This window comes from Tamandua tetradactyla, chromosome 3, assembly GCF_023851605.1.
Source record: "Tamandua tetradactyla isolate mTamTet1 chromosome 3, mTamTet1.pri, whole genome shotgun sequence".
Taxonomy (NCBI): Eukaryota; Metazoa; Chordata; class Mammalia; order Pilosa; family Myrmecophagidae; genus Tamandua; species Tamandua tetradactyla.
This window is the reverse complement of record NC_135329.1, coordinates 197,745,994-198,034,351: the sequence shown is the minus strand read 5'-3', so window position 1 is coordinate 198,034,351 and position 288,358 is coordinate 197,745,994. Positions and strand designations below refer to the sequence as shown.

Below are 288,358 nucleotides of genomic sequence, written 5' to 3'. Positions count from 1 at the left end.
TTCCATCTCTTTGCAATTGTAGATAATGCTGCTATAAACACTGGTGTGCAAATGTCCATCTGTGTCTTTGCCCTTAAGTCCCTTGAGTAGATACTTAGCAGTGGTATTGCTGTGTCGTAATCCATTCTGCCATTCTATGTCTTTTGATTGGGAAATTCAGTTCATTAACTTTTAGTATTATTACTGTTTGGATAATATTTTCCTCTACCATTTTGGCTTTTGTATTATATATATCATATCTGATTTTCCTTCTTTCTACACTTTACTCCATACCTCTCTCTTCTGTCTTTTCGTATCTGACTCTCGTGCTCCCTTTAGTATTTCTTGCAGAGCTGGTCTCTTGGTCACAAATTCTCTCAGTGACTTTTTGTCTATAAATGTTTTAATTTCTCCTTCATTTTTGAAGGACAATTTTGCTGGATATAGGAGTCTTGGTTGGCAGTTTTTCTCTTTTAGTAATTTAAATATATCATCCCACTGTCTTCTAGCTTCCATGGTTTCTGCTGAGAAATCTACACATAGTCTTATTGGGTTTCCCTTGTATGTGGCAGATTGTTTTTCTCTTGCTGCTTTCAAGATCCTCTCTTTCTCTTTGACCTCTGACATTCTAACTAGTAAGTGTCTTGGAGAACGCCTATTTGGGTCTATTTTCTTTGGGGTGCGCTGCACTTCTTGGATCTGTAAATTTAGGTCTTTCATAAGAGTTGGGAAATTTTCAGTGATAATTTCTTCCATTAGTTTTTCTCCTCCTTTTCCCTTCTCTTCTCCTTCTGGGACACCCACAACACGTATATTTGTGCGCTTCATATTGTCATTCAGTTCCCTGATCCCCTGCTCAAGTTTTTCCATTCTTTTCCCTATAGTTTCTGTTTCTTTTTGGAATTCAGATGTTCCATCCTCCAGTTCACTAATTGTAGCTTCTGCCTCTTTAGATCTACCATTGTAGGTATCCATTGTTTTTTCCATTTTTTCTTCTTTGTCCTTCACTCCCATAAGTTCTGTGATTTGTTTTTTCAGATTTTCTATTTCTTCTTTTTGTTCAGCCCATGTCTTCTTCATGTCCTCCCTCAATTTATTGATTTGGTTTTTGAAGAATATTTTCATTTCTGTTCGTATATTCAGCATTAGTTGTCTCAGCTCCTGTATCTCATTTGAACTATTGGTTTGTTCCTTTGACTGGGCCATATCTTCAATTTTCCGAGCGTCATCCATTATTTTCTGCTGGTGTCTGGGCATTTGATCAGATTTCCCTGGGTGTGTTACACAGCTGGTTGAAAGCTTTTTCTGTAAAATCTCTGGGCTCTGTTTTTCTTTTCCTGCCCAGTAGGTGGCGCTCGTGGCGCTCGTCTGTCTGCACCGCAGTCGGCCCGGGAAACCGCGCGTGGAGGTGGGGGTCGCTGGCCGCCGCGGCTTGGGAGAGTGCCGGTCCTAATTGCCCAGCTGGCCCGAAATGCCAAGCGTGACGGGAGGGCCCCGCTATCCAACGTTCCCAGTCAGGCCGGTGAGCCACGTGGGTGGAGGGAACCCCAGTCGCCAGCCGCCCCGGCCGGGAAAACGCGCGCCCCTCGGGTAGCTCACCGCAGCAGATTCTCCCTGCCCGTTCAGCTGTTCCAGAATGGGGTACGCTGTCTTTTTGGTCTCTGTCGTGACTCCGGGAGCTGTTTCGTATTGTTTCTGTTTCTTTAGTTGCTTTTCTGGAGGAGGAACTAAGACCCGCGCGTCTTACTAAGCCGCCATCTTAAGTAGCCTTGCCAATACTTTTTGATTACCTGCTTAATATACTCTGGGATGTATCCAGGCATTACATTAAACTATACAGGATTAAAGGCTCTCATGTTTATTCTGGGCTCCCTGTGGTTGGATTGTTTAAATGATCAATTCAGATAGGTTGAGTTAGATTCTGTGCTATTGAAAATTTAGGTTCTAGACAAAACAAACCTTTCTTCCTTTGATCTCAAAGAGTAGGTGAAGTTCTAAAATACAGGCAGTGTCTTCCTTACTCCTGTATTCTGAATTACTTTAATCCTAATCTGATAGATGTAGTTCATGGTTTAATTTAGGGATCATGGTATGTGTTCTACAGTTCCAAAGATTTTTAATTTATTTTTATTCTAGTAACACATTGTACTGGTTTGAATCTATGGTGGACCCCAGAAAAGCCATGTCCTTTAATTCTCATTCAGTATTACTGGGTGGGGGCATTTTGGTTGTTCCCATGGAGATGTGACCCACCCAATTGTGGGTGGTAACTTTTAATTAGATGATTTCCATGGAGGTGTGTCTCCACCCATTCAAGGTGGAGTTGCTTACTAGAATCCTTTTAAAAGTGGAAACATTTTGGAGAGATTCCTTTTTGTAGAGCCACAAGAAAGCCAGAAGATGCCACCATGTTTGCCATATACCCTTCCAGCTGAGAGAGAAACATTGAACGTCATTGGCCTTTTGAACCAAGGTATCTTTCCCTGGATGCCTTAAATTGAACATTTCTATAGACTTGTTTTAATTGGGACATCTTCTCAGTCTTAGAACTGTAAACTTGTAACTTATTAAATTCCCCTATTTTAAAGCCATTCGGTTTCTGGTATATTGTATTCTAGCAAACTAGAACACACATTTTCAACCTCACATTTTTCCATTTAACCACACTGATACATATATATATATATATATTCCGGCATTGTTAATTATGTTCACAAAGTTGTACTACCATCATCACCACCATCTAATACCAAAACATTTCCATCATTCCAAATGGAATCCCTGTTGAAACCTTAACTTCTCATTCCCTATCCATACTGCATCCCCTGGTAATGTATATTCTATTTTCTGACTCTATGATTTTGCTTATACTAATTATTTCATATTAGTGAGATCATGCAATATTTGTCCTTTGTGTCTGGTTTATTTCATTCAACATAAAGTCTTCAAGATTCATCCATGTTGGTGCATATATCAGGACTTCATTCCTTTTTATGGCTGAATAATATTCCATTGAATGTCTTTGTACCATATTTACTTTTCTGTTTATCAATTGATGGACGCTTGGGTTGTCCATCTCTTGGAAATTGTGAATAATGCTGCTATGAACACTGGTGTGCAAATATCTGCTTTCGATTCTTTTGAGTATATACCTAGTAGTGAGATTGCCAGATCATACGGTAGTTCTATACTTAGCTTTCTGAAAACTTTCCCTCATAAATACATCTAATCTCTTTTGAATCTACAAGCTTTCAATGTAAATTTTGGAATAAATTAATGAATTCCATGGCATTAGCTTTAGTGAAATTGAGCACTTTTCAAATAGGAAACATAATATGAATTATTTCTATTAGATCTAGAACATAAAAATAGAAGAGAGAACCAAAATCTGATCAAAGAGTTTATTTAATTAGCATGCTACTCTTCAAGTTCATTCCTACATATGGCCTTCTATAAGATAGGATTTTAGAGACCGTGTAAAATTTCCAAAATGTTACAAATGTCCTTGCAAGTGTTTTCTCCATGAATTCATTTCAATTCTGGAAATTAATCCAAAAGGAACAATCCCAAACATTAAGATGTTATATTAAAGATGTTTGTTGCAATGAAAAGTATGATTTCTAAAAGCTTAAAATTCCCACGATTGTTTAAGAGATTGAAAATAACTTGTGTGCAAAATAAAAAAGAATATAGAAAATTTTTAGAAAGCAGAACTTGGGAATTAATTTTAAATCCCAAATTAATAAAATAAAAAGAAAGAATACAGGAAACCAAAAGCTGATTCTTTAAAAGAACCCATGTAAACTCTTCACAAACGTGATTAAGGAAATCCAAGTTAAACGTTAGGAATGAGAAATGAGACAAAATTAATCACAAAAATATGATGTCTAAATCTTCAGCAATGAATTTTAAAGTAGGAGAAAAGAATTTTACATGGCTAAGAAGAGGTAAAAACTTGAACAAGTCAATAATCATAGAGGAAATCAGAACAGTAATGTGAGAAATGGGATTTTATAAAGTACCAGGCTCAAGGGGATTTATAGCTGAATTATAGCTAATCTTGAAAAAATAAATAATCCCTGTTATTTAAACTGTAGCAAACCATAGAAACATATGGAAATTCCTCCATTCATTTTATGAAACTAACATGACAATATCATATCCCAATAAAGATAGCACAAAAGACAACTATAGAGCAAATTCACCTATAAATATTATAAATGACCTGTCAGTAAATTGCATCCATCTGTGCATAATAGCAGCTAACAAAGTCACTGTTCTGTGCCAGATATTGTTCTAAGTACTTTACATATGTTAACTCATTTAATCCTAAAAACAGCCCTATGAGGTAAATACTCTTATTATCCCCGTTTTACAAGTAACTGTCCCAGGGCCACACAGCAAGTCCTGGAATTGGAGTTTGAACGTAGGTAATTTGAATCCTAAAATTACTTTGCAAATCTTGCTCAACTTTAAGATACCTATCAAATTAATTCATTAAACAGCACATTAAAAGAGAAAAAACAACCTGATTGTATCACTATCCAGTCACTTTCAACAAAAAGTCTTAGTAATACAGAATAGGACAAAATGAGCTTAATATAGCAAAGACCGCTTATCAAAAATCCTGAGAAATGTATTAAGCAATAAAATATTAAAATAATTTCCATCAAAATTAGGATGAAGAAGAATACCCACTATTACAGTTTCCAATTTTGTTGGCACAAGACAAGAAAATAAATACTTCATTATACATATTGAAATAGAAAAGACTAAAATATCTTTTTTCTTCTTAATGCCATGCATATTCAGAAAAGCCAAGAAGCTAATAAATTTTTTAGAAATAATAACAGAAATTGGTAATGTGGTTAGGCACAAGATAAATATGCAGAAAATCCATCATAATTTCATTTATAATAACAATAGCCAGTTAGAAGTAGAAACGAGAAAAATAATCTAATTCATATTAACCACACCAAAAACAAACAATACCAAACCACAACCCAAGACAGGCAGAGGACCTCTATTTGGAAGACAAAAACTTTTTATTGAGAGATATAAAACAAGACCTAACTAATGGAGAAACATTTTCTGACCCCGGCTGGGAAGTCTTAATGTTAATATATCCACTTTTTAAAAAATAGATACAATGATAAATGCAAATCTAACCATGTGTTTTAAAAGGAGACAAAAATGAATTAAAAGTTCATATGAAGGATACACAACTGAGCATGTTAAAAGAAGATGTGTGTGTTTGTGTGCGCATATGGCACACATGCGCAGGGAGGGTGCCATCTTGCCTTACCAAATGCTAATATTTATCACAAAGCTACTGTGATAAAATGCAATTCCTTACATTAGCCTAAAACAGTTTATATTTTAGTGTCCTTAGTATAAGACTGGAAGAATTTAAGAAAATTATATCCATATTTAACAAGATAACATAATTATGTTACTCCAATATAGTGTGTTAACAGTTTGCAGTATAGCTCAGAAACAAATGTCAAGACATATTATAGCTTGATATGTAACCAAGTTGGCATTTCAACTCAGGGTAATGTATGATTTACTCTCTCCACTTGAAACACACCTTCAGACACTAAAGTTCCATATTCACTTTTAATTCTGTGGCAAAAGATGCCATAAACAAAGTTGAGAGGCAAATGATTGGAGAAAAATATTTGCATCATATATAATAGGCCAAGTGTTACATTCTCTTTAATATCCAAGCTCCTAATTATTTGTCAGAAAAAGACAACCCAATAAAAAAAGACAACCCCATGAATAGTAATTCCAAGACAAGCTAAGCAAGACAATTTTTCACCTTGGGACTGCCAATAATTAAAAAGAATAAGAAGCTAATATTATCAAGAATGAGGCTGAAACTAGCAATCTAATACGTAGCTGATAAGAATGTCAATTGCCATTACATTTTTGTGAAATTACTGGAAATGTCTTCTAAAAATTAAAACATCCATGTGCTTTAAGGATTCCACTTAGAAGAATGTATCCTATAGAAATAACAAACAAAAATGAAAGAATATTTGTTTAAGATTGTTTATTATGGCATCATTTGTAATGGCAAAAACAAAAAGCCATCTCTAAGAAATCTGAATGTTCATTGTAAGGAACAGTTGAATAAATTATGATACACCCACACTGTGTACTATTATGCAGCTATTTTAAAAGATGCTAGGTGTACATTATTGCTCTGGAGATGTCCATGATAAATTATTAAGTGAAAAAAGCACGTTGCAGAATAATGCATGTGCTATTAACCCATTTTTAAAAACAAAACTCTTTTGATGTGCATATGTATATATATATGTGCGGGTGTTTATGTTTTTTTTTTTAACATGACCACAGGGGAAGATACAGAAAACTGTCAACATCAATTAACATGGGGGGCAAGTGAGATTCCACAAAATTAGAGAGAGTATTATTAAATTTTATTAAACATTTCTATATTGTTTGACTTGGAACATGCATTTAGCTTTTGTTATTAAAAAATCTAATAAAGTTGAAACAAAACATCAATAGGGAAACTATTCCAAATAGTAGCACTGAGTCACTTAACTCAAACAATTCTTAGGAGGAAGCCTCCAAAAACCCAAATCCCAATTAGCAATAGTGACTGAGTCCCTGAGAATCTGATCACAGAGATGTTAGTAATTTTTGACTGTGTTCAAACAGAAATAGAACACCTCAGAAAGTTACTCGTTAGCATTTCTGAGTAAACTCTGTTAAATCTTTCGTGTAAATATCTACATCCCATATGAGTTTAAAAGATTCATGGTGAATTACTATTTAAAACAACTAAGCAGATTTAGAAGAGTAAAATATAGATATAGGGAGCTGTTCTTATTTTCTATGGAAGAATTACATTTAAGTATTCAAATAAGCATAAAAATTATCTGGATAGAAGTTAAATTTCTAGCTAGAAATGGCAAAGTTAATTCGCTACCACCAAAATAGCGTGTTCTGATAAAAAATTATGCTAAAGAGGATTTTATAAAAACTTGGAAAATGCTAGAGCTATAATATTAACTATAACAAGCAGGGCACAAAATTCTACCTGCTTCTGATCACAGCCAAGGAAAATGACTGCAACAGTAACACAGCCTTGTATAGAAAATGGACCAAAACTAAATGATTAAAATGTCAACTAAGAGATCATCTTTAGATCTGTGTACGTGGACTATTGTCACCCCCCACCCCCATTTTTGTATTTTTCAAGTACCCTGAAATAATAGACCGTATATATAACTTTATTTAGGTATATTTAGGGGTTTATTTACACATATTATTATTTAGGGATAAATACAGTGCTACGTTATATATAATAGTAAAGCACTATCTGCCATATATAACAGTGACTTTATTTATGCATTAATAGATGTACACCTTTTTTTTTTTTTTTTTTTGCACAGGCAGGCACCGGCATGGCAGGTGAGAATTCTGCCACTGAGCCACCATCGCACCGCCCTAGATGTAACACTTTTTATACCTCAATAATAGTATTAATTAGTAGATAATTATTAGGAGTAAATACTAGTCATTATTTAGGGAAAAATAAAGTACTATACATTATATGGCAATGAATAGTGCTTGGATAGTTATCCAAATATTTAATATTTGAATAGTTAACATTTGAATTACTATATCTAGTTCTTTGTTTATAATAATAAAGTTCTATATGATATGTACAAGTAACTATTTATAATTGTTATTATTATATATTGTACCAGGGCCTGGGTCCTGGTGCGGGAAGAACACCCTGAGCAAATAGCAAGACTGCTTTGACCAAAGGCTGAGAAAGTAAACCATCTCCCCAGAAGGAGAAGAATGTAATCACAGATGTGAAATGGCACTGATGGTATTTTAGTATGAAGCATTAATCTTAGTAAAACATCAGGTCTTAAGCCCCTTTAGTAATTATACTAAATTATGTATGAGGCCTAACATCCTCATATTACATGGAATGTCTTTGTCTTAAAATAATATATTGCCAGACTTCCTGGAAGATGGCGGCTTAGTAAGACGCGCGGATCTTAGTTTCTTCTCCAGGACACCTACTAGGGGAGTAGAAACGATACAGAAAGCGCCCAAAGCCACAACAGAGATAAAAAAGACAGCGTACCCCATCCTGGAACGGCTGGCTGGCTGAGAGAAGCAGCTCGGGTGAGATCGCCGAGGCGCGCGGGCCTTACCGGGCGGGGTGGCAAGCGGCCGGAGTTACTCCCTTCCCCCTTCCCGGGCCGGCTGGGAGAATTGGAGAGGTGGTCCCCTGAAACAAAGACGGCTGGCGCCCACACCACGCGCAGCCCCCGGACCAACTGAGAGAATTGGATCGGAAATCCCCAGCCCGCGCAGAACGGTGACGGGTGGGGAAGGCCCCTTCCAAACCCATGACTCCCGGGGAACGTGCACTCTCTCGGGCGGGCCGCTGCCACTGGCGCCCTCCCGCCACGCTTGTTGCCCAGGGCCGACTAGGAAATTCGGACGGGCTCTTTCCCTGGCTGCGGCGACCAGCAACCCTCCCTGCGTTCGGACCCCGGGCCGGCTCAAGCCGTTTTGGCTAGCGAACCCCCAGGACGGCGAGAGTTTTCCAAAGTTTAAGGTCCCACAGCACCTTTTACTGGTGGGACCCGCAGACAAACGTGTGCCACGAGCGCCACCTACTGGGCAGGATAAGAAAAACAGAACCCAGAGATTTCACAGAAAAATATTACAACCTTGCTGGGTCCAACACCAAGAGAAATCTGAATAAATGCCCAGACGCCAGCAGCAGAAGATAACTGTCCACGCTCAAAAGATTGAGAATATGGCTCAGTCAAAGGAACAAACCAATAGCTCAAATGAGACACAAGAGCTGAGACAACTAATGCTGAATATACGAACAGAAATGGAAAACCTCTTCAAAAATGAAATTGATAAATTGAGGGAGGACATGAAGAGGACATGGGCTGAACATAAAGAAGAAATAGAAAAACTGAAAAAACAAATCGCAGAACTTATGGAAGTGAAGGATAAAGTAGCAAACATAGAAAAAATAATGGATAGCTACAATGATAGATTTAAAGAGACAGAAGATAGAATTAGTGATTTGGAGGATGGAACATCTGAATTCCAAAAAGAAACAGAAACTATAGGGAAAAGAATGGAAAAATTTGAACAGGGTATCAGGGAACTCAAGGACAATATGAACCGCACAAATATACGTGTTGTGGGTGTCCCAGAAGGAGAAGAGAAGGGAAAAGGAGGAGAAAAACTAATGGAAGAAATTATCACTGAAAATTTCCCAACTCTTATGAAAGACCTAAAATTACAGATCCAAGAAGTGCAGCGCACCCCAAAGAGATTAGACCCAAATAGGCGTTCTCCAAGACACTTACTAGTTAGAATGTCAGAGGTCAAAGAGAAAGAGAAGATCTTGAAAGCAGCAAGAGAAAAACAATCCATTACATACAAGGGAAACCCAATAAGACTTTGTGTAGATTTCTCAGCAGAAACCATGGAAGCTAGAAGACAGTGGGATGATATATTTAAAATACTAAAAGAGAAAAACTGCCAACCAAGACTCCTATATCCAGCAAAATTATCCTTCAAAAATGAGGGAGAAATTAAAACATTCTCAGACAAAAAGTCACTGAAAGAATTTGTGACCAAGAGACCAGCTCTGCAAGAAATACTAAAGGGAGCACTAGAGTCAGATACAAAAAGACAGAAGAGAGAGATATGGAAAAGAGTGTAGAAAGAAAGAAAATCAGATATGATATATATAATACAAAAGGCAAAATGGTAGAGGAAAATATTATCCAAACAGTAATAACACTAAATGTCAATGGACTGAATTCCCCAATCAAAAGACATAGATTGGCAGAATGGATTAAAAAACAGGATCCTTCTATATGTTGTCTACAGGAAACACATCTTAGACCCAAAGATAAACATAGGTTGAAAGTGAAAGATTGGGAAAAGATATTTCATGCAAATAACAACCAGAAAAGAGCAGGAGTGGCTATACTAATATCCAACAAATTAGACTTCAAATGTAAAACAGTTAAAAGAGACAAAGAAGGACACTATATACTAATAAAAGGAACAATTAAACAAGAAGACATAACAATCATAAATATTTACGCACCGAATCAGAATGCCCCAAAATACGTGAGGAATATACTGCAAACACTGAAAAGGGAAATAGACTCATATACCATAATAGTTGGAGACTTCAACTCACCACTCTCATCAAGGGACAGAACATCTAGACAGAGGATCAACAAAGAAATAGAGAATCTGAATATTACTATAAATGAACTAGACTTAATAGACATTTATAGGACATTATATCCCACAACAGCAGGATACACCTTTTTCTCAAGTGCTCATGGATCATTCTCAAAGATAGACCATATGCTGGGTCACAAAGCAAGTCTTAACAAATTTAAAAAGATTGAAATCTTACACAACACTTTCTCGGACCATAAAGGAATGATGTTGGAAATCAATAATAGGCAGAGTGCCAGAAAATTCACAAATACGTGGAGGCTCAACAACACACTCCTAAACAACGACTGGGTCAAAGAAGAAATTGCAAGAGAAATTAGCAAATACCTCGAGGCGAATGAAAATGAAAACACAACATATCAAAACTTATGGGACGAAAAAAAAAAAAAAAAAAAAAACTTATGGGACGCAGCAAAGGCAGTGCTAAGAGGGAAATTTATTGCTCTAAATGCCTATATCAGAAAAGAAGAAAAGGCAAAAATTCAGGAATTAACTATCCATTTGGAAGAACTGGAGAAAGAACAGCAAGCTAACCCCAAAGCAAGCAAAAGGAAAGAAATAACAAAGATTAGAGCACAAATAAATGAAATTGAAAACATGAAAACAATAGAGAAAATCAATAAGGCCAGAAGTTGGTTCTATGAGAAAATCAATAAGATTGATGGGCCCTTAGCAAGATTGACAAAAAGAAGAAGAGAGAGGATGCAAATAAATAAGATCAGAAATGGAAGAGGAGACATAACTACTGACCTCACAGAAATAAAGGAGGTAATAACAGGATACTATGAACAACTTTACGCTAATAAATACAACAATTTAGAGGAAATGGACGGGTTCCTGGAAAGACATGAACAACCAACTTTGACTCAAGAAGACATAGATGACCTCAACAAACCAATCACAAGTAAAGAAATTGAATTAGTCATTCAAAAGCTTCCTAAAAAGAAAAGTCCAGGACCAGATGGCTTCACATGTGAATTCTACCAAACGTTCCAGAAAGAATTAGTACCAATTCTCTTCAAACTCTTCAAAAAAATCGAAGTGGAGGGAAAACTACCTAATTCATTCTATGAAGCCAACATCACCCTCATACCAAAACCAGGCAAAGATATTACAAAAAAAGAAAACTACAGACCAATCTCTCTAATGAATACAGATGCAAAAATCCTCAATAAAATTCTAGCAAATCGTATCCAACAACACATTAAAAGAATTATACATCATGACCAAGTAGGATTCATCCCAGGTATGCAAGGATGGTTCAACATAAGAAAATCAATTAATGTAATACACCATATCAACAAATCAAAGCAGAAAAATCACATGATCATCTCAATTGATGCAGAGAAGGCATTCGACAAGATTCAACATCCTTTCCTGTTGAAAACACTTCAAAAGATAGGAATACAAGGGAACTTCCTTAAAATGATAGAGGGAATATATGAAAAACCCACAGCTAATATCATCCTCAATGGGGAAAAATTGAAAACTTTCCCCCTAAGATCAGGAACAAGACAAGGATGTCCACTATCACCACTATTATTCAACATTGTGTTGGAGGTTCTAGCCAGAGCAATTAGACAAGAAAAAGAAATACAAGGCATCAAAATTGGAAAGGAAGAAGTAAAACTATCACTGTTTGCAGACGATATGATACTATACGTCGAAAACCCAGAAAAATCCACAACAAAACTACTAGAGCTAATAAATGAGTACAGCAAAGTAGCAGGTTACAAGATCAACATTCAAAAATCTGTAGCATTTCTATACACTAGTAATGAACAAGCTGAGGGGGAAATCAAGAAAAGAATCCCATTTACAATTGCAACTAAAAGAATAAAATACCTAGGAATAAATTTAACTAAAGAGACAAAAAACCTATATAAAGAAAACTACAAAAAACTGCTAAAAGAAATCACAGAAGACCTAAATAGATGGAAGGGCATACCGTGTTCATGGATTGGAAGACTAAATATAGTTAAGATGTCAATCCTACCTAAATTGATTTACAGATTCAATGCAATACCAATCAAAATCCCAACAACTTATTTTTCAGAAATAGAAAAACCAATAAGCAAATTTATCTGGAAGGGCAGGGTGCCCCGAATTGCTAAAAACATCTTGAGGAAAAAAAACGAAGCTGGAGGTCTCGCGCTGCCTGACTTTAAGGCATATTATGAAGCCACAGTGGTCAAAACAGCATGGTATTGGCATAAAGATAGATATATCGACCAATGGAATCGAATAGAGTGCTCAGATATAGACCCTCTCATCTATGGACATTTGATCTTTGATAAGGCAGTCAAGCCAACTCACCTGGGACAGAGCAGTCCCTTCAATAAATGGTGCCTAGAGAACTGGATATCCATATGCAAAAGAATGAAAGAAGACCCATCTCTCACACCCTATACAAAAGTTAACTCAAAATGGATCAAAGATCTAAACATTAGGTCTAAGACCATAAAACAGTTAGAGGAAAATGTTGGGAGATATCTTATGGATCTTACAACTGGAGGCGGTTTTATGGACCTTAAACCTAAAGCAAGAGCACTGAAGAAGGAAATAAATAAATGGGAACTCCTCAAAATTAAACACTTTTGTGCATCAAAGAACTTCATCAAGAAAGTAGAAAGACAGCCTTCACAATGGGAGACAATATTTGGAAATGATATATCAGATAAAGGTCTAGTATCCAGAATTTATAAAGAGATTGTTCATCTCAACAACAAAAAGACAGCCAACCCAATTACAAAATGGGAAAAAGACTTGAACAGACACCTCTCAGAAGAGGAAATACGGATGGCCAAGAGGCACATGAAGAGATGCTCAATGTCCCTGGCCATTAGAGAAATGCAAATCAAAACCACAATGAGATATCATCTCACACCCACCAGAATGGCCATTATCAACAAAACAGAAAATGACAAGTGCTGGAGAGGATGCGGAGAAAGAGGCACACTTATCCACTGTTGGTGGGAATGTCAAAGGGTGCAACCACTGTGGAAGGCAGTTTGGCGCTTCCTCAAAAAGCTGAATATAGAATTGCCATACCACCCAGCAATACCATTGCTAGGTATCTACTCAAAGGACTTAAGGGCAAAGACACAAACGGACATTTGCACACCAATGTTTATAGCAGCATTATTTACAATTGCAAAGAGATGGAAACAGCCAAAATCTCCATCAACAGAAGAGTGGCTAAACAAACTGTGGTATATACATACGATGGAATATTATGCAGCTTTAAGACAAGATAAACTTATGAACCATGTAATAACATGGATGGACCTAGAGAATATTATGCTGAGTGAATCCAGCCAAAAACTAAAGGACAAATACTGTATGGTCCCACTGATGTGAACGGACATTCGAGAATAAACTTGAAATATGTCATTGGTAACAGAGTTCAGCAGGAGTTAGAAACAGGGTAAGACAATGGGTAATTGAAGCTGAAGGGATACAGACTGTGCAACAGGACTAGATACAAAAACTCAAAAATGGACAGCACAATAATACCTAATTGTAAAGTAATCATGTTAAAACACTGAATGAAGCTGCATCTGAGCTATAGGTTTTTGTTTTGTTTTGTTTTGTTTTGTTTTGATTTTACTATTATTACTTTTATTTTTTTCTCTATGTTAACATTCTATATCTTTTTCGGTTATGTTGCTAGTTCTTCTAAACCAATGCAAATGTACTAAGAAATGATGATCATGCATCTATGTGATGATGTTAAGAATTAATGATTGCATGTGTAGAATGGTATGATCTCTAAATGTTGGGTTAATTTCTTTTTTTCCGTTAATTAAAAAAAAAAAAAAGAGAGAAGGGATAATTGGAGATGAAGGGATACAGACTGTATAACGGGACTGGATATAAAAACTCAGAAATGGACAGCACAATACTACCCAATTGTAATGCAATTATGTTAAAACACTGAATGAAGCTGCATGTGAGGTATAGGTTTTTTGTTTTTGTTTTTTTTGTTTTTTTTTCTTTCTATTATTGTTTTAATTCTTATTCTGTTGTCTTTTTATTTCTTTTTCTAAATCGATGCAAATGTACTAAGAAATGATGAATATGCAACTATGTGATGTTATTAAGAATTACTGATTGTGCATGTAGATTGGAATGATTTCTAATTGTTTTGTTAATTCTTTTTTTAATTAATAAAAATAAATAAATAGGGCGGGCCGCGGTGGCTCAGCGGGCAAAGTGCTTGCCTGCTATGCCGGAGGACCTCGGTTCGATTCCCGGCCCCAGCCCATGTAACAAAAATGGAGAAACAGAATACAATAAAACAAGAAAATGTTTAAAAATGTTTCCCTTTCTTCCTTCCTTCCTTCCTTCTATCCTTCCTTCCTTCTCTCTGTCTTTCCTTTAAAAAAAAAAAAATAAATAAATAAATAAATAAATAAATAAATAAATAAATAAAATAATATATTGCCCCTTGGACCTTCCCCCATCCTTTGGTGGAGCACTATCCCTCCAGACTGGCTGCTACCAGAGACTCTCTCCTGTTTGTATGTCCCAATAAATCTGTCCACTTCTTGCCTGGCATGTTTTTTGGTCTCACGGCAGCACCAGCTGGTGTTTTGCATGAACTCAGGGCCTGAACAAGAACTTCATAATTTAATAATAATAATTATTTGGTAAATAATTATGGTTATTGAGGGATAAATTAAGTATTAAAAGGCAATGAATCATATTTGGATACTTAATTTTACCTTGTAATTGTATAATATTTACTTCCTGGAGCTCCAAAGCTGAAGCCTCATAGACAATTCAGTTCATCTCTTAAATACTATGCTTCATTAGCAGTGTGGAACTTCAGCCTAAATTTTGTGTGGACATTTCTGTGTGTTAGTTTAAAGCTGTTAAAACAAATACCATACAATGGATTGGCTTAAACAATGGGAATGTATTGGCTCACAGTTTCAGAAGCTAGAAGGCTTGCCTCCTCCGAGGTTATATTCTGGCTAGCTGGCAGATTGGCAATCTTTCATTTCCTTGGCTTTTCTGTCACATGGCAACCACATGGTGGCATCTACTTTCTCTTCTGGATTCCAATGACTTCCAGCTTCTTCCTTCTCCTTTGGCTTCCTCTCTCTGTCCAATTTCTTTTGCCTGGGAGTACTTTAGCCATATTGAATCAAGGCCCACCCTCATTCCGTTTGGGCATGTCTTAACCAATAACATCGTATAAAGTCTTATTTACAAATGGGTTCACACCTATAGGATCAGGAATTGCGACCTGAACCTGCCTTTCATGGAGGACATGAGTCAATGCTCAGAACTTTAAAAAAAAAAAAAAAAAAAGTCATGTTAATACTCAGTAAGAAAGCATAATTATGTGAATCCAGCTTAGTACACCCCACAACGATATCTCATATTACAGCGGTTAAATAACTACCATATAATTTATAAATACAGAAGGAGAGTCAGGGAAGCAGTGGCACCATTGTCTCATTCAGTGGCACCATTGTCTCATTCAATCTAATCACCATTTGGCATCTCAGTGCCTTGGTCCCCTGAATGGTAAATAGATGTCATGCATCTAAGTGATCATGTGATTTGAAGAAATAACGGCATATTAAAAAAGAACATTCCTACTTCTGACCGCTCCCTTTTGTAATTAGTTGAACATTGGTGGTGTCGTTACTATGTTATTTGCCTACTTACTAACAAACTCAGTGACAAGAGAGCTGGCTGAGCTGGTGATGTTAAGGATTATGTCCCCTATCAGCATCTAACCTAAAAGTATTCCCTTTTTTATTGTTGTTCCTTTGAACTCACTAGAATGAGAGATGCTGATATCAGTTATGATGTCTTGACTCCCACCTTCCAAGAAAGGGATTCTACCTGAGTTAACAGGGATCCTTGTAGAATTATCAAGTACAAAGGAAACATTTTTTTTCAGTATCTACTATGCGCTAGATTCCTTGAGTTGTGAGGAACAGAAACTCATTCAAATTAGCACAGGTAAAATGGGGAGGGAGGAGGCAATAAGTTAGGAATTCAGGGACATTTCCCAGAACCTAAGGGTTATCACAGCACGTGGATCTGGGAAGAAAACAGTCCAAAGCCAAGGTCTACCCCCAGCTGTCAAAGCGTGGCCCGCCAACTCTCACTCTCTTCATTCATTGTCCTCACTGGCTCTTGCACTTTCCTCTGAGCTTCCTCTGCTTCCTCATCTCTTATCTGGACCAATTTAGCCACCTCAGCCTTGATCTCAATGACTCCTCTACTCAAGTGGCTCCCACAGACTGGAATTTCCCTTTGGGCCTCTTGGGTCAAATTGCAGCCCAAGGAAATGCAGTCATTGAGTACCTGAACAAATATAAGCATAAATGAAGAAAGTTAGGCTTACTCATCTTCAAGTTAGAATTATTATTGAAAACAAACAATCCATTGAACTCATATATTCCCAAACAATGTTCCCAGGTAGAAATTTGCAAAGATAACCTTGAATAAGCATAGGGGACCATCTATTTCATTTAAATTGCTTATGTAATATTTTGAAAGTTCTATTTTAAATCTCCTATAATTATGCTCCCAACCTATTTCTGCTAAATTGGTCTCATGTTGAAATAACTTCCACCAAAATGAAATAAAGCAAAGTGAAATCTTACATCTTATGAGTTAGGTGCTTGTTAAATACTCCAGGACTTCATTTAACTTGTACACCAATGTTCATAGCAGCATTATTATAGACATAGTAGCCCAAAGGTGGACACAAACCAAGTGTCCATCACCAGATGAATGGATAAGCAAAATGTGATATATACACACGAGGGAATATTATTCACCCACGAGAGGAGTGAAGTTCTGACACATGGTGCAACATGGTTGAACCTTGAAATCATCATGTTGAATGAAATAAACCAGACACAAATGAAAAAAATATATATGGCTCCATTTATATAAAATATCTAAAATAAGCAAACTTATAGAGACAGAAAACAGATTAGAGGTTACCAGGGGCTAGAGGGGGTGGAAATGGGGAGTTATCTTTCATGGGTAGAGTTTCTGTTTTGGTGATGAAAAGTTCTGGCAATGCATGGTGGTTGATTGTGGTATAATGTGAATACAATTAATACCATTGAAATGTACACTGAAAAATGGCTAAAATGGGAAATTTTGTATTTTATATGTTACCACAATAAAAAATAAGATTTAACAATACTAAAAAAAAAAAAACTCATTTCATTTAATACTTACAACACCTAAAAAGTTGGTACTATAATTAGCTCTACAATGAAGAAAGTTAGGTTCAAAGGGTTTGGAAATAGTTTTCACAACGTCCCAGTGGAAGTAGGGCTCCCACAGGTTTTCTGTGACTCCACTGTTCATGGATTTAGACTTTGCCCTAGATAGCCTACTTTGTACTCCTCAGTGAAATCAGACTTTTTCAATCCTATGGAGTATAATTCCAATTAGTACAAATATTCGCTGAAGTTTTAGAAAGCAGTTAAACATTGTGACTAGGTAGCAGTTAACTGGAAAATATCCTAGAGGTGGCAAGATGGAGAGATGATATTTGTCATCTTTAAAATTTCCTTTAAGTGCTTTAGATTTTTTAATGCTTGCAATTGATTCAAAACTCTCCCTTTTGCCAGCAGGTTACCACGTCTGCCCTGATGCTGCTATCAGTTATAGTGTTAGCAAGACAGAGCTGAAGCTATGTTCTTCTTTATTCAGAATGAAAATAACCAGACTTGTAAAGCTCAAAATAGCATTTCTAAATTCCAACTTTAATTGCGATAGCATATGAAGACTTAAAATGCATGTAAATGCACATAATTTAAAAACTAAAATCCAATATATTATTTTAATGTATACTTTCCTTTGGATTGTTTTCTTTTCCTTTGGATTTATTTTATTTGTGTATTATTACACAAATATCACAAGTATCACAAATAAAATACTGTATCACTGAATATTCAATTATATCTTACTATAAGATATGACTTCCTAGGTTTTATTAAACAGCATCATACTAGTTGTCCTTTAGTGCATCTTCTTGTATCCACATAGCATTTTAACCCATCCCAGACTAAAGATGGTCTCTCTGGTCTTCTCAATCTCCAGTAAAGAAAGATATGTCTTCATTATCAATGTAATAGCCTCAATTCTTCATTTCCCCTTGGATATGGAAAGTTGGTCTGAAACTGCGTTACATCATCTCTAATTTCATTTTGCATTTCTTCTGTTAACTGAGCTCTAACTTCAGCAGAAACAACTGGCAGGTTCTGCAAAGGCACAATTTGTCATTTCTTTTTCTTCTGCTCTGCCAGGCAGGACCTCAGCTCTAAGGATAGAGTTCATGTACAGCATCTCATATCATCTTGGAATCTTATATCACTGAGGTTTTATCCTCTCTCTGAGTTTTTTTTCCTGATTTTGCTTAAAACTCAAATACACTTTGACCTTATAGAGATATTCAGAGAGAAGCCAATGGGAATTGAGCTTTAATATTTGAGTGTAGAGCGGAAACTGTAGCAAATTCAAGGGTAGCTTTTTGTTTGTTTGTTTTTAAGATGTCTTTCTTTTAGCAAAATGTTTATTGTGATATATAACATATACAAAAATGCATTAAATGTCAAAGTAAATTTTAACAAGTAGTTATAGCATAGATTTCAAAGTTTGGCATGGGTTACAGCTCCACAATTTCAGGTTTTCCTTCTAGTTGCTCCAAGACACTGGAGACTAAAAAGAAATATCAGGGCGGGCCGCGGTGGCTCAGCGGGCAAAGTGCTTGCCTGCCATGCCGGAGGACCTCGGTTCGATTCCCGGCCCCAGCCCATGTAAAAAACAAACAAACAAACAAAATACAATAAAACAAGAAAATGTTTAAAGATGTTTCCCTTTCTTCCTTCCTTCCTTCCTTCTCTCTGTCTTTCCTTCCCTTCCTCCCTCTTTAAAAAAAAAAAAAAAAAAAAGAAATATCAATATAATGATTCAGCAGTTATACTTATTTGTTAAATTCTAACTACTCTGTTACAACTCTTCCCTCTCCTCTGATCCTTCTCCCAATCTTTAGGGATACTTGGCCATTCTAAATTTTTTATGTTGAAAAGGGGTGTCCATAATATGGGATAGAGGAAAGCAAGGTTGATATTCTTGCAGAGAATGGCACCTCTGAGTAACAGGACTTCTCTGACCTAGGAATCATCTGAAGGTTATAGGTTTCAGAAAAGTAAACTTAGTGCATAAGACTTTTGTAGGATCTCGGGTAAAGCCCTGGATGTTCTTTAGGGATAATAGGGATGATGTTGGTTGGGGTTTTGGGAAATGGCCTTTAAAAAAAAAATTTTTGATTTCTTCCCTCTCTTCCTTTCTTTGAATATCATAAGCAGAAGATGTCAACTCTCAATCTATGAAGTGCAAAAAAAAACAAGTAAGGTTTCTTAAAGGTTTATTGGCTTAAGAAAAAATGATGTACTCAGGAAAATGTTTAATTATCATTAGCTGATAAAATTTTCCTTAGGTTAGATCTGTAGAGAATAAAAATAAGACTGGTCTTCTGAGTTCTTTATGCTGTCTGTGTCTCTTTACTGCTGTGCCTATAATGAGGTTTCTAAGAACAGCAATTTTGTTTCATGTAACTAATGAAGACAATAATTAAAATAACAAGACAAGATGTATTCCTAGTTCCTCACTCCCCTGCAAATTGTACTAAATGGAGCAGAGGCTCTTTGATACTGCCTAAATGAGCTCTGTCTCCCACATACATCAGTTATAAGTTAGAAACCAGTTATGACCAATAAGAAGTCCCTTATAATGCCTTATTTTTATTACTTTTTCTTCTTCCTCCAGAGTACACATCTTGACAGTGACATCTGTTCTGAGGAGCTTCCATCTGGAAAGCTCATTTTTCCCCACTTGAGTATATAAAATTAATTGTCATGGAGTAGGTTGTAAACTAATAAATATTTGATTTAAATGTCAATCTTTTACAACTTTCAAACCTAGGAAGGGAAATGTGAGATTAGGGTAAGTAAGACAGTTCCATCTTAAGAAAAAATCAAGACATAATATTTGCCAATATGGTTTTGATTTGTAGCAATAATTGATTAATAACTTGTCCACTTACTGCCACTCTCACAGTAGAATCCTACATATGCTGTGGGTGTTCCATAATGTACATTTTAATTAACGATTTATTTTCTCTGAAACTGAAATGCCAATATGATTATAGTGCATTTGCTGAGACAGACTTCAACAGAACCTCTCAATAGCAGAACTAAAATAGAAGACAACAGCCTGTTTGCCACAGGAGAATCGTGGTCGATTAAACCAACTCCCTCAAAAGGTTCAGTCTGGGGAAGAGAGATCCAGAGCCCCTTCTCATCAGAGTTAACTTCCTGTCATCCATGCTGTACACCTTGGCTATAGCTACAATAGTCAGCTTAACTGGTATGGCATTGTCCATAATTGGACAGCACACATGGTGTACCAGGCAAAGAATCAGGAGGAACTAGGTTTGAAATTGGATTACCAGGTGTGTGACTTCGTTCAAATTGTTTAGCTGAGTCTCAGTTTCTTCGTCGGTGAAATGGGTATTTAAGAAGATAATGTCTGTAAAGTACTCGGCTAAAAAAAGGCATTCAACCAATGAGAACTATTGTTTCTCTTTGGATACTAAGATCCAACTTGATTCAACATCTTTATTATTCCATATTTAAAGGATAAGGAAGTTCATCTTTGGATGGTCCTTTAGGACTAACATGTCAAAAACTTTCCAGATTTTCTACATTGAGTCTGTATAGCTTTTATAATGAAGGATAGGCTGGAAATTTCTTACTTTTTAAATTCAAGATGGCATTTATATACTGAGCACACATGTTTGATTTTCTTCCCTCTGAAAATTTCATTAAAATAATAGTATGGGACTAAAGCACAATCAAAAAAGACCTTCAAAGATGAGAGAGTTCAACAAATTTTTAGAAGACAGAGGCAGATGGAAGTTAAACTTAAAAAGAAAGTAACTTGGAAAAGGTGGCTGTAGTGGAGGGGGGACCGGCCCTGTTCAGTGTGGCTCCAGTGTGGTTCTAGGTTCAGGTATGATAGACATAAAAAGGGGGGGGGGGGGTAAGGAGGAGGTGAAAATAGGCATAAACTGAAAGTTGAGTATGAAACAGCCAGCTCCCACCCACCCCCAACTTCTCCCACTCCCACATACAGTGAACAGACCAGCTTGCATTTTTCCCCAGAAGGACACTAAAGAAATTGAATGAACACTCAGCTGAAGACCACAACTACAAGTAGAGATGTCTACCAACTCCAGTTATATACTCAAATCTTCCATTCAGCCTTATTATTAGAAAAGTTAACTTTGGAGAAAACAGAAATAATTCAGGTAATAAAAGCAATCTTTCAAAAATCTCTATCGGATTCTTCAGAGATAGTCTACAAGACATTTCATCTAAAGAACGTGATTAAATAAAGGGGCCCTCAGAAAATAAGAAACAGCTGTTGGAAATGAGAAAGTTTGGTAATAAAAAATGAAAAACGGCTACACAGGTGGGTCAGTGGTAGAATGCTTGCCTTCCATGCAGGAAACCCGGGTTGGATTCCCAAACCATGTACCCCCACACCCCAAAAGAAAACGTCAACAGAACAGTTGGAAGATGCAGTCAAGGAAATTTTCCCAAAAAAAAGAATAAAAACAATAACAACAATAAAATACTCAGATAAATAGAAAATATGAGATAGAGAAAAATAATACAGAAGTTAAATCTATTCAACTAATATAAATTCTAATAAGGGCACCCCAAAAGACAAGGAGACTAAATGAAAAAAGAAGACATACAGTCAATGTTTTATTTCCATGACATTATTCTTTATGTTCCTCCATATGTCTTAAATATTTTCAGGATGCAGATTTGGACATATCATTATGAAATTTCAGAGCACCGAGGACAAAAGACTATTCTAATCTTTAAGAGAGAAACAACAGATTACCCACGGAAATGAGATTTAACTGCATTAGCATTCTCAGTAGTAAGTTTCCAAGGACAAATAATTTTGAACAAAGAGTTCCATGTAAAAACTATGTCAGGAGATGTTTTGATTTGCTACAGTTGCCTGAATGCAAAACACTAGAAATGGATTGGCTTTTACAATGGAGATTTGTTAGTTTACAAACTTACAGTTCTAAGGCTATGAAAATGCCCCAATTAAGGCATCAACAGGATGATACCTTCTCTGAAGAAAGGTCCATGGCATCTGGGATTCCTTTGTCACATGGGAAAGCACATGGCCAGTATCTGCTGGTGCTTTGCTTTCGGGTTCCGATGCTTTCAGCTGTAGTGACTTTCTCTCTGAGCATCTGTGGGTCCTCTCATAGGATCTCTAGAGTGTATCTCTCTCTAGTCTTTAGGTGTTTCTGCCTCTTATCCTCTCATAAAGGGCTCTTATAAAGTATTAAGACCCACCTTGAATAGGCTGGGTCGTATCTCAACTGAAACAACCTAAGCAAAAGATCCCACCCACAGTAGGTCTGCACCGACAAGAATGGATTAAAAGAACATGACCTTTTCTGGGGTACAAAACAGCTCCAGACTACCACAGGGGGTCATTTCAATTACAGACTCAGAGAGTTTACTTTACACAGCCCGTTTCTGAAGAATTTACTTGAAGATAAACACCAAGAAAGAAGACGATATTGACAAGAAATCATGTTATTAACCAAGAGTCTAATGAAAACAAATTTTAAGATGACAATTGAGCAGTTGCTCTGAAAGGAAAAGAAAGCAGCCAAAAGTAGAGTGTGAAATCACAGGACTTCAAGAAGACTCATAAAATAAAAGTTAAAATGAAAAGTTGAAGAAAACCCAACTAATAGAATGAGTAAGAATCTGGAAGATATTCAGAATATAGTGAACAAGGCATATTGTTTTTTTTTTCCAATGGTAACATCATAGAAAAAGTAATGAGAAACTAGGAAAACCCAAAAATCAAACTCAAAATATCATAGCTCAAACATACAGCAACTAAATTGGGGTGAGGTTTTGAGTGGTAGAAGGGTTATGGCTGGGAAACCATGGGGAAAGGTGTGTGATTACAGCACACACATGGCTCGGTGATAAACCAGTCATGAGTCATCCAACTTATAGAGTCAACCTATAGGGGAAAAAAAACACATGAGGCTTAATTATAGTTACAGAACAGAACATACATTTATCAAAAGTCACAATATAAAAGTTGAAGAACACCTTAAAAAGGTCAAGAAGTAAAGGAAGAAAGAGAGGAGGAGGGAAGATGCTAACTTCCACATTGTAAAAGATGAGCAATCAGGAGACACTTTTCAAAGTCCATAGAATAAGATTTGGTATTTAGTGTATTATCTACAGTTATAAAGGAACTAAAAATAGGCACATAAAAATAAAAATTGGGATGATGAGGTAGCTAAATCCTCACCCATCATAGCATAAGTCAATATTTAATAGCCAAAGTTGACAGATCAAGAAGTAGTGAGGTAAGCATATAATTTAGAGTTGCATTAGGTAACTCAAAATATAGAACTTAAAATATAAATAATTAACACTGGCTGCTTCCGGAGACATAGGGTGGAAGTAGGGAGCCATGGAATCCGGGGCTGATTCTTCCTCACTATAAGTTTTTTGGAACTATTTGAATTTTTTAACTATATGCTTTATTACTTGGATTTAAAAAGGTACCAAAACTTTAAACGTCTAAGTTTTGACGTCTTTACCCTATTTAGAAAAAATGATTGAACAGGGACTCTAAAATCTGCAGGCCTCTATGAATGGGTTATTCTTCAGATCAGTAATGAAATTAAACAGATTCAAAATGATTATGCAGATGTACTAAAGACACCAATGTGCCTTTATTAGTGGAAAATAGTACACAGTTCTAAAAAGTTTCGGTGTTGAGTTTAACTTTATTCTAATTTTTAATTTTTTTATTGAAAACATAGGATGAAGACAATGACTTCTTACTACCCAAATTTTTAATTAAACTGGGATATTTTTTTCTCTGGGCAACTCCTTATGAATTAGCGTGGCCATCAAAATTTGGTAAAAACAAATAAAATGTTCTACTTTGATTTTAAGTGAAGCTAAGGAGACAATATGCATTTAAAACATTATATAGGAACTGTAGCAACTTAAAATCAATTGCTCTATCTCATATTCAATTATTGTGCAAATAAATAGTTAAAATTTTGAAATCTGATACCATTAATTTATTTCTTAAGGAAATCCAGAAAGGCTCGTGTCCTTTTTACTAATTAAAAAACAGTTTGCCCATGTTTTATGTTTTACTAATTAAAAAATAGTTTGCATCTAATTGACCAGTTACAGTGCAATCAATTACAATGATACATGGTCCAGAATGGGGTATACCAGAAGCAGAAACTGAGTCACAGCTTGGTGTGCAAGACATTTATGAGGGATCAATAACTGTGAAATGCTGTAGAGGAAGCAGAACTGGGCAGAAGGAGAACACAAACAGCAGTGCATGTCTAGCAAAGCCCCTAGACCAGGGGGGAGCTGTGGAATGAGAATTGCCTGTTAGAGTTGTCCCACACTGGACCGAAAACAACTGGGCGTGACCTCAGGTGGCACAGCTCTCTGCAGCTCTGCTGACCTTGACGAAGCTGTCAGCTGGAGGCTGTGGGCTGATTGCCAAGTCCTGCCTTGAAAGAGGAACCAAGGGACACATCCCTGTGTGTACCTTGCTACTGATCTGTAATATTTAAATGCAAAAATGTACCTTATATGAAATATATCCTTCAGGGAAAAACACTTAGTAAACTGAGCATGTGGAGAGTTGTGCCAAGCCCCATGGCAACTATGGGAAATGGCAGGGTGCCTCAGTCCTCTCTGCTTCAGTTCAAAAATATTATTTTAAGATTCACAACTCTCTGTGTACCTAAAAAGGTCCTCTTATCAGATCCCCTTGGTTTCAACTTCCTTTGACTTTCATCCGTGACTCTCCCTCTCTACCTAACCTCATCTGTTTGGCGACCTGACTTGGGACAGTTAGCTCAGCTCAGACATGACTTGTAGGTCATGGCTTGCAGGAACCTTAAACTGTAGGAGAAGGCAGCAGATGACCAGGAGGCTTCATAACATCCGGTCTCTCCAGGAACCAACTAACTGCCGCAGGGCCTCGGTCGTGAGGGTGGTCAGATCTGTGAATTCAACAAGTCAGATGAGCTCAGCCCTAAATTGGAAGTGGCTCCAGGGGTCACTGAATCCAACCACCCACCCATTAGTTGCTTCTGCCTGCAGTCTCCTGATTTTCCCTAGGGGAACCTCCACCCCCTTTCTCAGGTCATGTGGTTCACGAGGCTGACCCAACCCTGTGTGCCAGAGGTAGGCATGTAGTGATTGGATTAGGACAATGAAAACTACTGTAAGTAAGAGCTTTCTCTGTATGGGAAATAGCATGTGTAAAGCTATTTTTATAAAAAATTGTTATTGACAAATCTTCACACACATACAGTCCATACATCGTACAATCAATGGCTCACAATATCACCACATAGTTGTGTATTCATCACCATGATCATTTTTAGAACATTTGCATCACTTCAGAAAAAAAAGTAAAAATAAAAAACTCATCCATCCCATAACTCTTACCCCTCCCTCTCATTGACCGCTAGTATTGCCATCTACCCAATTTATTTTAGCCCTAATCCCCCCTATTATTTATTCATTTTTTATCCATATCTTTTTACTCCTTTGTCCATATCCTGGATAAAGGAACGTCAGACACAAGGTTTTCACAATCACACAATCACACTGTAAAAGCTATAGAGTTATAGTCTTCCTCACGCATCAAAGCTACTGGAGCACAGCTCAACAGCTTCAGGTACTTCCCTCCGGCCATTCCAATAAACCACAAAGTAAAAAGAGATATTTATGTAATGCATAAGAGTAACCTCCAAGATAACCTCTCAACTCTGAGTGTAAAGCTATTTTAAACCTTGATTTAGCCATACCTGAAATGAGAACTTCAGTCTCAGAAGCCATTAAGTTCCTTTCTATGGGTAAAATAATTTGAAATGGGTTTTTCTCATTGCACCCAAGCGTCTGTGCCAATACTCGGCCTCCTTCCTAAGTGCTGGTCCCGTCGATTTGAGGGAGAACACACCACCCTTCCTCACACCAAATCAAAATCTCTCTCTTTGTAAGTCCTCCCTTTATTCAATCCTGTGCAGCTATAGGGGGCAGAAGTATTCATCGGAATATTTTGTCTACATCAGTAGTTCTCAAACATGGTAGCACATCAAGATCACCTGGGAAACTTTAAAATTTGAGATTCCTGGTCCCCACCCTGGAACTACAGAATCAGAATTTCTGGGTTCATGGCCAAGGAATGCATACTTTTTTAAACTATGTAGACAGTTTGAACTGCCTGCCAGATTTAAGAACCGCTGATCCACATAATACCAAGCAACCACTTACTAAATTTAAAAATTGGCCAGCTGCAATACATTGTGCTGGTTTGAAAGGATTATGTGCCCTAGAAAAGCCATGATCACGTGGAGACAGCCTTCCTTTTAATCCCTATTCAGCACTTTAGGTTGGAGGATTGATTAGATTATCTCCATGGAGATGTAACTCACCCAACTATGGGTATTAATTAGAGGGAGATGTGACTCCATCCATTCCAAGTGGATCTTGACTGGTTTACTAGAATCCTTTAAAAGAGGAAGCATTTGGAGAAAGCTTCAGAATGACAAGAGCAGAGCCCATGCAACCAGAGAACTTTGGAGATGAAGAAGGAATATGCCTCTGGGAGAGCTTCATGAAAGACAAAGCCTGGAGAGAAAGCTAGTAGATGCCGCCATGTTTGCCATGTGCCTTTCCAGTTGAGAGAGAAACCCTGAATTTCATCGGCTTTTCTTGAGTGAAGGTAACTTCTTGTTGGTGCCTTAATTTGGACATTTTTATAGACTTGCTTTAACTGGGACATTTTCTTGGCATTAGAACTGTAAACTAGCAACTTAATAAATTTCCCTTTTTAAAGGCCTTTCTATTTCTAGTATATTGCATTCTAGCAGCTAGCAAACTAGAACTGTCGGGTACACGTCTCCTATGTGTTTTGTTCGCATCATATCTTCAGCAGAGCTGGTCCTTATATTCCATATGCAGATGTACAACCTTCCCAAAGAAACAACAGCAGCTCTGGTGGAATAAAATTTGAGCTTAAACTAGAAGTGGATTTACCATGAAACCAATGAAGCCTAAGTTTCAGGGTCCCTCACTTGAACCTGCAAGTGTTACATGGCTATATGTTCTCATAAAATTTTAGCAGTGTGATATTTTAATTGCAAATGGTCTAGACACTGTCTCTTTACACTTCAACTTCCCCTCAGCCATATTTCCCCTTATGTTGTCTGGCATGGGAATACTAATGGGCATTTTTTTTAAAGTTGATAGGGATACACGTAATTTTAGTTTAGTGGGATATTTATATGGTTCACAGTCTCTTCCATGTATAGTTTAGTTACTGCTAGCTGTTCTGGAGCAAGAACAATTTCCAGGAATAATCCTACCACCTGCTATACCAAAGCATCCCATCTTGTGAAATGAAGATGCAGGGTTCAACATAACCCTCGCGATACATCATGACATCTTGAAGACCAATTGGCCAAGGAATGTCATCAATCTAAAGAGTATTTACGATTATTCACTGTACTAAAGAAACACCTGAATTGCCTTGAAATCTTGGCATGAAATCATAAATGAAAGAAACCTGAGAGAGGTAACCCTAAAATTGAAAACAAGCCTAAAAATTTGCATGACAATATCAATAATAAATTGTGAGGTTAAAAGGAACTTTGATAAGATCTGCTGAGGCTTTGTGAAAGAAACCCTTGCTGAGGGTACCCCCACCTGGTCTAGCCAAAATGTCCTACAGAAATCAAAAGGAATTTATGTTCTCATAGTTTTCACTTCTCAATCACAAAACGTTCCCTTCCAACATTCATACTTGTGTTGACTTCTTGTGGGTGTATGTAAAAACTTTCCTTAGAGCTTTTTAGCCTCTCCCATATTCTGATACTTTCCTGATTGGCAGTTATTAGTAAGCATTTCAGAATAAAGACAAATGGGCAACTTTCTCTGACCTACTTGTGGGGTTAGTATCTTTCAATCTGAGGGGAACCTCATATTACTGTCATGTACAAGGATCTCTTCAAATCACTTTTGGTAAGAGTTCCACTCTGTGACACAACCTCTTTTACTTGCTTTCTATGTAAATCCATTCTAAAATGTAGCCCATCTTCTTTCATTAAAGACTACAAAGGAACTTTTATAACCATCATTAATAAAAAATAAAAATAATAACATGATCTATTTGATATGCCATACTAGAGGAAAGACTTTCTCCTTCCATCCTCTCTCTATAAAGTATGACAAAATCATTGTCTTATGAAAAGGCAATCAAATAGTTGCAGATCAATAATGTTATTGAGGGGTGTGTCAAATAGCTAATTAATGAGAAATGTTATTTTTCTGAATTTTGTGATCTTTCCAAAACTTACCAGCTTTAAATGTTTTTTAATTGTGATTTGTTTTATAATTCTAAATGAATATTCAATTTTTTACTTAATAAGTTGAATTGTTTTTCCTAAAAAAAAGGCTTTCACAAACACAGGCTTGTCCCTGGTTTGAAGTATCTTAATCCTGTACTTAATGGTAGACGTAATGGAACCTAACCGGGCCTCCCTTTACAGACCTGCCCTAGTCTCCTGCAAATCCGATCTGCCCACTTTAAGTCAGCGAATGTGCAAGTGCAATTGATGGATTGTAATGACTCCAAAAGAATTTGTGTGGCCGGACTGATAAATAATACATAGAAAGTTTTTTTTAATTCTTGCACTGTTTTGGAAGAAGCCATTCTTTAAAATACAAAAGAAATTAGGAGGCAGGCTAGATCGTGACCAGGGAGAAAAATAAATAAACAACAAATTACGATAATCTATTCTTAGATGAAAGGTGATTTATCTCTTTTTTTTCCCTCCATAGGCAATATTACAAAATCATCATCATGTGAAAAGATGATGAAGCAAAAACCATTTATCAGAGCCGGGTCTGGCTTAACTCAGTATACTCGCATACCTTCAGAATCCATGTGTTCCTGGGTGAAATTGCCCTCTTTCTTTATTGCAAAACACTCGGGTCTCCATGCATGCTAAACCTAACTCCCAATTTTAATCCTTTTTAGGGATTAAAGGAGAAACCAGTGATGTGGGAATTCAGTGCAGAGAATGAACAAGAAAAAATTTAGGGCAAAGAGAGAAAAGTAACGTTATATGACACTGATTTCTTTGCATCCTTGCAGCTAGACTTCTCCAAGTTTTTAATGAGTATTCAAGCACTAAAAAGAGAATGTAGTTTGCAATGCTTCCCAAAGTATTTGATCACAAACCATTTTTTGATGGACTCACATTCCAAAGACTTAATTTTCAGAAAAGCTGCTTTGGAATAAAATAAACTGACAAAATGGAGTGTAGATGCTTTATATGGCATAAAAACTAAGCAAATTATATGACACTATAATCATTATTATTATTAAGACCCCTATGCTCAAGAGATCATTGCTCTTCTCATCCCTTTCTACTAGGACCATTTAAACTATCTGAAAGAAGACATATAAAGACAAATATATTTACTTGCATCATTTTTTTTTTGGAGGGGTGCATGGTCCAGGAATTGAACTCGGGTCTCTCACATGGCAGGTGAGCATTCTACCACTGAACCATCCATCACACTACTTACATAATTTTTGCTGTGACAATTTTATTTTACAAAGGGATTGAGAAAAATTAAAAAAGGCTTCTGGCCTCTGTCTGCTACCTCAGTTATTTCCATCACCCTTTTGAGATCCTTCACTGCATTTACTAAAGAACAGCTACTGCCATAGAGCTACTCAAAGACGACTCGAGGTCATTTATATCTAGATTTCCCAGTAGTTTTTCTGTTTACCTTTGTTCTAATCAGTGTAGGAGGAGTTCTTTTTCAAAATTCCCCCTAGAACTGGTACTAGTTTCTCATAATATTTACTAATGGACTGGATGCAAAGATTGATGACAGAATATGATATTTAAAACTGCAGTAGTTATTTGGCAGCCTTGAAGTAACAACCATTATGACAAATGCCAGCATCTTGAGAATGGCACTGTGGAAGGAGGCAGAGTGTAGGTTTTTGATGACATCATTGAGCTACTGCCTCACCCTTGTGGTAAATTACCTCTGAATTTCTTATAACATTATATAATAAAATTTGCTACTATTTTTAAAAAATTGCCCTGGGAATCAGTTGCTTAAAGACTATAAGTCAGACTATAAGTGTATAAAACAAGGGAGCCCAAGAGCTCAAGAATGAGGAATTCACAAATGATCTGAAATGTTTTCATGCAAATTCCCTTTCCTCTTAAGTTTTTTTTTTCATTAAATTGAGCATACATTTATTCCAAAAGTTAGATACAGTCTTAAAATTTCTATATTTTTTAATTGAATAACATGGATTGTTTTCATTGGCTGTTAAGAGATAACTTGTTTAATAACACTTGTTTTACCTGTCAGGTATAAAATGTGTTCCCATTATTTCATAGATTTCTTACATAGACTGGGAGTGTGGGGCGGTTAAAAAGTCCAAACTGAATTGTCACCGCCAAGTCAGTTCACCAAATCCAGCTACAGGTGATGGAGAGGGTTTTGACTGATGTGCATTCACCTGATGCCTTCCCCCGTGAAGTCGTTCATGAGGTAGCAATGCAAAGAAGTTAAATCTTTCCCCCATCTTCTTAGGATTCATTAACATATCATAGCCCTGAAGTAAATGCTGCCTCATAGATGCCTCATCTGAATTATCTAAAAGAAGCTTTAGCCAGACATCAATGCCCATATTTTTAAAAAATATTTGTTATTTTATTGGCCCCAGAGAAGCCACTTTTCCTTGTGCCATTCTGAGCAAAAAACTGAAGTCCACATCAGCTGTTAGGTCTGCTTTTCCTGGGGCAGTTAAGACATCATGAAGCTTATGACCACAAAAGCCTCTGAAGGTATCTTTGTTCCATCGTGACCATAATCAGCAATGAGTGCAGCCCCTCCCGTTCCCACAATACGCTGAGAAAGTTCCTGTATGATAACTCCAGCATCAGGACACACTTCCACGTGATCCCTCGTTTCACCAGGTTGTATGAAGACTTCTGCTGGGGTGGAACAAGGCGCCAAAACAAACCTCAGTTTATCAGAAACTTGTGGATCAATATCAATGAATATTTCTCGCCATCCTTGTGGTGTTTTCTGAAACTTATGCACAGGAAGAACATCAAAAAATTCATGTGCAAGATAAAAGCTGTACCCTTTTGGAACATCCTGCAGATACCGGTACCAGGAAATTGGAATCCCAGACTTAGTAACACCTTTCGGGGATCCAGCATTCTGCTCTAGTGGGACCTTCTCTTCAGTCAGTCTCAATGCTTGAATCTCACTTAATTTTTGGCTCACCTCTACCAGATGTATTGAAATGTCACAGTTTTTCAACACAGATCCAAGCTGACTGAACACCCTTAAAATGTCTCCAGTGAGGGTACCCCTACCTGGGCCCAGTTCCACCAATTGGAAAGTTGAGCTTTTTCCAGTGGCTATCCATTCACTAATGAACCATATCCCTAGTAGCTCCCCAAAGATCTGGCTTATTTCAGGTGAAGTAATGAAATCTCCTTTTTCTCCTAGCATGTCATGATACATATAATATCCCCGCGCGCACCGCGGCGCTCAGTGGCCCCACGTAGGGCAGCGCCAGGACACACATGCCGAACTTCCCACGCAGCCGCGCACCACCCAGGGGGTGGGGATTCCCTCTTAAGTTTTATACGTGATGATAAAACACATCAAGGACTTAATTACAGAGTTAAAGCCTTTCACTACTCAGAAAATTTCAAGATATCAGTGAGACTGGAGTCTCAGAGGCTGGCCATCTCCTCACCTTGGGCAGCCCAGGAAGACCTGTAACTCTTCTTTCAATCTGAGATCTGGTTAAATATTATGTGTATAGACATGTGCAGTCTTTGGCCCTCATTCTCCCCCAAAGAGAAAGAGCTTTTCTGACTGTAGCATATATTGTCAACCAAACTATCTCTATACCCTCTAACACCAAAGTTAGACAGGAAAGTTAAAAAGGTTTCTTCAACAATACGGACCTAATTGAAAGGGTTGCAAACTGGAGAGGACCTCCGGGAGAAGGTCCATTTCATGCATATCCAGCTAATCTGGTGTTCTAGTTTGCAAGCTGCCGGAATGTAATATACCAGAAAAACAATGGCTTTTTAAAAAGAGGAATTTATTAAGCTGCAAGTTTACCTGTTCTAAAGCTGTGACAATGTCCAAGTTAAAGCAAGGCTATAGGGCGGTGCAACCGTGGCTCAGTGGCAAGAATTCTTGCCTGCAGAGCCAGAGACCCAGGTTCAATTTCTGGAGCCTGCCCATGCAAAATAAATAAATAAATAAAGCAAGGCATCCAGGGAAAGATATCTTGGTTACGAAGGCTGTGAATGTTCAGGGTTTCTCTCTCAACTGGAAAGGCACATGACAAACATGGCAACATATGCTCGCCTTCTCTCTAGGCTTCATGTTTCATGAGGCTCCCCCGGGGGTGTTTTCTTTCTCCATCTCTAAAGGTCTCTGGCTGTGTGGGCTCTCGTAGCTCTTAAGTTTTTTCCTAAAATGGTTCCCTCTTAAAGGGCTCCAGTAAGCAACCCACCTTGAATAGGTGGAAGACATACTTCCATGGAAACCATCTAAGCAAAAGTTACCACCCACAATTGGATGGTAGATAATCAAAAAGTTTCCACCCAGAATATTGAATGAGGATTAAAGGATATGGCTTTTCTGGGGTCCACAACAGATTCAAATTGGTACGTCTTGCTTTAGGCATACAAAGGGCACCGTAGAAGTTTAGAATTGAGCCTGTAGCTGGTTGGCATCTAAGGCATAATCTCTTGAATGGTTTTGGGAGATTAAAGTAATCTTAGGCTCTTAGTGTCTCCCAGGTGAGGAGATAGCCTGGCCCCCTACATGCACTTCTCTTTGAAACTTTGAAAAGTTCTGAGTGGCGAAAGCTTTGCAGACCACATGGGGATCTAGAGATACAGTTTTATTTAAATACACTGCAGGGGAAGCTTCTGGTTTTCCACTCTGCTCATGTAGCGGTAATTGATCATGTCCTATATTTTTCTCTTCATCTCCTTATATCTGCTCATTCCAGGATTTAGAGCAAGGCGGTCACGGATGTCTGGAGTGATAAGGGCCAGAGTTTGTGCTCTGAGGCCTGAGCAACAACTGGGGAGAAAGGACAGAGGCAGAGGATGACTCTGGGAATTTGTACTGGGCAGTGAGTTATAAAAGTCCACTGCAGCAACCAGGGGAAATGTGCTTGATTTTTCTCCATTCCCAAGGCAACAAATACCTGAGCTCCCTTCCTGCCTAGAGCCTCCTCGATTTTTTAAAGAAAGCAGTGAGGAAGAAATGAGTAAAAAAACAAATAATGAACCAAAGAGCTAAATTCAAGAAAATTTTCTCTAATCTCTCAAAAGTGAAGTGCTCAGTACAGCCTCCAAAAGTGTAAGTGCTATTTTTATAAGAATGATGTTGATTTTGAGATAAATGACTGATGTGAACATTTTCAACCAAAACATCACAAAAGTAGAGAGGACAGAATGATAAACACTTGTTTTCTTATCATCCAGCTCCAACAATTTTTATACATTTTGACAATTCAATTTCATCTATCCTCACATTTTAAAAATGTATATGTTTACTTATTTATTCATTTTTGTTGGAGTATTTTTAAAGCAAATTCAAGGCATGACACTATTTTTCCTATAATGCATTATATGTATCAACTGCATATATATATGTATGTATGTATCATAACCACACTGCCATTATTAAAACAAAATCCACAATAATTCCTTCTTAGCATCCAATAACAAGTCCATATTCAAATTTCCCAATTGTCTTAAAGGTATCATTTTTGTGATTTTTTTTCAATTTCTGAACCAGAATCCAAACAGGGTTCACATATTTGATTATTGTGTCTCTTAAGTCTCTTTCAATCTATAAAAGAATGGAATAAAATACTTCATAGAAAAAAGTTGAGTTAGGAAAAAGGGAAGTATCACTTCTGTGATGGCTAAGTTCATGTGTCACCTTGGCCAGGGTAATTGTATCAAGTTGTTTGGTCAAGCAAGCACTGGCCTGAGTGTTCCTAGAGGACATTTTGTGGACTTAAATCACGTAAGTTGATTGCATCTATGGTTGGTTACATCTACAATCACCAAAGGATATTGCCTTCCACACTGAGAGAAGTCTCATCCAATCAGTAGAAGGCTTTAAAAGGAGAAGTGCTGATTTCAGGAGTCAGAAGAGAGTCTTTTCATCTTTACTTCAGCCAGTCAGCTTCTCCTTGGGAATTCATTGAAAACCTTCATCGGAGTTCCCAGCTTGTGGCCTGCCCTTCGGAATTTGGCCTTGCCCGTCACCACAGCTGCATAAGACAGTTCTTATAAAAATCTCATAATATTTACATATATCTCCTATCGGCTCTATTTCCCTAGAGAACCCTGAGTAATACAACTTCAATCTCATTGGACAACTTTCCAAAGAAATACAGGCCACTTAAATCATACTTGGAAAACTGCCTAAGAAGAAGCAAGAAAAGTGTTCATTAAATGAAGTGAGGGGCTGTTGATTGTCTCTGCCTTGCCCTCACCTCCTCTGAGTGACCTTCCTAGTTGTTCTTTACATAGGAGAAGTAGACTTCCAGCATCCTAAGAAATGGAACACCTTTCTCCTGATATTTTGTCCCTCTGAACTGGCCACCAGGAAAGAAGAATAGCCATTTCCAAAAGGGAACCCAGACCCTACAAGCTAGAAAGGACCAGAACCTGGATTTCTTCTTCTCTTCCAGATTCCACAGGATCAAAGCTGTCAATGACCAAGACCCAAGGGTGCCCAAGGGCAAGAAGGAACCATCAGTACAACTTCTCAAGAAAAGGGAGAGTCACCTTTGGCAACCAGACTTGAGGCAGGGGCTAATGGATTGAGCAAAACCAGACCAGAAGGTGGCTGAGGCTAGGTGAACCCATAGATCAAGGCATCCTTATATGGAGGTTAAGTTTTAAGGAATAATGACTGATCATGGGAGTAAGAATTAAGAGTCACAGAAGCAGGGCATTAATTTTAGGAGTTGCTGTTTAAGAGTCTTGGGTATACTATTTGTTTTTTTAATTAATATTCATTCTTTCATGGTTTATGCCCACCTAGCATCTGGTAATTGGGGGTGGTGTAGTCTTACCTTTCCCCAAGGTGGCAGGAGAGGAGACATTGAGTCTGTGAGCTCATGTCCTCAAGTTGTCACCACTCCCCGTGTGCTGGGGAGGTGGCTGGTCCACCTGGGTCCCTGGCCTCTGGGCTTTATCAGCTGAGGGGTCATTGATCCCATTTAGCCTTGGGACAGTCACACCAGCACCTACTGCTGAAGTCAGGAGGGACAATCATGGTGTCCTATTCAGGACATATTGTGGACTGGACTGTTTGCTCTAATTCCAGATCTCTGCTGGTTCATCAACCGTCTCAACATTTCTGCATCTACTGTCAGGGCATTTGGAGATTCATGTATCCCTGCAATCTGCGGGCAGGTCATGAAGCACTCCCTCTTAAGTCCTCCCCCACCAGTGTTGCCCTTCCACTTCCAAACCATCAGGCAGGGGTAGTGCTGAGCCACTAAGCCCATGTCCTGGGGCTTCCCCTCACCTGCCTGAGTTCACTGTGTCCTTCCTGCAGAGTTCCCAGATAGGGCTCACTTTCTCATGAGACAGGAACCAGGAACCTCCCAGCTCTTCCCTTTACTGAGGCATTAAAAACCATAAGAGAGCCGAGTGACTGCAGGGGAGTCTGCTGTCTGGATGTGTACACGTGTGTGCATGTGTGAAGCCTGCAAAATACATTGATTGGATGTTTGTCTTATTCCACATTATACAACTATCCTATTTTTCCACAAGGCTATTTCCATGGTGCTACGTGACTGGACCAAAGCTGAAACAAAAAGGGTAGGATATGCCTTCTCTAGTGGCAAGTGCAATATTTTATGCCCATGACTCATAAGCCTCGTCCTCTCCATTTCTCTTGAATAACAGCTACAGAACAATTTTGCCCATAACTCAATCACTTCCTTTTCCATTTCAAATTTATCTACTCTGGGGTAACTGCTCAGTCAGTCCAGGATTTTCATCTTTTCCATCTTCCATTTCCTTCCTCTCTGGACAGCATTTGGCATTAAGGAAGGCAGATGCAGGAGGTGGGGAGGAGCCAGTAGGTCCTTGGTGGTCCCCGCTGAGCTAGCCCTCATCCCGTCTCTGTCCCTGTACCTAATGCTGTGCTGCCATGGCTTCTGGCTCCAAAGTCCATCTGCTGCATCCCTATCCCTATTTCTCAGATACTTCCACTCTCCCCTCATGGTATGGGAAGATTTGTATGCTCTCCTTGAGGGCTCTGGGATTCAGGGGACATGACACTGGTGGTAGAATAGATGGTGTCCACTTCCCAACCCTATGACTACTGTTCCTCCATTTTCCTGTGCCATGGGGGAGCAGGGCTTCTCTCAGGGCTCAGCATCTCCCCACAGGAATCCCTTACATAGTACAGGTATAAGTTACCATTGCAGTCCCCAGCCCTGTAGTTTTTACTTCAAGAGGAGATCCAACAGGAAAAGCTTTTGCAAATGCATCTAAACATTTCTATTCTCTTCCTTCCTTTGAAAGAGCTCCCCATATCTTTGTTTGGGTTCCCCCAGAAGCAGACCTGGGGAACGCCAGTGGGGGACAGTGCAGGGAGGCAGGAACGCAAAGGCAGGGAAGGGAAGAAGCCCATCAAGTAAAAGGCGCCCATCAAGCCTGCTACCACCATGGGTGGCTGGAGCTTTATTCTGCTGGTGAAACTCTGGGAGCAAGGAGAGAACAGGTACCTCACAATCCACTCCTCTGAGGGGTGAGAGAGTTGGGGCGTTTATACACCAACCTCCATTACAGATTGCTGTATGGGTCCTGAGGGTGCTAATTCTCCAGGGCTTCTGGTCCGCTACACAAGCAGCCAAGGAGACTCAGGGAAAGAAATGCAGGTGCTGGCAGTAGTAAGTGAGCCATGTGCACTGAAGAGAGGAGGGGAGGGTGAGGGGAGATGATCAGAGCACTGATAAAGTTTGCTATACCCAGTGCCCAGGACAGGTCTTCATCTCTTCCTCAGGTGAAAAAAAACTGCCCTGATGTCGTTATGCATTTTATATGCCCGACTGGTACGCTGCAGCCCACTGGTGGGCCACGAACAGAGTGGGAGATGTGGCTCTCCTCAGCCCTTGGGAGAAGTGGGGCCTGGGACAGCTGAAACTTACGGGCCAGTTGCCTCAACGTTGAGCTTCCGGTTTGGGCTGCAGAGCTTGTGTGGTACCCAGCCTAATGGTGCCCAGAGGGGCCCACAGCCTGACCTCAGGAGCTTGCGAATATCTTACCTTACATGGCAAAGGGGACTCTGCGGATGTGATTAAGTTAAGGGTCTGGAAATGGTGGGTCCAATATAATAAACAGGGTCCTTATTAAAGGGAAGTAGGAAGGTCAAAGTCAGAGAAGGAGATGCAATCAAGAAAGAAGAGGTCAGAGTAATGCAGCCTTGAGTCAAGGGAAGTGAGCAGCCTCTAGAAACTGGAAAAGGTAAGACAGGGATTCTTGCCCTGGGCCTTCAGAGAAATGTGTCCTTTGATTTGAGCTCCGTGAGAACTATTTCTGACTTCTGCTCTCCAGAACTGTTAAGGTAATAAGTTGGTGTTGTTTTAAGCCATAGGAGAAATTTCAAGGTTACATCTGTCGAAAAGCAGGAAAACAGGTTCCTTAAATGTAATTTCCTTTGCCTATTTTTTCAGAGAATTTTAAGAATGGCTTTAAATTGTTTTTTATCATCTATTTGTGCAAAATTTCTCATTCATCGGGGTTTAACAAGCATTTATTTAAAGAGATCAACTTTATAAAATCTTGTCTGGGAATTATAATCAGCCATTTTCACATTAAATGTGAAGAAAAGGCATGTTCACAAAAGTAAGGTCAAGTTTCTTATTTTTAAAAATCTGTAAAATATCTAACTTGCAGTTTTACAGAAATTCAGTATTAAATATCCTCCCTAATACTTGGTGTTCAGTATTCTTATTATAATGATGCAATATGAAGAAACTGCTGAATTTTTTTTTGAGCCAAGACCCAGAGAGATAGCTCCACATTCTGTCCGGTTTACTCCTGTGGGCTCTGCTTGTTGTGCCACGAAAAGCTGGGAAACTCTGGCTCACGGTATAACCTCTAGTCTCCAAGACCTCAGGTTTTAACCTTACGGAATTCAAAAGTCCTCTTTGCTCTCAAGCATTTGTACCTTATAAGAGAAAGTTTTGGCCTTCAAGTCTAAAGTATCATCTATGGATTAGATGTATTTACACTGGAAATCATAAGCCTAGAATTTAGCTCTTCATCCTCACTATTTCCTTTTTGCACTCTTAATCCACCTCAACTCAGGGTCTAGTTTTAATGGCAGATGTGCTTCAGTTACTCAATTATGAAGAGGAAAAGCATAGGAGATGGTATCTCAGAAGATTACCCTTATGTCCATATTTAAGAAGCTATGAAGCTTCTTGAATTTAGAAATGGGTATATTTGTGCTAAATACAGTTTGCACAGTTAACAGAAAGGGAGAACTTTTTTCTAATGCCACTGACAATGAGATTCATCATTAGGAGAGGATGGACTCCAGAACTTAAGAAGAGGTTCCTGGAGCAACAGGGACATTTCCTCTGAGGTTTTGGGATGAAAATAGGAGAAATTGGGAGATTATCCATCCACTCATACTTAATCTCTCAAAAAAATTTAGTTATAAGTTGCCACTATTTAAGTAATTGTTTTCAAAAATTTCTGGTAACACTTGTTTCCAGAACCATAATGTCTGGACATGGAAAACTTTCTGGTGGGTAGATTTTGTAAGAGATCAAAATAGTATACCCTGTAGTTTTAAGAGGCTTCATTACAGTCCAAGCCAAGGTCAGGCAACATTACCAAGGAATGAGAAATGTCATCACAGTACTGTGGCAGATATACCCTGTGGTCCTGGAAGTGGCTTGGGTCTTTACGTTCCTTATTAGCATCCCCATCGTAACATGGGAGTGGAAAGACAAAGAATCACAAAGGATGGGCGCTAAGATCTGCTCATTTGAAGGGCAGAAAAACCCTCTGTTGAATTTCTTATGTAAAAAAAAATATTTTAAGTCAGAAGAGTTCGTGATACACTGCCCAGCACCTAACTTGTTTAGACTAGATTCCTTTTAGCCTTGGTATGTAGACACTTGATACCCCTTGGTGGCTGCCAACTGAAACAAAATCTGACAACTGTACCAATCAATCTGCCAAATGGTATATGCTCAGGGGCATTAAACACTTAATAGGTTCACATAAGTAATGACAAATACATAGGATTACGAGCCACTGAAGCCCTCAGCTTTCCTTTCTTGGTGGGCACCTATAATAATTATGCTTATAAAGAGCTGAAAACATTAAAAATCAACTTCTAATAGTCCCCAGGGAACAAAACAGACATGTATCTTCTTGCACAAATTACAGATTAAGCAGGGAAACATCGGAGACCGAGTATTAGAACACAAACATTCTGATGACTTAAGAAAACCTATGTGGAAATAGGGTGGATTTGTTATATTAATTACAAAATTGACCTAATTATTCTTTTTTCTGATACTACTAATCTACATCAAAACAAAATTAAAACAAACGAAAAATGTTTTCCATGCTTACAATGACATTCTTGAAGAGAAAAACATTATTCTTTTTCTATTAAAAAAATCATTCCTCCATAAACATGACTGTTAACAGAATAAAAGTATTTTGTGTGATGTGTTCCTATATAAAAACTCGAATCATCAAAGAGTAATTGATGCTTAATATAATGTAAAGTCAGTCAATAATAATTTTTAAATTATATATTTTTGGAGTATAGTGGTCTACAAAAATTCTACTGCCAGGAATCAACCTTAAAGAACTACTCCAAATTATGGGAAAGGTTACATGATGGCAATTTTCATTGCCATAGGATTTATAGTAGCAAAATATTCTACCCAAATAGCCATCAATGGTAAAATGTTTAAGAAAATTGTGGTAGGCCCTCCCCCTGTCTACATGGGACATGACTCCCAGGGGTGTGGACCTTCCTGGCAACATGGGACAGAAATCCCAGAATGAGCTGAGACTCAGCATCAAGGGATTGAGAAAACCTTCTCGACCAAAAGGGGGAAGAGTGAAATGAGACAAAGTGTCAATGGCTGAGAGATTGCAAACAGAGTCGAGAAGTTATCCTGGAGGTTATTCTTACGCATTAAGTAGATATCACCTTGTTATTCAAGATGTAATGGAGAGGCTGGAGGGAATTGCCTGAAAATGTAGAGCTGTGTTCCAGTAGCCATGTTTCTTGAGGATGATTGAATAATTATACAGCTGTCACAATGTGACTGTGTGATTGTGAAAACCTTGTGTCTGATGCTCCTTTTATCTACCTTGTCAACAACGGAGTAGAGCATATGGAATAAAAATAAATAATAGGGGGAACAAATGTTAAAATAAACTTTAGATTGAAATGCTAGTGATCAATGAAAGGGGGGGTAAGGGGTATGGTACATACAAATTTTTTTCTGTTTTCTTTTTATTTCTTTTTCTGAATAGATGCAAATGCTCCAAGCAATGATCATGATGATGAATATTGTGAATTACTGATTATATATGTAGAACGGAATGATCAAAACTTAAGAATGTTTGCGTTTGGTGTTTTTTGGTATTTAAAAAATTTTTTTTAATTAAAAAAAGAAAATTGTGATAGAGCAATTGGATAAAATGTTAAAATCAGCCATTAAAAATCATTTGTTGGGTGGGCCACAGTGGCTCAGCAGGGAGAGTTCTCACCTGCCATGCCGGAGACCCAGGTTCAGTTCCCGGTGCCTGCCCATGCAAAAACAACAACAACAAAAATCATTGGTTCACTTAATTGCATTTATTGAGTTTTATTATGTCCCAGGTACTGCTGAAGGCATTGCGGCTATGGAAAGGAACAAAACACATAAAAACCCTTGCTCACCTGAGCTCACATGTATGTGAGGAGTGACAGGCAATGAACAAGTCAATAAATTAGCATCTGGCTGGCTTCCCAGATAAATGACCCACGTAGGTGCACAGGCCAGTGCTTACCTAGAACCTATGTTTGGTTTAATGCTCAGCTTTTGCCGTCTTGAAATTCTTTAATGATTTTTGGAAAAGAGGCCCTGCATCCTCATTCTGCATGGGGCCCCGCAAATTAAGGAGCTACAGAATAAAATACAGCAGTGTAAGAGGGACAGGCAGTGGTGATGGGTTACAATTTTACGTTGATGGTCAAGGAAGGTCTCCCTGATGTGACATTTGAACAAGGACTTGGAGGATATCCTGGATGTGAAGACTATTAACACTGTGGAAAAAAAATACTTCTTATACACATGTAAAATTAATGGTTACCATTGAGTGAAAAAGGCAAAAAAAAAAAAAAAAGTAAACTGGAGTTTCTGAATTCGGGTCAAAATCCTTAGAACATCTTTAACTGCTCCTTCTCACTTACAACCCAAGTTATATGCTTCAAAACTTCTCCCATCTAATCTACTCTTCTCACAACAGCTAGAGTGGTTCTTTCAAAACCTAAATCAGATTCTGTGCCTCTCTGCTCAAAACCCTCCAACGGCTTCTCATATCACTCTAATGAAAATTCAAAATCATTCAGTGGTCTCCTCTGCACTTACCATTGGCCTCTTTGCTTGTCCTGGAAAGCTCCCACCTCAGGACCTTTGCACTTGCTACTTACTTTTCTCAGGACAGCCTTCCTTCAGAGTGCTACAAGGCTCTGTCCCTCACTTCTATATGGTCTCTGCTCAAAAGTCTCTTTACTAGATGGGTTTCCTTCATCACTTTATTTAAAATAGCAATCAGCCCTTCCCATAGCCCAACACTTTCTGTCTTTTTATCCTATTATATTTTTCTCCATAGCACTTTCCACTTATTGTCATATCATATATTCATTTGTTTGTTGTCTGTCTGTCTCCCTAGAGACACTAGAATAGAAACTCCATGAGGACAAACATTTTGTCTGTTTTGTTCACTGTTATATCCTCAACCCCCAAAACACTCCCTGAATGCAGTCTATAACCATAAATAGTAATTTGAATGCAAAAATAAATGAAATAAAATCAGGGCAATGTATGTACATCATCATTGCAACTATTTAAAAAAATAAATGTTTTTAATAAAATCAATGATGGTGATAGCTATGCTGAAGTCTTGGATTACAGGTCATTTTAAAATTTGAAATTTCTATATTTTCTGTATTATTTGATACATTTTAAAAGATTATTATTATTTGCATGTTGTTATAACTGTTAAGATGCCCTAACTCAACAGATACTAAATTAAGTATTTCCTTGGAATGGTTTTTAAATTTGCTTAATGGGTTTTGCTTGAAATGGTTATATAAATACATAGGGCCATGCCAGAAGACCAGGGTTTGATTCCCAGTGCCTGCCCATGAAAAAAAAAAAAAAAAAAAGTAATGAATTTTCTCCCCTTGTTAGAATCCATAAAAGCTTTTAACTCCCTAAACCTGAGGAGACAGATTTTTAGGCTGCTAGGCCATTTGATCTCCTGCTTCATGCCTAGCAATGAACTCTGTCTTTGAAAACAAGTGTCCCAAGAATTGTTTTTTTGAGCACACTGGGCATGAATCCACCACCTTTGTCTAGTAACATATTTTTGAAAATGAATGAAAGTTCCTTGTTTATTAAAGTTTGTGCTTCTACTTTTGGGGTCTTCCAAAGTTTAATGTTAGGTCGGGGGAACAGGAAAAGGCACTGCAACTAGAGCTGCAGAGGCTGTGTCACCCTTCCCAACCTGACTTCCAGAACTAATGAACCGCCCCTTCCGGATGTTACCTGACCCCCATCCTTAAAAGCTGCCCGCACTGAAGCCCACGTGCGTGCGGACTCACCTCTCTCCATCTTGGATGCGGTGAGCTCTACCAGGGAGTAGACACTTCATTAATAAACATTAAGGGTTGTCTTTAGTGACTAGTAAACATTAAGGCTGTCCTTCATCATCACAAGACTCCAAAGTCGAAGAACTAGATAAAATGGGTACAAGTGAGGGTCAGTCACAAGGTTTACACATTCACAAGGGCAGAAGATAAAGGCAATTAATCACTAGAGATCAAGGCAACTGAATGACAGTTCAGAGAATTCAGATATTTCCTTCTGTCTACTCTAATATACCAGAAAGTAAAAGGGAATCTCTACATAATGATTCTGTAATCATAATCATCCCCTAAATCCTTACTTCTCAGTTACAAAACAAGAAATTTCTACAGATAATGATATAGCTTTTGCAATGTGACTGTGTGATTGTGAAAATCTTGTGTCTGATGCTCCTTTGATCTACGATATGGAAAGATGAGTAAAAATTATGGATAAGAAATAAACAAATGATAGGGGAAACAAAGGTTAAAATAAGTTGAGTAGACTGAAATACTAGTGGTCAATGAGAGGGAGGGTATAAGGGGTATGATATGTATGAGTTTTTTTCTTTTTTATTTCTTTTGCTGGAGAGATGCAAATGTTAAAAAAGTGATCAAGTGATTAATGCACAGCTATGTGATGATATTGTGAATCATTGGTTGTAACCATGTCAAGAATGTTTGTATGTTTGTTTACAATAAAAAAAATTCAATGTTAAAAAAAAAATACATAGGGCCAGGTATATCCTAATCCCGAGGAATTTTAGTAGTCCTGAAATTGCGAATTTCCATAAACTATCCAAATTTGAAAATCAAACTTTTTTAGTTTAGAATATTTTAGATTTACTGAAATAAATCTTTGCAAAGATTGCAAAGAAAGTTTCCATAAACTTCACAACCAATTTTCCCTATCATTATCATTTTACATTAAATGTGAAAACTGACTTGTCACAACCATTATAGACTGAACGATATACTCCAATTTAGACATGTTCTTCATCTTAATCCACATTCCTGTGGGTGCCAAACTATTGTAGATGGGATCTCTTGAAGATATTATTTTAGTTAAGGTGTGACCCAACTAAATGAGATTGGTTCTTAATCCAGATTACTGTAAACCTTAAAAGGAAAAGGCCACAGGAAGAGGCAGAAAGTCAGCAGGAACACAGGGGAAAGGAAGGCACATCACCACGTGATGGAAAGTCCAAGGAACCCCAAGGACCACCAGCAGCCAGCAACAGAATGCTACAGCCTTCAGCAAGAAAGCAAGCCTTCTGTGCAACAGGACTGGATACAAAAACTCAGGAATGGACAGCCCAATACTACCTAACTGTAATACAATTATGTTAAAACACTGAATGAAGCTGCATGTGAGAATGACAGAGGGAGGAGGGCTGGGGACATAAATGAAATCAGAAGGAAAGATAGATGTTAAAGATTGGGATGGTATAATCTAGGAATGCCTAGAGTGTATAATAACAGTGAAATGTACAAGGTACAATTTTAAAAATGTTTTTGCATGAGGAAGAACAAAGGAATGTCATTATTGCAGGGTACCAAAAATAGATGGTAATTAATATTTTAAAATGTCACCTTCTATGTGAGACTAAAGCAAAAAATGTTTATTTGTTACAAAATTTCTATTTTGACTAGTGCATTTCCTAATATAACTTATGTAGAAAGTTTGATTGAACGCCATAAGTACTTGGAATCTTAGGTAGGACATGAGATTTTGCTGGTTTGTCCAGAGTGATGCCCCGATGAATCCCAGAGTGATTCGATCAGTGAGTGGAAAAGTATCTGCAAAGCCCCCTTCGGGGAGTGGTGAGAACAGGGAGAAATTCGACTTCCTCAAGTTGAATTCTTGATATTCTCGCAAGCAGTGTGGACAACCAAAGCTATAGGGTGAGCCCCCAGTCTTGGGGTTTGTTCATATGAAACTTAACCCCAAAAAGGATAGGTCAAGTCTACTTAAAATTTAAGCCTAAGTAAGAGTCACCCCCAAGAGAGCCTCTTTTGTTGCTCAGATGTGGCCTCTCTCTCCAGCCAACACAACGAGCAGCCTCACCACCCTACCCCTCTCTATGTGGGACATGACTCCCGGGGGTGTGGACCTTCCTGGCAATGTGGGACAGAGATCTTGGAATGAATGGAGACTCAGCATCAAGGGATTGAGAAAAACCCTAGAATGAGCTGAGATTTAGCATCAAGGGATTGAGAAAACTTTCTCGACCAAAAGGGGGAAGAGGGAAATGAGACAAAGTGTCAATGGCTGAGAGATTGCAAACAGAGTCGAGAGGTTATCCTGGAGGTTATTCTTACGCATTAAGTAGATATCACCTTGTTATTCAAGATGTAATGGAGAGGGGCTGGAGGGAACTGCCTGAAAATATAGAGCTATGTTCCAGTAGCCATGTTTCTTGAGGATGATTGAATAATTATACAGCTGTCACAATGTGACTGTGTGATTGTGAAAACCTTGTGTCTGATGCTCCTTTTATCTACCTTGTCAACAACGGAGTAGAACATATGGAATAAAAATAAATAATAGGGGGAACAAATGCTAAAATAAATTTAGTTTGAAATGCTAGTGATCAATGAAAGCGAGAGGTAAGGGGTATGGTAGGTATAATCTTTTTTTTTTCTTTCCTGTGTTCGTTTTATTTCTTTTTCTATTGTCTTTTTATTTCTTTTTCTGAATTAATGCAAATGTTCTAAGAAATGATGAATATGCAGCTATGTGATGATATTGTGAATTATTGATTATGTATGTTGTTTCTTTATTTTTTAATTAATAAATAAATTTTAAAAAAAAAAAAAGAAGAAAGAAAGCAAGCCTTGCCAAAATCTAGATTTTGGAATTCTTCTAGCCTCCGAACTTCTAAGACAATAAGTCTCTGTTGTTTAAGCCAAACCCAGCTGGTGATGGGTTTGTGATAGCAGCTCAGGCAAACTAAGACACTACCTAATGAGCCAATATTGATACATTATAATTTACTAAAATCTATACTTCCCTCAGATTTCCTTAAGTATCCTTAAGGTCCTTTTTCTGCTCCAGGATCCCATCACATTTAGTTGTCATGTCTTCTTAGGCTCCCAAAGATTCTGACAATCTCAGAGACTTTTTCTTTGTTTTTGATGACTTTGACACTTTTGAAGGTATTTTGTAGAAATACTAGTCAGATATTTTGTAGAATGTCCCTCTATTGGGATTTTTCTAATGTGTTTCTCATGATTAGACTGGGGTTATGGGTTTGGGGGAGGTAGATGACAGAGGGAAAGTGCCATTCTCAACATATCCTATCAAGGGTACATGCAACCAACTTGACTTATCATTGTTGATGTTTACTTTGATAGAAGTTCAATAAATTCAAGATAATATTTATGTCCAAATTATTTTTCTTTAGCAATGAAGAAATAATTTCCCTAGAATAAGCATCTTTGACTTGTGAATCACTATCATTTTTACCATGTTGGCAGCTTCTTAACATTTTTGATGATATATACTATGTGCCTGACACTGCTGGAAGTACTTAACATATATTGATTCATTTTAACTCCACAACACCTCTGTAAAGGATACTACACTCCCATTTTACAGAGGAGAAAATTAATGCCCAGAAAGGTTAAGTACTTTATCCAGGGTCATAGAGCTAGTAAGTGGCCCAGGCAGTCTGGTAGCAGAGTTTGTGTTCTTAACCACTAGACATTACTGCCTCTACACAGTAGAGGGGACTTATTGCCAAAAATGAGACTCAGTTTTTTAAATCAATATCTTTGCATTTTATAGTAGTGAGACTTAGCTCTTGGAATAGCCTCTTAACTGATAAATCTCCCGTTTTAGAGTCAATTCCAAATCCAGCCCACCAGCTTAAAGACCCATGGACACTCCTTCCCAGTACTGACCATGAAATGTCCTACTGTCTATGGAATCAATTCCACCCTGCTAGTATGGGGTCCAGGCTTCCATGGACAGCATCCTATACCCTGCATGTTCATTGAAGCAGGCCACTTGCCATGCTCTCCACACACCCTGATTTCCCTGCTGCAGTTTTGTGCGTGCCCCCTCTGCATCCTCCTATAGCTCCGATTCACTGACTCTGAGTCTGCGGAGCCTTCCCAGATCCCCACAGCAACAACAACTTCTCTCCCTCTTTATTCCTACAGGATCTTATACCTGGACCACAAACTTGCCACACTCTTCCTTGGAGTTCTGCACACATCTTATATCCTCTACCAAATTCTTAATTTCTGGAAGCAAGTTATCACACAGCAACAAACAATGTCTTCTGGAACAGGATCGCAACGAATGTTGAATTGAACCCACCCAGTTTCTATTTTCAAATGTCAGCTGTTTGGTTGACTCATTTACTTCTGGCCTCTGAATGGCATTATTTGCCTATACATCTATTCCTCCAATATTACCTTTAGACCGGTGATAGAAACACTCAGGGCCTTTGTCATAGGGTATTTCTGAGATCACGAGTTGAGGTATCCAACCCCTGGCATAACTAATCATAATTGGTTACAGAGGCCAGGGACTCAGTGCATTATGTGCTCAACATACTCAATCTTCACATCAGACTTATGAGGTAGCTTCTCTTATCCCCATTTTACAGGTAGGGAAACTGAGGCATGGAGAAATTGCATAGCACATCTAAAGCTACACAATGGGTGAGGAGCAGAACCAAGAGTTCAACTCAAGAGTCAAGCCTTGCTGTATACGAATGTCTTTCTCCCATTAAGCCCTTTGTAAGACAGCTGCACCCCAAACTAGAAGGATCTCTCTCTTTAGATGGTGCTGAAAGGAGGGTATACAAGAGATGACCTGAAACTACTGCCATCTCCCCAAAACTCAGGTCCTTAAAAATAAACAATTAAGCCAATATTGAGAGTCTGAGATATTCAAGGTTTTGCAGGCCAATTCAAATTTCAGAGCCAATTCAAATGCTGATGTGAATATTGGGTTTCCTGTTTCTGATTTGAGATCCCCTTCAGTGTGCCTTTTCCCACTTGAAAGAGCTTCAGTACTTATTCCTGCAGGTAACACCGTGAGCACTGGGTCTTGCAGACCATTAGGGTGGACCTGATGGCCTGTTTCCTCAGCACTCACCCACCTCGGGAACGTCATGGTTCCTCCTTGCACCTATGGAAGCCCCCAGAGGATACTTCATGGGTCATGATAATGAGTGACTGACCCTAGTGTAGCAAATAGTTGGAGCTGCTGCATCCCACTAGAAACTATCCAAACGCAGAGAGTAATGTGCAACAGTGGTAACCAAATCCCAGGAATGAGACTGTATAATCAATAAAAAGTGGATTTTTTCATATTTATATGAAACTAGGAAATGGAAGGCTAGTGGTATTCAATGAGTTTCATCTAATATCCATTAAACATCTATCACATTTACTATTTCTTCACATAGTAAATAATTGTCCAAATATTATAGAAATATAAAAGTTGTTTATGATGATTCCTCCTCTCCTCCTCTTGTCTATACACTGGTGGTTTATTGGTTTCCTTGTGTCTGTCTTTTCCTTCAGCCTGCTTCCCATTCATGCATCCTTTTCACAAGCATTTCCTCAGGTCTCTTTCTGTATTCTGCAGAGGATATGGAGAGAAAGTGGAAAGATTCCCAGCTTTGTGAACTCAGAATCTTACAAAGCATCCTCTTCCCTCCCTTGTTCCAGGTTGGCTTCCCTGAAGCCCAATCAGGAAAAATAGGGACTTTCTGGTTAGGAACATCTGAGCATTTCCCTCAGATGGTTGCCAAACTCATCACTTCTGCTCTCTACCGAGTGCTGGCTAAGGCAGTGCTACTTCTCACCAACCTACTCCCCTAAAGCTTCTATTAATTTTCATAAAATTGGGAGGATCTGTTCCATGTTACCCATGGCATGTCCAGCTCTCTACATTTGTAGGTAAAAGTTTAAGTGGAGAAAGGGGTGAGAAATGCCAGGAGCTAGGTTTAAGCTGGACTTTGAAGTTCTGTGGGCCTGTTTAACAACAATTTTTCCCCTTCTCGCAATAAACTTCTGAGCACCCCCATCCCTGGAGACTGACAAGTCTGAGAGAGTAGCTACATGGAGTGAAATGACGACTTCCATCTGCTATGGTCATGTCAGGAAAATGGCAAAACCCGGCTATAAAACTGCTTATTCTGCCTCCTTAAATCTCAGGAACCAATATTTCGGGAGGAAAAAAAGTACTTTTCAGCTCAGAATTTCCTCCAAAATGGTGAAAGGAAAAGGCCACCGCTCGGCTTGCTCCCTGAGAAGAGCCCTGCAGGCGGCAGGGCGGCCTGAGCTCTGCTACTTGAAAGCGCAAAGCTAAGAGGCTCAGTGATCACTGGCTTTCACCCTTGGACGGAGAAATGAGATCACGATTTTCACGAAGGGAAGGAACCGCTGCTGCCAGGCTGCTAAGGCTGCTGCTTCCTCTCCCCGCGCAGGTCCCGCATTACATCACCGGTGAGCTCGCTCTGGGGGGGAGGTGCGGGTGGGGATTCAGGGGTGGGGAGGGGAGGTTTCCCGGGGGACCCAGCCCAGACACTGAGCAGAATAAACACGGAATAACAAGGAAAAGGAGAGAGTGGAGGGGGAAGGAAAGAGCAGGAGCAGGGTCTCCGCCCACCCACCCCCGTGGTGGGGGTGCACGGACGCAATATCCTTAAGCAGCCGCACCCCAGATCACATTCCCGCACCCCACCCCACCCCACCCCCAGCAGTCCTCAATTCCCAATCCGTAGTTGAACAAAACTCAATAACCAAAGCAGCCAGGAGGGCTGCCCGGAGGGGTCGAGGGGTGACGGTGGAGAGGTGTCCGGAGACGCGGAGGGACCCAGGCTCCCGCGCTTGGGAGGGGTGGGGAAGCCGTCGCCGCTGCGCCCCCGCCCGGCCCTGCCAGCGGTGCCTTCCCCCGCCAGGCGACAGCAGCCGGAGGGGGGAGGCAGAAGCGCCTCCTCCCCGCCCGGAACAGAGGCGGCGGCGCAGGGGGAGGAAGGCGCCTCACCTTGCCCCCAATGAGGGGCGGATCATGCCATGGCAGCGCCGGCGAGCGACAGCGGCGGAGGCGGAGAACCGAGCGGGAGCAGCAGCCCAGGAAGCCCCGAAAGAACCGGGGAGCGCGCGGGAGCCAGCGGCGCCGCGGCGAGAGCCGGGGACCGCCGGGACGCCGAAGCCCCGGGTGCATTGGCGGCGGCGGCAGCGGCTCCCGGCCATCCCGCGCCGGAGGACTACGAGTGCAAAATCTGCTACAACTACTTCGACGCGGACCGGCGCGCGCCCAAGCTGCTGGCGTGCCTGCACACCTTCTGCCAGGAGTGCCTGAGCCAGCTGCAACTCCGCGCCGCCGCCGCCGCCGCCGCCGCTCCTGAGCGCCCCCAGCGCCCGCCGCCCTGGCATGGCCCGCCCGGCACCATCGCGTGCCCGGTGTGCCGCCACCGTACGCCGCTGCCCGAAAGCCGCGTGCACTGCCTGCCCAACAACACCAAGCTCGCCGAGGCCTTCCCGCTGGCTCTGCGCGCCGCGCACGACCCGCTGCCCCAGGACAGCCTCCCGCCGCTGGGCGCGCGCCGCTCTGCGCCCGCCCCGGTCCAGTCGTCCACCACGGCTCCGGCCCTGGCCCTGGCCCTGGCCTCGGTCCCGGCCCCGGTCCCAGTCCCGGTCCCGGTTCCTGCCCAGCAGCCGCCGCCGCCGCCGCCCACCGAGGAGACGGCCACCGCAGGCCTGCGCGCCCCGGGCGGCTATGAAAGCTGCCAGAACTGCAAACGCGCCGCGCTCACCGCAGGCTGCGTGTGCGTGGTTTTCTCCTTCCTCTCCATGGTGGTGCTCCTGTTCACCGGCCTCATCTTCGTCAACCATTACGGCGGTGGCGGTGGCGGCGGCGGCGGGGGACCCCCAGGCGGCGTGGCACCCCCTGGCGCGGCCCCTGCGGCTGGGTCACCCACGCCCTCGCCGGTGGGGCCCATCTGCCTGTCGGTGGCCAGCATCCTGGCTCTCTTCTCAGTCGTCGTCACCTGGGTCATCTGTTGGCTCAAGTACCGGCCCGAGAGGGCGGCGGGGACCTCGGCGGGGGCCAGTGGTCGGAGAGCGCGGGCAGCGGCGGGCAGCGCCCGCAGGAGCGACACGTAGCGGGCCTGCTCGCTGGGCCACCCGCCCGGCGCCCCGCACGTCCCGCCCCGCGCTGCCGGAGGGAAAGGGGCTTCTAGCTCCGGGGACGCTAGCTTCAGCGCCCAGCCCCTGCAGCCCCTCACGCCCTGCACGCCATCCCTTCTTTCCCGCCCCTCCAGCTCTCGGCGCCCAGCCTCGTCCGCGCTGGACCAGACTGGGACACGGAGGAGGCGGGGATGCTACTGGGGAGTCCCGTCTCGTGGGACGGTGCAAACTCAACCTCCGTCTCATGCACCGCGCGTTCGTCCTCGCCAGAGAGCGCGGCCATCCTTCCCCGGAGTCCGAGGATTTGCAAAGAGAGGAGGAAAGAGGAGAGTGGGACCCCCGCCGCCCCGCCTGAAGCTGGTTTTCTTGCTGCGGTGACTTGCGAGTTCCTTTAAGACAGCAGGTGCGCGCGCGTGCACGCACATCTGCTGCGTCTGCAAAGGAGCTAGAGCAGTCCAGAGGAAGAATGAAGGAGACGTAAACGTGAGAGCAATCCCTGCTTCCTGGCAGTCCTGGAAAAGGAGCGAGCCGGAGCGCGGAGAGTAGTGTGCACGCCCCGGGGGCCCACCGCAGGCCTCCGGGAGCTGTGGGGAGTGTGCGCAGCGCGCGTGCGCGCTCGGGGCCGCCGGCCGGCTCCGTCGAGCAGAGGACCGCAGCGCGCACCGGCCGGATCCTTCCCTGCGAAGGCGAGCCAGCCGCGGCCCACGGCTGGGGGTGTCTTGAGCTGAGCCCCGGGATCTCTCTTCTCCTGGAAGCTTGTGGCGGTTTTATTCACGGTGTTACTGCCAGGAAGTGATTTCCTCTTCTGTAACTGGACTCAGGGAGCTTAACGAACCCGTTTTCACGTCTCCTCTCAAAACTGACTTACTGTTGCCCCCACCTGGAAGACATTGAAAACTTTTCACGCAGAATGAAAGATGTAGGCTCCCCCGCCCCTGCCCCGCCTTTCATCTCAGTTTCACCCTTTAAAATTATTTTCGCAAATATAAATCTGGAAATTTCGTGCGTTAAAATTTCCAGAAAATTTTGTTTAATGGCTAGTGAAATTTTCTCCCACATCTCCAGCCCAAATACATTTAGAAATTAGGAACAGATATGAAAAGAAAGGCTTGTTAGCAATTGATTCAAGATTTTATGCTGTGAAACAACTAATGACTTTCAGTACCTGATAAATAGGAAATAATGCTCAAAGATGAAATTGACAAAGATGAAATTAACTACCTTTGATTGCGAAGCTCTAGATATCTATAGTATACATGTACTGGAATATATTATTTTTAAGGTAGCATCTTGATATTGTATGTATCACTGAAAATGTTCACATCTGGTCCCGTGAAATGAAAATGAATACGTATCTATTTGATTTCACAACTGAAAAGATTAAAGATGAGTGTATAATGAGGTGAGTTATATGCCCTTTTTTTTTAATTAGGGGGAAAAAAACCCACAAACGTTCCAAATGTATTTTATAAGAAAACATTCTTTATTCCAACTTTTCAAATTTGGAGTAAGAAAAAGTTTTCATGCTTTAAAATTACAGCGGTTACAAAGGGTGTGCTATTATTTCTTGTGTATTTATGCAAGTTCTATGCATGATATCCCGATACATATTCTATTAATAGAACTTATTAACCGAACTTGAATGGAGCATTTGTATCTATCACATGAGTGAAGTAATTTATTTTTCATTAATAAGTGGTATGGCTGCAATTTTGGAACTGCAATATGATGTGTTTTATGTCTGCATTGTCTTAATGCTAAAAACAAGAAGTGTTTATAGAAAAATCCATATTCATGAAATTTATTTCATGGTGACATTGCTCCAAATTATTTGCGTGGCAGTTCTCTTCCTTTGGTACATGTCCTCATTCAAATCCTAATTTCACATTCTGAATGGTGCTGCGAGAAGTAATTAACACACAGTAATGTACATAGCTAGGATAGTCATTTCGTGAAGTTATGTATAGGGTCTAATAGGACTCTCAAATGGCTCAAAGTGAGATCTGTTTTATTCCAAAGGGGGAAGCAGCCGACTCATCCACTACTATAACATCCACTGAACCGAAATCCTTATAGACATTGTTCTTGGTTTCTGCAAAATGTTTCAGGTTCGTAATGCTAAGAATCAGATTTCAGAAATTGGTTTAATTTGTTTATGCCCCCAACATCTTGCATTATTTGTATATTCTTTTTTAGCTTTCATTCATCCTTCATTTCTCTCCACCCAGAGATTCTATTTGCATTCACAACTCTTTAGGTGCATGAGTGCATCTACATATGTATGTGCACATGTGTGTAAGTGTGCACACACACACACATATATACATATAATGTTAGTAACAGAACATGGCTTTGTAGCTGTAACCATGTGTGTGTGCATGCGCACACATTTATTCCTGTTTTCGCCCCCCTAAACTGACAATCCAGAAGTCTGTCTAAAGTTACTTGGGGATGGACTTTGCTTTTTACTGGGCTTACTTATGTTCCACAGGGGAAGATACACCAATGGCGTAAACTAGATTACTTGTCATAAATATGAGATCCATATTTTAATTTTCTTGGCCGCCATTCAAACCACATGTTGCTTCTTTCAGACTACACATGTAAATTTATTCTAATGAGAAATTTGATTTAGAGTGTTATTAAATCATATAGATACAATCATTAGTTTAATAGATAAACTTGGAGACAGTCACATTTCTTGGCTACCTAGTGTTATTGCTCATTTCTAATTTCTTGAACAGTAATTGACAGCAGCATGGGATGATGGAAAACTTCTCCCGGTCACTAGTGGTTCCTGACACTCAGATGTCTCTCCCATTCTGCAGGTTTGATTTATCCACCACTACACTGTGTAGAAGAACCTCCCAGGCCAGCACCTTAGACATAGAAGGCATTTAGGCAATAATTATTTAAATAATCAGTGAGTTGTCTGGAAGGTTCCTGCTGATAGTGGAGTGCTTTTCTCTTTTTCCATGCCAGTTCTCATCTTGGAAGAGTTTGGCTCAATCTTGGACATATCTGCAGCTCCTGAGCGAGAACTACCACTGAAGTTAGTCCTCCCCCCGCCTCCCCCCAAAAAGCCTCTTCTTGCCTGACCACCTGCTTAACAACTCCAGGGCCCATGGCCCGAGCTCTGGCTAGGTAGTGGGGCACAGATTCGAGTTATCATCTTGCTTCCACTGAATCTAGACTTTGAGTGAAGGAAACACCACCCAGGCGATGGATATCTACTCAACCTCTGAGTGCAATGTGATTTGGTGAACAGTGTCCACACCAAGAAAGAATGTTGGGTTTAAGAGCTAGAGACAGGTATGTGCTTGCAGGGGATGTGATTCCCTTACCTGGGAAGTCATTTAGTCTCTTCAAACCTCAAGCTCCTCATCTATAAAATAGGGACAAAAAGTCTCCACACCACCTACCTCACAGGGTTGGTGTGAAGATTTGTGCACACAGGAGAGTAGCTATGTGAAAACGCTTTGGAAATGAAAGCTCTGTGTGGGCCTTGTTTTCATTCAGGTTCCTAGGCTCTAATACCACCTCCCCAAAGAGTTCCGTCCTGACCGCTCTTCCGTCAATGTATATCAGTCCTGGTTTTGTTTTCTTCCTAGTGCTTGCTACACCTGCATTGGTCTCATTTATTCATGACATGAGTCTGTCCGTCTCCTGCAAGCAGTATGTAAAGACAAGAGAATCATCCTGGTTTGTCTGGTCATCCACTTTACCCATAAAATTGAAACCAGCTCTCGGCATATAGTATATGACCCCAAAATATTCTTTCTGAGTTTGCTGAGTGGGAAACTCTGAACTGAAAATTAGATGACTTGGTTCCTGATTCTCACACTGCCACTCAATGGTTCCTGAAATCCTGGGTGACTTAGGTCAACAACTGTTTTTCCTTATTTCACAAGGAATTCTGAGAGGATACAAACTATGTATCTATAAGAAGCACCTTGAGCTTTGAGAAAAATCAGCACTATATATAACACTGGAAATCTTACTACAACATTATATTCAATGACAAACGCCACTGGAGAAACTAAAGGGTGTGTGGTCTCCACTTCTGATTATTAATTTCTGCATTGTGAGACCTCAAGGTTTGACTCCTTTTGGTTTTTTGACTTTATGAACCTGTCTGTACCATCCCCTCCAAAGCTCGCAGCACCTCCTCGTAGGGACAAACATGTTGCATTGAAATTTCCCAAGACATTGAGAACAAAATCTATTAAGTGTCTTATTATTTGCTATTTCCTGTTTTGTTTACTCTTCGATTTTTGCCATTTTAAGTAAATTGGACTTGCTAATTTTTATTATTTCAGAAACTGTGTAATCTTTCTTCTGTGATCCTCTTTAATCATTTACTTCCCTTTAGTTAATATCTGTATCTTTAATTTCTCCTACTACACAAAGATGATTAAACTCATGTTAGACACAATGAATTGCATCCCTGCTGAATATGCATTTCTGAAAGTACCTCAAGGGGCATATGGGTGGTTCAGTGGTAGAATCCCCACGTACCAGGCAGGGGAAACGTGGGTTCTATTCCTACCCATGCGCACACACACACACACACACACACACACACGTTAAAACTTTAATTTGTTCAAAAAACATTGAACATTCAGTTTGTTCAAAAAACATTGAATATTTAGTATTTCTAAAATGATTTAGAAATGATTGCAGCCATATCTTGGTTTGAAGTTTTGTGAAAGAAGAAAGTGTGGGAGAAATTTCATCTATACTTTACTAGATCCCTTTTGATTATCCATATAAGATACACTTTTAATATTTACCATCAGCATTTTCCTTTACTCAGTTTTGATCCTGAGGCTTCTTTTTTCTTATGCAGACTTAAAATATGCCAAAGAAAAGCAAGTCTGTTTCTGTGGTAAACCCACAATTTTGCCTAACTATAAAATATATTTGGGGAAGTGGGCATTTCAGATGTCCAGTTTCCACCAGGAGCTCAGGAATACTGTGCTCACTTCCTTCAGAAACAACTTGTCTTTGCGTATAAAATTGGATTATCTTTGGTTTAAAAATAACATCTCCCTGGGGTGGAAAGGAGGGGTAAGTACAAGTGGGAAGAGAAAGGGTAGAGAAGAAAAGCAAAGGAATTCTCCTAGCTTCTAATGTTGTCAAATACTACCAGACAGAAAAGAATCATTGCAAAAATAGAGCATTTTTATTTCAACAGCTATGATTTCAAGAACCATGGTCCTCTCAACTACCTCTTACCTCTCCCACAATGAGTGTGCTCCCTCATTTATAAAGAATAAATTTGTATCACTTACATCTTAAATTTGTATCACATCTCTACTGTGTGTGCGTTTAAAAATATTTTGTAGTCAAACGATGCAATGTTTCAGAGAAGCAGAAACTCCTAGGGAGAATTGGAAAGCAATTGCTTGAGGAGGGGTGTGGGAAATGGAACCAAGCTCTCTACAAAGCAAACCATTTGCCCATAGAGGCCCGTTTCTTATTTTGAATTCATACACAGAAACATACTTCCTGATGTGCTCCTTAGCCGAGGTTCCTAAACCTGATCTCACGTTAGAATCTCCTGAGAAGCTTTAAAAAATACCCACGCATGGGTCCAGCCTCCGGAGATTTCGATTGAATTGCTCCGGGGAGGAGGTGCCTCTGTATTTTTAAAAAGCGCCCCAGGTGATTCTACTGTACAGCTAGAGGTCAGAACCATTATTTTTCACCACCTTTTATTTAGACGAGGCAGTCTCCCTAATCTCTCTAATGAACTGAGCGCCGGCAGATACTGGGAGATACTGGAGCAAGGCTTAGATTTTTGAAGTGGCCGTAATTTGGATAACCAAAGAAGGGCTATTTAATAGTTGCTCTGGTCTGTTTCTTTGCAGCCCTGCGCCACGCTCCTGCTGACTCGGCGTTCACAAAAAGTTAGGTCAATATTTGCATCCGCTTTTGGGGAAAGTCCCTGGAGGACAGCTCAGTCCCAAAGGCGGTGGTCAGTGCTGTGATTTTTCCCAAAGTGGGCCGCGTGACCGCTGCGCCTTCCCGCAGTGCCGGGCTTGTCTTTGGACTCTCCGCTAAACAGGTGAGTGTTTTGCAAGTACCACGAGGCATCAAAACTCAGTGACAACATGGGGATTTGAGGCGGATTATGTGGATAACCAGGAAAGTCCCGAAGTTAAATTCCCAAAATGACACCACGGACAGCTGCAGGTCTCCAGCGCAGGGGGCATCTCGGCTGATCTGCTTGTTCGCGGCCAGGCTCGGATTTAGCGCACAGAGTCATATTTTAGAATTTTCACTAGGAGAGGTGTTAAATTCTTTTTAGAAACCTCTCCGACCCCTCCTTCAGCGTGCAAATTAATTCCACACTCTTGGTTACAGGTGTAAATAGATTTGCCCGAGTCCGTGCCGCGGGTGCCAGGCGGGGCTTGCTCTCGGTTTGGACGCGGACTCCCGAGAGGTAACCAAGCCGAGTTGAAGGACTCGCAGGGGAAAGGAGAGGTCCGTCGGGGCTGACGACTGTCCCCGTCTACTTTGCGAGGATGACCCCGGGGCAGTCGTCGCGGCAGGGACCCGAGGGGGCTGCTCCCGAGAGGACGGGGCCGGAATCCCGCACCCTGGGGCTGGAGCTGCCCGCGCGCTCCCCGGAGCGCCCCCGGAATGCCCGGAGCTCGACTGGACCCCGACTCTTTAGCCTGTCCCCTTCGCAGTCCCTCGCGCCAATCGCCAACCCCCTTACCCGCGGACGTGAGACCCTCGCCCAGGCGTACCGAACCCACCCTTGGCGTCCGAAAAGGCAGGCCAAAAGGACACTGTCGTGAGCCTGCGTGTCGCGCGCGGAGGTGACCGACTGTCACCCAACACCTCCGTTTACCTTTATTTATTTATTTATTTATTTATTTATTTATTTATTTATTTATTTATTTATTTATTTATTATTTTTGGTTTTGTTTGTGTTTTCCTGGCAAACCTGGTCTTAACCGCAATGTCAGGTTCTGAAGGAGATGTTGCTTATCATCCGATGGATTTATTTATCACCCCTGGCTGCAGCCAGTGTTGCCAGTTCAAAAACTTCGCATTTGCTTCTGTCCTTAAAAACTGCAGAGAGATTCAAAACAGGCGGGTTACAAAGTGAAGAGAACTGGAGTGCGAGGCAGCGCGCCGGCTGCAGGCTCCTGCGTGGGGCGGAGGCGGCTTAGAAAAGTCCTTCGCTAGCCCGCGCTCCGGCCGCCCAGCGGTGATTCTTCGCGAATGCCAGCCCCAAGGGTGTCCCCGGAAATCACGCCCCTGTCGGCGTCCCCCATATTCCCCTTGGATTCCAAAGATGCCAGGGGAGTCCTGGCGGGCCACCAAGGAGAAGTCTCCGAGCCCCCGGGAAGGAGCCGCGCCTGCATCCTCACTCCCAGGCTTCCGAGAGAGCCTCCTTCTAGTTCCCGCAGCCACACGGTCCGGACCCGGGTCTGTTCACGACGCATTTATGGTCTGCGACGTGGCGGTCGGGAAGAGAGCGCGGTTCTCCTCCCGGAGCAGGAAGCAAGGAAAACTCGGATTCACTCTGCAAATATTCGTCACCAGCTTATCTTGCGCAGGGCTCTTTGAGCTACAGGCAGATGGATGATGCTAAAGGGTCTCAGGTTCTTTCTTCCAGGCATGGAAATATAGGCTAACAGATTCTCCCTGCAAGCAAGAAAAGGAGTTGCTTTAAAATAAGGGATTTTAAAGAGTGGAATTATAGCACTGAATATGTTTTTTTTAAGGGGGCTGAGGTGGAGTCAATTTTCCAATTCTTTTCCGTCGAGATAAGGTGGATCTGTGCTTCTCAGAAACGTTAAAGGTAACTTTTACTGAAATTTATTTACAGATAAAGCATGGCAAACAAGAGGTATAGTATTTAGGTAGATTCCAGATCTTACACACCCTCCAGGTCTCAGAGTGGTATAAAAGTTGGGCTTCCAAGTAGAATAGGACAGACAGCATAATTGTCCTGGGTTCAAATCCTGACTCTGCAGCTTGCTCACTGTGCCTTCTCCTCATTTTAAACTAGGCGTAATTATAGTTTTTGAGGTGTAGATGAACTAATCTCTGTAAAGTGCTGAGAACAATGCCAGCACATAACAAGCCCTCAATAAATATATTAGTATACAATGTAGCATTATTAAGTACTTGTTGTCATCATATAACCGATTTCCATAATTCTCCTGAGATAGCTCATTTCGGGTGGGGAACCCAAGCACCCAGCCCAAGGGACACAAGCCTTCTGAGTTCTCCGGCTGCACCCTAGGGCAGTGGGCATGTCCTCTGAGAAATCTCATTGGTCTGATTCCAGGGGTGTAGGCTGGGACGGGTGGCCGGAGGGGTGAGTTAGCAGCCCGTGGTGGTGGGCAGGGGATGGTGGCAACCCCTTCCTTTAGCCGGCTCACCCTGGCGCTTCTATAACTACTTCTTAAAAAGGATTTGTTCCAAGTGTTCCTTTTATTCACAACCACACTGCACTCCAGCAGTATTTGTGCTGGCAAGGTCCAACCTTTCTGTCACTTTATTTTTAAAATAAATTTGAAAACCTTGAGAGTAAACCAAATAGAATGTATCTTAAGTATATGCTAAGAGGGTCTGTTAATGTGCTAGAAGACCACAGTGTATTGCATTTTCCTTTCAAATGCCCTTTTCCTAACTTCAGCTCTCTACACCCTACTGCCTGTCCCACGCCCACATATTCGGAAAGAGTAAAATGGAGATTCAGACATCTTCTTCCAGTGAAAATGAGTCAGTCAAGTCAAAACAACCCATTCCTCATTGTCTGACATTAACCCACCTTGATTTTGTGAAAGATCAGTAATTAAGGATTCATTTTGTCAGAAAAATCTTGGTAATACAGTTTCCTTTGGAATATGGTCATGCTGATTCTCTTTCTCAAATCCCTTTTCAATTCTGGAGCATCCTCATTCAATTTTTTTTTTTTCTATATCTAAAACCATCCATTCTAAGGGTCCTTTCTTCACTTTATTTATTTTTTGACTTTTTTTTTTACTATGAAATATAATATATATACAAAGAGCAATAAATTTCAAAGTACATTTTAACAAGTAGTTTTAGAACAAATTTCAAAGTATGGTACGGGTTACAGTTCTACCATTTCAGGTGTTTCCTTCTAGCTGTCCTGAGATACTGGAGACTAAAAAGAAATATTATAATGATTCAGTAGTCATACTCACTGGTTAAATTCTCTCTTCTTTGATACAACTCCTTCTCCTTTGATCCTTCTTCCACTCTTTAGGGATATTTGAGCAATGATCACTCTGACTTCTGCATGTCAAAGGGCACGTGGCATTATGGGGTAGGGAGATGCAAGTCCTTGATGATCTTGGAAATACTGGTAACTCTGGGTTATCTGGCCTAGGAACCATCTAGAGGTTATAGGTTTCTGAAAAATAGACTTAGTATGTGAAACTCCTGTAGAATCTCAGAGCCTTGGATATTCTTCAGGGTTTATTTGGCTTGGCATACTATGAAAATTAGTAATATCTAGCGAAGATTGCATAAATATAACCTTTGAATAGTCTCTCAGCTCTATTTGAAGTCTCTTAGCACTGATATCTTATTTTGTTACATTTCTTTCCCCCCTTTTGGACAGGTAGGCATTGTCGATCTTACAGTGTTAGGCTAGGCTCATCCCTGGAAGTCATGTCCCATGTTGCCAGGGAGACTTATATCCCTGAATGTCATGTCCCACATAGGAGGAGGGTAATGAGTTTACTTGCAGAGTTGGCCTTAGAGAGAGAAACTACATCTGAGCAACAAAAGAGGTTCTTGGGAAGTAATTCTTAAGCATTATTATCTTTCCTTGCTTCTTGAGCATGGAAAACTTATTTGATTTCTCTCAGTGCTCAAGGATCTGGCTCCTGTCTTATTGGGTCAACCTTTCCCAGTGAATGCACACCATTTGCTCTTCTGAAATCCAGACTTCCTCACAAACTAGGTACTCATCTTTGAGAAGAGGGAGAGTGAGAGGGCCCTGTGGGAAGGGGACCTCATTCTGAGGGATCTGGGTTTATCATTTCTGTTTTGGGAGTGACTCTCATGACCTGGGTCTTCTGAGAACTGGGTTGGCCTGGTTCTCAGGTCATGAGAGTCCCTCCCAAAATAGAAATATAGACAACTTATGTCTGAAGGTGACACGGGGACTCCCACTGGGCTGTGCAGGTGCATGTGCAACAGGCATCTTTCTGCTTTCTCTTTCTGCTATGGCTCCACACGCATTTCTTTTTTCCTCCCTTCTAGATAGCTCAAAGTTAGGAAATTCTGCTCTATAAATAGTTTTTATGGCAAGTAAGAGATGCTCCTTTTGGCTGGTCTGCATTTTTGAGAAAGCCTTGGCTTCTTTTCAGGTCCCATTACAGAGGCATATGCTACTGCCTTACTTCATCAGTTAGACCCCTTCATGCTAAACTTCCACAGGGAAAGATAGGTTTATTTCAATGCCTTTGTTTTAATAATGTGAAACTTGAAAGCTTGATATTTTCTCCTCAATGACCTTGCTGGTCTCTTTTCCATTTATTTCATAAACTCACCAACCAAGGAATGCTGCCTGCTTCTTTGGGGTCTTGGGCTCCTCTGGGTCCTTTGGGCATCTGAGTTCTTCTCTCCCACCCACTAGATGATGACAGTTGCCCGGGGTCATCCTGGGGGGCACACAGAGAGGATATCAGCCCCCCAGGACTGCTTCTTTCCTGGTGGCACATCAGAAGGCATGGCAGACTTTGAAATCTCTCCTCCTGAAAGAGAAACCTCCTGACAAACCTCAAAAACACACAGGGTTGGGTTGGCATCACAGGTCTTGCCTAAGGCTGCCACACCCCCCACTGAGGCTGCCATGCCCTCCAACTGCCCAGAGCAATAGGTGCTCACTAAAATGATGTGGAGGTCCACGGTTTCTACACTGTTTGCTCACACTCCCTTCAGCAAATGCTCCTTCTCTCCCTCCCTTCCCTGCAGGAAGCTTCCTTCCCAGAGCCTACCCAGAATTCCAGGGCTGAAATAGCAAGTCCCCTACCACCCCACCACGACCACCAGTGTTCCATAATCACCCAGTCCCCACCTACCAGTCCTTCAAGCTTCTCCACAGCAAGGCTTAGCTTTACAATCAATCTCTTGACAGGTGGTATATTTTTTTCTCTCAGATTTTTGTCTATTTCCCAGCACTTGTAACAGCATGTAGTTGAAGCTCAATAAATATGAGTGGAATGAATAAAAGACCATGTGCTTGGCTCTGGGGATAGCCAAGAGACAGGTCCGGCTGTAATTTGCAGGGAGAAACGTGTTTATAATAAAATAATTAAGCAGAAAATTGCGTGCGAGCTAAGGACAGCCAGGGCCACATTTGTCTTGCCTCAGCCCACTTCCTGGGGACTTCCTTGAGGAAGTGACCCAAGAGCAAAGGTGCTGGAGCACTTAGTGAGAATCTTCAGAGCCGGCAAGGGAATGAATGATTGAACTGGAGAACTGACAGCGGGAATGTGTCCTGCCAGGGTGGCGCAGCCCTGTCCCGGCAAGAAGAAAGCAACTGGGAAGAAGGTGGCACTGCAGGTACAGGTAAAGCCAAGGGGGGTTCCACACAGGGATGCTCATGGGTCATTGCCCCCCAAGTCAGCGTAACAGGGTAGGCTTTTCCTCAGGCTACCAGGTCTGCAGGGTTCGACCAGGGCTCAGCAGCTCCAAGCACTAAACTCAGGAAGGAAGTTCGGAGGGTGCATCTCGCCTTTTTGCCTCTCACAGAGGCTCAGAAAGGCAGGTGAGCCAAGGACTCCCAAAGATGCAATGGCCTACAGACCTGTCCTTTAGGGGCGAAGATGGGCTGAGAGCTCGAACTCCAAACATCAGCTATACCCAGTTCTTATAACTGGGCTGCAAGGTCAGGAGAGGCAACTAGGAGCAGAGCCGGTGTCCCTTGGGGTCTGAACCTCGCTGTGGGAGAGCCCAGCACCCATGCAAAGGGCTTGTGCAGCTCCCATCCACCCAGTGAACATCGTTACCCTCTTGGGTTGGGACCCTGAATCATCCTTTTCATCTGACAGAATCTCTTTAAGGGGCTTGAGTGGAAGAATCTCAGCCCGGAAGGTCCAGGCTCAAGACTCAGAGAGGGCAGGACCTGTTAGGATGGTGAGAAGGGGGGTGGGGAGGGCGCGCAGGCCAAGAGAGCAGAGAGATCTGCGGTCCTCTCCCTGCCAGCTTGGGAGGGGCGGTCACATGGGACAGCCCGCTCCAGGGCACTCTCTGGACCAGATACGACAGGACAACCCGGGACCTGAATTTGGCAGCTTCCATCCCCAGCCGACTTTCCCACTCGCAAACCGGAGGCTGCGAGCTTCCATGGGTGTCCCTGCCAAGAACGAAAGGGAGCCCCCCACCAGCCCAGTGCTCGCCCTCTTGCACCCGGGGCTCTCGCCCTTTTACACACAGGGTGCCCAACAGGAACTGCCCACCCAGATGGATTCTGAACTCTTCCCTGCACATCCCCACAGGGTAGCATTCTGACAGGGCCTTGGAACCACTGGAAGGGCTTTTCTGCAGACACCTCCCCCTATGCGTTCGTCTCAGCCCAGGGGTAAACTGAATTCCCGCAGAACCGCAGCTAGGTCTGGATTTGGGAGAGAGGCAACAGGCTGTGGGGCATGTCACTAGGGGTCTGTGTGTGAGTTGTGTGTGCACACGAGTGCATGCCCCAGCTGGAAAGGTACGTGAGCGGGAGACATTCCCTGAGCTGTTCACAGTGTGGACTGAACGCTGGAAACGCTGGCAGCTCGGCTCCTTCTCCAGATGCGCTCCGGAAAGGAATTAGGCTCCCCCTGCACTTTCGCTGTGGGCATGATTGATGCGAACCTCTCACTACGCGTTCGGTAATTAATAAAGATTACACCCGTTTTGTCGGAACATCCCTCTTAATTAATGAAAGGGGGGTGCTAAGGGCGATTGATTTGCATTTGGAAAATTTCCTCCGTAGCGGAGGCTGCCACTGGGACCCAGGATTAATTGGCAATCAAGGGGCTGAAGCTCTAGTTACCCCTATCCTGTCACCCTTATCTTGCTGTTTCCAGGTTCCACTTCCTGAGGCTCGATCCCCGCCCCCTCCCCCTCCCCCAGCGCCTGCCCTTCCGCCCCTGTCTCCTATCAGCCCGGGGCTTGGTTACAGTGCCCACTCCTCCCTTCGTGGACGCTGAGGGACGTGGCGAGCGCTCCCCACCCTGCACCTCCCGCACTGTTAGCTGCGCCTCTTACGCCCCGTCCAGAGGCTCTCCAGGGCCCGCCAGGAGCCACGGGGGCGGGATGGGGTGGGGAGGAGGCACCGGCTTTAGTTGCACGTCTCTAAGGACAAGGAATCAGCTTCTGCGTGTTAACAAGCGAATGTGTCTATGTGTGAATGTGTCTGCGTGCGAATGTGTGACTGTTTATGCCCCGGTGTGTCTAAGTTTCTAACTGTGGTACTTTTCCTAAACTATCACCTTCTCCCTTCCTTACTCTCCACCTGTTACAGTCCAGTAAAAAATGGTGCAGATTCTCCTTGAGTGCTGCCCTATTAAAAAAAAAAAAAAAAAAAAACCACGGTCGCTTTAGTCGGAGACTCTCCCCCACCCCCTATGGGGGAAGCAAGTGCTCCCGGACCAGCAGGGGTTGGGGGCCCGGCGGGAGGGGGCGAGTGGCCGCGTGGAGGGCCCACAAGCCGGGAAGCAGCTTCAAAGGTTTCGGTAACGACTCTTCGGCCTTTATTTATGCCCCTATTAATACAATATCCATCATGTAGATATCGATCTTTATCCTTTAAACTGATACGCTGGGAATCAATTAGCCATGCAGATTACGTTTCCTACATTTCCAAATGTTACTCTTAAAGACTCAGGGCCGGTGATATATATTTTCGCAGCCAGATAATATTAGATTTCGTTTAGAAAAGAAAAGAAGAAAAAAAGGCGCTCCGAAGTTCATTCCTTTGGGGGCTACTTGTCTTAACTCTTGGGTCCGGCTGCGCCTTGGGGACCTTGGGGCCTGGATACCCCTTGCAGGTTTTCGCGGAGGGGGGCGGGGAAGCAGCGGGACCGAGCGGGTGTCCTGAGCGCGGGGCCAGAGAGGGGAACGACGGTAGCTTCTACCAGGAGCCTTCGGACAGCGGATTAGCGCCGGGTCTGCACTTGAGTCGGGAGCTGCCTCCAGCTAAGCCACCCCGGCTCGCCGGCTCCTGTCTATGGCTTTTGGAGTCCAGAGATGCTCAGTTTTCATCTTTTCAGAGTTTCCTCTCAGAGTTCCCCCATCTCAAAGCTTCGGAGTCAAATTTATCTTTCTATCTCTTGCACCAAAACCTACAACTGGTTTAAAGGTTCCCCTGGAGAAATAAACTATTTAGAAGAGGAAATAGGGGTTTTCCTAGTGGAAGGGAGGTGGAGAGAAAATTTAAGGTCTAGGAAGGAACTGAATGCAATTCATGTCTAGAGATTCCAGGGGCTGAGGCGTCTCAGTTTGGTGGTGGTGATGGGAATCCTTTCCTCCTTCTTCTCTTCTTCGTTTCCTCCTCCACCTCATTTTCTTTTTCTTCCTTTCTTTTCCCTCCTCCTCCTCCATCTTCTTTCTTCTCCTCTCCCTCCTCCTTTCTCTTTCTTCTCCCCCATTCCCCCCCCCCCCCCCCCCCCCCCCCGTCTATCTATTGAAAGGGTGAGGGAGTCAGGAAATGATGCTTCTCGGGACAGGCGGGCCTGGAGGTTTGTCTGTGCGCGGTGCGATCCCAGGTGCCGCAGGGGCGCGGGGACTTCGAGGGCCTGAAGCCGGTTGCAATCTCCGGAGCCATGTTACACTTTCCTAGTATCTCCCTCTTGCCCCAGGTCGGTGCTCCGCAGGGTTCTGGCCAGATCTTGTGGGCTGGTTTGCAGAGACCGGACGTCCCCCACCCAGCTCCCCGCCCACCCACCTGTTGTGCTTACTCCACGCAGTTGTCCGCGCAGCCTCCGCTCCAGGTGTGCTCTTAAAATCCCCGAGCCGCCACGCGGGGTCCCTTGGAGCCCGTCGCCTCGGGCTTCCGCAACCCCAATGTGGAGAATTCTGGCTCAGCCGAGAGACGGCGGGTTCGGATGCTCGCCTCCCAGGTTTCTCTCTTCTTGTCTCAACACCCACCCCCACCCCCACCCCACCCCCCTGTGGAAATCCACCTGGGAGAGAAACTTCCTGAGCAGGTGGAAGGGATTCAGGCAGAGAAATGGCGACGGCTCACAGGGTTGGCTCCGGTACTCGGACCAAAAGGAGTGTTTGAAGCCCGGCCTGGTTCTGGCCAAAGGCCTGCAAGTCTCCCCTTCCCCCTACCGGGACCGGGCCCGAGTCGCGCTCTCTAGGTCCCAACACTTCCGCAAATGTCCTTGTTCTTTTTGCTCCAGGAATCGGGGCCAACTCTATAGACCGTTCTGGTTCCCCGACAGTCCTGTCCATCTGTCCCAATTCTCCTGCCCGCCCGACCTCAGACCCCCCACCCACCACGCCTTCCCCTCTCCTCACCAAGGCCCAGGCTGGCCCCAGTACCTGTCCTCAGCTCAGGCCCCTCAACACTTAGTCCCTCCCCCGGCCAAAGTCCCTTCACTCACGTGCGTGCACATACACACACACACATCACATACACACACACTACATACACACAGCAGAGCAGTTAACGAATTTCTCTTCTAAATTTCAAATTCCCCAGTGGACCCTCGCAGAGTTGGGTAGCACATTATTTGAAGATTACAGAAGAAACTTATTGTAACTTTTTATGAGACGCTTTATGAGAGCTTTTTTTTCCTTGGAGAATTTAGATCTCGCGTTTTGTCTTCATAGTTTACATAAAAATGATTGCAGAACCAAGCGAACTTCGGTGGGAGACAAACTGCCAGAGGGGGTCATTTTCTCTCTCCCTCCCCCCCATTCATGGTTTTTAAAAACATTTCTCTTCTTCCCCTCTCTTCTTTTTCCTTCTCTCTTTTTCTTCCTGCCTCTTTCCTTCCCCCCAAGCCATGTGTTCTTTATAGAAAACCCACTCACACGTTGCCCGACTCCTTCCCCCAGCTGCGGGGGCAGCGCAGGGGCAAACCCATTGCGGGTTTTATCCAGTCCCTGCATCCAAAGTCAGCCCGACTGACTTTCCAATGGGGGAGAATAGCGGCGCCAATGCTATTGACAAATAACTGCGGGGGACCCAATGACGGTCGCTGCGGCAGTCACAGCAACAGGCCGCGGGGTAACGGGTGCGTTCACCGATCCGGTATCATCCCCACGAGTCAGGCAGCGCGTGATCAAGGCCCCGGCGAGTGGATTTCCTGTCCCGGAGCGCGCGCGGAAGGGCCTTTTCTGCCGGATGAAGGGTTCCGCGGGGTTTGCTCCGGCCTGGGACCGCCGTCCGGGAGGAGACGCCTGGGCCGGGCGGGAGGCCAGGCGCTTCCCCGCAGGGCCGTGCCAGTCTGCCGGAGCCCGGCACTTCAGACCCGGCGAAAAGAAAAAAAGGCCTGGGTGGTAGACGCCACCGCACCCCCCACCAGGTCAGGGCTATTATTTTGCAGAGTTCATAATTTCCTCTTAAGGCCTGTGTCCGGCTGGAAGTGAGGTCATCGCGCAGAGGCCGGAGAAACCTGTAGACCATGAAACACTTGTGCTCCGGGTCCCAACGCTAGGCGCTGGAGCGTATTGTGAAGACCAGGCAAAAGCCACCTAACTGTGATTGGAATGTGGATCCGGGCGGGGGAGGAAGAACCTTCAACTACCAGGAGTGAAGGACCCAGGTCTGTACAGCTAGCCTGAGTCCAGGTCACATGAGATGCTCTGCAACTGGGGCCGAGAAGATAGCATTTGCTTTTTTTTTTTTGTTTTGCCAAACTTATCTGATTCTTGTCCCCAAGACTTCAGTTTCATTTTGTACATGCACAGATTGCAAAGGTGGAAGCTACGCTTTTCAAATAATGCCTTGGAGACATTCTCCGCAGATTTCTGGCTAATTTGCCAGCCTGGAGAATGTATGCTGCCTCTCAAACCTTGGTTAGGGGCTGCAGGACGCTGGTGCTTACCTTCCAAGTTCCACAGCATGGTCACTTCTTGGCCAATTAGTGCCTGAACCCCGGCCAGATTCCACACCCGGACTCACAGACTCCAGGAGTGGAAAAAAGCGGGAGGAAATTCCCTTTCTATTGCCTGGAGTGGCAAGCAGGGGTGACTTTGGGTTCCAGAGATACTTCTGAAAGAAGTAAGGGGAGGCTCAAGCTTTGGAGATGGGTCAAGAGTGTCTGGAGGATAGAACGTGGGCCTGCGTTCTTCTAAACCAGTTGGAGGAACCGGGAACGACTGGCCTTCCCAAGACCTGTGGCCCAGGGCCCTCCTGGGTCCCAGCTCTGAGCCTGGGCTTGTGGTGGACAAGCACCCTACTTCTCTGGGGTTCACCAACTCGGGAACCTGGGCTGACAATGCTCCCGCTCGGGTGGTACTTCAGGGACTTCGGTCGCAGGAAATTTGGACTCCAGATGTGTTTGGACGTGGCTCTGCAGCCTTCCCAGCCTGTTGTCCCAGTCTGCGGGTGCTCACCCACCCCCCTCCAGATCTGGGAGCCCTCTAGACCTGCCGTCGTGGGGAATGACCTGGCTAATCCTTTGACTACAGGTAAACCTCGGGGCGATCCCGCAGAGGTGAACTTGAGAAGAAGAGAAAATGAGTCACCCCGCAGCTGCCGACTCCCAACCCTCTCTACACCTCGTGGCCTCCATCTGTACATTCTTAAACAAGTGGCGGCTGGCTTATGGATGCACGTACCGGACCCGCATTCATGGACACTAGAGCCCCAGTTCCACCGGCAGCCCTCGGTTCAAGGGTAGCCGCCGTCTCTCTCCACTTCCGTGAGGACGCGCACCAGGGAAAGCGAGTCTGCTGCAAACGTGCCCCTTCACAGACCTGCCTGCTCTTGGAAGAGAGAAAAACCATCTGGGAACAGCAAGGTCAACGCGAGCAGGGCTTGGAGATGGAGTCCTCGGCTTAAAAACAAGTGAGACTCAGCCCTGGAAGCTCTTTAAGCGCTCACCGCCGGTCCTGGCGTTCTTTTTCGCTGCGCGTTGATCCCGCACTTGCCCTCCTGCAATCCAGTTTGGTTACTCCTCCCCCAACAATTCGCGCTCCCCTAGAAAGTCCTCGGTCTGGTCCCTTCAACTTTATGGATACAGAAAAATTGGGAAAAGTCTAGGGCTCGGGATTTCTCCCTGAGAAATAGCTTAGGGAACAAGGACACGGACTCTAGTGGCCCTCAAATGCGCAAAAAGAAAATGAAAAAGTTTTTCTCTGTGACAGCTCGAATCATTTTATAAAACCAGGTTAAACAAAGCTTCACTCCTGGCAGCCTTTGTGCTCTAATGCACATGGGACATCCTCCATGGGTGGGGGAGGGATGTCCAGACATTTTTTGGTGTCTCCAGAGGCTGGCCTCAGCCGCTCCGAGGGTCAACGGAGCCTTTTGACGTTGGGCCGATCTGAAAGCTGCTTGATTTCCAGGCTGGCAAGTGCATTTTAAAGGTCCAGCTCGCCAGGCCCTGAAGGAGCTATACTTTAAAAAGCAAAACAAAACCTCCCAATCTTGCTTTCTGAGTTCGTCTTAATTAAGGGGTGGGAGCCCGAGTTCACGTAAAAACTGTCAAAGGAGGTGGGTGGGGGAAGGGGGGCCGGGGGTGGTGGTGGTGGAGAACTCCAGTGCAAGAAAAATTCAAAAATCGTAAAAGGAAAAAGGGGAACTTGAAGCCCAGAAGTCATTGTTTCCTTTATTTCAAAGGGAAAAACCTGCCCGATTCTCATCCTTTTGATTGATTAAGGCCCTGAATACCTCGCGGCCCCGGAGTGACAGTCCTTGAATAGACTCGGCCGAATAAAGCGCAGTGCGGAGCGCGGGGCTGGCACTCGGGGGTGTAAAGGAGGCGAGTTCGCTGGCACTTACCAAGTTATAAATAAAAGGCCATGCACAATGGTACCTTCTCTAAGGACAGACAGTCTTTACAACACTCTTGGCGTCATATCCTGCTGGGGACACTTCAGCTACTAGCCAAGACTTCGCTCCTTTTATTTTTCCAGCAGTTTAGTCTGAATGCCATAATAAATTCCTGAGAACAAACGTCGCAGCCGGGCAAAACTTTAACATATAGACGCATCTCTGCCGACGCACTCGTCGAGATTCAGGCTCCTGGTTTCCCAGAGCGGGTTTTTTAAATCAAGAGGAGAACGTCTTCTTCTCCTTGTTCCTCCCTCCCCCCAGCCCTCAACTAAGATGGTGGAGCCTCGCCAGGGCTCCCAAGGAGTCACACTACCACACACGTACACACACACGGAGAAGACAAAAGAACCTCCTCAGCACCCCTAGGCTACTTCTTAGAGAAGCCTCCCGGGGAGGACCCGGTAACAGACCTAGGCCCAGGGGCACTGGCCAGACGAAGGCAGGTTAAATGGATATGGGGCTCCTGGAGTCCTGCTATCGAAATCGCGCCCCCTTCAGTGACAGAAAGCCAAGAAAAAGGGGCGGCGGGGGGAGAACATACAGCGTGTGTGTGAGAAAGAAAGAACACTGTGTGGGGGTGTGTATGAGAGAGAGCGAAGAGACAGAGGCACAGGCAGAGGGACGTCCAGAGATAGAGAGACAGACACCTAGACACGCAGAAAAACAGGAATGAGAGAAACAGTCTGAGACAGGGTATCCCACTCAGAGACACAGAGACAGAAAGAGAAATAGAAAGTCCCAGAAGCAGAGAGTGACAGAATCCCTCTCCACCCTCTGCGGCTGCCATCTTCCTGGGACCATCTCTCTCTCTCTCTCTCTCTCTCTCTCTCTCTCTCTCTCTCTCTTTCTCTCTCTCTCTCTCTTTTCTCTATCTCCGGGTTTCCACTGGGCCGCGCTTCTCTCCCCGGCAAAGGGCGCCACGCGCGTCCCTTTCCGGGCCGGCGGAGGCTTCGGCACCGCCGGGGATGGGAAGAGAAAGTGGCCGCTGTCGCCCAATCAGCGCGTGTCTCCGCCACCCGGGACGGTCTCCCCGTCGGCCAATCGCAGCTCAGGGCTCCTGACCAAGCTTTGGGTGAAAGAACTAATAAATGCTCCCGAGCCCGGATCCCCGCACTCGGTGTCACGACGGGAGGAGACTCAGGCGGGCCGCGCTCCCGCCCCCGCCCCCCTCCCCGGCTCCTCGCCGCGCTCCGAGCCCCCTCTCCAGCGCCCCCAGCCGCGGGGCCACTCGCCCAGACTCGCGCCAAACTTTTCCTCCCTGGGCTCGCGATTCTCGACTCCGGAGCCTCCCCGCCCGGCCCCTTTCCCCCGTGCCTTCTCGTGCCTCTGGGCGAGGAGCGAGCAGCCCCCCTCTCACCGCGTCCCTGCCTCTGTCTCGGGCTTTTTTGGGTAGGGGCTCTCCGTGCTCCCGGGAGTCCGCGAGGGTCACCAGCGCCGCGCTGGCCTTTGCGTTTCGCCTCTTCATCTGGATATAATTTCCAACCGGAGCTGCCCCCGGGATGACCACGCTGGCCGGAGCTGTGCCCAGGATGATGCGGCCCGGCCCGGGACAGAACTACCCACGCAGCGGGTTCCCGCTGGAAGGTAAGCGAGGGCCTCAGCGTCTCCCCGAGCCCGGGGCCGCCCCCACCCCACCCAGGGACCTCCACAGGCTCCTTCAGCGCACCCAGGGAGCCCATTTCCCAGACACCCTCACCCCTACCCCAGGCGGCAACAATCGGAGACTTGGGTCCCCTCGACTTTCTCTCAGCAAACCCGTGCGAGCTTGGCCGCCAGGCCTGCGTCCTGGTCGGGTCCACTTTTTCCTGTTGTTTTGGAAATGCCGCGGTGGGGAAGTGGGGAACGGGTTTCTGAGTAACAGAAAGCAACTCCTCCGCACCCTTTGCACTCAAATGTGTCTCAGAATAGTCTCGGATGCTTCCACGTTTGCTAAAACTCTTCTTAGTTCCTGAAGATATTTCTTGCCCAAGGAGGAAAAAGTTGTTGTGATGGCTGACGGCTGGCAACGCGAATGGAATTTTTAGTGTGGATTAATTAAAGTTCCATTCAGCGCAAGTGGTATCTCGAGTTTCCATACCCGTTTGGGAAACTTCCTTTCACTCGGCTTGAAGGTTCTGGGAATCCCAGGAAGGCAGGAAGCTTTGCAAGCTGAGTCCTTTCAAGACATTTTGGGATTGGGGAGGCCGGAATGGGGATGCCGACTCCGAGATGGCCTTGTTCTCGGTCCAAAGCAACACGTAATACCCAGAGCATGATTGCGGGCGAGGGGACCCGCCAGTAGGCCCTATGTGTCCGCAGGTGTAACAGGTGACAAGCGCTGCCGCCTGCGGCCTCTCTTTCGGGACCCTCTTTGACCCTTGGCTGGTCTCTTAGCCAGTGACTCCAAGGGCTGTCAACTCTCCCAAGTCCCTTAGAAAAGGAGCAGACCCAGCTGAGCAGGGTTTAGTGGGAGCAGAGTTCCAGAAGGCCAGCGGCCGGGAGAGCGTCTCTCTGCAAGGAGGCTGTTTCTCCAGCAAGAGGGAGGTAGCTGCCCAGGCTCTTCCTCCAAATTGTCACCTCGCCTGTGCCCAAAGGGAAGGCATCATCTGGGGGCAAGTATTCTGTGTACGTTGCTCCTTTCATGCAAGACTCCAAGTGTATTTATTCACCCCTGAATTGCTTAATCATTTAAGTAAGTGTGATTGAAAGAGACTCTGGTGGTGGAGAGCAGGATGGAGGAGCAGCTTCAGGGCTGGGGCCGTAAAATGAGGTACAAAGCAGATTGTCCAAAAGAGTGTGAAATTAGGTGGGTTGCTGCTTCCGACTGCTTCTCACTTCCCCGAAGCAACTCTCCCCTTGTCTCTCTTTCACCCTTCTGCTCCCAGTGTCCACCCCCCTCGGCCAGGGCCGTGTCAACCAGCTCGGCGGCGTCTTTATCAACGGCAGGCCCCTGCCCAACCACATCCGCCACAAGATCGTGGAGATGGCCCACCACGGCATCCGGCCCTGCGTCATCTCGCGCCAGCTGCGCGTGTCCCACGGCTGCGTCTCCAAGATCCTGTGCAGGTACCAGGAGACCGGTTCCATCCGCCCCGGCGCCATCGGCGGCAGCAAGCCCAAGGTGAGTCCGCCACCCGGCCCGGTTCCACGACCCTTGGTCCTGCGGTCGCCGGAGCTGAGGAAGAGGCAGCCAGCAGCACGGACTGCCACCTGGGGATTTTTAAAGCCCGAGCTGTGTGTGTGCGTGTGTATTGGGGGGTGGGGGTGGGACTCGGTTACTGCCGACACTCCTGGATGAACGCAAAGGGAAAGTCCACCCATTTTGCAAAAGAGAAGCAGAGTTTTCTTTTTATGCCCTGGAATACTGGTGTCCTCATTAAATTATTTAATAGAGGAAGCACCTACGATATGCAAGTTGCACGTACCCACCTGTTGACTATTTCTTTTCCCGAAGTATATTTCCAGCTCCCACCTATTGCGTCGCCCTTTCAAAAAGTATCTTAAAAGCTTCTTTTTGATTTTCTGATGGCTTGGCAGTTTGGACAGTTTCTCTCCCATCTCCAACCCCCAATCCCTCCCAGCCCAGATTGTCTTCCAAGATCAAAAACCTAGAGTGATTTTTCTTTGTAATGAGCAGACGATTTGGTTTTTAAAAAGCGATTTGGTGCAATCCTCAAATTATTTGTGTTCCCTTTTAAAAAGTAGAAAGTCACATTGGCTAGGCTTGAGTGGGAGGCGACTATATAGGGTCTGTCTTTTCTTTTGGATGTAGGGAGAGTCCAATATAATTTTCTCGTTGCCACAGGGCAAAATCAAGGGAAGGGTTGTGGGAAACTGAAGTCTTCCAAGCACTCCCCCACCCAACCCCCTTCACAACATATTCAAGAACCTCTGAAAACTGTTTCTTGAAAATAAGAAGCCAGCTCTCAAATTATCCATATTTGTTATCCACTCTGATTTTTTAAAACCTAGATACTTTCCCACTTTCCCATTATACTTCAGCCAAGATTTTACTTAGGCTGAAATCTTGGGCTCTTTGGAGAGGCACAAGTTGAAGAAACAAACTTGAGTTTTCTACCGCTCTTTCAAGCACTCCTCCTTTAGTTTCGTTTTCGTGTTGGTTCTGGTAATAGTTGTCTTTAATTCCAGGAACCAGAAGTACCCCCCCCACACACACACATAAACACCCCCCCCCCCCCAGGTGCTACAACCCTTCTTGTTTTACCCTGGTTGGCTGAGCTTCTCTGGGGGAAAGTTTAGGGTCCCTGGACCTCTCTAGGGTGGGGCAGTTTCCTTTCTGCTCCTTTCTGGAGTAAACTGCTTGGGAGAGTCGGGGTTCTTTAGGTGACAAGGTGCTCGGAGGGCTCCCCAGAATTGCAGGAAGGGAGTATGGAGCGAGATCTGGAGGCGGTGGGGCCAGGGCCTCTGTCCTAGAGTACCCAGTACCAACGCCTTCCTGCCTGTTCCCTTAAAGCAGGTGACAACGCCTGACGTAGAGAAGAAAATTGAGGAATACAAAAGAGAGAACCCGGGCATGTTCAGCTGGGAAATCCGAGACAAATTACTCAAGGACGCCGTCTGTGATCGAAACACTGTACCTTCAGGTACCAGGCCCATTAATGTTTCCCCGAGGCGCGGCCGTCAGTCGCTATTACCCGGGCGGGTCGTCTGAGCCGTAATAACCCCAATTATCGATCCGGGCTATAGGGAGGCGGCCCCTCTCTGGGCCCTGAAATATTTACGAACCATCCTTGGGGTTTTATGGAAGAAAGAGTGGGCTGCTTGAGTGCGTGTTTTGGGGGAGGGAGGCGGAGTAGACTGCCGCTGAAGTTTCCCCCAAAGAAGGTTGCTGAAGAGGAGGCAGGGCAGAAAACGCGAGGCAAGGCGGAGGCCAAGTGTTTATTAATATTGATGTTCCCTGTTAAAGAGAAACAAATGTTTTGGTAACCCCAACCGAAGGGAGATGGGGCCGCCCAGCCGAGACTCCGCAGTGGGCGCAAAGGAGGGGAGGCTTCAGCAACAGCCGGGGTTTTACCTGGGGGTCCCAGGGTCCCTCCCGGCGCCTCGGGCGGCCTGGTGGAGGCGGAGGCAGAAGAGCAGTAAGAGGGCGCGCGGGCGAGTTTGTTTTTAATTAAAAGGAAACTCCCATTTTTTCCCCCTTTGCAAGAACGAGATATTTCAGGGCATGGATTTGTTTACCAGACGGGAATCTGGAAAAAATAAATGGAGGAGAGCGCATTTTCTTTTGATTTTACAATAGGAAACGATCCTGAAGTTAAATTAAAACCCTTCGTGGTCTCAGAAAAAGTCCAGTTGCAGGGTACGGTCCTGGACTTCCTCCCTTAACGGGAACGGCTGGGCCCAGTGCCCTCAGGTGGGGAGTGGTAGTGCAGGGTGGGCTGGCGAGAGAATCCCCTTATATTGGAGATTTACAGCCCCGGCTATGAGTCGGGAAAGGAGGCGGCTGCAGCCGGGAAGTAAGAGACGGAGCTGGCGGGTCCCGATCCCAACTCGGTGGTGCCGGCTGCCCAGGCTCGGGGCTCCCGGTACCTAACGGCCGCCTTGCAGCGGGGTGGGGAGGTGGGTTATGGGGGCTGAGGAAGTGGTGGAAAGGTGGGGATGCCCCGAGATGCAGAAGGAGACAGGCCGAGGCGTGCTGGGCGGCCGTTCTCCGGCCCCGGCTGGGGTTTGGGGGGCTCCTTAGAGCACAGGCCCGGGAGCCTCAATCGCGTGCACTCCTCCCTCGCGCCCGCCCCCTCCCCAGTGAGCTCCATCAGCCGCATCCTGAGGAGTAAATTCGGAAAAGGCGAAGAAGAGGAGGCCGACCTGGAGAGGAAGGAGGCCGAGGAGAGCGAGAAGAAGGCGAAACACAGCATCGACGGCATCTTGAGCGAGCGAGGTAAGCGGCTGCGCGCGGCACGGTGCGCGGGTGTCCAGCCTCCGCCGGCTTCCGCACCCCGACGTTAGGGGCTTGAGGGGCGGCCCAGCCCAGGCCGGGACCAGGTCCTTCTTCCCTCACAGCGGGAGAGAGAGGGAGAGAGGCGCTCTCAATTACAACAGAAATCTCCTCTATTCTGTTTAATTTTTCCGTTGTGTGAATCTTTCTTCCGCGCCACTGCCGGCTCCCCGGGGTTTAGGCCGTGGGTTACGCCGTGGGTGGGGAGCTCTCCTCTTGCTTGCGGTGGGTTGGGGTGGGTTCGCGACTGGGCGTCTCTGAGCTGCCCGGGAGGCCTAGGGGCCTGGGGACAGAGGGCATGTGAGTCTCAGGAGTTGAAGTAGCTTTTGTGTCCTCAGGAAAGGCCTGGGTCTCCAGAGGGTTTCCCCCATCAAAGGAGAAAGAGAGCTCTTTAAGGCAGTGGATGCCCCAAATTGCGCCAAAGCAACAGCTTTATAAAAAGTGACGTGTGTGTGAGTTGGGTTTTCTCTTTGTTTCAAATAGGTTTCCAATTGTGATTGGGTTTGCCTTGTGTATGTCCAGGAAGCAAAACCAGCTCATGCTCTGGGTACAAACGAGGACATTGGCGGTGGGTTCCTGGGTCCGCAGCGTTGATAACTTCTTTCCACCCAGGGGTGCTGGCTGCGGTCTGTCAGCACCAACAGAAAATCCTCCTTTAGTAAGCCAGAAGTGCAACTTGTTTCCCCCTTACCTGCTGCGCGTCACATTCAGACTGTCTCATCTAAAGGTCCAGACCCCACTCCACCCCCCTCCACCCCCCCCCCCCCCCAAATAGACAGTATCGTTGGAGTTTTCGCGGGGATGGAAATCCCTCATTACGGGGCTGGGAGGTGGGGGTGGGGGGCTGGGGGTGGGGTGGGGGCAGGGCGTCTCGGCGGCTTTAGCCTTGGGGACAGATGTACCCTGCCAAATGCGCAGAGTCCCGAGTCGCCTGGCGCCCCTGCCCGCGCCCTGCGGTTTTCTCCACGGGAGCGCCAACTTCACCCGGTTGAATCGAGTTTGTGAGATATCCAAGAGGGATCTCCTGCCCTGAAATCGGTCTGAAACAGGCGGCTTTCCAGATTCACCTTCCTCCAAGATTTCGGTGGGCTGGGGGTGGGCACCCACCGCGACCCGCTGGATCTGCGCCCTCCACCTGGTGACGACAGGGTGGGGTTGTAGGTCGGAAAGCTAGTGGCTTCTTTTACCTTCAATATCAAACCTAGGGCGGATCGCTGGCCCTCGGAGCAACTGCTTAACAAATCATGGCAAAATTAATGCACAACCTGTAAGGGGCACTAGATTTGGATGTCACAAATCCAAATAGCTGATCTAGGGAATAGACAAAAGTGCAGATGCTCTGGCGTGCATGCAGGCGATGGAGAAAAGACAAAATCCAGGGTCGGTTGAGCAGGGAGCTTTGTTGCTCCCCTCCTTTTAAACAGGGGCCTCAAATGGGCTCAGTCTAAGCCCCTCTATTTTGGAGGGATGCGTTTCTGCCCTGGTCTCTGAGAAGAGACCCTGGCTTTTATTCCAGGCCTTGATGCAGCAGAGAGTTCTTGGGGAGGGAGAAGGGCGAGCCAGCAACCCCGAAACCAACAGGGCCTCTGCAGGCAGCTGCACGAGGAGCAGAGTGTGGTGGGTGAGGCCCAGGGGCCCACGCTTTGCTACTAGTTGCTGCAGGCGCCCGCGCGGGCAGAACCGCCGCTTCCTCGGAGCACAGGCGACCAAGGCGGAGGAGACAAAACGTCCCAAATGAGCTGGTCAAACATTTGTACAACTTTTCCAGCTTTTACAAAGAAGGCCTTCTCTACACAATCTACACTTGGAGATGAACTTGGGAGACAAAGCCGGGAGAGTCCATTGAAACTCACACTTTAGCTCGGCCCAGACAAAGCTCCAGCTCGCAGCAGCTTGATGTGAACAAAGGAAGGCAACCTTTTTATAATTCAAGGAGAAAAGAAGAGAAAACAGCTCCACAAAGGGCCGAGAATAGACATTATGGGCTTGCAATGAGGGATGAATTATTCAATGAGTCCCAATAGCTGCTGCGCCAGGAAGTTTTATGGACTCTCCAGCGTGGAAAAAGTGGCCATTTCACCTACAAAATGTTTCTAGTCTTTTGGGCCGTCTAGCTGGGCCTTGAATTGCCATTCAAGGGCAATTGCTACCATTTTTAAAAAAAAAAAACAGAGTCTTTTCCCCAGCAGGAGCTGTACTATTGAGCACACACACACACACACACACACACACACACACACACACACACACACACACACACACACACCTCGGAGGCTGAAGCCTAATTTAATTTGGGGTTGTCAAGGAAGATGCAGCTTCAGTCTCTTCAGCACCTCCAGTTCCCTTTCCAGAAGAGCCCTGGAGGGCAAGGGAGGCCCAGAGAAAGGACAGAGTGAGTTACAGTTTTGAAGGAAGGTCTAGAAACCTCAAAAATTTCCCTCTGGTGTTTGAGTATCAGCCGTCCAAGCTACCCGGCTTGGAAAATAGAATAACTGTTAATGAGGGCCTCAGTGTGCCCTGGTGAAGGGGGAAGAGGAGGCTGACCAAGGAGGGTCCCTTAGGTGCCCTGGCCAGTGCGTCACACTCTTCCTTGCTGGGCTGGCCGGTGCTGCTGAGACTGGATTTCCGAGGGCTATCTTTGACTCGAGGTCTGCTTGGCAGAGAGAGGCATCTTGAAAGTTTAGAACTACCCTCGTCCTCTGTAGAGTTTTGCTCTTTTTCCCAGAAGGTTGCTTTCTCCTTCTCAACTTTCCCTTGTCCTCGCCCGCTCCAGGAGCTGCGCTGCGGGCCGGCTGGATGCGCTCAGTCCCGCGCGCCCCGGCGCGCACTGGGCGCCGTGCGCCCCTTCAGGGTCCATCCTTTCAGTTCCCACGCGCGTGTGAAAGGAGAAGGTGAGGCGGCCAGGGAACTCCCACCCCCACCTCCACTCGGGTCCCTGGCCCACATCGAGGTCTGAGCAGGCGCAAGCTGGAGGAGCCAAGCCCCTGCCGCCGCATCTGGGGCTGCGGGCACGGCCAGCGCGCTGCGGCCACTCAATGGGCGCCTCTGTTCCTCCCCCGGCGCGGCCGAGCGGGCCCGCGGGCGCCGCCACAATGGGCCGGGCCCCCACTCCTGAGCCCCGCGCCAAAGCGCCGCGCCGCGCCGCCCCCTCCCCTGCGCTCCGGCCGGCTCGAAGCTTAGCTCGCCGGGCTGCAGCCGACTCAATTGCCTCCTTTATGTCCTTCTCACTTTCATCTAGACACAGCCCGCCTCCCCCCCTTCTTCTCCTCTTTTTTTTCCTCCCTTGCCTGAGGCTCACATTAGTGAAATTTCTGCAACCTCCCCCCATTTTTTTTCTTATTTTAAAGAAAGCCCTTAACACAAAAGCGGTGACTAATCAATAGAAACTGCTCCTTCATCTCCTCCTTCTTCTCCTCCTCCCCCTCCTCCTCCTCCAGCAGGGTGACGCTTTTCCTGTTTGTGAGTTTTGGGAAACATTTTTGCTTTGTGCCGTAATGGAATTAGAGGACAGATGAGGACTGTAAAGTGGACACGCGACTGCAAGACTCTCGCTTAAATATTTAGATGCAACGTTACAATTACTGACTTGTTGTAGCGGCTTTGAAGTGGCAGTTCGGGAGTGCAGGGGGAGACAGGCCAGATTGCCAAATTGATGTTTTGATTGGGGCTGGAGATACACTTTCATAGAACTTTCCCCCCTTTTAAAGTCACAAGTGAGCGTGGGAGGTTTGCAGCAATTTCAGAGATTGAGCTAAGAAACCCCGAGCATAGGTCGTTTGGGGGGTTCTATTCCTTTCATATCCCTCCTTTCCTAATTGACGTTTATGAGAAACAGTGCTGCTTTTTAATTTGAGAAAGTAAAAGTGAAAAAGTTTTACTGGAGTCCCGTTTTGTTTGTAAACTTGTGAGCTTTTCAAAAATTAAGGGGATGACTTCAGTTTCTCAGGAGGCATAAGATAAAGCAGTTAAAATGCAGAAAAGTTTTAAAGGTCCTTGAAGCATTTCGTTTCCAGTGGAAGCATGCAAATAGCACTTTGTCATTAATGGAAGAACCACTGGAGAGAAACGGAAGGCTATTTCTTCTCCCCGCAGTCAGCAAGGAAGGGCATTTTGGCGTGGGGGTGTGTGTAGGGGAGGTGGAATGAACTTTCCCACAGATTAAAACCATGGGGTATATAATCTCAGGTTTACGGCATGGGAACGTTTATTGAAGTGGACAGCCCACTCTCCAAGTCCACTCGTCAGAATCACGAATATGAGCCCAACGTTGTCTTGTGTCTTTAGAGGAAATTTCGTATTTTCTTAGTCCTTGCAACACTCAACAAGGAAATATCACCCGTTTTTTAAACGTAATGGAAATACCAGAACTTGAATAAATGAGAACACCGCGTTGCGTTCTTTTCTTTAGGAATTTAGCTGTAACGATCTTCCTTTTGGAACGATTTTAAAGCAAACACCAGAGCGCAGATCATAGCTTTCTCTTTTTCGCTTGTTTGTTTGATTTGGTTGACTGCTGGATGCTTACTTTCTAGCCTTATTGAAAACATGCAGATTTTCTAATTAATGCTTGAAATCGAATGTTTATTTTGGGCTTTGATTTGATTGTCGATAGCACCGGAACGGGGACGTAGGGGCTTCAAGTGCGTAATAATTACTGAGGGGTTATTTAAGAGTCCCCAGGGCTGAGCAATAAAACCCACCGGGGCGGTGAGGCGGAACCAGCAAGCGCGCCTCGATTCGGGCGAATGGAAAATACAGAAATCAATCACGTGAATAGGAGCGTTGCCACTAAACCCGGTTTCAACACCCATGAATACGTATATTTCGAAGACAAAAAACAACTTCCCTAGCAGTGAGGTTAAACGTGCAAGTTGAACATACGGAAATGGCCAATAAAATGAAAAAGTCGCATCAGCAACAGGAGCAAACAAATAACCGCTAGAGGCTATGGCCAGAGCTGGAGCAGGAAAGGTTTGGTTCGGTAGGGTTCTATGACAGGTAACTTATTTATGCTAGTAAATAAAGATTAAATAACCATTAAGAATGTATATACATAACTAACGGCACTAAAAGGCAATTAAGCAGTCAGTTCAATGTCTTATCTCACTGGCTGCTCTGGGGTTGTTTTACAACTAGGAATTAAAATCTGAAAAGAAAGTTTTCAGCGGCGCTGGCCAAATATTGATTAAGTAGCTGTTTGTTGATACTATTGTTGTGCATTAAAAGGCCGGCAGCAGGGCCCCTCAGTGGCCACCTTCTATTGTAAGGGATTCCTAACCACAGAGATCAAAGAGGGATCATTTCAATTTATCTGTCTTGGAAAATCCTCCTTTTCCTCTGAACCCTCTAAGGAGGAATTGACCAGATTCTCTTTAAGACGTAGGAACTGAAACCAGTTATGTGCCATAGATTTGTAAAGAAGAGACTCATGGGGTGTTTTTAATTATCCTATGGTGATTTCTTGTTTAGAACTGAGACTAAGATGGTGAATTTATCATCAGATAGATTTGCTCTCCCTCTTGGAATGGGGGGAGCCTGGGAACTGCTATCAGCATGTCACCCAATTCTATATAGTCTCCCGAAAGTTGTTTTCCAAGCTGGAATGATGTAAAGAAAAGATGTCGTCTTTTCATGTAAAACTAGGTGGGGAATAATTAAATACCCAGGGAACCGGGAATTATATCGACTACATTTCTTTGCATGTGTTTTCGTAACTTTTGTGTTTATAAATCCTTTGATGACCCTTGTGTATTTTTGAAAACCTCCTGTAATGCAGGAGTAGATATGCAGTTATGTGTCTAGTTTCTACATCATCAGAGTTTATTTACAAGTGGGTCATTCTGAATCATGCTGGCAGTAAACTATATCCAGATACGCAAAATAAAACTTTATTTGTCCTCTGAATTGTACTTTCTAGAGTCACCAGAATGTGAGGAAACAGCGCAGTCTCTTAACTTATGCTCAGCAATGCTTTGGAGGAATAGTTCTCTGAATAATTTTATGACTTTTTGGCTGTTGACTTGTAGTAGATGAATTATTAGACTTTTTTTTTTTTGGTTTAAGATGTCAATATATTTGGATGGGGTTTTCTTTTATTTTGAGAGCTAAAATTCCCATAGGGACCCTTTTTTTAAATATCATCTCTGTGCTTAATTTGCAAATTCCAACAAATCACTTCAACTGAGGTTGTGAAATTTATGCCAGATTTAGGCTTTGGGTATTCAGCTGGGCATCACAGATCTGCTTGTGTGTATGTATGTGTGTATGGGGATTTTCTGAATCACTTTCTCTGATTGTGCTCATCTTAGTACTAAATAATTGTGCATAGGATTTCATTTCCATTTAATTTATTTAGGTTTTTTTTTTTTTTGGTCTATGCTTGAACAAGTGAATCTTGATATACAGAATCTGAATGATTATTGAATACTTTCTAATATTTCTATTATAATCTTCCCACCAACCAATTAATAATCCATTTATGATCAAATGCTTTTTATTTCATCCCTGTCATTGCAGTGTAGACCAACTGTTTGAAATCGACTAGGCTAGAAGTTAGAGTCTGCTCAGCTCTGTTATGTTTCTCCTGTCCTGGATAGAGACACAGCATTAGAGACTTCTTTGGTGCATATTTCATATATAATGCATATTTCATTTACATATGGAGTTGAAGTGAGTTTTTCTTCAAGGGTATGAGACTGCATATTTATGTACTACGTGGGGACAGTAGATTCCAGCTTTGAGTTGGGCCTGATTTCAGAACAAAGGCAAAATCATCCCAAGAACTAGCTGTGTTTAGCTGGGGAACTGTGATCTCAAAGGGAGGATGGAAAATGAAAGGGAATTCCAGAAGCTTCCCTTCTCCTGGGAGATGTACCCCAAAGTGGGAGCACAGTTGCCCTGTGGCCTTCCCTTACCCTTTTGGGAAAGATTTTTCCCTGTTCGTGTCAGTCCACTGTAGAGCACTACACAACTCAGAGTTTAGCTCCACCTTGCAGTGTTGGGCTGGACACTGCGCTCCAACAGCTTTGTGAGTTTTTGTGCAGATCAAAACAACTCTTCCTCAAAATATCCATTTGGGGATTAATGCTCCCAAATGGATAGGATACTTACAATTTCCAATTTTTATGTATCGGTATATGCACAGTTATCAAAGTTCCCATTAGCATTACAGTACGTTTACTTAGAGATGAGTTAGAAAGTTCACCATTGTCAAAGGAAAATTATACGTAGTTGTGGAAGGCATTTGTGGAATAATAGGTTTTATGAGTTCTTACCTTCACTGTTTTGTTTTCCTTCCTTCCTGTTGAACACTAAGAAACGACTAAGATGATTTTTGCTGCAAAAGACGTCACTTCTCTTTAAAAATTAAATTATATTTTAATAAAGAGCAGTGGTGTGCAATTTAGAAATTGTGATGCACTTTTCCCCTGGAAAGGAAAGGTTTAAGAAAGAACTTTACCTTTCTCATTACATATAGCAAAGTTTGTAGCATTAAATTTTGCTGCAGGATTTTAAGCAAAGCAAAACAAAACAAAACAAAACAAAAAACAAACAAACAAAAAACACTTCTCTTCGGGGTCAAATAAGTTAATTAAAGTAGTATGAATTTTTATGTCCTATTTCTTGATAGAGTAACTTAGAAATGAATCTTTCTTAGTAAACCATAATAGCTAAAACTCACCACAGGCAATAGCAAACTAGCTGTATGCTTATTCCTTAAACCTAATGATTTCTTGATTCTTATGTACTTTTATTTGGCTGCACTTATTGCATCTACAATAGTATATTAATAAAAACTTTCCATTGTAGGAGCCAATTTCCCATTTATCCTGGACCTATTTCCAACAAATTCCATTTTTTAAAAGCTGATCAAAATACTTCGTGACAAGGATGGGAAATTCTTTTTAGCTGACCAGTCTAGGATTAAGGGAGAAGAAATACCACTGATTTCATCACTAAAAACATTTCCAGCATCATTTTGAGAATTCGAATAGTATACTATTATGGGGGCTTAAAACAGATTTTCAAAATTTTTATAATTCTGTAAACAATTGCAGAATTAAATACCCTTGGTCTTATGTCTTCAGATGTAAATAACAAGTAAGTTAGGGTAGAATCATAAAGAATGGAAGGTCAGTTGTGCAGCTTATATTGCAACATGAATTGCTTTCATTTTCCTTTTGTGTGCACTTGCATATTTAATGTGGAAGAAGTCACATAAAAGTTTGCATTTTTTTAAATGCAAAGTCTACATTTGTACCTTGTCACCATTGAACCCCTCTTATCTTATTTATTTTGGGGGGCACAGCTCACCCAGTCAAGGAACAAACACTTGGGCATTATATGAGATACCAATGTCCTTTTTATTTCATTTATAGGGTCTATCTTTTAAGAAACATTTTATTTTGAAATAATTATAGAGTTATAGATTCTATCATTAAGCATATATTTTAAAATTCTCCTAATTGTAAATATATTGCCACAATTAAGAAAATCCTGGTGGAAAGCTTTTCGAATGAAAAAAAAATTCATTGGTCCAGTTCTTTTCATGATAAGATAAGCAACAGGTTTCTTCTTTCTGAATCCCCACTTGGCCAATTTGCTGATTGAGGTTCACTAAAGCCATGGAGCCTTTCTTGTCTGTTCTGATTTAAACTCCCCCACTGAGTCCCTTTCACGTCCTTACTGTCCCTGCAAGGGCTCAGGACCCATGGTGGAAGTGGCATGTCCTTGACCCACAGTGGAAGTGGCGTGTTCTTGGGCCACCAATTTTCTCTGAAACTGAGATGGAGCACATTTCAGGTGTGACCTTTTCAATTTCAGTTTTGATATGTGTAAACTGGAGTGCATCATACCAGCTTCCCAGGATGCTGTGAGGATAAAATGAAAAGAGGCATTTATATCTAGATAGATTATAGCAAAACTCAAAATGCTCGGAAAATAAAAGCTCTGAATATGAGAAAGTGATCAATTTACAAGCTGGCAGAAAAGAGCTTCATTCTTAGGGCTTAGAAGCAACAACGAAGACCAAACACACGCACATGCACCCCACTAAATTCACTTCCACTGAGTGGAAAACTATTTAATGTAAAGTATTTTTTAATTTTATAAATAGGAAAAATAATAAAATTCCAACATTCCCTGAGATGTCAACATTTCTTAATTATTCCCCTATCCTTCACCCCAGCTCTATAAAGTTTACTTTTTTGCTCATAGATTAACTTGTTTTTTTATTTAAAAAAGAAACACCAGATCAAATTTCTTTTTTTTTTTGCACAAGTTCTTTTTACTGGGTCTGAGATGGACAAACAGATTACTTTTGAAAACAGGCCTCGTACATATACTCTTATTCCTGAAATTCTGTTGCAACCTTTCATTTGTGGAACTGTTTTTGCCCAATTTCTCATTACATCCTGCAAGCCTCTCAGCCTGATTCATTGTTCTTAAATGTTTTCATCTCTTCACATGTGAGATTATATGCGCACTTCTCTCTTTGTGCATGATTCTTCTTGATTCTTTCTCCTTTAAAACTTGGGCTCAGAAATATCAAGAAAACTTTCCAAAGTAGGATTCTTTAAGCTCGAGAATACATGTCAATGACTTTTCTGTTTGACTCTTTCGTCCACTCCGTCACAAATGGTTGGGATTTATGTACTATTGGGGTGCATTTTGAGGACGAAAATCAAGTAGGCTGGCTCGTGATGCATTCAGGGTTCCGAGAGTTTCTGTCCCCATGTCTCTCCCACGGGGGCAGCCCGGCAGTGCTGCCATTGGAGGGGAGGAAGGTTGTTTTCTTATCCCCACATGCACTGGTCTGACCTGTCTCCGAAATAGGTCAGGCTGGGGCACAGCCAGTTTATGCAGCTGTTCCGGCTTAGGCGTTGTGGGGGACAGCAGACCTCCTTGCCCAGCAGACCCTCAGCAAAGTGGAGAAAATTCGCTGGTGAGCCACAGGGCCTCCGCTCGGGATGGTGCTGGTCCCCGAAGGCTTTTAGAGGCAAGGGGACTCCTCCTGGATCATGAGGGCCAACTCTAGGCCTCAAAAGGGAAATGTTCTTTTATTCTGAGGATAGTACTCATGTCGACCCAAATGCTCAGATGAAATACACGTTTGGTCCGTTTTTATTTTCAAAAGACCATGTTGATTTCTGAATGGGTAAAACATTCACTTTGTACAGAATTCAAAAACAAAACAGGAAAACAAACAAACAAACAAAACCCCAAAAAACAATAAAACAGGGTGTCCAGTGAAAAGTTTTCCTCCCATGCCTGTCGCCTAATGAACAGTTTCTTGTGAGAGAGTCTGTACATAAAGGAGCACTTACATTTCCCCCTCTCTCATTAAAAAGAACACCCCCCAACCCTTTGCATGCATGATATTCTCCCTTATAAACTGATAAACTATTCTATACCTTGCTGGGTTTTTTTCTTTCCACTTTATAACATAGCTCAGTAATTACGCCAATCAGGGTCTGATGTTCATATAGCTGCACAGAACTCAGTTGTATTGGTGAATGATGATTAATTTAATAACATTTAGATCATATCCAATCCAAAAGCACCATTTGGAACATAGCAACTTTGTTTGTAATATAATTCCTCCGTGGTGGGGGCAAAGGGAATGGCATTTTGTAATTTTGATAGCTTTAGCTGAATTTGGATTCTGTGTTGTAAACAGATGGTGAAGGAATGCTTGCAAAGCATGGAGCCAGGAATCTGTTTGCCTATAGGAACTTACACTTTCCTCTATCACTATAAATATGTAGGAACATAGATTGTGAAATTACTGCTTGGGAAGTTGTTCTGCTAGCAACAGCTTTACCCTCCGAAAATTCGTCTAATATATTGTTGTTTCTCCGAATAGGAAGTACTCTAAATTCAAGAAAACTTTTCTCTTGGACTTATTAGTTCATGTTTTATTTATTTTTTTCTTGGCTGCTGCTTATTTAATTTCATCCCCCATTAAAATTAGTCTTTTTTTGTTAAGCATTCCTACCTATTTTTCTTCTTGTCCTGGAAAAATTGTGGATAGTTTTATAACACTTTATGGCCCGCTTATTCTGATTGTTCCATTACAAAGGAGAAATTGTCTTTCAAGGTCACCAAGTTAGGTTTGATCTCCTAAGAGAGCAGATTATGAATCATAAAACATAGTCTTGTATTTCTAGTTTTTAGAAGTCTTGGCCTGATGTTCTAGGGGTTTCCTGAGTTTGGCAATGACTAATTTTTAATTTTACGAATTTTTAGGAAATATGTATCCATTCCTTTCTATGTACAAAAGACTGCTTATGTTTTTTCACATACCTTGCCTCCCTCAAATCATTTCAGCCTATTTTCCCTTAAATCTAATGCTTGGGAATTCAGCTGCTAAGGCCGTGAGTACCTGGCTTACCTAAACTAGAAGTCAGAATCTGTGAAATCAGCCAGAAAGGACTGTGCTCCAACTGTACAAGAAAAATAACCCTCACAAGACCTTCCTGAGAAAATTGTAGATGTGAACGCCAGTAAATATCATAAAGTAAATGTTTCAAACCATTCCTCCTTGGGAAATGGGCCTTTCAGAAATAGGAGAACACGTTAGGGGCGGAGGGTTTATTTTTGAAAACCAGAATCTTGATTTGGTTAAAGAAAAAAAAACCAGAAAAAAACCAAACCAAACCAGGTCTTTCTTCTCAACTCTGTGCTGCCAGCACATGGCACAAAGTTCTGCCAGGAGCGAGGCGGGGAAAGGCATTTTCTTAATGCTAGAACTTTCCTTTAGGCATAGATGGAAGACAGCTAGCTAGGTGTCCTGGATTTTCTTCTTGCTTTTCCTCTGACTTGCTTATTGAAAGCTAAAGGAATTGGGCATAAATAGGTCTGGCCTGACTTTAAGAGCATCTGCAGAGAGCTGAAAAGAATCAAAGGCAGCTCCCCCACCACCTGCCCTGGCCCAACGCTCCCCACCCCCCCAGCTCTGTGCATAATTTGGATTGAATCCGGCCCATAGTGTGTGACATCCAATTACTACCTGCGAAAGTATGCAGCCCTCCCCATAGGAAGGAGGGTCTAGGATGGTTAATCCAAACTAGGAAATGATGATTTGTTTGTCACATTGCTGTGTTGTACCTAGCAGAAATTTAGACCATTTAAAATAAGCTGCTTTCAGGCTCCGGTTGGCAGAGTGACAAACCTTTCAATTCAAGACACATCACCACTTTGTTGTCATCCACGCAGGTAAAAGCAAGCAACAAGCAGTGCCATTCTTCAGGGAATTAGCTGCAGGTTGGCGAATGGGGACTTCTCTTCTCATCTTCTCATGTTATGGAATTATAGCATTTTAAAATAGGAAGGAACCCATGCATTTCTCGGGGGGATATGCTTCAACTTTTCATTCCATGATTCCCAAGACGATAGGGTCTCAGTGTTGGAATAGCTCCCCTTAAATTTTTGGTTGTATTTTGGACAGGCCTGAGACTTCTAACATTCGCTCAGAACCTCTCCCCCTACTTTTCCTTAAAAATATTTTTATTGTAAACAACAAACGAACATGTAAACATTCTTGACATGCAAACATTCTTGACATGGTTATAATCAATGGTTCACAATATCATCACATAGTTGTGTATTCATCACCATGATCATTTTTTTTTAACATTTGTGTTTCTCCAGCAAAAGAAAGAAAAAACTCATACATACCATACCCCTTACCGCTCCCTCTCATGACCACTAGTATTTCAATCTACTCTGTTTATTTTAACCTTTGTTCCCCCATTACTAGTTTTGACTCATCTGTCCATACTGTAGATAAAAGGAGCACAAGACACTAGGTTTTCACAATCACACAGTCACATTATAAAAGTTATATCACTATACAATCATCTTCAAGAAACACGGTTACTGGAACACAGCTTTACAGTTTCAGGTGCTTCTTTCTAGCCGCTCTGATATACCATAAACTAAAAAGGGGATAATCTATATAATGAGTAAGAATAAGCTCCAGGATAACCTCCCAACTGAAATCTCTCAGACACTGACACTTTTATTTTGTCTCATTTCTCTCTTCCCCCTTTTGGTGGAGAAGGTTTTCTCAATCCCTTGATGCTAAGTCCCAGCTCATGCTAGGATTTCTGTCCCACCTTGCTAGGAAGGTTGACACCCTTTTTTAAAGGGGCTGGGAGTCTACCTCAGGAAGTTGAGCAAATAAGTAGGCTCTAGTCACAGTGCCTCTTGCTGGCTAGCAAAATGCTAACACAGGATCTGACGTGGGATGCTATCTAGTGTAGACATTTTCCAGGTGATAGATTTACTTAGTAAAAAAGTGGGCATGTGTGCACACTTATCACAACCTCTATAGTTTCTTACTAGGAGCCTATGTCTGCTTATTGTCACTTGCCTTGCCAAGTTCTGAATATTTGCTGAATTATTGTCTGAAAGAGGAAGGCATTTGGAAGACTGGGGCATTAGCATCAGGTCAGAAATAGCAAAGAGCCAGGTTTAAGAGCACAGGGACAGTGGGGAGACACTGGATGTGGGGCAAGTCCCTCAATATATGGGAAACTTCTTTCAGGTAGAAGGGCCAGGCTAGGGATTCCAAGTCTGATATATTTTGGATTCAACTTCTGGCCTTTCCTGGGTGATGGTTTTGGGTCTTGGCTTCTTTCTGTCTTCTCCTTCCCTGTGGAGAACGCCAGATCAGTGTCAGGGCATTACTGAGCATAGAGCACGTTGGTAGCTGGGATGACCATCTTGCGTTTTTTGCAAGAAGCTCAAAAAGTGGCCAGTACAGAGTGGGGGAATAGAGACCTTGGGGCAGGTTGAAGCAAGCGCTCATTGCCTGGCACACCCTTGTCTCATGTTGTCTGTCCCCAGGAACATTGAAACTAAGTCATTGCACAAGCTTTTATTCCTAATGCAGTACCATAATATAGATATATACCTTAGTCAGATAAAGGGAGGAACAATTTCTTTATTACAAAATGCAGATGAACTGAATTTGGTCTGAATCTTTATTTACTGGCTAACTTTCATCATTTTATTGAATTACTATAATTTAATGTTGCTAGTTTAATGATATTTTTCCCTGAAATGAATCCTTTCTGTTTTTATTTTTAAATGGAAACCCAAATTAAATTCACCATGAAAGACAATGACTATCTTTCACATTGAAATTTCTGGTACTTGGAAATCCTTTTGGAAAAAATTTAGGAATGAAAGTCTGTCACTCAAGCTATAATCTATAGGAAATGATGTTACCAGAAAAAGTTTATGATTTTTACAAGAATGTTTGAAAGTCTCCCTCCCCTCTTTTGACTTCCCCCTGCAAACCATTTGAGAAATGTTTTCCCCTACTTTCCATCCACAGAGAGTCATGGTGGCTGACCTTTGGCAAAGAGTGAACTCCATCTTGGATGTTCTCCCTTCTTCTTTCCTCCTCCTCTCTGTCCTGCTTCCATCTGGTTTCCCTCTCCTTGCTCATCTCTATTCTACACATACACATAACTTGTGCTTCCACCGAGCTCTACCTCATTCACATGGTGAGTCAACAGAAGCACCCCTCCCAGAGGTGTTTGCATTTTCCAAAAGAATCCTGGGGAGTTGATGACTTCACGTGAAGGAATGAACCCTTGATGAAGGAATTACAGGTATCATGTGGGAAAGCTTTTTCTTAGGGGCAAAGGATAGTTTTCTGACACTTCTCAAATGATAAGGGGATGCCATCTTCACCATGAATGGGCAGAATATTTCTGTTGAAGTGAGAGAGGTCCTTGTTGGTGAGTGAGACCTCTCACGGAGCTCTGGGGGTTATCCAGGAAGAGGCAGGTCCAGATTGGGCTGGAAGCATCCTCCTCATTAGGTAGGGTTTTCCCAATTCCTTGGTGTCAGAGAAGGGCCTTGGCTTGTGCCCTTCTGGCCTCTGGCAGAGCACAGGGTCAGAAGAAGGACAAGAAATGTCTATTGTGACCCAGAGCCATGTGCAGGGAGGACACCGAGGTCCATCTTGCTTCAGAACTCAGAATCCTCCCCAAGAGACAGAGTTCCTATCTGAATGCTCCCACTTCTGGAGCCCTTGGCCAGCTTCAGAGCTCTAAAGAAACAAGGCTCCTCTCCCCAAAAGGACTGGGGCCCAAGGGGTATCCATGGAGGATCCACCAGTTAGGAGAGCTCCTCGGATGAAAGGCTGGGACCTTAAATCCTATGAATGCTGGGAAGAACTTCTAGACGCCCAGTCTTGGACTTGACAGTCTCAGAACCACATTGCTTGGAAGATGTAAGCCATGAGGTTCCCTGCGGAGCAGCTGGGATTTATTCTGCCTAGAGTATCTGGGGTTAAGAAATGGTCTGCTGTACTTGTGGACCATTTGAGTGATCTTGGATTCCTATGGAGCCTCCAGCATTGGCACTTAGTGCTTGATTGGTGCTTTATAAACATTAAGTGATGACAATGAAGGCAAGCACCTAGAAACAGTCCACATCTCCTTCAGGTTCTCTGATGTTGAGGATGAGAGAGGAGTTCCCGTCAAGAGCTGGTTTACCACAGAGCTAATGAGAACCTTCAGCTCCAGGCCCCTCATGTGGATGGGCCCCTCCCAGGCATGGGCCCTCCCTCCCAGCCTGGAAGGGGCCCCAAGAACATGTTCCCATGATTACATCTTTGAAAACTTTCCAGAAGTTTGGTATTTATTTCTTAACTGGAGGCCTCTAAAATGTAAAAGCTTCAAGTCCCACAGAAGCTACAGCTACCCCTGTCCTTGTTCAGCTCAGAATGGAAAAGGCAGGGGTGGGTGGGGAGAGCTGGTCTCTCCCGGCAGGAAATGTGAGTCTGGCATGGCCCCGTGAGAGGATCATGAAGATGCAAAATAACAATGCCAGTGCTCAGTTCCCCTGCCTATGTGTCTTGGACTCTAGAGTTTACAGGAGGCTTCCTCATTTCTTAAACATTATCTTGTTTACTCAAGAAGCCAAAGTCTGGGTCTGGCAACCCAGGACTGCTGGGAATTTACTCCCGTACTCTTATACTGCAAGCATCTGCTCAATGGCTGTAGGTGGTCAGGCAAGCCCTTTAATTTGGGGAGGCTTTAGTTCCCCTAGCTGCATCAGGCAAGGTTTAGAGACTCTTTTTATGTTCCTAGACGATTGCTGTGTCCAGGTCATTTTCCCTTTCTGGACCTCATTCTCCCTTTCTGAAAGCTCGAAGGGTTGGATGAGGTAAAGGCTATGGTCTCTCCAGCTCTGGCCAGGCAACTGTGGCCAAGTCTGCATTCTCAGCAGACTCTTGGAGCCCCAGGCAGCTGCTCCAGGAAACAGTGGGGCCTGCAGGCAGCCAGGGAACCAGGACAAGGTTGGAGAGGCCTTTGGCTTCTGGCAAGGTTAGAAGGCGAGCAACTGTGGCCTTTCTGGTCTTTGGAGGGGAAGGACACCCTCAGGAGCCGGGTAGAAGCCTTTCTGTGCAGTTGAGCAAGTGAATACATGTGCTCTTCCCCATCCACACGGTGACATGCAGGCTCTCCTGTGCCTCCTGTCAAAGCCGTGGCTTCCAGAAAAGTCCGGAAAAGCCTGGAAATATTGTTTAGAGAGGTTCCGCTGCCCAAGATTCTGCTGGAGAACAGCTGGGGTTGCTTCAGCAGCGTGGTAGCATTCCCCTCTTTCAAATTGATTGTGCCTATAAATTTCTTTCCTGGAGAGGAACACGGGATTTCTACTTGCAGACTGAGTCAAAGCTAGAAACTGTCTGGGCTTAAAGGGGGAGAATGGGGCAGTAATGAATTCATTTAATCTGATTCCACTGTCATATTTTAAGCTTAAATTAATTCCCTCATTATGTCTTCTACTTAATAGTTGTGAAAAATGGATACAGAAAAACTATATATATTTGCCTCTGAGTTTAAAAATACACACATACAAACATAAGTTGTTTAAAAATCGTCTTTGAATCAGTTAAAATTTTTCACTCAATTCTTGGTTTGAGAGAAAACTTTTAATGATTAAATAGATCATTTCAAATCTGCAACTTTTATTGTTTTGTGTGTGTGTGTGTGTGTGTGTGTGTGTGTGAAGACATTGCTATGAAGCATTTTAGAAACTTGGAAGGAAAATAAAAAAATATTTTTTTTGTAACATTTAAAACAATTCAAGGAAATATGTCAAAGCCTATCAAGAGATTTAAAAATGTTTGTTTTCACAGTTTCACCATTTTATATTTGTGGAAGAAAATTATTCCAAAAGTCTCTATCCATTATGCATTGACTTTTTAGGTGTATATTTTGAAAATAGGCAGCAATTAGTTTAAATATGTAGAACATTTTACAGCCCATCCATGTTGCAATCTGTACTTGCAAAGGATAAATGATGAAATTAACAGTAAAAATGCAGTATGGGAATTTGATTTTCGTTTAATGACTAAAACATCCAAACTAATATTTGTATGCACAATTTTTGCTAATAGTGTTTATATACCTGATATCTGCAGTTCAAATTCTGTTATAGTTTTCTTTTTCTTCAACAGATAGGTTTGAGGAAACATATGTAAGCAAATATTGCTATAAAATATCTACAAATCTTTTAAAGTATAGGCTGAACATTATGAAATAAGACTATTGGGAGGAGGGAACTGTACCCCTTTCTACACTGAAAATAAGCCTTACTCTTTACCCTATGAGAGAGTTTGTTTCTCTTTTTCTTAGTGATTATTCTGTATTCAGATCAAATATATTACAATTTTTGAACATTGAATTGCAAACGAAAATATTTATTTGATAAGCAAGAAAGTCACTATTTGATCTATAAATTAAAGAAGAAATCTGATCTCAGCCAACTCTAGTCAACATTAGAATTTTTGTTGAGTAACTCCATATAAATCAAAACAATCCAAATTATTGACTCCACTTTCTGTATCCATTGGCAAATCTCTGACTGCTACTGCCATGTGAATTGGGTTCCAACGAGTTTGAAGAAGTTGAATTTGTGAGGCTTGTGGTATAAATTTGTTTAATATAGTTTGAATAGCAAGATAACCATATAACTTTTAAGAAGGCAGGCATTTGTAATGTCTTGCCAAGTGTGGGGTGGTGAGCAGTATTCGATCTGAGTATTTGATTTCCTCTACTTATTTTTTCTCATGTTTTCTTAGGAATGTGCTAGTTGAGATTTGAAGAAGAGTTGTTATTCTGTTTAACTATATAAAAACATTAAAACATTTTAGGGAATGCAAAAATACATATGCTTCATGTTAAAATATTGAGGCATCTTGGATATTTTAATAACATTTTCACTCTAAAGTAGCAAAAACAGACTTTTTAAAAAACATTCTTTATAAAGGAGGTTACATTTGCTGATTAAAGCAATTTGAACACTTTGGAAGAACAATTCAGTGCTATTTAGTGAGACACGTACTGTTTTCCACTCTTATTAAAAGCGGTGTTCTTTATTTATAGCTACAGTACTATTATGTGTTTTTTTTTTGCAGTTGTTAAGAGGGATTTCAAAGTCAATGTGAAAAAAAGCTTATAAGCATTAAAGAAAATGATACCAACTAAGGCTAAACTAAGCGGTAGAATAACATTCTATAATATAAGTATATATTTCCCAGAGATTATTTATGTTAATAAAGCTTAAAGACTTTATTGTACAAATCATTTTGGATGTTGAGATTTAAAAAGAAAATCCCTTTCATATATGGGGAAAATGAAACTACTGCTCTTTGGAAGGCGAAGGACGACTAAAGAATACTTATTCTAAATATTCTTCAAATGTTAAAGAAATTTTTATAATTCATTTCACAAGTCCTTTGTGAAGCTGATTTCTGATATTGGGATTAAAAATATGCGTTCCCTAGAAACCAAATAAATTCCAAAACTCCAAATTCACTTGCAGTGGAGAATACGATTTAGACTTAGATTTATTAGAATAATGGAGATTTTCTAAAGAGGGAAATAAATTGAGGGGCAAATGAAAAAATTACAGCAACTGTTTTGTTATATTGTTATTGAATTTTTATTGTTGCAGTCCTAAGAAGAGTCTTTCTCAACAGGAAAATAACAAATTACCCAGTGGTTCTGTAACTACAAAACAATCCCTGCTAAGCTCTGTGCTGCTTTAAATACAATTGAACATTAATTCTATCAGACCTAGTTGACTTAAAAGTTAGGATGGATCAGGAGCTGATTTTTGGCATTCCTTCATTTTTCCACTCTTTTGTTTCACTCGACACACAGCTTTTATATACTGGCTTTGCGGGAACCACTGGCATGATCTTTGAACAATCTGTTCGCAATGGAAAAGGGCTCCTCCAACCAGCAGACAGAGTTTTAATTAAATACTGTCCATCCCATCTATTTCAAACAGCTGAAGAAATAGCTGTTGGCGTAAAGGTACGAATGAACTTATGTTCTCTGGTGTTAACAGGGCAAAGAACTTTCTCTATGGTTAAAAAAAAAAAAAACAGTACACGCATATGCAAAAGTCACATGATGCTGATGATTTTTTTAAGTTCAGAAAAATCGCAGTGAAGCAACCATTCTGTTCTCTAGAGCTCGTTTCCGTATATCACGTTGTAAGGGACATGCAGGTTGAAGAAATTATTTTGTTTATTAATTCAGGTTGCATGTCCTGCCAGGCTGGCTTGGAGAGAAAGGAAAGAAAGGTGTAACTTTAAGCACACAGTGATTTGTTCTTATTACATAACAAAAGTCTATTTCTTTATCATGTTATCATTCAGTTAATAAAAATTAGCTACAATAACAGCATCAACTTAAAAACCCCTCAAAGTCCAGGGGATTTTCTTTCACAATGAACATGAATACTGTTCAGAAATACAAACAGTCAAGGGATAACTTTAGGTCTGAAAGAGAAACCTGGCAAGGGTAATTGAATAAGCCTGGGTCCCCTGACTATGTCATGGTGAGGGCAGTCAACATGTCATAATTAGGTTTATTGAGAGCCATTCCAACAATCTGCTTCTATTCTTCCTGCCTTATTGTCCACAGCTAGGCAAATAGCCAAGGGACAAAAGGAATCAAGTGCTGACAAAACATGAAAGAGGAAAAAGATTTAGCTGCTTTTATCAAAGAAACTGAGAAGGACTTTGTGTAAATAAAGTAAGTGACTGGCCATCCTGCATTTAGGCAATGCCGTTTTCATTAGAATTAATTCTTGACATATTGGAAGAGTTCCAAGGCAAGGATTTCTACTTCTGACAAGTTTAATTTGTAAATTAAAAACAGTTGGTTAAACATGAGCCTCCATCAACAAAACTTAACCAAAGCCATACCCGGCAAAGACCTAAGCAGGTGAAAAAGAGAATTACTTTGAAAACAAAGTCTTTCCCCAAAATTATGCAAATTCTTATTACTTCATAACAAATGTTTCCCATTGAAGCCTACAGCAGGATGTCTGCTCCTAGAGGTTTGTTTAGATCACGTTTTCTTCCCCCTTAAGCCTCTTGAGTTGACATAACACTTACTCTCTGCTAAGGGTATCTGGCTGGGGATTGGGGAAGTGGCAGCAAGATGGGGAGGGTACACTGATTTTTTTTTTTTTTTTAAAGAAGGGAAGCTCTACATTTTTCGTAACTCTATAGATTTCAGGATGTCTCGCTCCGCTTTTTGTTCGTGGAAGTTGAGCGCTTCTTCCAATGTGCTTCCGATTCCTCAGTGGAATAAACAGTGGAGGCTACTGTAGATGCAGCTTTGTGGTTATGACTTGGTGACACTGAGAAAGTGAAAACCTTCAGCCGAGAGTTCCAGCCAGCATCTGGACAAGGCTTTCATTTAGATCTAGGAAAGCCCTTTCATAAAACAGCTATTCGTGGAGTTGCGATACCTTTCCTGCTGCGTCTCTGCAGCCTGCAGGGTCACCTTAGAGAGGGGTCTTCACAGGGGCCTGAATTTCAGCACCAGCCACTTCAAGCTGCAGATGGGAGGGTGGCCAGAGAAGAGAAACTGGCATGAACGCCTCACCCTTTGAGAATGGGAGTTTAAGTTGGGTACCAAGTGCCCTTCAATTTTATTGAGAATTACATAAGAAGGAACACACCTATTGCTCAGGTAGCGTCACTGATGAGGCTATTTAGATTTGAAAACTGTGCATTGCTTCAGTCCACCTTCAATGAGGCACTTTAGGGATTCACATTGCCTAATTTTGGTGTTTGAATAACTTAAAGAGTCATATAATTACATCAGATAGTGGGTATGAAAACTACACTATGCTCCAGCCAAATGCGAGATATGATCATCAGAAACTGGCATCAGCGTCAGCATCCTTGCTAGGTTTGAGGTGGAGGTTTTAGAGGTTGTTTTCATATGGCAGAGGCATCCCAGAAAGCACTGGGGTGTATGGCCCAAGTTTTTTTTTTTTTTTTTTTGGTGGCTCATTAAGTCAGACTTACAATGTTTTGAAGTTGATTCCACTTGTGGGTTTTGGTAAAGAAACCACAGAACACTAAGACTGACCAAATTTAGTTCTGCACCAGATATAACCAAGGCTTTGTGGAAGGTTTTGGGGTTAAAAGACTTTGGTTTAGTACCAGTTCACTCTCCCAACCAGCTATGTGATCATGGGAAAATCACTAATCAGTTTAGACTCAATTCTTTTGAAACAAGAGTGATAATACTTCCTCCTCGACCTCAAAGTATTGTTGTGATGTATTAGTGACTCCAAACAGGTGAGAAATTCTGAGCAAATATAAAGTATCATTTACCTAAAATCTGCTGATTGCTTTTGCATTTATTCAAATAAAATTTAGTAGCTGATTGATTTGCCTTAATGCTTTCTCAGAGTAGAGTTCAACAAGGATTAAGTGGAGCTTCCTGTGGTCAGCCCAAAATACACAACGTAATTCTGAATCCAGTACATAAAGGACTGAGTTGCTGGGATAACTTTGCTGAATTGCAAAGCAGCACACTGGTGTAATAACTAGTGGAGTGGGAAAAACTGCTTGTAAGGGTTTGGATTTGGCCAAAAGAAGTCTTTTGATTTCCACATTGTTCCGATGCCTGTTGGCTAATGTCACAAGATTGGAGGGCCCAGCAGGCCAGGAAGAGGTTTCTCTGGAAGGAGTTGGAGATTTATGCAGATTGGCTGAATCTCTGACATTTATTTGCTGTCCTTTTCTCCCTCTGTTCTGGCAACTCTGAACCCAGATGGACAAGCTTATGAAAAAACTTAGGGCCAGTGAAGAGAAGATGCTTTTTTATTTCCTCAAAGATAAGAGAGAACTCTCTCTTTTAACATAGAGGTAGTAATTTTATGAGCATGGATTCAAAATTGGCAACTCAATTTTGGAGACTGTTTGAAGCATCTGAACAAGGTTCTTCCTTGTATGACATTTAGAGTAACATAAACTGTGTTTACCAAGGGATCCAGAAGAAGAGAAAAATCTGCAAGCTGTGGTCCAAACTTTATGTCTGTCAGAGGCCAGCTACCTGGTTTTAGCTGGGCACCAAAGATGCTAGTCTGAGCTTTGGCTAAGATGATAATTCACCAGGACTGAAATCCTTCCTTAATTACCAACCTCTCCAAAGAGGAATGATGAAGAGGAGAAACCTGGCTTACTATTTCACGCTGTAATCATTTATGATTCGAGCCATATTTTACCTTTACATGGACTTCTGGTCCAGTTGGTTTGTTTGCTCCTTCTGTAGTTGCAGCTACAGTGTTACAAGGGGACACTGAAGGCAATGCCACTAAATGGTGATTTCTCTTTGGGAGAAATGGAAAATAAGGCTTAAGTGCAGTTTTTGGTTTGTTTTACTATTTTTAGGCACAAACTCTTTCTTTGTACTGAAAGAGTTCGAGAAGCATCAACAATTTAAGCATAGATATTCATATTAAAACTTACATCTTTGAGCACTGGGACATTTTTATGAAAGTTCCTATATAATAAAGTCATAACACTTTCACAGGGTGCACAATTTCAGGCTGAAAATACTTTATCTCAAGCATGTTATTGAACTCAGTCCTTGGAATTTCAGTGTTGAAATATGGGATCAAAAATGGTGAATGTGCCTGCTAATTAAGCGCAGCTTTTTTTCCTTTTTCCCTTGTTAAGGGACCGATGGGAGGGGGTTGTGTGGCTCCTACATGTAACCTTCTTATTTATTTTATGTCCTTGCTGTTTGTAGACTTTTTTGTTTGTTTGTTTACTCTTGTTTATTTGAACTAATGAGTACTTAAGGAAAATCCTCCCGTGGCGTGCCTTCCCCTCACGGAGCCTTTAGCAGTGGTGACCATTCAGGCATAAAAACGTGCTTATCTGCAAATGAATGGCAGCTCTTTGCTTCATTAAAGCCCCTTTCTCTTTTGGCACTCGCATTGTGACCCTTTGATATTAATTCAAAGGGCAATTAAAGAATGCGGCTCATCTTTGAAGTAAGGCATTCAGGGCCATTGCGGGATGAACCTGAGCCTCTGATGAACTGGGCGCATTCAACAGGCCTTTTCAAGGCAGCTTGAAGTGAGTCAAAGAAAATGGGCAGGAGAAGGTCAAAGAGAAAAAAGGGGCTAAAGAAACAGTCTGTATTTGTTCCAGTATTAGCCAAGCAAACTGCAAATAGCAACAAAATGAAACAGTTAATAGAGCAGCCAGACAGAGCGATGTCAATCACTTAACTTGAACAGCTTTGGGCTTACCAAGGCTCCCTCCACTGTGTTACCTAATTATCTTGGGAAAGGCAGTAACTGGAAGTAATGGTATTGTATTTCTTTCTGCTTACTGCCCAGAAAAGGTGATAAATACTCACTGCTCCATAATTATGCAACATATATACATAAAGGGGTGGGAGGGAGGCTGGGAGGAGGTTGGAGGCGGGGGTGGGAGGCTGCATTGAAGTGGAGTTCCTAGTCAATTCTCCAAATATGGCACAAACATGGCATTTTCAAACATCAGCATGCTGGAGAATCACTTAACTCGTTTCATCTGGAGCTGGCTGAAATATGCATGATTTCTCGTAGAACAACCCGAAAAGAAAACATGTTTGCCCATCTAGGAAAAGTTCTTTTTTAGGAAAAAGAAAATCAGGCTGCAAAGGCTGTGACCAGATAATATGAAGGATTTGGCTGCCCACCCCCCACCCCCTGCCCCTGTAGAAAGAGATTCAGAGGGGGAGTCGGAAACTCGGCTCTTAGTTTTCCTCATGGTGCCTGGCTATTGAAACACATGGGGGAAAGGTGGCCAGAAAGACCTCCAAATGCTACCTAGAGTGGGGGTGGGGATGGTGCGGGGACGGTGCTGATCGGTTTCTGTTAGTGTGGTTAGGATGGATATCTTTGGATTCCATTTTTATTAGTCATTCTGCAAACAAAGAACAATTGCATGCACAAGGCACATCTTTGAAAGTGTGAGCAAACTGATTTAAAAAAGCTTTCCAGCCTCCCTCAGGGCTGTATGGGTAAGAGAGGGTGAAGACCCAAACACTCGTATAAATGTCTGCGGATAGGTCGAATGTGCCTTTGTAAATGCAAAACATGGCCGGCTTTTGAATAGGCCCCTGCGGACTCTGTTCAGATTATTTGCAACATGGGTCAGTTACAGATTGTTGTTTGATGTTATGTTTGTGCATAATGGGTTTTGTTTGGAGGGATAGTAATAGATCTGAAGGATCTGCTCTGCAGCTTTTTGACATACTGCTTCAGAATGCAGCCATTAATTTGAAAGTTACTGCCTTTGTAAAACATCCATTATTGAGCTAAGTATTCAGAGGCTTGCATTTTAACACATCCATCACACACTTGTGCTGGAAAACTTTTCTTAAAAAAAAAATCCTGATTTGGGAGACATACAGGATGGCTTGTATCCAAGACTATGAACACAAATTACATGGTTTAGTTTTTGAACATATTGATAACTTCAGCTATTTAGTAGAACCAACCTATAAATCCTCTCTCTTGTCCAGTGTAATGCTATGACAGAACAATGTTTGAAGGTTTAGGAGCGTTTTCTTTTCTACCACCGAAACAGATAGCAGTGACTTTGCAATTTCCTTTGGTTTCTTGAGGGAAAAGTACCACAAAGTATCTCTGAATAATAATAAAAACTTAATTAAACATTGAATTGTAAATAAGGGGGAACATCAGGCAATAGAAATTGGAATAAGCTAGGACATTTTCACCAATAGTAACCATGGAAACTTCTCCACTTATCAAAAGAGGACATTTACTTTTTCACAATAATTTTGAAAATTTGTTTCATTTTGGTTAAAAAAAAAAAAAAGACATAGCTCATTCACATGGCCTTTTCCAGAATGACTAAAAATCATAATATACGAAAAAATTAAGAAATGTCTGTGATTTAGAGGAGGCTGAAAATGTAAGAAGGACCTTTCAGATCACAATCAGCCGAAAAGGGGAAGAAAGATTGGGTGTCTTTGCCTTTAATTGCTTTCCCCACAGTCCTTCTGGGTGATTTGTAAATTCCATCACTTTTACCTTTTTCTTACTCTCTTTCCCATGCAAGCCCAAAAAGTTTGTTTCCAGGAGGGAAGTTTGGGGACCAGAGGGGAGAACAATTTGGGTTCCTTTTTATTTCCATTTTTGACTGTGCCCGTCTTCATGAACTAACTGTTAGAAGCATGTGCAATCTCGAGGTGAGATTGTGCTTCTGAAGTCAAGATATATTTTATCATCTGCTCTGCCTGTTGCTTTGGCGAGTTTGGGTGGAGGTGGCTGAATCTAGTTTACGGAGCAGATTTAGTGATTGCCCTAGTAGCTCCTGTTAGATACAGGTCCGTTCATTGTCATTTGCTTGCATAGGTTTACAATGCAGGGACCCCAATTCTGCCATTCCCTAAGCTGCTTCCTGGAGGTATAAGAAGAATTTCTGGAATCTATTTTCTCTGGGATTTTGGTGGTTCCTCTAAACCAGAGAAGAGAGGATTTTTTCTCTACCTCCCACTTTGCTTCAATGTAAATTAATTTATTCTTGGATTTTAGGACAAGACCTTCTAGGGCCTGGCAAATAACAACAAGGCAACAGTAATTATGTGCTTCCTATTTTATAGCTAAGGAAGCAGAAGTTTAGAGAGGGTGAGTAACACAACTAGCAAGGGGTAGTAGAGCGGGGCTCGGAATCAGGTTTGCTTGACTCAGAACTTGTACTCTTAATTGCTGAACTATGTTACTGTGGCTTTTCACTTCTGGGGAGACTAGTGGCATTGAGAAACTGCAGAGAAAGAGGCTGTGGGACGGCCGATGAAATGGGGACAATAACAGTACTTGCCTTCTAGGATGGTGATAAAGACTATGAGCTGTTAAAAAGGGGTGCCTGTGCCCCTCAATAAATGTCAGATACTGTCCTTGCTAATCTTATTCTTGGGGTGTGGCCCAGGGTGGAGGCCCTGGAAAGCTAATAAAGCTTAAGCTTTAGTGTTCTCAGAGGCACGGATGCCTGAGAGTGCTGGAGTTTGCTGAGGGCTGTAGAATGTTCTAGGTGGTGAGGGGCACCCAGGATGCAATCTGGATGTGTTTCTATGCAAGCATTTCTGGTCAACTGCCATGAGAGACACATACAAAATTTGTAATTTGTTATGAGTTTTTTCCCATTTTAAACAAATACTGATCTTTTTTTGTTCCTCATTTTGTATTTGTAAATCTGCACATTTTATAAGGTTCAGGCTACAAAACCAGGACCTGCCGCTCATGTACCCAGTGGCTGTCCCCAGCACTATTGGGTTGGTTCAACCTTTAACCCTGGGAGAGGCGTCCTCTACAGGCATCGACAAGCAGGGTTCCAGAGGGAGGCAGGAGCATTGGTGAGATCTGTTGCTTTGCTGATTAAAAAGATTGATTCATTCACAGGCATTAAATGAGAATCCTAACTGTTCTGTCAGATTTTATGTATATGTTCATGAACTAAAGAAATCGAAGCCACTGTCCTATTCTTGTTGCTTGAAATCCGGCTTGCTCAAATTCCCAGTGTCCTGAAAAAGAGGAAAAATCTTGCTCCAAGTATTAAGGACCCAAAGAAGGCTAAGTTAGAATCTGAAGAATCCAAAAAAAATTTTTTTTAAGCAAAACAAGTGGTACAGAGCAAGGAGAGATTCGATCCTGTCCAGAAGCCAATTCCAACTATTTTTTGAGAAACAAACAACAATCCACACAAACCAACTACATTTATTGAATGCCAACTAAATGGTAGTTATTGGGAAGAATAATGATTGATAAATATGGCTTCACCTCTCCAGGAGTCTATAGCATGGAAGCAAAGATAATCACATGAGCAGACCATGTCAACCTCATGTGGTTAAAAGTTTTCAAAGTCCAGGCCACTAGGGTTGCAGTGGAAGGTCACCTGATTATCCCCAGATTCAGGGAATGCTTCCTAGAAGAGATCTCAGAACTGAGTATTAGAGGCCAGTTAAGAATTAACCGGCCCAAGGAGGGCTAAAGGGAAAGGATATTCCATGCAGAGGGAACAGCCTGGGCAAAGGCTCAGATGAACCACACAGCCCATGTGGGGAAGGACCACCAGGGGACCTAACACCAGAATTCCTGTCTTAAAAAGCAAAAGAAACCCTACCTCCCTTCTTTGGTCTCTATTCTGTTCTGTTAAAAACAAACAAGCAGTTCTCTCCTGCCATGATGGAGACTCGGGTTTGATTCCCAGTGCCTGCCCATGCAAAACAAACAAACAAACAAGCAAAAAAACAAGCAAGCAATGTGTTTTTAACTGCAGCCACAATTTAGAACTGCAACCACTACCTAGTCAAAAGACTAGGTAGGTCCCTTTAAATATTTGTTACTAAACGAGTGTTTGAAAAATGAAATGAAATTTCATACCCTTAGGCTTTTTTTTTTTTTTTTTAACGAGACACAAACTTTGCCAACTATGAGTGACCATTTTGCAGGAGTATTTTGGGACCGACTGTGTCTGCTGCACAGAAATAGAAAGTGCTGTGGAATTTAACAACTAACTCTTTATTTCTTCCTTTGTGCTTTGCTCCAGGAGGCAATCTGAGCATGGGATTACAAACTACTATTATAGTTTGTAATTTTCTATTTTCCTTTTTTTGTAACTTAATTTTTGAAATTATCATACAGTAAAATGATGTTTATTTTTGATTTTGAACACGTGTAGATTTGTGCAACTACTACCACAGTCAGGATACAGGGCAGTTCCATCACCCTGAAACACCTCCTTATACTTCTTTCCCCTTTACAGTCACCCCCTGCCCACCCCTAACTGCTGGCAACCTCTTATCTATTCTCTACCTCTGTAGTCTTCTCTGAGAATGTCTTATAAAGGTATCAGACAGTATGCAACTTTCTGAGACTGGTTTCTTTCTCTCAGAATAATTATTTTGAGGCTTATTCAAGTTGTTCCAGGTGTTAGTATTTCTTACCTTTTTATTGATGAGCAGAATTTCATTTTTTGGATGTACAATAGTTTGTATGGCCCATTCTCCTGTTGGGGGAAGTCTGAGTTGTTTCCAGTTTTTGCTAATTATAACTTGAGCTGCTATAATTATTTGCATAAAGGTTCTATGTAGATACAAGTTTTCACATCTCTAAGGTAAATTGCTGGGCTGTACAGTAAGTATATGTTTAACTTGATGAGAAACTGCCAAACTGTTGTCCAGAGTGACCATCTTTTTGCATTTTCACCAGCATCCTTATCAGTACTTGGTATTGGCAGTATTTTTTATTTTAATCAACTTTAATAGATGTGTAGTATATCTAATCATGGTTTTCATTCACATTTTCCTAATGGTTGATTATATTGAACATGTTTTCATGTGCTTATTTGCCATCCATATTTTTTCTTTGGTGAAGCATCTAACTCTTTTGCCCATAAAACTTTTTTTGTTGTTTCTTGTTTTCTTGTGGTTGAATTTTGAGAGTTTTTAAAATATTCTGGACATAAATAAGTCCTTTCCAGATACATGATTTGCAGATATTTTCTCCCGATCTCTAGTTTATCTTTTCATTCTCTTGACAGTGTGTTTTTCACAGAGCAAAAGTTTTAACTTTAGATGAAGTTCAATGTTTTTTTTTTTTTAATTTCATGGATTTTGCTTTTTGGTATCATGTCTAAGAACTTTTTGCCTACCCTCAGGTTATCAAGATTTTCCCCTATAAACATAAGAGTTGTTTTTTGTAGTTTTTGCATTTACATCTGTGGTACATTTTGAGTTAATTTTTGTACAATGTGTGAAGTTTAGGGCAATGTTTATATATCTATGTAGATATCTACATTTTGCATATGAATGTCCAGTTGTTCCACCACCATTTGTTTAAGAGATTGCCCTTTCTCCATTGAATTGTTTTTGCACCTTTGTCAAAATTGGTTATATTTCTATGAATCAATTTCTGAGCCCTCTATTCTGTTCATTGATCTATATATTTATCCCTTTGCCAATACCACCGTAGATTTATAATAATTCTTAAACTCCAGTAGTGTGATTCTTCTAACTATATTCTTTTTCAAAATTCTTTCAGCTATTTTCGTTCCTTTGCTTTTCCACAAACATTTTAGCATCAGCTTATCTATTTTAAAAATTAGTTTTTAATGGGCATTTTATTTTGTTTTTGAAGAATTTTGGAAATCAGAGAGTAAAGATAAAATGAATCTACTATTATACCAAGTTAATGAAATTATCTGCGGATAATTTTTTATTAAAAAATTTTATTAAAAAATTATCCACAGATAATTATCAAATTATTAAGAATTTGATAATTTGCTAATTGCAAATTCTTTCTCTATGTAAATGCTCCGTTTCTGTGAAGGGCTTGGCTAAAAGTCAGAGAGGCTGAGCAAAGTCATGGTATCTGCACTAGAAATAAACTTTGAATTACCATGTGTGTTTAACCTGCTTCATGCGTTAGTCATGCAAGACTCGCAATCAGTTTTGAGAACAAGGAAGGCATACATGAAACATTTAATGTTTGTTCATGAAAGACAGGTCAATCTGCCCTTGGCTTTTGTATCATTTATTTAATTGACCCTCTAAAAAACATTTGCAAATATGCAATATTATAGGGTTTCCAGGCCAATGTTCTGACCCATACATTAAAATCTAGAATATCAGGAATTCAGAGAGGGAAGTAGAAGGTAGGGAGTTTTGCTTTCTTTTTCTGCTTGAGTGAAGAAAGAAGTCCACTGTCCTGCTCTGCATCAGAAAGGACAACTGGAGAGCTTGTTACAATCTTCTTGGTATCTTTTCCTCCTAGTCTAGAATTTAATTGCAAAGTTCTATGAACTTTGAATGCTGCGTCCTAATGTTCTGTGCAAATTAACATGTGTGGTAGATATTTATCAAGTTTCTGTCAACCCGTTTTCTACTATTTTGAATAGGATTAAAATTTAATACTTACAAAGTCAATGTAAAGCATTATGAAAATGAGCTTAAATGTAATCAAGGATTCAACAAGTGAGTCTCAAATTTGGCAGCCACTGCCTGTGAAACTCTTGGCTCTTTGCAGGAGGTTCTTATAGACAGTTCTCTCTGGCTCTTGGCAGACTGCTCTAAGCATGTTGGCCTGGCAGAATCGTTCAGTATGTTGATCTAATTTTGGAAGCTCTGGGTTAGATAAAGTCTGCTTATTTCTGGTTGCCCCTTAAAACTGTAGTCTTGAGATAGCTGTCTAAGGGTAAAATTTATCAACTAAGCAATTTCAGGATTTCTGCACTGAGACCGCATTTCATTGAAGGATGTGGTACTGAACATTTCTGGCTCAAACTTCTGTCTATTTTAATTATTTATACAAAGGGTCGGTGGTTCTTGGGGATGTGTTCACCGGTTCTAAGGAAAACATTATTTCTTTACCTTACGTCGCCATAAGTAATTTCTTCATTCCTCGACCATGACTTTAACTCATTTGTTGAAATACAGACACATGCAAATGAAATGCAGTTTTTGAATTTCTTTGATAAATTACAAACAGAAAAATAGTTCAGATAAACTGTCACAGTCCAGCACTGATTCTTATAATTCTTTATTTTTTATAGTTCTTTTATGGGTAGTGTTTACTTGCCATCTTAATCTGATGACGTAGTGCATAAGGACATTATTCTCCCCATTTTATGAAGAGAGTGAGAATCAGATAAGTGATGTGACTGGCCCAAGGCCACCAAGCTAGTAAGTAGCAGAATGGACATGAGGACCTCATTTTCCTAAGAATAAATTTTACCTTTACAAAAAGCAAATTCCTACCTTACATCAGGGACAGAAGAGAAAGGATATCTACTTCAGAGCACTGAGCTTCAGATTCTAAGACAAAAGTTATTAGATTTTTAAAAATGTTTTTCCATTAACACAAAAAGAAAAAAGGCAATAAAAACTGAATTCTGCAGCATCAACTCTGTTTTTTATTTCCCCAAACACAATCACTGTTAATTCCCAAAGTAATTTCTTTGTTTGGACTAGTAGTTTAAAAACTCTTTTTTATTTTGATATTCTTAATAGACATTGATTGGTATAATGCTACGGCTAGCCTCTATCTTTGATATGTCATATTTTACCTGCAAAGCGCTTATTTGCTTAGTATAACCTCTTAGACTTACCTTTTGATCTAGATATAAAACAGGCAGAAGCAATGTGATTCCTGCCTTTAATGTAATATGATTCCAGGAATTAGGAATTTCCATCTCAGATGTATCAGGAAGTGGGGAATGGGCTTATTCAAACAATGATGTTTTGTTGGAGAAGTTGTGCTGCTTGCCTCCAAATGTGTGTGTGCATGTGTCTGAGTGTGTATGTGCGTGATGTGTGTGTGCATGCACGAGTATGCTGTGCACGTGTGTATTTGTTTAGAAGCAGTAAGAATAGGTTTTTCTTTCATAGGAAACCACACTCGCAAGGTAAATCTCAACTGCTGTGGATGAGGTAAACTATAGAATTAATTTAGCTTAGAAAACTGGAAATCTTAAGATTAATTTTTAAAAAGAAGTCACAGAGGTACAAATCTGCAGGAAGAAGTTTTATATCTAAGTTCTTTTGTATAGGTGGGTTTAGCATCACACTTCACAGTATCCCTCAGGGGTTGCGATTTTTATAGTGTGTGTTAAATCAGTGCCATGCGGTAAATCCCAGATTTGACCCTAGAGAATACCAACGAGGAGGAAAAAAATCTCAGTGTTACCAATAAGAGTGCTTTTTAAATAAGATCTGGCTTTCGGATCCACACGCAGTAGCATACAGTCAGCGTACCATAAAACTCAGATTTAAAAAATGCCTCCAAGTGCTCCAAATACTCTCTGATTGCAAACAATATACAAGGTTTAGAAATCAAGTCCAAAGGTTAAAGGTCCTTGCTGGCCAGTTAAAGAGGAAAGGGAGAGCTATATTGATGCATGTCAGTTTCCAGATTCTGGGGTCAAGCTGCGGTTCCTAAAGGGAACAAGGCATCTTCAGAAAAAGTGTGATTATCAAACAACAGGTCAAAGTTTATCTCTAGTTCAGTGAGAGGGGGAGGGGAGGGGAGAATCATCATTTCGGCTCTGAATATGCGCTTTGTGTTTAAATAAATTCGCGGCAAGGTATTCAGAGATATATTTTAAAGGTCTTTTTAGATTTAGAAAATATTCAATAATGGAATCCGAAAAAAAATTTCTCGCCCATAATAATCTAATTAGGGGCAATCATATTTTAAAGATTCACGTGCATTATATTATTTCTTACAAAAATGCTATCAAGTAAATATAATTATTACCATTTACAGATGAAGTAACTGAGGCTTAAAAACATGAATACTTCTAAGGTCATAGTAAATACGATAAATATCCCGTTCATCCACTACCTGAGCTCCCTCCAAAACACTGGGAGGTGTGATAAGAACTAATCTTCATTTCATTTAATTTAAAATATAAACAATTGCGATCGAGGACACTCCGGAACATCAGGTCGAATTTAAGATGGAAGGGGAACTTCTTCCAAGGTGTGCTTCTTCCTTCGAGCGGTTCCTCTTTTTCCCGTTTTCCCAGGACGGGTTTTCCGTGCCTCCGGGTTACAAAGCGCCTTCCAAGCGGCTCGCCGGGACGTTCCCCAGCCGCGGGCGTGCGGGCGCCGGCCCCGGAGCTGTGCGCGGGCAGCGCCGCGGGAGGCCCCTGCGGGCACAAACCGCACTTCCCGCCCCGCCCGAGGCGCCTTCGAGCCTCAGGGGTCCGGGCGATTTCTGCTCTTTCTGGGGCTAAGAGCATGTTTATTTATTTATTTATTTATTTAAAAAAGACCATACTGAGCGAAAACATGACGAGCAGTGATCATTGTGTGCGTTCTCGTTGGCATTTGAAAAAGGACGTAGTTAAATCGAGATGGGTGGTTCATTTTGGTTACTTTTACTACACAGAAAGGATGCTTTCGAAAAAAATATTAGGGAAATAGGCAGTTTCTCAGCGGAAGTCAGGAGGAACACGAACCTCCGTAATTTGCATGAGAAAACCTCAGCTAATAATTATCTTATTCTTTTTGGTAATTGCTGAGGCAGAAAAAGAATTGTTTTAGCATATTATTAATGCTTAAAACATGAACAGGAATGACTTGGCCCTTCACATTTGGTCGTCTGAGTTAAAACCAAAGGAAATACGTCTCGAATTACTAATTTAGAATGAAAATTTAAGCAGTAGGGCAAAGGATGTGAGAGATTGGAGGCTGTCTGGAGCTGGAAAAATGGTGAACTATTTATTCCAAATATTTATTGTGTACCTTTTAAGAACAAGGGACCTAAAACCCTTATGCAAACCATAGACAGATTAAAATATGTATCTCTATGAAAGTCCCCACTCTCCTACCATTTAATACTGCTTTTTTTTTTTTTATATAAGAGAAGTGTGGGTTTGCAAAACAGGCATGCATAAAGTACAGGATTCCTGTAATACCGTCCTATATTAACACCTTGCAAGTGTGTGGTACATTTGTTGACAACCTATGAAAGTGCATTGTAATAATTGCACTATTAACTTATCATCCATGATTTAACTTAGGGTTCACTGTTTGTGTATTATTAGTACTATTTTTTTCCCTCATCATGGAAGAGAGGCTGTGGGAGTGCTGTGCCAGTGAGTACTTTACAGATTTCAGTATTTCCATCATAGTCACTACCTCAAGCTAGTCTTGCTAAATGAAATTATTTCAGTGATTCATTTTGAGCCAAAGCTTAAGAGTTTTATGTTGGGTGGGTACATCTGTACAGCAGAAAAGGTCTTGGGACAAGATCTGTACATTTCCAAATGGAGAACTATTTCATCAGATTCAGTAACCAGGAATCATGCGTCTTTCTCTAAAACAAGTTGTATAATTGAAGCATAAAATGAAAAACAAAAAGTTGAAGCATAAAATGAAAAAAGTATTCATATTTTCTTTCTGATTTTTTTTTTTTTTAGGAAAAGGAAATTAAAAAGATGATTAGTTTAAACACCGCGGTTCCATCCAGTATTTAATTTTGCATTCGTGAGAAAATGAGACTTCCAGGCTACTAGTAAAGAAAAGTTAATTCCTTGCAGTAGAGAAATCAAAGAGCAGTTTCCGAGTCTCTCAGCCTGAGGCCTGGCGGAGGTTAGGGGTCTTTGTGCCTGCGGGATTGTCTCAGTGGGAGAGGAGAGGGTGAGGGTAGGATCAGGAAGTGCCTGCCTCAGTGTGAGCCCAAGGGATCAAGGAAGGACCCGCGGGGGTCTCGGACAGAGAGGGATGGCTTTAGCTGGAATGTGCCAAGGTCTGGCTGGGCTTGGATCAAGGAATCCTTGAGGGGATGGCCAGTTCGGTTCGCTGGGCTGGTTGGAGGGACGAATTGTTTTCTATGAGCAGAGTGAGAAAGCCCTTCTTGCAAACTTCTGAAGGCGCCTTAAGAGGATCTGTCGCCTGCCAGTTTGCCGCTTTGGAATGGGATAGAGTCTGGCACACTCCAGATACCAGAAGGAAGAAGAGTCCAATGACTGAGCCTTCCAAGGACAGTGTGTAGCACAAGCCGGAGAGAAATGACGGCTCATTTTTTCAAGGTAGGCGCTAACAACTGCGAGTAAAGACCTGAATGCACTTAAGCACCCACTGGAAGACCCTCTGCATTCAGCCCACGGAAAAGTTCTATTGGGCACCCACTTAGTGCTTTATGTATATCAGGAATCCCTTCATCGCAACAGCATGCAAAAGAGGCATTATCACCTCTGTTTTACAAACGAGTTACCTGAGCTTTGGAGAGGTTAAGTCACCTTAGAACATGACAGACCCAGGATTTCACTCTACGTGCATCTCCAAATCCCAGGCCAGTGGTTTTCCAACTTTAGGGAGCTGAAGAATCATATTTGTTGACTGACTAGCATACATACAAGGTGCTTGGAACATTCCCTGGCATGGTAAAAGCTAGCTGTGCATTAGATATTATTATGATTAATTTCCAGGGTCCTTGTTTAAAAAGATTTCTGGGGACAACTTCAAATGATTTTGGTTTTGTAGGTCTGGTTTGGGGCCCAGAAATCAGCATTTAAAAATACACTTAGGTGATACTGAGACTGACAGTTTTCATATCCCCATTTACTGTGATGCTAAGACTTTATCAACTAGCTGGGAATCTCCAGACAGGAGGTTCTGATACCCCTTCCCTATCTCCTTGAGGCCTGAATAGCTGGCATTTCCTACCACATACCTCAGTAGCGGGGCTTCCTCCTTCATTCTCAATATTAAACTAGCGTCCAGAGCCAGTATTGCTTGTTCTACTAGGAGGTGCCCAACATAACTCATGTTTTGGAAGACTGCACATTCCCCATTTCCCCAATGAAATCTGTAAATGGGCTTGACAACACAAAACTTCAATTTTTATAAATAGTGCAGTTGCAGCTTAATAGTGAACCTTCAATATCTGAAAGCCTCTGATAAATGCCATTTTCAAATTAATTGAGATATTCGATGTGCTTATACTGTCTAGTGTCATAAGAAACAGTGACATATTGTGAAATCAACTGATTGTCAATTCTCTCTAAGAGATCAGGAGTCCCAGCCAAACTTTGAGCTAACTGGTGGTGGCATTCGTGGAGACTCAGTTCCGGGGCAGATGCAGAGATGTGTCTCAGAGATGCCTTTGCTGTAAACTGCGCTCAGTGAATCTGGGAAACCTAGATATCCAAAGGTTTTTTGGGGCATCGAAGACACCCTGAATTCCAGACCCTTGGGGTAAACCCTATACGGCTGAAGTGCTGGACAATGCTTATTACAAGAGGAAGCATGTCAGTATGTCAGAAGAAACATATTTCAACACAACAAAACCAATCTAAATATAAGGTGAAGAAAGGCTGTGACAGCCCCCTGCCCCCGGCAAATAACATATCCACTGAACACAAAATGGGATTAGAAGTTCAACTATTATCTGGCTAACCATCTAACATGTCTGACTGAAAACGTCAAGTGAAACTCTCAATTTAAACAAGAAAAACATTTGCAATTGGCATTTCCTGGAGATTGGATGCCAGATTTTTCCAAACTTGGTACTTGCTGGAGTCAGAGAGCTGTTTTATTCACCTTTTTATCTGCACTGCTCAGCACAGCATGGAACAGAGCGTGGACTACCAATAAGCCTTTGGTGAATAAAAGAATGAGGAATTAAGAAAAATTTTGTGATGATATTAAAAATTTGACCTCTTTTTTTTTCCTGGGCAAGAAATGTCTGTCTAAACATAAATATGGGGAGTATGTTATATCCAATTATCTAAATTCTAGTTATATCTTTGGGAACTTGTTTTATTGCTGTTTTGGGTACACATCATCTAGGTTTCATTCATGTAGACAGAACCTTGGTTATAATGAGGCTTTGGGTCCTGAAGTTCACCCTAAAATGTATTTAAGTCTTGTTTTCTATAAAGTTAGCATGAATTTCTATAGTAGTCTCCATTTTCCAAAGCCTAGTCATATTCCTGAAAATTTTTTCCTCATGACCACCTTGTTGAAGGTCATTATTCTCTTACAGATGCGAAAACTGAGTCATACAGTTTAGGCAACTTTGCTGAACTAGTCTTCTGAGTTAGAAATTGCATCACAGTTTAGCATTCTTTCTTTCACGCTGACTCTACGTTCCTTATTGAATGATGAGGTAGACTTGCTGCCCTGATGGGGCCATTTGGATAAAAAGGTGTGACCTATGGGACATTGGGGAAGGAGGTAACAACCATGCATGCTGCGTGTCTGGGATGTACGTAGCCAGTGGTTCAAGTCAGAGGCCACTGAATGCATGGCTCTGAGTCCAAGACAATTCAAGAATCTGAAGTCAAAGCAAGAATAACTGAAGCACCAAGACTCCAGGTTCTCCAGAAAGCAGTTGTCCAAATAAAATAATTTCCTGGTTCTCTGCCTTTTTGGGAATTGAGTGATGGCTGAATTCTTTGGGTACAATCGTTTTGTGAATTAAGTTTGATACCTGCTCTGCAAAGTTGAGTGACATCACGGAGATCTGGGCTATGGGGGAAAATCCCACGGAGACACTAAAATTTTGTGTAGTTTTCATAAGTCACAAAATGCTATTCTTCTTTTGATTCTTTTCATCCATTAAAAAATGTGAAAACCATCCTCAGCTCACAGGCTGTAAAAACCAGGCAGGGGTGTGTGTTTGACCCATAAGTTGTACCTGATGGAGCCCTGGTATGGACAGTCACTATTCAATTTGGAAGTGTTATTTTGTTTCTTAGCACCACACCTAGGGTTACCATATATCGACTCTCTAGTGGTTATGCCCACTGTTAGAGTTCTGTTGGCAACTTCTGTTCCTGCAGCAAAGCAAAGCAACCTCAGAAAGCTCGGTGACACTTTCCTTCATTCACTGAGATGACAATGTCTATGCAATGCACAACTTGCAGAAAACAATGAACATACTAGGATAGGTGGCCTGTTAAATGCAAATGTGCATTTTTCAATTGTTTTTCTTTTCAAATCCATGCATTTTGGCAAGGTCAGCTAAAAATTTGTGTTAAAAGTCCTGAGATAAGAGAAGTAAAAATTAGTGTTTAACCTCTTTAAATGTGCGAAGAAATGTACAGAAGTTCAGTTACGAATGAGCCATTTGGGCAAAACTGTGTGAGGTCAGGTATCATATCCAGAATTTAGAACCTCTCAGATGAGAACAAAGCCACATCTTCAGCTATATGTAACGAAGAAATGTAATATCAAACATCGTCGAACCTTGAAAGCATTATGCTGAGTAAAATAAGCCAGACACAAAAGGACGAAAATGATATTATCCCACTTATATGACATGTCTAGAATAGCAAATTCATAGAGATAGAAAGTAGATTAGAGGTTCCTGGGGGCCAGAGAGAGGTTAATGGGGGGTTATCGCTTAATGGGTACAGAGCTTCTGTTTGTGGTGATGAAAAAGTTATAATGGCAAAAATGGTTATAATGGCAAATTTTATGTTATAGAGGTTACCAGTATAAAATATTTTTTAGAAAAAAATGTAGAATTTCAGTAAGTGAAACTCTAAAGCCCTTGTGCCTAAAAGAACCACCTAATTTAAGTGAAAGCATTACTTTTTCTTGAAACTTTTTAATCGCCCCACTTCCTTCACTTCAATTTCTAGGGTATTATATCTGATCTATGTTTAGTACATGCCCCCCTTTTCATAACATTTTTTTTCAAGTTTTGATAGTACAAATATTTCTTATGAAAGATGTTACAAATTTGTTAGCAAACAGATTTTTCTTGTGGTTTTCATTTTTTTCGTGGTTTTAAATTTTTCATTGTTACTCTGATTTTTACAAATTTAGGAGGGGGCTAATAATACAATCTTTTAGTACAAAAAGATTGAACATTCTGGTTAAAATATTGAATTGACTCAAGGTTGTTTGCAAATTTTCATAAAACACCCAAGCTTTTTCCTTTCGTTTTCATTATCACAAAAGTAATACATATCATTACAGAAAAACATCTTTAAAAACTATTTCATAAGTCATTTCAATTGCATTCCCTTTTTTTTTTCGCATAAGCAAGCACCGGGAATCGAACCTGGGTCTCTGTCATGGCAGGAAAGAATTCTGCCACGGAGCCACCGTCACACCACCCTGCATTCCATTTTTTAAAAAAACTTTATTGTAGCAAGATGTTCAATTCAAAACTTCCCATTTATTTCAAGTGGACAATTCAGTGGTATGAATTACATTCACAATATTGAGCTACCATCACCAACATCCATTACCCAAGCTTTTTAGCACCTCAAGCAGAAACTCTGGGCTCATTAGGGGCATTGCTTTTGAGGCCTAGAGCAGAGAGGAGTGTGCAGGTGGAGCAGTCGCATCCTTGGGTGGGGTTTTAGGAGGAATCCCTCGTCCTCAGGAGACCTCCCACCTATTAAATGTGGCAGGTTCCTCACATGTTTCTTTAAGGTTATAAAACAAAACAAGATAGCTTCGCATATTTATTATGAGGTTCTGTGAACTGTCCATGACCTGTAGGTCTCTATTATTATGGGATGGGGTTTATTTGTAGTTGGGGAAGTGGTTCCCCACAAGGGTTGATTTCAGTGGAATTGAGAAAGAAATACCACGTCCCCGTGAAAGACAGTAGGTAGTTTATAATCACAAGTATTGATGGACTTCCTTACACCCCCGCTATTGGGGGGATGGAAGGGCTCTTGTTAGCTTAGTTTAGGGACTTTGAGACTGTGTTTATGGCAGAAATGGTGGGGGTGGGAGGGCGTCTTTGACTGGGTGCACTGTCCTTAGGGACTGCTTCAATGGAGGCCCATGAGCAGAAGTGAGTTTGCAGTGAAGCTAAGGAAGCTTAAGCTTCAGAGCCCCTCACTTGCAAGGGGCTTTTCCAAATCCCTGTGAGGGGGTCCTAAAAATGTGTCATGTGGTAATATTTTTTTTTGTAAAATATGCCAGAATAAGCTATTTCTGTGTTCTTTTTCTTAAAGTAGTATGCCCACCTTCCAAACTGTGTTAACTTCTCACCTGCCCCCCTGCCCCCAAACAGTAAAACAAAAAAATAAAACAGCTATCTGTCTTCGTTCTGCATTTTTGGGCTGGGATTTACTTAAATCTCTTTGGAAGGAAAGGAGAAAGATGTCTTTGTTGACAGCTATGTAGGATTCTGGAAGTTGAGGAGTCAACTTTCCCTATGGCCTAAGACTGAAGAAATGTCAAAAAGGAAAGATCATCTCAGGGGTAGGGTCGCGGAGCAGAGAGGAATGACTCCATTGGTGTCTTCCATTCAAAGGAAAGAACAAGGAAGTTTGGGGAAAAAATGGGCAAGTGTCTTCATTTGGTCAGAGAAGAATCTCATGTCTTTAAAGTAGTTTTATTTTCTGTAGAAAACAAAAGGCTTAATACAGTGCTTCTTTAATTTAGTACTGGCTAGTTAAGTTTGTTAAAATGATGCCCTTTTATCTATTATAAAAATGATAATATTGTGACAACAATGATGATGATGGAAACACGGATGTTACATAAATGTTAGCTTACTGAAAACTTTCATATGTTTTATCTCATCACCAACTACTGAAACCAAGAATGGGTCTCTCTGTCTATGGCCTGTGGATGCCTCTACAATTAGCTGGAATCCCCTGAAAGATGCAGGCAGCTCTGGTTCACTTAAACTCTGATGCTCCCCTCAATTATTCCTTCCTTGTTTGGGGATGATGCCATGATACCACCAGTCAGCTTCTCCTCTACTTTTCATGAATTCTTCAGCATCCTGGCTGTCAAAATATCCATTGAACTCTGACATGCAAACCCATTTCCTCTTAGAATGGTCTCTAGTGTTTAATGCAAAACTACCCCACTAGTCTGCAAAGAACCAAGCTTCTTCAAAATGTGCTTTCCGTAAGGTGGTTTTTGCATTCATTAAATTTATCTCTCTGAACCTACGAGTTGCTTTATTGACCAGTCACTAGTTGGCCCTTTAAGTGAAAACGTTTTGCTGGAACACATAGCTAAAAAATTCAAGGGAGTGGTCAGCCAGAGAAATAAGTGTGATTGCAACAAGAGTATAGAACAGAGAGTTGATCTACAAGTTCAGTCAATGTTCAATTAAGAAGGAAAGGTGCACAAAGTATAAAGTGCAAAGTGCTCCTGGAGTACAGAGAAAGGAGGGGTATTTAGGACTTAGAGGTTCAGAGAAGGCTTTGAACTGGATTTTTAAAATTTGCTTTTTAAATTTATTTGTTTTGTGTTGCTTTTGTTCTTTACACTTTAAAAAAATTTTATTAATAAAACCAATCAACATACAATATGGACATTCTTTTTGTATCACATAGTTGTATATTCATCATCATGATCATTTCTTAGAACATTTGCATCAATTCAGAAAAAGAAATAAAAAGAAAACAGGAAAAAATTCATACATACCATACCCCTTATCCCTCCCTTTCATTGATCATTAGCATTTCAATCTACTAAATTTATTTTAACATTTGTTCCCCCATTATTTATTTATTTTTAATCCATATGTTTTACTTATTTGTCCATAAGGTAAGTAAAAGAAGCACCAGACACAAGGTTTTCACAATCACACAGTCACATTGTGAAGACTATATCATTATACAATCATCTTCAAGAAACATGGCTACTGGAACACAGCTCTACATTTTCAGGCAGTTCCCTCCAGCCTCTCTGTTACACTTTAACTAAACAAGTGATATCTATTTAATGCATAAGAATAGCCTCCAGGATAACCTCTCGACTCTGTTTGGAATCTCTCAGCCATTGATACTTTATTTTGTCTCATTTTGCTCTTCCCCCTTTCAGTCCAGAAGGTTTTCTCAATTCCTTTGTGCTGAGTCCCAGCTCATTCTAGGATTTCTGTCCCACATTTCCAGGAAGATCTACACCCCTAGGAGTCATGTCCCACGTAGACAGGGGGAGGGCAGTGAGTTTGCTTGTTGTATTGGCTGAGAGAGAGAGGCCACATCTGAGCAACAAAAGAGGTTCTTTTGGGGGTGACTCTTAGGCCTAATTTTAAGTAGGCTTGACCTATCCTTTGTGAGGTTAAGTTTCATGTGAACAAACCCCAAGATTGGGGGATCAGACTATTGCTTTTGTTGTCCCCACTGCTTGTGAGAATATCAAGAATTCTCCACTTGGGGAAGCTGGATTTTCCCCCTTTCTCGCCATTCCCCCAAGGGGACTTTGCAAATACTATTTTAGTCACTTTTCAAATCCTTCTGGGATTTATCAAGGCATCACTCTAGACAAACCTACAAAAGCTCACGCCCTACTCAAGATTCCATGTACTTATGGTGTTTTGAACTAGATTTTGAGACCTAGGAATGGCATTGTGCAGATGTATTAGTTAGGGTTCTCTAGAGGAACAGAATCAATAGGGAACACTTGCAAATATAAAATTTATAAAAGTGTCTCATGTGACTGCAGGAACACAGAGTCCAAATCCACAGGGCAGACTGTGAAGCCAACGACTCCGATGGAGGGTCTGGATGAACTCCGCAGGAGAGGCTCACCAGCCGAAGCAGGAATGGGGCCTGTCTCCTCTGAGTCCTCCTTAGAAGGCTTCTGGTGATTACATTTAGCATCACTAATTGTAGAAGACACTCCCCTTTCGCTGATTACAAATGGAATCAGCTGTGGATGCAGCTGATGTGATCATGACCTAATCCTATGAAATGTCCTCAACGCAACAGACAGGCCAGTACTTGCCCAATCAGATAAACAGCTACCACAACTTGGCCAAGTTGACACATGTCCCTAACCGTGACAGCAGAGAAGGGAAGGAAGGGCATTCTGGGTAGAACAGACTATGTGAGCAAATGAGTTAGGTTGGGAAAGTCAACTGTTGGTCCATTTTGGCAAGCACATGGGTTTCTGGGATATGGGTTTGTATCATTCCAATGAAAAGTTTAAGTTCCACTAAGTGAACTTTTAGCAGATTTCTTTGTACATATTCCATCTCATGCTCACTAAAAGTGTTCCTTATGTTAAAACAGATTTGTTGAGAAATATATTAATCTCTATTTCTTGTAAAATTGGTAATTAGTGATCAGCATTTGAACATACATGTTACTTGAGTGAAAAAAATTGTGGATGATGCTTAGGTCTAGAAATCATTTTTATTTCTTTTTAAAGTGAAGATAGGGCTATCTTCTTAGCGCTGACACTTCATTGGCTTTCTAAGATTTTGGCCAAGTCCTTATAAACACTCTGAGCATCAACTTCATTTTTAAATAAAGGATAATAATATTTAATTCACAGACTTGTTGTTAAGATATAATAAGATAAAGATGTTTAAAAATCAGAAATAAAAATGGCATTATAGAAAGGTTAGATAAACAGAGGATGGTTGAGAAACCAAAAAATGTATTTTCTCTGGATCCAGTCATGATTCCCAAGTGCTTTCCTACATTTTATTAACTTTTGGACTAGTGGGCCTGTTAGTGGAAGGAAGGCTCTGGATACCATAGCTGATTGAAACATAGAACGCAATTTACCCACAGAACCACAGGACATTTCGAGTTGACAGTGTGATAAAGAGGAAAGAGCTGGGAGGTAGAATTCAAAGATCTGGTTTAGGGATTTAACTCTGCGACCAGTAAGCCAGGCGATGATGGAGGTATTGTTTCATTCTTCTGAAACTCAGTTTTAAAAACGCTCTAAAATAAAGGGTGGTAAGATGATCTTTAATATGATTTCCAGCTTTAAACATTCTATGCTAAGCAGCACATTTAACATAATACATGAATATCTCTAGCAAGTAATGGGAAAAATGATTGTAAACAAGTGATATATTCCTAATTATTTTCCTGCAATTCAATCACACTGTTAGTTACCTGAAGATCTTGGTACATTGTCTTCTTGTGCATTGGTTGGTTTTGTTCTTTCGCCAGCCCTCTCTCTCTGTGCACTGGCTTACGTTCGGACACTCACATACCTGTCCTGACATGGCTTCTTCAATCAGGATGAAGAAAGCATCTTCAAGGAGTGCCTCACTCCACAGGGCAATCGGGTGGAAATGGGAATGAGGATTTGGGAGGGATAGTCAATACAGACACCCACCTCTGATGATCTCAGGCTATTGACGGATTTTCCTAAAACTATGCTTTATTTGTTGTGAAAGTGAAAAAAGAGGTGTGTGGAAGTGCATTTAATGCTTGTTTGAATGAGTTATATATTTGCTTTATGTGAATGCAGTGTGAATATCTATGCATTTCTCTTACTCCTTGTATGTAGAGATGGGTAAATGCTTTTACCTGTACATGCTTATACATCTGCAGATGTACATGAGCAAATTCGGAGGAGCAATGTCACAAAACATCAGAATTCAAGTTCAAATTTCAAATATAAATAGTTCTATCAAGCAAATGACTTGTTGTTATTACTAGAACAAAAGGATAAATTCATGCAGATACTTTCTGAAGGAAGGAACGAATTTTACTTACTTTTTGAATATGTAACTAATGAAGGAATCTTTAAAAACTTGCATTTTGTTAATAATATACATAAAGAAAAGAAATGGAAATAACCGCATTAAAGTAGTTTGCTCTATCCCTGTCTATCATCTATCTGTCTATCTATCTATCTCATCATTATCTCTATTTATCTAATCATTCATCAATCCATCCATCTAATCTAACTTTCTAATTAAATTAAAATCATAGTAGGGCGGGCCACAGTGGTTTAGCAGGCAGAGTTCTCGCCTGCCATGCTGGAGACCCGGATTTGATTCCCGGTGCTTGTCCATGCGAAAACAAACAAACAAACAAACAAACAAATCATAGTGATTGTTTTGGATTATGGGACCATCATTGTTTCTTATTTTTAGACATTGCCTCAATTTTATTTTATAAAGTGATGTACTTCTATAATGTAAAAACAAAAGCTCATGAAGAAATCAGAAACATGGCATATTTGGTCTAAGAAGTTCTTCTTAGGAAATGAACTTATGACTGGGTGAAGAGGAAGACTTGCGTTTGAATTGAATTTGCAACATTTCCATTCAGTGTCATGACACATGAATAGGCACTTTCCAGTTAAAGTCACTGGTGCAGGTGGGAGATGGATATCAATCTCTTTGATTTTCATCTGGGAGAGTCCTCAATTTATTCAAAGCCACCAGGAATCAGGATACATTTTAGACTTCACCCCCAACAGTCCAGCCCCATGAGAGCAGGCTTTCCTAACTCAAAAAGACTTTTCATCAAAGACCTTTGGAGAAAGGGACCCTGGAGTCAACCCATTGACTCTTAAACCACTCAATGCCTTTTTACTCTTCTTTGATAGGAAGGGAAATTTACTCTCTTCTCTTCTTTGTCTTTTCTTGTCTTCTCTTCTCATTCCCTCCTTTACTCTCTCCTGCCTAGTACTTCCTTGCTAATTTCCTCCCAGTTACATAAGGTTGTAGAGAAGGTAGTGGAAAGGCAAGGCAATTTCTAATAATCATGTGCAAGTGTGCTACCAAACAAATTCTTGACATTTTCTTCGGAGTTGGGTACCTGAACTATATAGGTGGTCTGTGAACACTAGTCAAAATAATCGAACAATGAATTGTTAAAAATGTACTTCATTTGGTTTATATAGATCCATATTAGTGGATGTAAGAGAAGACAATTTGTCTCCGAGAAAGTATGTTCAGAGTTCCTCACAAACACAGAGTCCTATGAAAACCAAGGTGAATGTTGGTATAAAGGAGAGGCCAAGTATACTTAATTTCTTTTAGGCTTGTAGCCTGATTTTTGTTAAGCACAGTCTTCTTTTTGGGGCCATGAAGTATTTGGGTGCCTGGCATTTATTTACTTTCATAGTTACCTTAATCACTGAGTCCACAGCACAGACGTGTATCTTGGATCAGCTGGAGTTGAATAACCCTGGTCTCCATTTTGGATTTTTAAGTGAATTAGGTATGGAGCAAGAGCTGAATATCCTTTTTGTGTGTGTGTGTGTGAATGAAATTTTTATTTATACACTGTATCTAGAAGCAGATGCATAAATTCTTGTATGGTTAATTTCCAAAAATTTGGCCTTCTAAATCTAAATTTTCAGATTATTGCACCAAGTAGAAAGAGGACAGTTTTCTTAGAAAGAGTGAGAGATTTTTCAAGTACTTTCTAATCATTTGTAGAAGTGCCTAATAGTGTCCTAGTAAATCTGAAAATAGTTTCTGGCTTCCATCATGTTTTATGATGAAACATTTGATTAAAAGAAGAACAACAACCCAAACTCGCATCCATTTATTATGGCAAATGGGTACAGCTTCCCTGCTTTCTTCTTTTTCTTGCTTTAAGCACAGATTTTAAGAAGCACATATCGAAAACTCACTTAGAGGTTTTTGTCCATATGTGTCATCTAAGCCACCATTCAATAGATTTCAAAAAGTGATGAAATTGTATCTAGACCAAATTACAGGATGAATATTTCTTTCTCTCTTTTCCTTTCCATTTTAAACCAAACTGTTTTACTATCATAAAACCAAACTTTCCTATTATGTCATGCTCCCTATACCAAGTGTATCTCTCTATACAAAAACAGAAAATATTGCAATACCCCTTTCCTTTCTGTTTATAAATTTAATTTCTTAGCAAATACTTTGATTTTTGTCAATTCACTATCAAATCTATTAATTCTAAATTAGATTGCAGCTGGGCATACTATTATAGAGTATTTTATATATGGGTATATAAAAGCACATCAAAAATTGGCTTTCTGAATTAGAACAGTATCAAGTCTTGCCTTCCAAAAACCCCACAAAGTACACTTTTAAATGCAATTAGATGAAAATCAGAACAATCTTCACTTGACACTAACTGGCTAGCTTTTAAACACATGATGTCATGAGGAAAGCAGGGGGAACAGGCTATGTCCACGTGATGAGGTGGGTGCAGGGCAGGCCAAAGACCTCTGCACCACGATTTCGCAAACAGTACATGTAAGTGCTTCTAGAAATATAGAGAAGCTGTTTCAACATTTATTATTTATACAAAGTGACTCTTTGAAAAGACCTGCCATCTAATATGTATGCACAGGGACGTTCAACTCACCCTAGATATATTTTAAATTGCTTAAAAAATAGACAGTTTTGCAAAAAAAATTAAAATGTCTTGCATTACTTTGATAATAAGTTTACAACTCTGTAATAGTTTTTACTCCAAAGCTTATACGAATATTCTTTTTAAAGGATGCATTATAGACTGGATCCTCAGGAAAGGAAGCAGAAAGGAAATTGGATGATGCTATTATTTTACAAATTCAGGCACTTATACAAACATTTTCAAAGTCTTTATTGTGATTTTTTAGCTCTCAGAATATAGAGAATATTTTTCATATGCTATTCTTTTATATCCAGTAGGGCTGAAAATAAGAAGGGAAAGGGGTTCAGAGAGTATTACATTTACCAAGGATATTTTGTGTTCCAGGAACTGTGCTGTGCTTTACAAACTCTCTCCTGACCTTACAAGCATGTTTTGAAGCAAATGTGTTCAACCTCATTTTACTGATGAGAAAGACACGCTTCAGAGGGGTAAGCACTTGGCCCCAAATTAGAGAACATGTGGCCATGTGGGCATGTGAAGTAGGCTGGCCTGTCTCCAGAGCTGGAGGTCTTCTGTTAGGATATTCAATTTCCTCGCCGAAATCTTCAGCATCACCTCTCTTGAGTTCAATGGCAACTGTTGCTTGGGAACAGAGAAAGAAAACCAAATTTCATAAAGCAGCTATACCTACCTAAAATTGGTAAGAAATCAGAGTACATATCCTTTAAAAAAGAATACTCATGCAAGCTATTTGGATTAAGAATTATCACAGAGTTGTAAACTTTTCACTCATCTGCTTGATTCGTTTGCCAATTTCTCCAGTGGTAGTGGAGAGGACATCTTTTGGTGGGATTTGATGGTAATCTGAAAGCTCACCTCTTAAATCACAGCTTCGTACCTTTGCAGGGCCAAGGGGCGAAGTCACACTTTCCTTATTCGTTATTCCCTTCCTCCCAGCCTCCAAGGAAAGCACAGTAGGCATTCCGTGTGTGATTTCTGATGATGACCTTGATGCTGCTACAAATTCATTTGCCAGCAAGGATTAAGCTCAGCCTTGTCTGTTGCCTCCAGGGAAAGAATTTCCTTTTTCATTTATGTTCAGTTATAACCTCTTTCTATCTTCCAACAAGCAGTAATTGGCCCAGATAAGATTTGGATTTTCAAAATGATCCTTCCTGTGTTTCCGTTTTTCTTCCTTATGGAGCCCAATAGAAAAATGTGAATCAAAGAAACCATCTTGAAATGTTATCTGTGAGGTGTCCATTAAAGCGTTTATGTATCATTTTGATCTCTAAATTAAAGATCATAGGCTCACAGAATCTATGGCGCTGCTATTTAATAAATAATGTATGTAGGCTTTTGAGACTTGAGAGGCTATTTAGTTTTTCTGTTGCTGCAAGGCATGGCTGGATTATCCCCTATGGATAGCAGCACCTTCCTTTGCCTAGTTGGAAAGAACACTGGAATGGGAGTTAGCAGACCCTGGTTTTACTTCTTGAGTTTAGACCTCATGTGTAATTTGTGTCTGCCTTCCCGATGTCTAGGACAATACCTGCTGCATCTTAGGCATTCGATAAGTTTTTGTGGCATGATGCCTGACTTGTAGCATGATGCCCCACTTACTCTCTCTGAGCCTCAGTTCCCCACCTGGAAAATGAAGGATTGGCCCGGGGGTCCTTCGGATGATTGTGCAATTTTGTAAATGCTTTGAGCTGGTATCTCACTCCCCTTAGCGATTTGTCTTCTCACCTCCTAAGACAGGTTCCTGGCACAAAAAGTGTCGTAGTTAACTTTCTTCTCAAATCTTCCTTTCTTCTATTTTCCAAACACCTCCTGCAATGCTAATCCTGGCGAAGTGCAGTTGTGGCCAAAGCTGTTTTGGTTTTGTGTGTCTTAGGTAGTTTTTTCTTAATAAGGGTGGCAAAAGCATTCTTTTGTTTTCTGTGCCCTAAAAGTCTTTCTTTGTAACTTATTACCTCTTTTATATTCTGAGCCTTTGTTTATTTGTTGACTTTAAAATGACTTAAGCACATTATAGCAAAACTATGTGATCATGTAAAATAAAGATAAAGGCAAGGAGTTTGTCTTTGACAATTACATTATAAGCCTTATTGAACACATTGTATCTTATTTAAGACTCTGTAAATATTGCTAAGGTTTAGGTTTCACCACCAGCATTCTTTCTTAGGAACTGCACATAACATAATTTTCACCCATATCAACCACCGCTGGAAAAAAATCCCTCGCCTTTTATGGCTGTGTTTTCACAACTGATTTACAGGGTTGACTGTGACATCTGAGTCCTGGCACTGTAGACCAGGAAGAAAAAAAAAGGGAAGATATTGACTACAGCTTTTCTTTCAACTCTTGTGAGTCCTACTCTGCAAATGATAATGCTCATAAGATCTTATATTTTGGTGCCCTCTCTGTGTGTTCTCATGGCCCAGGTAGGTTACATCATTCTCGAGACCTTATTTTTCTCAACATTAGGATGGGGATGACAATATCTCTCCTAATAGAGCTTTGGAAAAGATGAAAGAAAATGCACAAAAAGTACTAGAAGGCTTGAGGCTTGGCTATGATAAGTGGTGAGTGGGACGGTGAATGTCTTTTCTTATCGTCTCATTATTGCTATTATTAAGATAATTTTGTTTAGAATAGTGAAGGACCCATCACCAGAAGGTCTTTGAAAATTTCCTGTCTTGGTCCGGTTAACCAGTTTAAATAGACATGATCTCAGAGGTAAATTGCTCTACATGGTGAAGGATGAACAATACTTGGAGGAAAAAATATGGTTTCAATTCAGTTGCAGTAACAAAAACTAATTTTCCTCAGAAAGCTAGTCTTTTGCAACAGGGAATTTCTCTTCTTATCCAAGAAATATTTTTCCAAAGGAGGAAGGTGGGTATGTTTGGTAAATTGAAGTGGCAAGAAACAATGATTTCTTAAACTACTTATTCTTTGTTCTGATTCACTTGATTAAATTAATGGTAATCAATTCAGAATAAGAGCCTTTCTACCATTCTGAAGTTTTGCATAAATAAGAGGTAAATGGAAGAAAGGTACATAATTGCTATGTGGAGCGTGATTGTACATTTCATAGGGTTTACTTTTTTCCATTCGTAACACTTTAGAAATGCACATTTAATTGTGAGAGATTAAGATTGCTTATTGTTCTTTCAAATTGTTTGCAGTGTTCTGTTTTCTTCCCTAGCTTGATTTCATTGAAAAGCTAGGAGTTGTCATATTTTTAGTTAGTAATAACTGTGTCAAGCTGTGCTGACAAAATGTCCCAGCATAACTGTTAATATGCATTGTCATTTTAAGCATGAAACAGTTTAGCTAATGATTTATCTCTTAAAATGCAGCACTCGGGGCAGCTGTGTGATTTGTCTCTTTAGCAAGTCAAGTAATTTCTTTAACAAAATGTTAAGCACAGATGGGCCATAAGCTGTCAGTTAACTATTATTGTGTGTGCATCTGCTTGCTTTCAATGCACTGTTTTATGTATTCAGTCAGTTACTTAGCTGCAGCGCCGTGAAAAGCTGAACCTACTCTGATTGGCAAATAAAATGTTCATTTGTCTCTTCTTCCTATTGTTTTGTTTTGGTAACACATGTCAGCAGCTCAATTACCCAGTTCATTAACAGGTCCCAAAGGACATGATGGCCAGCCCATGATAAGAGGGCAATTGGGGCACATATGGTCAATAATGGTCTCTCTCTTGGCAATTGTAAATAAAAGTGACTTGCCCCTTTTCCTTTCACGAGGGCTACTGTTTTCCTGCTCTTCTCCCGTGTGCAGATGACCTTTCTTTGCTCCGTGTTATCCAATTGCAGTAAACTAGAACTTAGCTTACTGCCTCTGTGGACATGGAGACTTCACATAGCAAGCAGTCCTGGCTTCTCGTTTTAATTATGACTGACTCTTAAGCTCTAGAGGGGGAAAGTTCTTATCAGGGGAGACTATTCTTAGAAAGCTGTTAACTGATTAATTAGTTAACTAATCAGTTTTCCGAATTGAATAGCAACACATTTTCTTGGGGCTTTAGTCTCTCTTTCTCTCTGAAAGACTCTAGCGTTCCAGTGGAGTATGCCATTTTAAGAACACTTTTTTGCAAATAGTTGTTTTTTGGGAATGGGTGGGGGTGGGGCAGGGAAATGTGACTCATCCTTGTTTGATGAGAGAGATTCATGTTGTAAAAGGAATTCTCCTTACACACATACACACAAGCCTCAAAATAAAAGAGTGAAAAAGCCACTGGGTTAATTTAAGTCAGTGTCAGAGTTCCTATTCAGTAATGGATTTCTTCTTCACTTTATGTCTTAAGAAGAAGGTACTGAAACTTAGTGTTTTGTGGCTCCCTCAAGCAAAATGTTGCTTCTGTCCAGAATGAGAAAGGGCTCGAGATTTTTTTTTTTTTTTTAAACTATACCAATGAATAACAGCCAATAAAAATAACTATTAAAGGGGCTGAAATGAATGAAGGAGAAATAAGCGGGTCTTTCTAGCTGCATTATAACTTACTGTTACAAAGCAGGAGGACTTCCAAATGGCTGGGAGATAACTCCACCTAGAGAAAGGCATGCCCATGTTATGTGGATAGAAACCCATGTGCACCTGAAGCTAGAAAATCGTTTGGACCTTAGGCTATGGAGGTATTTGCAGCCACACACTTCCCCACCTTGCAGTTGGCCCTTCCCGCAGCCTCGCGTGCCAGCCCTTAGCTTAAACAAACACCCAACCGGCCAAGTCGGGGCCTTTAAAATAATGCCCGGGTGATGGAGCGCCCGGCCCCGGGAGCTCCTGATCTGCCCCCGCGGCCTGCCATATTCATAACCAATCTGTACTCTCCTCCCGGGGCAGCAGGCACTTGGGGAGTTGTTGAGTGTCAGGGTTTATTTGTGCTATTTTGATTAGCACCAACCTGGCAGGAGCTTATTTTCCTTCTAATGACCCCGTGCTGCGAGGCAGCGGCTTCCGAGGGAAGGGCTTGGGTCAGAGGGGAGGGGAATAGCGTTACATTTCTTCATCCAAGATTGGTGAACCGCTGGGCTGGGACAAGAGTAAGTAAATGACTAGAGGGTCTTAATTCGATTTTAGCTCTTAAGAGAAGCCTTCCACCGAGAAAGCCCAGAATATATTGCCAAAAATTGTCCTCCCTTTTTGCACTTGATAAAGATTCTTGTGGTGGCCCTTTTGGGGGAGAAGTTGTAGAGGGGACAAAAACGAAACGGGATTCTCCCCAACCTCCTACCCCGTCTCGCCCCCACCCCCATAGACCACTGATTAGGCTATAAGCCGTCTCTCCTAGTGTAGCAGCTAACGAAATAACAATTATTCATATTCTACGTCTGGGTTAAGATTTCTGGAAAGTTGAATTAATTGCTTGCTAATTTGTTAGGTTATAAACACTTTCTAGCTATGCCTTATAATTTTGTTGTAAATCTTTGATTTGTTCCTTTCAGTGGTCGTCTCTTTTTTATATATATATACATACATACATATATGTATGTGTATATATATATATATATATAATTTAAAAATACTTAAAACAAATAATGTCCCCGATGACTTCTTAGCTTGTGAATTAATGTGGAACAGAAGCTTCCAGGTGCTGAAATCTCTCAACTGGCTTGGATTAACCCCTACTGTGCATCCATTTCAACCTCCCCCTCCTCCCTCCCCTGAAAAAAAAAAAGCCAACCTCCCCTTTCTCATCCACTCCGGCTTTCTTTGTGTCTCCTGCGCCCTGCCAGGCAGGTGTCAGAACCCTGAATGCGGGTAAATGCCTCGTTGATGGATTCCACAGATGGAGCGTGGAAATCGGTAGAATAGGCCTCAGCCACAGGCCATTTCTTGGGATCCAACAAAAGCCTCCAAATAAGTCAACAAAAATCCCAAAGATCACAAAGGGAAAATGTCATTTGTCATTTACTCTGGGCCTGTGAGGGAGTATCAGTCTTGCTTCACTCCTCCTGGCGCTCGCCCGAGTAAACACGAGAGAGGTCATTCACATCTTTCTCAGTGTAAAAAGCCGACTTCAGATCAGTAAACGGCGAGTTGTCCCATTGTACCCTTCCTGTTGAATGGCAAAACTCACAAGCCAGGGAGACATTCTGCAATTAGCCCAGGAGGTGCATCAAACTTCGGGGTGACCTGTGAAAGACCTTCTGGAATAGCCTATGAGTTACCCTTCCACTGGCAGATACAGGGTGAAATGAACTCGTGTAGGTCTCAGAAGCGCTTTTTATCCATTCATTCATTCAATCAGTGAAGCGCAGCTTTGAGTAAAAGGGCTGACAGGTGCAGGTTGGAAATATCCGTATGGAAGAAAGCTCACTGATTTGGTGTGGGTTCACCTCGGAGTGGATGGACGATGATAAGGGGGTTCAGCCTCACAGCCCAGAGTGGGAGAGTCTTCCCGACCCTGCAGCTCCCTCCGTGTCTGTAAATCTCATTGTGTCATATTTGGGGCAAATGTGGAGTTTAAATGGTTGTCATGTTTCAAGTCTTTAATTATTCAAATGAAAGGTCTTGCTGAGAAGAAAGACAATGCGCCAAATTCACGCTTGTGAATTATTTTGGTTCTCCATTTTTTTTTTTTTTTTTTTTTTTTGCCTGTCCCCCATGTCTGAATTATTTTTGTCTGGAAACCAATAATTATAGAATTCCGTGTGACTAAATCCCTATAAAATAGAGGCAGTATTTCAGGTTTAATAGTGTTAATTAGGATGAAATATTTCCTCAGGTCCCAGAAATAGTTTACAAGAGCTTAATGGAAAAAGACATCCTCTCTAATTCTGTAATTCCTTCTTTAATTAAACTTCATGGCTAGTCCGCTGGTGGGAATACTTCTGCCTTCTCCCCCCAGTTTGATTTGTTTCTGAAGAAAGAGTTTGTAATCCTGCGGGGGTATAACTGCTGACCCTTGATTTGATGTCTTTTTACTGACAATGTCTATTTTCTGAAGTCTAATCTTGGAAATTAATGGGAAATCGTTGGGATAACTAGAAATGTGGCTCCTAAAATCCATAATGAGTTTGAGATATGAAAAAGATGAAGTCGACTTCCATATACCTTAAGAGCAGAGTAGAAGCCCTCAGCTACGGTATTACCACCACTCCTTATCACTCTGGGATTTCTGCTGAATAGCGTATAAATAATCCAATATATTTCAAGTTATTTCTGTACTTTCATTTAAAAACAGTTTGAGGTTACATTACAGCTCTCAACAACCTTTCACTAAGATGTCTTTAAGTGCACTATAATAAAAAACATACCACGATGAAAACTGCAATAAACAGAGAAAAATGAACAATGAGTTCAACAGCCTGTGAGCAGTAGTAGATTCCCACAAATTGACCCTGGATTTTAGGATGTGATGGTTCTTAATAGAGACTGCAAATGGTCTGACTTACTATTCTGACTTCTTAACAAACAAATCTTATTCAATATTGTGACTGATTGGTTCATTTCTTGGAGCTTTAATTTTTGAGAAACTGTACATTGGACATAGAAATAGCTCAGTAAATATTTGTTGAATTGAATGGAAATTGCAAAATCGTTTGATTTGGTTTATAATATTGATCTGATGGTAGTATTTCTATGAGTTTTATAATTTCTATAAATTCATTTGGCCTTGGGAGACTTTTTAAAATTTTGGGAGAATGGTGGCACCCTGCTAAGTGAGCTAAATTTGAAGTGTTTTGATTGGTTTCTGGTATTCTTTTCAAAAAAGGACTCTCTGTCTTTTTCTGTATCTCATAAAGGATCTCAGTGCTATTTAGGACACTTCCAGCTAGCAGAGGAGAGAGAGAGACTGTCCTCAAGTGCCATAGACCTGGGTAAAATCCTAGCTTCCCTAGCTGTGTGACCTGTATAGCCTCTCTGAGCCTCAGTTCAATGGGGTTAGTACCTACTCCACAGGATGTTTGTATAGTTATATGGAGAAGGAAGAGAAACCCTCATCCTTACTGGTAAGATTTGCTTTAGGAAGCTTGAGTTGTTGACGACATTGTGTTAAACTAATATGTAAATCAGAGAATGGATTGTGGAGGGGTTTTGATAATAGTCTCAAAGCTTTCAGTCTCATAGTAAGCATTGGGATCAAATCTGAGAATTGTAACATTTAAAACAATAAAATTCCCATTTAGAAGGTCATGTAGTTATGCATTGATTAGAATTTTCTTATGAAAACTATGCTGGAATTTCAAATTGGGTGCAATATCTCTATTTAATGAATAAGAAGGTAAATTTTGCTTACGAAGTCACGTGAAGAATATTATTGAACAATTTAAATTTAATAATCAAAGTTGGAGAGAAGTAGCTTATCAAAGAAATTATATTTAATCTAGTTGCTATATTCTAGCAATTTATGTACTAAATTTGATAATTGTCTTGCTAATGCTATTTACAATTTGTTTTAACATTGGATATTCTGAAGAATCTGCAGTGCTGGATTATTTCCTAACTGGCAGATTGATCTTGGGTTGCTGACAACATAATTTTAAGCCCACGTTCTTTGGGGGGAAACGTTAGAATTAACTTGTAGGAATGTGGCTTCCTAATGCCAAAAGTAATCAGTTGGCTCGGATAATTTTTCAGTAGAAAAATCCAGCATATCATTTCCTCAATATCTCTTGAAGTGGTTTATATGAAGATTTTGCTATTTAGATGCAAGCTTTGTATGCTTTTGAATAAACAGTCTAGAAATAAAAGTAGTAAGTTGTTCATTTGTTAAAGAAAATTTCATTTTTGGTGGTAAATGCTGTCCTTTTGAACCCTTAGATAATTGTAGCCTTTATAATCACTAGCTGTTTGTGGTTCTTCATCTTTTAAAGAAAGATCACAAACTCTTTGGAAAAAAATTGATAATCAATCAAAAATGCAGGTATGCAAATATTTGCAAAAAATTCCAAATAATTTTTGGGGATGCATAGACCCTTTGTGCTCATTTAAAAAGATGTTGGGAAACTTGTAAGAGCAGAATTTCCATTTTAAAGATGAGAAATTGGTGGCAGAGAAATCAATGTCAGAGTAAAACTTACATTTTACACCATACTTTCATTCACTCCACATGTATTTATTGAGCATCTACTATGTTGCAAGGATTCCAGCAGTAAGCAAGGCAAGGGATGGTATGGCTCTCACAGAGTTTATATTCTGGGCGGGGGGTGGGTGGGTGGCGTGTTGATTGTTAAGGAGAAATACAGTGGTCCTAACCCTCAGAATGAACAGGAGTTGGTACTTGTGAATCTATGTAGTCTTATTCTTCAGAAACCAGAGATAATTTTGATTAATTGACCTGACAGTGCATGGCCATTATGTTTACTTGGGAGGATTTAATAACACCAGAGGCTCCCAAAGGAAGCATGAAAGTTTCCTCATTCTGTTATCCAAATGGGATCACAGTAAGAGAAAGTGCAAGCAAAAATTTAGGGATCTTACCGGCAGAGGAAATTTTTGGTCCATCCTTAAATGCTGATGAGTTTTTCACCTGAATTCACTTTGGAAAGATCAGGACAATAGACACTAGAAGCAGTGAAGGAAACATTTCAGGGAAATTTAATGTTTTTCTAGTGGAATCTAGAATTTGTTTCATGGTAAGCATATTATTTACATAAATTAAAACATACAAGTGGAAGCACCTTTTTTCTTCTTGGTAAGTTGTGGTACTTGGGAATTTTGAGAGAGAAAAGAAAAGTTAATTTGTAATACTCCACAGCAGTGGTTCTCAAAGCATAGTCCTGGCTTAGCCGCAGTCACCTGGGAATGTGTCAGAAATGCAAATTCTAGAACCCCACCCCAGATTTACCCTCAGAAACCCTGGGGGTGGGGCCAGCAATCTGTGCTCCACCAAGCCTTCAAGATGATTCTGTCCTCTCATTATTACAGAGAACCATTGCTCTATAATCATGCACAAATCATTTCTCATTTAGTATCGCTCACATTTATCCAAACAAATATGCATATACGTTATATTGGGAGCTTTTGAAGTTCATAATGCAATGCATAGCTTCTTTCTTAGCACATTGATACTCCTTTAAAATATTCTTATAGTTATTAAAGAAAGTCTATTTTTATTTTTTAAGCTAATGTTAAAATATCCGAAAATAAGATTTATGTTAAATGAGACCACTTTATATTAACTTAGATAACATAATTGAAAAAAACCAAGCATGATGCCTAACGCACAATAAATGCATTATATGTTATAGTTCCCTTTGGTTTTTATGCACACGTACTTGTTTTCAGGTATATATTTTCTTATAATATGTCATATACATGATTGATTCACTCTAATGCCTTTCAATTTCAGTGTTTAAATGCAAATAAAAGCGTGGAAGCATTACAATATTTTGAAAACTTAAAATCCTATTGCAGGTTTATTTTAGGTGTGTACTTTTGGGGGCAGTTTATAATTTACATTGGAATAGAATGCCATTTCAGGATTCTGTAGGGCAGAATTAAGTTGGAGCATAAGAGAAAAGAGAATTGTTAATATAGAAGATTCCGTCTCCTTTAACCCTGATTCTAGTGCCACCTGAGTTTCTCCAGGTCCTACCAGCCTGAAGGTACGAGTGACCTTGATATTGACATTAGCAAAACACAGTTTTCCAGCTCACCTTCCCCATTTGCTGCTGGCACATCTCAGCCCCTTCTCCAGATAATCCCCGAGCTATTTGGGAGTTTTCAGAATGTGTTCAGATGTGCTCAGGAGCAAGCTTCCTCTATGCTTTAAGTCTGTCCCCCAACAGCAATCTGATGTGCCTCCTTGCACTGCCTTCATGTCAGGAGTCTCTGAGAGAGACCCAGAGCCCTGAGTCTGGTGCGTCCTCAAACCCCAACCACAGAACCTTCCAGAGGCCATCGGTGCTCCATCGCCATCACAGCACACTTTGCTTTGGGAGCCCCGCTGTATTCCTAATAGACACGGGGAGAATGCTGGCCCAACCTCTGTCCTCATCAAATCCTGCCTGGAAATGGCACTATCCGTGCGTGTCCCAGGCCTTGTGTGCCTCTGTTCCCAGCTTCTCTCCGTAAGGGTTCAGACCCAGTCCTTGTGGGAGCAGATGCTATATTGTGTTATTAATGCAAATTCCTGTTTCTCAGCTCCTGTTATTCTATAACTAAAGTTTGAAGGTCCCTTTCCCAGTGCATATTAATACAGGTAAATAAAAACTTTGGTGGGGTGGCTTCCGGGGTAAATGACCTATGCAGTCATCCAGGACCTGTGCACAGATGGGCCGTATGCTTGGTTTGATGCTCTACTATTTGCCGTTTTGAAATTCATAATAATTTTGGAACAAGGAGCCCTGCATTTTCATTTTGCATCAGGCTCCTCAAGTTAAGCAGTGGCCCTGGGCAACAGTCCACTTGTTCAGTAAGACCCTGACTTTGAACTTCCGCTTAGGGATTGCTTGTTAGACTATGCCTGCTTCATCTTGAGTCTGTTCTTGAGATTTGCCTAACCCAAACTCTTCTGAAAGCATTTCCCAATATCTGGCAATGAGATACTATATTTAAACATGATTCTTCTTAGAGGAATAGTAGCATCTATAAATTTATAGGGATCCTGCAACAGTTTATTATTCTTGCCTTTTTAAATATTAGGCCACTTTTGGAATATTTTTAAAGAAATCATGCTTGCTGAACATGTCTTGGTATAAAAGTTGGTGAAAACTTACCAGGGATCAAATTAAACATGATTCGTTCATTCACGAGACACAAATGGAGTAGCCATGAAAAGTGCCACTGCCATAAAGACAGAATAAGGAGGCCTGTCCCTGTTCTAAGAGCTCATAATTGGCTTGGAAACAAAGATGCAGTGAGTAATTATTTCTGCCTGGGGAATGGAAACAGGGCAGGGGACAAGATTAAGTATCACTTAATAATGTAATGCCACACGGAAGGTCTTGGTGCCTTGTGGGAAGACATTAGCTAGTGTCCTTTAGACCAGGTGTTGAGTCACTACGCTTGGTCAGACTCGTTTCTTGATTCAAAATTTATCACTTTTTTTCTCCTGTGCTTTTAGCCTCGGCACCCCAGTCCGATGAAGGCTCCGACATCGATTCGGAACCAGATTTACCACTAAAGAGGAAACAGCGCAGGAGCCGAACCACCTTCACGGCGGAACAACTTGAGGAGCTAGAACGAGCTTTTGAAAGAACACATTACCCCGATATTTACACCCGGGAGGAGCTGGCACAGAGGGCGAAGCTCACTGAGGCCCGCGTCCAGGTACCGACAGTCCAACATCCACGTCCTCTTGCAGATCCAAGCAGGGAAAACAGCAACTTCTAACCTAAAGCATGTTTTAGACCAGGAAAAAAAAATACATTAGGAATGGCACTTAAAGTGGGCGCCTATCTTTAGACTTTGGTTATCACCACTAGGAGAATGTGATTATATTCTGGCACTACTTGTGCATCATTCGTATGACCTGCTCATGATTTCAGAAATCCTTATTATGTGACAGGCCCTATATGGGCTCTGTGCAAGGTATGTGGATAATAGCAAACAAGTTTTGAGAATTTACTCTGTGCCAAGTACTGTTCTAAGTGCTTTTCATGAATGAATCCACTTCATCATCACTAGAATGGTTGGTTGGCGCTTTAATTACCCACAATTTATATCTGCTGAAACTGAGATGGGCACCAGTCAAAGAACCCTCTGGGGTCATGTCACTAGGAAGTGACTGTGGTGATTGGATCCCACACAGTTTATCTCCCTGGACTTTCAATTATGCCAACATTCAATGGTGCATAAGGTGACTCGATCCCTTTAGGGATTTTATAGTCTAGAAGCATTTTTAAGAAGCTATATTATTATTATTATTATTATTATTATTTTGGGCGTGGGCAGACTTCAGGAATCAAACCCGGGTCTCCAGAATGGCAGGAGAGAATTTTGCCATGGAGCCACCGTTGCCCACCCAAGAAGCTTTATTATTTTTAAGAACATTTGGAATTATTTTTGAACTCTTAGAAGTGCTCTAACCCCTCTGGAAAAGGCTAATTTGATGTAATGTGTTTCTATTAAGTGACAGAATAATGTTTTCATTGATACTTATGAACTTTCCCTTCAAGTTAGTAAAACAATGTTTGAAAGATTATAAATGTCTTAGGGTAGCCTGGAATTCCTTACTGCCCCAGAAGTTACCTTACTTTATCTGGAAACATCGTATTATTCCCAGATACTTGACTCACAGTCAAAGTGAGACTGGGGACTCAGCAGTGAACTAGTCGGTGAATGTGGTCTCTAGATTGGATCAACTCTTTTCATATGCAACTAACTAAATTTGCTATTACCTATCACAGAAGTTTACAGAAATAGCCTTTCTCCGGCCGTAGAGACCTAGTCAGAGAGAGCACTTTGTTCAGTGTGACTTTTTAGATAATCATCATGGTGCTAGCCAAATGAGGGAATACTAAGACAAATTAAGACAATTCTCTCAAGGAGCTATTGTCCAACACAGGGAATAAGCTAAACAAAACACATGTGATCAGTGCTGTAAAAGAGAAATTGCTGTGGTAGTTGAGAGGAGGGAAGGATAAGATCTTGTTGGAATAAGCATGAAGAAGGCGGATTTAAGACAGGTTTTCAAAAGACTAGATAGCTATTCACTGGACTGGGAGGTGGAGAGACTACCTTAGTAATGGGGATTGACATGAGCAAAGGCACACATACTTGGAGTATGTACAAGATTAGATAGGATGAGACCTTTTACTGTAGCTGAAGTCACATCTAGGGAACTGTGTATAGCAAGTGGCAGGAAGGGATATTGTAGGAAGGCTAGCTTAAGGATATATCGTGGAGGGCTTGGGTTTCAGCGAGGATGCTCACTTGATGTTCTAGGTAACGGGGGCTGTGGGCATGGAACACAACACGAGCAAGAAACAGATCAGTGGCAGTGGGAATGGAAAGGAAGGGATGGCAGTCAAAGACAGTCAGAGATGGATGGAGGTAACTGTGTAAACTGGAGGTGGATGGATGGGAAATTGCAGGAAAGAGACACAGATATGCCAAGACTTACAGTTTAGAGGCTTTCAAGTTTAGCTATTGAATTTCTCTACCCACTACATAGGAATACAGTTTTCCTCTCCACTGCACGATACAGAAATGACCAACTTTAACCACACATCATGATAATACGTATATAAAACATTCTATTATGCGCATATTATATAATTATGTATTACAGTATACATATTATAACACTAAATAATATTACTATACATATTATACACCAAATTTTGCTTTTATTACAGCCCTATTATTACTTGGTTCAAATGTGATATGAGGCCAATCTTTCCTTCAATTTTTGTATAAACCTTCATTGTGGAACTGGTTCCAGTTCTCTTGGCTGGTCAAGCCCACATACAAAGTCTGTCCTTAAGACAAATTAAGTATCAGTCCTGATCTCAATGTGAGTTAAAAAATTGACATTTCCTTTAAAGAAACCAAACAAGAAGGGTGATGAAGACACTGAAAAGAGTATTTAGCATTACTCTACCTTATTCCTGCCTTTGCCGAAAGTGAGGGGGTGGGGGGAGACAGAGTAATTTCAAAACCATGCAACTCATACAGTACCCGGCATTCTCATCTGGTTCAATGAATGTCAAAGGATAATACTAATGGCCCATTAACTTGCAGAGGATATGGGATCAAACCAATAAAGAGTGGGTTCATATTTTTCTATACAGTGACCTCCTCTCCGAAGCAGGGCCCTCATTAACGAAACAGCTGTCTTAATGTGGCTTTAACCCGGTGACTCTTTACATTCCTTATGGTTTCTTTAGCTCCCTTGAGACGCATCGTGTCTTGCACCATGGCTATGATCTACAGCCTAACAAATTCCCTAGAACACCCAGCAGATGGATCTTTTACTTAACCCAGCAGGAAAAAGAAGGGAGCAGTTAATCACTGATTAAAATGCCAGAACAAAATCTTTTAGTTTTTAGAAGGATCTGGGAAAGCAGTAGCAAAGTCAACTCAGTTTGAGTGATAGCCGAGAGAGTGTGTGTTAGTTTAATCTGGGGCACCTGGGAAAACCAAACACCAAACCCCAAAACCCCAAACCACCACGTCTACACTCCATTTTTTTTCCTTGAGGAAAAATATCTCTAAACTCCTCTGGATAGAGATGAGACTAAAGCTACAACAACTTAGGCCCCTTTCAGTATTTCATAAAAATTCGTTTAGACAGTAGCTGTGTTATATTTATCATAGCCAGGTCTGAGAAAACAATTCAGGAATTGTTGTCCTCCTGAGACTATTTGCTCAATTCACTACCTGGGTAGCTGTTATTATGCAGATAATTACAAGGATTCAAATTTTGTGGAGAAGAATGACTTGTATATATTTATGATGTGTAAAATATTCCATCTAAGAATTCCATGGAGTAAACAAATATCATTCTCTTTTAGAGTCAAGATAATTCAAGACAGGAAAGGAAGCTGCTGGTGGAAATGGTGTTTAAATAGGAGCCAGAAGATGTAGGTTTGGCCCAACTTGCCAAAAGTGTTTTGTTGGGCAAGTTACTTAATCTGCTGTCATTCTGGGGACCCCTCTTTAAAAATTTTTAAAGTATGGGGGTTAGGTTAGGTCAGATGATTTTAGCCTGGGACTGTGTACCACCAGGACAACCAAAGGGCAGACTTCAGGAGATCTGGACGACTTGAGATTTGTTCCTAACATTTTGGTCCTGTGTGTTTGTATTTATGTGTTTCATCAAATTCTCTAATGAGCCCACATCTTCCTCTCCCCTGAATTAAATGCTATTAGGCTGCATTATCTCCTGGTTCCCTTATAGCATCAGTAGTTTGGAATTCTCATGGAAGGTCAGTGGTGATTTGAAGCCATCCAATGGATCTGTGAGGTTCAGAAGTTAAGATAATAGGGAATGTTTGGCCCTGATCTCCATAGTGAGACGACATTATTGTCATCCTGAGCTCTTTGTGGGAGTTTGTGTTTGGGGTTTCTATGGAGACAGGGGGGTATGCTTTTGTGTGCATCCATGATATTCTGACGTTCGGGGAGCGTGGCAGGTTTTCTTCTCAACCTTACCCATCATCTCCTCATCCTGCCCTCCACGTGGTGGCCAAAGCTGGATGGTAGCAATGAGAGAAAGCTTGGAAGAGTGCAGTACAGAAAGTGACAGGAGATGAAAGTGAATGTGAAGGGGCAGGGAAACGAAATTCAGCTTGACCTGAATTTACCTACTTGGAAGGTACAGGCGTTATGCCATTAAATGGTGTCCAGGCTAGTGTTTAATCAAGTATTTTGTAATCTTGTTGTGAGTTTGCTTTTAAGGATTAACCATTACATTCTCTCCCCATTTTTCAAATTGCATTAGAAGTAACCCATCTGGAAAAATATGTTAGATTACCTTTGAGAACTATCCAAAAAATGTGAAGCAGTAATTAATTGATGGGCAAAATTAGACTTACATCATGGGACAATTAGCATTAGTACTTGAAATCTGGAAGCAAATTTGACCTAAGTCTCCACTGATGCCACAACCACCTTGCGTGGTAGGTGTTTCATTTCCCCTCTTTAGCAGATGAGGAATCAGACGCCCACAAATATTAAGCAAGGTCACAGAGGTCATCGTGGGGAAGCTGGGATTCAATGGAGAAGGTGGGCCTCAAAGTATATTTGTAGGGCAGGGCACAGTGGCTCAGTGGCAGAGTTCTCATCTGCCATGCCAGAGACCTGGGTTCGATTCCTGGTGCCTGCCCATGTTAAAAAACAAAACAAAACAAAACACTTGCATTGTTCCCATGCCAATAAAATTGAGACTGTATCTTTTAAAGAACTAAGTTTTCCTAACTTATATTGTAGAGAGCCTGAGCAAATTGGTCACTTTACTCATGAAGAGAAAAATTTATAAAAACCTTATTCTTTATATTTGTGTGTGATGCGCCATCTATTTTAACTTTCTAGTTCTCAAGATGTTATAGGGATTTTTCCACCAAAAGAAACTTTGCTTCAAAAAAGCCATTGGACATTATACTCCTGCAAGAATGCATCTAAAGATCACATTCTAAAAGGCATGAATATCGATTTGTGGGAGGGCTTTGTAGAGAGACATACAAGTAGGGAAAGATCCAGGGGGCAGATGAAAGTGAACTAGACAGCAGTTCTTCAAATAAATGAAAACTTGTTGTGAGGATGAGTTTTGATGTATTGTGGCATTGCACGTACAAGGCAATTAGTGGTGTCTGATAGTAGGGAAGGGGCCAGTGTGTGCCTCTGCCTCCCACTTCCTTACCAGGTTAAGTGTGATGTGGGAGGCCAGTGATGTATAGGGAGAATGAGATTACATTGAATTATAGATCATAGAATTGCACTTAACAGGCATATTCTGCAAAACTGGTCCCTCCTGTCCTGCTGGTGAAGACATTGGTAAAAAACTAATATTTTGTCTTAGAATGTCAATCAATTACCAGGTGGTCTCTGTTGCAATTACTACTCTGGTCAAAACAAAGAGATATTTCTAGTAATTGTAACTGTTGAGTCCTAAATGTCCATCACCAATAGAAGTTGAACTTATTCAGTGTTATAGACTTATACACATCAGTCAGTAGATTATTCGTTGATCATCTGTTAGGAATAAGTGGTACAATATTCAGAGAATTATCTAGGACTGATTCTGTGGATCAAGGGAATATCTTTTAGTTCATTCTGTGGTAATAACTGCATCCCAGGGTCATTATGCTCAGATACTGCTGGTATTTAAAATGAAGGCTGTTGCCTTTCTTTTTTCTATTAAAGATAGATGGGTTTTTTTTTTTAAATGAATTTAAAGCATAAAGAAAGTGAGAATCAGTGTCCAATTTGCAACTTTGGTATATTTTTTTCTTTTGTCAGACGCAACTTGTTCTGGGCAGTGCAGAATCCTGGCAATAGCAAGATAATAACAAGTCTTGTTAAATTGCCAGAAACAGGCAGGCCAGTGGTCAGTGACCACCCGTTCTCTGAGGATCAGCCCCCTGGACTCACTTAGCTTTAGTTTAAACAACATCTGAATTCCTTCCTTTGGAGAATTCTTGAACCTCCTACTGAAGGTCCATCCTTCAGTAAAGATTTGCTTTGTAACGATTTTTTCCCAACTCTTGGTGGGTTTACCCAATGTTTTTAATACTTATATTATTTCAGAAATGAATAAAACAAAAAACCTTACACCCTTAGTCTTGTAGATTATATCTTTTGAAGGTATTTGTAGAAAGTTATGATGTTCTTTTCTATTACTTATTTTGGGCAAATAAGTTTTTTTCTCCCCATTCTACATATATAATCAGTAATTCACAATATCATCACATATTTGCATATTCATCATCATGATCATTTCTTGGAACAGACAAATAAGTTTTTGGTTAAAAAATGTGAATTGTGGTAGAGTTAGAATGAACCTTCAATCAGCAGTTAGTTGAGATTGATGGAGAGATCAGGCATAGCCATCACCTGGGTAGATCAGACTTGGTTTATTCATCTAAAGTTTGCAGAAGGAAGTTGGTATAGAGAGATGGCAGCATGCTCTGATAATGATGGAGGTGTAAGCTTTTGGGTCCTTTACGACATGTCTTGCCAGCAGGGTTATGTTGTGGATTTTAAGTCTGAACGAATACATTTCACATGGGGACTTTCGGAAATTCAATTCTTCTCCAAGCCCGGTACATAAAATTGGAGATGCATTGTTGTGCACAGGTTGGTCTGGATAGGTCAAGGGGAGCGTCTCACCTGTGCATTGTGTTTCTCACCAATCTCGAAGTTTAAAATATAAAATTTGAGTACAGTGTATGGAACAGTACAATATGCTCAGGCAGGAACACAGCCCTAACTTCTCAGCCTCCCAAGGCTAACAGAGCCTGTTCCAAGCACTTCCCTGAAAATGGTTTTCTTATCCCAGTGTCGTTAGGATTCATGGTAAGAGGCGCTTTGACTTACAATGAGCAAACACGACTGATGCAGACCTGAAGTCAAGTACTACACAGAGTTTTATTATCCCAGGTGGCAATTTATTAAATTAGGTAAAACTCTGATTCAATTAGATTTCAATGTGGGAAAATATTGACTGACTTTCTCTTCCTGTTACAAAGTTTAGGACTATGAAATGTTAAAATTTTGAGGAAGTTCAAATAGCTTCCTTTACCAAGATCTTGCAACAATTACTAGAGAAGACAGAAATATTATTTCAGACAAATGGTTGGCTTAATAAAAGTTTAAACAGATGCCTTGGGTAAAGAATTTGTTAAGCTGAGCTCTCCTGCTCTAAAAGGGAGAAGCCCCTTACTCCTTTTATCTTAAATTATGTGACTTAAAAATTTACAATTAAGTTGTATAATTGTTAACATTGTTCTTTAAAGAAATCAAATCCCATCTATTCCGAGACATGGTGATCTCCTGCAGAAAAGAAGTGTCTTTCTGCTTTATACTCTCACCTTCTGGAGTGATTCCTTCTCAAAATTATCTCCAGGTTTTTAAAATGAGCTGAACCTCTGTCTTCACTCTAAAGTTTCCCTGATCCTCTGCACTTCCAAACATGGAACTCTTGCCTCTAGGGAGCAATTATTCTGTTCTCCTTGAATGTACTGTGAGCTCCTTGATTATGGATTATCCTGAACAACAACAATCATGTATGGACAACAAGGATTATGTTGTCTCATTCGCTTCTGCTTTCCAGAGTTTGCCATACATAGAGGGGGCTTGGAAACTATTTGTTGGCTTGAACAAGATTGCAAGCTACTCTAGTGCAGGGATTCTATCTTTTTCTCCCCTTTATCCCTCTAACCCCAAGAATAATGCTCTCTTCATATTAATTTTTCAATGACCTTTTTAAAAAGATTTATTTATTAATTAAAAAATTTAACAAACGAACTAAAACATTAACATATATAATCAGTTATTCGCAATATCATCACTTAGTTGCATATTCATCATTTCTTAAGACATTTGTATCAATTCAGAAAAAGAAATAAAAAGACAACAGAAAAAGAAATAAAACGAAAACAGAAAAAATAAAGATTATACGTACCATATCCCTTACCCTTCACTTTCCTTAGCATTTCAAACTAAATTTATTTTGACATTTGTTCCCCTATTATTTATTTCTTTCCATATGTTCTACTCATCTGTTGACAAGGTAGATAAAAGGAGCATCAGGCACAAGGTTTTCACAATCACACAGCTTTTCACAATTGTGAAAGCTATATCATTATACAATCATCTTCAAGAAACATGGCTACTGGAACACAGCTCTACATTTTCAGGCAGTTCCCTCCAGCCTCTCCATTACATCTTGACTAACAAGGTGATATCTACTTAATGCGTAAGAATAACCTCCAGGATAACCTCTCAACTCTGTTTGGAATCTCTCAGCCTTTGACACTTTGTCTCATTTCACTCTTCCCCCTTTTGGTTGAGAAGGTTTTCTCAATCCCTTGATGCTGAGTCTCAGCTCATTCTAGGGTTTTTCTCAATTTGATGTAGGAAATAGAAGATCTTTAATATCTTTGGTGCAAATCCTCTCTCATTTTGGAAAAACACTATGTGTGTAGTGGAAGAATCCACCTAAGTTCTACACTTAAACTCTGCAGATATATGTAAGAATTGGGGAAGAGACTGGGGCTCATTCAAGGCATTATATCGTGGTTCTCAACATTTTAGATGTGCAGTTACATTTCTTGCTGCTATCGTTGCCGTTTCTCTCCATCTACTCACACGAAATATCTGGGCTTTAAACTCCTTGAGGGCATTTTATTATATCACATCAGGTTGTCTTGAATGTACCTGGATAACAGTGGCTGGCACTGAATAGATCTTCTTAATTAAAATACTTCGTTCATTGTAATACTTACCTCCCAGGCATTTATTTCCATTAAGATCAGTACAATGTCTCATGCTCTGAATGGGATGGTGAATGGCTCCATTTATCCTCCCGCGCAATTTCAACGACTATCCAGGAGCTATGCCCATGATGGCCATAGAAATACAGAGTCAGACTGGTGGAGAGTATAAAATGAAAAGCTTGTGTAATAGGTAAGGCCAAATTTAGGGCATATGCCTTGTGAGGTCAAGGAAGTCCTGAATCCTTCCTGGAATGCTTGACTGCAAGGTGGGGGTGGGGTGGGGGGAATTGATGGGAGTCCTGTAGTTTCTACCCTGCTCAGCAATCTGACTGTGTCACCACACCATTCATGCGGGACTGCTGCAGGACTCTAGAGGGTCTTTGAAGCCCCTCTTTGACCCCTGAAGTTTAATTCTCCTTCCACCCCTGACAATGACCCCAAACAACACAGAAGATAGAGGGCTCCTGCCTCTATTTACCCCATCAGTATGGGGCCTTTAATCTGTTTTAGCATGGAAAATTCATTAAGAATGTACTATTATTTCATCAGTGAAATCCTCAAATTTTAAATTAAATCCATAGGTCTGGTTTAGCAACCGCCGTGCAAGATGGAGGAAACAAGCTGGGGCCAATCAACTGATGGCTTTCAACCATCTCATTCCCGGGGGATTCCCTCCCACTGCCATGCCAACGCTGCCAACATACCAGCTGTCGGAGACCTCTTACCAGCCCACATCTATCCCGCAAGGTATAGAGGAAGGGAGTTGAGAAGATTAAGATATGCCTTCCAATCGCTTTTCCTGGTGGTGGTTTTATACGGTGAAATCCTTCTGGGATGCCAGCGACGGTGCTGTTCGTGTGTTAATTATATTAACATGAGGCCATCCTGGATGTGCCTGTCCCATTGCAGAAACAGTTTCTCCCATGACACATCCGAACCTCTCTAGATAAATTGTGCTGTAATTTAATTCTACTGTAGTATTTTAAAACCGAAAAAGCAAAATGAACAAAACAAAACAACCTTCCCGAACAAAGATGCAATTTGCTTTTCTTCTGTTAAAATTTTAACTCTGCATATGCATAGATACTCTGCTTTGCAATTAGTTGAAGTTCTATGACGGTTGCTAACTTTGGTAGGAATAAGGAAGGTAAGCGTCTGTTAGCACATGGAGGCGAACGGGACAATGTTAAATCATAAGATTAAATTATTTCAGATTATGAAAGATAGCATTCAGGCATTTGAAATGATATGATTACACAAATATTTAGGTGCTTAAAAATATACTGATAAGAAACCCAAGACTTGCGATTCTAACACTGGTTAATTCTTCTATCGGTCAATTCTCACACAGGTTAATAACATTCACTACCCAAATAGGCATATTAGCACTGTCAATGCTATTTCTGCATTCAAATTCTGGGTGAGTTGTGCTTTGAGAGTATGTAAATAAGATGCGCTTACAAATATGTGCAGAGATATGGCTCTATTTGTTCCGAGTGATAATAGACCTGCATGTTAGGAAATGCAGTTTGAGCTTAACGTTTGCTCTGACCGATACCTCCTGGAGACTACTGGCAGTTTGGCGATTTGTGCACTTTGGTACTGCACATTTGCCGCTGGCCTGCAAAGGCACTTTGTGGCTGACAATCTTCTTCATTTCAGCCGTGTCGGATCCCAGCAGCACCGTCCACAGACCTCAGCCGCTTCCTCCGAGCACTGTACACCAAAGCACTCTTCCTTCCAACCCGGACAGCAGCTCTGCCTACTGCCTCCCCAGCACCAGGCATGGGTTTTCAAGCTATACAGACAGCTTTGTGCCTCCGTCTGGACCCTCCAACCCCATCAACCCCGCCATTGGCAATGGCCTTTCACCTCAGGTCAGTCCCGTGTTTCCAGACAGACGATTTGCTGTATACCAGAACCAAATAGTCGATTCCCCGAGGCAGGCATATAATGAATTGCCAAATTTAAACCATAATGTATTCTTTATACAAGCCACATGATTTCAGTTTTCTAGTTTCCTTTCTCTCCACCCTTCCTACTGGTTGCATCAAAGGTTGTAGCTTCGACTTAAAATTCAAGTGATTTTTAAATGTAATCATGGAGACTTTGTGTTTATGCTTAGTTGCCAAGGCATTTGTCATGTGTCATCTTTTCCACCCCAGGTTCTGGGCTCTGATTGAGGAAGCTCACAAACATTGGGTTTTTTTTTTTTTTTTTTTATGGTGTTTGGTCAGCTGACAGGCTTGTGAGCAAAAGCGCCTTGGAAGAAAACACCAAGGCTTTGACAAAACCATCTGAGAGAGAGGAAACAAGTCGTGTGAAGAGAAACCCAGCTGATCACTACAGAATTGGGGAGTAAATAAGTTATAAATGCACATATTAGGAGAATTGCAGCTCTGTGGGAATATATAAATATTTGAATGTTGTAATTGTTTTTCTAATTTGCATTGGACTATGAGCTTTTCTTGGAAGATCGTATTAATAAATTGCCTTGATAATTGCATGTCAGAGGGTTGGTTAAATTCCCTACATGTAGCATCTGTCTGAGGTTGACGTTATTAGCAGTCGTTTAAATACTGATCGCTTGATTTTAGTCGAGGCACTCGGCCCAGGTGGCGAGGATAGCTGCCCACTAAATTTGGAGAAATGTCACAAAGGGGTTGCAATCTATAATTGCGATCAAGAATCTCTTCAGGGCTAAGAGTGAGAGTTTTAACAGCTCTTTCTTTTCTCAGCCCCTCTTTCCTCTTGGTGGTGAGGAAAACAGAGAGAAGCTCAGAATGACGCAAATGAAAAGTGAAAAGACAATTATACTCAATTACACACTCATCAGTGACTATCACCACCGCCTAAGCACCAAGAGGGCATTCTAATAGGCAGAAAATGAGATTTTAATGGCACAAAGGGTGGCCAAAGTAACGACTCATATATCTTTGCCTTCTTCGTTTTCTTCGACTTGTGGTTTGCTTCTTGGGACTGGAGTTCCTGGGCTCTGCACAACGGTGATAACTCTGAGCAGCTGAGAAGTTCAAAGCTGTGGGAGTTGAAAAGAATGAATAGCAAAGGCAATGAAATAAACATTTCTGCCTAAAGGCAAAAGTTCATAACCCACCCCCCCCACCCCCCGCCTTATTTTTTAAACAGTGAATGTAATTAAGTTTCATAGATTCCCATAGCCCATCCTGGGATAAAAATAAGAGGTGGCTTTAAACCTCAACTGAAATCTAACAACATGACAACAATGAAAGTGTTTCCTAGAGGACTTAAATAAATTTAATTTCGAAGTACTGGCATTTGTAAATGCATGACAATCATGGACTTATATTAATAGATGCATCTTAAAAACGTCCAGATTTATAGCATCTAAGTTTCTTCAGCCGAATTGAAGTAACATCAGAAGTAGTTTTGTTTGCAATTTTAAACATAAGTAATTTGGCCCATAGAAAATCTTTTTATGGACACGATTTGGTTGAGAGCTTTAATGGAAGTAAACTTAGACCCTAACTGCTTCTGCAAGGTGGGATCCAGAATTCCTTAGGCATTCCTTAGTGCCTTATTCTATTTAATCATATAAAAATAACAATTCTAATCTGTAGTCTATTACTGAAACTGCTAGTATAATGTATTATGTAAGTGTGTTAGCTTGTCTAGTACAATAAGTCTATTATATGGTAGCATGTGAGTTTTCTATCTGTGGAACTCTTAGGTCTTGATCTTGAAACTGTTAATCCTTTGTTTCAAGGAACCTGGCTATGATTCCTGTGGTGGAAGGACAGGAATCAGTCCAAAATCAGAAAATGGAAAATATCCATAAACAGCTTGTCTTGCATTTCTTTACTGTGTTCTAACATATTGGGTGAATTCTTTATTTATTACATTGCAAATGTCCAGGATGTCCTGCTTTTGTACCATCGTGCATTTCTGCCTTCCAGGAGGAATCCGCATTGTCTTAGCTTTTAAGTTTCTCCTTATTTCCTGAAGTGCAGTTGGAGAACCAAAGGCAATTAGAGTAATCAGTGTCTTGCTGACCATACCTCCACGACAGCGGAAGGGGAGAATTGGGATTAGAATTCAGATTTCTGCCATTTCATAGAGATGCCTCTGTTTAAGCAAGAGTGGCCTACTTTTGGTTGGCTGGCTTTATTCAAAATATTATAAAGAAAATTTTGAAGTTATTAGCTCATGTCTAGGAGCTCGAGTCTCTTGGTAACTAAAGAAGAGGGTAAAGAAAGGGTATGAACTTTTGATCACTGCTTATTATACAGAAATGCTTCTTACTATACTGGATCATATAACACTAAAAATGGAACTAATTTTATGACTATGATTTTTCTTCTCCCTTTCCTACTTTCCTATTCCTTATCCTCTCTGTCACCTAACCTGCACACAAATCAACAGAGACCCAGAGAGATGGTGACTTCCTGAAGGCCACAGACCTAACTAGAGAAAGAATTGGGACTGGAATTTATGATTCTTGGCTCCTAGGCTAGGATCCTGTTCATTCTAGCACATGGTTGGGTGAAGAGGAAAGCGGTTTCATAACAAAACAGGGGTAGGGGTTTTACTCATATTTTAAAATCATTTAGTAAAGAGTAGATTTTTAAGCTTTTGGGTTCAAGTTAATTGAGATTTTATCTGCTAAACCTAATTTTCATTACTTTTGAAACTTTCCCAATAGTAAAAGTACTACATGCTTATTGTAGAAAAATGGAAAAATGGATCTTCAGTGTAGAAAAAAACAATTCCTTTGGGGCAACCACTGTTAATATTTTCTCATACTGCCTTTTAACTGTATTTGGAGTCTTGCGCTATTTTTTTGGAAGCATAATTGAGATGGTAATGTGTACAGATCTTTGTATCGTAATTTTTCTCTACCTTTACGTTTTATAGTGGGTCTTCTCCACCTATTAATTTCAAACTGAATTGAATCCAAAGTTGTTGAATCATTATGGTCAATTTGTTGTAGATCTCTTCGGTAGACGCTAGTTAACATGTTAAAATATTTTGGGTATTTTATTAGACTTCTCCTAATGTCATTGCACTTGATGTTTTGGTTACTGTTCAAACTTGGAAATCATGAGCTGGAATGTATGCGAACTTTGGTGGAATGGGTTTTATTGTTTCTTGTCAAGGAATAGATGCCATCAGGACAGGCATGTGAGTAACGTGAATAAACAGTAGTTGTTTTTTGCTTGTTTTGTTTGGGAGCTCTAACACATCTACTCCTTCAAATAAAGTTTCTTTTAAAGCTCAGAATCAGGGTGATTAGTCAAATGATGCTTCTTAGATGTCCTCAGTCCTTCTCTCAGGGCAAGTCTCAGCTTTGGGAAGGACGGGTGTGAAGCATGACCCAGGAAAGCCACACCTGTCCAACTGTTCAGATCAGTGTAGCAGTGGGGTGGCATGTATTTGTGAGCTTTTACAGCTGAACATTATTGACTAAAACTTTTGGAAACTTTGGTCATATCCTCCTTCTGGTTGCCGAAAGAAACTGCACACTACCTAATTATTGGCAAGTTTATCTGGTTTGGAGAGAATCAGCTGCTCTATCTGGGGAATTGTCCCTATTTTACTCTTGGAAAGCTGAGGTCAATACAACAGTCATCTAAGTGACAGAAAGTGGCAGAGCCAAGTCAATCTCTCTCTCTCTTCCAGTCATTACTAATACTTATATGAACATAAATGACACATTTCACTTACTGGTTTCCACCAGAAGAAGCGTAAGGCTGTATGAGATTTTCCGTGGACTCTGACACTGATATTTGACCTGATTTTTCTGCAGGCAAGTTTAAATGGCTCCACAAAACGGAAGGCTTGGCTTCATGTTCCTTCAAAGGTTGGATCTGCCAGGGAACTTGAAGCGAGATTTCCAGTGATGTGTGAGGTCATCGGGGGGGCAGGCTAATGACCTCAAAATTTCCTACCATCTCAGCATAGCTACGACGATTTAAACTACATAACCCTTTTACAGCGTAGAGCTTGTCATGGGTGATACAATACCTTTTGAGAAGAAAACTATTTCACTCACTCTAGCACTAGCTTTTCCCTGCAGTTGCATCCTTTCTTCAAAAGGTTGTGCTCTCTTACTGTGAGGGTTAATACGGAACACAGGGAAATATGGACCATTTCTTTCCCCTCCATATCCAGCATGTACAGTACTAGCACCTTCCTGCCCACGTGGAAGGGGAGAAGGAACGCTGGCTTGGACTACAGAGTGGCAAGGAAACATGACCATATGCTCAAGCCGTGAGACCAATGATCAGTTGGCCCATGTTCTTCTAATTAGCTTGCCTTTGCAAGAAATCCTAACCTTACTGCTCTACCCCCAAAACACACATAGCCAACCCAAAAGAAAGCCAACCAAATTCACAAACTTTTATCATTTCATGCCCCACCTCCCATCTTACTTTTACAGACTCTATAGACCTTTGGTGACAGCTTCTAATGATTTTTTTTTGAGTGAAATATAGTATCAGAGGGTTACATGGTTTCTAGGAAGCTTTTATATTGTTATGTAGTATACAAAAGTGGGCCAACTTGGCTGCATTTAGGGTTCATCAACCATTGCAAATGATTCTTCAAATGTTTTGGGTTTGGTAAAACCTAAAACACATTTTGCCAAGCACTTTTCCTCCTTAATTTTTCAAACTGTGTATTTTAGGGAAAATTTGATCCATATGGTTTTGATTCATTTACTCTTATATCATTGACATTTTTTTTTTCCTATGGAGCCATTTGATATCCAAGATGCTTTCTGAGCCTTTCCTATGTTCATTTTAAGCATTTGCCTCCTTGAAAAGAGGAAGTCCTGTTTGCAACCTCAGAGGTCATAAATTTTGAGTACCCTTTCAATTCAGCAATACTTCAAAATACATTTGGTATAAATCTGGGTTATTATGAACACATTTTATGTTTAGAGCAGATGGGCAGATTTTGGTTTCTGGTTTATGAGTGAAACCAATGACAAAGTAAGAAAATAGGCTTACATTACAAAAAAAAGTTCGGTTTTAGAGAATGTTTAACTGTTATTAATAAATCCCCCATGGTAAGAGCTATACTCAGAGGCCTCATTTCATATTTTGTCCAGGTCTTGGGTAAGATGTAATTGAATAACCAGTACACCTGTCCTATTTCATGGATAATCTACTGAGGAAAGAAAAAAAGATTCTCATAAAGATTTGTGTGCCAGGCTTTAAAACGCTTGAAGAGATCCCTTATGTTTGCTCACCACTCAGTTAGCATTTCAGGAGCAAAGAGAAGGTCTGTAGATCTCATCAAGGTTATCGAACATTCATTCTTCTGTTTGGTCTGGTTGAATCATCAAAGACTTGTCTCTGAAATAGACCCAGAAAGAATAGATAGATCTTTATATGAGTGAGACTGTGGTTAACGGCTTAAGACACAGTATCAACATTTGTTCTTATTCACATTTTACCAGAGGAAAGCTTTAACTCAACCACCCATCCAGTTGCTTTTAAAGAATAATATTAAAATCAAGATTATTAGTGTGTAATGTATGTAAATTGCATATTTTGTGTCAGCTACGCTTGTTAGTCAGCTTCTCCATTTCATGCATATATGTATTAGACTATCGTGGTTCCATTTCAAATTCGATTTCAATTGCTCGGCACAGTTTCTTTTGACAAACATTTGTTAATCCTGAAACTTATTAGGAAGAAGCATTTAAGTGTTAATATGTGTACACAAAACTCAAGACTGTTTTTGATTTTGCTTGTCAATTTTTTGGATTGCAATGTTAACAATTATCTCAAATTCTTTAGCTGCAAGGCAAGATCATGGCTCTTGGACCATTGAAAGTGTAAAGGCTTACCAGGAATCAACTTGTTATGTGGATGGGATAGAGTCATTAAGAATGGTCGTTCTGGGTGATTGTTTTTTGCTTAATATAGGGAGAAAATCTTTTTTCACTCTGGCTTAGTAATTACTTGGCCTTCTCTTGCCCTGGGATATATGTTACAGTAGATAAGGTTCACTTTAGATAAGTTTTTGTTTTAGGATAACTATTTTTCTGTACAAATCCAGAAGTGACTTGAGGGCTAGCCTTCCTGCTAGGCCATTTGTTTTGTCTGTTGTACCCATAGATTACAAACCCTGTGCTCTCTGCTTACCTTTTACATTGCTGAGAACCAGTCAAGTAGGTAGGTTGGCCTGCTACCAACCCATTTTCCTATGAGTTCCTCCCTCCTTTTACACTTTCCAGAAACACATCTGTGGAAGAAAAAGGAGTGATTTTGATTACAGACATTGGTTGGGTGTGAAACAAAGCTTTGACAAGGAGACATCCTGTGCAAAAGTAACTGCCTCTCAAAAGTTTGAGCATCTTTGTTTCATTTCTAAAGCAGCTCATGAGCTCATTATCCAGGCTTCATGTTTATGAAGGCTAAGGATGTTTATGATCATAAATGAGCCCATTCCAGGTACACCAGAATAACTGTTGGCCAGACCGGTTGCATGTTTCCATTCTGCCATGGTAGGTTTTCGAGATGTTCTGCTCCATGGTGAACATGTTGTTGTTAAGCCATTTGTTGAGTCAGTGCAGGCTGTAATTGACATAGTGCCTTTGGTTTTTCTCTGAAGATTTTTCTCTGCTACTCTTAAAGACTATGATGAGAGCCCTGGTTTATGTCAGCTTGAGCCATAGCCTCTTGAGTTAGTTATAGATTTGGAGACTTGTGAAAGAAACAACTACTTGGCCAAAATCTTTTTTTTTTTTCCCACTGGTCTCCATTTTTTTTTTTTTTTTATGGGCAGGCTCCGGGAAGCGAACCCAGGTGTCTGGCATGGCAGGTGAGAACTCTGCCACTGACCCATGGTTGCCCGCCCCCAAATCTCCTTTTTAAAGGAAAGGAGGGAGCAGCAGCCATTGACTGAATCTTACATCATGTCACTGTAATGAGTCACAAGAAAACCTTTCCTGCTGATTAAAATGTTTTTATGTGTGTCTGCTGAATCTATTTAAATAGAGAGTCTGTCAGCTCTGTTCCCTCTGTACATTGGACAAATTAAATGCAACAACCCCATGGTTTCGGGGCCCATTTGAAATTCCTCTAGCCATTGAAGAGAAGAAATTGAGTATGATTGCTTAGTCTATAACTAAGCTACTTGAATAAAAAGTTTTTCTTTGTAGTCAGAAACACACAGAAAAGCCGTGCTGGATTCTAGGGTGAGGCCAATGGTCTGAATCAGCCCTTTATATGCGGTTGGAATGCGATGTAAAGCTTTTAATTTATTACTGCATCTGCAAAATGGCAATATCTACAGAAATCTGAATACTTGCATATTTATTCAATTAGGGGCTGAATGTGTGCTTTGTACTGCGCAGACACAGAAGACTTGATTCAGTCATTAGTTGTGTACTATTTTTTTGGTTTTTTTTTTTCCCTAAAGAATTTGTCTCTGCAAAACAGTCTGGGTTTCATCAGAGGTGTATATTTTTCAATGTACAGTATAATATTTAAAAATTGCTCTTGACATCTCGCTAGAATTCAGTCAACTAGAGTTTCTGAGATTAGTGATTGCATTGTTCCCACTGATCAATGGAAAAGATGGCAAATTGGGAGACCCTTTGAGCCAAAATCTTAGTATAGGATTACTAGATGAAGGGAATTTTTCTCAGCAGTCAGATGACTGTGCAAGTAGATGCTCAGTGCTGAACTAATGAAAGAGGCAGAAATTACTTAAAGTAATACCTATCTTTTTTTCTGCAAAGTTCTGATGTCTCATTTTGGGCAGCTTGTATTAAAATTTTAGAATATTGTATCTGTTTTGAGGCTCAAACACCCTCTGTTGAGCTGATCCTCAATTTGTATGATTCCATGGGAAAAATTCTTGTTCAATATTAATGCTTCCATGACTTTTCCAGGCAGAATTTCTTGGTTTTAGCCTCTGTTGATACAACATTAATGCATTGATGCCATGTTAAAATACCACATAATATTATCATAATGTAATTTATCCATTGTCCTTTTGACTATGACTTCTAAAGAAATGGTACCAGGTTTTAATCATCATTGAAAACTGAGAAACCAAGCTGTACCTCATTATTAAGGCTTCTTCTACAAAGTGAGCTCCTTGGAATAGTGGTTTGGGGGAAAAGTGTCCTGAATAAAAAATCGGGGAAATGTTGCAAACTATATCCATCTTTCAGAATCACAGTACATATCAGCAATACGGAAACATGCTTAACTTTAATTTGACCATGGCAGGTGGATAGTATGAGTGTGATACTGCCAGGTTTGAGGTATATTTTCTAGGAAGTGCTGAACGAAAGAAAACGTGGATGCAGTCCCAACTCATGATTTGTCCATTTCTAAAATAGTTCCCTTGATTTCTGCCCCCCACAGCCATATGTTTCTTCTTGTTTAATGTCCTATGTCATCTTCTACCTCAACATATTGCCAACCGTCTAGAAGGACTTAGCAGGGACAGAATAATTTTAAAGAAGAGGCTATAAACTGCCTCAAAATATTTAGATAAGATAGATAAATGAGTGAAGGAAAGAAAGTATATTCCTATGGCTTAGTGAATTGATGGCAATATGGGTGTAATTCATTGAGCTAGAAAAGGAGCCATGGGGTCAAAGCAATAGATTTCAATTGTAGCCAGCCCCTCGTTGTGTGTCTACAGTTTAATCAATCTCAGTTACCGATTCTTACTATTTCTCCTCTTGTTAAACTTGGAAGATATTAAAAAAAAGAATGTCTTACAGAGCTTTGTTGAGGCTCATGGAACTTAGGATTAAAAAAAATTTTTTTTGGTGCATGGGTGGGGAATCAAAGCCAGGTATCCCACATGACAGGGGAGCATTCTACTCCTGACTCACCCATGCTTTTTGATAAAATAACAAAAATACTATTGCAATAAGGCTTTCATTACTGGTTTATTAGAGATGTCATGTTATTAGAGATACCTCTGGTTATAAAAATACATTTTCACATGCAGGAGACCTGGGTTCAATTTCTATCCCATGCACTCCAAATAAATATGTATATATTTGTCCCTGACAAATGAAGAAAATGTGGAAACTTGAATAGCATCAAAGGAAATGCAGTTTCTTGGTGGACTGGTGAATTTTAAAACATTCTACCTACACATTTTATAGCACCAAGGATCCCTGTTGGTGTCCATCTCAAAGGTAGGAATTCTGTGTCTGGCTGAGATAGTCTCCAGAAACAGGATAAGCTGAAATCAATTCCATTTGAGTAATATAGTAAAACAATAACAAAGAGAACCCATTGCAGTGAGAACAATAGTCTATGATCCTTCATTCCATGGGGCTAAGAGTGGGGAGGGAAGAGGGTTATCTTACTCTTTCTCCTTTTCTTATTCTTGCTTTGATATATTGAAATATAATATCCACATGAATACATTAAAAAATATCCAGTCCATCTTCTATAATACTAATCGCTGGATAAATTGGAAGCATGGTATCTACTTCAAGGCCAAGGGTATCTGATGCACAGCGATATTTTTCTCCCACTAGCGAAGGATGAAGGAGGTCAAAACGATAGGTACAGTAGGAAGGTTTGGAAAGTATGGGACAATCTAACTAAGTAGCCAATTGCAACGTAGCCAATCAGAGAGCATTCTTTTAATCACTAGCTCATAAAGGTTCTATTTGTCAGGGTCTGCAGGAGTTGATTTAAATTTCTAAAGGTCAAAGAACTATAACAATGTAAGTGGCTTCACTATAGGTCCTATATATTGCCAGCCCACATAATGTTCATTGTGCAATAAGAGACATTGTCATTGCTTGGTTTATGATCAAGGGCACAAGTAAGTTTTTGGATGAAAGAAAGAACATGATATTATTGGTTCAGTGCTCCTGGAATAGGACATGGGGGTGGGATGGTGAGGATTAAAAGAGGTGGAATTTTAACTTGGGGAAATAGTAGCTTTTGGTTCTGGGAAGACTATGTTCTCAGATGGTGTCACCTATTCTTAGGCTTGCTAAAAGTTTTCTTGCATCCTAAATGAATGCTTATCTGCCTTATTGCAAAGCCTATAAAACCTAGAACAGAAAGCATTTCCTAAGGAGCATCTTCATTCTTATACTTTTGCAAGGCTGTCCTTTGCTTTCCCATGGTTAATTGAAATACTTGTTTCCTGACATCTGCCCAAGTTAGTATCTCTTGGTCTTTCCTTTATCTTAAGATCACACCTGCTGTCATATGAAGATACGGGCAGGGAAGTTTCCTGTCTATGGTCTTCAGACATTTGGTAGATATGGTCTCATGGAATTGACTTTGGACAGTGTTCTGGTTTGCTAGCTGCCGGAATGCAACACACCAGAGACAGACTGGCTTTTAATAAAAGGGGATTTATTTTGTTGGTTCTTCAGAGGAAAGGCAGCTAACTTTCCACTGAGGTTCTTTCTTACGTGGAAGGCACAAGATGGTCTCTGCTGGTCTTCTCTCCAGGCCCCTGGGTTCCAACAACTTTCCCCGGGGTTACTTCTTTCTGCATCTCCAAAGGCCTGGGCTGAGCTGCTAGTGCTGAGACGAGGAATGCCGAGCTGCTAGGCTGTGCTACATTACGTTCTCTCATTTAAGCACCAGCAATTAAGTCAAACGTCACTCATTGCAGCAGACACACCTCTTAGCCAACTACAGATGTAACTAGCAACAGATGAGGTTCACGTACCATTGGCTTGTGTCCGCAGCAACAAGACTAGGTATGCTCACTGGGCCAAGTTGACAACTGAATCTAACTAACACAGACAGTCACAGAAATATTTGCCTATATCACACATGGGCTGTAAGAAAGAAAAGAAATGTCCTTATTGAGCTGGAAACTGCTTTTCTCCCCTAGTAGGCTGGACTCTCTGCTCCCCACATTGTTAGGGCATTGGGTGGAGGAGCAAATTTTAGGGGAATGGGAATATTGTGCAACCTGGCATCCCTCTCCTGGGTGGGGTTGGGGGAGGGGCACAAAGTTGAACCCCTTCCTGCTAAAAGGCCATGTAACTTTCTGGTTCATTATAAACTATTCGTGAGTTTCAGAATGAGGCTGGGCAGTTCAGGTTCAGCAATGTTTGCATTTTGTGAATGGTTATTACGGTGACTCCACCCTGCATTTCCTTGACTGTAGGTTTGCTTTATAGGCAATCAGAGTTGAAATTTTAAACACCACCTCATTGAAGTATTGTGGGATGTCCAACCCCATAAAGCTTTACCCTTTACATATTTGGAATCCTAGGTCCCAAAAGGTCAATTCATATTTAGCCAACGTGTCCCGAAGTTGTCATGAAATTAAACCAAGATATATGTTTGATTTTCCACAGTCATATTTTCAGACAGGTTATTGAAACAGTGATAGGTTCGGGTGTTCATGCTCTAGAAGGCTACTGTGGTTGTGAGAAATTTCCTGAAGTGAAAAGAGTTAACAGCAGGTAATGTCATTGCTTGCAGAAAGAGTTTGAGACTCTGTGCTAAGTGATGAATGAGGATATCTGACCCACATCTGTTTTCCATTAGGATGGAACATTGCCCTGACATCGTTAGGAGCATTTGTCAAGATTCCCTGGACAGAGCTTCTGTGAATTACATGCTGAAAATGTGTCAGGGTCAGATAAGAGGACATCATTAACTCCCCCCAAGTTTACTCAGGATTCCCTTGGTCCGTCTTAATATGCTAACAGCCAACAATTTTCCTTGAGCTGTTTTGTTATATTTTTCATTCATAGTAGACAAAAAAATAAGTATGCTATACTCCTCCCACCCCCGAATATTGCACATGTTCTTTTCTCATAAATCATATTAATTGTAGACATGGTCACAAAGCATATTAAATGCAGGCATGCGTAAATGAATTAAAACATATGAGAATTTTATTACGCCCATAATGGGTCTAACATAGTCAGATACCAACCGCATTAACTGGTATAATGCTTCGTTTAGGTGAAATGAACTTTTTCACACTGGACTTTATTTTATTGATACATGATGTGATTCTTCATCATTGGCCTGAAGTAAACTATCCACATATATATATATGTATACATATGTGATTTATATGTATGCACACACACACATATATACATGTATATACATATATGTCTCACGGAAGTAATTTCTATGCTAATTCTTTGGTTAGATTTCCATTCAGTTATCAGCCACTAAAGAATATTGGTCTCAACTTAAAAGCTTAGTCCTATTGAGAAATAGGTATACTAAAGAATTGATAAAATAAAAGCCTTTTCTGTAATTGACAACAGGACATGAGATTAAAGCATGTGCATCCCTGGGAGTCTAACTGAGACTACACTTACTGTACCCTCTACAAATGAAACGGCATCATATGCAACATATGCAGCACACTTGTCTGGCACTCATGCTGTTTCATCATGCATTAAACATGGCTACTTGTAAAATGCAAACAGAGGATGAAAATAAAGAATAGAGTCAGATTTAGCCGGGCATTGTACATGCACTGGCTTCCTATCTGGTTAGGGGAGGGTTGGCCGGCCGTGGCCTTTCCGTAACTCAGGGTGGGTGAGAAGGTCACCATACAAACTTTAAGAGAAACTTCTGCCTTCAGGCAACTTCCTTCTTGCAGCTTTCAAACAGACAGGACCAAAAATCTAATTATTTAGATGCTAATCAACTGCAGGGTAATTCCTAAGGCATTTTAACCCGAAGACGATATTTTCAGGAAAGTTTTCTGCTGTTTAGGTTTAGGTTTTTCAGCTTTGAAGATTCAGTCACTGAAATTTAACCATTAGGTGACTCCTCCAGTCACACCCACACAGGCAGAAAACATTTGCATATTTTTGTTTGGTTTGGAGAATAAATTACATCTAAATTTAAAAAGACATCTAATTAGTAGACTTTTGGAGGGAAGAAGATTAAAAATCCCTTTCTATCATGCAAGGCTCCAATTCACAATGGGTTTTTAAAAAGCAACTAAATGTGCATTATTAAACGTTAAATCAGAAGACCATCCGGTAACTTAAATACAAGAAAGAAAATAAAGGCATGAAATATGATTCCTACGAAGGAAGAAAGAAGCGCCTAGATGTACACCATAATTTGCTAAATCATTTTAGATTTCTGATATGCTCTGAGCATTTTCAACTGACAGCAAAACCGTAATGTTTGTGCCAAGACAAATATTTTCCAGACACATCGTTTTAAATGTGATTCTTAATTTGACCCATAGTTTTTATCTTTTCTATTTAATCTTACAATAGGAAAATTAATTCAAGAGAAATATGGTATGAGGTAATTGTAAAGAGTTAGCTTTTCCTGAACCATATAATCTTCCAATCAAGATATAAACAATCTATTTGGAATTCTGAAACTTGAGAATGAGTTTAGGGAGATCTTCAGAAAATGTCTTTAATAATGCAAACGACCAAGGAATGGGTGGATAAAGTGCCGGTTGAAGATTCTGAGACTTTAAATTTGTTTTTAAAGGTTATCCATAAAAGGATTTAGAAATGGTGGTGTGGGGCAATGTTTTGGAGTTAACAATTGAGAAATCTAATGAATGGTTTTTTTCAGATGCCTCATATAAGAGCTGTATACAACTAAAAGTATGAAGAGGCCATCTTTAATGGGAAATTGCTTTTTGGGTTGTTATATCTCCCTGCACCCCCACCCCCAGACTCACCTTGCATTTAAGAAGAATGTGATTTGTTATCAGGAGACAGAAAAGAGTAGTTCTGAAATTGTTTCTTTTCCTTTGAAATTGCTTGAGAAAATCAGGGACTTGTGTCTCCCCTCTCCTCAAAATAAAAATAAAAATCAGGCAAAAATGCCAACACTTTAGCAGAAATAGCTTACTAATAAATTGCATGCAATAAATGAAGAATTTTTTATACTTTGAATTACAAATAGCTGTAGGAACAAATGAAATTTTTTATACTTTGAATTACTGTAGGAAAAGCATATATATATAAATTGTGACAATATTTTAAAAAGAAAATATGAATGAAAGGCATTGAATATTCATATTGGGGGGATTCTATGAAGTTCACTTATCAAATTCTTTGTGCTGCAAAAAGAGATTTCTATAGTTTCTCTCGAACTATATGAAACACAAAATAGATTTTGAAGAAGCATACATAAAAGTGTAATGGGACCCGTCCATAGAGATTTGAGGTTTTAAATGATATTGGGGGAAAGTAATGCATTTTCCATTTTATAGTCACCATTTTTTTCTTCTCCGCACAAATTTCCTTTTTAATTTTTAAACGACAAATTATTAAAATGATGCATATTTTCCAGGTTTTTTTCATTGTGAAATATTGAAAAAAATCACATTAGGTATGGTTATTAACCTAAATTTGAGATCAAATGTAGGAAAATTTTAGTGCCTCTTTTCCCATTCTTGCACAATTCTTGAGAAAACCATGTCCCTAGAAAGAAATCATGGTTACAACAGGTGACCATCCAAGTGAAATAAGGACCTCATCATGGAAGTTCAAGGAACCACGATACCCTCAGGCCTTTGGCCCTCTCTGTTCTCTCATATAAGCCACGGCCCATTGCTAAAGGCTATTGCTAAAGCCCTCATTAGCGTCTGGTCTGTCTCCTTGGTCATAATGATGGGAAGACTCACAGGCATCCTTTCTAGTCTAGGCATTATCTGGGAGGCCTTAAAAGCACTCTGCCCTGGAATCTTTGAGGAACTAGCTTTTTATCACCCTAGACTAGGACTCTGGCAGACAGTTCTGTATCTTCTGCATCCTCCAATAGATATATTTCAAGACCTTTTAGTTAAATCCTGTCCAAAATAATTTTCTGATTCAGTAACCTCAAAAACTTGCTACTTGAATGATATTATAAGCTGAATTTTGCTTGCAGGAAAGACTCGTTTCTTCTCTCTTAAGGGTTTTGTGGTTTTTTGTCTGTTTTTTTCCTATAGGCAAAGTTAACGCTGCCTTCAAAGTTATGTAAAAAGGAAATGTACAGCATGGGATTTAAAAAGTTATCACAAAAATGTACTTATGGCACATGGGAGAGTGTGCGTATTTTGAATAAAATTCTGCTCTTATCTCTTCAGCTATAACTATGAGCAGAATATTCCATTCCTTCCCTAAAGTGTACATCATTCATTGAGTTTCAAGTCAGTATCGTCATGAAGGACACTAACTTAAAATAGATTTCCTTTCCATCCAGTCCACTGGGTGTTTTTTCTCTTGGGACTTAGGCAGTTTCACAATTACTTTTTCTAAGTACTTGTTTCTTTTTTTTTAATTATTCAACTGTTTATCATACATAAGACCGCATGACTATAATACAAAGGGGGGATCTTTTTTCATTTAACGTTACAATATACACAGCAAGTCCGGACAGTACTTGTTTCTTAATTAGCAGAGGTTATTTACAGTAAAAGATTTGTGCTCTCTGTCATTATCTTCCCTTCACTTAAAAAAATCACATTTTGTATTTATAGACTGATCGCTTTCCCTGTTCATTCTTGTCTATCGACTGAGCACTCAAAGAAGTTTCCTCTGATTTGAAAAGAGTGTGTCTAGCACTGAACAACCTCCATTTTAAAGAAAAGAAAAGCTTTCTTTTCTTCTATGCAGAATTTTGGATGAAATAAAATATTTAATAAATTAGTTTATCAGTTGAAGTTAATGAATTTGTGTGTCTGCACACTAAAGTGATTTATGTAAGTGCAAAGAAAGGCATCAAATGTACATGTAGCAGGAGAACATTCAGGAAATAACTTAGATGCGTTCTTGGTTATATTCAGGTTTTGTAAAATAAAAAAATGACGTAAATAACTTACTATAAACAATGTTGGCTAGGGCCCTATGAGAACACATTTCTAGTGATTTTCTATCTTCTTGGAGATGTGAATTCCTATTGATTCTTGTTGAATTTTGTGACTTTTGCTTTCCCCAAATCTCTGATAAACCAAAACTATGATTTTTTTTTTTTTAGAATATAAATCCTTTTTAATGAGATTTTATAAAATGGTGTTTCACCACAAATCTCAAGAAAATTTATATCCCTAGAATGGCTTTCAAAATTTGGGCACCTCTCTTTTGCTCTGTCCTCACTGACCCATCTTCCCATGTGCACGTGTAAGAACTCAGATGAAAGGGAGACAGTGAAATGGAAAACTGAGCCCATGAGGAAAGATGAGGGAAATCAGTGGCCGTTTGAAATAAAGGAAGAGAGAATAAGCCACAGAGGTAGTGAGCAGATTCTCTTGAGACTAATTGAAGATGAATCAGTTCAAAACTTTCATTCAAGAAGCTATTGTTTAGCTCTAGTATTTATCATGCAAATCCTGCCCAAAGGGAATTGTGGAATCATCATTTTTGGATCTGATTTAAGGTGCTTTTCCAGGATGTAATACTGGTCCCCAGCTCGCTACAACCCTTAGACCCAGTATTCTATTCCTTAGTTACCTTTGAGTGAAAGTGTAGCCTTGGGGTTAGCATAGGAGCTGTTATTCAGGGCTTGGTTTTCATTTCATTTCCTATCACTTGTTTTTATGTTAGTATACTTTTATCTCCATATGCTTCAAACTTTCTGAACTAAAACAGCAATACTATGAAAATACTGTGCAATTGTGGGTGCCTGCAGGGTAAGCGGGTGACGGTTTCTGGAAGCTGTTCACCCAGCAGCAATTAGATTTTTTCCACAATTGCTTTTGAGCCCTGCCACTGAATTGTGTAAAGTTGAGGAAATCACTTCCGTTCTGTGCTGCAATTCTCCAGGTGCAAAATCAATTATCCACTTACTTCCATCGCTGAGGTGCTGTAAGGGTCAGTGAGCTTGAGTTTGTGAAACACTTCACTGTCTTAATCCGAAAGTGCTTCTGTTATCACAGGTTTTTAAAGTCATTTTGCTTTTCAGAGTTATTTCAAGAATGGAATTGACTTTTTCTAAGAAGTTTGCATTCCATGCTTTTCTTTCCTCTTAACACTTCTTTCTCATAGATGGAGTGTTAGTGTAGAGGAGAAATGGAAGGATATTTAATGGGGGCAGTTACTTGGAGAATTGTTTACTCTTCATTCATTCATCAGCGTCTAATATGTGCCAAGCATGGTATTAGGTCCTGGAGATATAAAGATGAGTACATTGTTCCCCTCAGAGCTCTCACAATTCAGAGTACATGACTGAAATACTAATTGGACATTGGGACGGACGTGTAATGCACGAGGGAACATCAGTGGGCAATCATCATTCCGAAACTCCAAAGGAAGCCAAAATAGGGAGAGGAGCTTTCTTGAGAGGGAATACTATGAAAACAAAATGACATAGGGACCTCAACATTCACTGAAAACTTTGATTTGCAATAATTTAACCTAAAAAAAAATAGTAAGCAAATGCCTGTATAAAATCACATGTGACACTTCCAGATGCAATACATGATCAGCTACTGTATAGGAAAAACTAGGCATTTTTTATATGAACAAATATGATTCTTCTTCCCTCAATCCTCTCCGTTCTTTCTCTGAAATTCCAATCCGATTTTATCATTAGGGGCATGGTGTGATCTCTCTCTCTCTTTCTCTCCTTCCTCTCCTTCCTTCTCTTCCTTTTCTCTTTCTTTGTCCCCTCATTCCCCCCACCCCCGTACCTGTCCCTCTTCTTTTCCCAAAACTGCAGTCAGATGTTATCACTGGAGCATGATGTAATATCTCTGCCACTTTGAATTGAGGTTGGCATCCTCTGGATAGCTCTTAAACAGATTTCCGAAGCAATAAAAATTGCCCTTCCACGTTATTTTTTCAGCCATAGGTTTTGACCTGCTCCCCTCTGCCTTTTAACTTCTGCCTGTTTGTTTTAGGTAATGGGACTCCTGACCAACCACGGCGGAGTACCTCATCAGCCTCAGACTGACTATGCTCTCTCGCCTCTCACTGGGGGCCTGGAACCCACCACCACGGTGTCAGCCAGCTGCAGTCAGAGACTAGAGCATATGAAGAGCTTGGACAGCCTGCCTACATCTCAGTCCTATTGTCCACCCACCTACAGCACCACAGGCTACAGTATGGACCCTGTCACAGGCTACCAATATGGGCAGTATGGACAAAGTAAGCCTTGGACCTTCTAGAGGGCAATTGCTCTTGGTCGGGTGACAGTTAAATTTCAACTCTTCCTTAAGGAAGGGGAGTCAGAGGCGCATGCCCACTGTCAGTTTGGGGGCCAAGCCAGCTGGTTGTTCCAGCAAGAGCTCCCTTGTATGATTATTTTCTTAACTGATGTCAACCACATCTTCTGGTTTTTAATTGCTGAGACATGAAATCTGATTGCCACTAGGTAAAACACAAGGGTTGGCCAAAATGAAAGAACTCCTGGCATTAGAAACACATGTTCTTAATGAGGTCAGCTCAGGGATCATATGGGATATAATTCCCAAATCCCCAGGACACAGAGTTGTGTCAAACTTGTCTCAGGAATAAAAATATTAGTTTCCATCCTTTGATACCATGGTATTAAATATGACATTGTCAGCCTGTAGCTGATATTGCCCCTGTGAGTTGTCCCAGCATGACTTAAAAAGCTGCATTTGTTTCCTTACAGGTGCCTTTCATTATCTCAAGCCAGATATTGCATAAGTGAACACTTGGAGCTAAAACTGGCCCCGTTTCCAGTCTCTTCTACCTAGATGTGAAGAGTCTTCTCAAAAAAAATATCACCCTTTTGAGGGGCAGTCTCCACAAGAGACAAAGGAGAGTGATTGATTTTCTTTCTCCAAGTAGTTGGTTTCAAATACTTTGAACATGATCGACAAAAGCAGCCAAGAAGAGGAAGACCTGGAGCCAAAAAAAAAGAAAAAAAAAGGATAAATGCAGCTTTTTAAGGCAAAGGTTTAACATGGCTATATATCAAAATATCCCAATTCTTTAGTGCTGATGATCAAGGAGCTAAAACATTCCTTTCTTAAATTTTATTTTTGTGTGTGTGTGTGTGTGTGTGTGTTTATCTGAGACTTACCTGAACTGGTTTGAGCAAGCAGAATGTTCTAAAATGTAGTAGGAGAATACTCTAAAGTATAACTTGTTTGCTGTCCAATGCTGACACTTCTACAACCTTAATACTGCTCGTAATGAAGCAGGAATGGAGGAACCCTTAACTTCTACACACTGGAAATTGATATAAAAATAAATGCCACCATCTTTAGGAAGCTAGACTAGATGTAAAGGACCTCCACAATAAATTATTTGTTTATTATCTTCACTCATAATCCAGTTGTCAATAAATGTCATGGACACATCTTGCTAAGAGGAGATGAGATAACACGAAGAACAGCTTGTTTTCTTTTCTTTGGCATAGGGTGAGGTGTGTGATATTTTCCCAATTCCTATTCATTTTGGAAGCCAGCCTGGGTGGAAGGAGGTGGCATGCATTCCCACAACTGCCTACCAGTGTGCAATACTGTGTACCTCTCAGAAGCTTTGGCAATGGCCAAGGTGACATAAACAGAGACAGAATTATATTTTTTGCAGGTGCTTTTATTTTCACAGCCCTTAATTCATTGTGGTAGAATACAGTGATGTTTGCCATTTGCTGGACAAACCAACACCTGGCTTGCTCCTTTTGCTCAGAGACCACATCAAGTTATAATGCTTTTTAAAATGATTATGTTTACATTCTTCTCTTTCCTATGAAAGGCAGGGCAAGAACAGAAATGTCCACGTGGCTCTCATGTACTTTAAAGTTATACAATGATATCCAATAGTAAAAGATTATAGGAACTGAGGTTTACATACATTTGTGTGGTGACATTTTAGAATGTCAATAAATTTGTTTTTTGAAATGTTGAGGAACGAGAAAGTGGAAGGCAGTGTTATTTATTTCTTTCTATTCTTGGGACAATGAATGAGATAGGCACAAATACATTCCTTTTAGAGTTTAGAACTATGATGTAGTGAGTTAGTGAGACTAGACATAGTACAGAGATTAGGTCATACATTGGCCTTAGAGGGTGATGGAACAAAAGAAGTACTATCTGTGTTGCAGCCTCAACCAACAACAATGTGTTGTAAAAATGTCTTTCATGTAAAAAGTGCAGTAAATATTTACTATTTATAATGAATAAACAGTTATGAAAACTTGCCCAGCAGTGCTTTTTTGGGGGAACTGGTGTTTTTAATTAATAAAAAACTCACAAATGGGGAACTCATACACTTCACTTCCAATGCTACATTTTAAACTTGACAATAATGAGGACACATAAGATTGCACAATCCACAATTGTATTCTCTTAGAGAAGCTTGTTAGAGCAAGCATCTAAGGACTGAAGATTATTTTTTGTGGGTGTGGAATCTAGAAAAATCTCCTTGAGACCACCTACCCTCCTGTCACCTTGTTCTCAGAGCTATCAAATTCCTTCAGCATTACTTGGAAGTGTGTCTTTTCCCAGAGTGCCGGGCTCTGTCTTCGTCTCCAATAGTCATCTCCACAGATATTTTTATTCAAAGCTCTTGTATTTTGTTATTTATTTTATTTTAGCAGCATCACTCTTTGTGACGATATTAACACTTATTTCCATCCTTCCTTCCTTCCTTCTTACCTTCCTTTCTTTCCTTCTTTATACTTACTTTCCTTCCTTCCTTCCTTCTTTCAACACTTAGTCTAAATATGCTAGATGTGATGCTTGGCACTGGTTTGTTTATAATCAAGTGGGTAAGCATTTAAATAAGCACATAATTACAATAAAGTATGAGCACTGTTTTTTATAGAGAAAACAATAATGGCCTTTGAAAATCTTACTCATTAATTTAAACAGTATATTGCCGCTGGCAATTCATATGGAGCAGGGGATGTCCTCAGCATTTCCCTTTTACAGATGAACAAATTGAGGGACAAGGAAGCTAAGTGAGATCGCCTGGTGGCAGAGCTGGGATTTGAACCCAGGTAGTCTGATTCCAGACCTGTGTGCTTAGGTGTTCACTCTTTGCTTCCCCAAGACTAGGCTTGGGTGGAAGAACGTGGCAGTCAGAAACATGTAAACGGGGTGCTGTCCAGTTCGGTAGCCTGCAGTCACATGTGGCTATTTAAATTTAAAGTAAAGTTAAAGAAATTAAAAGGTCAGTTCCTCAGTTGAACTGGCCAGATTTCAAGTGTGCAATAACCACATGCTGGTAGAGGCTACCATATTGGCAATATAGATGTCGAACCTTCCCATCATCACAGAAAGTTCTAAGATGATTGATCTAAAGCATAGGAGTTCATTTTTTGCTAAACCCAAGGACTACCTTTACAATTTGAAGCGTGGTAAATTTTCCAAATTCTTAAAAGGTCTTTGATCTTAGTTCACACACTTGTTCTCCCACTCAGATGTGTGGCCCTTTATCTGACAATTGTCTATTCCAAAAATAATGTAACAAGAGGAAAGGAAGCTAGTACTGTTTTGTACACTTGCTCTTATCTTGTTTAAGCCACATACATTTCTGTGGGCTGGGCTTTCTTAGACCCAATTTATAGAAGAGAGAACTGAGATTCAGAGTTGTAAAGCAATTTGGCCAAGGTCACATAGCTAGAAATAGCAGAAGGAGGTTTGGACTTCTGCTCAGCCTGGAGGCCCAGCCTGCTTTTTTTCACACCTCACCCTATGCTGCTTGTCATACCCATTCATCATGTCAATATATGCTTGTGCCAAGCTTAAGTTAAAAACGGGCATTTAAAAAACAAAACAAAACCATTCACACCCAACATATGCGAGAAATGCTACCAGAATGCAGGATTACACAACACAAACTTATCTTACATCTTCACTTTCCCTTCTATTGCTTGGTCTCAGAATTTGCTGCATGTAGTTTATATATCTTTTTGATAAACTTGTAAAATGCCTTTCTTTTATTTCTGCATCCTCTCTGAAATCTGTTGCACCACTCATATTTTTCATGTTGAAAGTGTCTGAAGATCTCTTTTTTCCATGACTTTTTTTTTGGCCTCATCAATCTGGGGAAATGCAGCCTGACTTCCCCAGTCCTAACGCCGTCCTCGGGGAAAAGCAGCCCTGAGGGCTTTGAACCCTTAGCATTCAAGCAAAATCTAACCTGATGGTGCAGAAGTTCTCCCTTGTCCATATAGCTACAAGATTTCATTAGAAAAATAAAAGTAAAAGCTGAAAATCACAGCTTAAGAATAAGTACTGGATGTACTGATGTCAGCTGCTGAGTCAATCCTTTGCAGTAATTTTTCTAGGAATAGGTAACAGCTTTCACTTCTGATATGTGGCTATTTGTTGAACATCCTAGATTAACAGAAATCTTCATAGTGCTGGCACATAGAATCAGTGCAGTGAACCAGGCCACTGGCTCATGATCATGGGTTTAGGAAGTCTTAAAGAAAGGTAGGGATGGATGTGTGTGAACATGGAATGGAAGTCAATTTTCCAACAACGTAATTAAGAGGTAAAAATGTCACAGGGCACCATAACTGAGCTTTCTGTAGGAAGGAAATCTACTTTTGGGATGAAGACCTGGGTCTCAACCGTTTGGAGTGAATGCTTTTTTGGCTTTTCATCATGCCTGGATAAGGAGAACTGGTTGAGGAGTAGAGCAAGTGATGAGTGGGAGAATTTATGCCAAAACCCACACCTCCAGCACCAGTCTTAGACAAGCTCTCATGAATCTGGAAGTCATGCTAGATGATATGTGAGAGAAAAGAAAGAAATACAACTGGGCTCAGGGCTTCTTGCCCAGTGTCAGTGAAATCACTAGCTCTACCATCTTTGTAGATTTGCCTTTAGGTATTCCTGACTAATGTATCCCAGGTGCATGTTGACTCATAATGGGTATTCAGCACCCTGCCTGTTGAATAAAAGTATAAGTAAATCAATGAACCAGGGATGACTCTCTTATACCACCCCCACGCAACCTTCTGAAGAACTTTCTCACCTTCACGAGAGTGTGAGTTGAGTTGAACAAGTCCAATATAGTCATCATACCTGGGGCACAGGGGTGAGTTACTTGTTCCTGGAGGACCACAGGCACACAAATTATCTTGAGGTTGGATTCTTTTTGGGCCGGTGCAAAGTATTAGAGAAGGAATAGGAGGCAGGGGCTTAGCAATTCACTTAAAAGCCATATTTCTGGTGTTTCAAATTGATGCAGAGGGTACAAGATAGTGATCTTTTTATTCAACCCAGGGAGGATTAGAATTGAAAAGAGAAATAGCAAGTTGGTTTATTGCTTATAGAGGACCCCCATCCAGGGATCAGAATCCACAGAGATGGGTGCAGGCGAGGTTGAGAAGTTAGAGCTTAGAGAGAAGATTTTGACTGCAGCATTGAAGAGATTTACATGACCACGGCATTCACCGTGGGCCCATCACCTTTTTGGGTCAGAGGCATTCACCATGGCATACTTAAGAAATGAAGTCACTTTGGAATATGGAGACACTTTAACCTTACTGTCTCTCATGCTGTACCACCACCGCTAGAACCAGAGGGCGAGAGGGGAAGAGGCAGCAGCTCAAGTGATCTGTGTGTGAGGATGAGTCGTGGAATTACTATTTGGCTAACATTTTGTTATGATCCTGTTAGATCCCTGGCTATAGCCTTACAAAGCTCTGCCACACACACACACACACACAATCAATGGTGTCTGGGCCTTTCCTCCAAGAAGTGTGGTAACAAGCCTTGTTCCATAGGCTTTTGTGACCCAGTGGCATTGAGGGTAGTTTTAAACATAGAACTGAAAACCTGACTTCTTGACATCCCAGCTTGCCCAACTCCACCCTATTCCATCCAGCTGACAATTCATACAGCTCTTGATTCTTGAGAATAACCCCCCCAAAAGCTGTCTTTTTCCTTTGCTTGTAGAGTGAAAGAGAAAGGCAGTGAACTTTGTTTCCCCATTAATTGATTTGTTCATCGAATACTTACCAAGCTCCTACTGTAAGCTGGGCAGTGGGGCTATAAAAGTAAATAAAACATAGTTCCTGCTACCAAGAGACCCCATCGGGTGGGCCACAGTGGCTCAGCAGGCAAGAATGCTTTCCTGCTATGTCAGAGGACCTGGGTTTGATTCCCGGTGCCTGCTCATGTTAAAAAAAAAAGAAAAAGAAAAAGAAAAAAAAAAGAGACCCCATCATAGAGGAATAAGGTGGATTAGCAGACAAACAGTTGAAACGTAAAGTAATATGTGAGTAAAATTAGTATGGGAGCTGAGAGGAGAGGGCATAATTTTACCTGCAGTCAGAATACTTTTCAAAGGAAGTGACCCTGAGGCAAAACTCAAAGGATAAACAGAAATTTACTGGGCAGATGCGGTGGCAAAGGGCATGTCAGTTCTATTTTTATAAGTGATGCCGGCTTTGGGCTTGCCAATCAAAAGAAACCTGGGGAGAGCAGACAGTAAGAACAGCTTTGGTTATCACCTTTCTAACCTGATAACCCGACCCCCCAAATCTTGATAGGGGTATAATACCAACTCTGATGGGCCCAGGTAAATTTCCTACAGTGGAATGTGCATTGTTGAAGGTCTGGAAGATGCCCATGCTTGTCTCTGGCAGTTGACAGCATAGCTGGTAGAAGCTGCAGTGTCCATCCTTTTTCCTATTGTTCTAGACTAACTGAAACGATCCATTTTTACTAATTAGCCAATTGTGTATGATAGGATGCTCTGCTGAGGGTGGGCTCCAGAAACTGCTTTTTCCCCCTTCTTTTTTTTTTAAATATTTTTATTGAGAAATATCCACATATGTATAGTCCAACCATATTATAAAATCAGTGGCTCACAATATCATCACATAGTCGTGTATTCTTCACCATGTTCATTTTTAGAACATTTATATCACTCCAGAAAACAAAATAAAATGTAAAAAAAAGAACACATATATCCCATACCCCTTCCCCCTCCTTCTCATTGACCTACAGTATTTCAATCTACCCAATTTTTAACTTTTATCTCCTCCCCATTATTTATTTATTTTTATGCCTCCCCCCCATCTGTCCATACCCTGGTAAAAAGGAGCATCAGACACAAGGTTATCACAATCCACAGTCACACTGTAAAAGTTTTATGGTTATACCATCATCTTTAAGAATCAAAGTTACTGGAATACAGTTTAGCCGTTCCAGGTACTTCCCTCTAGCCACTCCAATACACCACAAACTAAAAAGGGGATATCCATATAATGCTTAAGAATAACCTCCAGGATAACCTCTCGACTCCGAAATCTCTCAGCCACTGAGACTTTATTTTGTCTCATTTCTCTCTTCTGCCTTTTTGTCAAGAAGGCTTTCTCACTCCCATGATGGCAGGTTCTGGCTTATCTCTGGGAGTTAGGTCCCACATAGTTTGCCCTTCTTTATTAAAAAAAAATTATTGAGGAAGTTGTGGGTTTACAGAACCATCATGCATAAAGTACAGGACCCCCAAATCCCATCCCACCAACAATACCTTGAATTGGTGTGGAGCATTTGAAGCAATTGATGATAGCACTGTTTAATAATTGTACTTTTTAAAAAATAGTAGCTGCAGCATTTATTGAGAGATTCTATGTTCTAGGCATTGTGTGAAGCAATTTGCATGGGTTACCTCATTTAAACACACAATACACAGACCTGTGAAATACGTTATTACTATTATTTTAATTAGGTAAGTCGTAGGTATACAGAAGAATCATGTAAAAAAACCAGTGCTCTCAGATGTCCCCTCGGGTTGACACTTTGCTTTAGTGTGGTGCCTTTGTTACAATCAATGAAAGAATATTAACACAGCACTGGTAACTATAGCCCACTGTTTACATTAAGTGTATTTTCCCCAATAAACCACCCTATTATCACCTTGTGTTAGTGTTGTACATTTGTTAAAATGAATAATATTCCATTGTATGTACAAACCAGATTTTGTTTTCCATTCACTGGTTGATAGGCACTTGGGTTGTGTCAATATTTTAGCAATTGTGAATGATGTTGCTATGAACATTGGTGTGCAAATATCTGTTTGAATCCTTATTGTCAATTCTTCTGAGTATATACCTAGTAGTGGATTCCTGTGTCATATGGTAATTCTATATTTAGCTTCCTTTGGAACTATCAAACTGTCTTCCGTGTGGCTGCACCATTTTACATCCCCACCAGCAATGGATGAGTGTTCCTGTTTTTCTGCAACCCCTCCATTATTCGATATTTTCTGTATTTTTTTTATTATAACCAATCCAGTGGGTGTGAAATGATATTTCATTGTGGTTTTTATTTGCATTTCCCGACTAGCTGGTGATGCTGAGCATCTTTTAATGTGCTTTTTAGCCTTTATATATCCTCTTTGGAGCAATGTCTATTCAAGCTTTTTGCTCATTTTTAAATTGGGTTTTTGTCTTTTTATTGTTGAGTGGTAGGATTTCTTTATATATTCTGGATATTAAACTCTTACTGGATTGGTGGTTTCCAAGCATTTTTTCCCCATTGAATAAGTGGTCTTTACACTTTTGTGACAAAGTCCTTTGATGCACGAATGTTTTAAATTTTGAGGTAGTCCCATTTTTCTTTTGTTGCTTGTGCTCTGGGTGTAAAGTCTAAGGAACCATCGCCTAACACAAGATCCTTAAGATGCTTCCCCTCATTTTCTTTGAGGAGTTTTATAGTCCTGGCTCTTGTATTTAGGTCTTTGATTCATTTTGAGTTAATTTTTGTGTATGATTTGAGATAGGGGTCCTCTTTCATTCTTTTGCTTATGGATATCCAGTTATCCCAGCACCATTGTTGAAGAGACCATTTTATTCCCAATTGAGTGGACTTGGGAACCTTGTTAAAAATCAATCAGCCATACACATGAGGGTCTATTTCTGAACTCTCAATTCTATTTCATTGATTGATATATCTATCCTTGTGCCAGTACCATACTGGTTTGACCACTATAGCTTTGTAATATGCTTTAAAGGCATTAAGTGTAAGCCCTCTAATTTTTAAAGATGTTTTGGCTATTCGAGGCTTCTTACTCATCCAAAATAAATTTGACGATTAGCTTTTCCATTTCTACAAAGTGGGCTGCTGGAATTTTGGTTGGGATTGCACTGAATCTGTAAATCATTTTGAGTAGCATTGACATCTTAATAATATTTAGTCTTCCAATCCATGAATGTGTAATGTCTTTCCACTCATTTAGGTGTTTGATTTCTTTTAACAATGTTTTATACTTTTTTGTATACAAATCCTTTATAACCTTGATTAAATTTATTCCTAGATATTTGATTCTTTTAGTTACTATTATAAATATATTTTTTCTTGATTTCCTCCTCAGATTGCTCATTACTAGTGTACAGAAGCACTACTGATTTTAGTGTATTGATTTGTATCCTACCACTTAGTTGAATTAGTTGATTTGTAAAAGCTTTGTTGTAAATTTTTTGGCACCTTCTACATATGGGATCATGTCATCTACAAATAGTGAAAGTTTTACTTCTTCCTTTCCAATTTGGATGCCTTTTATTGCTTCATTTTGCCTAATTGCTCTGGCTAGAATTTCCAGTAAAATGTTGAATAACAATGGTGACAGTAGGCATCCTTGTCCTCTTTCAGATCTTGAGGGGAAATTTTAAATCTTTCATCACTGAATATGATGTTAGCTGTGAGATTTTCATATAGTCTCTTTATCATGTTAGGAAGTTTCCTTCATTCTTATATTTCTGTGTTTTTATAAGGAAAGGATGTTGAATTTTGCAAATGGTTTACTGCGTCAATTGAGATGACCATGTGTTTTTTCTCCCCTTTCATTTTGTTTGCTGTGGTGTATTACATTAATTGATTTTCATATATTGTACCAAGCTTGCATATCTGGGATAAAACCCACTCGATTCTGGTGTATAATTCTTTCGATGTGCTGTTGCATTTGATTTGAAAATATTTTGTGAGAACTTTTGCATCTAGACCCATAAGAGAAATTGGTTTGTAATTTTGTTGTAGTATTTGCAGTCTACTTGGAATGAATGAAAGAATTCACCTATGAAGTCATCTGGTCTTGGAATTTTCTTTGTTGGAAGGTTGTTTTTGGGGGGTGTGGGGGGGGTGGAGTTGCACAGTCCAGAAATCGAACCCTGGTCTCCCGCATAGCAGGCGAGAATTCCACCACTGAATTACCCGTGCACCACCTGTTGGTAGGTTTCTGATGACTGATTCAATCTCTTGTCGAAATTTGTTTGTTGAGGTCTTCTATGTCTTCTAGAGTCAGTGTAGGTTGTTCATGAATTTCTAGGAATTTGTCCATTTCATCTAGGTTTTCTAAGTTTTTGGCATACAGTTGTTCATAGTATCCTCTTATGATCCTTTTAATTTCTGTGAGGTCAGTAATAATGTCACTCCTCTCATTTCTCATTTTATTTATTTGTGTCTTCTCTCTTATTTTTCTTTGTCAGCCTAGCTAACAGTTGTTCCACTTTGTTGATCTTTTCAAAGAGCCAACTTTTGGTTTTGTTGATTCTATTGTTTTGTTTGTTTTCTATTTCATTTATTGCTGCTCTAATCTTTGTTATTTCGTTCCTTCTGGTTGCCTTGGGGTGATTTGTTAATCTTTTTTCTAGTTCCTCCAGGTGGACAATTTGGTCTTTGAATTTAGCTCTTTCTTCTTTTTTGATGTAAGCATTTAGAGCTATAAAATTTCCTTCTCAGCATGGCCTTCACTGTATCCCATAAGTTGTGATATGTTCTCATTTTAACTTGTCTCAAAATATTTATTGATCTCTCTCAAATTTCTTCTTTGACCCACTGATTGTTGATGATAGTGTATTTAACTTCTGTATTTACGGATTTTCCAATTTTCCACCTGATATAGATTTAAGGCTTCATTCCATTATGGTCAGAAAATATGATTTTTTATAATTTCAGTCTTGCTAAATTTATTGAGACTTGTTTTGTGACCCAACACGTGGTCCATCCTGGAGAATAATCCATGCACACTTTGAGAAGAATGTGTGTTCTAGCATTTTGGGATGCAATGCTTCGTATATGCCTGTTTATACGAACAGTTAGGACTGTTTTTTTTGGCATTTTATTCACGTTCTCTGCTTCCTTATTGATCCTCTGTCTAGATATTCTATTTATTGATGAGAGTGGTGTCCTGAAGTTTCCAATTATTATAGTAGATGTGTCTATATCTCCCTTAAGTTTTGCCAGTATCTGCCTCATGTATTTTGGCCATTGTTAGATGCATAAATATTTACGATTGTTATTTCTTTTTAGTGGATTTTCCCTTTTATTAATATATAATATTCTTTGAATCTTAAAACAGCCTTTGACTAAAATTCTATTCTTTTCCACTATTGGTATTGCTACTCCAGCTCTTTTTAGGTTACTATTTGCATGGAGTATCTTTTTCCATTCTTTCACTTCAACTTGTTGATGTCTTTGTGTCTAAGGTGAGTCTTTTGGAAGCAACATCTAAGTTGCATCATGCCTTTTTTATCCATTTTGCTAATTTGTGTACTTTGGGGAGTTTAATCTCTTAACATTTAGTGTTATTACTGTAAAGGCAATACTTATTTCAGCCATTTTTCCCTTTGCTTTTTTGTTTTTTTCACATGGGCAGGCACTGGGCCTCGAACTGGGTCTCCAGCATGACAGGCGAGAACTCTGCCTTCTGAGCCACCATGGCCTGCCTTTCCTTTGGTTTTTTTTTTTTTTTTTTTTTTTTTTTTTTTTTTTTTTTAAAGGAAAGACAGAGAGAAGGAAGGAAGGATAGAAGGAAGGAAGGAAGGAAGAAAGGGAAACATTTTTAAACATTTTCTTGTTTTTATTGTATTCTGTTTCTCCGTTTTTGTTACATGGGCTGGGGCCGGGAATCGAACCGAGGTCCTCCGGCATAGCAGGCAAGCACTTTGCCCGCTGAGCCACCGCGGCCCGCCCTCCTTTGGTTTTTATATCATTTTTTCTTCTGGTCTCTCTTTTCCTTTATTACAACCTCCCTTACTGAATAGTTGATCTTTTCTGATGTATCTGACTGATTCCCTTCTCATTTCTGCTTGTGTATATTATTAAAATATTCTTCTTTTTTCTCTTTTTTGTTTACCCTGGGATTTATATTACATAATCTATATCTATAATTTACTAATTTGAGAAGATACCAATTTAGGTTCAATAGCATACACATTCTCTGCTCCCTTATTTCTCTGTTTCCCCTCTTATGTTGTTTTTGCCCCTCTTTACCACTTCATATTTTGCATATCCATTATCAAGAAATTTGACTTTTTCCTTTTCAGTTGTATTCTGACTCTTACATGAATTACAGAGTAGAGTATATATTGAGAATACAATACTACTGGGTTTTGCATTTACCCTTTTAGTTAGCCTTACTGATAATCTTCATTTCATCATACTACTCCAAGCCACTGTTTCTTATGTTTTCCTTTTAACCTGCAGAACTCCCTTTAGTAATTGTTGTAGGGCAGATCTTTTGTTGATGAACTCTCTCAGTTTCCGTTTATCTGTGAATGTTTTAAACTCTCCCTCTCCCTCTTTTTTTTAATTCTTTCACATGGGCAGACTCTGAGAATAGAATCACTCTCATTTTTGAAGGGTAAATTTTGCCAGATAAAGAATTTTTGGCTGGCAGTTTTTCTCTTTCAGCATTTTAAATATATCATACCACTGTCTTCTTACCTTCATGGTTTGTGATAAGAAACTGACACTTGTCTTTTTGAGCATCCTTTATATGTGATAAATCACTTTTCTCTTGCTGTTTTCAGAACTGTCTCTTTTTTATTTGACATTCTGATTAGTATATGTTTCAGAGTAGGTCTATTAGGATTTATTCTATTTGAACTATGTTGTTCTTCTTGTACAGGTAAATTTATGCCTTTCATAAAAGTTGGGAAATTTTTGGCCATTATTTCCTCAAATATTTTTTCTGCCCTTGTTCTAGTTTGCAAGCTGCTGAAATGCAATATACCAGGAATGGAACAGCTTATGAAAGGAGAATATAAGTCACAAATTTACAGTTCTAAGGTCATGAAAATGTCCAAACTAAGGCATCCAGGGAAAGATAACTTGATTCAAGAAAGGCCAGTGGGTCTAGAACACCTCTGTCAGCTGGAAAGGCATGTGACAACATCTACTAGCTTTTACTCCTGGCTTCTTGTATCATGAAGCTCTCCCAGGGGCATTTGCCTTTTCATTTCCAAAGGTCTCTCGCTGTGTGGACTCTTTTGGTTCTGGAGACTCTCAAATTTTTTCCAAAATAGCTCCCTCTTAAAGGACACTAGTAAGCGACCCTGCCTTGAATTGTTGGAGATACGTTTCTATGGAAGTCATCTAATCAAAAGTTACCACCCACAATTGGGTGGGTCACATCTCTATGGAAACAATCAGAAAGATCCAACCCACAATACTTAATGTGGATTAAAGAACATGGCTTTTCTGGGATACATAATAACTTCCAACAAGCACAGCCCTCTTTCCTTTTTCTTTTTTTTTCTGGGACACCTGTGATTTGTATGTTTGTGTACTTTGTGCTGTTACTCAAATCCCTGAGACATCGCTCAAATTTTTTCTATTCTTTTCACTATCTGTATGATTTGTTTTGAAGATGCAGAAGTTTTTATTGTCACCCATTCCCCAAAGGACACTCTGCATCTGCTGCCTCAGTGCCTCAGAACTTTGGTGCTGTTGGTCACAGGTACCACTTTGCCATCCATGGTCCTGTGGGTGGTGGGTCCTGTGGATGGTTTGTATGGAGTTGCTGCTGTTCAGGGCATCATTGAGACTGATGTCCTTCCCGTCTGCTAGCAGGCAGTAGGAGGTTGTGATTTCGGCCTCCAGCTTGACCTTCATGTTCAGCAGGGCCTTATACCCTTCCTTGGTCCTGGTGCTGCCCCTCTGCCTGGCCCTATGCCAGCTCTGACTCCAGGTACACACAGGATGCCATTGAGCTGTTCCATCTGCAGGGCGTCGCAGACTTCCACCTCCTGAAAACTGTTCTCCAAGCTGGCTTTCAGATTTCTCATGCAGTCCAGTTCAGTTTCCAAGGACTGGACAGTATGTCTCAGCTCTATGAGCATCATCTCAGAGGACTGAGAAGTGTCCATTGTGGCACTTTCTTCAATATGCTGAGACCAGTACTTGTCTAGCTCCTCTCAGTTCTTTTGAGTCAACTCATCATACTGGGCCCAGATGTATGCCATGATCTTGCTAAGGTACTGAGATTTGGGGTGTCCACCTTCACAGTCAGCCCATAGCAGCAACCTGGGTTTGTAGGCCCTTTACTTCCTCCTCATAGCTTCTCTTTGAGCACTTTGATCTCCATCTCCAAGTGCAGCTGAGTGATGTTGGTGTCATCAGTGAACTTCTGAACCCCATGGATGTAGTTCTCCATAAACTGGTGCATGGCTAGCTCAGTCTCATACTTGACTCTGAAATCATCAGCAGCCAACCAAGCACTGTCAATCTGTAGAAGGATGAGAGCATTGTCCACAGAATTTTCAGAGATTTGAGCCCTCAGTTCCTTGATGGTCTTCAGGGAGTGGTTCCAGCCTCTGACTTAGAGTCCCTCCATCTCCAGATGTTACCAAATTTTGCCCTCTAGTCTCTGATTCTCAGTCTCCAGAATTCTCACCCTGTCCAGGTAGGAGGCCAGCCAGGTGGTTATTCAGGGCCTCCATGGTCTCCTTCTGACCCTGGATGCCCTCCATTCCTGCCAGATTCCAGGCCATCCTGAAGATCCTTAGCTGCCCCTGGCACCCATGTAGATGCTGGCCACACTGCTGGCTGGCTGGATTGGGTGACTGGGCAACTGGATAGAGCCTAGGGATCAGAAGTTGGTGGAGAAGATGGTGGAGTGGGTAGTGAAACTCATGTTGTCTGGGGAGGAAGACAAGAGGCCAGGACTCAGGATATGGTTGCTCTCTGTATGATTTTGATTGTTCTGTCTTCTAGTTCACTTATTTTTTCTTCTGCTTGTTCAAATCTGCTGTTGCATGCCTCTAGTATATTTTTAATCTCTTTTTTTGGGACTACTATCCCCATAATTTCTGTTATGTTTTTTTTATACTTTCAAATTTTTCTTTATGCTCACACATTGTCTTCTTAATATGCTACAGCTCTTTATCCATATTTTCCTTTATTGCCTTGAATTGATTTAGGAGATTCATTTGAACAGATTTGTTCCAACTTCAGTGTCTCCTCTGAAGCTTTAATTTATTCCCTTGACTGTACCATATCTTCCTGTTTCTCAGTATGGCTTGTAATTTTTTGGCATCTGATCATCTTGATGAGTTAACTTTGACGTGCATTTTTCCCTCTTGTCTAGGTTTTATTGTTGATTGGCTTTGCATTAAGTCTCTTTGATGCTTGTTCTAAATTATTCTAGAGTTTTAGAATAGCCCATGTTTAACTATTCAGATTTTCTTAACTCTTTTTAATCTGATTCTTGCCCTGGTATGCAGTGCAATTTTTAATACTGTGCTTTTTGTGCAATTGTTTCACCTCTAGGAAAAAGTTTCCTTTCCTCTGTTATTTTTCCAGGAATCTTGATCTGTTCAGTTTAATTTTGGAGCAGAATTTTCTCTCCAGTTCCTATGATTTGTTTAAATATGTTTCCCTTGCTCAGTGCTACACTTTCCTTACACTTTTCAGTTCTGGGACCAATCCTGTCTTACTGCAGTTCAGTTTAACACTTTCCCTTTTTTTTCTCTGAGGCTTTTCTGCCTCTGGTTTCTTTCCCACTAGGATGCTCCATCCCAGGGAAGCAGAGAGGGTCAATCCAGAAAAGTCTATTTTGACTTTAGGTAGTCTAGCCAACAGAAACTGGATTGAGTGAGTGTACAACAGTTCTACTGAGATCTCACTTTTTTTTCTTTCCTTGTGGGCTCTTTTGTATGAACCACTTTTCTGTGGCTTGTGTTCCACCCTGGGTCTCTGTGGACTTGGGTCCCTGTGCGTGAGTATGTGTGGAGTTCTAACTTGTAGCTGTGAGTAGTTCTTTAGTCTATGTCTGAGGTGGGAGGGTCACTGCCTCTGAGCAACTCACAAGCTATGTGGGGATGAGTGGGGGAGAGGAATGGATCAGTGCTCCAGGAGTGCTCCAGGATGGAAATTTCTTACCTGGTATTTTTATTTTTCTTCAATTTAGCTTTTGTAGAGTCCTTCTCCAGCTTCCGCCTTCCTCCACAGTTCTAAGCAAGTGGGATTTGTCCTTTGATTTGCTAAATCTCTGGGAAGGTTTTTACAGGGGATGTCTTATGCTATCATGCTGATCCACTGATCTCCTGCTTTTTCTGAGATCCAAATTTAAATTCTTTTTGGGGAAAACTGTACCCTCCACCCTCCCCTCTTTCCAAACACACTAGTGGGCATCTTGGTTATATAATGGGAAAGCAAATATCCTACTTTGACTGAGGTGGATGGAGATGATGAGATGCTAAGCAGCATGGTATCATGATGTCAAAGGCTATCTTTATATGTAGAGTTTTATGTTTGCACATTATATTTACTTGGAAGAATCTAAAAAGTATATTTACCTTTTTTTTTCTTTTGAGTGTGGGAGGGTAAAGGCCCATTCCGGGGAAGTAATTTTTTTCTGGAACACAGTGTCAGGCTGTGTACACTTAGTGGGACAATCATAGATTGTATCAGTCAGGGTCCCAACAGGAAACAGATGCAACATTTGAATCTGGAAATGTGGGGAAGAGTTTTAAATAAGAAGACAACTTACAAAAAGTTGGAGTAGTAAAGGGAAATTTCAAAGGAATATGCGGAAACCTATAGCTAAAGGAGAGTTGCTGTGAAATAGGGGGAGAAAAAGGAGTCCCGTAGACCAAGCGGCTCCAAGAGTGATCCCTGATGCGGGGATGTAGATAGCAGAGAGAACCTTAAAAGTGGTAGCCAGAGGACAAGTCTCCTAGCCTCACTTTCCTCCTTTCACCCAACACCCATTGGCTGAAACTGATTACAACCAGAAGTATAGGATTTAAGGCTGTGGTCCTTATGGCAGTTTCTTACATAGAGGGCAGAGTGGTGAAGGGTAGAGAGGAGTCTGAAATGTCTCACAGCTTTTACCTAGGGTTAAGTTCTTTGGGTTGCAGCCCCCCTTCTGTTATTCTCAAAGTTTTGGAAAAGTTGGTCCTTAATTGTTGTCCTAAGGAGTTAGAGAAAGGCTCTGGGTCCAAGTTGGGAAGAAGTGGTACAACATGGCACAGGCTGTTGGAGAAAGGCTGATTTGAAGAGGTGAAGAGGTGCCATGCACAGCTGCCTCCAAAGTCAGATGGTTGGCTGAGATAGTAAGGCAAGATTTGTGGAATATGCAATCATTTCCCTAGTATTCCCAGGATATTCGGAGAAGAAGAATCTGGCCAAAGGCTGGGCTTCTTGTGGTTAGGCAATGTGGGTGTTTGGGCATAAAAAAGAGAGTAAGAGTTTTCTTTAACAGCCACAATTCTAGGGGATCTGGAATATCAGACTTCCCTTTATATTTGTGTACCTCTTCCATAGTTTAAGCTTCTGGAAGATAAGGACATGCCCTGGAAGATAAGTATTTCTAATTTGCTTTTGTTTATTGTCAATCTGTTTGACATATTTATTGAATGGAAACAAATTGATTCTTTTTTTTTTTTACTATGCAGCACATTAATAGTTCTTTGTACTTTAAATATATTAGACTCACTTATTTTCAGTCATTGTTGTATAAGAATGTCAAGAGTTATCTTTGTAAGTGGAGTTTTATGTCTGTACGTTATATTTACTTGGAAGAATCCAGTTACTTTTTTTTTTAAATCAGGTTTGGGGATTTAAAAAGTGGTGTACTGCACTGATTCTTTTGGGGGATTGTCAGCACAGTGAGCCAGGAGGGAGTGGTTGAAATGCTGCTGGAGAATCTTGTAAGACCAGAAAGGCCATTTTGTAAGGGTTTTAAGTATATGGGAAGCTGCTAGACTAGAGTTAAAACAGGGAGCAATGTAAGCATATATATATTTATATATATTTGGAAATATCACTTTGGAAAGTTGATTTTTTATGCTTTGGACAACACCTGAGATGGAAACAATGCCATGACCAAAGAAGAGATAGACCTCAACTCAGAATGTTGAAAGTGGACCTAAAACTGCAGGGCTTCATAGAGTTCCACAGTGTGAGAACAAACATTCTTCTGGAACAATCTTCTTCGCTCCCAAAACTTCTTGGTGTCTTCCAAGTCCTTAAATGTAGTATACCCCATCCAAAAGTAGTATTCTGAAGGCTGGGGAGCAAAGACTTTGGGGGATACAGGCCTAGGTTTTAATTTTGGATTAACAATTTGTATTAGCATTGTGATTTTTGGATGTCATCTAATTTCTTTAAAATAGTTCCCAGTTTTGTAAAGAAAGAAAAATGGTGATGGCTCCTTTATAAGATTCTAGTAAGGATTAAATGAGATCTTGCATATGCCTGGCCATTGGTGAGCAATCCATAAATGTTAGTTACTAATGTCAATCTTTAATCATATTAATTATAATATGCAGATTATAAAATGTGTTCCTTGGCTGTAAACTTGCATCTTAACTGATCCAAGTTTGTAAAATAATGGAGAGATTGTTTTTAATGACCATGAATGGAGAAGTCACAAAATAGTTCTTTTATGTGAATATAATTTATTAAAATATATTCATGGTTTTCTCTTTTTGCCTAATATGGTACTAGTTTTTAAATGACTCTCTCTTACCACCAACAGTCCTAAAAATAATGAGACTGGTTACAAACAAGATAATAATATGCTGACTTCTACTCCAAAGAATCTTCTTCACTGATGATGGCCTACTTAACACTGTAATGGTAGTCGTGAAAACAGTTATGCTTCCAAGACCTCAAGGAAGTACAATAAGGGTAAGTCTGAGGAAATGGCCTCCAATGCCCTCTACCACCCTGAGCTTATATATGGGAAATATGGTATATTAAGACTGATTCTTAACAGAATTATCACAGGAAATGGGGAAGATGTTATTGGGAGTATCAGAATCTCTTATATAGGAGGTTTCTAGCACTTTGGCTTTTTTTTTTTTTTAACAGAAATCTGTTTGTGTAGGGCAGTTGTGAATAGATGTTTTGTAGGCACAAGTCTATGCCTTTTAATCTTTTACGAAAATCTCATAGTCTACGATATGGGGTGGCCATAGGTTAACTATCCCACAGTTACTCACCTTCTGTGCCGGTTCGAAAGGGTTTGTGAACCCTAGAAAAGCCATGTTTTGGTCCTAATACAAACTTGTGGAGGCAGCTGTTTCTTTTAAACCCTATTTAGTACTGATTGTTGGAAACTTGATTGGAGATGTGACTCACCCAATTGTGGGTATTAACCTTTGATTAAATGGAGATGTGACTCCACCCATTCCAGGTGGGTCTTGATTAGTTTACTGGAATCCTTTAAAAGAGGAGACGATTTGGAGAGAGTGACAGAGTCTCAGCAGAGCCATGAGACAGCTGTGAGAACCATGAGAGTCCATGCAGCCTTTGGAGATTAAGAAGGAAAATGCCCCCCACAGTTGTTTCATGAAACAGGAAGCCTGGAGAGAAAGCTAGCAGACGTTGCCAGATTCGCCATGTACCCTTCCAGTTGAGAGAGAAGCCCTGAACTTCATCAGCCTTTCTTGAGTGAAGGTAACTTCTTGTTGCTGCCTTAATTTGGACATTTCTATAGGCTTGCTTAATTTGAACATTTTCACGGCCTTAGAACTGTAAACTTGCAACTTATTCCCCCTTACAGAAGCTGCTCCATTCCTGGTATATCGCATTCCAGCAGCTAGCAAACTAGAATACCTTCTTTTTTGCTAAAAGAACCCCAACTATGAAATCCATGACAAAAGTGGAGAGGGAAGGAGGATTGTGTTTCAATAATACAATTTACACACCCTTGAAGATGAGAGTGAAGCAAATGCTAATTTATGGCGGAGTTGAACCCCAGCATGCCAAATGATCTTTTGAATGAACACTTAAAGAATTATTTTAACAATTAGAATATGAACTGGGAATCTTTGAGTACTGAGTTCCAACCTTTTTATTCATTGAATATTCATCCAACCTTTTATTCATCATCTCTTTGATGTTTGTAGTCAACAAATAGATTTGGTCCCTGGTTGCTGAAGCCCGCAGCCTGGTGGGGAGGAGAGATGCCATTGAGTCAAGGACGGAATGCTGAGTTAGACGTGGCGCTGGCCGCTAGGATAGGCCTTTCAGAATGAGAAGAAACAAGCCCTGGAAAGTGAATAGAGAGGTTTTCTAAACAGAGGGAACAGCATGTGTGATGGTCCACATTCAAGAAAGAGCTTTGCCTGTGTGAGAAACTAAAATGAGGTCCTTGCGTCTGGTGAGCAGAGGGTGAGTATGGTATAAGATGAGAGTCTGGGTCATGCTGGGCCACATCTGTAGGCTGCAAGGAGGATAGATTTTATCCCATATTTGATGGGAAGTGGCTGCAGGTTTTCAAGCAGAGGAGTGACATTATCTAACTTCCATCCTTTGCAGAGGATGCTTTGGAGGGAAGCAGGCCTGGAAATGCTGAGAGGATAGCCTGAGGTGAATTGACTTGCATGCCCCATACTGGAAAGAACATCTGTTGTGGAATCAGTCATACTTGGGACTGGATCCTGTTTTGATCTCCTATTATGAGTTGAATTATGCCCTGGAGGCAGTAGCCTCTCTGAGCTGCTATTTTCAAATCTATCAGGTGAGATGTAAGTGAGTAATACTTAGCTTATAGGATGGTGGAATGAGCTGGTTAATTGTGTGTGTCTTAGCAGAGTTCGGGTCCATGTAATAAGCCTCTAAGAAAGGTGACTTCTCTTTTCTTCCCTTCTTAGTGTAGATAAAGGACATGATAAATAAGAAGGAGTGTGTGGCATAGAGGCCGAATGGGTTGGTGAAAATAAGCGGGAAAAGACACTTATCCTTGCCTTAAGGAGTCTTTAATGGTGGTTGCAATATCTATTAGTATCTATTTCAAAATGTTAATATTTTCATTCTAAGAGTAATACAGGCTCATAAAAGAAAAAAAAAAGAAGGAAAATATAGAAAAATAGAAAGATGGAAAAAAATTATCTACATAGCCACAGCCCAAATACAACCCCTGCTAACAATTTGGTTTTCTTTGCCTCTTTGCACCGGAGCTAATGACACTTGACAGTGCTTACTTGCTAGGGATGCCAAAAGGAAAATGAGATAATATTTGCACGAAGTTTTTACTGTTGTTTTATTGTCACTTTCAAAATGATCATAACTGCGATGCAATAAAAATCTAAATATGGAGGGCCTCTTTTGGAAAGGTCAACCTTTCAGAACCTCAAGTCTTGCACTAAAATTAGGAAAGAGAAGACGTCTTACCAAAGAGAACACTGATATCTCATAAATTATTTTCTTAGCAGCTAAGTGAATTTTATATGCCTTTTGAATAATGTGTTTCCTTTTAAAAAAGTACTGACTGTGGCAACCTGAGGATATCATGCCTGATAGATGAAGGGATGAATTGGCACTGATTTCTTTCTTTATTTTTTTTAAAATAATAGACAGCTACAAAGTGCTTCTGACAGCTGGTAACTGGAAGATTTTCAGACACCAAGTAGAGATTTGGCTGAGTCCGTACATGCACAGCATCGTATAAAACCCTATTGTCTAAGTGGCTAATATCACATCACAGGAAACCAGCATTTGGGCATAAATGTCTTCAAGTCTTTGGAAATACAGTATATTATCTAGTTACTTAGTCTGTGTCATGAAATATGAAAATAGTCCAGGAAAGGCACTTCCCACTTGACCTTTGCAGAATGATTTAATAAAGTTAGCATGTTACAAAAATATGAAAGGGTAATTGCTGATAAAAGCAGAATTGTGACTTCCTTCTTTCAGATCCTCCTTTCTTTTGGAAACACTTCACAGGCTTTATTAACTCTCTAATGTTTCTGTACTTGATGGTCTTTCTTCCCTGAAGCCATATTACCCGCCTTGGCATTGGCCTCCATTAGAGCAGAGGATCTGCATTTCCCAGCTTTTCATCGCCTTTCAGCACGCATGTTGATATCTTTGTGTATATAATTAGGCAAATATGTTTTCAATTGTTTTTACGTGTGTACATATCTCACCCCTTTTACTGCTATCTTGATTGATGTTTCATGGAGCGCATTTTCCATTGGTGGCCTTCTCCACTTAGAGAGGTGCCAACGTTGGCTTCTGTATTCACTTATGAACTCTATCAGTTCCATCTGCAGGTGTAACTAAATATAGTCCTTCACTTTCAGGGTGAAGCCTGGCCTCCGGGGTTTTCTAACTCGGGACTCTATTACCCCATCATTTAACCCTCTGTTATCTATTTTTTTTATGGTGTTATTCTGATTTAAAATGAAATATAGACCTACTCAAGAATAATTGGAGACTACAGAAAAATCTAAAGACACTTCTTTGTGGTTTTAGAACTCTCATTGTAATTGCAACCATCAGCTGAAGTGATTTCTTTCTAGAGACCTCTCTGACCACACAAATGAATCACTCGATGTCTCAAGGATCCTATCACATGACTTTATTTTCATTGGATTGCATCATTTCTTCCTGTATTCTTGCTTATTTATTTGTTTATGTTTATTGTGAGAGTGGGGAGTCTGTGTGTCTGATTCAGTGGTACCCCCTCAGTGTCTAAAATTGCTGGGACATATTTGGGGCTCAATAAATATTTACTTAATGAATGAGTGAACCCATTTATTATTTTCAAACTACATTTTTTCCTTAACATTCAAGAATACTAAAAAATGTTCTAATGCAGTTGCTAGGTTCATGCTTCTTTCAACCAACATTTCTTTTCTGGTGCATTGACTAGGATGGGCTGGGTGAGGCTGTAATAATGATAACCTGAAATCTTGGTGGGTTGTTTCTTCTTTGTCTCCATGTCTGATATGGATTAGCAGGAGAACTTTGCTTATCCTAAGTCATCCAGGGACCCTGGCTGACGGAGCCCTCATCTATACCCACTCCTTCAGTGTGGCCAGGACAAGAGAAGGGAATGAGGTAAATTGTGCATTGACTTCTAAATATTCTGCCTAGAAGTGATGAAACATTTCCCATCTGCTCACATTTTCTTGACCAAAGCAAGCCACACAACCTAACTTCACAAATTGGAGGGGAAATGCACCGCCAATGAGTGCCTGGGAAGAGACCCAAGATTTTTTTTTGAATGACAACACTCATTTGTACTAGAGTGGTTAAAGGCACACTTTGTAAACAAAGACCCAGAACCCCAGTCCATCTCTCCAGGGGCAGCCACTGAAACAGGTTGTGGTGGCTTATACCTACCCCAAATTTTCTTTTTATATGTAAACATATATGGTGGGTATGTGGCTATGCATACCGTATCCCATTTTTGTTGTCCAAATAAGAATATTCAATAAATACTATTCTGTGTGATTTCTTTGGTTGAATTTGTTGTTTTATTTTACAGAATATATCTTGGAGATACGATATGTCATATAGCTCTTTCTCATTAGTATCTTGTTATTGGATGTACTGTAATTTAATTAACCACCACCTATTTGATGGTGCTGTAGGTTTCTTCCAATCTCTTCTTTTGATAAATAATGCTCACAATGCACTTAGAAGAAGCTATTGTCATGTACTGTGGGTTCAGAAAGGTCTGTTTGCAGTTCCAGATCTTACCGAGTAGCTGAATAGGCAGCTATTGATTCTTGGCTTTCTCAACTATAAAATGGAGATATTAATTCACCCTCCACCATACTGTCATGCTAAATAAATGAGATAATCTTCCTGGAACTTAAATGGCTTTTCAACAAAATATTTGGTGGTTGTTACAAGTCATTGAGTTTGAGTTCAAGGACTTGTTCAGATTGAATCTTATAATTATGTAGATAACAGTTAGGAAGGCATCACCATGAAAATCTTTTTGTTCCTTCTCTCTTCTCATGTACACCACAAGACCTAGATTTTTAAGAGGAGAAAGAACATTGGGATATATTAATTTTATGATCTTAAATTACTGAGGCAGGGGTGTGAGGATAGCTTAGTTGTAGATTCTCCCCTGCCATGTGAGAGGCCCAGGCTTAATTCCCAGCCTCTGCACTGCCCCCAAGAACAAACAAACAAATGGAAAACCAACCAAACAAAAATTCAACAAATGGTGTGTCAATAAAGTAATACTCCCATGGAAGAAGAATGAAATGTGACCCCGCCATACAGCATACAAAAAAAAAAAGAAAAAAAGGAAAGAAAATTGCTGCAGCACTCAATTATGACAAAAAAGAGTTGGACATAAGCATGCAAATTGTCACCATCATCAAGATCTTTCAGTACCCATAAAAATAACAGTGGTAGGACTGATCACAGTGGGCCTGTAGTCCTTTTAGTATTATGGACATCCTACAGGTTATAAACTGCCATAAGGAAAGAGAACAAGGAAGAAAAGGGAAAAGTCTGGAATGAGCTTGTGACCTAGGAATTTTTTCCTATCGATTGACTTTTATTTATTTATTTATTCTCTATCAATTTACTTTTACTGCCTATGCCTTACTGAAGATATTTACGACATCAACAATCCTATTAACGGTGAAACCATCATCTACCAGAAAGTCAAATTAGACACAGGTGAGCAAAAGATCAAATGTTATTTACCAATACCACATATTCATCACATCTCCTTCACTTTCTCACATGGCTCATCATAATTGGCTACAGTATTTTTTACGTTAAGTAAACATGTGGTCCCCTTTGGTGTTTTCTATTCTATTCTGTTCTATCTTATTCTACTCTACTCTTTTCACTTCATTTCATTTTTTGATCTTTTACTGTGGTCACGATTACACAACTCAACCCCCCCCCCCCCCAACTTCACTCACTTTCAGAGGTTCAATTCAGCGGCATCACATTCACAATATTGTGTCCATCACCACCGTCCATTACCCAAACTTTTTCATCAACTCAAATGGAAAGAATTTTGGTCACAACGCCTTTTCTAGTTTGCTAGCTGCTGGAATGCAATATACCAGAAATGGAATGGCTTTTAACAAGAGGAATTTAATGAGTTGCTAGTTTACAGTTCTAAGGCTGAGAAAATGTCCCAATTAAAACAAGTCTATAGAAATGTCCAATCAAAGGCATCCAGGGAAAGATACCTTGGTTCAAGAAGGCCGATGCAGTTCAGGGTTTCTCTCTCAAGTGAGAAGGCACATGGCGAACACAGTCAGAGTTACTCTCTCAGATGGAAGGGCATGTGGCGAATACAGCATCATCTGCTAGCTTCCTCTCATGGCTTCCGGTTTCATGAAGCTCCTGGGAGGCGTTCTCCTTCTTCATCTCCAACGGTCACTGGCTTGTGGACTCTCTGCTTTGTGGTGTTGCAGCATTCTCTGCTCTCTCTGAATCTCTCATTCTCCAAAATATTTCCTGTTTTATAGGACTCCAATAAACCAATCAAGACCTACCCAAATGGGTGGAGACATGTCATCACCTAATCCAATTTAACAACCATTCTTGACTAAATCACATCTCCAGGGAGATGATCTCATTACAGTTTCAAACATACAGTATTGAATAGAGATTATTCTACCTTTATGAAATGCGATTTATATTGAAACATGGCTTTTCTTAGGGGGCATATATCCTTTCAAACCAGCACAACCCCTTACATCAACTTTACCACCCATTAATGGATCAAGACCCCCAGTTTGAAACATACTCTCCTGAAAACTTTGCTTTTGTTCTATCACTTTACTAGCCATCCAGATGATTATATTGCCCAAATTTACATCTCCACCAGAGTGACATGCTTCATCTGTCCTCCTGTGTCATTGGACAAAGCAAGTCACACAGCTCTTCTAACTTTAAAAGGGGGCATACAATGTCTCCAGCTGGGTGTTTAATAGGAAACTCAAATTTAACATGTCCTAGATAGAGCTTTACATCCGCTCTCTGTTACAATATGCTTCTGCCATATTGTTCCCCAAGTAGGTAAATGGCATCATCATTCACCCAGTTGATGGTGACCCCAAATTTGGAGTCACTCTAAACTCTTCCTTTTACACTCCATATGGAAATTATCAGCCATTCTTGTGACTTTGCATTCAAAGTAGGTCCTGAAACCAATCTCCTCTCACTACTTCTGCTGCTCTCATCCTCTCTAGCCACCATCCTTTTTCACCTAGCCTACTACCTCAATACTCCTTCAATGGAATTTTTGCTATTACATTTGCCACCCCACTTTCAGGCTATTTTCCACAAAGCAATTCTTTGAAATGTAGGTCAAATCTTTAACGCTACTTCTAATGTTTTTTTTTTCTCACACTTAAAATAAAATTCATCAGTGTTTTTCAGACTGATTTGTCATCTGCTTGTGTGTGTGTGTGCACAGGCATGCACTGCTTTGTAATGTAAAGTGCTCTTTGCATTGTAGTTAAAACATTGAGAAACTCTGCCTTTCATAAACTGGCCTCTGGTTCCTTTCCGAACGCTTTTGGTCTAATCCTCTCCTTCACTCAGCTTTACCCACCCTTGCCTCCTTACTTTTTTAACGTTCTAAGCACACTCTACCTCAGGGACTTTGCACTTGCTGTTTCTTCTTCCTGAGCCATTCATCTTCCAGATATTCCGCAATGTCAATTTCTGTTGCTTACTCGGAAAATACTCTCCACCCAGGCCTGATTCCTCTATGTCATCTTCAGAGGCCTAAATGTCAGTTCAAAAAATTAAATTAAAGAACAAAGGATTCCACAAAAATGGAGAGGGTGCAAAAACTTCTCCTTATATTTTTCTCCTTATGTTTTTTCTTGGATTAAAAAAAATGTAAAAATAATTTTATACTTTTTATAACCAAACCAGAAGGAGGCATGCAGGTAAAAAGTTAAAAGTCTGCACCTCTCCTTCCAGTCTTCCAATATTAATAGCATCCTTCCACACACCCCTTATGCTCATATAAACATAATCAAACATATTTGCATATGTGGAGTGTTTTTTTTTTTTAGTACACTATCTTGTGCTTTATGTTTTCACTCAACAACTGATCATGAATATCCTGCAACGTAATATTCCAGAAGGCGGCTTTGTCATAATTCATTATACCATTTCCTAAATGAATGGACACACAGATTTTTCCTGCTACACAAAATACCGTCGCAAACACTTCTGTATATACAAAATAAATCCATGGAAGGATTTCCATGTTTGCATTTTTATTTCCTTAAAAGAGATTCCCAGAAGTGCACTGCTGTGTTGAGTAACTATTTTTAGTGTGCTTTCCATCCCCACCCCCCTCAGTGACCTAGCGTCCTTCTTCCCTTAGTGTTTGGCCATATTGCCTTCCACCCCCAACCATTCCACGAAAGTGTACACAGGACGGGACAGCAGGAGGTGAAGTAGCTATTGTGGTTCCCGAGCTAAGTTGTTTGTTTATAGCGGCCTGACCTCAGGAGTGGATAGTCTGCTCCTTTTGACCAATGACAAGGGGGCAATGAATATAAAATTCATACGCTTTTCTGGATTATATTCAGTGCCACCTTCATTAAGGGAAATTTGAATAAAACTAAAGGTACTTGGGATTTGGGAAAAATGTTACCTAATTGATAAAAGAGGAGGGGAAAAATGAGATGCTGCTGAGTGCTATTCAAAGATCCATTCAATTGCTTTGCTAGTATGTGCACCCCTGAATGGTTAACAAACAGTATGTTAAATATGTCATTAGATTACCTAAATGACATAAGCAATTTTTATAGGATTCCACCAAAGAATTTAGAATTTAAATTTGTATATTTACTAGAATTGATTTGGGATCAGTGCAGTATAACAACTTTCTAATTTTTTTCTTCATTCTGGTTTCTCTTTCATGACTTGCTGTTTCCCTAATTTATCTTTTAGGCCTCCTAAGCTTTTCTTTTTTCCCCAAAGCTTTTTAATCTTATTACTTTTTGAGCCATAAATATGGCAATAAAAACACCTGCGGTTGAAAAAGCAACTTTAGTTTTAGGTTAACTGGAGTTGAGACATGTGCACACACACACATACACACACACAACCAAAACCAAAACCAAAGGAGATATGTGCACCAGAGAAACCCTAAGGAAAAATTGCTATAAATTCACCAGGAGTAAGCCAAACTAAATAGACTGACATGCTTCCAAAAGTGATAAAATATATGCCCCATTTTGAGGTATGCAAAATTAATTTCATCAAACTTTCTGCTCTTTAAAGTGAACTTAAAATGACTAATTCTTGATACCAAATTGGTATAATTTAAAAAAGTGAAGAAGTCTTTGTGTATTATGACATGATACAATGACTCTCCATGGCAATGCTGGCTACCTGGTTTTACTACATCAGAGACCTAACCCCAGAACCTGGACTGATCAAATAAACATCAAGAACTGAAAGTGAGTTTACTGACCTCAATACTGTTGACCGTGTTCTCTTAGTTGGAGTTTTTTTTTGTTTATTTACCCCATGAGAAAATGAAGAATTGGATTCTAGAAAGCAGTGGGAGGACTGCACAAAACATGCAACTACAGTGCTATCGCTTCTACTCTGAGCTTGCTCAAGATCATCAGGGAAAATTAACCTTGGCAGCTTATTCAGTGACTAAATCTTGATATTTTTCTGGCTTAATTCATAACATAACTGTAAGCTATTGCTCTGTGTTTATATTTCCCATCCATTTCTCACATTTCCAAAGCATGCTGATATATGATCCGGGCAGTTTAGCTACCATAATTGGCATTTTTTTTCTCGGGCCAAAAGGAAACAAATTCCTTATCCTCCATACTTTTTTAATTTCTGAAAAACAACAAGTAACATGGTTAATCCCCTTTTTGATCTTTTTTCCTTTTGAATTTTCCTTATATTATTTTTCTCTTTTAATCTTTTATTCCCTTTTTAATCTTCTCCTTTTGCCCCACCCCTTTTATTTGACTTCTCGTTATGTATTTCTTTAAAAGAGTTGGACCAGCCAATGGAAATGGGTATTTAGAGTCTTGTTCAAAGATCCATTATCCACATTTAAAGGCCTCACTATTTCTTTAAAGAATTTCTTTGCGGCATTTGCCAAGATGTCCGAACAGGCTAGCTTTTACAGTGTTAGTAAAACATCAATCTTGGGGATAAAATCATGCTTAATGAAATTATTTTTTGAGATGAGAAGTTAAAAAAATTAGATTTTGCATCTTCTGCGTATTTGGGTAAGATAAAAGATTTCTTTAAGAACTCACAAAGATAGGCAATTGAATGAACAAATCCCTTAGCTTTATTGTTAGGAGGCATCCACCTACAGGCTTTTATTTAATTTCTGTTAGAAGCCTTTGGAGATGGCAGTGATTGCGGAAGTATAGGTAAGTTTCCAGATGCAGACATGTTTGAAGAATTAATCTGCTCATTTTTCTTATACAGTTTTGAAACTTACATAGCAGTGATAGTTGTGTATAAGATAGACTTGCAGCAGTTGCCTACAGATTGGAAAGAAACTGAAGAAAGCTAGGGAAGTTATAAACAAAAATATATAGCCCTTCTACGGTACTTGAAAGATTTATTTAAAATGAGTTGCTTATTTCTCTTATAAGTTGTATTTTCAAAATGCACTCATAAGATGTTTGGCTGCTGGTCTAATATTACACCTTTCTCTTTCATCTTTCTGTTTTACTACAAACCCTTAATGACAAATGCAGGCAGGTCAGTGATACTGATATACTGCGATCTTAGCATGTGAATTAGTCATCAGACAATCAGTTCAAGGGTCAGCCTTAGAGAAACAGCACAAAGTTAGCAAAATGCAGGTCAGCAGAGGAGCTCTCCACTTCAAAGAGGGCGTGCTTGGGCACTAGAATTCAGATCAGAGGCAGAAACAGCTGGGATTGTCGTTTGCTCCGAGATGGAGGGTTTGTGTGTGTTTGAGCATGTTTGCAGCTGAGATAGTGTTTCACTACTTTGTAAAACAACAGTTTACTTTAGAATGGCTTTGCTGGTAAAACACAAAAGAAAGTTAGAATCCACTGGAGACCAGGTCACTGATATTGAGCAGGGGTGACCTGATCTAGGACAAACTAAGCCAAAAAGAAAATTTCCTGCACTCTTTACTTGCCTAGGACCTTTAAGGATTACATTTTCTGAGAAATTTATGAATTTCCTTTTCTTCCAAATAGAGTTAGAATATGCCCTTGGTTGGAAATTGAAATGAAAATATTAAGTTTTGTGTCAATTCGGCAGGTTTTAGAGTTTGCTTTTCTCTCTCTTATTTTTTCAAGGGCAAATATATGAAATGAGAGATATGATTTCGATTTGTGTTTGAAAATAGTATATGTGAAACCACTTCTTTTTAATGTCATTTTATGTTTCTTGGAAAAAACAATGTGAAGTCAAGCCTGTAGGTCCGAATATTAAAACTTGTTGTATTTAAAGTTGTACTGAACATTTTAGTTTCAGTTTAAGAAACGAGTTTTCTTTGCAAGGCATTTAGGGCTAATTTAGTCAGGTAGCTCGAATTCAGTTGAGTAGGGAAGAGCCTTCCTTATAAAGGAGGAAATGAACAGGCCATTAGCTGATCTTCACTTGAACCTCCCTCATTCTTTTTTATTCTTGAGGAAAGCTACAGCGTAAATCTAGAGCATTAGATTCTCTCATCTCTCAGTGTTTTTCAACTACTGGAAAGCAAACTGGAAAATGAAGTAAAAAAAAAAAACACTACAGAAGAGAAAAAAATTCAAAAATCCAAACCATATGACAATGCCTATTTCTTCGTTTTCTCTGTCATGTTGTTTTACTCTTTGCTGGTATTAACTGTCTTTTTAGGTTATAGTTGTTCTAGGGGAGCCATTTCAAAGAAAGATCTTTACCAGGAGTTTGATGAGAGTGAGAACTGAAACAAGAATGTGACCTGTCCATGGCAGTGAAGTATCACTTTGAAAGTGAAAGTATCCTTTGAACATGGAAACAAGAATACTGTGCCAGTACCTGTGGAAGGTTCCTCTCTCTGGGGCAATGTAGAGACATTACTCAACTAAGTCCAGCTTGAGAAGACAAAATTATTGTCCCAACACAGGTGATGTCTAATGCAAAAGAAAAAAAGACCAACTTTCCAAGAAACTTACTTATTTGCAAAATAACTTCCAAAAAGCATAACTTATTAATGACTCTTTTCTCCTTTATTTATTTTATCAGTCAGAGAGTGAATTATTATTAACATGCTTCTAATTTTTCATGGAGTATCTATAATGAAAAGTTTTGGATTGTGCTCTTGTAAATTATGGATAGACAAGGAAGGAAAGCAGTTTGAATCAAGAATGGTGAATAGTTGGAAGGCATCTGTCACTTATGATATGATCTGGCTATGAAGACCAGGGTTTTTCCTCTCATTGGTAATTGACTTTGGGAGTTTCTGCAGTATAGCAGAACATATCTTAACTTTCCCTATGAACTGATACTACTGAATATGGAAATATATCAATTCTCCTCTGTGCTCCGCCCATCAGACTGAATTCATATGCAATGGCAAAACTATTAGCACAACATTTGCTGAGCATAATTACAGTGCTGTTTTATATCCTTTTACTGGAAAGCTATGAATTGAAGGCTGGCATTTTTCCTTTCCACGACTTGGAAGCATTCATAAATCTTATAACCTGAGCATTTCTCTGATTTTCACTGTTGTCACTAATGATCACTTGATTCCATAGGTTAGGTTATTCTCTTGAATGTATAAAAGGTATATTTTAAAAATATGAAGTTAGTGCAAAGGCAAAGCATATTTAATGTATATTCATTCACAGTGTGTCAGATTTTTTTATATTTGTTAATGATTTCTTCGCATTGTAGACCAATTTAGAAATGCTTTGTGCTTGTTCAAATATCAAAATTTTGGGTGACACTCCTGAGGAGGCTGTAGGAATGATAACAACATTATCTAGATCAACAAAAATTTACTTTGCAATAAAGTAAATTTATTGCAAAAATAAAAAATACTTTATCAATAAAGTATGCTTTCCATTGTCTCTGAACGCATCCACAGATATTGGTCATTGTATTGTAGTCAACTTTGACTACCATGCTATAAATGCACTAACTGAATATCTGTCATATGGTGGGTACTATGCTAGGAGCTGGGGATAGGGAGGTGTGTAAGATGGAAAAGCATTTACCTTCGTGGAGCTTACATTCCAGTGGAAGGGACAAACAATGACAAAATGCCAGGTCAAACTGTAACGGTAAGAAGATAAATAAAGCAGGACAAAATGTTGGAGTTGAGAGTCCTGTTTTAGGTAAGGTAGTTGGACCCAGTGTACCTCAGTGGGTGACAATTGAGCAGACTGTGATGACAAGACAGTTGGTTTGGGACAATCTTGGGAAAAGCTTCTGGATGGAGGGATCAGTATGTAAGAGGGTAATGCAGAGGGAAGAGCTTGGTATGTTAAAGAATGAGTGTGGCTGCTGAGAAAGGAGGGTGGGGACACTGGTGGGACATGAACCTGGGAGAGCTGGGGCTGGGTCTGTTGTCCACAGTGGCAACATCGAAGGCACTAGAGGGTGTTGAACAGTGGGGGGGACATAACCTAATATTCTTTTTTTTTTTTGTATGAGCAGGCACCAGGAATCGAATCTGGGTCTCTGGCATGACAGGCAAGAACTCTGCCTGCTGAGCCACTGTGGCCTGCCTCTAATATCCATTTTTAAAAGACTGTTCTGGCTGCTGTATAAAAGCTAGTCTATAGGGAGACAGGAGCTAAGTGAGGGCAACCAGTTTGAAAGCTGCTGAAATGGTCCAGGTGAGAAACAATGGTGACTTGAACTCAGGGCTGCATGTATAGCTGAGAAGTTTAGAATTATCAAGCACAGTTCTGCTCATTCATTTCTCTACTGATCAGTTATATCCACAATCCAAAATTTAGCTTTGTTTAATCTTAGTGTGAAGTTGAGCCATATACAATTAAGATATGATAATCTAAATTAATAAGTACGCTTTTACATCCTGAAATTCATTCATTCTGTTAGTGCGATAAGCTGTAATTGGTTAAGATATGTTATTTCATAATTTAAAGACTCATTTTCAGATAGCGATAACTCATTAGGGAAGAAAGACATGAATTTGATGGATAAGACCAAGATGGGAGACGGATGGAGAAATAGCCAAGTACAAATTTTTGGAAAAGTTCCCAAGAAATGTATTAAACATTGCTATTGCAGGAGACAACCCCCCACCCCAAACTTTAGTTAGTGATATGTAAAGAGGGTAAGTTACGCTTTGAAATTACAATGTGATGACTTTATCAACACAAATAAGTCTTCCTGGTGGAAAGAAAAGCTAAGTTTTATCAATTATTCCTATGGGTCAGGCTTTGTGATAAGCATGTCACAAATTATTTAATCATCAGAACAATTCTAAGACATAATATCATGTCCAATTTTACAGAGGCAAAGAGAGGTTAAGAAACTTGTCCAGTGTCACACAGATGGTAAATAAGGGTGTGGCAGCTCAGAGAACAGACCCCTCTTAAATGGAAATGAACCCCCAAGCCCATAGCAGCCTTCTTAACCAGGACAAAGGTCAAGAAAGAAAACATTCTCCCCGGAGGGAGAAGAATGTAATCATGAATGTAAAACAGCGCTGATTATATATTAGTTTTTAACATCAATCTTAGTACAACATCAGGTCTTAAGACCCTTTAGTGATTATACTAGAGGCCTGATGTCTTCATACTTTATGGAATGTCTTTGTTCTAAAGTCATATACATATTACCCCTTGCACTCCTGTCCCTTTGCAGACCATCACCTCTCTGGACAGTCATACCACGGACCCTCTCCTGTTCAGAAGTCCTAATAAATCTATGTTTACTTCTGTGCCTAGTGTGTTTTTTGGTCTTACAGTAGTATTGTCTATTCACAGACTCGGCCTGGGCCCAAACAAATGATTAGTTAGATTTTGAACAACATCTGCTTGGCTCCAAAGCTCGTTCATTTAACCAGTAGTTACAAGGTCTTCTGCCTTGCTTGTTTTGACTTAGGACTTGATGCTTAGTGTGGGTTCAGACAACAACTCATGAAAGCCAACTGATTGAACTTGGGCTGTTGAATTTCAGTCCTTAAATTCTTCCTGACTATTGAAAGGAATTGTTTCAGTGGCTGAGGCAGGGATGTACATATAAGAGATTGGAATGGTGATGGTGGGGATCAAGTGCCCTAGCTGTGGATGAAGATTATATGGGCAGGGATCATACAGGGGATTAGTAAACCCTTTAATTGGGTGCTTATTGTTATTTTACGTATCTGCTATGCTTGATATACCACCACGTAGGGAGTTTATTGGAAACAAATGAACAAGAAAAGGGGCATACCAGCACATTTGTTGCACCTTACTTTCCTCTCTTCTTTTTCTTCTGTGACTTCCAATGTCTGTATGTTAGAAAACCCCAAGGTTCTGTGGTCAGGAACTGAGAGTCTTAAGAAACTGGTGACCACAGATGGAAGATTTGTCGTATAGTGGACGCTGCTGGTTATGCTGTGAGTTGGGTTGTTGATGGCTTACTCAGCCTCCATTCTCTCTTCTTCCTTCCTAATAGAACTTTGATGTTATTTAGGCGTTAGGTTAACTGCAGCTGTGTGTCTCAGGAGAGTTTGGCTCCCTACCCCCCACTCCAGGTGTTGGTGTGATTGGCCTAAGGGTAATCACATGCCCCGCTGAGAGTAATTTGTTTAAAAAGTGGGCATGGAACAATGAGGGTTAGTCTCCCAGCTGGTTTCTAGAAAAACATTTGGTTCCTAAGAGAAGGTCAAGAGAAGATACCATTTATCTTTCTCCTCCTGTTGTTGTTTATGTTGTGATGTTTGGTGATAATCTGATCATTTTGATCCCTATTTTAGGAGGCATCTGGCAGCGTGGGCAGCAGAGTGGGAAGGGAAAGAACTTGGGTCTCTCTTGACATCATTGGTCTGCTGAATTAACCAATCCTGAAAACCAAACTCAGCTTTGGATTTACTGTTATGTAAGATATTAAATTTATTTTTTTTTTCATTAAAGCAGTTTGACTTTGGTTCTGTTGCTTATATCCCCAAAGCATTCCCACTGATATTACCTGCTATTTGTTACTATGTTGTGTAAACAGCTTGGACACTATAGCTTTGTTTCGCAATCGACATGGCTGATTGGGAAATACCTAAATGTTTTTTTATCTCACTTACCTTAATTGAACAGACATCTAAGTTGGAAGTGCTAGTATTGGATACTACTTCTTTTCAGTTTGTCTTTACCAGGAATAGAATATAAAAGTTTGAAAAAAATGCATTCACATTGGAAATAGAAGAGGACCGTCCTATCTATATCCCCTTTATTGAAATAGCAACCTGCTATAACTCCTGCTAAAATGGATAGGTTTGGGTGGCCATGATTTTAGCAAATTTTTTTCTTTTTTTCCCCCTTTATTAGAGAAGTTGTGGGTTTACAGAAAAATCATGCACGAAATACTAAGATTCCCAGATACCACCCGACCACCAATACCTTGCGTTGGTATGGAACAGCTACTCCAATCTGTGACAGCACATTTTAGTAATTGTGCTGTAAATTAAAGTCCATGGTTCAACCTTTGGTTCACTGTGCAGTGTAGTTCCATGAATTTTTTAAAAAAATATTCATTCTGTTACCAAATGTACAATCCAACACTTCTCCCTTTAATCACATTCAGATATATATTTCAGTGTTGTTAATTGTGTTCACAACATTGTGCTACCATCACCGTTACCAAAACATCCGTTACCATCCGTTACCAAAACATTTCCATCGTTCTAAATAAAAATCCTGCACAGTGTAAGCCTTAACTTCTCATTCTCCATCTCCAACCCATCGCTGGGGAACCTATATTCTAGTTTCTGACTCTATGAGCTTGCTTATTATAATCATTTTAAATCAGTGAAATCACACAATATTTGTCTTTTTGTGTCTGCTTTCAAGGTTCATTTATGCTGTTGCATATATCAGAACTTCAATCCTTTTTATGGCTGAATAATATTCTATTGTATGTATATACCAAATTTTATTTACCCTTTCCTTGGTTGATGGGCACTAGGGTTGCTTCCATCTTTTGACAATTATGAATAATGCTGCTTGAATATCAATGCACAAATATATGTTCAAGTCACTACTTTCAATTTTTTGGTATATACCTAATAGTGGGATGGCTGGTTCATATGGTAGTTCTATACTTAGCTTTCTGAGGAACCACCAAACTATCTTCTACAGCCGATATACCCTTTTACATCACCACCAAAAATGAATGAGCGTTCCTATTTCTCTGCATCCTCTCCAACTCTTATTTTCTGTTTCTTTTTTTCTTTTTTTTTTTAAATAGCGGCTATACCGAAATGTTATCCCATGGTGATTTTTTTCCATGTTTTTTTTTTTTTTTAACATGGGCAGGCACCAGGAATCAAACCTGGGTCTCCAGCATGGCAGGCCAGAACTCTGCCTGCTGAGCCACCGTGGCCTGCCCATCCCATTGTGACTTTGATTTGCAGTTAGTTCCCTGATGGCTAGTGATGTTAAGCAGATTTTCATCTGGCCATTTATATATCTTATTTAGAGAGATGTCTGTTCAAGTCTTCTGCCTATTTTTAAATTGGATTGTTTGTCTTTTTGTTAAATTGAATGATGTCTTTATATATGCTGGATATTAATTCTATTTTGGATATGTGGTTTCCAAATATTTTCTACCATTGTGTAGGTTGTCTTTTTACTTTCATGATAAAGTCATTGGAGGAATAAAAGCTTTGATTTTGATGAGGTCCCATTTATCTATTTTTTCTTTTGTTGCTTGTGCTTTTGGAGCGAAGTCTAAGCAACCATTGCTTAACACAAGGTACTAAAGATGCTTGCTCTTATTTTCTTCTAGGACTTTTATAGTCCTGGCTCTTATATTTAGGTCTTTGATTCACTTTGAGTTGATTTTGTCTTGTATGAGGTAGAGTCTTTCTTCTTTTTTTCCTATGCAAATGGAGATTCAGTTTTCCCAGTACCATTTGTTCAAGAGGCTATTCTTTCCCAATGGAGTAGTCTTTGCCACCTTGTCAAAATTAATTGGCCGTAATTGTTAGGGTTGATTTCTGAGCTCTCAATTGTATTCCATTGGTCTCTATGTCTGTCCTTTTGCCAGTATCATGCTATTTTGATTACTTTGGCTTTATTATAAGTTTTAAGATCAGAAGGAGTGAGTCCTCCAATGTTATTTTTTTAAATCAATTTGCCTTTAGCTATTCGGCACCCTTTGCCCTTCCATTTACATTTGATGATTGGCTTTTCCATTTCTGCAAAGAAAGTTGGAATTTTTATTTGAATTGCATTGGATCTATAAATTGCTTTAGATAGCACTGACATGTTAATGATATCTAGTCTTCCAATCCATGAACATGGGATGTCCGTATAATTATTTAGGTTTTCATTAATATCTTCTAGCAATGTATTGTAGTTTTCTGTGAACAAGTCCTTTACATCCTTGGTTACAACTGTTCCTAGATATTTGATTCTTTTAGTTGTTATTGTGAATGGAGTTTTTTCTTGATTTCGTGTTCTGATTATTTATTGCTTGTTTATAAGAACATTGTGGATTTTTGGGGGTTGATCTTGTACCCCACAACTCGGCTGAATTTATTTACTAGCTCTAGGAGTTTTGTTGTGGCTGTTTTAGGATTTTTTTTTTTGCATTTAAGAGCATATAACCTGATAATGGTGAAAGTTTATGTCTTTCTTTCCAATTTGGATGCTCTTAATTTATTTTTCTTACCTAATTTTTCTGGCAAGAACTTCCAGTACAATATTGAATAACAGTGGTGAAGTAGCCATCCTTGCCTTGTTCCTGCTCTTAGAGGGAAAGCTTTCAGCTTTTCATATTAAATCAGATATTAAGTGTGGGCTTTTCATATGTGCCCTTTATCATGCTGAGGAATTTCCAATGTTGTCCATTTCATCTAGGTTATCATTTATTGGCACAGGATGTTCATATTATCCTCTTATACTCCTTTTCCTTCAGTGGGATTGGAAGGAATGCACCTCCTTTTCATTTCTGATTTTCATTATTTGTAGTCTCTCTATTTTTTTCTTTGTCAGTCTAAGTAAAGGTTTGCCAATTTTGTTGATCTTTCAAAGAACTATCTTTTGATTTTGTTGATTCCATTTTTTCTCTGTTTCATTTATCTCAGCTCTACTTTTTGTTGTTTCCTTCTTTCTGCTCACTTTGGGTTTTGTTTGCTCCTCTTTTTCTATTTCTTCCAGTTTTAAAGTTGGGTCTCTGAAGACTTTCTTCTTTCTTAAGGTAAGCATTTAGAGCTATAACTTTCCCTTTCAGCACTGCTTTTGCTGCATCCCATAATTTTTGTTATGATGTATTTTCATTCACCTCAAGCTGTTTCCTAATTTCACTTCTGATTTTCTCTTTAACCCATTGATTGTTTAAGAATATGTTGTTTAATTTCCATATTTTTTATAAATCCTCCATTTCTCCCTCTGTTATTGATTTCTAGTTTCATTCCATTGTGGTCAGGAAATATACATTGTATGATTTAACATTTTTGAATTTATTTAGAATTGTTTTGTGATCTAACATATAGTTTATTTTGAAGAATGATCCATGTTCACGTGAGATGATATATATATATATATGTTAGGTCTAGTTGGTTTAAAGTATCATTCAATTCCTGTACTTCCTTGTTGATCTTCTGACTAAATATTCCATCCATTATAAAGAATCGTGTATTAAAGTCTCCTACCTTCAATTTCTTCCTCCAAATCTGTCAGTATTTGCTTTATATATTTGGGGGCTTTGCTGTGCATATATATTTATAATTGTTACATCTTTCTGTTGAATTTCCCCCTTTATCAGTATAAATGGCCATCTTTGTCCCTGTTTTGGTTTGCTGAAGCCACTGGAATGCAGTTGACCAGAAATAGATTGGCTTTTACAATTGCAATTTGTTGTATACAAATTCACAGTTCTAAAGCCATGAAAATGTCCCAGTTAAGGCATCAACAGGATGATACCCAGACTCTGAAGACAGGCTGCTGGCATCCGAGTTTCCTCTGTCATGTGGGAAGGCACATGGCTGGTGTTTGCTCGTCCTTCACTCGAGTCTTGTTGCTTTCAGTTTCTGCTTCCAGTGGTCTTTTCTCTGAGCTCCTGTGGGTCCCCTCTTGGCATCTCTGGGGCTTTTCTCTCCAAGTTCTCTGGGTATTTTTCTCTCTCTGAACTCTCTTTGCTTTTTCTGTCTTTAATCCTTTATAAAGGACTCTATCAAAAGATTAAGACCCACTTTGAATTGGGTGAGTCACATCTCAATAGAAACAATCTACTCAAAAGTTTCCACTCAGGCAAGCCATGATGGTTCAGCAGGCAGAGTTCTTGCCTGCCATGCTGGAGACCTGAGTTCCATTCCCCGTGCCTGCCCATGCAAAAAAAAAAAAAAAAGACAAGTTTCTACTCACAATAGATCTGCCCTCACAGGAACATGGGACTTTCTGGGGTACATAACAGCTTCAAACCAGCAAAGTCCCTCATAACTATATTTGACTTAAGGCCTTTTTTTTTATACACAGGCAGGCACTGAGGATCGAACCCAGGTCTCTGGCACAGAAGGCAAGAATTCTGCCCCTGAGCTGCTGTTGCACTGCCTTAATGCCTTTTTGATCCAATATTCTTTTAGCTTTTTTTTGCTGTTACTTGCATGGTATATATTTTTCCCCATCCTTTTATTCTCCTACTTGTGTCTTTGAATTTAAGGTGAGTCTTTTGCAAACATCATATAGTTGGGCCACGCTTTTTTTTTTTTTTTAATCCATTCTGCAAATTTCTGCCTGTTGATTGGAGAGTTTAATCCATTTGCATTCAAAGTCATTACTGATAATACAGGACTTTCTTCTGCCATTTTGCTATTTAGTCTTTGTAAGTCTTATACCTTTTTCTCCCTCACTTCCATTATAGCCTAATTTTATATTTATTTTCTTTCTTGTGTTGTACCATATTGAGTGCCTTCTGATTTCTATCTGGATATATTTTTCATCTGTTTCCTTGTAGTTACCATAGGCTTAAAATTTGATTTCTAAATATATAACAATTTTCTAAATATATAACAATTTGGTTGGATACCAACTTAACTTCATTAGCATGCCCATATACTTTTCCTATGTTCCTCAGTTGCCCACACCACATTTTGTACTTATTACCACTTAGATTTTTTAAGTTGTCTGTCCACAAACCTAGATTTTTAATTTTATTTTTTATTAATATATGTTATATATTCACAACCCATGTTGTGTACAATCATTGGTTCACAATATCAACATATACCTGTACATTTATCATCACAATCGACTTTTTTTCTTTTTTGTGAAAAATAACATATATACAAAAAAGCAATAAATTTCAAAGTGTATCACAACAATTAGTTGTAGAACAGATTTCAGAGTTTGATATGGATTACAATGCTACAATTTTAGGTTTTTACTTCTAGCTGCTCTAAGATACTGGGGACTAAAAGAAATATCAATATAATCATTCAGCAATTATACTCATTTGCACAAACCTCGATTTATCATTACTTTTTATGCATTTGTATTTTAGCACCTGTTGGAAGTGTGAAGTGGATTTACCAAACAATACAATATGATAGTAAGGGCATTTGTAATTAAACAAATGGTTACCTTCACTGTGGGTCTTTATTTCTTTATGCTGCTTTGAACCACAGTCTAGTGTCTTTTTCTTTCAATTGGGAAAACTGTTTCCATTGTTTGTAGGGCAGATCTAGTGGTCACATATTCTCCCAGGTTTGTTTATCTGAGAATGTCATAGTCTCACTCTCAGTTTTGAAAGAAAGTCTTGCTGGATATAAAATTCTTGAATGGTAGTTGACCCTCAGCACTTTAAGAATTTCAACTCACTCCCTTCTTGCCTCAATGGTTTCTGATGAGAAATTAGCACTTAATCTTATTGGGATTCCCTTGTATATACTATACTACTTTTTTTCTTGCAGCTTTCAGAAACTTCTGCTTGTCTTTTGCATTTGATAGTGTAATCAGTATATGATGGGGTACATTTTTCTTCATGTTGATCCTGTTGTTCTCTATGCTTCTTGGATGTGCAAATTCATGTCTTCTGCTTAGTTTGGGACATTCTCTGTCATTATTTCTTTGACTGTTCCTTTTGGCCCTTTCTCTCTTTCTACTTCTGGGATTCCATGGTGCAAATATTAGTATGCTTGATGGTGACCCATAGCTGTCCTATGCTATTTTTACTTTTAATATTTCCTTTTTACTTTCTGCTCCTCAGCCTGACTCAGTTCAGTGTCTTATCTTCAAGTTCACTGATTCTTCTGCCAATCCCATTCTGCTCTTGAAACCCTCCGGGGAATTTCTCATTTCAATTATTGTGGTCTTGAACTCCAACAGTTCTGTTTGGTTCCATTTTAAAATTTCTGTCTCTCATATTGTTCATTCATTAATTTCCCAACTTACATATGTTGTTCCCTTGTTCACTCCTCAATAAACCTTCTACCCACAAATCTCAATCTCAGAGCTTTTCAGTGACCAGAGCTTAGGGAGAGGATATATATCTGTGTCTATGTGTATAGACACATACGTGGACAGACACACATATCTAGTGATAGCTAGTGCTATCTTAGTTTTTCAGGATTGCTGCAACAAAAACCACACCCTATTCGGCTTAAACAACAGGAATTTGTTGTCTCATGATTTTGGAAGCTACAAGTCCAACATTGAGATATTGGCGGGGATGGCTTTTTCCTGCAGTCTGTAATGTTCTAGCAATTCTCCATCATCATAATCCCTCTCCTCATGTCTGCCTTCTGGTTTCCATTACTTCTAGCTTCTACTGGTGGGACTGTCTGAATTCTCTTTGTTTATAAGGACTCCCATCACATGGATTAAACCCACCCTAATTCAATTTGACCTCATCTGAATAGTACACACCTTTACTAATAATAACATCTGCAGAGGTCCTATTTACAAATGGGTCTACACCCACAGGAATGTGTATTAAGACTTGAACATGTCTTTTGCACCAAACATGATTCACTCCTGACAAGTGCCCTGTAAATTCATCCTGAAATATTGAAATGTTTTATTTAACTTCAGGACTGTGGATCATTACTTAACATTTTCTAGACTGTATCTGAATGTCTTTCTCTTTCACTATGAATGGTTTTTTCAAGGGCATAGGGGATGTTCAAAGTAGAATCTCATAAAGAGTCATTTGCTTTATTCCACGTTACTCTTGCAATGCTTTCAGAATAACAAGTCTAATTATACTACCACCAGTTCTGATGACTGCAAAGTTATTGCCATTATTATTTAGTATGTACTATCCCCACTCTTCCACTTTTTCATGGTTGTGTTATATCAGCATTGCTAACTCTTACAGCCATTTACATATTAGACTTTCTCCCTTTCAATGCTCTTTTAATCTGTGTTTTTTAAGTTACTGTATGTTTATTACACACTAGCGGTCCTTATGTTGATATTTTTCTAGTTGTTTTGGTTGTCTCGTGCTTGTTCGCTAGTAGAGTCCTTGAAAAGAGTTCATGAGAACAGTATTTCCTGTGTTATTGCATGTGGCCAGTTTTCTGTGTCCTTTATACTTGAAAATCACCCTTATAGGATACAAAATCCTTAGTTCACATTTTCTTCTCCCATAAATGCACTGTTAGAAACTCTGATGGCAGTGTATTTTCTTATGTCATATATATATAAATAAAATAAACATATTTATTTATTTGAGGGAAGTTTTCTAACATCACAGTTTGTAGTATTTGTTCTATTGCCTTATTTTGATCTCCTTCTTGAGGACTTTCCTGTTTTGTAAGTTGGATTTTCTTTGCCTATTTATCTTCAACATTTACATGTTCTCTCCAATCCTTTTTCTCTTTTTCATTTCTCTTTGATTTGCAAACTTTTCTCCTGTTTCACTTTCGATTTATCATAAAGCATTGTTTGTTGTGTTTATTCCCTCTCGTGTTCCTTCTAGTTTAGTTTTCATTTCTAAAATGATTCTTCTCTTCATTTCTAATATTTTATTGAATTCTGTCACCTAATTTTTGAGCTTTTCTAATGAGATTTATAGTTCTTTCATATCTTGGGTTGTTTTCTTAATGTCAGTGTATTGTGGTTTTGATCTGTTTTCTTTTTTTTGCATGTCTTTCTGCCATGCTGGATGTTATTCTGTTCATATTCTCTCTTTTCTTGTGGCACTTTCATAGGGGATTTGACCTTAATACTTTCCAGTTACTCATTTTTAAAAAACAGCTATATTCATATTCATACACCATACAATCCATCCTACATGTACAATCAATGGTTCTTGGTATAATCATAAAATTTATGTATTTACCACTACAGCTATATGAGAACATTCTCATTCCTTCAAAAAAAATCCCATGTCCCTTATATTCCCCTATTATTGACATTTCATTTTGCTATAGTGCCTTTGTTACAATTAATGAAAGAATATTACAATGTTACTGTTAACTATAGTCCTTATACAATTAATACAAATTGTATTTTTTCTCACATACCACCCTATTATTAACAACTTGTAAGAGCATTGTATGTTTGTTCTAATTCACGTACTTTACTATGTTTGTACAATTAACCACCATCATTGCCCACTCTAGGCTTTGCTAAGTTATACAGTCTCAGTGTTTACCCTCTAGGTTTCCTTCTGGTGATACACACAACTCTGGCCTTCTTCTTTCAACCATACTCAAACTCAGCTTCATTAATTATACTTACAGTATTGTGCTAGCACTGCATAGTATTGTGCTCTCCATTTCTGAACCTTTACAATCATCTGTACTGAACATTCTGTATTCCTTAAGTATTGATTGCCCAATCTCTGCTCTCTTTCTATCTCCTGAAAACCTATGCTCTCGAATTTAACTCTCAGAGTTTGCTCATTATATTTAGTTCATATCAGTGAGACCATACAGAATTTGTCCTTTTGTTTCTGGCTTATTTCACTCAACATCATGTCTTCAAGGTTCATTCACCTTGCTGCATGCCTAACAATTTCATTTCTTCCTACGGCTGCCCAAGATTCCATCATATGTGTACACCACAGTTCAGTATTCCACTCATCAGTCAGTGGGCCCTTGTGCCACCTCCATCATTGGAAATGGTGACTAATGCGGCCACAAATACAGATGTGCAACTGTAGTTACTTGTTTTTACATGAATTTATTTTTCCCAAACTTTTAGACAGATGCTGTGTTCAGGCAGCCTTTTAACTTCACCAAACTCCTTCTCCTTCAGCTTTTCATTGTGTTAAATAAGATGGTGCCAGTGTGCACAAAATGGTCGCTTGTGTTCTAAGATTTCCTGGATGTTCCCCCTTCACACTTATCTAAGCCTTCATCTCTGTGTCCCCTGTTCTGTTCTATATTTCTCTAGCAGTTTCTCTTCAGTGTAGTAGCCTGTTGGATGAGCTTTGAGAGTTCACAGGGGTTCGTTGCTCCTGCCTCTTCAGAAGTCCTTGTGTTGCCTCCTATACTCGCTGTGAATAGGCATGGCCCCTTGCGGCCTCAGCTGTTGCTTTCAAATTAACCTTTCACACTTTCTGGGGAGTACCTGTCTGCTCCTTTTGGTATTTTCTTCTTCTTGGATCAGGTTTCCTATTGCTTCCTTTTGCTTTCATCCAAACAGATGGCAGTAGCACACAGTTGTTCTCCTAGCTTATGTTTTGGGGTTTGTGGGATGACTTTGTCGCTCAGTTGTTTTAAAAAATTGAGGTGAAATTCACAAAGCAGAATTAGTCATTTTAAACTGTTCAATGCAATGGCATTTAGTACATTTGCAGTGTTGTGCAACCACCATCTTCATCTATTTCCAATAAATGTCCCTTATCCTAAAAGAAAACTCCATGCTTATTAGCCATTCACTCCCTATTCCCTCCTCCCTCCAGCTTCTGGCAGCCACCAGCCTGCTTTCATTCTCTATGGACTTGCCTATTCTGGACACTTCATATAAATGGCATCTTATAGTATATGGTGGGCCAATTGGAAGTCAAGTTTTCTTTCTGGAGAATTGCATGTTTAGGAAATTTATGGTGTCTCATATTCTGAGGTTTAAAATTAAAGATATCCTTTGGGTTGTGGTAGGGGGTCAGTGTGGAGGCAGCAGCAGAAGCTGAGTGATGGACTAATTAATTTCTCAAGGTCAATTTCATCTTTAAGATCTATGGTTCTGTGATCTGTCTTTGATTATGTTTTTCTTCTTTCTGTAGTGAAATCTGTTATAGAAGGGATGAAGTTATATGGACACTCGAGAACTGCAAATCGATTAAATTGCAATAAAAACACCGTCGAATGTGTCTTTTGGCAATTTACATTGTGTAATTCAAATGTGTATTTTAAATTTTTTGTGGTGAAAAATGATGCATATTTGCCTTTTAAGAGCTGTTTTGTGGATGCTTGCTATACCTTAAGCCCCCCAATCCATTTTAAATGCTTGTACATATTAATAAATAATCTATAACTTCCTATATTATGAAATCCCATATTCCCTATCCAAATGAGTAAAAAGAGAAAGGCAAGGGCATGGTTTCATTCATTTTCTACTTTTTAAAAGAATTGTCAAAACCTCTTTGTTTCCTTTCCCAGCGTGGACTCTGCAGGCAGACAGCCCAGGGTAATTTTAGAAGTGGGTGATATGTACGGAGGCCAAAACCCGGCAAGGTCAGGACCTATGGCTCCTAGGAGGAAAGAGCTGCTATTTTGGGTGAGCGGTGTTTGCTTTGCTCCATCTGATGGTCCTATATTGTCTCTAGGTCTGATAGCGCCGGGTGTCAGGATTTGCCTTCAACCCCCCTTTCCCACTCGGTTTCTTGAAATGAAACACAAGTAAGACCCATGCAGTACTGCCTTCACGTTTTTGCAGTTCTTCATTCCTGTTTGCTTGTGTTCTGACATTCTTTTAGGCTATTTTGTTAATGTAGATGTATATGCTCCCTCACTGGAGACTGCTCACTTGCGTGGCAGTTATTACTTGTTTTAAAACCATTTGACACAGATCCTAATTTTTAAATTTCCAGGGGGAACCTTGTTTGAATCGCAAGGATCTTGATGATAAAGTGTGCTTCTACCTGTCATTTCTTTTCCCTGAGACTTCATAGCTGCAGGATTTTAACTTTCTGGTGACTGGGCAAGAACTGTCTTTCTCTACAGGGAATTGGGTCCTATTTTTCTTTAATAATTTTCTAATGTTTGAATCTAGTTGAAATTATAATACAACATCATTTAAGAGATGATGTCTTAATCTAGTATAAAACTGAAGTTGAATGTGTGCTTTGAAACCTTTTGGGAAAGGTGACATTTTAAATGAATAAAATACATGAAATAAATACGATAATCGCCCCTAGTGCCCTAACAGCAGTTCATGGAAGTTGGCTTTTAATCATGTGATATGAGATAGTTTCTTCCCAAAGAATGGGCCCTTTTAGCAAGAAGATGCTCCTGCTTCCCACGACCAGAAAACATGATGTAGTGATTGTAATCACATGGCTTCATAAATTTATTTCACGGCTAAGCGTATGGGACTGAAATTGGGTGGGTAATACTCTTTTAGTTTAAAACTGCATAGAAGGAGGGGGTCAACGAACCGTTTTCCCAGCTTGTTTTTCCTAATGTGGTTCGAGAAGTGTTCTGAGACGTAACATACACTCCCTTCTCAAAATGAATGTACTCATCAGTGAGGAGCTTGTCTGTAGTTCACAGACAACAGCTGCTGGGAATGAAAAGTCACAAGTTAGATACGCTAAGACAAGGGGCGGCAAGCTTTTTTTTTTTTTTTTTAATAAAGGGCCAGAGAGCAAATAATTGTGGATCTGCAAGTCAAGAGACAAAATAGAGGATATTGTCTAGGTACTTATATAACAAACAAAACATTTTCCATGTTTTATTTTTCAATTTTTTTTTATTTAAGAAAACAAACAATACAATTAGAACCACCAAAACTGGATATCTTAGTTAGCTTAACCATAGGCATATTTAAATAAAATATCCAAATAATCATTATAAAACCTGGGTTTGCACAGGAAGTTTCATAAACCAATTTAAAATTAAGGCAACAGGGAAAAAATCTACAAATTCAGATAGCGGAGTTTCTTAAATTCTAAATATTAAACACTAATTAAATAGCATTTAATCAGCTGTCAAAACTGTGAATGTTCTCAAAATATTAAATAGGAAGTTATTACAAATATCAACATTGCTATAGTAATGTTAACTAAACATTTTCCTGATTTCAGGAAAATATAAAGATACAATTGTTCTTACAATTAACATACGAAAATCTTAACCACCTGAAATGGATATGTTTTATTGATGAAGTTAAACACATTAAAAATAGTTGACTACAATTTTGCAATACAGGTCAAGTAATGGGAAGAATATAATTTTATTTTTGGAAGGGGACAACATTTTGCTTAACTGGGGTTGAAAGTTAGTGTTCCCCATCATCAAATCAATTCTAAGTGTCCATCTGTAAAAACCATCCTTGGCTGGCGGGCTGCACAAAACAGGCAACAGGCTGGGTTTGACTCAATGGCCTATCTGTCCCTCCTGTTCTTAGAGAAGCCATCCTGGACTCCACTCTCAGGGTGATGTGTCCTGGTTTATTCCTGTTGTCTGAAGAGGAATAACAAAAGGAAAGAAATGGATATGTTAAAAGAAATGTATAGGTATGAAAAAAAAATGAGTACTAGCTTATCTCCAAGTAGAATTTTAATTAAAAAGGGAAGGCGCTCTCTGCATACACTTGCAGTGATAGATTCCATCTCCCTTTCTTTTTTGGGGTGCAGGTCAACCCTGTGTGCCCCCGGCTAGGCATGGCCTTTGGTTAGAGGTAATATGAAGTGCTGTTCTCCATGCTTAATGTGCCTATCACATGCCAGGTGAGGGGAAACAATGGTGAGGGAGGGTGACAGGTCCCTACCCCTGGGAATTTGCATTTGAGCGAACAGTTAAGGCTTACTGGATCCCCAGCATCATGGCAGGCATGAGGCTACCCCACCCCACTGTCATTTGACAGATAGGAAATAGAGTTTGAGAATAAATGATATTTGGGCACCTATAATGCACAAGACTTGGTTCTGAGTGCTTCACCTGAATCTCATTTAATCCTAGCCCTAATATGGTTTGGTACTACTCTATCCTCATTTTTTAAAATCCTAATTTTATAGATGTGAAATCTGAGGCACAAAGAGGTACGGAAATTGCCCAGAGTTTCTCAGCTGTGGGCAAGTGGGATTCAGAGCCTAGCAGTCTGCAGTGCAGTGCCCAGGCTTTTACACATTATGGTTTTTAATCTTAGAAAGATTATGTTACTTGTCCAAGGTCACACAGGTAGTAAGTGGTAAATGTAGGGTTTGGACTTCAGGAGTCTGGCTCCAGAACTTCTTTTGGTCACTGCCTCTATTCAAAGGGCCCCCATCTTCTGGCTTGTCACTGGAATTGATCTCTCATTCATGAACAGGTAGGTTGCAAGGTCAGAGGAGGCAAACTGAGGCTAGTTGACCAGTAGATAACACTGGAAGTAGGGATGATAGAGCCATAGTTTTCAGTTTTCCAGAGACACATGGGATGTGGTGTGTTCCAAGGAAAGCGCATGAGCTTTAGAGTCAGGAAGGCTTGGCTTATCTAACATTTCCTTGTTGATCCTGGGCAAATCACTTTAACTCTCTAATCTTCAATTTCCTTAGCTGTAAAATGGAGCTAATAGAACTTCCCTTGAAGGGGATTTAATGAGAGAACATTTAAAACATCTTCTCCTTTTACAAGCATTCCATACATAGTAACTATAGCTACAGTTGTAGAAAATCTTTGAATTTTGGTGATGCAAATAGAGTATCCACATTTTACTTTCATTTAGTTTACACATAACAAAATAAAAGGACCCCTATCTTTGTGTTTCATTCCCATTACAAAAGTAGTCATGGCATGTTTTTTCTTTGAGCAGTATTGCTGTGGTAAAAATGCAGATATGATTCCATCATCATCTTAAATACTGCTGATGTGCTGATTAAAGGAAAATGGCATGGTGAATTGAAAGATATTTTAACTACTATATCTAATTACAAAGAAGAACATGTTAGTTACCAAAATCTGAATGCGTCCTATAATAAAAAACAAGGGCAATTAACAATCAAGCAAGCCATTGCTTTCTTGACAGGCAGATGACACAGAACAGGACCAAGCAAATGCAGAAAATGCAGAAAACTTTCCCTTGCCTAGGAAAGCTGAGATGTTCCTTCCAATTGTAAGGTAGGATCCAAACAACATGTGACTTTGTGGTTATAAGGCCAGGGAGGGACTCAGGAAAAACCAGAAATGCTAGATCTAGGTCTGTGTTACTGGAGTAAAGTCCTATTATCTTTGAAATGGGGGAAAACATGTACTTGCATGTTCTCAGAAATTTTTATATAAAAGACATTTTTTTAAAAGTGTAATTGTACTTGGTTAGAGTGTACTTTTTTAAATGCAAATTTAAATGTGTACATTTTTTTACCCTGTTATCCTTTTGATATTTAGTTTTATATTCAGAATTTCATATTCTGGCCTCCAAACTATCCCATAAGGATTTTAACATCTTCTTTAACGTCTGGTTAAAGAAGTTAAAATCCATTAATTACCATGAGTCAAAGGATGAAAAGTCTCAGAAAAGTTAAAATTGTTGTAATAAACCCAGTTCTTTCTTCTTACAGGCAGGAATGCATAATGTGTTCTGCCTCTCCTGTCCATATGTCTGTGCACTTTCCTGAACAATTTTCTGTCTTACTAAGTCTAAATGGATGAATGGGCTTATCCATATCAGCCAAGGGGATGGATCCTTTAGACTCAACTCTCTGGTCTCCAGGAAAGGGGAGTTAATGATGGATGGGAGGAGGCATGGCTGCTCTTGGTTTGCAAACCATAGCATGCATAAGAGTCATCTGGAGAGATTGGTAAAAAATGACAAATGCTGGGCTGCACCTCCAGAAATTCTGAATGAGGAATTCTCGTGCAAAATAGGGAATTTTCATTTTTAGCAAGCACCCTACGTATGCCGGAGGCAGGCGATTCGCAGACCACATTTGATTAAGAAACACTCATCTGGACTAAGGTTAACCACCTTCCTTATTATTAATATTTTTTTACCTGGGACTTCCATTAGTAAATGTTCACAGAACCATCTACTACATTTATTTATTTATAAATTTTATTTATAAATTATATGCCTGATCTAATATATATTTTAGATATAATATATTTTTAGATATAATATATATTTTAGGCATAATATATGTATGCCTGATCATACATATATTCTGGATATTGTAAACATATAATAATGGAAAAGGAACATTTTAGAAGGCTCTTAAAAAGAATTAAATAATATTTTATAAATATTAAAACTTTATTTTATTCATTGTTGTATAAAACTTAGGCTCTTAGTGATATATTGATATTAATTTATATAAATAATTTGTTATTGAAATTATAATTAATATTAATTTCACTCTTGTTATTTATTACTAATTGTATTTCAATGAGAGCAGTGTGATCAAACATGCTCCATTGTTGTAAAAACATAGGTTGTATTTTGAAACAGTTATTCGAAGTTCTGTGTCAAAGTTCTAATGAATTTCAAAACTAAAAAAATGCTTTTCAAAGATGCATAGATTCAAATCAAAGACAGATATATATGGCTGGATTAAACTATGATGTTCACTTTTAAATTCTATCCATCAATCATGCAAAAGTTTTATTAAAATTCGGCGGGCATGTTTCTGCATTCTCTTATGTCAATTAGTTTGTTTTGCAAATTAATCAGAATATGTTAAAGTTATTTTATTTTTTAATTTACAAGCCAAAACAACATACAAACATGAACATTCTTTTCTTTTTTTAATTAATTTTTGTAAATACCAAAAAACACCAAACAAATGCAAACGTTCTTAACTTTTGATCATTGCATTCTACATATATAATCAGTAATTCACAATATCATTACATAGTTGCGTATTCATCATTATGATCATTTCTTGGAACATTTGCATCTATTCAGGAAAAGAAAACAGAAAAAAGTTCATACATACCATACCCCTTACCCCTCCCTTTCATTGATTGCTAGCATTTCAATCTAAACTTATTTTAACATTTGTTCCCCCTATTATTTATTTTTATTCCATATGTTTTGCTCGTCTGTTGACAAGGCAGATAAAAGGAGCATCAGACACAAGGTTTTCACAATCACACAGTCACATTGTGAAAGCCATATCAGTATACAATCATCTTCAAGAGACAAAACATGAACTTTCTTAACATGCAAACATTCCATACATGCTGTACCATCAATGGCTCACAATATCATCACCTAGTAGTATATTCATGACCGTGATCATCTTTTAGAACGTTTGCACCACTAGGTTGAATTTTTATATTTTTAACCAATGGTTTGAAAATCCTCTGGAACTTTTCATTGGGAAGATTTCAGAACAGGTTACAAAGTTCTCTCCTAGGTTTGAGTGTAGCAGATATAAGTTTCTATAGTGATATACATAGTTTTCTTCAATAAGTTACTTAACAATGAAAATTTAAATACTTTTCATTGTTGCAAAATATAATTAGAATGTCTAAAACTGTCTGTCTTCCCCAACTATTCAGCACCTGGAGCATCCCCTGGGGTATGCAGCACCACTTTTAAGAGATCACAGCTGTAGGTGGTGCTCACAGTTGCAGGATGGACCCACGCAGACTGCTCACATCTGACTCTCCTGGGGCCATCCCTGAGCTATTGAGACTAGCACAGAGCATTTTACACTCCCGCAGGATAAACCTGTGAGTGTGCACACATGCTTTCATCATCCTAATCACACTAGTAGAGGAAGAACTGCATTCCATATTCCTTATAAGGTATGGACTTATTAAAAATTGTGTAAGTAAGAAAATTGATCCAAAGAAGTTAAGTTGATATATATATATATATAAATGATTTGAAGAGATATGAAAATGTGGAGAAAATTACTAGTAAGTCTTAATATTGATGGTAGGTTATGGGCTCCTTATCTTTAAATATACAGGATGGTGTGTTCCATGAAAACAGAATCATGTCTTGTTCCTTTCAATGTTCCATAGCACAGAGATGATCACAGAGCAGGCATTCAATGAATATTTGTTGAATGAATGAGTGAAAGAATAAGCAGCAGCATGCCTTTTGTGCACTTGCCTCTGACAGACCTCATATTTTTCTTTCCTATGCTTGCTTTTCATTGTTACTAATTTCTTTGATTGATTATTTACCTTGTTGTATTTCATGTATACTTGTAAGATGTCTTGAATCAAATGGTATTCAAATAATATATATTATTATATTACTGGCATCCTTTGCTGAGTGCTTATTTTTGTCAAGTGCTAGAAGTTTTGCTAAGTACTTCATAGACAACTTGCTTGTACAATTCTCACACAAGTCTTTGAGGTAGGTATTGCTTGTTCCATTTTACAGTGAAAATGAGGTGTGGAAAAGTTAAGTAACTTTCTCAAAGTCACACTGAGATGAAGTTGGAGAGAGAGAGAGATGATATTTTAATTCCTATCTACCTCTTTTCGCAGCTTGTGCTTTTAGAGTGTTTGCAACTGATTTACAATGAGATTACTTAAACATTTTGGAGAAATAAAAGGATTATATTTTTATCGTTTTGCAAATCCATGTTTTTTTCTAACAGCTTAAATTGTCTTGGATTTATCATTTTGAAATGTCCTTTAAGATTTTATCTGCATTTGAGCCAAGGTGCCTGTGTGCTGGTGTAAAAGGATTTATGTACCCTAGAAAAGCAATGTTTTAATCCTGATCCAATCTTATAGGAGCAACCATTTCTTTCAATCCCTATTCAATAATGTAGTTTGGAATCTTTTGATTAGATTATTTCCATGGAGATATGACACACCCAGTTGTGGGTATTAACTTTTGATTAGATGGAGATGTAACTCCACCCATTCCAGGTGGGTCTTGATTAGTTTACTGGAATCCTGTAAAAAAGGAAGCACTTTGGAAAAAGCTTGAGAATGACAACAGAGACATGAAGCAGAGAGCCCACGCCACTAGAGATCTTTGGAGATGAAGAAGGAATACATCCCTGGGGGAGCTTCATGAAATAAGTAGCCTGGAGAGAAAGCTAGCAGACATCGCCATGCCCACCATGTGCCTTTCCAGTTGAGAGAGAAACCCTGAACCTCAAACTTCATCAGCCTTTCTTGAGTGAAGGCAACCTCTTGTTGGTGCCTTTATTTGGATATTTTTGTAGAGTGCTTTAATTTGTACATTCTCATGACCTTAGAATTGCAAACTAACAACTTATTAAAGTCCCCTTTTTAAGAAGCCATTCTGTTTCTGGTATATTGCATTCCAGCAGCTAGTAAAATAGAACAACATGTCACATTATACTTGGATTACCGTATTAGCTAGTGTTCACCAGAGAAACAGAACTGAAAAGATGCATGTGCATGTAAACATTAAGGGATTTACTATAGCAATTGGCTCACATGACTGCAGGGATTGGCAAATCTGAATTCCATAGGGCAGGCTGCAAGTTGGGGACTCGATGGTGACACAGAATTCCCCAGGGGAAATTGGCTGATTGAAATAGAGATAGAAATTCTTTCTTCTGACTCCTGAAATCCTCAGTTACCCCTCCAACTGATTGTGGAAAAGAGTCCTATCATTGCTGAAGACACTCTCTTTTGTTGATTGTAGATATAATCAGCGATAGATACACTCAACTGGATAATGATTTAATCCACGAAATACATTCACAGTAACAATCAAACCAGTCCTTGCTGGAGCAAACAATCGTGCACCATAAACTAGCCAAGCTGATGTGAGAAATAACCATCACAGCTATCTAGATTATATTTAGCCTGTTATTTTTGCTTGGATTCTTACATATCTTTGAAAACAAATCATTTAATTTCTCCTAAGAAATTTCAAAATTAGCCCTGCTTATATAGTTAGTATCATTATCATGTGGGAAAACTAAAATTCACCCTTAATTTAATATGTCAATTAAATGGTAACTCCATCAATTTGAAGGAAAGCAATCACAAAACTGGACGGTGGTTTTCAGAATGATATCAAGTAGAATGTTATCTGGGGATCTCTAGATCTTAACACTTTTAGTTGGATATTCCAAATCTGAGTGTGAAGAATTTTTTTCATCTTCTGAGCATGAGTTTTTGTTAATAAGATTACTTATAGTGCTACAAGTTTCTCATTAAAAAGCTTTATCTTTTTCTCACTCAAAAGCCTTCAACTTGTCCCAATTTACCGCAATATAAATAGCTGCGTTCTTATTTTGAAAAAAAACAAAAGAACTTTTGGTCCTTTCTCTGTCCTTCCTCACCTCCTCAGTAACTTGTGAAGTCATCTGTATGCTTTAAGAGTGTCTTTGTGGAAATTATTCATCCTTAGAGAATTTCATGGTAATAACTATGGCCAAATTCCAGATAAATTAAGTGTCCATGAATTACTGCAGCCCTGATGCTCTGCTCATTATTGCTTGTGTGTCATTAGCATCTTGAATGGCACAGACTTTTTGACCCAGTGTGCTGCTCACTACCACCTAAGCCTACGCAATTTCAAGGAAAACCCTGTTTATTGTTTTAGATGAAACATTAAGTGATAAAAACATCTTGTAATCTCTCTGGTAGGTTCCATACTGTTTAAAATGGATATTAACTGTTTTTGTGTGTGTTTGTGTGTGTGTGTGTGTGTGCTTATGTGTAAAATGGAAGCATGAAGGAGACACCAAAACTGGTATTGCCAGCATCTCTGGACATGGGTCTTCTAATTTGTCATTGTTTGCATACTGGGTTTCCTGTGTAGGTAATGTGATCAAGAAAACTGTAAGTCAAGGCAAAGTATGGTTATAGAAAAAAGAAATGATGTATCCATAATTATAGATGTGAAACTGTGTGAATGATAAAAATGTGTCTTACTGGAGTGGCTGTTTCAGGAAAATACATCCTGTGCAATGTCCTTGTGTTTAAAACACTCTCATTTATTTTAAGGAGTTAAGTGCTTGTAATAGTGCTGTTTCCCTGTGCTAAGATTCATGTGACTTATCACATGAGGAAAAAAAAAGTATAGAGATGAGTTTGTTGGAGCAGCCACATTTTCTCAATTCTCCCTTAAATAACATGTTTTTGGATAGCTAGAGGGGCAAAGCAAGATACATAGAAACGGTTAAGTTCTTTCTTGGAATTCCATGGGAATTAGGAATCTGTAGACCGGAGTTCTGGCCTCAAATGTCATGATTGGACTATGACCTCCTATGGGGCTGCTGTTCACGGCCAGTTTCTTGTTTTTCTTTCTTCAGTACGTACATATGCCCGGAGGTTGTTTGTAATGGGAGAATTTTAAGAAATTCATAAATTTAAAACACACTCATACAAAATTCTTTTTGAATGTGTCATTCTGATAATTTCCCCCAAATTCACATAAAATAAAGCAGCAAAATAGCCATCTCCTTTTACTATTCTATCTTATATTTAATTTTATTGATCTTTAACTACCATACTAGGTTATATCATGAAGAGAGTAAGGTGACTTGACTAGTGAGTTTAAATAGACAACAGTCATCTTTTGATGTTTATGTCTTTGAAATAATGCACCTCACATTTAATTTCTGAGCAAACGAACATAGTCTTAAGAAGTAATACACATTTGTATGCCTTGATGAAAAAGTTTTACATGTCTATTTTAAAAAGTGTTTATATAATATGAATTGACTTGCTTTGCATATAAAAGAAATATAGGTTCTTCAAAGGGCAAGCATCTGATCTTTAAAACTGAGTTCATTGAGGTTAAACTGTGCTCAGGGAGTTTAAGGTAAAAAGGAAAGAAAAGAGAGATTATACCTTCCCTTATGGCAGGAAGAAGCTCATTTCCAGGGTAGAAACTCCTGAAACCCATAACATATGTTCCAGATCCAAGAAGTGATGAGTTCATGCATCATACTGGGAATTTCACTTCTGCTGAACAACTTGGGACTAGTTCACTCTCACTTATTAAATGAGGATGAAAATGCCCAAGTAGACACATGAGATTAACCAAAAAAAAATCCAAGTAATAAAATAATGATCTCTTTTATATTCCAAATCTTTTCAATATCACAAACTCAAAACTCAATGTAGGATAAACCCAGAGACACAAAGCACTGATAAATATTGGTCAAGCCAATAGCAAACCATCCAGTGGCATCCAAGCAGAAGGTGAAGATAACTGAGCCAGGAGTTCTTAAAGCTTTGTCATGTCATGAATGTTTTAGCAATCTGGTAAAGCTTATGGGCCCTTTCTCAGAATAAAATTTCTAAATTCATAAAATACATAGGATTACAAAGGAACCCAATTATTTTGAAATATAATGATAATAACAATAAACGACCCACCAAATTTGTGGCTTAGTAATATATGTGTCTATATTATTGCATAAACAAGGTCTAGCAGTAGACATAATAACAGCTTTATTTTGAAGTAGAGATAAATGACATATTGAGATATTTGCAAAGTTGTGATGTGATATGAAGATGTCTGTGATTTCTACTGGTGGCGATGCCATAGAGACTGCTACTGCCACTGTGATTTGTTCAAGGAAATGCTAGATTTCATTTAGAGGTTAGTGAAACTAAAGAGAGAATTTCTTTCCATTAAGCTTCACAGACTCTCTTAAGATCCATACTCATTATGTGGTCACTAACATCTACTTTAAAGCCCAATGAACTACTTCCTACAATAGTTCATTCAGTTTTTTGGTAATCATTTTACTGTTAGGAAGCAGTTCCTTAGAACGAGAAATATTTGCCCTCCTTAGCTTTGCTGAAATCTTTATGATAGAATGGGTTGTTTAGTGCCAGGAGGCAAGCATTTTGCCCTGAAGGGTTCTGTTTGGGGACTGGAGAAAAGAGAAAAGACAGTGATTTTCATTGCAGCCACGGCTGAGCTGGTGCCATCAAAATAACTTTTAATGATTCCATGTGACTGAGCCATCATGGGATAAAAAAAGATTCTATTGCGGAGTTTAGCATGTGATGTGTCTGGACCCGGGCATCTGACATAACTGGATTTGAATTCTAGGTCTCGTGCTTTGAATTTCATGGCCTGCTGCAAGTTAATGTTTTTAAGCTTCAAGTCCTAATCTGAAAAAGTGGCAATGATAATATCCATCCCAACGTCTCTAATGAAAATTAAATGAGATATTGCAAGAAAACCACCAGTTCAGCACTTTGACTATTAGGAATGCTCTGAGCTGTAGGTAAGAGAAAGATCCAGCTCAAAATAGCTTAAACAATAGGGAGTTTTGTCATCCCACATAAAAGATCTGGAGGTAGGGATATTTTAGGATTTCATTTATATGGTTCAAACAGGTTATCAGAGAGCCAGGTTTGTTTTTGTTTCCCCCCATCTTTCTGTTCAGCCTTCCTTATTATGTTACTTTTATCCTCAGGTTTGTCAGGATGTCCAAACATCTTCAAACATTATGTCTTTATACAACAAGCCCCGCAGCAAGTCTTCTACTTCTCGTTGATCAAGATGCATCACATGCCCATTCATATACCAATCACTGGGAAGAGAGATGGGATTACTACTATTGGCTTAAACTAATCACGATATCTCACGCTGGAGCTGGGAAGGGTCATCTTCTCCACATTCACCCCAAGTGATGGTCTCCTGATTACTGAGCAAAATTCAGGTTCTCTTACCAAGGAAGAAGTGGAGGAATGGATGCCTCACAATGATCAACAATGTCTGCCATAGTACCCTTCACATACTACCTTACTATAAAATCAAGAAAAAACAAGGATCATTGTTATATGGCCACACCATGACTTCACTAACTCCTTCCTATGTCTGATCTTGGGCAAGTCATTTTGAACCCTCTGAACCTCACTTTCTCCACCTGGAAAATGGAGGTGAATAATTAAGTCTGTTCCTTCCAGGTCAGAAGAAGACAGTGTGTGTGAAAACCATTTATTAAAAAAGTGCTCTTCAATTTTTATTTCAACTTTGTATTGTGATGAGTTTTTATGAAGAATATAATTGCTTCGCTTTTCAATCTCAAAGCTGTGGTTTTTCATGTGGTCTTTTAAAAAAACTTAAAAAATTGCATACTCTAACAGCATACAGAAATGTGTATAAAATATAAAGGTACAGCTTATAAAATTGGTATAAAATAAATACTTGTGTAATTCCTATCGAGATCATGGGGAAATAGAACATTGCAAGCTCCCCAGAAGACACAGGTCTTCATATGACCTTTAAATGTACATATATATATATATATTTTTTTTTTTGTATACAAGTAGTTTGTCAAAGTGTCAAAATTATCTCAGGTTATTTTGCCTTCTTGTTTTGATCATTCTTATCTATATCCTCCTATAGTAATCATTTTTTTACTGCACTGGCATTTATTGTGTTTGTTAGACATTGGCCCAGGTACAGTTCTGTCTCTTCCTGATGACACTCCTCAGTATAGCATTCTTCCTGTAATTAGAAGGTCAAATTGTTATTAATGTGATTTCTTCCACCAATTAACATGGCTCAGAGTTTCAGATTGTTGTGAATATCAGCAAATATTTCACGAACTTTACAAAATGATCTGCCTCTAAGTTTCTTTTTTTTAAACCACAGGAATTTGTCAGTGGTAGACAAAGACTTTTTTAGAAGAGCCAAGCCTTTTAAGATACTCTATTCACTTGCCTTTCTTCATTCTCATGACTATTACCTCTAAATTCGGTATTATGCCTTGATATTTGTTGCTCTAAAAATATTCAAGCAGTATTGGTAATGATTGGACTTGAGAACTTCCAGTCAAGATGGAGTAAAAGGTATTGTATTTACCGTACTGCCTAAAAACAGTTAAAATTCTGGACAATGAAATAAAAGCCATGAAGTCATTGGACATCAGGCAACCAAAGGCAGTATTTACTGATACAAAGAAAACAAGGTGATCTTTAAGAAACCTCAACACCAAGATTGTTGCTTTTAGGTAATTTCCAGACTGTAGCACAAAGAGAGAGAATCCAGAAAGAGCCCCCTAGTGTCTCTGAGTTGAGGCAATAGCTTGGGAAGCCAAGGCAGCCAGAGTTTATCAGGGAGATAAAGGACAGAGCTGAACTCCAGAGATCCACAGAGGGTCTCCCCTGAATATTCACTAAATTATTCACCAGCATATACATGTTAGGAAACTACCAGAAGCTGGGGAAAGAACCATTTGAAAGAATTAGAACAGTGTTTGGAGGTCACACAGGGCCAGGAATAGTGCCTGTCCCCAATAGCTAGAACAGAAAATCTCATAATTCATGGAGTATCAGTTAGAATACTGAGAAATGTCTTGCCTCAGTACTGGGAAAAATTAGTCCTAGGCTAAACACTGCTCTTGTCCTGAAGAACTAAGCTTTAAAGCTAATACCTAAAAGGACCAAACTAGTTTCAAGTAATTTCATTTTGCCCAAGCACACAAGATGAAGTTCACAATGCCTTGTGTGCCAGTTGGAGGCTGTTATGAACTCCAATAAAGCCATGTCTTTCTCCTGATCCAATCTTGTGGGAGTAGCAATGTTTCTTTTAATCTGATTCCATACTGCGGTAGAAACCTTTTGATTAGATCATCTTCACAGAGATGCAACAGGCCCAATTGTGAGTGTGGCCTTTTGATTAGATGGAGATGTGACTCTGCCTGTTTAACGTTGGTTTTGATTAGTTTACTGGGGTCCTTTAAAAGAAGAAACATTTTGGAGAAACCTCAGAGCCAACGCAGCCAACACGAGAACGAGATATTTGGAGATGCAGAAAGAAAATGCCCCCTGGGAAAGCTGTTTGAAACCAGAAGCCAAGGACCCAACAGATGCCCTGCCACATGCCTTTCTGGCTGACAGAGGTGTTCTGGACCCATTGACCTTTCCTGAGTCAAGGTATCTTTCCCTGGATGCCTTAGTTTAGATGTTTTTGTGGACTTAGAACTGTAAACTTGTTAAGGTAATAAATTCTTTTTAAAAAGCCGTTCATTTCTGGTATATTGCATTTCTGGCAGATTTAACAAACCCAAACACCTGGCATCCAATAAAAGATTACCAGGCATTCAAAGAAGCAGGCAAATACTACATATAATGAAGAGAAAAATCCATCAATTGAAATTTTCTCAAAAGTGATACAGTTGATAGAATGAGTAAACAAGATCACTAAAACAGTTATTATGACTATATTTTATATGTCCAGGAAGAAAGAGGAAAGATTGAGCAAGTTAAATAGAGACATGGAAAATATACAAATAACCCAAATTGACCTTCCAGAAATAAAAACTCCAGTGACCCCAAGATAAGAAAATATTGTGGATTTGATTAACCACAGATTAGACATTTCAGAAGAAAAGATGAATTAATTTGAAGACATAGTAACAGAAACTTTCTAAAATGAAACACAGAAAAAGACAAAGAAAAAAAAAACAGAACACCAGTGAGCTGTGGGACAACTTCGAGTAGACAAATATATGTGTAATTGTGCCCACAGGAAAGGATATGGAAGAGTGAGGCAGAAAACATATTTGAAGAAATCATGGCTGGAAAATTTCAAAATTTGATGAAAACCGTAATTTCACAGATTAAGAAAATCAAGAATTCCCAAGCACATGAAACACAGGGAAAATTACACCAAAGCATATTACAATAAAATTGATTAGAACCAGTGATTAAGAAAAAAAGTCTTTTAAGTAATGATTGGGCTTGAAACTTTTGTTTTCCACATCTTACTCCATAGAGGTATATACACATTTCTCTTTTTGACATACACACACACACACATACACACTTTAATTGGAGTGAGGTTCTTTCTAACCCCTGCACTTGGTTTGATTAGAACGAATCATTTGGTTTGTGTAATTACAGAAGAACAATTTCAATTTTAAACGTTAATTCCGCTAATCTGATCTGATTCAGTAATAGCTTATTCCCTTAACCATAAGAACTTAAATTCAAGTGTGACAGCTGTTTCCACGTTCTTGCCTGGGAACCAGGCCCCCAACAAATGTTTCACATGCATGTACAGGCCTTTAAACACTTGATGATTATCTATAGCAATTAGGATTCTAAGACATCTGGTGTCTCTGTGATTAGACCTCTTCTGAAAGTGTTAACAAATAAATTGGTGAGGATGATCAGTCTCTTTCATGGAACAAAGAATTCTTTAGGTTAGATAACCATATAGGAGCAGGAGAGACATTTTCTGTGATGGATGATGTGGGGCAGAACTATCCAATCATAGAACTTTAGCTCTGGAATAGATCCTAGAGCTCAGCAATCCTTCTCCTCTACAGTTACAAAAGAAGAACAGAAGTTCTAGGGGTGTTTGATGACTTACATTAATTCCAGTTCAGAAATCACTGACTTCTAGACATGGCTTCCTCCATTGGTCTCATCCTTTGGCTTTGCTTTCTGTTCGGTAACCTTGAACTTGACCCATTTAGCTTTAATTTTATGTATGTGGTGGTGATGGTAACACAACATTTAGAAATCATTCCATTCTACATATGCAATCAGTAATTCTTAATATCATCACATAGATGTATGATCATCATTTCTTAGTACATTTGCATTGATTTAGAAAAAGAAATAGCAAGATAACAGAAAAAGAAAAAAATGATAATATAGAGAAAAAATAAAAATAAAAAATGCAAAAAATATATATAAAAAACAGAACAAACAAACAAAAAAATACACACATTTTTCACATAGTCAAGTAATTTGAATTTTTTGAAATAAAAATCTTCATGAAAATATTTTTGGTTATTTATTATAACATGTAAATTCCCTTTATTATCAAAGCAAGTTGCTCACAGATTATTTTTCCATCAGAAAATATTGGTAGAAAACCCACAATTTCCTGAAAGGCACAGACTAAAAGTCTGTTAACTTGGCCTCTCCTAATTTTAATATACTCTCCAAATAACTGCTTTTACTTAGATGATAATTGCAGATTCTTGTTTCTAGACTACTCCTCCATGTGAAGCCAATTTTCTCCACTAATTTATTGAAAGATGGTAATGTTGATACAATCATTGCAGCATAGAAACTATGGAATAATTTATCACATTAGTCCGTAATTGTATTCTGAATCTATCAGGATTTATCCCCACAGAGATGGATTCCAAAATGCTACACAGGACAGAATAAAAAACAAGACCAAAACAATCTGTCTTCAAACTAGCTGCTTTTGAGATGTTCCACAAATGTGGGAATATGTGTTTCCGTTCCTGTGACTGGAGAAATCCGTCTTCCTCAGAGGCTCATTGCATTTTCTCCAATTTATATTGATAGATATATTCCAGACATAACATACAGTCAGAATCCACAATAAGTCATTTGCAAATTGCCACACCATACATTATTTTGTTACAGAAATGATTGGAATAGTACAAATTTTAAATTTATTGTTAAATACTGTCCATATTCCAATTAAAAAAAATATATGAACAGAAAGAAATATCTTTAATCATAGGATTACTGATTATTTTTAAATATTTGGAAGTTTTTTTGTTTTTTTTTTAAATTTTTTTTATTAATCAAAAAAAAGAAAAGAAATTAACACAACATTTAGAAATCATTCCATTCTACACATGCACTCAGTAATTCTTAGTATCATCACATAGATGTATGATCATCATTTCTTAGTACATTTGCATCGATTTAGGAAAAGAACTAGCAAAACAGCAGAAAAAATATAGAATGTTAATATAGAGAAGAGAATTAAAATAATAATACTAATAATATATATATATATATGAAGGAAAAAGAAAAAAACAAAAACAAAAGATACAAACACACAAACAAACAAACAAAAAACCATATTTCAGGTGCAGCTTCATTCAGTGTTCCAACCTAGTTACATTACACTTAGGTATTATTGTGCTGTCCATTTTTGAGTTTTTGTATCTAGTCCTGTTGCACAGTCTGTATCCCTTCAGCTCCAATTACCCATTATCTTACCCTGTTTCTAACTCCTGCTGGTCTCTGTTACCAATGATATATTCCAAGCTGATTCTCGAATGTCGGTTCACATCAGTGGGACCTTACAGTATTTGTCCTTTAGTTTTGGGCTAGACTCACTCAGCATAATGTTCTCTAGGTCCATCCATGTTATTACATGCTTCATAAGTTTAGTCTGTCTTAAAGCTGCATAATATTCCATCGTAGGTATACGCCACAGTTTGTTTAGCCACTCGTCTGTTGATGAACATTTTGGCTGTTTTCATCTCTTTGCAATTGTAGATAATGCTGCTATAAACACTGGTGTGCAAATGTCCGTCTGTGTCTTTGCCCTTAAGTCCTTTGAGTAGATACCTAGCAGTGATATTGCTGGGTCGTAATCCATTCTGCCATTCTATGTCTTTTGATTGGGAAATTCAGTCCATTAACTTTTAGTATTATTACTGTTTGGATAATATTTTCCTCTACCATTTTGGCTTTTGTATTATATATATCATATCTGATTTTCCTTCTTTCTACACTTTACTCCATACCTCTCTCTTCTGTCTCTTCATATCTGACTCTAGTGCTCCCTTTAGTATTTCTTGCAGAGCTGGTCTCTTGGTCACAAATTCTCTCAGTGACTTTTTGTCTATAAATGTTTTAATCTCTCCTTCATTTTTGAAGGACAATTTTGCTGGATATAGGAGTCTTGGTTGGCAGTTTTTCTCTTTTAGTAATTTAAATATATCATCCCACTGTCTTCTAGCTTCCATGGTTTCTGCTGAGAAATCTACACATAGTCTTATTGGGTTTCCCTTGTATGTGACAGATTGTTTTTCTCTTGCTGCTTTCAAGATCCTCTCTTTCTCTTTGACCTCTGACATTCTAACTAGTAAGTGTCTTGGAGAACGCCTATTTGGGTCTATTCTCTTTGGGGTGCGCTGCACTTCTTGGATCTGCAAATTTAGGTCTTTCATAAGAGTTGGGAAATTTTCAGTGATAATTTCTTCCATTAGTTTTTCTCCTCCTTTTCCCTTCTCTTCTCCTTCTGGGATACCCACAACACGTATATTTGTGCGGTTCATATTGTCCTTGAGTTCCCTGATCCCCTGCTCAAGTTTTTCCATTCTTTTCCCTATAGTTTCTGTTTCTTTTTGGAATTCAGATGTTCCATCCTCCAGTTCACTAATTGTAGCTTCTGTCTCTTTAGATCTACCATTGTAGGTATCCATTGTTTTTTCCATTTTTTCTTCTTTGTCCTTCACTCCCATAAGTTCTGTGATTTGTTTTTTCAGACTTTCTATTTCTTCTTTTTGTTCAGCCCATGTCTTCTTCATGTCCTCCCTCAATTTATTGATTTGGTTTTTGAAGAGTTTTTCCATTTCTGCTCGTATATTCAGCATTAGTTGTCTCAGCTCCTGTATCTCATTTGAACTATTGGTTTGTTCCTTTGACTGGGCCATATCTTCAATTTTCCGAGCGTCATCCATTATTTTCTGCTGGTGTCTGGGCATTTGATCAGATTTCCCTGGGTGTGGGACCCAGCTGGTTGAAAGCTTTTTCTGTGAAATCTCTGGGCTCTGTTTTTCTTTTCCTGCCCAGTAGGTGGCGCTCGTGGCGCTCGTCTGTCTGCACGGCAGTCGGCCCGGGAAACCGCGCGTGGAGGCGGGGGTCGCTGGCCACCCCGGCTTGGGAGAGTGCCGGTCCTAATTGCCCAGCTGGCCCGAAACGCCAAGCGTGACAGGAGGGCCCCACTATCCAACGATCCCAGTCAGACCGGGGAGCCACGTGCGTGGAGGGGACCCCAGTCGCCAGCCGCCCCGGCCGGGAAAACGCGCGCCCCTTGGGTATCTCACCGCAGCAGATTCTCCCTGCCCGTTCAGCTGTTCCAGAATGGGGTACGCTGTCTTTTTGGTCTCTGTCGTGACTCCGGGAGCTGTTTCGTATTGTTTCTGTTTCTTTAGTTGCTTTTCTGGAGGAGGAACTAAGACCCGTGCATCTTACTAAGCCGCCATCTTCTCCGAAAGTCGAGAATGAATAAATACTTCTTATGTATCCACCTCATTTGTTTAGAGATATTTTTAAGTAATATGGTTGATATGGAATATATCGAATGTAAATGCACAGAACAGTTTTGCATTTTGTAGGCTTTGCTGACCCAACACATTTATTCACTCACTCACTTCATTCACTCATTCATTCATTGATAAAGTCTCTTGATATGCACGAGATGCTATGCTTCTAGCTGTGTGGTTATGCTTCTTCCATAGCACTTTGTGTGCTAGTTCCTTCTGCTAGTCTGTGAACTCTTTAAGTGTAGGGATTGTATACAATACTTGTAACCATGTAGCTGCTATTTAAAGGTAGGGATTGTATAAAGATAAATTACAGATTTCCTGAGTCAGTAACCCAATATATATTGTTCCTCTTCCATTATTGTCACAGGTAATTAATTGTCATGGTCTTTAAAACCTCCCCTTTTCATCAAAGTAGCATTGTTATACACACTTTTTCTTCATTGAGAGAATATGCAATATGCTCTACAATGTTTCTAGTCGATCCAGTGCCAGAAGATAGAAATGCAGCTTCTCAACTAACTTTATACCCTGTTGATGCTCTATCAACTCTCATCATTTTCTACCCCGAATCAGCTCTATTTCTTAACTTGCCTATTTTTGATACTCACCACTCTCCCAGTTATCCTGAGGCAAAACCTCAAAGTCACGCCTACTCTTTCTACTGCTTCCTATCTAGTGTATCTGGGCCAAACACTATTGGTTTAATTCCCACATTATTTCTCTTATCTATCTCCTTCCTTTCCATGATTGCCTTCTTAGCTCATTTGTTCATTAAAAAAATGGCTTATTCTAAATACCTTTACTGAGACTACCAGGGATGACCAATATATGAGAGCTATACTCAGGGGGATAGTGACAAGGACTGGCCCACTGCTAAGAGTATTGTAGAAATTCTGGCTCTATTTTATGAAGTTTCTGCAGTGTTTGTGTATTTATGGAATTAAATACAAATCCCTCACAGAGAGTCAAATATTTCTACAATGTGACATCAATCTAACTTTCCCAGTTAACATCTCACCTCTCATAGGGATGTTGTACTTTGTGCTTCAGCCATATTTTCCCTCTCTGATCCTTGAAAACACATGCAAGGATTCTGGTCTCTTCTTCCTCTGTAAATCTCCTTTCTCTGCATGTCCTTCTATCAAATGCCACTCACACATCAGTACTGGCTCACACACCATCTCCAGAGTTTCCCGATTTCTCCTACCTGATGTGATCTCTCCCTTCTTTTAATTCACAGGGCATGTTTCTTGTACTTTTCTTATTTCATATTACTCCATGCTATAATTATATATGTACATAACAGAATTGTGTATATCATAGGTGGTTGAGGCAAAGATTGCATATTACTTATCTTTGTTGAATAGATGCTCAAAAATACTTGTTAGATTGAATTATGTAGGTGGCAAGGAAGAGTGTGAGCATCTGTTATGGAAAGAAGGCTGAAGAGGGAGAGTCAAGGCGTTAAGGACAATCTTGCCACCAATTAATTGCAAAGCCTAGTGGAAAAAAGGCTTTGTCTCTGTTTATTCACTGATAAATGGGGCTATTAGTACTTGTCCTGTTTATTTCATAGGATGGCAACAAAATTAAAAATTGATAAGAAAATACTTGGGAAATGTAGAGGACCACAGAAGTCTGTGGTTGATGTCAGCTGCATAGAAAGTAATGACTTTTGTGGGAAGTTTTAAAATGTATGCAGTGCAAAAATTTATACCTTTTACTAGTTTCTCAGTCGATGCTTCAAACTCGTGGAACTTTCAGGAGTTGTAATATAGATCCTATAAGATTTTTACAGATGAATTTTGATTGGAAAACATCTGCAAACAGTTCTTGATTTCGACTTAGTATAGAGAGCAGGTTCTTTCTCAAATTCTAGGTCATGTCTTATTTTATTGAAATCACATAAATTATACTGTGTTCTTGGGTACTGCTCCTTCCAACTAGGAATATTTCATCACTTACAGCCTTCTAAGTCTTCTAAGGTTTGACGTCAGTTTTTCTGAAGTTGGTTTCCATATCCCTCTACTACTTCTTTATTTTAAAACAGCTTTTTGGAGTTAAGATTTTGTTGTCGCTGTTGCTGTTTTGTTTCAAGTTAGCTTTCTTAAAAACAAAACAAGACAAGGATTCCATAAGGCCTCCAAGAAACCTTCCCTTACATCTCCTGTAATAAGGATCACTTAAGTAATCTAGAAGAAAACACCTATAGGGGAATTAAGAAACAAGGCAACTCTTGCTTATTGAGTAACAGCTGTGCCATAGCCATAGGCACCAGGCTAATTTGCATGCGTAATCACACATAATCCTCACAATCATTTCCCCAAGTGGGTGTTATTTTCCCCATTTTATGGATGAGAAATCTGAGGCTGAGAGGGATTAGACACATACCCCAGGGCAAGTCTTGATTCAAACCCAGGCTTGTCCTTTGATGCGTCCAAAGCCTAGACCCTTACTTTCTTTTCTTTCAATTTAAAATTTTTTTTTAAATATCAAAAAAACACCAGACATACGCAAACATTCCTAACTTTTGATCATTTGTTCTACATATATAATCAGTAATTCACAATATCATCATGTAGTTGCATATTCATCATCATGATCATTTCTTGGAGCATTTGCATCTATTCAGAAAAAGAAATTAAAAAAAAACAGAAAAAAATTCATACATACCATACTCCCTCCCCATCCCCCTCATCGATCACCAGCTTTTCAATCTAAATTTATTTTAACATTTGTTGCCCCTATTTTTCATCTCTATTCCATATGCTTTACTCGTCTGTTGATAAGGTAGATAAAAGGAGCATCAGACACAAGGTTTTCACAATCACACAGTCACATTGTGAAAGCTATATCATTATACAATCATCTTCAAGAAACATGGCTACTGGAACACAGCTCTACATTTTCAGGCAGTTCCCTCCAGCCTCTCCACTACATCTTGACTAACAAGGTGATTAGACCCTTATTTTCTAAGGTGCAATGCCTCTTAGGTTTTCTTTTATTCCAGAGATATTTCTATGGTAAATTCTCTGATGTTGACAATGGAATCCTCTGCTCTTATGTCTTTCAGTCCCTAGCATAGCCCTCTTACATATCAGGGGCTTAGTGAGTTAATGCGGAGTAAAGTTCATCAGGGGAAACTTTTCATTTTTACAAACTCAGTTATATCAAGTGCATCATCAGCCTGTTCTTTTCCTTGATCACTTCTTGTAAACTAATTTAGTATCTATCCCTAAGTTGTTCTATAATATTTTATCGCATTTACTGCAAGGACAATGTTTATCCTCCTTTAGACTTATAATCATGTATTTATAGTGGCTGCAGGCCATCAAGAATGTGTCCAACTTGATTATCTATTCTACTAAGTACAGCACAAAGCACTTACAAAAATTCCTGAAACAGTTCATAAGCACCTGATCTCTTTGGTACAGGGTTTCTCAACTGCAGCATTGTTGGTATTTTGGGCCAGAGAATTCTTCGTTGGCCAGAGCTGTCCTGTGCATTGTAGGATGTTTAGCAGCATCTCTGGCCTCTACTCATCAGATGCCAGGAGCACCCTTACCCCACGTGACGATGAAAAATGTCTCCAGACATTGCCACACATCTCCTGGGAGGCGGGGTGCAAAATCATCCTCAGTTGAGAACCACTGCTTTACTGTATAGTGAATATTGAGTAACTGAGAGGGTCTGCTTTTGTGAAAAAAATAAAAGAACAGTCTTCCATCTCAACAACAAAACCCAGACTTCCTAATAAAAGGTACATTTAAAGAAGCTTGAATGTGAGAGTGCTTAAAAATGTGGTTCATTTGATTAAATTTGGAGCATGAAACGAGATCAATAGGCACCTTTTCCTTAACTATATATAATTTTTACTGGATTGCAAATGAGGCAAATTTCATCCATCTTAAACACTAACATTTTGAAAAGTCTGATCCTTGACAAGGAAATAAGCTGGGTTGTTGGTTCTGATTTCCCCCCTGAAATTGTGCATTTTGATTGTGTTACTGAGAGTTGAGAATAAGGGCATTACTGACAAACTTTCAGGAAAGCATTGGTTAAAAGAGTTTCCTAGGCTGGTTTGTCTCTTCTTGAATTAATTTTACCTTCTTTTCATTCAATGTCCCACCTTCTTTTTCTATTTGAATCCATTGTCTATTTGACATGTAAAATGTACTTTACCCGTCAGGATGGTTAATTACTCCAAAGGGGAAACACCCCACGGAAGCCTAAATCTAGAATGCAAAACAATTAAATATCTATGTTTTCACTAAGCTGTCAAAGAAATCTAGTTTTCCCATCATCATTTCGGCAAGCCCCTTATTTTCTGCTGAAGGTTGTGCTTTCTGACTGTGTAAGATTGATAATGAGTGTACTTTCACAGCATTAATCTCTCCTTTTTCACAGTAGTTCTCAGTGGTTGCATGTTCTGATACTGGGAATGTCTTAATAATTAGGGGATTATTCAATTACACTGGATGTCTCATTCTTCAAGCATTTGACAAACTTTGAATAAAAATAACATATCTTTGGGTAATATGTTAAAGTTTGGTCAACACTATCTCATTTCATCTTTACAACAAGGTCCTGTGAGATAGATATTTTAATTCTTACTTTAAAGAGCAAAAATAAAAAAAAGAGGCTCAGCAAGTTTGAATGCTGAGCACAATGAGCCCCAGTGTTTACTGGTTTGTGCATTTGTTTATTTAATTATCTACTAAATATTAGGCACCTACAGTGTGCCCCAGGCAATAGTCTAGGCCAATGGTGCCCAATAGAAATCAAAGGCAGGCCAATTAGAAATTTTTAATTTTCAAGTGGCCACATTAAAAAAATTAAAAGATACATGTAAAGTCTAAGTGATATATTTTACTTGATATAATATATCCAAAATAGTATCATTTCAACATGCAGTTAATATAAAAATTATTAAAGGATATTTTATGTTCCTTTTTTTCTACAGAATGTTTGAAATTCAGTGGCATTTGCATTGACAGTGCATCTTCAATTTGGACTAGCCACCATTCAAGAGCTCAGCACAGCTGTGCGTGGCTTGAAGTTACAACTCTGGATAGCACATCTCTAGGCACTGAGGCTATGGAGATGTCCAGGATAAACTCTAGGTCAACATAAAACTTGCTTTCCAGTGAAAGAGTCAGATAATAAATGATAAAAAGTAAGTGATCGAATGAAATCCAGGATTTCTGAATCAAGATTTTCCAGGATACTTGATGCGTTGGCCAGGTCTTCAGACTGAACATTCAGAACTGGGACTGTAAATTGAAAGTCATTTGCAGGAAAATGGTCATTAAAATCCAGGGGTGAGCAGAGGCGGGCTCCAGGGTGCAGGTCAAGGTGGGCTTTTGGTTCATGAAGAGAGTGATCAAGTCTGAGGCTTCAGGAAGGTGACAGGTGGAAAGAAGGATGGATCCTCACATGGAATGCATGCTGTTGGGGGCCATAGAGGGTGGGGGAACTGAGGCTGGGTCTGGAGTATCAGGGCCAGGGTCCACCGTGGTTGTGCTCTTTCATGGTGAAATTGGCAGCCATCTGGGGGCTACCCCAATTCCATCCCTCCCTGCCAAACCCCCTGTTTGTAGTGGACAACCTTTTGCTTCTAATCTCCATCTAAGTGTTTCAAAAGGAAAAGGAAAGCCTGATAAGGATACGTCTTTCTTTTTTCGTTCTATGCTTTTAGAGAGGCTCTTTCTTTATATCTGCCATTTAAGATGATGAAAGGGCACAATTCTGAGAACAAATAAAGTAAACTGGTATGTCTTTTTGTTTATGGCTTTTAAGATGCTCAACCCAGCTTTATGCCATTTTTCTTGCAGAGTTTTTGTTGCTTGGTTTCTTTTTTTCCCTTGGAAGAGTTCCTTTTGATGGGTATCTCCATTTGTTCTCTCTGCACAAGCTGGTGCTGACTTCCATATGTCTGATTCCTTTTCATTGCCACACACACCTACTGCTCCATCCAACACCTGCCTGTCCTGGCCTCATTATCCCTGCCTTATCAGAGAAGGAGAAGAAAGGCACAGGGTATAGCCTAACCACAACCTCAAGCAGGGAGGTGTGGGTCTCAGCAAAACTGTTAAAAAGCTTTGCTCCATGTACTTGTATACTTCTTTTCTCCTTCCTCAATTTTGTCTCTTTCCTATCACCCCATGTCCTTTATTTAATGGAGTCTGCCCACCCTAAATGAATACTTTAATATTGGCATACTCTCATACTTGTCTCACTCTGGCAAAACACAGGCTGAGAGAGCATAATGATAAGAGGATGGTTAGACCATTCCAATGAAAGCTAAGAAAACTTGAAATAAAAGACTTGGATTGAATCTGAGACAGGAGGGAGAGGAGGCCCTGCTAAGTCCCCTCTTCCTGCCCGGATACTTAGCATGCAGCTTGGACTCATTTTGAACCTGCTCTGAAGCAGCCACACAGGAATATTCCAAGAGGTGCATTTTGCAAAGCATGTGAAGACCATATCTCAGCCCTTAGAGGGATTTGTCACCATTCGGCAGAGCTATGCGGGTGCTCCTGGCATGCACCAGGTCCTCCATTAGGGACTTCCTGGTTCATATAATGGGCTCAGCTGTTGTGCCAGAGGGTGGAACTGGGCAGACATCAAGTTGTCCCATGGCCCTGCTGACGGAGCAGGGTCCAATCCATGTTTCCTTTAGTGGGAACAGCAGAGCTCGCCCTGTGCTCACAGCGTAGCCTTACACAGCAGCTTCCCTTTCAGGCACAGGAATTCCTGTTTCCAATTAGGAGTCAAATTTTTTTTTCTTCCAAGTTGCAGGAAGGTGCCGGGTCCCTCCAGGGACTTCATGTTGGTCCCTCCTAGTTGTTTACACTGCTTAGCTACCAGCTGGCGGTATTTTCAGATTTGCAGAAAAGACTCACTGCATCGTACAGATTTCTGGTGGTGAGAAACAGAGCGCCCTTTATAAATACGTCAAGAACCACTCATTCCCAGGTAGAGAGGATGTGTGCGTTATGTACATGGGAAGGTTTGGGGCTCCCCTAGCAAGTCACACAGATTTCACCACCAAGGACCTCTTTCCTTTTCATTTCCACACTCACTCCATGTTTGGGAAAATTTGGAAAACGAAAAGCCCCCTTACATTTATTAAAGAATTAAAAACATTTTAAAACAATCGTTGCTCAGTGTCCAAAATTCAAATGGTGTAAAAGTCTAGACTAAAGGTGCAAGACCTTATTTATCTGCTCCCACCCTCTTCCTTTTCGGGCAGTGGCCACTGTCAGTAGTGTGGATTCTCTCTCCTTTTTTTCCCACTATTAATGCACTTAGAAGGCATGTAGAGAATATGTTAATTTCTGTCCATATATGTACATATCTCTCTACAGCTTTTGATCCCAGGTGGGAGAAGGCACACAGTATCCACACATGTTGTTGAAAGTTTTTTTTAACTCTATTATATATCTTGAAATGTATCTATTCCTTCCTCTTTGTAGTTGTATAGCATTCTATTATATGAATAAGCTATCGTTTATTCAGTCATTCCTTTATTGATGAGCTTCTTGTTTCTCCCTTATTGTACTATTACAACAATATTGCCAAAGCATGAACATCTTGGCCTGTATACCTTTCTGACATTAAGTAAGCATATTTTTTGCAGTATTTTAATTCATCAAAGACAAATGCAACTCCCAACCAGTCTTTCCGATTAGATGACATCATCACTATTATTGTATTGAGTTGAAATAATCCTGGGGAAAAGTTTAGGTGTGGGATTATTTAGATTAGCCGGTTCTACCTTCTTTGGGAGACATATTTGATATCTGTTAAGCTCTTTGAAATACTGAAAATAATCTTCAGACCTCCCTGCCTCACCCCCATGCCACTTCAATATAGTACCACCTTTGAGCACATGAGAAATTCAGGACCCCTAGTTGTGAGTGTATCCTTTCGACTCATATGACTCACTGGGGAATGAAATTTTCAGTTGATTATAGTTTTGAGTTGCAAAATGTAAAATAAAGAGCATACAAAATTTGACTGATTTCTCAACTGAGTTGTCTAATTTTGCCTGACTGAACTGATCTCCTTGATAAACTTAGTCAGCTATTTTTTTATCGACCATATGAACTTAGCCACATATACCAAATAAGTATACTACTAACTTCACTATTTTCAATCATTAATTTACATTGTTAAGCTAACCCAGTAATTTTTAGCTTTCAAAAACCAAGTGCTTCATAAATTATAATTCTACTGGAGTATTTTAATAATCCTGATCTAGTAGAAATAACTGTAATTTGAGTCCTATGGACCTGGATTTTGAATCCTGTCTACACAGTAGTCAGTTCTATAGTCTTGGGAAAGTCACTTGACTTTTTGGAGTCTCAGGTTCCTCATATGTAAAAAGTAGATGGTGATAATACCTGGTTGAACCCTATATTTGTGATGATAAATTCAGATCATGTTTTTTAGAAGCATCGGTTTACTGCTTGACATTTTAGAGGCTTAGTAAATGATAAGTATTATTATCATCATCATTATTATGCTTGGCTGAAAAATGGACCATGTGTTTATGTTTTTTAGGAAACAATATGACTGAAATCAGAAGATATTGCACTGATATAATAAGTCCTACTGTGATAGAGTTTAAAACTATCTTTACGATGTCCATGAGAAAATAATGTGGTTTATTTTCACAGCCGCTGTTTTCATTGGAAAAGCAAGATGCCAGAAGATTGGGCAGGTTCCCAAGGCGATGCTAAATGCTAGATGTGGAATCGGAACTGGGACTCCAGGGGGCCGACTTTCAGTACTCGGACGCTAGACACACTGCTCCTTTGAAGTAATGTGCCCCTTCGGATACCCCTCTAAAAGACTGGAGTGAGGAGAGGAGGTTGGTGGCCACGTGACAGTTGGAGGCAGGACCAGTGCTTTATATCTACAAACATTCTGGGGCTCAATTTCTTTCTTTTTTTCTCTTAAGTCTTTTATCTAAAGTAAAATGAGATTTAACAGATAATTATTTTATCTGTTTCTGCTGATGCATGGGAGCTCTACTTTTACATAGTATGGCTACAAAACAACTCAAAGAACAAAATATGCAGGGATGAGAAAAAGAAGTTGGCATATTCTGATATAAATATGGAGATACTGGTGCTGTGGGTTTTTAAAATTTTTTTGTGTGAAAAATAACATGTATACAAAAAAGTGATACATTTCAAAGTACATTGCAACAACTAGTTGTAGAAAAGATTTTAAGAGTTTGGTATGGGTTACAATATAATTCCAGAATTTTAAGTTTTTACTTCTAGCTGTTCTAAGATGCCGGAGACTAAAAGAAATATCAATACAGTGATTCAGCAGTCATACTCATTTGTTAAACCCTACCTTCTCTGTATAACTCCATCATCACCTTCAATCTTTCTCCTACTCTTTAGGGTTTTTTCCTAGTCCTTTCTAGCTTTTTCATGTTGGAAGGGGCTGTTGATAATATGGGATAGGGAGATTGAACTAGTTGATATTCTGGAGAGGCTGACCCCTTGCGTTTCAGGACTTATCTGGTCCAGGGACCCATCTGGAGGTTGTAGGTTTCTGGAAAGTTGCCCTAGTGCATGGAGCCTTTGTAGAATCTTATGTAACATCCTAGATGTTCTTTAGGATTGGTAGGAATGGTTTTGGTTGAGGTTTGGCAAGTTATGGTAGGTAGGGACTCAATTTCTTTAGGTCAGTAATGAGATTAGGGCTCAGTTGTTCTGAGTTTTGGAATGGGCGTGAAGCAGAATGCATAATAGAAAAGACTAGTCAAAGCTGAGCAAATTTACCTAGGGCACATAATAACTATAGAAGCATTGTTTCTTTGAAAAATGTTTTTTTTAAAATTTAGGATTCTGAATCATATCTCATTGCCTAAAATTTTATCAGTTTCCTTAGAGCATTTGACATTGGAAATGCACAAATAAATGACACTTCATGAGATGTTTTTCTAAAAAGATTTTCAAGATTTTTTTAAGTAGTATCCAAGAAGACCATTCAGAATAAAATATGTGGGTTTCCAGGGGCTTAAAATCAGTGTGCTTCAAGGAAATGGAAGACGGCAGCCCCATAAGAGTAGAATTTCATATTAACCAATAGTCTACTATTTGGCCTGATTGAATATGGAGGTATTTTTAGGACCAGAACAAATATATCTCTTTTCCTTGTAGGGAAGATTGTATCTTAAGAAAAGCCGATCATTATTACTTTAAACTGAAGGCAGGAAATATTACCCAAACTAGTCAGTAAATAGAATACCTGTCATCCAACTGTTTGCTGTGTTTGTGTAGTTTAGAGAAATATTGGCCATACATTACTTAAATTTTTAGGGCTTTGGGCACCACCCAATGCAGAACAGATTAATTTCATGGTTTCTATGTGCACTTGCACAAATTAAAATATGAGTCCTCCCTTGATTTCTTTGAACCTCTTTCTTCATTAGTTCTGTTTGCAGAGCTGATCAGTCAGCAGTTTTCAGAAATAGTCCAGTTTCTTCTATCTCTTGTTATCTTAAGAACTGAGCCTTTTTTATATTGTGAATGTTAATATGACAGGACTCACTCTTGAATTATAAGTTAATCATGCATCATCAGTGTGCTCTGGTGACAAGTCCTGTATATCCAAATCTGCAAATCATGACAAATCTTTCTACAAGATTCTTCTTTTATATGGTAGAGAGAGCACAGACTTCCTGTGGACAGTGGTAGGTTTCCTAGACAAGCTTCAAAGAAATGATTCTTATCTTTAATCTGTTTTTCAAGGAAAGCTAATTTTCAGCTAGAATATATATATTGTAAACCTCTTTTAGTTTTTACTGGGGTATAAATTATACATATAAAATGCCTTTATAGAATACAGTTCTGAGTTCTGACAAAGACAAACATTCAGATAACCCCTATAGAAATCAATGGGTAATTTTTTTTTTTTTTTTTTTTTTTAACATGGGCAGGCACCGGGAATCAAACCCGGGTCCTCTGGCATGGCAGGCAAGCATTCATGCCTGCTGAGCCACCGTGGCCTGCCCAATGGGTAATTTTAAACAGTCTAAACAGTGTGTAGTTGTATCTCAATTTTTAATTTTATCTTAAGCTTTCTTTATTGTATAGTATAACATATATACAAAGCAAAGAAAAGCAATCGTTTTCAAAGCACTCTTCAACAAGTAGTTACAGGACAGATCCCAGAGTTTATCATGGGTTACCATACAATCCTCTCACATTTTTCCTACTAGCTGCTTCAGAACATAGGAGGTGAAAGGGCTTAAATATTTTTCTATCATCACAATCAACACTTTTTCCTTCTTTTTTAGTGAAAAATAGCATATATACAAAAAAGCTATAAATTTCAAAGCACAGCACCACAATTAGTTGTAGAATATATTTCAGAGTTTGACAGGGATTACAATTTCACAATTTTAGGTTTTAACTTCTAGCTGCCCAAAAATGCTCAAGACTAAAAGAGATATCAATTCAATGATTCAGCATTCATATTCATTTGTTAAATCCTATCTACTACGTATAACTCCATCATCACCTTTGATCTTTCCATCCCTCTCTTTAGCAGTGTTTGGGCTATGGCAATCCTAAATTTTTCATATTGGAAGGGTCTGCCACTAATATGGGGTAGGAAGATGGAAGTATCTGATATTCTGGAGAGGCTGGGCTAGGTTTCAGGACTTATCTGGACCAGGGGACCCATCTGGAGGTTGTAGGTTTCTGGAAAGTTACTTTAGTGCCTGAAACCCTTGTGGAATCTTATATATTGCCCTAGGTGTTCTTTAGGATTGGCTAGAATGGTCCTGGTTAAAGTTGGCAGGTTATGATAGGTAGCAAGGTCTACCGAAGCTTGTGTAAGAGCAACCTTAAGAGTAGCCTCTCCACTCTATTTGAACTCTCTCTGCCACTGATACTTCATTAATTATACTTCCATTCCCCCTTTTGGTTAGGATGGAATCGTTGATCCCATGGTGCCAGGTCTGGATGCATCCCTGAGAGTCATCTCCCACATCACCAGGGAGATTTTCACTCCTGATACCATGTCCCATGTAGGAGGGAGGGCAATGATTTCACTTGCAGAGTTGGGCTTAGAGAGATTGAGGCCACATCTGAGCAACAAAAGAGGTCCTCCAGAAGTAACTCTTAGGCATGCCTATTGGTAGTCTAAGCTTCTCTGCTACCTACATAAGATTCACAAGAGTAGCCTCATGATCAAGGGCATGGCCTTTTGATTAGGGCTTCCCTAAAGTTTGACACAGTATCAGTAGATTTCCTGACGGTAAGGTTTAATATTTCCATAGTCTTTCTCCCATCCCACAGGGGACTTTGCCAATACTTTTTGATTATCTGCTTAATATACTCTGGGTGTATACATGCATTACAATAATCTATAAAGGATTAAAGGACCTCTTTCTTGTTTTGTGTTCCCTGTGTGTCAATTGTTCAAATGAACTATACAGATAGGTTGAATTAGATTATGTACTACAGAAATTGCCAGTTTCATACCAAATAAACTTTTTTTCCATTGGTCTCAAAGAGTATGTGTGGTTCTAAAATATAGACAACTTCTTCCTTACCCCTATGTTCTGAATTATTTTAACCCCAACATGTTTGGCTTCATTCATATCTCTAAATATCAGGTTATATGTATAAAACAGTCTCTCAAAATCCAGAAATAGTAATCACCACTCTAGACTTAATGTGTCTGCTCTAAAAGCTTACAATCTAGACCACTGTTTTCTTATAAGCATTTTCTAAAGGTGACCATATCAGTGCTGTTCTTTTGTTTCTGGCTTATTTTATCTCACTAAATGTCCCACATATTCATTCACATTGTTGCATGCCTCACGACTTTATTCCTTTGTGTAGCAGCACAAACTTCATTCATAAGTATACTCCATTGTTTGCCAATCTACTTCTCCCTCAGTGCATCCTTCAGCCACCTGCATCATGTATAGGGCCCAAAGTCCACAGTCCATCAACATTCTCACTTTTAGATAATTTCATTGTTCCCAAGAGAGAGAAAACCAATAAACACAACACTGCCAAATAGGAAATCTAAACCTCCTCTTAACTCTTGCCCCTCCCCCCATTATTTACCTCTGCTGTTGCTGTGGTAGTGCTGATGGTTTCCTTTCAAGCATAGCTCATAGCATGCAATAGCAGTTTTCCCCCTATACCCTGAACTTAAACACTCTTTGTACAAGAATCATATCTTTGAAGTAATTCTTGTGAGAACTAACTTACATTTCTAGCGCGAATCAATGGGACAGGTAGGTCTATACAGCCTCCTTCAATCTTGTTCATCTTCAATATGGTAATATTACTTCTAGACCCACTAGAGAACCACCTTCACTCCTATCTATTTCCTTACGTTGGAGTTCAACCTCATTAGCTAATGGTTCACCTATCTCTAGCTTCTATGTATCTCTAAGTCCCCTGTATTCTATATTATAAGCCTCTGATTATATCTTTATGCTGGTCATAAAAGTGGAATCATACAGTATCTATCCTTTTGTGTCTGGCTAATTTCACTCGGCATTATGTCATCAAGGCTCATCCATCTTGTCATGTGTTTCAACATGTCATTTTGTTTCACTGCTGCATAATATTCCATCATATGTCTGTACCACATTTTATGACCCACTGTTGATGGGCATTTGGTTTGTTTCCATCTTTTGGTGATTGTGAATAATGCTGCTATAAACATTGGTGTGCAATGTTTGTTTGTGTCGTTGCTTTCAGCTCTTCTGGAAATACACCAAGCAGTGCTATTGCTGGGTCATAGGGCAACTCGATATTTAGTTTCCTAAGGAACTGCCAAACAGTCTTCCATAGTGGCTGCACCATTGTACAGTCCCACCAGCAGTGCATAAGTGTCCCAATTCCTGCTTGTTTAATAGCAGCCATCCTTATAGATATGAGATGGTATCTCATTGTAGTCTTGATCTGCACTTCCATTATAGCCAATGAGACTGAGCGTCTCTTCATGTGTTTTTGAGCCATTTGTATTTGCTCTTCAGAAAAATGCCAATTCATATCTTTAGCCCATTTTATAATTGGGTTGTTTGTTCTTTTGTTTTTGAGTTGTGTGATTTCTTTGTATATACCGGAAATCAAACCTTTGTCTGATATGTGATTTCCAAATATTTTCTCCCATTGAGCTGGCTGCCTCTTCACTTTTTTGACAAAGTCTTTTGAAGTGCAGAAACATTTGATTTTGAGGAGTTCCCATTTATCTATTTTTTATTTTGTTGCTTGTGCTTTGGGTGTAAAGTTTAGGACACTACCTCCCATTACTAGGTCTTGAAGATGTTTCCCTACATTTTCTTCTAGAAGCTTTATAGTACTAGTTCTTACACTTAGGTGTTTGATCCACTTTCAGTTAATTTTTGTGTAGGATCTTTCATTCTCTTGGCTATTGATATACAGTTCTTCCAATGACCAATTATTGAAAAGACTATTTTGTCCTAGTTCAGAGAATGTAGGGGTCTTGTCAAAAATCAGTCAACCATAGATTTGACGGTCTATTTCTGCACTCTCAATTCTATTCCATTGGTCAATACTTCTATCTTTGTGCCAGCACCATGCTGTTTTGACCACTGTGGCTTTATAATAAGTTTTAAAGGCAGGGAGTGTTAATCCTCCCACTTTGTTCTTCTTTTTTAGGATGCTTTCAGCTATTCGGGGTCTCTTTCCCTTCCAGATGAATATAGTAATTAGCTTTCCCAAATCTTCAAAGTAGGTAGTTGGAATTTTCATTGGTACTGTGTTGAATCTGCAGATCAATTTGATGAGAATTGGCATCTTAACTATATTTAGCCCACCTATCCATGGGCAGGAAATGTCTTTCCACCTATTTAGATCTCCTCTGATATCTTTTAGCCATGTTATATAGTTTTCTGTGTACAAGTCCTTTATGTCCCTAGTTAAGTTCATTCCTAAGTATTTGATTCTTTTTGTTGCTATTTTGAATGGAATTTTTTCCTTAACTGACTCCTCAGCTAGATCATTTCTTGTGTATAGAAATGTTACTAATTTTTGCACATTAATTTTATATCCCACCACCTTGCTGAATTTGTTTATTAGCTCAAGTAACTTTGCTGTAGATTTCTCAGGATCTGCCAAGTATAGTATCATATCATCTGCAAATAATGAGAGTTTTACTTCTTCCTTTCCAATTTGGATGTCTTTTATTTCTTTGTCCTACCTTGTTCTAGCTAGAACTTCTAGCACAATGTTGAATAAGAGTGGTGACAGTGGGCATCCTTGCCTTGTTCCTGATCTTAGGGGGAATGCTTTCTGTCTCTCTCCATTGAGTACAATGCTGGCTATCATTTTTCATATATTCCCTTTATCATATTGAGGTAGTTACCTTTGATTCCTATCTTTTGGAGTGTTTTTATCAAAAAAGGATGCTGACTTTTGATGAATGCTTTTTCAGCATCAATTGAGATGATCATGTGATTTTTCCCTTTCAAATTGTTAATGTGCTGTATTACATTAATTGATTTTTTTGTGTTGAACCAGCCTGGCATTCCTCGTATAAACCCACTTAGTCTTGGTGTATAATTCTTTTAATGTGTTGTTGGATTCAATTTGCTAATATTTTATTGAGAATTTTTGTATCATTGTTCATTAGGGAGATTGGCCTTTAGTTTTCCTTCCCCACCGCATCTTTACCTGGTTTTGGTATTAAAATGATATTAGCTTCATGAAATGAGTTAGGTAGAGTTCCTTTTCCCTCAAATTTTTTGGAAAGTTTGTGCAGGATTGGTGTAGTTCTTTTTGGAATATTTGATAAAATTCCCCCCCATGAAGTCATCTGGCCTTGGGCTTTTCTTTGCAGGAAGATTTTTGATGACTGATTGAATCTCTTTGCTTGTGATTGATTTGATGAGAACTTCTACACTGAGTCAGTGTAGCTTGTTTGTGTGTCTCCAGCAATTTGTCCATTTCATCTAAGTTGTCCAGTTTGTTGGGGTGTAATTGTTCATAATATCTTCTTATGATTTCTTTTATTTCTTCAGGGTCTGTGGTAATGCACCCCTTCTCATTTCTGATTTTGTTTATTTGCGTTCTCTCTCTTTTTTGTTTGTCAGTCTTGTTAGTGGCCCATCAATTTTATTGATTTTCTCCAGAATCAACTTTTGGTTTTGTTGACTCTATTGTTCTTTTGTTCTCCCATTCATTTATCTCTGTTTTAATCTTTGTTATTTATTTTCTTCTATTTGCCTTGGGGTTAGTTTGCTATTCTTTTTCAAGTTTCTCCAGTTATGCTGTTAAGTCCTCAATTTTTGCTCTTTCTTATTTTTTAATATAGTCACTTAGGGCAATAAATATCCCTCTCAGTATAGCTTTTGCCGCATCCCATAAGTTCTGATAAATTGTATTCTCATTTTCATTCATCTCCAGATAGTTACTGATTTCTCTAGCAATTTCTTCTTTGACCCACTGGTTGTTTAAGAGTGTGTTATTTAATCTCCCTATATTTGTGAATGTTTTCATTCTTTGGTGGTAATTGAGATCCAGCTTCACCTCATTGTGATCAGAGAAAGTGCTGTGAATAATTTCAATGTTTTTAAATGTATAATGACCTATTTTATGCCCCAGCATATGATCTATCCTGGAGAATGTTCCCATGAACACTACAGAAGAATGTATATCCTTGTGCTTTGGGGTGCAATGACCTATATATGTCTGTTAGGTCTAATTCATTTCTCAAGTTATTTAGCTTCTCTGCTTCCTAGTTGATCATCTGTCTGGTTGTTCCATCTATAGAGGACAGTGATGTATTGACGTCTGCCACTATTATTGTTGAAACATCTATTGCTCCCTTCAGTATTGCCAATGTCTCTCATGTACTTTGGAGCTCCTTGATTGGGAGCATAAACATTTATGATTATTTTATCTTCTCAGTGAATTGACCCTTTAATTAGTATATAGTGTCCTTCTTTTTCTCTTATGATGTCTTTACATTTAAAGTTTATTTTGTCCGATATTAGTATAGCTACTCCTGCAAGTTACAACTTACGTGGAAAACCTTTTCCATCCTTTCACTCTCAATCTATTTGTGTCCGTGTGTCTAAGATGAGTTTCTTATAAGCAGCATATCACTGAATTATGTTTCTTATTCCATTCTGTCAATCTATATCTTTTAATTGGTAAATTTAGTCCATTAACATTCAAAGGTATTACTGAAAAGGCGTTTCTGATTCTACCATCTTATCTTTCTAATTTTACTTGTCACATCTACATATTCTTTTCCCTTTTTCTCTTTATATTTAAATTACCCTTAGTGGTATTCTTCAATTCTGTGCCCTCCTCTAGACTTTCCTCTCCTGTCTTTTTTTTTCAGCTGGCAGAAAAGTTGAGGAAAAAGGAACTCTACCTAACTTACTTAATGAAGCTAATATCATTTTAATACCAAAACCAGGTAAAGATGCGGTGGGGAAGGAAAACTAAAGGCCAATCTCCCTAATGAACAATGATACAAAAATTCTCAATAAAATATTAGCAATATTTGTCTGTTAAAACTTTAATCTCACCCTCAGTTTTGAAGGACAATTTGGCTGGGTACAGAATTCTTGGCTGGAAGTCTTTCTCTTTCAGGATATTGAATATATCTTACCACTGCCTTCTTGCCTCTAGGGTGCTAGTTGAGTAGTCTGAACTCAGTCTTATTTGGTTTTCCTTGTATGTAGTTGATTGTTTTTCTCTTGCTGCTTTCAGGATTTTCTGCTTCTCTTCAACATTTGACAAACTGATTAGTATGTGCCTTGGGGAAGGCCTATTTGATTTTATTCTGTTGGGAGTTCATTGGGCCTCTTTGACTTGTATATTTATGTACTTTAAGAGGATTGGGAAGTTTTCCTCCATTGTATCCTAAACTATTTTTCCTAGCCCTATACTCCTCTCTTCTCTTTCTGGGACACCAATGATTCTTATTTTTGTGTGCTTTGTTTTGTCTATCATTTCTCTGAGATCCAATTCAATTTTTTTCATCTTTTTTGCCATTTGCTGTTTTGTGTCTTCAAACTCAGTTATCCTGTCCTCTATATTACTTATTTTTTCTTCTGTCTCTTCAAATCTGGTGTTGTGTGCCTCTAGTATATTATTTATTTAATCAACAGATTCTTTAATCTCTGTGATAGCTGCTATTTTTCTATTTATTCTTTCAAATTCCTCTTTATGCTCTTCTACTATTTTCTTGATCTCCTTTATTTCATTTGCTATCCCACTTAGTTTATTAAGTAGAGTTGTATGAACATCTATAATTAGTTGTTCCAACATCTGTGTCTCCTCTGACATTTTGATTTGGTCATTAGGCAGGGTTATATCTGTCTGCATTGTGATATGCTTAGTGAGGTTCTGCTGTCTTCATGTGGCATGTAAACATCTTGATTGATTTACTTTGGGAGTGGATTTTTTTCAGTAGTCTAAGGCCTTGTGTTTTCAGGATGGTTGTACAGCAGGGAGTAGGGCACTCGGTATGGTGATTTGTTTCAGGGCAGGTACAGGTGCAGGTCGGGGATGTCATGCTGATGCTTGTGAATGTGGGTGCCCAGCAGCCAGAGAGGATGTAGCTGTGGGTGCACCGATGTGGGGGTGTGTAACCCTGGTGTGCACTTGTCTAAGGCACATGCATAGAGCTGTGGCAGAAGGTTGATGTTATATCTTCATGAATTGGGGGCAATTGTGACCTCGCTGAGCAGGTCAGGACTCTCTCAGAGCTGGGAAGTGTGACTGAGAGCTGTGTGCATGCGCAGTTCTAGCACTGCTGTAAAGTGCAGTTCCCAAAGCTGAATGACATGATTGGGAGCCCATGCCCATGCATGCGCATAGGAGTGTGTAAACTGATGCGTAGAGCTCAAGTGGGTGGCGTGAGGCTGTGTGACACTATGGGCAGTGGTGGGGGATTGGGTAGCGTGGAGATTAATGTCCGCAGGCTTGATCCATTGGCAACAGCCTTCAGGGAACAGCGAGGGGGAGGTAGTGCTCAGGAGGGGTGCAGGAGAGGTGGGTTGGGCTGCACTGGGAGTGGGGGTGTGGGGTAGGTATGTGAACTGAGCTCTGATGGCGTGGTGGTGCCTGGAGTGCAGGGAATGGGAGCTGGTGACAGGGTTTGGGGGTGTGGGGTGTGGGGTGAGTCGCCGGTCATGGGGCTGTGCTGATGAGGGTAGTGCACCCAAGGAACATAGCCTGGCTTACTTTCTAGTCCCCGGCTCTCATCCGTACACTCCCGTGGGCTCCGTGGCTCTGCACATCTGCACCAGGCCCCAGCTTTCTTCCTCTCAGTTCCTCGGCCTCTGCAACAGGCTGCCACATGCGGTGCTGAAGGCTCTCCCGGGTCAGCCGTACTCCTGAATTGCTGCCTCAGTTGCCCTGCTGTCCCTTTTCTAAGTTTTCTGTGGAGCAGGGCTAATCTTAAGCTACTCTACTTGGCCATCTTCCCGGAAGTTTCAACTAGAATATTTTAATAACCTTCAAAGAAGTTATTGATCTAATGATAAAGTGTTTCCAACAGCTAAATAAGGAACCCAAGAAATCAAAACCAGTAGACCTATCTATATTGAGGAAATCAAGTCTGGGTAGGCTAGGTGAAAGCTAATTTGGTTCCAGGTATAATTCAGGTCTCCAAATTGTAAAATCTACTGTTTTCTTCTCGTCCTCTTTATTTCTCTAAGAATTGCATTTAAGAGCTGGATATTTGGGGTTTGGAGTGATTTTTCAGGGGAAACAATCAGCAAGTTGTTTTGTTTAAATATATTTCTCTCTTACTTTCTCTAAAATTTCTTTTTCTCTCATATATATATTAAAATATTCTTTAAAAATTGAAATCACTTTAGGAAATGGGATTTTCATTCTTTTGATAAAGATTAATTGTGTATCAAGTATGTGTTGGACACCCTGACAGGCATAAGGAAGAGAATGATAAATGAGCCTGTCTTCTATATGGAACTCTAAACTAAAAGAAGAATTAACATTTATATATAATATTTCATCTACAAACTTTTATATATTAACATTTATATATAATGTTTCACACACATGATCTCATTTGAATCACCCAAAGCTGTTGAAAATCTACAATGATTGCTGAAGGGTTTGTAATATCATTTAGCCAATTATTCAGTCATTTTGCTACCTGTTGGGAGAGGGAGTAGAAAATGTTAGAGAAGTTGATTGATGAATGAATCATTCATTCATTCACTCATTCATTCAATTCACTACTCAGCCAATATATATGAGTATGCATATACCACAGACTATACTGGGAATTGGGAAAAGAACTATCAAAATGGTTGTGCTATTCTCAGGAACTCCCCATGCTGGTGGGGACTCCAAAGATGCTGGACTGAGGCTGGAGATGTGGCCACACAGCCCAGGGATGTATTTGCAGCATCAAGCAGCCGTACAGCATTCCCTCAAGGCTGCTGTCATGGGCAAAGAGAGGCTGTAAACAGTTATGCTGTAGGAGTTCTGACTTGGACTGTTGCCAGTTTCTTGCCTTCTCCTTTTGACACCTTTGTCTACCTCTTGCCCAGAACTATCTCCAGATCTTCAGCTGAACCTTACAGTTCTTGCACCCTGCTCTTGTAGTTAAAGGAACAGCACTAGGGATCCCTGACATATGTCAGCTCTGAAGGTCTAGTGTGCCTTAAGTCTGAGAGCTGGGAGCAATAATGGGATTTTGTTCTCAAATAAGGTTTGGGGCAGTTTTCTTCTTAGCCTTGCAAGGACGACTAGAATAGAGCACAATAGCCATAAACTGGAGTATAAAGGCAGGTAATACATTGTACCTGGATGTCTTTCCTCCTTCTTTCCCTTTCTTTCTTCCTCCATCCCTCTCTCTTTCCCTTCTTCTATCCCTCTTTTTCTCCCTTCTGTCCTTAAAACACACACACACAGATGTCTCATGAAATATAATTATTCAGCTTAATAGTTAGAAAACAAATACCCATGTAATCTTTACTTAGGATACAAAATAGAATGTCCTAGAACTCCAAAGCCCCCAGCATTCCGCTTTTCCTATGCGATCTCCTCCCTCCCTGCCAAAGGTAACCACTTTCCTATTATGGGATTATGTACCCCAGATACCGATTACCACATTCCTTTCCTTTCTTTTCTTTATAGTTTTACTACCTAAATGATGCATGCCTAAAAATAGTTTTAATTTCTCCAGTTTCTGGGTTTTGTATAAGTGGAATCACACAGAATGTATTCTGTTTTGTATAGAAGGTATTAACCTTATCTACTTTTTAAAACCTTTAACTTGGAAATAATGTAAAATTTACAAAATATTTTTAAAATAAATAGTACAGAGAATACCCATTTACCTTTCATCCAGAGCTACCTATTAATAAATGTTTATCACATTTGCTTTATCATTTGTACATTCTCTCTCCTTCTTACTTTCTCTCTGTATATGCAGAATTTTTCTGGGCCAATTAAGAATCATCACCATAAATACTTTGGTGTGTATTTCTTAGCAATTGGCCCTTCTTATACAACTACAGCATAGTTATCAGCTTTATAAATGACATGGAAACAATAAAAATCTACTGTCCCAATTTCAACTTTCTAATGGACTTTATCGTGACCTTAATGGTATTTTCCTCTTCCAGTGATGGAGCTGTCCTCTAGCATAGGACCCAGGCTAGTATCAGGGATTGCATTTAGTTGTCATGTCTCTTTAGCTTCTTTTAATCTTGACTATTTCCTTAGCCTTTCTTCTTCTTTTTTTTTATTATGACATTGCCTTTTGTAATCAGACATTCCCCTTCAGTGGAATATTCCTCATTTTGTGTTTGTCTGATTCAACATTACTTCTTGATATTCACCCTTATTTCTTGATATTCACCCTTATGTTGTTTTATGTAGTTTTTTCATTTTCATTGTTAGTTTGTTTAGCATTCTAAACATTTGCAGGCAAGCCCAGCAGTTAATCGTTATTTTATATTTGTTTTTATAATGTTTATTATGGAGAAAAATATACTGAGCTATTATGAGATTGCATTATCGAATCTTGAGGAAAGTCCAGCAGTGGATCCACAGAGCTGCACCCAAATTCACCTGATGGAAGCTGCCTGATGGAGGAATGATGACTGGCAAGAAATAAACAGCTATTCAGGAATCAGGATTGCAAACCCAAGCCCACAAAATGATAGTAAACATGGCCCTAAGACTTCAGCTTTAAATAGCTGTTTTGAAAAAAATTAAAATTATCAGTCACTGAAGCCATTGAACTAGGATCAGGGAGTATTAGGACGTACAGCTAATTGGAAAATGACTAGTGATGGATAAACCTCAGAAACGCTAATATTCAGAGTTGCTTATGTGAGACTTTCAAAAATACTTTTAATCAAATGGACTCAAATCCTTTAGGTTCAAGCCTTTTTCTCAATTACTAGTTCTCTTTCTACTTAAACCAATCCCAGAATTCATATGTTATTTGCCTTGCCTCCATCAGGATATTCTCATGTCTGAGAAGTGATTGTCTTTGTTGCTACTTCACTTTGAAGTTGGTCCAGGGTTGCAGAACATGACGACTTTCATGATAATAACCCTACATTTGAGCCAAAAGAATTCCAAGAGTTAAGTTTGTTCCAGGAAGTGGTTTTAACCTTCATCCTTCCATGTTCAAATTCTGTGTTTATCTGTAACTTGTCATTTTAGAAAGGTAGATGCTTGTACATTTAATTTGCACATTTCCAACGTGTACTAAAACCCTAGCCTTCTCAATTCTCTTCAATTTGTTCAAATATTGGATCAGGGACAATATTTCCTTCTTTCTAGACTGGATGTGTCTTATTAAGAAACTGATTACTCACTGTTCAAAACCCGGTTTGGCACTGTGCTAGGTTGCTCTGGCTTATCTTTTCAACAATGGTGTTTAATCTGTTGAGGGATGGACTGACGGTTGAAAGTTATTGTTATTTTCTTTCTGTTCAATATTTTGATTTAATATGATATTAAAACTTTGACTTCTTTTAAGGATTCTAAATTTCTGGAAAGAGAAAATATACATAACTTTCAACAGGGGTGGGGGACTAAAAAAATCGTTTGAACGTAGCAGGCAGGCGAAAGGGTTTCCATTGTCCACAGATGACGCACGTTGAGTAAATAAGATGTAGGTTTGAACAATGCAGCTATACAAAGGTATCAGATTTCAAGAAAGCAAATTTTGGGGAATTAAGAAATCTAGTGAATAAGGTGCAACAAGAGGAAGTATAAAATTCACAAGCATGAAAGCAGCTGAAGAATCTTTTAAGACACCATAATTAAAGCACAAAGAACCGCAGTTCTGAAAAAGAAGAATGCAGGACTTAAAAAAAGTTCTGTGTGGATACCATAGGACAGAATGTAAGGAGAGCAGTGGAAAGATCTGAGAGAAAAAAATCATTACAGAGGATTGTTCTGTTTTCTAAATGGAAATGATAGGGGTGCTGGAGAGGGTTGTACAGAAGAGAACTGAATACAGAGAATTATCTGAAGCTCTTGTTAAAGAGATGGACCAAAGCACTCAAAACTGTTTATTTTTAGTCATTAGGCATTGTGGGGGTGGTGGAGGGTGGTAAAGTACTTTCTGTCCAGAATAAAAAAGAATGAAAAGAAAAAAAAAAGCAGAAAACCATGCTTGAGAGAATAAAAGCCTAAAATTACTAAAATGATTGGTTTTAAACAATCAATTTAAGGGAGAAAAATACCTGGGCGACTGGGAACAATTAAATTATAGTTTAATTAATAAATTATAAGCATCTAGATTTGGCTAGATGGATGAGGCCAAAACTGTAAAGTGGAGGATTTGGAGAAAAGTTAAGGCAGATTACACAGATTGAGAGAAACAAGTAATTTGGCTCTAAAAGAGACCCAAGAGCAGCATCAAAAAACCAGTTTGAAAAAAAGACAGGAAATTGAACATTTTCTCTTGTAATTAACAAAATAATCATGATGATTCTTGAGAATATACAAATAAATAAGGAGAGACACTTCAGTGGAATGTCAAACCATATTTTCCTTATGATGACTTATCTTACATTTTTGTGTCCTCACCTCTGGTTAGATGCTACCCATCTATAACCTCTCTTTAATGCTGGCCCTCAGAGTTACAATCAGCTGTCAGAGGGAAAAATGAGATAGCAGATTATGGAATTAGAAGATTTTAAGGCTGTGATATTCATCCATGTTGTTTCGTACAATTGTAGTTCATTCATTCTCTGCTGCAAATTATTCCCTCGTATGATTATGCCAGAACATATTGATTCATTCCATTGTAGATGGAATGAATGTTTTTGTACATGTCTTTTGATATGCATATGTATGCATTATGGGTCTATATGTTGGAGTGGAATTGCTGGGATACAAGACAGATATATTTAGCTTTAGTAGATTCTGCAAAAGATTTTCCAAAGCAGTTATACCAATTTGCACCATCACCAGCAGTATATGTGAGAGTTCCAGGTGATCCATATTCTTGCTCACACCTGATGATGTCTTTTTTTCATTGTAGTCATTCTAGTGGGTATGTAGTGATATCGTATTGTGATTTTAACTTATATTGGGGGGAGCTGTGTTTGTGTGTGTTGTGTGAGTGTGTGAGTGTGTGTGTTATTGAGGGCTTTGGAGCAAAGTTGAATGAGTTTAGATCCTAGATCTGCCTCTTACTGTATGAAATTGGACAGAGCTTTATTTTCTTTATCTGTTAAGTGAGATAATGCTTGAAAAGGGCAATGCCCAACAATAGCTGATCACATTACTTTATATCAAGCTATCTAAATGCACACATTCATAGGTGATAGATAATAGAGAGTAATAGAGATAGACAGACAGATGATAGAGATTACATTTTCCTAGCTTTCTAGACTATGTGCCTGGTCTGGGGCAGCCACTTTGAGGGCCTGGGAACACAGAAACTGCTCATGGTCCTTAGGGCTATCTCTCTTCCTTTCTCAATTTTGAAGCTTCAGTTAGACTCTGTCTTCTGCCATCATTTCTCTGAGTTGAGAATGGGAGATATATAAATATGTAGCCATAGAGTGGGTTTAGCTAAGATACACTTGCAGAGGTGAGACCCACGTTACATGGGACCCTTCCTGTGGTACACACCTCTGTTAAGGGAATCCAGAAGCTGAGTCATCCAAGGAAGTTTGGGATAGATAAAAAAATAAAAAGAAATAGGTCAGCTCCCTCCTCAGGGAATATAACCAGCTGAAACAATACCCATCTTAGGGTAAAGTACAGGTGATGCCTATGGCAACCTCAGAGAAATGAAAGGAGAGAAGAGTTTGAAGACAGGGTATATTCTAATGGTTCTTAAACACATGATATTCTTTGTCAAATCAGGTTGGTTTTGACTAGCATGTAATGTGCATGCTAATATTTGCTATTTACAAGATCCAAAGCTGTTTATGATTCTGGACCAACCACATCAAAACGCTTGAATTTGCACAGTGCATTGCAGGTTTCAAAGAGCTTTCATTTGTATAGGTTTTTTCTCTCAATCTGGCCTAAGCATTTACCCAGGATTGATTATTCTGTACCTGCAACTCCTGCATCCTGTTTTAGCCTGTGGACTTTTAGAAGACCCAGAAGGCAGGTCAGATCTCACAAATGGAGATGGAAAAGCCTTGGCTCACCAGCATTCATGTCAGAATGTAGCTTTTTTGTCTGTTAAACTTTTCAAACATTATATGTTCACTGTTGCCAGCCCTCAACTCCCAGACAACTATAAATGAAGGAAGTGGAAAATTGAGTTGCCCCCTCATTTAAACATAGGAAGGGCTTCATGGGTACCAACCTATGCTTGAGGGCAATGAGAGTTTCCCAGTGTGTCTCCTGTACTTGTTTGCTGGGTATGGTATGCTTTATTTATCTGATTTATTTTCCAACCATTGTCACTTTTTATCTCCTTTTACCCTGTCTCAGGAGTGAGTCCATGTGCACAAGTTTTTGCATCACAGCTAGCTTGTCACACCTGAAAGTTTTAAATGTCATGATGCATAAAAATCCATTTTCTGTAAAAATCCTAGTCTTTCTCTATGTTTCAGTTCATTCCATTTCTTCACTATCATATATACCTGTTCTCAAATCAGAACTCAAGTTTGGAGGTTCGGAGGGCTCCAACTCTTTAAGTCAACACATTCACATTTTCTTTCCATGGTTAAGAGCAAGGACTTTGGAGCTGAGCAGAACTAAGTTAGGATCCTGGTGCTGGCACTTGAGGGTGATGGGAACTGGAATGAGTTGTCTAACATCATTCAGCCCCAGTCTTCTCATCAATAAAGTGGTAAAAACAGATTTATTATGAGGTTTGAATGAGATATTTTGGGTGAAGAGTTCAGCCCAGTCCTCAATTAATGTTAGGTATCATTACTGCACTTCCATTGTGCTGACCATGTCACAGGTGGTAGCACATGGTGGGATCCTGGCCATATCGATTTGCTCTTCCCAAGTCAGTGCACATTGGCCTGGCTTCCAACAGCCCTAATTTGCTTTCTCTGGCCACCAAACCCTGCTTTCCCCACCCATGTGTCAGATCAGAAGTGATAGGAATTAATGTGCCCCAGAAGTGGTCTTCAACCAAAGAACCACGGGAGTCGGTATGAAAGTATTTCAGCCGCCTCACCTGTCAGTTAGAATAGCTCTGATGTATATATTCTGCCTACAGAAATGACCCAGCAGGATTAAACCCTAATGGTCTACATCAGTAACTGCTTAATATCACAACTCTATTGGCTACTTTCCCTTCCATTTCACTCTTCATCACATACCTCTCAGCATTTCACTCATCTCCCAAACTAACCACTTACACTTTGCCTCGGGGTCTGTTTCTGAAGGAAACTAGACCAAGATACAAACCACTGGCATCAGAAGAGACAGAGCTATGTTGAGTTCAAGTCTGCTTTTGGAAATCTCACAATTACTGACAATTGTTGGAGGGAGTATATGAAGAAGGCAAACATTAGACCAGGCGTCTAAGGGTTTGGATTTTACCAGCTGTGTGCTATTTGCTAGCTGATAGAAATAGGGAAGCCATCTGATTTCTATCAGTTCATCCTGCTCAATTAAAAATGAAGATAAAATGGCTGCTGTACTTTAAGGGGTTTTGTGAGGCTCCAATGAGAAAATGATCTTAAAAGCATCTGCCATGGTGCCTTACTCAATAAGTAACTGTGGAGATTGTATGAGGAAGTGAATGATATGAATGAGAAAATGAAATATTGTAAGAATTACAAAGTTTTTACAAAAATATAAGATCTTCTCATGTATCTGTGTGAAAGAAAATTTCCCCAGTAGAAAGTACTTTGGCTCTGTTCTTAGTTCCTAGCCAGTATTAGTAACTCATTCTCCATCATCTGTTTTCTAAATAAAAAGTGATAATTCCTATCACAATGCTTTATCAGCAAGGTCCAGGGCCAGACACCATCTATGTCTCAACATACCAAACATGCAAACAAAATGGGGGTAATTTCTGTTCATTCTGGATTCCAAAAATTTTGTTAACACCTTACAAATAAAACGTCTGAACTTTAGTCAAAATGTATTCAAAGTTGTTAGTTTTTTATCTGGATGCTAAGCATTATAAAACAGGTAATAAATATTGATTTCTTTGCAAACATTCAGTTCTATGACATATCACACCTTTCACAGTCCATGGAACACTGCTATTTCCACGGACAATTTCTCTGGGACAAATATAGCTACAGTGACTTTTGCTGGGTTGCCAAGGCTAAAGCACTTGGCGTTCTATCCCTTAGCATCCATGATGCCTCATCAATGGCCCTGCTACTTCCTAGGCTACCATGCTAGGGAACACATCACCAACTCCTTTGGCCCTTCTATTCTACCCTGTCATTTGGAAATCCAAATGCAAATCTCCATTCTCTCTTGGGGCAAAAAATTTCCTTCCATTTGACAAAGCCATCACTATCTTCTTGACTTGAGAAAGGAGAAAAATACCACTCTTTTATTAATTATGAACCAACAGCCAGAAACAAAGGCTTGTTCATTTCTCCATCAGATAATCTTTCCCCACTTACATAGCCTTGCTCATTCATCACAGCTCTGCTTTACCCTAATGGTGATGGTGGACTGGGTGGAGACAGATGCTGATGTTACTGAAAAAAGTGAAGTCATGGAAAGCAAAAAAGGATATCACTGAAAAGATGTTAATGATAAAAAATTTTCAAGAGCCTGGAATATTACTTAGGTTGAGAAAAACAAATGATTTGGTTCTTAAAAAGACTCAAGAGCAGAAGCAGCATCAAGAAACCTATTTGAAAGAAGGCAGGAAATGGAGTCTTTTCTCTTGTGATTGATAAAATAAACATGATGATTCTTGAATATATACATATAAACAGGGAGATACTGCAGTGGCATATCAAGCCATATTTTCCTTATGATGAGCTTACCTCACTCAAAATTTTTGTATTTTCACTTCTGGGTAGATGCTACTCATCTATAAGCTCTCTTTAACGTTGGCATTCAGAGATACAACTGTCAGAGGAAAAAGTGAGACAGCAGGTGACGGAATTAGATTTTAGGACTAGTAGGGTTCTTAAACATTGCTATTGAGTACAACTTGTAAAATGGGCAAGAACCACAGGAAATCTAAAGCCTTGGTAACAGGAACCACAACAAAAGTCTCATAGTAAGAACTTTCTGGTCCATACAATGTCTCACTGATGTGACAATGACTCCTAAGCTACCCCCACATCTTCACATCCCTCTCCCAGAGCCAAAGTTCCCAGAGAGAAGGGCAAACTGCCCAGGCCTAGGTAATGTCTCTTCCTTTGTCTTTGGTGCCACAGAGAAAGCAAAGCAGACTGCTCCCAGCAAAACTATCTAGAGTGAAGGATTCCCCTAATGATGAAAGGGGGTCAGTGTAAAAGGGGAAGTTAGATGGTGGACAAATATCCATTACTGACTCTCTAAAATTATTCATCTTTGGTAGGATTCTTCTTTTCTTGGTCTCAGTTTCATCATCTGTAAATGAGAGACTTGGACTCAATAACAATATGTAAGATCTCTTTGAGCCCTAAAATCTTCAATTCCATCACTGGCTGTCTCCCTTTCTCCCCTGACAGTCAGTTGTATCTCTCAATGCCTTCATTAAAGAGAGCTCATAGTGGGGAGCATCTGACCAGAGGTGAGAACACAAAAATGAGTGAGGTAAGTTTGTCATAAGGAAAATGAGGTTTGATATTCCACTGAAGGAAGTATCTCCCTCAAGAATAATGATGTTTTATCTTTATTACACATGTGAAAAAAAAAAGCCAGACACAAATTAGTAATCAGGTATATTATTTTGTGTATCTAAAGTTCACAAGTAAGCAGAGATATTTGGTGGTATTGAAAGTCAGTCTGGATATTACTTTTGGGAGTGGATGTAGTGCTGGGGGAGGAAGAGAAAGCTTCAGGGGTACTGGTCACATTCTGTTTCTTGGTGTGATTCCTGGTTACATAGGTATGCCCACTTTGTGAAAGGTCATTGAGTTGTATACACTTGGGATATGCATGCTTTTCTGCATCTATATTATATTTCAATAAACTACATAAAAAATTAATGCTGATCCTAAAATTAGGTCAAGATGGTCATAGGCATAGCTTCAAGAAAATAGTATTTAGACATGTAGAGTATGGCATAATCTTTTAAACATGATGAAGTGTTTTCACATGTCTTTGTATTACAGCCAGTCAACAAAAGAGGACAAATGGGACAGAGAGGTACTCCCAGAGTGAACAGTTAAGGCTGAGTTGACTTTATCCCAATATGTTGAAAATCAGCTGTTTTATTGTATCTTTTCTTGCTTCTCCCATTTCCTTCTCCTCTGGTTTCCCTTTTTGCACTGCATAGCATATTGCTAATGTAATAGGGAAAATATTTTGTGAAATATGTTACTATGATTCTCTCCTTTGCATTTCCTTTCCCTGCTCTGCCTCTATTCTGTGAGACATGCGCATTTATTTGCTCCGGGGAGGTTTAGGATTGCTACAAGAGAATGCAAAGGCAAATCAAAAATTGGATTTTTTTTCAACAGGCTGATAATCTTGAAATCTAAGCTTAGTTCAGAGAGAAAAGGTTTCCTAAATTCTTTTATCTCCTGTTAATCTATCAAGACCAAGCCTGGAAGTCTCAAAATCATAGATCTAGAACTTAAGCACTTCCATAGTTTAGTGCAGACATTCTCCTTTCTACCTTCTGCCTGTGATGTCTGGGCCATGAGATTTGCTTCCTTAGGGTAGAAGAAAAGGAAGGCATAGGGGAAGTGGCAAGCCTGAAACTTGCCTCTTCTGCTCTGGTTTTATGAATTAGAGCAAGAGGGAGAAAGAAGTAGAGTGAATGTGCCAGGTTCCAAAGGTCTCAGCCAAAAACTTCTTCCCTCCACAACTCCCACTCAAGGCTTAACCTCAAGAGGGATAGGCTTTAGAAATACCCAGCCACAGATGGAGAGATCTTGAGATTAATGGGGGTAGTGACACTCTTTCTTGAACGGTCCACTTTTAGCAGGCCCAAAGTTGCTGGCCAGCAGTCCATGGGAGGGGTCAGAGGGTATGTGGTGAGGGTATGCCTTTTAATGACAGAGCCCTGGCATCAGCCAGGAGTGTGTGGACTAGAACACCTCTGAGAAGTGTTCAGGGCTATTGATCGTATGGTGTGTGCCGCCAGCATGTCAATCAAAAAACCAATGGGACCATCATACTCAACAGCCACATCTCCACAAAACAGCTCAGTCTAGGAAGATTTGGGGATGGGAGCAAAATTCTACAAGTCTGAACATGATACGTGAAGGAGCTGGAAGAGTTAGCTGAAGAGAGTGTCCAAATGCCTGAATAAGACTAATCTTATTGATTAAATTAAAATAGAATTTCCTCACTGACAGATCAGTAAGCGGTCATGAGGAAAACCAGTCAGAGAAACAAGGGAATTCTACTACCTCTGCACACCTGAATGGCGAGCATTTTTGGGATCTTGCTATAGGAGCTGTTTGAAAAAGTTGAAAGGAGCACAATTAACCTCTTCCCTTGAAACTATATTTCAGGCAAAATGAATTGAACTGCGTGAAGAGGGAACAAAAGCTCTCTGAAACAAAAGATCTTATTGGAAAATGGGGTTTTAGTAAGGACATCCCTGCCCACCTTCATAAAACTGGGAGATTGGGTTCATGGGTACATAAAGATGATCTGGCCCATTTCCTCCATTGTCTAGGAGAGGTGTGGAGTGGTTAACTGGTTCATTGTACATCTCATAAGTTTTTTTTGCATGGGCAGGCACCAGGAATCAAACCTGGTCTCCAGCATGGCAGGGGAGAACTCTACCATGGAGCCACCATGGCCCGCCCACATCTCCTAAGTTTTTAGGAGCAAAGCTGAGACCAGAGCCCAGGACTCCAGATTCAAACCTTCTGCACTGCACTGCCTTTTAATGTGACTTCTCCATGTCCTGTATACCAAGACTTGATTTCCTAGACTTTGTTATGATTTCTCTTGGCATTACACCCTAGTATGTAAAATATGCCAAATGTGCATTTGAAAGCAACTAGCCATTAGGATCTGTTGACAATGTGTACCCAAAATAGCACTGTGCAACAAAATTAATGCTGTGTAAAATCTTCAGTCCTCTAAGGAATGTTCCTCTGTCAACTCTGGAAAACAATTCTTGTTTTGAAAAAAATCCAATTCAGTCATCACCATTCCAGTCCAGAGAATTCTTTATCCATTAGTGTTTTTATAGGGCATAAATTAAAAGGCACATAACAATAGTAATCATTTTCCCAAATCATCGAGTGGAAAATTAACAGAATTTAGGGTTGCCAAAAACAGTGTGACAGGATGTAAATTTTCTTTTTTCAAGAAAATGAATATGGGAATGACAGGGTACTATACTTGTCAATTCATTAAATACATCTACTTACCAATGAGCCTTTCCTCACTCATATAGACAAAGGAAGAATGCTCTTCCTAAAAATCGGTTAGGAGGGAAATGGGATGAGGAGGAAACAAATGAGTGAAAAATGAGAAACTGGTTAGGACAAAGGAAATAATTCACATTCTCAAAAGGAGCTTTGAAATGTTCATGAAATGGAGCTTCTTTGGTCTGTCTAGCCATAGTCCCTACTCTCAGAGGCTGATATTTCAAAATGATTTATGCTAGAAAGTAATTGCTTCTAGTGTCAGGCTCTCCTTATGATTCTGTGCCTCTGGAGGGGCCCCACGAGGTCATGTCCAGGTTGGCTGATAAAACCACTACCACTTCTGTGCTGTCAAGATCTAAGTTGCTAGAGGAGCCTTCCCTGTCTGACCATGACAGCAGCTGCTGAGGCTTAGTGAGTGACAATAATATTAAAGGTCCTGGTGACCTGTGAAGAGTTGGTCCCAATGGAAATGGGCCTTATAAAGGGACGTTCAAAAGAAAAATTGTGTAAACTACCTTGTTCCCTCCTAGGCAATGAGCAGGAAGGACAAAAGTGAGAGGGGACCTTTTAGCCATGGTATCCCCTATCTCTGGGCTCATGGAATGACAGATGTAGCTTAAAAAACCAAGGAAAGTTTTTATTTACTCAAAACTTGCGAAATACAAAAGGAAAATGAAAGTGGCATAAGTAGTAGGAGCACCGTAATGCTCTTTACTTTTTCTTTTTGTTTGTCTTAACTGTTTCTTGACTATCCTTTCAGAAAATGCTATGCAAATGCAATAAGTACACATAATATCTATGTGCATACTCGTATATCTCGCTCCTCTTTTTCTACACAAATTGTATTGTAGAGTATGTATCTCTTGTTTCTTGCTCATTTTCCCTTTACTCTTGGGATGTTATTCCAAAATAAGGTATATAAATCTACTCATTCTTTTTAACATTTGCTCAGTATTCCACTGTATGGATGTTCTATAATTTATTGATATGCATTAATATTGTTTCTAGTGTTTTGCTGTACATTTATCTAATTTATGATACTATATCTATTGGTTCATTGGGTCAAATGCATATACAGTTAAAATTTTGATAGATACTGCCAAACCATCCTCCAAAAATATTGCACCATTTTATTTATTTATAAACAAAATTATGAAAAAGTTTTGTTTCCCAATGCCATCAAACATATCAGGTTTTAATTAACTCAAGTATTAAAAAAACCCTTTTTATATTTGAAAAAAATAGAAAATCACTGCTCTGAATTGCAATTTACTTATATGTAAAATTAAGCATCTTTTCATACATTTATTGACTATTTGAATTTCATTTTCTATGAACTATCCATTGAGCATATTTACTCATTTTTCAATTGGGTTGTTATTTCTCATTGACTTGTTAAAGTTCTTTATATATGATGCAAATAATTGTCTTCTTCCAGTTTATCATTTGTATTTTGATTTATATTTGTCCTATCAGTGTTTAATTTTTTATTTTAAAGTTTTCATGGAATGTTAGAAAGCTTTTATGGTTAGGGAATTCTGAAACTGGATTTAAATTCAGTTCACTTTTATTTGGTTTCTTTCAGTTTTTCTAAAATGAAGTGTCTGCTGACTGCTTCAACCAATGTCAATTTTATTTTATTCTCATCTGAAAAATTCTAGAGATAATCAGCTACAGTGGTGCAGAATGAAACACATGCATCTTTTGGGGAATGTTGATGAAGTTAAATAAAGCAGGGATCTTTTCTTCCACAAGAGAAGACTTCTCTGCCCTAGAAGCAGGAATTGGGCTGAAAGGTTAACAAACTTAATCCTTACAATGGGGAGGTCAGCAAAGATGGCAACTAAACTTGAGCAAATTTTTGCAGTGTGATCTTGAGGAAGGGGATTTGGTCACAGAGTAGGGCATTAATCGTGCAAGAGAAGGAATGCACCCTTATTCAGGGTGAAGGGGGTCTCCGTCATACTTTAATTTGGATTTTTTCCCATAAGAATTAATATAAAAACTTTAAATGTGTTCTGACTTCCTCATTTCAACACTTCTTAACCATTGATGACACCCAAACTCATTTAATAACATTAAAATCTATATGAAATATTAAAGAAACACTGATATTTTAACTTTATGACCTTATTACAGTTGATTTTGTGCTTGATGAAAGAATTAGTGGGGCATGCTAAGGTGCTGACCCAAAGACAAGGGCTATATAAGCTCGTCTAAAGACCAAGGATCATGGAAGGATTGTCCACCTCCCATCCCTGATAATTATGTATCTACAATCAGATGCTGATAGATTAGGAGAAGTTGTAGTTAATTGTGACCTAAAAGTCCTTGTTCTGCCCCTTCTTCATTCTTTTAGAGCTTAAGCCTGGTTTCCACTATAAATCTTACTGTTAAAAGCCACACACTTTCGGTCTATCAAAGCCAGAATGGTTGGGATCCATACCTGTGGAAAGTGCAGTAATATGCTGCAAATTTTTTCTATATAATTGAGTGATGTAAATGAAGAACAACTGTTAGAAGACTGTTAATAAGGGGTAGGTCAGAGGGAGTTTCCCTTATTATGTCTAGTTTGGGTGTAGGCATGTACTCAGTGTGGTGATGTGTTTCAGGGCAGGTACAGGCGCAGGTTGGGAATGTTAGGCTGATGCTTGTGAACGTGGGCGCCCAGCGGCCAGGGAGGATGTAGCTGGGTGGGTGAACTGGTCTGAGGGGCTTAACCCTGGTGTGCGAGGGTCTAAGGCATGGGGTCCTTTGTACGCATGTTTAGAGCTGTGGCAGCAGGTCAACATTATGCCTTCTTGGATTGGGGGCAAATGTGACCCCACTGCGCAGGTCAGTACTTTCTCAGCGCTGGGAAGTGTGGCTGAGGGTCATGCGCATGCGCTGTTCTAGGACTGCTGTAAAGTGTGGTTTCCAGAGCTGGATGACATGACTGGGGGCCCATGAATTTTGCCCAGAATTAGGTTCAATGCCTGTAGCAAAGACATCTTCCAAGGTGGTGGTGCCAGAGAAACGACCACCGTCAGAAGCTGTGGTGACTGGTCTAGGCCATCCAGCTGTATTGAAGTTGGGTAAAGGCTTGGGATGGGTGAAGTCCTGTAACAGCCAAATAAAATAGGGTTTTTTTTTAACTAGCTTGAGGGAGGGAGAGTGAAGGAGAAGGACTGTAGGCTGAAGGTTTGGAAACTAGTGTTAAGAGGTATGTGAACCACCGACTGGCAATATGATGGGGCAGGGGAATGGGTTGTGGGAGCAGTTCTGGTAGAGTCAAACCAAAGAGGGCTTATTTTGTCCATTCAGCAGGGAAGGTAGAAACAAAAGCATCAAAACAGAAGCCAGAGGGACAAATTGCGAAGGTATGGGGATGGGAGGCAATTTTTCAGGGACTAGACGTTGCATAGGTGAAATTTGTTGGCCCCCTTTCTCCTGCTCCAGTTTTCTCTCTTTTCCCTTGGTTTTCTACATCTTTCAAATGTCTTTGGCTTTTTCACTTTCTCTCAGTTATCTAGTGATTTTCAACATTCATTAAATGAATGTTGAAAACACTCTTCTGGCATGTAATCATAGTCCCCCCCCACCCCATATATTGGCTAAATTTTAATGTTTCTCTTTTTTTTTTTCTCAAACAGGAAAAATCACTGGAGTTAATTCTAAGTTGCTTTTTAAAATAACACCTTGGTTGGTTGACTGTTCTTCTGTATTACTATTTCCATGGCAGAGACTCTTAGCCAAAACTCAGTCTCCAGAACTAATCTTAGTCAAGGGGAAACTGAATGGCCCTAAATTAAAAACCCAGGTGACTCAGCAACTGGTCATCCTTGTGGCTTGTCCTGCTCTGTCTCTGTGATCTGGGATTGTAGCTAGGCTGCCCTCTGACTTATTCTTGAGTTCTGCCACAGAGTCTGGGTCATTTAGCTGAGTTCTTCTCATCGATACTTGGCCAAGTTCTCTAGACTTTGTAGGATGAGAACCTTACTTTGTTTATCAGAACTACAGTGGTGATTGTGACTCCAACTGGGTTTGGTAGTAGACCTGTTATCTATTATCACCCACTTTAGAAACCAAGTTTTGGTCTGGTTGCATGTTTTCTCTTCACCCCCACTGACCAGTCCTCAATGTCTCTCTTGCTGTTCCTCAACTTCTTGCCATGAAGGTTTTTGTTCCAGGTCATGCCACAAGACATCACAATGTTGATTTATATGTTGGCTCAAGAATTTTTTCCCCCCTTTGGATTAGTAGCCTTAAAAAAGGAAGTTCCTCTTACTACATCCAAGGTCTTTAAAAATGAGTGAATTAAAGTATTTTCCTTTTCATTCGATGGAATTCACCAATTCGCCACCTGACTGCTTTACCCATGTGCTTTTCAGTGTCCACAAGGCACATGTGGATCAGATGGTCATTTCACACTGGTGGGAGATTGAGGGGAAGGTTGAGTATTGGGAAAGTGAGGGAGGTAGAGGGAGTGGTTTGTTGGGTGCTAAACCGAAGTTGTCAATGTTTCTGTGTAGTTATTTGCTGGGATAGTAGCTATTTTATAATAATATGTGACAATGAGTTTTCCTTTACTGCTGCCATTTGAAAATTGAAGATCCTTTATTAAATAGAGGGCAAAGGATTCCACAAAGTAACTTAGGAATCTTTGTTCATGGCTGGCATATCCCGTTGGTTCATTATTGATGAAAAGTGGCTTAAAAGGATCTTCCACAATTGCCCATGTGTTGGGGTCTTTGATGAAGTCAAAATCAAGTTAATTTCAGAGAGAAATGTATACTCTATTATTCTATTGAAAATACTATTGTAGAAAAGAAAGACTTCCAATTAATACACCAAGGCTAAATTGTTTTTTTCTTTTTAATTTTAACTAATAGAATCTTGGAATGAGGAACAGACTCTTTTAATTATCTAATGCAGTGTTTTCATTTTCCAGAAAAGGGAACTGGATTCCAAAGAGATTAACTAAATTGTTCAAGATTATTTAGCTTATAATAAAATCGGGACTAGAACTCAGGTCTACTGGCTTACAATCTAGTGTTTTCTGTTGCCACACACTCTAAAATTTTCATTGCATGTTAGCAAAAGATAATGTTCCAAGAGATATAAGGGCCATTTTTACTTTAAATGCACATTAGAACAATCTGGAAAGCATTAAAAAATACAGATGCTTGTGCTCTAAACTAAGTGATTTCTCATTTTAATTGGTCTGAAGTAGGGCTTGAACAAGACCAGTGTTTCATAAAAATTGCCCCCCAAGTGATGTTAATCTGTAGCTGGGATTGAAGCCCATTTGCATTCTAGAATAGACAAACAGTATTTTGAAACCCATGTGTTACAGAGTAGACTATTCTGAAATTCCGGGTATTTATTTCTCTTCTAAAATTCATGATTTTTGCTGGTATAGACTACAAGCTTTCTTTGTTAAATTTGACACCATATACTTTCTCTTTCATCTTATCTTAGTTTTAATTAACTTTTCTTAAAAATTCTAAATAATTCTCCTGCAATGCTGGAGACCTGGGTTTGATTCCTGGTGCCTGCCAATTCAATATATATATATATATATATATATATATATATTTTTTTTTTTTTTTAAATATTCAGAAAAACTGAGGGAATGATAATTAAAGAAAAGCACCTGTTTCTACCATGTAGATTGACACTTGTTAGCATTTAATCAGATTGGCCAAGTCTTTTTTTTATTATTATTGTTAATACTGAAATGAAACTCTGCAGACAAAGTTGAAATATACCCTTTGGGGCTCTCATTTTATTTCTAAGTTTTCCTCTATTTTTGGTAAGGTCAAAGATCAGGCAAACAATCTGCTCCCTTCTTTGTTTCCTTCTCCTTTCTAAGAATCCAGAGGAAGGATCTATTTACATATGGGAAAATTCCCCTTGAGCTATCGGAGAGTTCCCCATCCTCACAAGGAACGATGACACTGTTTGTGTTAATGAGTGCATCAGCCAGGTCAGGGGAGTAGGAAAAACGTGGTTTTAGTGAGAAGTTAAAGTAGGTCACTTTTCATGTTCACAGCTTAGGGATCACAGACCACAGACCTGTGTAGGAATGCAAAAATCCAATGGCAGAAGATATGCAGAGCTATTATTTTTCTTGGCTGAGACTGATAATTTTCTCCTTTTCCCCATAAATTGGGGTTTTGAATTGTTATTGCTACTGCATATTTCTCTTGGCATATGAAGAGACTGAGTTTCTTTGTTCCCACTACCTTCTCTGTGGACCCTCTTGGGCTCTTTCTCTTGAGTAAATAATCTAGCTTTTCTGTGGCTTGTGTAGCAGTTTAACACTCCTTTAGTAATTTTCTTCCTTTGGTTATGGGATTCTGTTGACCATGCCCTCAGTAGATATGCTTTCCTTCTTTAGTCTCTGAAAAGAGTCGTATTTTCTTTTATCATTCTCATTGGACAATTGTCTTCTCCCTGTCTGTCTTCTGTAAGTATCTTGAGCTGGACTTCGTTTCTGATTTCACACTGTCTATTTACAGTCAGGCAATGCTCAGCCAAATGAAGCAACTCTCCCGGTGGACTCTGTGTGGGGTAAGTTTCTGCTGAATGGCATCATGTTCTTTGTGCTCTTATTTTTGGTTGTTAAAAAAAAATGAAGAAAGGTGAAGGTCTCTATCCTTAATGTATTTCAGTTGTCTCCTTAGTTTTCATTTCAAGTCTAACATCCTCTCCCTCTCTCTGTCTTTAACAACTTTCTTTTATCATTATGTCCTCTACCACCCTAAATGAACTTGGGCTAAAACTAATTGCTTTCCCCTTCTAAGTTTTTCCGCTCAGCACTTACCGCATATTCCATAGTTGTCAAATCAAATTTATGCCAAGGAAGAACAGACCTGGAAGATCCAATGAACTCTCACAAGCAGATACATGTGTTTTTCTAGGTTAATGTCAAGTACACCAAAACATATGAGGAAGAGGAAGGAGAGCAAGGGTGTGCAATTGCTTGAAACATCATATCCACCCATTTAAGCTGTAATTTTGACAACACAGAGACTGTCTGCCATTCTGTTCACAGAAGTGGTTTGCTTTCTTTTCAGAGCCTTTCGAGTTTTAAAGCTAGAGCTTGACGAGTGTGTATTTGAAGATTGTGGCCATGAGGGAGAAAACATAATTTGCAGCAGAAGAGCCAGCTCTTTAATGGTTGAGAAGCACCTACTCCATGTTTGGTGCGGGGAAATTAAGAACTCCCCCCAACCAAGTAGCTCCTCTTCTCTCCACCTGGAAGATGGCTGATGATGTAAAGTTATGAGCCATTCGGTCTCCAAATATTTCTCTGGTGTACCCTTCAGAAGCATATCACCGAATGCTGAATTGGGTTTACACCATCTCAGATTGAGATCTCAGCCAGGTCTGGCTGGTTGCATCATATGCTCTTTTAGAGGACTTGATGGGAAGGAGAAATCACCCCCACATTTGCTTATGTTGTTCAAGCTTACTTGGAATTCCAACTTTTAAAATAGCCTATAAAAGGCTTATAGTCATTAATGTTGTTTTCTTTTCAAAAAGTTCCATTGCATACTAATGAGTGGTTTCATGCCAACAGAAGCTACATTTCCATGCAAGCTGAAGTTTGCCATATGCTTAACTCCTGTTTCACACAAGCACCAAGTCTGCAGAATGCAGAATTGCTACAAATATCCAAGTGCAGAATTAGGTCCCATGTACAAGTATGAGAGTGAAGAATTTGGCTCATGCATACGCTTTTGGAAAAAAATTTTCCCATAGTTTTCTTTTCTCTAAGGTATTGAATGGGCCAATACTTGTCCTCATGTTTCAAACATTTTCAGCCCCCCTGCAATATTTTGATTGCCTCGTACACTGAGTAGAATTGCAAAATACTGTGTTCCAAATGATATCTTTTTCACTGGCTTCATAGAATTCCATAATAAATCCTCTGCTTCATACAACATACCCTTATGCATGGCTTCTATTTTTACTTTGCTCCTTCCTCTGTTTTTCCTTCTACCATTTCATCCAACATGTTTTGAATTTGTGTAGTTGTTTATATTTGAGACAATCATACTTGAAACCAACAATACTTACTTTATTTATAAAATATTTTTCTTGATGCAATTCCCAATTTTGGGACCTGGCACATCAAACTCAATAGAAAGAATACTAAAGGTTTGGGAAGATGGAATAAACCCATGATGTAATCGACATGTGTTGATTCCACCCCTGTGGAATTATCTGTATTTTATCTACCAAACTGAACAATAACAGAAAATAAGATTTTTTTTAGCAGTAAAAGCTAGGGCTTTTAAATGTGAATGGAGAGATTTGAAAAAGAACACTAGTGGCCTTGTTCCTTGTTCATTTCATCTATTTCATTTTACTTAGTTCTATCGTCAAATATATGTCTAGTGTGTGTGTTGTGTGTGTTCATTTTAAAACACCCAGATGTTTACTGTAAACTCACACATGTCTTACTCAGGCAATTAGAAGACCTAGTTTCTAGGTCTACCCCTTAAAGTTCAGAGAAAACCACACTCTGTTGAGTAGGGACAGGCTTGTGAAGCTTGGTTTCATCTCATTGACAAAGTAGAATCATCAGACACCAAGTTTCTCTGGTACAACTTGACTTTCTAGGAGAAATCCAATAATTTCTTGACTCCACTCTCTGCTCAGCCTCTACTGTAACTGCTGGAAGTGTCATTAGCACACTTCAAACCTAATCTATTAACTCAACTGCCTAAATTAGCACCTGCCTCCAGCCCTTTCCTGCCTGGCCTGTCTGCTTTGAACTGGCCCTCCTCACTTTGTTCATATTTCTGTCACTTCCTAGCTATGGTCTACCTTCTCCTGCCATCATTTCAAACTCCTCAGTCTTGATCTTTGATCACTTTTGTGGCAGGAATTTCTATGTCTTTCACTAATAAGCACTCACATCTGTGTTCTTGACCAGTTTTATACCTGAATATTTACTATCAAAAAGCAGCTTTACCTGTCCTAATCCAGCAGGTCCCTGGAATAGGTCCCTCCTTTCCCTTCCCTCCATCTGGCTTGAATTTTGTTACTTTTATAACTAATTAGAGCTTTATCTTTGCTCTCTGCTTATCTTGAGTTTCCCCCAAAGCAGTTCTGAGGCAAAGATTTGGATACAAAAATTTATTAGGGAAATGACCTCAGGAATTACATAGAGGAAATTGGGAAATGAGACAAGGAAGAGGGGGGGAAAAATTGCATTAACGATTGAAGTTTCTGCTGTGGGAAAAGGTTCAGTCCCTCTGGGAACTCTCCGAGAGACTGTGGAGAACATACCTCAGGGTTATCCAACTATCTGGATGAGAAGGCTAGAGTATTTATCCACCAACTATCCTTCATTGGTTGGAGTTTATGCTAGGTGTTAACAACTCCTGATACTTCCAGTCCACCCTGAACCAGGGCTAAGTACTCTCTTTTGGTTAGGGTAAGCTCTCCAACAGAAAGGCCCAGTGCTTGGGGGGTAAGAAGTCGTCAGTATATTCAGGAAATGTCTTCCAAGCTACGATAATCTTTAGGGTACACTGTGTCAGATATGGGCAAAGTACTGGCAGTGTCTGCTACACTAATTTTCAATAGTCTGTCTTTAAAAATCTCTTTGGAAGTAACTATTGCCAAGAATTAGGGAATGCCAGTGACAAAGAATTTATTTACTGGGGTGGGGGGATATTTTTTCTGAATAGGCTATTCCCATCAAAGGCAGCATTTGAGGTTCCTGAGAGGTACCTAAATAATCTTTTCCACTGTGGGTGAGAACTGAGGAATTTAGCAATATCTAAAGAAAAAACCAGAGTCTAGAAAGGGTGTTGCAATATTCATAGCATTAGCCATGGCCCATCAAAATTCAAGCTATTCTGAGTTATCCTGCAATTTGGGTCTCTGAGAATTACTTTCATTGTTCAAATGTAAGTGTTTTGCATGTCTCTGATGCAAAAAAAATGTTTATACCTCATAGGTCAGTACCACATTGTTGCTGTTTGTGGTTCTCTTAACTCACATATTTGTTAAATGGATTGATGAAAGAAACATTGTGCTTGTGTCTTAGCATGAAGATGCTCTCAAGGCATGCAACTGAACTAGACTCCTGTGAGCACAGCAGAGAGATGAACAAAGACACATATCAACTCTGTTTCTAATTCTGAGTTGGGGGAAGTTTGGGTAATCTAAATGAAACTCACATATGCATAGTTTATTTGTAGATATGGTTGTATAAGAGATTTGTAATGAGTTGTATATGCTTAATTTGAATGCTTGGTAAATTTTGGTTATACGCTTATGCATATGGTATGTGCGTTAAGCCATGTTAAGGGTTCTATTTGGTTATAAACTCTCAGTTCAAGCAATCTGGCAGAGCAGGCCTTCCTACACATATGGTTGTTTCTTTGTTCCCAGGCAGAAACTAATTTTGATCAGATCTACTTGCACTTCCTACCTTCCGTCTAAGGAGACAATGGATTCCAGAATTAAAATCCCAATGTTGGCATTTAAGAACAGAAATTTAAAGTCCTTTTGTAGAATCTTAACACTCTATGCTGGAAATGATCTTTAAAGAGATTAAGTAAATAGAGGTTTATGGAGGAAAAGGTCATAGAGATAATGGCTTATCCTTACCTTGTCTATGATTTTTGGCAATACACTTGCTTGTTGATAAACAGACCTCATAATTTTGATTAACACTAGTATCTGCCATCATGTAAAGTTAAGGCCCATTTATGGATTCCTTTCAACACAGCAGAAGCTATTCCCGTTATAAATTTCCTCAACTGTGGCAGCTGCAGTGCCGAGACAGTAGTAAAAATTCTAACATTAATCTCTCTTTTTTCTGAAGATGTCAGTACTTCATAAACTCTTAAACTAGCCTTTACAAGTTGAAGTGGGGCCATATGGCAGTAGTTTTTGCCAGAAAGCAGCCAGCGACAAGGAGAGACTTGGTTGATGCACATTAAGGAAAATGCTGGAAGAAAAAGAAGAGTAAGAGCAGTTCACTGAGAAAAGGGGTATTTATAGGGAGCTTTCAATCCCAGCCAGGCGATGCCATGAAAGATGCAGTTGGCGATTGCAAGGGGAAATAGGAGGCTAAAAGTCACAACAAACACTCTTTCTTTGTTTCTCCCCCAAAAGTGCTGACATATTTTTAATTCTCAACAGATACATTCTACCTAGAGCTAAACAAGGCACAGATTTATCTTTCTGGGAATAAGTATGCATTAACTCTGCAACAGTTTTGAAGAGGATTGAATTATTTATTCCACAGTCAGTAATAAAAACACACTCACAGACACACAAAGAGAAAATTATTCCTTCAGTACACCATAGACCTCTTACTGTCTGCTTTTGTTTAATAACTATCAATGTTACAACTATCTATATTTTTGTACTTCTTGACAGAAGAGTTCACTGCATTGTAGTCAGAATGTATCTAAACAAATATAGCAAATTTCTTTGATGCAATGTTGTTTTTTTCTAATGAATTCTTTATTGAATTATAAACATCTCTTTTCCTTTGCAACATCCTAAAGGCTGAACATAGTATATAAAGTTCAACACGCTAATAACAAACACTACATTCCATAGGAAAGAAGGAAAACAAAAGAACTCGTACTAGGATATAAAGATATTTTGATGACTTTAATTCAACAAGGAAAGATAAACTTTGAGCTGTAACTGATGATTTAATTTAATTCATCATTAAAATCCATGGCATAGTCAAAAGGTGAAGACACCTGCCACCAAGATGCTGAAATCTGAGTAAATGTTGCTTGCCCTTGGTTGCAATTGGAGGTAATTTAATTGCAATTACTGCACAAAATTTGTTGAATGGTTTTCTAATAAACTCTGCTAAGGTAAATATTGTATTATTACAAATATAATTTCAGATTTCCCCTGCTTGAAGCAGATGAATGGCAAAATTAAATGCCATTTCCTAAACATCTAAACAACAACTATAATTATGACTGTTTACAACAATCTTTAGTCTGCTTCCTTATCTGTGACTCAGGAGTCAGAGTGCTGTAAACCTGTGTCCATTTACACAACTGTAAAATTAATTTCTTTTCTCTGGAGGAATGGAGGAAAGGCTTATTTTTTTCTCAGCTCTTCAACTTTGCAGAACTAATGAAGCAAGGAGTTGACGATCAGAATGGAAGTAATGTACATGTATTGATTAAGATAGACATTTCTGTGCAATGTGAGTCTCAGTGTTGGCTCATAGGGGTCAGATTAGAAAAGCCAAACTTAGAGAAAGAAACTGAACTTCACCTTAGAGCTCCTTTCCATCCAAGAACGTTTAATAGATAATGATAGGCTTAGAATTTATTTGAATTTACTTGAATCTTCAATTAGAAGGAAACAAAATTAGAAGAGAGAGGCACAGAGTGTTCAGTGACTTGAGAATGATACCTGGCAATAATTTTCATCCTGAAAACTAGGGTAAAAGTGCTGAAGGAATAGGATGTTCATAACTGGCTTTCTACCTTGATCAAGTTGACTTGATGGCTATAAAAATAAACACTTACCTCATGCCCATGTGAACAAAGAAGCTGTCAGGTTTTAAGAAGTACTACGAGATAATATGGAAATCCAGAAAGCAGCTGAGCCATTGGGTCATAGTTTTGAATAAATGCAGATAGATAGATTGGGTGACATTTAGAAGTTTCAATGCCATGCAGTGCTTGGTTGCCACTGGTTTTCTGTGCTTGGCTACACTGAGAAAGGTAAATGGAATGTAGAGGCAGCTATCAAATTAGTTTAAAACCTCTGTTGAGAATCTCTGTGCCTTAGGTTTTTCTTAGCACACAGCCCTGTCCTTTGGGTGACTTGAGAAGGAAGAAACCAGCACAGCAGAAGGTCCATAGTCTCTTGCCCCCACCTATGAAATGAAAGAGTTGGGCTGTTACTATCATGAGAAGTCATGTCCTGTCATGATTGGAAAAATGTCGCTGCTTCTTGGCTGTGAGGGTAAAAGAAAGGAAAATAACCAAGGATTCCAATGACTCCCTATTCTTCCTTATATAGCCAGACCCTAAGCCTTCAGCCCTTGGGTAATTCTTCCTGGAATGTTCCCTTATTAGCTAAGGCAAATGTGTTTCAGGAGAAAGTTCCATACCAATTCTGCTTACCCAATTAGTTCCCACTAAATGTTTCATCAAATTATTTGTATCATATATATGCATTTGACCATAGAGAATTGCAATTCTATAGTTTGTGGATGAGACTAGCTTAAATGATCTATTGGTGGGTTCTTTCAGCATGCAACAATTTTCCCGTTAATTTTCCATTCAACAACACCTATAATCTAATAGTGTCTCCAACTCTGGATCAAGAAATCCCCATACTGTCCAGACTTCATGAAGTAAGGTATTCTGGAATTTATGTTAAAAGGTCTTTTTTAAGGTATGTAAACTTATATAGCACCTTAATATATTTCTACCTATGATAAGTTTCGCAGTTCTGCAGGCATAGGACATGCTAAGGTCATCTAATCTAAATATATTTGACAACTTCTATAATCTGACCTTAAATAGTTCTTTAAGCATATAGAATTTAAAGTAGGTAAGGAAGTTTCACATTATGTTTTTTTGAGACTCATAGAATCCATAGGCGTGAGATGGAGCATTTGACTTCAGAAGTTAAGCGATTTATCCAAAGCAATATTTCTATCAAGTGAAGGTACTATGGCTCCAAGTTCAGTGTTCTATTATTCCATACTTTCAGAGAACAAATCAGTCCTTTAAGCCGAAATTACCTTGTGATGGAGAGTTTTCCTTCGGCTAATCATGATAATTAACACAGTATGTTTAAGAAGTTTTGTGTTTTCCATAATGTAGGGATAAGAATCATTGTTGGTCTTTTTGCTTCTTTTGGAAACTTTAAAAAAACAGTCCTGTGTCTATTTCTCAGAACACCTGTCAAAGAATGATGTGATGATACTGTGAAATCTCAAAGTAGTTAAAATTCCTTTTCTGTTTCCTTGCTTGGGTCTTGTGAAAGTAGTTGGTATGGTCAGAATAAAGATTTTGGGGGGAAGCCTCGAGAATCTCCTAGAAGAGGAACAATAAGGCAGTGAAAATCACTTAATCCTTAAAGGAAATTTACATCTCAAATGTAAAATATTTAAAAGTGGCCAAAAATCTGGCGTTTACAACCATTCATTGAATACTTCCCTTGCCCTATCATTTTTTTCTTAAAAAAAAAAAAACTTTCTTTCTTGGATTTTTTATTTATTCATTTGCAGCCTTTTCTCAGAGGCATCCCACCTCTGATGGATTGAATTGTGTTTCCCAGTGTGGACGGGTTCTCGGTCTTGGTTCATATTCTGGTGGTGTGGACCCATTGTAAATAAGATCTCTTCAAGATGTTATTTCAGTTAAGGTGTGGCCCAACTGAATCAAGCTGGGTTTTAATCTAAATTACTGGAGTCTTTTATAAGCAGACTGAAAGTCAGATGGAGAGAGGATGCCGCAGGAAGCAGCCAGAAGCTGGAAGTCAACGAAACCCAGAAGAGAAAGGAGAAGATGCTGCTAGGTGTATTGCCATGTGATGGAAAAACCAAGGAACCCTATTGCCTGCCAGCCAGAAGATACTGATTTCCAGGAGGAGGCAAGCCTTCTAGCCTTTGAATCCATGAGGCAATACATTTCTGTTGTTAAGCCAAGCAATTTTGTGGTATTTGTTTTAGCAGTTAGAAACTTAAAACAGTTGTCGGTATCAGAAAGGGCGGTGCTACTATAACAAATACTTAAAAATGTGGAAAAGGCTTTGGAATAGGGTGATGGGTAGAGGCTGGAAGAATTATGAAGTGCTTGATAGAAAAGCCTAGAATGTTTTGAAGAGACTGTTCATAGAAAATGGACATTAAAGGTACTTCTGATGAGGTCTTAGAAGGAGATGATGAATATATTATTGGAGACTGGGGGAAAGGTATTCCTTGTCATAAAGTGGCAGAGAACTTGGAAAATTTGTGTTCTGATGTCATATAAAAAGTGAAACTTGAAATTGATGAATTCAGCTGAGGAGATTTCCAAGCTAAGTATGGGAGGCACAGCCTAGCTTCTCCTTGCAGCTTATGGAAAAAAAATGTGAGAAAAAAGGGTTAAGTGGGGAATTGAGTTTTTAAACACAAAGAATCTAGAAACATGGTTTGAAAATAGAAAGTGACTCTATCAGATACCTTCCTGAGCTTTCAGGAAGTGAGTCCCCAGAGGACAACTCCAAGTGAGGGTTTCACTGAACAACTCTTTGCTAAAGAGATATAGCTGAGCATGGATCCATTTAGCCATTTTAGTTGGAGTCAGGATTGGAAATGCAGTTATTCAAAAAGGGTGAGTGGAAAGTTCTATTGCCTAATGTTTTTAACCTGCCTGAACTTCATGCAAAGTCAACAAGGATTTTGCAAAAGTTGTATAAACAGAACTATTTCCATCCTGGGCTAAAAGGGACAAAGAAAGAATGAATTGATGGAAGAATGGCATCAAGGGCAGAACTGTGGACAGAAGAGAGTCTAGGGCCTAGAGAGTGCACCCACCCATGTGTGTGGAAAGGGCAAGTCAAATACTGTACTTGCAGAGTCAGGCTACCTGCCTCAGGTCTTGGAGTGGGCAAACTTTGCATCCTGTTGTTCAGGGAGAGTGACACAGCTCCCATGCTTAGAGAGGGTGGGGCCTGTGTCCTAGCTTTTGTGAAGAGCCTGGCCACCCTCCAGATGCTCAGAGAGGGTGAGGCATACATCCTTGTGTTTGAAGAAAGGGTGACCCACCTGGAAATGGTGGAAATGCTGCTCCATGAGGCCAAAGGACAAAGTACCAAGCCAGAGATGGATCTCAGACCTTGAAATGTGAGATCTAATATTTCTTTTCCTCCTGTTTTGTTGTTTTTCCCTTCTGAGAGTTTTTTAGACACATTAACAGTATTTTTGATAGCATCCTAAGAGGCATTAAGCATCAAGTATCAAGCTAGTCTCAATGTTTTGTTTCTCTCCTCTCTTCCCTTCTTTATTTTCCATGGCTTTATGATGCCTAAAATTTGTTGTACTCAGATTGTTTAGGTTGGAAGTGACAGAAACCTGATTCCAATTAACTCAAGCAAAAATTAGATTTTATTCATTCATGGAACAGGAATGCCTAAGATGAAGTGGATCTTATTAAGCTTCAGGTAAGCCTTAATCTAGGGGTACAAATGCAGTTGTCAGTCTCCCCCCACCCCTGACATAAACAAACAAATTTCTGTTCTCTGTTTACTTCTGGTTTGGGTTTTGTTCCAGTTACTATTGTGCATAACAAACTACCCTAAACTTTCCGCTCTGCTCATGGTATTCTGTGGTCAGGAATCCAGGAAGGGTATAGTGGGGATGTCCTTTCTTTGCTAAGCCATGTCTAAGACCTTAGCTTTGTTAAGCTCTCTTCCCCTAAGAGATAAATTCAAGTCTTAATCTATGTTCCTGTGGGTGTGAACCCATTTATAAATAGGACCTTTGAAGATATAATTATTAGGTAAGGTGTGGACCCATTTATAAATCTTTGAAGATCCTCTTTAGATGAGGCCAAATTGAATCAGGGTAGGTCTTATTCCATATGACTGGAGTCCTGCTAAGCAAAGGAAATTCAATACAGTCATTCAGTAAAAGCCATAAGTCAGTAGAAGCCAGAGAAGAGAGAGAAATTGCCATGCGATAGAGACACAGCTGCTAGTTATGGAATTCCAAGTTTTGAACAAGCCAGCACCAGAGCACCACAGATTATGGGGAGAAAGCATGGCCCGTAAAGACCTTGATTTTGGATTTCTGGCCTCCAAGATAGTGAGCCAATAAATCCTTATTGTTAAGCCAACCACTGCATGGTATTTATCGTAGCAAACTAAGATAGCTAGGAAGATTAGAAATTTGGGTGGTGACTTGGGGCTGGAAATGTATTGAGGACTCATTCACTCACATGAGTGACAGCTGATGTTGGTGGTCGGCTGGGAGCTGTCAACCCCAGAGCACCACCATGCCACACCACCGTGCTGCCTCTCCATGTGGTTGAGCTTTCTCACAACATGGTGGTTGGTTTCCAAGAGCAAACACTCCAAGACAGTCAGGGAGCTGGGCTGCCTTTTGTGACATAGCCTTAAAAGTCACCCACTGTCACTTCTGTCATTTTCCAGATTCAAGGGGAGGGAACAAAGACCCCAATTCTTCATTTGAGGCATGTCAAAGCAGACCATGTGGAATGGGAGATACTTTTTGTGGTCATCTTTGCAAAAGCAGATCTGCCACCACAGTTTCATTGTTAGCGTGGCTTTGTCCAACCTGGTGGTAAAGATGATCCACAGGAGCTTTTATTGCTGGGGATCTCAAGAGAAAGACCCTTTCTCTCCCAGTGTCAGTGCCAGTCCCAAGAAAAAGATTCTGTTGACCAGCCTGTGTCTTATGCCCACTCAGTGGCAAAGAAATAGAGCCATATGATTGACAGCAGATGCCAACAAGGCCATGTCAAGCCAGAGGCAGTAATTTCACAAAAATTTTCTTTTGATATGAGAAAGAAAAAGGGATATTGACAGAGAAGAACAACAGTGTTTACTACAGCTGGTTTCTTTAATCATAACATTTTTATATGCTGGGCTCCCTCCTTCTTTATCCAAATCAGCTCCCTTATTACAGGAAGCCAGTGCTTTCTCCATGGTAGTACTCATCACACCATACAATAATCATTGATTTGTCTTATCTTCCCCACTAGAGTTTAAAGTTTGCACATGAAGCACCATGTCTTAGTTGACACTATGTCTACAGTGACATCTGAATTCTAGACTTTTGGTTCTCAAAATGTGGTCCCAGGATGAGCAGCATCAGCATTGCTTGAGTTGCTGTTTGAAATGCATTTTCTCAGACCCCCAGCCCAGACCTATGGAATCAGAAACTCGGGGATGATGGCCAAGCACACTGTTTATTAACAAGCCGTGCTGGTGATTCTGAAGTATGCCAAGGATTGAGAGCCACTGTTGTAGAAGCTCAAAAAATTTTATTGATTGTTGAATGAGCAAAGTGTATCACTACTCAGGGCTAAAAAGAAAAAAGTCCTCTAGCCAGTGGTTTGGGCTGAATGTGCACTGGAAATTTGTCTGGTCAAAAATGAACACTTTGCCAGAGAAAATAGTTGTTCACAGCAGAATTGGAACCCAGAACTGAAAGTGGTTCGGTGTTCCCTCATGGTTACCATATTGGAGCAGCAACTACTTTTGGAAGTAGTGCTGTCAGAAATCACCAACACACTGAAAGTTATGAGAGGAAATGCTGCTTCTCTTTACATTTTCTATTTCTTTTCATCATGTTAAGATGAGCACAGTATGGCCAAAAGATAACTTCTTCCAAATAGCACAAGATGTTTCCCTCATGAAACCCAGTCTCTGTGCCCGTCCTTGTGAAGAGACACATGGAGACAAAAACACATGTGGCCAAATTATCCCCTCAGTTACACATGTACAACTACAAATGATTTCAAGGGGAGCTGCCCATAATAACTAAGGGTAGGATTTGGCCCATGCAATTGAAATTGAACTAAAGCCCAATTTGTAATACTTCAGTTGAAAACCAGCAGTGATTATAAGACTAGCGCGTGATTAAAGCTTCACCTTCAAAATCTGCTCCCCAGAAAAAGAAAGTTTAAAAAATCATTATGTATTTTTTTCAACCTGCAGTAAAGGATGAATTGTTAAAACTTCCAGCCTAAGAAAAGAATTAAAGTATTGGGGGAAATTGGATATTCAGGGTGGCTGGTTTTCATTACGCTGCAGCTAATGAAAAAAGTGAGACTTCAAATAGGATTCTGCTTTCATGGTTTCTACTTCTCCAAAGGACATTTATCACGTTTTCTGAAACCATATCTATAACTTTTTTTTTTAAGTCAGTCTAATTTGAGGAAACAAAATTTTATGCTTTTTTCAAATTCTTAGTTTGTAAGTATTATTTTAAAATTCTTTGTTCCTATTATCTATTGTTGTGTAACAAACTACCCCCAAATTTAGTGGCTTAAAAACAGTCATTTATTTTGCTCATGATATTTGTGAGGCAGGAATTCAGGAAGGGCTTAGCTCAGCTGTCTCTGTTGCATCTCTCTTCAGCTAGGGTAGCAGGGGCTGAAGGATCTGTTTGCAGTCCAGCTTCTTCACTCATTTGACTGTTGCTGCTCTCTCTACATGGCCTCTCTGTATGGATTGGGCTTCACAAGGCATAAAAGTCTCAGGGAAGTCACTTTTCTTTCCCACTGCTAGCTTCCAACAGATAGGACATGGACCCTGCCAAGGTCATTATTGTTTTCTCTAAAACTGGCACAACATCACATTTGTCATATCAACTGGGCAAAGCATCACAGGGCTTACCCAGGGTCAAGGGGAAGCAAAACAGATTCTGCCTACTGATGGGGGTGTAGGGGCAAGGTCCTGGGCAAAAAAGGTGGATATGAGGTGGGAAATATTGTTGGAACTGTCTTTGAAAAATACAATCTACCACATTGTTAATACCTTAATGGGTTTAGCATATCCTTATTTCAATAGCCATTACAAATTTTTACATCCATTTTATTATACTACATTCTGTTATGAAAACCAAATAGTATGTCATTTCTTATTAAAAATATATGGAAATAATTTCATTCTGTATACAATACAAAATAAATAGCCAGATTTAAGAGTTCATCTTAAATTATTGAAGTATAAGAGTATAGATTGCACTTTTCATGTATCAGGTTACAATGTAGATAAAAATAACTTGACCTTAGAATCATGGAAGCTGTCTGCCCAACTCTTCCATTTTATAGATGAGGAGGTATGGTGAGATTGCCTAAGCACACATGGCTAATTTGTTTTAGTTTGGGGTCTCCCAAAGCATATTCTGAGATGTGGACTTAGCCAATAGCAGTTTATTTGGGAGGTTGGTCCCAGAAAGAAGAGGTGATAATATGGTAAAGTAGTGATAAAGAAGGAAAGAAATTCATTAGTGGCCAAGTCAATCAATAGGTTACTCCTGTGGGCAACTGGGGCCACCAGAAAACACATGGAACATGCTCAGAAATGTCCTGCTAGAGAATGGCTAGCCTGGTTCATTTATCCATTGCCCTCCAACCTCCCTTCAAAAGTGGTTGCCCATGGTGGGGAAATTAACTCCTGCTGAGTCTGAGCAAGCTGTTGGGGTACCATAGAAATCCCTCAGGCAGAGAAAGATAAAGAAACTGGTCCTTGAAGTGGGAATATGACTATACTAGAAACTGTCCACCACACCTATTGGGGAATTCAGGTGGTCCAAAGGGGAATTGGGTGGGACATCAAAGGCATCTGCTACATGGTTGATATAGTACAATTGTGGAATGAATTTTGAACTATAAGAGTAACTACCATTTATTGGGCACTTAAATATGCCAGTTGCTCTATATACATTATTTCACTGAATCATCACAGCAACAATATGAAATATATATTTTGATAGATGAAGAGACTGAGACTCATAAAAGTTATGGATTGATATCAAACCAAATATGATAGTTATGCATTCAGGATGTTAAATTTTAGCCCCATGGTAACCACAAGAAAAATATATGAAAAATATATCTCCATATAATACAAAAAAAAGCCAACAAATGAAAAAGTTAGCATTAATGAAAGTAAGAGACAAAAAAAAAAAAGATAAAAGACTTAAAAAACCTAAATAACAAAATGGCAGAAGAAACTCCCTATTATCAATAGTGACTTTATATGTAAAAGGCAGTCAAAAGGCAAAGATTGGCAGAATGGATAAAAAGCATAATCCAACTATATGCTGTCTGCAAAAGATTCACCTTAAATTCAAAGATATAATTAGCATGAGGGTAAAAGGATGAAAAAAGTATACCATATAAGTAGTAACCTATAGACAGCTGGCAGGGCTATACTAATTTGAGATCAAATAGCCTTCAAGTCAAAAACAGTTACAGGAGACAAAGATGGTCATTTATACTGATAAAAGAGACAATTTGACAAGAAGATGTGACGATTTTAAATATAAATGCACCTAACAGCAGAGCCCCAAATTTTTGAAGTACTGACAAATTTGAAGGGAGAAATTGAAGGTTTTACATTAATAATGGGACACATTAGCATGCGATTCTCAAGAATGGAGCTAAACAAAAGATCAAAAAGGAAGTACAGGACTTGAATTACGTACTAAACCAACTAGGCATAACTGACATATATAGAACACTGCACCCAGCAAAAACAGAATACACATTTCATTTGAGTACATATGGCTCATTCTCCAGGATAGACCACATGTTGAGTCCAGAATGTCTCAATAAATACAAAAATATTGAAATCATACAATGTATATTCTCCAACCACAATGGGATGAAGCTAGAAATCAAATACAGAGGGAGAAATGGAAGGTCCACAAAAATGTGGAAATTAGACAACATACTCTTAAGCAACAGTTGGGTGAAAGAGAAAATCAGAAGCAAAATTTTAAAATATCTTGAGGAAATTGAGAACGAAAATACAACATACCAAAATTTATGGGTTGCTGTGAAGACAGTACTGAGAGGGAAATTTATAGCTCTGAATGCTTACGTTAAAAAAGAAGATACATTTCAAATCAAAGCCCTTACCTCAAAAACTGAAAGAAAGAGAAAAACAAGAGCAAACTTAAACCCAAAGCAAGCAGAAGAAAGGAAATAACAAAGACTAGAGAAGCAATAAATAAAATAGAAACAAACAAACAAACAAAAAGCCATAGAATCAACAAAACCAAAAGTTGGTTCTTTGAAAAGAAAAAAAAAATTGACAAACTTTTGATTACACTGACAAAGAAAAAGAGAAAGGCTACAGAAATAAAATCAGATATGAATGGGGGGACATTGCTACTGACCCCACTGAAATAAAATGGACTATAAGAGGATACTATGAACAGCTGTATGCCAATAACCTAGATGAAATGGACAAATTCTTAGAAACTCACAAACTACCTACATTGACCAAAAAAGAAATACAAGATCTCAACAAACCAATTACTAGTAAAGAAATCAAATCTTGATGAAAATTCTCCGAAAACAAAGTAAAGCCCAGGACCAGATGGCTTTGCAGGAGAATTTTACTAGACAGTCCAATAAGCCTTAACTACAATTTTGCTCAACCCCTTCCAAATGTTTGAAGAGGATGGAACAGTCCTTAATGTATTCTATGAGTTCAGCATCATCTTAATACACAGCCAGATAAGGATACTATAAGAAAAAGAAAACTATAGATGAATATCTATTATATGTATAGGTGAAAAAATTTTTAATGAAATTCTAGCAAACCGAATCTAACAGCACATCAGAAGAATTATACACCATGATCAAGTGGGATTTATCCCTGGTTGTTCAAGTTTTGTACGACAGAAGAAAATCAATTAATGTAAACACCACATCAACAGAATGAAAGGGAAAAACAAATAATCCTCTCAGTTGATACAGAAAAAAAGCATTTTTATCAACAAAACACCCTTTCTTTATATAAAAACATTTAGAACAACAAGAAAACTCCCTCAACATGGTAAAGTGCACATATGAAAAGCCCATAGCTAATATCTACTTGTACTTAAAGATGAAAGACTGAAAGCTCTAAGATATGAAAAAGACAAGGATATCCACTGTCACCATTGTTATTCAGCTTTGAACTGGAAGTTCTAGCCAGAGCAATTAGGCAAGAAAAAGAAATAAAAGACATTTAAACTGGAAAGGATGAAGTAAAACTTTACTTATTTGCAAATGACATGATCCTATATATAGAAAATCCTGAAAAATCCATAACAAACTCCTAGAGCTAATAAATGAATTCAGCAAAGTGACTGAGTGCAAGATCAACACATTTAAATCAGTATTGTGTCTCTACACAAGCAATGAACAATCAGAAGAAAAAAATCAAGAAAAAATTCCATTCACAACAGCAACTACAAGAATCAAATATCCAGGAATAAATCTACCAACAATATAAAGGACTTGTACATAGGAAACTACACACACTGATAAAAGAAGTTATAGAAGACATAATTAAATGGAAGCGTATCCCATGTTCATGTAATGGAAGACTAAATATCATTAAGATGTCAATACTATCCAAGAAATTTATAGATTCAATGCAATCCCAGTCAAAATTCCAACAACCTCCTTTGCAGAAATGGAAAAGCCAAACTTCAAATTTATATGGTAGCATAAGGGGCCCTGAATAGCTAAAGCCATCTTAAAAAAGAAGAATGAAGTTGGAGGACTCACACATCCTGATCTTAAATCATATTACTAAGCTACATTAAATCAAAACAGCATGGTACTGGCATAAAAATAGACACAATGACCAATGGAATTGAATTGAGAGCTCAGAAATCAACCCTCACATTTATGACCAACTGATTTTTGACACGTTGGCATAAACCACACAATTGGGAAAGAATAGTCTCTTCAACATATGGTGCCTGGAAAACTGGATCTCTACCTGCAAAAAAATAGGACTTTACCTCACACCATATAAAAAAATTAACTCAAAATGGAAAAAAGGCCTTAATATAAGTGTGTGTGTATGTGTGTACATTATGCTTTCCTCCAGATAATGCCACAGAGAGCCACTGAAGACTCAGAGCTCAGTTTTAATAATGGTCTGAATTGTTGTGTCACTGAAGGTTGGAAGTTTTCTTTGAGGATGTGATATTTAAGCTGAGAGTGGAAGATAAGAAGGAACCAGTTATATGAACAGCCAGGAGCAAAACATTCCAAGATGTGGGAACAAAAGTGTGAAGACCCTGTGCAGAGAAAAATTTAGAATAGAAATGAGACCAGGCCAGTGAGGCTAGAGACAACCGGTGAAAAGGGTTAGAGAGAACTGGTGGAATGAAATTAAAGAGGTTAGGAAGCTAGGTGAGGCTGGGTCTGGTAGGCCTTGGTGTGGAGTTTGGATTTTATTCAAAATGCAATAAGAAGCTAGTGGAGGAGAGGGATATTACTTGGGTTTGTGTTTTTAACACTGGAGACGGGTATGGCTGGTCTGTAGGTGGCAGGGATTACATCAGAAAGAAAGTTGGGGGGACCATTACAGGAGTTCAGATGAGATATCATAGAGATAGCATGAACATGCCTGTTAGAACATCAGGATAATGGTATAAAAAAGATGCAAATTCTTACTCCAACTTGGCCACCTTCTATCCAAATGGCTTTGAAAGACTTGCATAACTTTCAAATTAATTAGTTAGTTAATTTTCTTTATTAGGGAAGTCATGGGTTTACAGAATGATTGGCATGAAATATAGGATTCCTATACATCACTACACTACCAACACCTTGCATAGGTGTGAACATTTGTTACAATTGATGATAGCAAATTTTTATTTATAATTGCATGATTAAAGGTTTAACTTAGGGTTCATCATTTGTGTAGCATTGTCCTATGGATTTTTTTAAAAATTTATTCTGTTACCCTATATGCCGGTTTGAAAGGATGTAAGTACACAGCAAAGCCATGTTTTAATCCTAATCCAATTTTGTAAAGGCAGCCTTTCTTCTAATCCCTATTCAATACTGTATGTTGGAAACTTTAATTAGATCACCTCCCTGGAGCTGTGACTCAATCAAGAGTGGTTGTTAAACTGGATTAAGTGGAGGTGTGTCTCTACCCATTCCAGGTTGGTCTTGATTAGTTTACTGGAATCCTGTAAAAGAGGAAACATTTTGGAGAAAGCAGGAGATTCAGAGACAACAGAGAAGAATGACAGGATGTCACAGAACCATGAAGCACTGGCCAGCAACTTTTGGAGATGAAGAAGGAAAACACCTCCCAGGGAGCTGGAGAGGAAACTAGCAGATGACACCATGTTCACCCTGTGCCTTTCCAGCTGAAAGAGAAACGCTAGTGTTTCTCAAGTGTTCACCATATGCCTTTCCACTTGAGAGAGAAACCCATAACTTCATCGGCCTTCTTGAATCAAGGTATCTTTCCCTGGATGCCTTGATTGGACATTTCTATAGACTTGCTTTAATTGGGACATTTCCATGGCCTAAAAACTATTAACTTACAATTTATTAAATTCCCCTTTTTAACAGCCGTTGAGTTTCTGGTATATTGCATTCTGGCAGCTAGCAAACTAGAACACCTTATATACAATCTAACATTTCCCTTTTAATTATATTTAGTATATGTTTCAGTGGGTTAATTGTACTCACAATGTTTTGCTGCCATCACCACCATCCATTACCAAGACATTTCTATCATAGAGAAGCTTGGCCTATTAATGGCTTCTTTTCCTTTATCATTTTGTTTTTCAAGGCTAATCTCTAATTTAGAAAATCCTTTTTTTTTTTTTATCTATGAAGTATAGTTGGAAAGATCCTAGACTGAATCAATGGAACTGATTATGAGTGAACCTTGGATGATATTCTTTGGCTTCCTCATTTTCTTGCAGGATGCATTGATTTATTCTTTCAACAAAAATTTATTTATTACCAGATGTGTAACAGGCAATGCTCTGGGGACTAGGAGTATAACAGTGAACCATAGTCCTTTCATTCATGAGTGATAGAGACGATAAATCAATGGATGATATAATGTCAGATAGTGTTATGTGGTAATGAAACAGAGTAAAGGGGGAAAATAGTAAAAGAATAATAGAAGATGTCATTTTACTAGAGCTATGGATGAAAGGGAGGAAATATTGTACAACTACCTTCCTTTGGGAAGAGGGTTTAAAGCATGTGCATAGCTAGTACAAAAGCCAGGACAGGGTGGGTTTGTCATGCTCGAGTGTGGCTGAGTGGAGTGAGCAAAGGGAAGAGTAGAGAAACAAATGAGGTTGGAGAGGTCGCCAGAGCCACAGTGGTGGATACAAAGAATTATAAGATGCAATGGCTACCCTCAAGGAGCTTAGAATTCAGGTGAGGAGGCATAGTTAAAAACGTGGAGACAAACTGTAAGATTAATTTGAAAACAGCTGTTTTTCTACATGAGGTGTTTTGTTTTGTTTTTTAACATGAGCAGGCACCTGAAACTGAACCCGGGTCTCTGCCATGGCAGGTTAGAACTCTGCCACTGAGCCACCGTCGCCTGCCCTCTACATGAGATTTTAGTACAACTCATTAATAATTGCTCCAAGAAAAGGTGGGGTGGAAAGGAAATTTCTAGATAATTTTGGAACTGCCTACCATGTACTCATTTTGGAGCATCACAGTACACTCCCTCCCCAACAAGTACATTCACATGTACACACAGATGGTTCTGAGAAGTTCTGTTTAATTCAGCATTTACCAAAATATTTTATTATGGAAGTCTTTTGTTTCTTAAAGAGTTCTTAACATCCTAAGAAATAATAGTATGGGATAAACTGTTTCATAAATTAATTACTCTGTTTTGGATAATCAGAATTCTCAGGGATTAATTTTTTCAGTTTCTTGCAGATACATTCCTGTTTTGTTCCCAAAGGGTGTTGAATGCTGCACATTTGATATGCACTAAATCCATGGAACGGAGGGAGGGAGTATTAGGTGTTTGAATATTTTTATATTCTTTTAAAATTAGACACATTTTATTTTGAAGGAGTCACCAAATTTTTAAAATCATGTCAGTTATGGGATTGAAATTAATAATGATGAGAAATGCACAGTCGTGTTAGAACCTGGATCTTTTGTTTGATAGCTCCTCTAGTGTCTAGCCGTCTTTCTTATAACCCATCTGAAATACAACAGTTTTAAAGAGTTCGTCCTAACGACATTGTTAAAATGCTATATAAATTCCATTGTGGCTATCAGAAAAGAAATGTGCCCTCTACGAAAATGGTATATTTCAAGATGCAAAAAGTGGATTTCACATGAAAATCCATGTACTTTAGAATGAATTCATCCCTGGTTCCTTCAGGGAACCCATAATCACTAACGTATGCATATTTAAGGAATGCAAAACTGTAAGACTTGGCATGCTGTCCCCATCAGCAGCGGTTCTTTGGAAAACACTAGTAAAGCCCACCTGTTCTGATTTCCATTAGTCCAGCAAATGGAAGGCAAGCCAATGAAATCCTAAGGCTGCCTTTAATAAGTGACTTTCAGAAATTGGTCTTAATACCTTGTATCCTGCATCAGAGAAAACTCAACAGCTCAAAGCAAATTCGTCAGAAAAAGAAGGGAAAGGTTTAGAAAGTCAGTTAACCAGGACAATATGCTGCTTCCTGTCACAAGTAATTCTTTCTTGGGTGG

The 288,358-nt window shown here is 39.6% G+C and overlaps 2 protein-coding genes, 1 long non-coding RNA gene and 2 pseudogenes across 7 annotated transcripts; 3 read left to right on the top strand and 2 right to left on the bottom strand.

Annotated features, from left to right (window-relative positions):
* Positions 1-31,164: 31,164 nt before the first annotated feature.
* LOC143676581 (protein arginine methyltransferase NDUFAF7, mitochondrial pseudogene) lies at positions 31,165-32,036 on the bottom strand (annotated as a pseudogene).
* Positions 32,037-50,374: 18,338 nt separating this feature from the next.
* Positions 50,375-51,566, top strand: RNF228 (ring finger protein 228). The gene has a single exon (XM_077152044.1). The coding sequence runs from the start codon at positions 50,475-50,477 to the stop codon at positions 51,564-51,566; it is 1,092 nt and encodes a 363-aa protein (XP_077008159.1). The 5' UTR covers positions 50,375-50,474.
* Positions 51,567-72,095: 20,529 nt separating this feature from the next.
* PAX3 (paired box 3) lies at positions 72,096-166,271 on the top strand. The gene is made up of 9 exons (XM_077152043.1): positions 72,096-72,180; positions 73,461-73,696; positions 75,050-75,179; positions 76,340-76,474; positions 135,427-135,632; positions 144,826-144,991; positions 145,907-146,121; positions 164,027-164,273; positions 164,764-166,271. Exons 1-9 carry the CDS (start codon positions 72,096-72,098, stop codon positions 164,796-164,798), a joined length of 1,455 nt encoding a protein of 484 aa, XP_077008158.1. The 3' UTR covers positions 164,799-166,271.
* An 11,497-nt stretch (positions 166,272-177,768) lies between these two features.
* On the bottom strand, positions 177,769-178,979 carry LOC143676577 (keratin, type I cytoskeletal 18 pseudogene; annotated as a pseudogene).
* Positions 178,980-192,436: 13,457 nt separating this feature from the next.
* Positions 192,437-238,154, top strand: LOC143676576 (uncharacterized). 5 transcript variants are annotated; one of them, XR_013172195.1, is made up of 8 exons: positions 192,437-192,501; positions 194,906-195,155; positions 196,694-196,875; positions 213,322-213,413; positions 214,178-214,251; positions 215,796-216,044; positions 234,186-234,398; positions 237,907-238,154. It is a non-coding gene; the product is annotated as an uncharacterized LOC143676576 (long non-coding RNA). The 5 variants fall into 5 exon arrangements; XR_013172199.1 differs by lacking the exon at positions 196,694-196,875; XR_013172198.1 differs by lacking the exon at positions 214,178-214,251.
* Positions 238,155-288,358: the final 50,204 nt, after the last annotated feature.

Coding starts and splice junctions, on each gene's coding strand:
- RNF228 (XM_077152044.1), top strand. CDS start 50,475: ATGGCAGCGCCGGCGAGCGACAGCGGCGGAGGCGGAGAACCGAGCGGG.
- PAX3 (XM_077152043.1), top strand. CDS start 72,096: ATGACCACGCTGGCCGGAGCTGTGCCCAGGATGATGCGGCCCGGCCCG. Junction 73,697..75,049: donor TCGGCGGCAGCAAGCCCAAG/GTGAGTCCGCCA, acceptor GTTCCCTTAAAG/CAGGTGACAACGCCTGACGT. Junction 164,274..164,763: donor ATATGGGCAGTATGGACAAA/GTAAGCCTTGGA, acceptor GTTTCCTTACAG/GTGCCTTTCATTATCTCAAG.